Genomic DNA, 279,312 nt, shown 5'->3' on the forward strand with positions numbered 1-279,312 from the left:
TTTTGCACACTTCAATTTAGGACTTCAGTTTTGCAAGAAATTGTTTCCTGTCTTCTCCAAATTCTAAGCACAATGGCCTTGAGACCCCAAAGTTGGAAACGTAAAATTCTCTATTCCCTCTTTTTTTTTTTTTTTTTTTTTTTTGAGACGGATTTTCGCTCTTGTTACCCAGGCTGGAGTGCAATGGCGCATTCTTGGCTCACCGCAACCTCCGCCTCCTGGATTCAAACGATTCTCCTGTCTCAGCCTCCCAAGTAGCTGGGATTACAGGCATGTGCCACCATGCCCGGCTAATTTTTTTGTCTTTAGTAGAGACAGGGTTTCACCATGTTGGCCAGGATGGTCTCCGTCTCTTGACCTCGTGATCCACCCACCTCGGCCTCCCAAAGTGCTGGGATTACAGGCGAGAGCCACCGCGCCCGGCCTTATTCCCTCTTTCTTCAAGGAAAATCCATACCCAGGCTGAAGATAAAGATGTTGGTTTTTTTTTTCCGATAAAGATGTTTCTTAAAGGTAATTTCCAGCACAGCATGCTCTGTGGCAGTGAGACCAACTTTAAACACTAAAATGTATGTATGTGGCCTTTCTGTTGGAATTTCTCTTCTCCTGGAGGCCCCTGGGACATAGAACTGAGGGTGGATAGTGGCAGGATAATTAATCTCCTAAAAGGTGTTGGTCACCAAGTCTTAGACCACAGACCTCAGACAGCTGAGGGAAAGGAAGTCATTAGTACTTATGACTTAATCTATCAATTCAGTGCTGATTACACACCCAGCCCTTCCTCTCATTAGGATTTCAGGCCCCAACTTGTACATGTCTGCAGGAGTTTTATGACCTTATGTCTGTTTTGTTTCAATTTATTTTTTTGAGACGGAGTCTCGTTCTGTCGCCCAGGCTGGAGTACAGTGGCGCAATCTCAGCTCACTGCAACCCGCCTCCTGGGTTCAAGCAATTCTCCTACCTCAGCCTCGTGAGTAGCTGGGATTACAGGCACGTGCCATCATGCCCAGCTAATTTTTGTATTTTTAGTAGAGACCGGGTTTCTCCATGTTGGCCAGACTGGTCTTGAATTCCTGACCTCAGGTTAGCCGCCCTCCTCAGCCTTCTAAAGTGTCGGGAATACAGGCGTGAGCCACCATGCCCGTCCTTGTGTCTATTTTACATCTGTCCATGTGCGCTTCTGTGTGAACTGACCCGCTATGTACAATATATTTCTTACTATAGGAATAAATCTGAAGAACACTGGCTTAGAGGACAGAACTTTGTCCTTGGCTATATTGTCATTTCAGGGTTGAGGTCCAAAATGGACTTACTTCCAAACTGCCCCCTGTCTCTTTATCCCTTACATACAGTTTGTCAACAGGTCCTTGCATTTTCTCTGTTGAAATATCTCTCGGGCTGGGCGTGGTGGCTCGTGTCGGTAATCCCAGCACTTTGGGAGGCCTCAGTGGGAGGATCACTTGAGGTCAGGAGTTCTAGACCAGCCTGACCAACATAGTGAAACCCCATCTCTACTAAAAATACAAAAACTAGCTGGATGTGGTGGCGGGCGCCTGTAATCCCAGCTACTCAGGGGAGGCTGAGGTAGGAGAATCGCTTGAACCCGGAAGGTGGAGGTTGCAGAGTCGAGATTGTAACACTGTACTCTAAGCTGCCTGGGAGATAGAGCGAGAATCCTCTCAAAAAAATAAAAGGGAATAGCTCTCAGAAGTGCCCCTTCCCATGTTCACAGTCTCAACCCATCTCTTGAAGCCTAGATGACCACTGAAGCTAGTCCTTGCTGATCTCCACCTCTAGCCCCTTACCCGCCCCAAATCCACCCTCCCTATCACCGTCATTTGAATCTTCCCCAAATGCAGTGTTCTTTCTTAGTCAGGGATATTTAGCCAGGACAAAAGAAGGATGATAGCAGTTTCCAAAGAGGTGAAGGTCCGTCCCTTGGGTGGAGCAGCAGCAGTTTTGCTCCAGAGGGCAGAATCTGGATGGCGTGTGGTAGTTGCAGAGAGAGAGCTAAGAAACGGAAGAAGGCGTTGACGATTAGAGCAGGGTGGACTGTCTCGGCAAGTAGCAAGTTTTCCTACACACACCAGCAGTATCTCACTGAGAAAACAACACAAAATATAACAACAGATAGAAAATGCCAAGGCATATTCTTTATTTGAAATGTCAGTGACCTATGTGAAGAAAATGACCAGATTTCATGGAGAAAGATGGGAAAACAAGAAAAATGTTCCTGAATGGAGAATTTAAATTGTAAAGATGTCAGTTCTTTATTTTGAGGCTTTGTGTAATTACAGTGAGTTACACTGTAATTCAATCGAGTCTTTTTAGAACTGGATATAATTATTTTGAAATTCCATCTGGAGGAATAAATGGGAAAATGGCAAAGAAAATTTGGAAGGCAGAGCTAATTTGGGAGGATTATTAGCCTTGGCAAATAGCAAAATATTATATAGCTTATACATCAGTTTAGGAGACTAGGCAGAAATAGACCCAGTTATACAGGGCAAGCATTTAAAGAGGATAAAAGAAGCATCGCAACTTAATGAGGAAAAAGGCATTGGAACAATTGGTTAAAAATTTGGGAGAAAGAAACTAAACAGCATACCTAAATTCTAGATAAAGTGATTAAACGTTACAAATTAGAAAAACTGAAAATACAATTGAATATCAAATCTGAGAGAAGATACTCTCAGGATGTTAGTATTGAAGGCCATGAAGAAAAATATTTTGAGTTCATAAAAATGCAAAATTTCTGAGTTAAACTAAAGGCCCAAAAAATGAGAAGTTAGTGACAAATGTGGTGAATAGGCAACATATTTATCCATCAGCTCAAACAAATTGATGCAAATACTAAGATTCTACTAGATCAGTGGTCAGGATAAGAATTAAAAATTAAAAATTCATATTGTGTCCAGGTGCAGTGGCTCACGCCTGTAATCCCAGCACTTTGGGAGGCCGAGGCAGGTGGATCACGACGTCAAGAGATCGAGACCATCCTGGTCAACATGGTGAAACCCCGTCTCTACTAAAAATACAAAAATTAGCTGGGCATGATGGCACGTGCCTGTAATCCCAGCTACTCAGGAGGCTGAGGCAGGAGAATTGCCTGAACCCAGGAGGCGGAGGTTGCGGTGAGCCGAGATCACGCAATTGCACTCCAGCCTGGGTAACAAGAGCGAAACTCTATCTCAAAAAAAAAAAAAAAAAAATTCGTATTCCGTCCAGGCGCAGTGGCTCACGCCTTTAATCCCAGCACTTTGGGAGGCTGAGGTGGGCAGATCACCTGAGGTCAGATGTTCGAGACCAGCCTGGCCAACATAATAAACCCCATCTCTACTAAAAAACACCAAGAAAATTAGCTGAGCATGATGACACATGCCTGTAGTCCCAGCTACTTGGAAGGCTGAGGTAGGAGAATCGCTTGAACCTGGGAGGCAGAGGTTGCAGCAAGCCAAGATCATACCACTGCACTGTAGCCTGGGCAGCCAAGGGAGACTCTGTCTCAAAAATGAATAAATAAATAATAAATTCGTATTCTTTTTTAAGCACATAAGCTCCTGCTCTCTGCAGGCCACCCTGTCTTTGACCAAGGATTCAGGCAGGAACACAGCAGTGAACAATAGAAGTTTGCTTTTGCCCTCAGAGCATTTGTGTTAGGGAGGATACCATAGGGTACGAATCTGAGAAAATGTGACTGCAATTGGTTTAAACAACAAAGGACCAGTCTTACGGATGGAGGCGACAGAAAAGTCCAGACACTTCAGGCTCAAGTGAGCCTGCATAGAGAAGCGTGAGGTCTCACCAAAGATCCAGTTTCTTTTCTTCTCGTTGCAGAAGAGGTTTGTTGCGGTGCTTATTATAATCGTATAAAAGGGGAAACAGCACGAGTCCAACCATAGAGAAATGGGTAAGTAAATGAGGATGCAGTCACCGTGGGATATTATGCATTCGCTGCAAATGGCTGTTATGAAGACTGTCGCATCAGGGAGCAGTGCTTAGAATGTTAAGTGAAAAAAGTAGGACACAAAATTGTGTGGACGTTTATTACAGCTTTGCAAAACAAAATGTTTCTGGAAAGGCCAGAAATAAATACACCTAAATGCTAATCCTATTAGCGGGGCGGGTTTTGCCTCTTTTTTTGTTATTACCTTTATTCTTTTATCATCTAAAATTTCTAGAGTGTTTTATTCTCTCTCCAGCTAGGCAGAGTTCTCACTGCCTTCTGCACATACTGGGATCATTCTGTCTTTATACAATCGCTGGTGTTATTTCTTCCACCAGCGATGCCTTCCTCTTTTGACCTATTAATCCATTAAATATTTAGTGATAATTGAATCCAGGGTATCGTGTAGCTCATGGAAGATAACGTACTTGAAAACACTTTGTAAAGTGCTTTACAGATGTTATTGTTAGGTGGAAAAGAGGAGTAGGAGGGACAGAAAGAACCTATTATTTGCGTGATAATCGAGCCAGGTACTATAGGGGATGTGAGGATGGAAAATATGGAACAGGGTGTAGCCCTTCAGAAAGTGAGCACTCTCATCAGATGGATCGGAGAAAAACAGCAGCATGGGAAATAGGTGAAGTAGTCATGGCACATGTGAAATGCTAACGTGAGAGAGGGCTGAGAGGCTGTGGAGCTAGAACTGGGCTCTGAAAGGTCTGGGCAGGCAGACCGGCCGGAACTAAGCTTGAGTTGGAAGTGAATGTGGCATATGCGGGGGATGGTGAGCCCGACTGAAGACGCCTTTGGAAAAGTGGCAAGAGGAAGGCGAGGAGAGGCAAGTGGAGTGGGCCTTCTGGGGAGAGTCTGGACCCTAAATTTTTTTTTTTTTTTTTTTTTTTTGAGACCGAGTCTCACACTGTGGCTGGGGCTAGAGTGCAGTGGGGTGATCTCAGCTCACTGCAACCTTCATCTCCCAGGTTCAAACGATTCTTCTTGCCTTAGCCTCCCAAGTAGCTGGGATTACAGGCGTCCACCACTGCCCCTGGCTAATTTTTTGTGTGTATTTTTAATAGAGACAGGGTTTCATTATGTTGGCCAGGCTGGTCTCAAACTTCTGACCTCATGATCTGCCCACCTTGGCCTCCCAAAATGCTGGGATTACATAGGTGAGCTACTGTGCCCGGCCTCTAATCTTTATTATTATTTTTATTTATTTATTTATTTTTAGTAGAGACAGGGTTTCACCATGTTAGCCAGGATGGTCTTCATCTCCTGACCTCGTGATCTGCCCATTCCGGCCTCCCAAAGTGCTGGGATTACAGGCGTGAGCCACCGCACCTGGTCTATTTTATTTGATTTTTTTAGATGGAGTCTTGCTCTGTCTCCCAGGCCGGAGTGCACTGGTGTGATCACAGCTCACTGCAATCTCTGCCTCCCAGGTTCAAGTAATTATCCTGTCTCAGCCTCCCAAGTAGCTGGAATTGCAGCGCACCACCATGCCTGGCTAATTTTTGTATTTTTAGTAGAGATGGGGTTTCACCATGTTGGCCAGGCTGATCTTGAACTCCTGACCTTGTGATTTGCCTCCCTCAGCCTTCCAAAGTGCTGGAATTACAGGTGGCATTAGCCACGGCACCTGGCCTGGACTCTAATCTTCGAAGTGAAAGGTCTCCGTTAGAGGTTTTGTTTTGTTTTTTGTTTAAACTACTAGGTAGTTTTTAACAAGGCAGGGATTTTTCTCGCCTGTCTTGTTCAACACTGAATCCCTAGTAGCTAGAAGAGTGGTGCCTGGCACACAGTAGATGCACAATAACTATTAGTTGAGGGCCGGGTGTGGTGGCTCACACCTGTATTCCAAGCACTTTGGAGGCCAAGGCGGGCTGATCACCTGAGGTCGGGAGGTCAAGACCAGCCTGACCAACATGGTGAAACCCCGTCTTAAAAAAAAAACAAAAAACTGTTAGTTGAAGAGAAGTTGGAATGAATGAATTCATGGAGTGACATGATAAAATAAGAAAGCTAATCCCCAAGAGGCAGAGAGCATGAATTAAAATGGTAAAGGCTGGCAGCAAGGAAACAAGTAATAGACGTTAGGGCACCTCCAGGCATGAAGTGATGAGGGGCTGAACTGGGATAATGGCCACTGGACTGGAAAGAAAGGGAGTGGTGGTGAGAGTCACTGGGAAACAACTGGTAGCCCTTGGTCACTGACCAACTGGACATAGGAGACAAAGGAGAGAAAATAATCAAAGATAACATCAAAGAAAATTCCTCATTCTTCAAGACTTAGCCTGTGTTAGGCTTTCACGAAGCCTTCCCAGGTTTCTGAAGCCTGTGCTGTGTTCCCTTTCTGCTCAGTGCAGATCATCTGTGTCCCCCTGTTGCAGGATGTCGTAATGTACTGTCTTGCATTACAACTCAGACTTTGCATGTGTTTGTTTCTCCTGAGAGATTGCAAGCTTTTAAAGGTCAGGGATACCTCTAATTCCACAGTGCCCAGCCCTAAGAGTGCCGCAAAGTAGATGCTTAATAAGTACTCGCTGATTTAGAACAAGTTTGTCCAATCACACTGTCCTGGGTCATGTCTGGGGCCCAGGACAGCTTTGAATGTGGCCCAACACAAATTCGTAAACTTTCTGAAAACATTGAGATTCTTTTGCAGTTTTTTTTTTTAAGCTCATCATCTATCATTAGTGTTAGTGTATTTTATGTGTGGCCCAAGACAATTCTTCTTCCAGTGTGGCCCAGGGAAGCCAAAAGGTTGAACACTCCTGATTTAGAAGAAACCTGTATTTTTTTCCATCATAAAGAGGCACTTTGTTTTGGTTTTTTGTTTTTCATTTTTAATTGTTTTCATTTTCTTTTTTTTTAAGATGGGGTTTCTCCATGTTGGTCAGGCTGGTCTTGAACTCCCGACCTCTGGTGATCCTCCCACCTCGGCCTCCCAAAGTGCTGGGATTACAGGAGTGAGCTACCGTGCCCAGCTTCATTTTCTTTCTTAGTTGGTCCTAGAGAATGAGGAAGAGACATATTCTGGTACCAATATCCCCCTTATGGAAGAGTCAAATGCCAGCTATTATCATTGCCATCAGTAATAAATGATCTCATTCATTCATTCATTCACTTGTTCGTATATTCAGTCATTCAACAATAGGGGAATAGTGTAGCATAGAGTTTAAGGAGTTAGCAAGGGCTTTGGATCTTGCTCATAATCTTAGATGTGTTACTTATTGGCCTGCTGGTTTGGAAAAGTTATTTAAGCTCTCTAAGTCTTAATTTTCTCATCTATAAAACCAAAATAATAACGCCTATCTAATAAGAACATTTATCAAGTGCTTACAGGCACTGTCATTTAATCCCCATCTTACAGTTGAGGGGATTGAGACACAGTATGTCGCTTGTCCAAGGAGGCACAGGTAAAAAGTGTTGAACCAGTTCTAGGTCACAGGTGATCCGATCCTGGAGCCCTTGTGCTAAGTGCCGTGCTTGACAGTCTCATGGGTGTGGCAGGGGCCAGCACAAAGCCATATGAGGGGATCCTGTGTGGCACATTCGGCACATAGCACGCGCTAAATATGTTAATAATTGTCAATAAATCTTTTTTGGCCGGGTGCGGCGGCTCACACCTGTAATCCCAGCACTTTGGGAGGCTGAGGTGGGCATATTACCTGAGGTCAGGAATTCAAGACCAGTCTGGCCAACATGGTGAAACCCCATCTCTACTAAAAATACAAAAATTAGCTGGGTGTGGTGGCGTGCACCTGTAATCCCAGCTACTTAAGAGGCTGAGGCAGGAGAATAACTTGAACCTGCCTCAGGGAGGTGAGGTTGCAGTGAGCCGAGAGCACGCCACTGTACTAAAATATTTTTTAGCATTCAGTGTCAGAGAAGATACAGGGCATGGTTTTGAGGAAAAGATACACAGACTCTGCCCTCAAGCTGCCTCCAGTTCAGTAGTGCCACCAGACACTTGCGTAAACCAAAAATAAAATCCTGGCCGGGCGCGGTGGCTCACGCCTATAATCCCAGCACTTTGGGAGGCCCAGGCGGGTGGATCGCAAGGTCAAGAGATCGAGACCATCCTGGTCAATAAGGTGAAACCCCGTCTCTACTAAAAATACAAAAATTAGCTGGGCATGGTGGTGCGCGCCTGTAGTCCCAGCTTCTTGGGCGGCTGAGGCAGGAGAATTGCTTGAACTCAGAAGGTGGAGGTTGCGGTGAGCCGAGATCGTGCCATTGCACTCCAGGCTGGGTAACAACAGCGAAACTCCGTCTCAAAAAAAAAAAAAAAAAAAAAAAAAGCATCTCTCCCAACTCCCTCATTTGACAGATGAGGAAACTGAGGCCCAATGGTGGGAGTGGAAGAGTGAATTAGTTTAGGTTGAAATTTGGACAAAAATCTAGATCTACAAAAAACGGCAGAGAGATGGTCCCTCTCCGAGGCCTGTGTGCACTTAGAAAGTAGTTTCCCTTGGAAGCAGAAGCAGGGTGGGGAAGGGCTGGGTCAGGGGAGTGGCTGATGGGGGAGCTCAGCCTTCAGCTGGATCCTCTGGGCTCCCCTGGGCTCACTTAGCTCACTAGAGTACACAGTTCTTTTGCATCTTGTGTATTTCTAAGTTTCCAGTGGTGATTTCCTCTCCCTTCCCTGTCTTTTAATAAGGGTGTGGGGAAGTGAGGAGGTTCTATTCTTACCTACTTCTCTAAGGACTGTTGCAAGTCCTTAGCTGAAGAACCCAATCTCTCTGATCATAGGTGGGCTCTTTCTAAACAAAACAAAACGAGAAACCAGAAGTAGGGGATGGACTAAGGTCCCTTTTAGCTCTAAAATTCCATGGGTCTTCAGAGGGGAAGACAATGCTTTCAGAGCATGTTTAGCTGGTCAACGTGAAAACGAGGATTTTTTTTTTTTTTTCATTTGCAAAGTGGAGGTACTCCTGCACGCAGGATGCAGCCACTAGAGGGCAGCATATCTTCAAGCACCTGGGCAGGTGGCCGCCGCGGGGCCCCGCAGACAAGCAAGCTGTCTCCTCAGACCTGCCTGGGTCTCTGTAGTTTTCATGTTGTAAATCCCAAACTCAGTTCTTTAGCAAAGGGCAGCCAGCCACGTTAGGGTAAGATGAGGGAGCAATTTTGCAAATTAGTTCTAGCACTAGAAGGATTGAAAAAAGGCCTAAAAAGATATTGGATTCTAGGAAATCAAATATTTTATGAAAAATTGAAAATGCGTCGCTGTCCTGGTTTAGTCTGCCTTACAGCTCACGTCATCCGGCAGAGTTTTGAGAAGAACTGGAGCATTTTAGGCCAGCCCGGTGGCTCACGCCTGTAATCCCAGCACTTTGGGAGGCCGAGGCAGGCGGATCACTTGAGGTCAGGAGTTCGAGACCAGCCTGGGCAACATGGCAAAACCCCGTCTCTACTGTAAGTAGAAAAAAATTAGCCGGGCATGGTGGTGCTGTAGTCCCAGCTACTTACGGGCCTGAGGTGGGAGAATCAGTGGCGGGGCTGACGTGGGAGGATCGGTTGAGCCCAGGAGGTGGAGGCTGCAGTGAGCTGACATCATGCCACAGCACTACAGCCTGAGTGACAAAGTGAGACCCTGTCTCAAAACAAACAAACAAAGAACTGGGAGCATTTTAAGGCTGATAAAATTTTTGTTAGACTGAAAGGTGATTGAAAAAAACCTTATTTATAAAGCCCGTGTGTTAGACCAGATTTTTTTTTTTTTTTTTTTTTTTTGAGACGGAGTTTCGCTCTTGTTACCCAGGCTGGAGTGCAATGGCGTGATCTTGGCTCACCGCAACCTCCACCTCCTGGGTTCAGGCAATTCTCCTGCCTCAGCCTCCTGAATAGCCGGGATTACAGGCACGCGCCACCATGCCCAGCTAATTTTTTGTATTTTTAGTAGAGATGGGGTTTCACCATGTTGACCAGGATGGTCTTGATCTGCTGACCTCGTGATCCACCCGCCTCGGCCTCCCAAAGTGCTGGGATTACAGGCGTGAGCCACCGCGCCCGGCCTAGACCAGATTTTTGTAGAGTTCCTTGAGAAGTTTCAGTTCATTTTGCTCATGTTTATTTATTTATTTATTTTCAAGACAGAGTCTCTCTCTGTCGCCCAGGCTGGAGTGCAGCGGTGCAATCTCAGCTCGCTACAACCTCCGCCTCCCAGGTTCAAGTGATTCTTCTGCCTCAGCCTCCTGAGTAGCTGGGACTACAGGTGTGCGCCACCACACCCAGCTAATTTTTGTATTTTTGTAGAGACAAGATTTCACCATGTTGGTCAGGCTGGTCTTGAACTCCTGACCTCAGGTGATCTGCCCACCTCGGTCTCCCAAAGTGTAGGGATTACAGGCATGAGCCACTGCACCCAGCCTGCTCATGTTTAATAAGCCCTTAGGAAGAATTGGTTCTGGACGCTTCCAGAAAGTCCACCAAAGCACACACTAATTTTTTTTTTCTGGAGAGGATGAAATAACCAGAATTATTACATATACACTGAATAAAAGAGCATCATCCTGGGCACCTTAAGGGAATTAAAAGAATGACTGGCTGGGCTTGGTGGCTCACACCTGTAATCCCAGCACTTTTGGAGGCTGAGGCAGGCAGATCACTTGAGGTCAGGAGTTCAAGGGCAGCCTGGCCAAAATGACAAAACCTTAAGTAGCCAGGTGTGGTGGTACATGCCTGTAATTCCAGGTACTCAGGAGGCCGAGGCAGGAGAATCACTTGAACCTGGGAGGCAGACAGAGCCACTGTACTCCAGCCTGAGCGACAGAGGAGACCCTGTCTCAAAAAAAAAAAAAAAGGAAGGACAGGAAGTTCAGTGAGAGTGGCAAGGAGGGCTGGGTGCTGGCATGGCTAATCCTACCATGATGAGGTTTGGTGGCCCCTTCACCTCTCTGAGCCCTGGTTCCCTCCTCTGTCAAATGGCAGTTTCTTCAGAGCTCTAATCAGTAAGAATCGCATTTCTTTTTTTTTTTTTTTTTTGAGGGAAAAAGAGAAAAAGAAGGGGAAAAAAGAAAAAGAGGGAAAAAGGAATATTACTTCATTTCTAAAATGGGTTTCAATAATGGCCGATCAATATTTTGAGTGTTTAAAGTGGTTAATGCATATTTTATGTGTTTAAAATGGAGACCTCTATTGTGTTTATTTGTTCTGGCTCTGAGTTCAAGTCCTGGATATCGTTATCAATTTGTTGTCTCGTTGAATCTAAATCTCATTATGTGTCTTATGTATCTGGGTGTTAAGATCTCTTATTGTTACATTAATCCTTTTACCCTTGCATCCTTGTAGCTTTGAAATCTATTTTATTAAGTGTGAGAATTGCAACTCCTGCTTTTTATTTATTTATTTTTGCTCTCCATTTGGTTGGTGAGTTTTTTTCCATCCCCTTGTTTTGAGTCTTTGTATATCTTTAGATATATTGTTAGATTTTGTGGATAATGTATATTTTGTGTGTTTAAAATGGAGAGCTCTATTGAGTTTATTTGTTCTGGATCTTAGTTCCAGTCCCGGATATCGTTATCAATTTTCTGTCTTGTTGAATCTAAATCTCATTATGGGTCTTATGTATCTGGGTGTTAAGATCTCTTATTATTACATTAATCCTTTTACCCTTATATCCTTGTAGCTTTGAAATCTATTTTGTCAAATGTGAAAATTGCAACTCCTGCTTCTTATTTATTTTTGCTCTCCATTTGGTTGGTATGTTTTGTTTTTTTTTTTCCAACCCTTTATTTTGAGTCTATGTATATCTTTGGATATACCGTTAGATTTTGTCTGTATCTTTTGATTGGGAGATTTGGTCAATTTAAATTTAGGGTTGCTGCCATTTGATATTAACTGGCTATTTTGTCCTTTCGTTGATGAAAATTCTTCTTTATGTTAATGCTCTTTACTTTTTGGTGTATTTTTAGAAAGTGTCATATTGGTTGTTCCTTTCTGTGTATAATGCTTCTTTTAGAAGTTCTTGTAAAGCAGGCCTGGTGGTAATAAAATCTCTGAGTACTTGCTTGTTCCTAAAATATTTTATTTTTCCTTCAAATGTAAAACTTAAATTGGCAGGATATGAAATTCTGGGCTGAAAGTTCTGTTGATTAAGTATATTGAATATTGGCCCCCACTCTCTTCTAGCTTGTAGGGTTTCCGCTGATAGATCTGCTGTAAGCCTAACAGGCTTACCTTTATGGGTAACTTGATCTTTCTCTCTGACTGCCCTTAATATTTTCTCCTTCGTTTCGATCTTGGTGAATCTAACGATTATGTGCCTTGGGGTTGGTCTTCTTGAGGAATATCTTTGTGGTGTTCTCTGTATTGCCTGGGGTTGAATAGTGTCCTCCTTTGCTAAATTAGTAAAATTTTCCTGGATAATGTCCTGGAGAGTATTTTCCAGCTTGACTTCATTCTCTCCATCACATTCAGGTACACCAATCAAGTGTATATTAGGTCTTTTCACATAGTCCCATATTGCTTGGAGACGTTGCTCATTCCTTTTTATCCTTTTTTCTCTATTCTTGTCTTGTCGTTTTGTTTCATTAAGTTGGTCTTCGACCTCTGATATCCTTTCTTCTGCTTGATCCATGTTTAAGCTTGTACATATTTCACTAAGTTCTCATGTTGTATTTTTCAACTCCATAAGTTCATTTGTATTCCTCTCTATATTGTCTATTCTTTTCAACATTTCATCGAACCTTTTTTCCAAGTTCTTAGTTTCTTTACATTGGGTTAGAACAAGTTCCTTTAACTCCCAGAAGTTTCTTATCATCCACCTTTTAAAGCCTACTTCAGATAATGGAACACAGTCCTTTTCCATCAGGGCTTGCTCCGTTACTGATGAGTCCTTTTCCATCAGGGCTTGTTCGGTTGCTGATGAGTCCTTTTCCATCAGGGCTTGTTCCGTTGCTGATGGGTTCTGATTTTGAGTATACTCAGCCTTCTTAGGCTGTTTTTTTCCCTTCATTGTAGGTGAACCGCCTTTCTAATTAGGTTTCTGAGTCGACATCCGACTTACTGATTCCCAGTGCTGGGATCCGAGCAACCCACTGTGGCAGCCTAAATAGCAGCGGTAAGACTGATGGTGCTCTTCTGCCCGGGAATCTCTGGTCTGGCTTCCCTCTTGAGTCCGCAACAAGCGGCTCTGACTTCCCGGAGCTCCAAACTCCGGTCAGTAGGGGAAGCGGTCCCATTGGCTCTGCATGAAGAGCTGCTGAGCCCAGACGCCGGCAAAACCACTAGGCGGCCACAAGAGTCGCGCTGGCGACCCGTGGGGCTCCTCCACTGGGAATCGGCTAATCGGTGAGTGACGAAAATTCGTCTAAAGATGTGGCATCGTCTCGTTCTCTGAGCTTTCACTGGGAGCTACAATCCTGAGCTGTTAGTGGTCGGCCATCTTGAATCCAAGAATCGCATTTCAAATCAACACAGCTTCCCAAAAGATTCCAGATGAACTGTCCAATGGTCTTTCCAAAGATAAAAGGCCTGGATCCCTTGAGAAGGCAGTTCTCACTAGTAGATTAGAATCTCGCAGAAGACCTAGAACACTCATGGAGCAAAGACTTAAGGATATCATCTTTAGAGAAATAACGTTGCTTACTCAGCAGCAATAGGGCTAGACCTTGTTTTTGCCTTCTCTCTCCCTGGGCCGCGGACGTGCGATGGTTGGGATTAAGCTGGCCGCGGCTTTACTCGTTGTACCTCATTTCTGGCCCTCTGCTACCTTGCCAGTTGTTTTGAGACGCACCATGTCCTCCTTCACCTCTCTGCCTTTGGATGTGTGGTTCCTTCTGCCTGAAATTCTTTTCCCTGCCTTATCCTTCTGAGAAGCTCCTAGTCATCCTTCAAAACCCCCCTCAAATGACATCTGTTTGGTGAAGTCTTCTCTGACTCCCCAGAGAATCCCAAGGCAGAGTTACTGATTCCTCACCAGGGCTTCCACAGCAGCTGGCACAAAACTCATCACAGTGTACAGTACGCGTTTGTTTTCATGTCTGCCCTGCCCCCAGGCCTGAGAATCCCTAAGGGAAGAGGTTGATTATTCATCCTCGGTCTGCAGCCCTGGCTCAGTGCCTGGCAGGTAGTAGGGACTCAGTCAGTGCTGGCAGACCTGAAGCAAGTTCTCCTTTCTGTAACCAGCGGAGTGTTTTTCCAGATGGCTGAGCAGGATCAATGAAGGAAAGACAGTCACTCCCTGAGGCAGCCCTGGGGCACTTGCCTGGCATCGGGAGCTCAATGCAGAGTACGGAATGCTAACATTTAATGTTTGTGCACTGGAGGGCAAATGTCATTCAAAACTGGATGGAGGCTGTTTAGAATCTATTTTAATCCCAGAAGATGACATGTAAAGAGAAATTTTCTAATAGTGTGATGAAGCTCTGGGACGTGAGTTAAACAGGTGGTGGGTGTCACACATCGAAGGTCTTCTGTTTTGAGGCAGAGTTTCACTCTTGTTGCCCAGGCTGGAGTGCAACGGTGGGATCTTGGCTCACTGCAACCTCAGTCTCTTAGGTTAAGTGATTCTCCTGCCTCAGCCTCTTGAGTAGGTGGGATTACAGGCATGTGCCACCACACCTGGGCAATTTTGTATTTTTAGTAGAGACAGGGTTTCTCCATGTTGGTCAGGCTGGTCTTGAACTCCCGACCTCAGGTGATCTGCCTGCCTCAGCCTCCCAAAGTGCTGAGATCACAGGCGTGAGCCACCGCGTCTGGCCGAAAGTCTTTATAATCTCTGTTTTTTTTTGTTTTTTCCAGAAAAGACTGTCTGAAGTGAGTAGCTGAAATGTGAACAGATTAGCTCTGATTTTAAGGTCATATAATGGGATCGGTTAGGCCTCTTGCTCACTCTGGGGCTTTGGTAGCTTCAGGTGGAATGACCTGGCCCTCCATGAATGGGTGTTGAGGTTGGACACACGGCGGTCACTTCTCTGCACAGTTCCTCACAGCTTTGCCTCATCTGCAAACATCAGAGGGATCAGTACCCATAAGTACGTATGTGTTGTCAGTACACAGACTTTTCCAGAGCTGCAGTATCGGCCGGTGCTCTTTGCCTGCGCTTCTGTCTGGCTTTGACTCTTCCTCTCTGTCCCCTGGTCCCAAAGGCTCTTGGCGTGGATATGGGGAGAGCCAGCTGTATTGAAAGAGGACACATGACAAAAGAAGAAAGGTGAGGGTCACCTTCAGGGGGAAAGGTAAGTGGGTGTTGTGGTTGATTCCATTCTGTGCCGGCACTCCCTTGCAGGGCGTTTTTTGGAGGTGGAATTTTTTGACTTGTCCTTCCGTCAAAACAACCATGGGTCTGAGGAAAGAGGAGAGGATGGCACATGACTGGGACAGAAGTGATTGCTGAGGCTGGGAAATTGGCTGTCACTCACATATTTAAAAAGGCCAAAAGTTCAACATTAGGGTTAGTAGTGAAAATTTTTTGCAAGTTTAGCACCATTTCTTTGCTCTATATCTTAAATAGCCTCACCATTGTATTAAACATTTTTTATCATGGAAAAACATACATAACATAAAATTTACGGTTTTAGCCTTTTTTTTTTTTTTTTTTGAGACAGCGTTTCACTCTTGTTGCCCAGGCTGGAGTGCAGTGGCTCAATCTCAGCTCACCACAACCTCCACCTCCCAGGTTCAAGTGATTCTCCTGCCTCAGTCTCCTGAGTAGCTGAGACTACAGGCATGTGCCACCATGCCCGGCTAATTTTTGTATTTTTAGCAGAGATGGGGTTTCTCCATGTTGGTCAGGCTGGTCTCAAACTCCTGAACTCTGGTGATCTGCCCGCCTCGGCCTCCCAAAGTGCTGGGATTACAGGCATGAGCCACCACGCCTGGCCTATTTTAGTCACTTTTAAGCATACAGTTCTGTGGCATTAAGTATGTTCACATTGTTGTGTGACCATCACCACCATCCATTTCCAGAACGTTCTCATCTCCCCAACTGAAACTCTGAACCCCTTAAATAATAACTCTCCGTTGCCCACTCCTCCTTCCCCCGGCAACAGCCATTCTACTTTCTGTCTGTACAAATTTGGCTACTCTATGAACTTTGTATAAAAGGAATCATACAGTATTTCGATATTTGTTCTTCCATGACTTATTTCATTTAGTGTAATGTCCTCAAGGTTCATCCATGTTGTAGCCTGTGTCTCCCTGATTTTGTTTGTTTGGGTTTTTTTTTTCTTTCTGTCACCCTGGCTGAAGTGCAGTGGTGTGATCTCGGGTCACTGCAACCACCGTCTCCCAGGTTCAAGTGATCCTCCCACCTCAGCCTCCAAAATAATTGGGATTACAGGCACCTGACATTATGCCCAGTCAATTCTTATTTTTTTTGAGACGGAGTTTCACTGTTACCCAGGCTGGAGTGCAATGGTGCGATCTCGGCTCACCGCAACCTCCGCCTCCTGGGTTCAAGCAATTCTCCTGCTTCAGCCTCCCGAGTAGCTGGGACTACAGGCGCGCACCACCATGCCAAGCTAATTTTTGTATTTTTAATAGAGATGGGGTTTCACCTTGTTGACCAGGATGGTCTCGATCCCTTGACCTTGTGATCCACCCGCCTCGGCCTCCCAGAGTGCTGGGATTACAGGCATGAGCCACTGTGCCCGGCCTGTCTCACTGTTTTTTAATTAAACAATTTTGATAAGTGTGTCCTGCAAAATTATTTCATGAACTGTCTCCATCTGTAGTTTTATAGTCGGAGGGGCCAAACTGAAGGGAAGGGGAGGGGCCAAACTGAAGAGAAGGGGAGGGGCCAAACTGAAGGCAAGTGCATTGAACACAGTTGGCTGCTGTCCAAATCCATCCTCCCCTGTCCGCCTCGCTGCCACCCTTCTTGACCCCTGGTTTTGTTCTGGTACTTACTGGCAAGCTCCTCACATTGGAACAGGGCTGCTCTTAGACCCAGGAAGTAAGTCTTTATTCATTTAAGCCAATCATGGTATTTTGGTTTCTTTGCCAATGGCTGGTTTCAAGGATTATCATGTGATATACTCTTGTCTCATGAGACATGAGAGAAAGCTGATGCAAGGCTGCTGGAAAGGGTTTCCTGCTTTTCCAACAGACGAGGTGAAATTTCCTATTTTCTGCTTCTCAGTATTGTGGACACGTGCGTCGGTGATGCGTGGAGTTTAGCAGCCATCTTGTCACCATGAGAGGAGTTGGCCAAATGGCCCAGATGATACATCAAAGATGTCAGAGGGGAGAAATGAAAAGGAATCTGGATCTTCTTTTTTTTTTTTTTTGAGACGGAGTTTCACCGTTGTTACCCAGACTGGAGTGCAATGGCACGATCTTGGCTCACTGCAACCTCCGCCTTCTGGGTTCAAGCAATTCTCCTGCCTCAGCCTCCCGCGTAGCTGGGACTACAGGCGCGCACCACCATGCCCAGCTAATTTTTGTATGTTTAGTAGAGACGGGGTTTCACCTTGTTGATCAGGATGGTCTCGATCTCTTGACCTCGTGATCCAGCCGCCTCGGCCTCCCAAAGTGCTGGGATTATAGGCGTGAGCCACCGCGCCCAGCCGGAATGTGGATCTTCTATGCAAATGAGTCACTAAATTACCAAACTCTGGGGGTGAGGGTGGTGGCTCACACCTGTAACCCTAGCACTTTGGGAGGCCAAAACAGGTGGATTGCTTGTGTCCAGGTGTTCAAGACCAGCCTTGGCAACATAGCGAAACCCTGATCTCTACAAAAGATACAAAATTAGTGGGGCATGGTGGTATGTGCCTGTGATTCCAGCTACTGGGGAGGCTGAGGTGGGAGGATGCAAGCCAAGATCGCCCCACTCCGCTCCAGCCTGGGTGACAGAGAGAAACCTTGTCTCTGTCTCGGCGAGACTAAATAAATAAATAAATAACCAACTCTGGAACTCTCTACCTTTAATCTTGACACTTACGTGGGATCATACATTTCTTTGTCATTTAAACTTTTGAATATTCTGTACTTGTAGCCAAAAGCATTCTAATGACTTATTAAAGATGAAAGCTAAACAGGAGTCAAAGTCGAGGATCAGGACTCCCACAGTTTCCCATTGGATGATGCTAACACTGCAGAAACATCATTGGTCTATTTGTCATGACATCTCCTGATCTCATAATCTTGTATTATTTCTGTAGTGTTGGCCCTGGGAGGTACTTTCTAGGAAAAGGGACCCTTGGAAAATTGAGTTTGATTTTGAGAAAAAAAAAAAAAAAAATGGAGAAGCACTGGAAAAGATAGAGAGACACAGTTAATAGAGTGACAATTGCCTGGGTCGTTGCTGCTGGAAGGATGGTGACAAATGATAATGATATTTGGGAGCGGCTCTTTGAAACATGACAGTCAGATGCAGTGAGAGGGCCTGACAGAAAAAAAGAAAAAAGCCTGTGTGGTGTAAGAGCCAGGGAGCTTTTCTTTCCAGTGGGAAACCCAGCCAACCTCAGAGGGGTAATGTTATGGCAAAGTGGAAGGCAGGGACATGATATGAAGATGACCAGGGAAAGGGAACACGACAACCATAGAATGTGATAGAGAGCTAATGGAATGACAACTAAGGCTAAGCTGACATCAGTTCTCCCTCCAGTTAAACCTGTGCTGGTTGTACTAGCTGCTCTTTTTTTTTTTGGTGATGGAGTTTTGCTCTTGTTGTCCAGGCTGGAGTGAAGTGGCATGATCTCGGCTCACTGCAACCTCCGCCTCCCAGGTTCAAGCGATTCTCCTGCCTCAGCCTTCTGAGTAGCTGGGATTACAGGCGTGCGCCACCATGCCCAGCTAATTTTGTATTTTCAGTAGAGATGGTGTTTCTCCATGTTGGTCAGGCTGGTCTCGAACTCTCGAGCTCAGGTGATCTGCCTGCCTCGGCCTCCCAAAGTGCTGGGATTACAGGTATGAGCCACCACGCCTGGCTGTGTGGTTTGTCATGTAGCTACAGTCAACTGGACTATTCAATGTCCTCCTCAGCTATGTGAGCCAATATGTATTCTTCTTTGCTTAAGTTAGTTTGAACAGAGTTTTTGTCACTTGCAAAATTACCTGGAAGGAATCTTGACTAATAAATTCTCTAGTCTCTAGGTATTATTCACTCTTTGTCAGTCAGTTACTCAGTTTGCCAAAAAAGGAATTTTTCATGTGGTGTTCACGGAAAAAGTGTAGAAACATAGTGAAGAGGAAAGAAGAGAGATTTAGGGCAAGAGCCTAAAACAAGGACCCCCTTTTGTTCTCTTTAACCCATGAACCCATTGAACCCATGGATAATGGATGCCTCATTGCCTTCTTTTTTTTTTTTTTTTTTTTGAGACGGAGTTTCGCTCTTGTTACCCAGGCTGGAGTGCAATGGCGCGATCTCGGCTCACCGCAACCTCCGCCTCCTGGGTTCAGGCAATTCTCCTGCCTCAGCCCCCTGAGTAGCTGGGATTACAGGCACGCGCCACCATGCCCAGCTAATTTTTTATATTTTTTAGTAGAGACGGGGTTTCACCATGTTGACCAGGATGGTCTCGACCTCTCATGATCCACCTGCCTCGGCCTCCCAAAGTGCTGGGATTACAGGCTTGAGCCACCGTGCCCGGCCGCCTTCTTTTTCTTTTTTAGAGGCAAGGTCTCCCTCTGTAGCTCAGGCTGAAACACAGTGGCACAATCATAGCTCCCTGCAACCTCCACCTCCTGTGCTCAAGTGATCCTCCCACCTCAGCTTTTGAGCTGGGACTATAGGCATGTACTACCACACCCAGCTAACTTTTAAAATGTTGTGGCAAGGTGGGATCTTGCTATGTTGTCCAGACTGGTCTTGAACTCAAGTGATCCTCCCCATGTTGGCCCCACAAAGTGCTGGGATTACAGGTGTGAGCCACTGTGTCCAGCTCAGTGCCTCTTTTAAACTATTTAATTTTTCTTTTTAGGGTTGAGCTCTGGCCGCTGATCTGCCGAGTGACCTTTGACAAATTACTATTCCTTGCTGGGTATGTTTCTTTTTGTGAAGGCTGGAGGTGGAGGGAGCTATTTCTTTATCAGAAAAAATAAGCGAATGGGGCTAGATGTGATATTATTAGAATTACAGATAAAAGCGGCTGGGTGCAGCAGCTCCTGCCTATAATCTCAGCACTTTGGGAGGCGGAGATGTACAAATCATTTGAGGTCCAGAGTTTGAGATCAGCCTGGCCAACACAGTGAAACCCCATCTCTACTAAAAATACAAAAATTAGTCTGGCAGGGTGGTGTGCACCTGTAATCCCAGCAACTTGGGAGGCTGAAGCAGGAGATTGGCTTGAACCTGGGGAGGTGGAGGTTGCAGTGAGCCGAGATTGCACCACCACTGCACTCCAGCGTGGGTGACAAGAGTCTTGGGTGACAGAGTGAGACTGTCTCACACACACACACACGGTGATGTGCTAAGCATTTGGCTAGGCATTTTCCACATATCGTTGATTTGATCCCCACCATGGCCCTATTAGCCACTTTTTCATCTTTTCTGGACTGATGTTCTAGAAACACTTGTTCAGCTCCTTCTCTGTGCTTCTCATTCTCATACATGCACAAGCCATGTATGACCAGTTCCTTGTTTTCAAGAAGCTCATGTTCAGATTGGAAAAGTAAAGTTAAACTAGTGAAACTAGACACGACATTGTTCTGGTCTAAACTGCACTTCAGCCTGGGCGACAGAGTGAGACTCTGTTTCTTTCTTTCTTTTTTTGAGATGGAGTCTCATTCTGTCGCCCAGGCTGGAGTGCAATGGTGAGATCTTGGCTTACTGCAACCTCTGCCTCCTGGGTTCAAGTGATTTTCCTGCCTCAGCCTCCCAAGTACCTAGGATTACAGGAGTGTGCCACCACGCCCGGCTAATTTTTGTATTTTTAGTAGAGATAGGGTTTCACCATCTTGGCCATGCTGGTCTTGAACTCCTGACCTCAGGTGATCTGCCTGTATCGGCCTCCCAAAGTGCTGGGATTACAGGCGTGAGCCCCATGCCCAGTGACTCTGTTTCTGAAAAATAAATAAATAAATAAATAAACAGAGTGGTATTGACTTAAATGCAATAAGAGTTACATTAAATTAGCCATTGGTGTGTCACAGAGTACCACAGACTGAGCAGCTTAAAGCAACAAGTATAAACTATCTCACAGTTTCTACTGGTGTTAGGAGTCTGGGCTGGGCTTAACTGGGTCCCGGGCTGGCGGCATCACAAGACTGCAATCAAGATGCCAGCTGGGCTGCGTTTCTTCATGGAGCCCAGGATCCTCTTCCAAGTTCATGTGGTTGCTGGCAGAATTTTGTGAGGGTGTAGGACTGAGGACCCCATTTTCTTGCTGTCACCCAGGAGCTACACTCTGCACCTAGAGAAGACCCTGCAGTTCCTGGCCATGTGGTCCTCTCCACAGGCAGTTCACAAAGTGGCCACTTGCTTCCTCAAGGCTGGCACGAGTCTCCTGCTCTAGTCTGCTAAGAAGTGTTATATAATGTCATATAATCATGGGAATGGCACATCCTCACCTTTGGCATATTCTATTGCCTAGAAGCAAGTCACAGGTTCTACCCACACTCGAGAGGAGGGGATTACACAAGAGCATGAGTCACTGAGGGGGTCACCTGCAGGGGTATTTGCTGCAGGAATTTAGAAGAGAGATGTCAGAGTGATCTGGAGTCCCCGGGGAGGCTTCATAGAAGGACTTCAGCCAGGTCTTAAAGGATGAGAAGAATTTATTCAGAAAAGGGAAATAGAAGAGGCAGAACATCTAGGACCAAAGAACTCCATGAGCACAAGTATGGAGGAGGGATTCTCACCTAAGTAATTCCTACACAAAAAGGTAACAGAAACCTGACGACTCTGAAGATCACAAGGGGTAGGAGGAACTTTTTCTTATTTACCAGAAAGGAAGCTGGGTAGGGGAAGGAGAATGTCCTGGCTTGATGTCAGAAAATTTCGGTTCAACGTTCAGGTCCGGTATTAACTAGCAGTGTGCCTGGGACCTGCTGGTTATCTGAGCTTCTTGTGACTACTTAGATTGACTTTGTTATTGTGGGAATGAATCAAGCTCTTGGATGTGAAGTGCTGTGTAATGGCCCAGGTCCTGTTTGTGAAAGCAGCACAATGGAATCCCACTCTCTCCGAGTCACCTGGGCCCCTGGCTCCTCTTTCACTGGCTCCTCTCCCTCTTCGAGTCTCCTAAATGGAGTGGTGGTGGGAGGAGATTTTCCCAGTCCTGGCCTTGGCACTCCTCTCATCTCACTGCATAATGTGCTTTGAGGTTCTCACCCACTACCACCCAGGGCTGATGGCTCCCAAATCTAAGTTCTGGCCCAGACTCCTTTCCCCAGGGCTCCGCTCTTGTGTTTAGCCAGTTGCTGGACAATTTCTCTTGGTTCTCCCACAAGCCCCTCAAATCCAACAGGCCCCAGATTAAACTAATCTTCTTGTTTAAATCAAACAAATTTAAACAAATTCAATTAATCTTCCCTGAAGACCTCTTCCTCTTTTTTTTTATGCCTTGTCTTGGGGAATCACACCACCATATCAGGAATCACACCCCATGTCAGGAATCACACCACCACGTCAGGAATCACACCACCACGTCAGGAATCACACCACCACGTCAGGACTCACACCCCATGTCAGGAATCACACCACCACGTCAGGAATCACACCACCACGTCAGGACTCACACCCCATGTCAGGAATCACACCACCACGTCAGGAATCACACCACCACGTCAGGACTCACACCCCATGTCAGGAATCACACCCCCACGTCAGGAATCACACCACCATGTCAGGACTCACACCCCATGTCAGGAATCACACCACCACGTCAGGAATCACACCATGACTTCGGGAATCACACCCCATGTCAGGAATCACACCACCACGTCAGGAATCACACCACCATGTCAGGACTCACACCCCATGTCAGGAATCACACCACCACGTCAGGAATCACACCACCACATCAGGAATCACACCCCATGTCAGGAATCACACCACCACGTCAGGAATCACACCACCACGTCAGGAATCACACCACCACGTCAGGAATCACACCATCACTTCAGGAATCACACCATGACTTCGGGAATCACATCCCATGTCAGGAATCACACCACAACTTCAGGAATCACACCACCACGTCAGGAATCACACCACCACATCAGGAATGACACCACCATGTCAGGAATCTCACCCCATGTCAGGAATCACACCACCAAGTGAGGAATCACATTACCACGTGAGGAATCACACCACCATGTCAGGAATCACACCACCACGTGAGGAATCACACCACCACATCAGGAATGGCACCACCACTTCAGGAATCTCACCCCATGTCAGGAATCACACCACCACGTCAGGAATCACACCACCACGTGAGGAATCACACCACCACATCAGAAATCACACAATCACAGGAATCACACCACCACGTGAGGAATCACACCCCATGTCAGGAATCACACCACCACGTGAGGAATCACACCACCACATCAGGAGTCACACCACCACAATGTCAGGAATCACACCACCACGTGAGGAATCATATTACCACGTGAGGAATCACACCACCATGTCAGGAATCACACCACCATGTGAGGAATCACACCACCACATCAGGAATTGCACCACCACTTCAGGAATCTCACCCCATGTCAGGAATCACACCACCACGTCAGGAATCACACCACCACGTGAGGAATCACACCACCACATCAGAAATCACACAATCACAGGAATCACACCACCACGTGAGGAATCACACCCCATGTCAGGAATCACACCACCACGTCAGGAATCACCACCACCACAATATTAGGAATCACACCACCACGTCAGGAATCACACCACCACGTCAGGAATCACACCATCACGTCAGGAACCACACCACCACATCAGGAACCACACCACCACATCAGGAACCACCAAGCCACCGTGCCCGGATTCTTTCTAAATGTTTTTGAATTTATTTTTTGAATAGGCAACACACTCATCTGACCACGTCAGGAATCACACCACTGTGTCAGGAATCACACCACCATGTCATTCCTTCCTCCCTATAGTTGCACCGGAGATCCTAGTGCAATCTCCCCTGCAAACCTCTTCCTCTTCCTTCTTGTGCCATGTCTTGGGGAATCACACCACCACCTCAGGAATCTTATGTCACTCCTTCCTCCCCTACCTTTGCACACGAGATCCTAGTGGTCACCAAGTCCTTTTTCTCCTGTGCACCCCCCTCCTTGTATTCCCACCACTCCTGCCCTAGTGGCATCTCATTAACTCACACCGGAATCACTGCAAATGCTTCCTAACTGATCTTTCTATCTGAATTTATTCTCCACATGTCCTGCAGCATGAACTTTTTGAAGCACAGATTTGTGAATGTCCATGCTCTGCTTAAAAGCATTCAGAGGCCCTTCAATATTAAGGAATAAAATTCAAACTCCTGGGCATGATATTCGATATTTTCAGCCCTCCTGGATCTGACTCTTGCCCACCTCCCCTGTCCACATCCTGTCTCCTCTGCACCAGTCCTGCCGAACTGCAGGGTCTCACACTGTACTGTGTTCTTTCAAATCTCTCTGTTTGAATATGCTGTTTCCTTTGTCAGAAATGCCCTTCCACCACTATCCTCCGCTGCAATTGCTAACTCTTCTCATCTGGAATAACTCAGCTCAGCTCTCCCATTTCGTATGCCATCCTCCCCCAACTCCTCCCTCTGGATGCGTGGAAGTCCCTCCTGTGTGCACTCCCAGCAGCGTGTGCAGGACTCCCATCATGCTGTATTGCAATGGCTTTTTCTTTTGTTTTCTCTCCTGCTAGATTGCGAATTCCCACCAGCAGTAATGGTGTCTCATTTTCTTTTCTTATTTTGATGCTCTGATCACCTTTTCTTCCAGTCTGATCCTTTCTAAATATATATTTTAAGACGGGTTTCACCATAATGGCCAGGCTGGTCTTGAACTCCTGACCTCAGGTGATCCACCCACCTCAGCCTCCCAAAGTGCTGGGATTACAGGCTTGAGCCACCGTGCCCGGATTCTTTCTAAATATTTTTGAATTTATTTTTTGAATAGGCAACACACTCATCTGACTGAAAATTCAGAAGCTACATAAAGGTATAAAGTGAAAAGTCTCTCTCCTACCCCTGTCTCTGCCTCTGACACCTTAGCCATCCAGTCTCCCTCCCCAGCAGCAATCAGTGTTATTAATTTCTTGTGAATTCTTCTAGAGATATAAAAATATATACGGTTCCCCTTTTATTTTTATTCTATTTTCTGAGACAGAGTCTCACTCTGTCACCCAGGCTGGAGTGCAGTGGCACGATCTCGGCTCACTGCAACCTTTGCCTCCCAGGTTCAAGCGATTCTCCTGCCTCAGCCTCCTGAGTAGCTGGGATTACAGGTGCATGCCACCACATCTGGCTAATTTTTGTATTTTTAGTAGAGATGGGGTTTCAACATGTCGGCCAGGCTGGTCTCGAATGCGTGACCTCAGGTGATCCACCCGCCTCAGCCTCCTAAAGTGCTGGGATTACAGGCATGAGCCACTGCACCTGCCCCATGGTTCCCCCTTTATATAGAAATGGTATCATGTTGTATAGATTGTGCTGCTCCTTGTTTTCACTGAATCATATATAGTATTGAGGATATGATCATTCCATATAAGTGGATAAAGTGCTTCCTGATTCTGTGTTTACATTGATTTAGTTTTCCACTGTGGATGTATTATGATTTAACGAATAAACATTAGGTTGTTTTGAGTACTTTGTCAATACAAATAATGTTGCAGTGACTTAACTTCATAAAAACACCCCTTGACACATGTGCAAGTGTAACAGTAGAATGGACTCCTGGAAGTGGAACTGCTTCCAGATCGAGGAATATGTGTATTTTTAAGTTTGACCGTATCCTACTGCCCTTCAGGAAGTTTGTAGCTATTATTGTATTTATCTCTGCATCCCTAGCCACCATTACAGAGTATAGAACACAGTAGGCATTCAGTATCTGTTTATCTAATAAACTGACGAAAAAATAACTTTGAGGGGAGGCTTCCTTCTTTTTCCTTTCTCTGATGTCTTGCTTTAGTAGATAAGCTCCTTCCCATCCAGTGCTCAGTTCAAACCAAATGATTCATGTTCAACCCAAATGCCACTATTATTTTGGAGCAAAACTTTTTTTTTTTTTTGAGATGGAGTTTTGCTCTTGTTACCCAGGTTGGAGTGCAATGGTGTGATCTCGGCTCACTGCAACCTCCACCTCCTGGGTTCAGGCCATTCTCCTACTTCAGCCTCCCAAGTAGCTGGGGGCTACAGGCTGCACCACCATGCCCAGCTAAGTTTTTGTATTTTTAGTAGAGACGGGGTTTCACCATGTTGACCAAGATGGTCTCGATCTCTTGACCTCGTGATCCACCCGTCTCAGCCTCCCAAAGTGCTGGGATTATAGGCGTGAGCCACCGCGCCCGGCTGGAGCAAAACTCTTATTTCAACTTTACTGTGTAACCAATCAAGATCCTTCTTCATTAGCTTGGTTGTAAAATGAAGTCACATTAATTTTTATGTTCTAATTATAATGAGTTTGAGTCCTTATCCCATATTTTGTGAGATCTCTTCTTCTTCTTCTTCTTGAGACAGGATCTCACTCTGATGCTTAGGCTGGAGTGCAGTGGTATGATCTCAGCTCTCTGCAGCCCTGACCTCCTGGGCTTCAGTGATCCTCCCACCTAAGCCTCCCGGGTAGCTGGGACTATAGGCATGTGCCAGCATGCCCAGCTAGTTTTTTGTTTTTTTTTTTTGAGACAGCGTCTCACTCTGTCATGCAGGCTGGAATGCAACAGTGCAATCTTGGCTCATTCTAACCTCTGCCTTCCAGGTTTAAGCCATTCCCCTGCCTCAGCCTCCCAAGTAGCTGAGATTACAGGCACCTGCCACCATGCCCAGCTAATTTTGTTGTATTTTTAGTAGAGACGGTGTTTCACCATGTTGGCCAGGCTGGTCTCAAACACCTGACCTCAGATGATCCACGTACCTTGGCCTCCCAAAGTGCTGGGATTACAGGTGTGAACCATTGCACCCAGCCACCAGCTAATGTTTTATTTTTTGTTGAGATGGGGTCTCCCTATGTTGCCCAGGTTTAGTCTTAAACTCCTGGGCTCAAGGAATCCTCCCACCTTGGTCTCCCAAAGTGCTGGGATTACAAGCATGAGCCACTACAGCCAGCCTTTAAACATCTGGGCGGGCTCTTCTGTAATAACACTTAGCTTAAAACACACATTGTACAGATGTACAAAATGTTTTCTTTATATTTTTATTCCATAAACTTTTCTCTATTTAAGGCAATTTAAAATTTTATGTTTTAAAGGTTTTTTTTTTTGTTAAAAACTAAAACCTAAACACACACATAACCTATGCCTACACTGGATCTAGATTATCAATTTCACTGCCTTTCACCTCCACATCTTGTCCCACTGGAAGGTCTTCATGGGTAATAACATGCACACAGCTATCATCTCATGATAACAATACTTGGGGCCAGGCGCGGTGGCTCACTCCTGTAATCCCAGCACTTTGGGAAGCTGAGGCGGCTGATCACCTGAGGTCAGGAGTTTGAGACCAGCCTGGCCAATATGGTGAAACCCTGTTTCTACTAAAAATACAAAAAAAAAAAAAAAAAAAAAAATTAGCCAGGTGTGGTGATACACACTTATAATCCCAGCTACTTGGGTGGCTGAGGCAGGAGAATCGCTTGAACCCTGGAGGTGGAGGTTGCAGTGAGCCGAGATCATGCCATTGAACTCCAGCCTGGGTGAAATAAGAGCGAAACTCCATCTCAAAAACAAACAAACAGACACCCTCCCATTCTTGGAATACCTGAAGAAAACCCACAATACTTGGAATACCTAGAATACCTTCTGAAGGATTTGCCTGAGGCTGCTTTACAGTTAACTTAAAAAACATTAAGTCGAAGGAGTACACTCTAAAATAGTGACAAAAAGTATAGTGAATTCACAAACTAGTAACGTAGTTCTTACCATTATCAAGTATTATGTACTGTACATAATGGTATGTGCTATACTTTCACATGACCGGCAGTGCAGTAGGTTTCTTAACACCAGCATCACCCCACACCTGTGAGTGATGAGTTGCGTTATGACCTTATGGTGGCTACCGTGTCACTAGGTGATAGACATTCTCCAGCTCCATTATCATCATATGGGGCCTCCCTCTGTTTGCAGTCCATTGTAGACCAAAATGTTCTTATGTGGCACATGACTGTAGTTGCAATACAGGACAAGAAAGTTGCACAATAACTGGCCTTAGTTCCTGATACTTAGTAGCTGGATGACTTTGAGCACTCTAAGGTTGTTTCCTAATAAGGTAAAATAGGGAAGCTAATCGTGATCCGGTTGTCTCACAGGTTGTGGGGCCCTGGTCAACATATCAGTTACTGTGCAAATAAATGAGTTGTTATAATTTAAGATTGTGTTGAATCATAAACGTTATTTTAACATTATTGTTTTTTAGAGGTTATGAAACGAAAGTCGCAGGGGGGAACCTTAGTCTGCATCAGGATCTGAATCATTTTACCACGCTGGGAGCTGGGTTAGACGTTCCCCACCCAACAGATGAAACTCTTAACCCAGCATAAAAGATAAACTACAACTCCCGGCAGGCGTTGCTTCCCAACTGCGTCATATAACCTCGGCTCGGCCGGGGCCCGGACCGCTCCCTGCCCCCACTGCCCATAAACTACATCTCCCAGGAGGCCCCAGGGTGCCTGATTGTCCGCTTTACCCCCGCCCCCTGCCTCCTCTTCACCCCGCGCCAGCAGCTCGGAGGCCGAGTCGGTCCCGTGGCCGGCGGATCGAGCGCGCGCGTCGGGGGGTCGTGCGGCTGCCGGGCAGGGCGAGCACGCGCCGGGAGGCCTTGGAGGCGTAGGGGGCGGGGGTACGGCTCGCCTGCTCGCAAGATGGCGGACGAGGACGGGGAAGGGATTCACCCCTCAGCCCCTCACAGGAACGGAGGTGGCGGCGGCGGCGGCGGGGGTTCTGGGCTCCACTGCGCCGGGAACGGCGGCGGGGGAGGCGGCGGCCCGCGGGTCGTGCGCATCGTCAAGTCCGAGTCCGGCTACGGCTTCAACGTGCGGGGCCAAGTGAGCGAGGGCGGGCAACTGCGGAGCATCAACGGGGAGCTCTACGCGCCGCTGCAGCATGTGAGCGCCGTGCTGCCCGGGGGGGCGGCCGATCGGGCCGGGGTGCGCAAGGGGGACCGCATCCTGGAGGTGTGAGTATCGGGGCTGCCCGGCGCCCCACCCTCCCCGCGCCCCTTCTCCTGCCCCTGCCTCTCCTCTACCCTTGTCACCCCCAGGCCGCACCTCCCCCGAGCTCCTAGCTGGCCTCGCGACCCCCGCCCCTCGGGCCTCCGCAGCCGGGCCCCTCCTTGTGGGCAGCCCTGCCCCCACGAGCCCCGGGGCTTCCGCGACGCCAGTCTCCCACCCCATCGTCTCCAGCGCATGCCCTTGCGCCCCCAGTGCCCTTCCCCTTGCCCCGATTACTCTGGGCTCTTCTCCGCCCCTTTGCTCTCCCGTTTGGTGTGCTGCATTCTGCTCCTCACTCCCCCTCGCCTTGCTCAGAAGGAACCTCATCTGTTTCTTACTGACGGCGTTCCGTTTTCTGACCCAGCCAGTACCTTGTCCTCCCCAGGTTCTCATATTCAGCATCGCAGCTTCTCGTTCTCCACCACTTCCCAGCCCCCGCCCCACCCCCATGAACTGCCCCGTCTGCCCTCCAGACCAAGAAGGCAGGACCTCTGTTCTGCTCCTACTTTTCCTCCGGAAACACCTTTCCTCCCCGCTCCACTGCTTTTTCTTTCCTTAGTTATCCTCTCCTCGTGGTGAAGCCTCCCCTAAATTTTTCCATCCCACCGTGTGCCCCTATCCTCCTCTCCTTTTTGTATTCCTACTCCGAGAGTTTACCTTGTTGTCTGACCCTTGCATGCCTTTGGGGGGGGTCGTGGAATTTGACACTGTAGTTTCTCTTCTCGGTTGGCACTGTATCACACCCTAATTTGGAATCTAGTGTCTCCATCAGCACAGCCCTCTGATAGCATCCCTGCCCTGGCCCCACGCCTTCACTCCTGCTCTATCCTCACGCCTCCTTCTAGTCAGGTTTCTGGTAGAGCCCTCCTAACTCCTCCTCTTCCCAAACTACAAGCCCTTTTGAGTCTTTGGCCGCTCTGCTTTTTTAGGGCTTGCCTCTCTCAGCTGCCTCTTCTACTCTGTGATCCCACGCTTGACTTTGTCCTAGTCTCTCTCTCCCCTAGGCTACTTCTCCTTTCTGCTGTTTTTTTAAGGCGCCTTCTGCTGCTGCAGCCCACCCTCTCTCCCCTGCTGCAGCCCCTCCCGCTTCATACTCCTTCCCCACCACATCCTTCCACGCTCTTTGCAGGATGCTGCCTTGTCTGTCTTGCAGTCTCTGCACACCTCCTCCACTACCCTAATCTAGGTGTTACATTTGCGTTTGTGTGCTTTGCATTGAAATTCAGATAGCGATTGCAGGTGGTGTGTGCCCGCATCGTCTCCGTTCTCTTCAGTGGTCTTCCGTACTGTTTCTTCTTACTGAATCTACATTTGGCATTCATTTTTTACACGTTTACTCTCTTCCTCCATGTTTTGATTTGCCCACGTGAAATCTTTCTGTTTCTACAAATTTTATTTTAATTGTAATTTCCACAACCTTCAGTGGCCTCTTGTAAAACAGTAGGTTTGCAAATGGGATAGTCTCTTGAAAATCTGCCTTATGAAGAAGTCCATTTCTTCTTACTCATCCTGTGCTCCCTGCCGTTATTCTTGACATTCTTACTGTATGGTATCCACTCATTCTGTTTCCTCATCTCTTCCACCTCAAAAAATAGTTGGTTTTAACCTGTGAAAGCTGATTAAAAAAAAAAAAAAGAAGTAGTTGCTTACTGAGGCAACTATTTGCCTAAGTGTTTGAAGATGGTATACCTTTCTTCTGTCCTTTCTGTAAATAGATGCTTCCTTTATTTCATTAATATCCCATATACTGTTTCCTAGTATTCTCTGACAATATATTCTTTTTTTTTTTTTTTTTATTTGAGACAGAGTTTTGCTCATGTCGCCCAGGCTGGAATGCAATTGCGTGATCTCGGCTCACTACAACCTCCACCTCCTGGGTTTAAGCTATTCTCCCGCTTCAGCCTCCTGAGTAGCTGGCATTACAGGCATGTGCCACCATGCCCAGCTAATTTTGTATTTTTAGTAGAGACTGGGTTTCACCATGTTGGCCAGGCTGGTCTCAAACTCCTGACCTCAGTTGATCTGCCTGCCTGGGCCTCCCAAAGTGCTGGGATTACAGCAATGATTTTCAGATTTCTTGGGCACCTAATTCTTTTCTTTCTAGATAACAAAATTTGCGGCTGATGTTTCTTCCAATAGGTGGTCTTGGAATTGACATTTTCCTTTCCCTCTGGAAGTTAACTTTGGACTCAGCTTCTTGTTTTTAAATTTAAAACTAAAGCATTTACAATTATAAATTTATAATAAAGTTCTAAATTATTTACTCTTCACAGGATCTATAGGAACTAAACCAAAACGAATAATTCTGTAGGAGACTATAGTTAACGTGATCTGTCTTTGCAGCTATACCCACACATCCCAACATACATAGTTAGTGGCTTCTTTCCTTTATTGTGGCTTCTGCAGAACAGCCCAGGTGTAAACTGCAAAGGAGACCTCAGATGATCCCCCAGGGAAGGTAGAAGGACTTGCCCTAGGCTTAGGTTCCACAGTAGGAAGCTGGGCAATCTGCCTTCTAGAGAAAAAACATTACTTTTGGTACATCCTTGGTGGTAAGTAGAGAAGTTCACCTCTTTTAGTGGGCAGGGGAAAAGATTACTCTGCCCAGAAGACATCTTTGGAAGGTTGTGATAGTCAGAAATCTTCCTGGCATTGGTTTCTCACCCTTCCAACTATATTTTGATTTCCAAATTCTCTGAACCTTCTTTGGTACTATAGGGGAATGATAATTACAACCCAAAGCTAAGCTAGTGGTAAATTCTGTGAGGCGTCAACTATTCAGTGTCTTTCTATTTTCTTTCTTTCTTTCATAGTCTGTACCTGCGCTTCAGGGTTTCAAGTGAGAGGGGAAATGAGCAACCAAATAGATGTGGTTCTCCAGGGATAATCTGTACTTGCTCCTTGTCTCGATCTTGGTTAGGTTGATGCTAATTTTCCTGAAGCATTTTTTAGGCAATACTCCTTAGAGCTTTTGTCTGTCATCCAAGTTCTTAAAGTTAATGTGTGTTGACTCAGGAAAGCTTTGCATGTTGATTAAGAGCCGGGTAGGGTCAGAATTAGGGATAGGTGGATTATCATTGTGTGGATGTAGTTTGTATCAAGACGTAGGTGAATGTTTGGACCTTGATAATTACTATTTAAGAGTTTTCCCTATTTTAGATTCTTCTATTATGTTTACAAATTGTTTTTACAACAATTTTCGTATTTTTCAGTTGTTTGGACAACTGATAGAGATGTGAAAGAACAGAGTAACTTTGAGACTTAAGGGCATACAAACTTGGACACAAGTAAGAGCATCTGCTTCTTTGTGTTTCTTTTAAAGTCGGCTTCCTAAGACTGTTCTGATCGTTAGTCCTGAAACTATAAATTGGAGCGCATGTGGTTCAGTTTGCCCTTTCTCCTTTCAAAACTTCTAGATTCTAACTGGTTTGGGAGTCATGTTGCAGGGCTTGGTACTGCAGTATGAACAAACCCTCTGGGCCCTAAATTTTACTGCAGATGGAAAGTTTTTTTGACTAGTTTCCACCTTGTAATTTTTCCCAGTGTAACATGTACTGAGTGTCTTCCCTTTGATGTGTATGTACCTGGAGGCTAATGAGTAAAGAATGTGTTCAACAAACAGAACCAAAATAAATATGTCTTTGCACTAATTATATGGTATGTGAAGTAGCATTTGACTTCAGGTTAATTTTCTTTAGGTTAAAGTAGTTCCAAGGACTCCTGATTGATTTCTTGAGAGATGCTGCTGAAAGGTTTTAGTGTGTGGTGGATATGGACATGAAACTGTCTGTGTTTTTGAGGGATTAGTTTGAGCACGGACCACTAAGATTGGCCTGCAAGCGTTCAAAATCATGATATATTATGCTAGTCAGTGTATATGTTTTCCTCTTTGATAACTACTAGATAATAGACCCATCAGCTTTCCCTTATTAAAGTCATAAAACTGTATATATCAATTTGTTTTTTGAGAGTCAGTCTTTTTTACTTCATTTTGTGTGAGAATTTGAAAATGAATAAAGAGGCTGGTGCCATAAGTATTTTTATGAGTTAAGTGTGAGTCATGTATCATAGAGGAGGTACCATCTCAGGAGCTGCTTTTGCAATTGTAACTGAATTCTATTTCGCTGATATTTTCTAGGTAGATTTTGATAATGTTTGAAACAATGAAATCATGGTTATTGTTCAAAGGAAATTTTTATGGCAGTGGTTCTCAGGCTTTAAGGTGCTTAAGAAACACTTGGGTATGCTTATCAAAAGTACAGATTCTTAGGCTCACCTTCTAAGGGTTATGGTTCAGTAGATCTTTCATGGGGCCTAGAAATCCTTTGCCCCATGTGGGTAATGTAACCCACATGCCCAGTTACATGCCCAGGGTGATGTGGTAGGTTGTAGGCTTTGGATTCCCAGTTTGTTTTATTTTCATTATTGTATTGAGAGTAATGAGCTAAGACTATACCAACAAATAGGGAATTGTGAGGCTCTCAAATTCCAGCCTAAATTCTTGCTAAGGTTTTGAAAAATAAAGATGGATGTTAAGAGGTAGAGCAAGGGGCCGGGCGCGATGGCTCAAGCCTGTAATCCCAGCACTTTGGGAGGCCAAGGCGCGTGGATCACAAGGTCAAAAGATCGAGACCATCCTGGTCAACATGGTGAAACCCCGTCTCTACTAAAAATACAAAAAATTAGCTGGGCATGGTGGCGCGTGCCTGTAATCCCAGCTACTCAGGAGGCTGAGGCAGGAGAATTGCCTGACCCAGGAGGCGGAGGTTGCGGTGAGCCAAGATCGTGCCATTGCACTCGAGCCTGCGTAACAAGAGCGAAACTCCGTCTCAAAAAAAAAAAAAAAAGAGGTAGAGCAAGTTAATATTAATAGTGATAATCATTATACCACTTTGCAGTGGGTATAGTATGTTATAGTTTGTCGTGTTTTTACATCCGATCTTCACACAGCCCTGTGAAATAGGAAGATAATAAGTTCATCAAAGGCAGGGACTACATCAAATACTATGTGTTTGTTGTATCGCTAGCCAAATGTCTGGTGGCACATGGAAAGTATCCTTCAATAAATACTTGGCGAGTGAATATATGAGTATTATATCTATTTTTTTTTGTTTGTTTTTTTGAGATGGAGTCTCATTCTCACCCAGGCTGGATTGCAGTGGCATGATCTCAGCTCACTGCAACCTCTGCCTCCCAGGTTCAAGCTCTCTTGCCTCAGCCTCCCTAGTAGCTGGGATTATAGGCATGTGCCACCTTGCCCGGCTAATTTTTGTATCTTTTAGTAGAAATGGGGTTTCACCGTATTGGACAGGCTGGTCTCAAACTCCTGACCTCGTGATCCGCCTGCCATGGCCTCCAAGATTGCTGGGATTACAAACATGAGCCACCGTGTCTGGCTTTTTTTTTTTTGGGGGGGGACGGCATCTTGATCTGTAGTCCAGGTTGGAGTGTAGTAATGTGATCTCCACTTGCTGCAATCTTTGCCTCCCGGCTTCAAGCAATTCTGCCTCAGCCTCCTGAGTAGCTGGGATTACAGGCATGTGCTACCATGCCCGGCTAATTTTTGTCTTATTCGTAGAGATGGGCTTTCACCATGTTGGTCATGCTGACTTCATGATTCGCCCGCCTCCGCCTCCCAAAGTGCTGGGATTACAGGTGTGAGCCACCACGCCTGGCCTATTATCCCTATTTTATAAGAGAACAAATGGAAACTGAGTGTTGTATCAATGGATGGCAACCAGAATTAAATCCAGATCTTTGGATTCTAGATCTTGAATATTTTCTCTTTTTACGGCTTTTTTTTTTTTTTCTTTTAAAGAGACAGAAGTCTCACTATGTTGCCCAGGCTGTACTTGAATTCTGGGCTCAAGTGATCCTCCCACCTCTGCCTTCTGAGTAGCCAGGACTACAAGTATGCACTAATACATCTGGCCTAATTTTTTTTGTACTTTGTTTTGTAGAGATGGGGTTGCCATGTTGCCCAGTCTGGTCTTGGACTGCTGGCTTCAAGTGATCTGCCCACTTTGGCCTTCTAAACTGCTGGCAATACATGCGTGAGCCACTGCACCTGGCCATTAACCTAAAATTCTGTTACATTCCTGTAAACTTCCATAGCAGTTTTTTTTTTCTTTTTTTTGAGACGGAGTTTCACTCTTGTTACCCAGGCTGGAGTGCAACGGTGCGATCTCGGCTCACCGCAACCTCCGCCTCCTGGGTTCAGGCAATTCTCCTGCCTCAGCCTTCTGAGTAGCTGGGATTACAGGCACGCGCCACCATGCCCAGCTAATTTTTTTTGTATTTTTAGTAGAGACGGGGTTTCACCATGTTGACCAGGATGGTCTTGATCTCTTGACCTCGTGATCCACCCGCCTTGGCCTGCCAAAGTGCTGGGATTACAGGATTGAGCAACTGCGCCCGGCCTTCCGTAGCAGTTGAACTTTGGTTTTACTATTGTGAAATGTAACTGTTTTGTACCTTTATTTGCTCACTATTACCTATTGTAAAAATTGGATAAGACACTAAAGCAGGTGTTCTTTGCCTTTATGGTTGCTATCTTTACTCTGCTGGGTATCAGTGAAGACAGCAGAACAATCCTTTTTAAATGCCTTTTAATTTCACAGGTAGTTGAGGTTGCAAACCAATAAAACTAAATTTGAAAATAACATTACTTTCCCCTCAGAAATCACTTCCACAGGTTGCTACCCCAGGAAAATACATTTTATTAGTAGCATAATGGTTTGTCTGGGTCTTTTAAGTTACTGTGAAGAACAGTTTTCTTTCCAGCCACCACTAACTAGTTTATTTCAGATGAGGTCTGTTACCATGCTCTGAAGGATAATTATTTTTTAAGATAAGCCCCATTGGGAATAATTCTCATGACCTCCTAGATAAGCAAAGAGACTTAATTGACAAGGCAACACTTAATTTATGATCACTGCAAAGTGCTTTTTTGAGCATGATCTGTGGCGAGTTCATTCATTAGATGACGGCATTGCTGACAAAGGATATCGTGGTGGTTTAGGTTAGAGCCAGTTAGGTTCATTCTTTTCCACTCAAAGCTATATCGATGTTTTCTGTGCTTCTTGGGCAATCCAGTAAGAGCTCTGGATGGGTTGGTACAGTTCAGCCCACATTTGGATAAAAAATTTAGAAGGTTTAAAAATACTTTTTTAAAAATTGCAACTCATAGTAAGAGATACATTTTATATTACAACCCAATATATATGCAAAAAAAGAATCACAAAAATTGTATTTACTGGCTAGGCACAGTGGCTCACACCTGTAGTCCCAGCACTTTGAGAAGCCGATGTGGGCGATCACTTGAGCTCAGGAGTTTGAAACCAGCCTGGGTAACATGGTGAAACCTCATCTCTGCAAAAAAAAAAAAAAAAAACCAGAAAAATTAGCCACATAAAGAGGCGCATGCCTATAGTCCCAGCTACTCAGGAGGCTGAGGTGGGAGGATTGCTTGAGCCTGGGAGGCTGCAGTGAGCCACGATCACGTCACTGAACTCAAGCCTGAGACAGAGTGAGACCCTGTCTCAAAAATAAAACAAAACACCAGAGTGCATGATACCAGTAGATACAGTTTTTTTGGGGGTTTCCTTTTTTCCTCCCACCTTAGTGTCCCAGAAAGCTGAGGCCATGGGTGCATGCCACCATGCCCAGCTAATTTTTTCTATTTTTTTTTTGAAGAGACAGGGTTTCACCCTGTTGCCCAGGCTGGTCTCAGATTCCTGGGCTGAAGTGATTTGCTTGCCTCGGCCTCCCAAAACGCTGGGGTTACAGGTGTGAGCCACCATACCAGGCCCACTGTGGTATTTTTTAGTCTGTTCCTATTTTGAGTGTCTTTGTTCAGTTTTTTTAATGCTAGTGGTGGCCTGGTACATTAATTTCACAACTCATCAGGTTGTGAGCCACTGTCTGAGAAACAGTAATTTAGGGCATCACTTTTCCTGTTACTGGCCCGCTAAACATTATTTCGTACTCAGTCTGGTTCCACAAGGAAGCACACACTGTGTATAAGGTAATACTTGGCTTGCATGAGTCACAGGGTCTCTGCATCCCTGCCCTTGAGAAGCTTGCACTGCAGTAGGGAAGGTACGGGTAAACAGTTTTCTGTGTGTAAAGCTAAATGAAGTAATGGGGAGAGATGAAAAGCACAGAGTACAGAGGAAGGAGTGAATATGCCTAAGATGACTGGTGAGGAGACAGCCCATAGAAGGCTTGTAAACATGATTGAAGAACAAGTATAACTTCAGAGAAGGGACAAGGATTTTGTAGGTTGAGGAACACTGTGACCAAAGGGGAAAATGTGAAAAGTTCTTAGGCTAGCGAGGGGCTTAAAGTTGCTGTTTGTCTGTAGGCGTTTGTGGTGATGGAAACTGGAAAGGAAGATTGCAGTAAGATTTTAAAAAGATGGTTTGGAATATAATGCCAAAAAGTTTGGTTTCTTTCTCTTGATGAGCTCAGAATACAGCTGTGTGTGCATGAATACCCAGGACTTCCTGTGAATTAAGTTTTATATAATTATTTACCAGAAGAGGTGGAATACCTTTTCCAAGGCAAAAGAGGAAAATCACGATTAGAATTAGAAGAATTTCAGAGCATCTAGTCTCTTGGACTGTCTTGTACTATATAAAGAAGGGAACGAAGAACAAATAGGCTCTGACACCCAGAACTGGGAACAGCTGGTGAGGAGCTGGTTGCTTTTAACTTGTGTATGTATTTTATTTCATAATCGAATCTAGCTTCTCAGTTATCCTTTCTCTTATGTTTTATATGACTATATTTACTGTTAGGTTTGCAGTTGGCAACTATCATCCCTGTGTGCTACAGGCCTGTTCTGTGTTAGCTGTACTTTCCTCTGAGTGTGTTCCTCTGATTTGAAGATGCTTCTTTTAATTTAAATCTTTCCTTTTGGCATACTGCACGTTGGGGGCTGAGGAGACTGAAGAGAGAGTGGGGAACGCAATGTGGTCCTAACGTTTACACTTAATACCTACCTTCAAAATGAGAATTCATGTGAAGCTCCTTCAAATAAGTTTAAGACTTGGTAGTGACCACGGAGTGAATTTTTGCTTTTGCTCATCATACTAGGAGTATTCCAGGGTTAAATTTTGTGGTAGGTTTTAGTCAAATGCTTGGTAGTATGTGTGTAGTCTCTTGTTTATTATTTATCGCTCCCTGACTAAATAAGGTTCTCATAATAGTTGAGGAAATGCGCCTCTCTGCAAGGTAGTGAGTTGCTGAATAAGGAGTTGCATTTGAGTCCTCTTACGGGTACTTCCTCCAGTGAACTTCCATTTATATGAAAACATCTTTGAAGAAGTGCTTTGTTTTTGGTTAAGCTATCCGAAACTTTTTAGATTCTTGTGTCAAACCTCAGAGTAAGACCAGAATGATAGGCCTATGTATTCTACTGGCTCGATACACAATGAATTAGCTTACTTCTCTGGAAAAATACAGGCAGTCTGCAGGGTCAGCTGCTCTGGTGCATGCTCTCCCAGCTGCTTTCAAGAGGCTGAGTACTCTTACGGAACTTTCAGTAAGATTATTAAGTAGGAGGTCATCTCTCTCCCCCTACCCATACCACAATACTTTTATATCTGTGTGTCTATTTAGTCTTATTTATGTTTATTTAGTATGTTTTAAAAATTGGCAGATTGATTAAATGAATGCTTGGAGATCTTGGAAAACATGATGGCCTCTGAAAATTTTGGAAACTTTTTCTCCTTTTGCTGATCAGTTTAATCATCTAGAGTGTTTGCTCCTGCCTGTCTTTACTTGGAAACAGCAATAAGTTTTGTTCCACCTGATGTTGTGTATTAAGGAAATGTGACACTGAAGCTTCCTTTGTGAGTTATGTGCTAGTGGATTATTTTAGATCTCCCTGTCCTACCCAGTTATCTTTTATATTCCTGATTCGGAAAGGGTCTGACTGTACCTTTCTTCTTCCTCAATGTGTTGGAATACACTATAGACTTATAGAAACTGGAGTCTGTGTTTCTTATTTCCAAAAGAAATTTCTGAAATTTAATTTGTATTAAAAGATGGTATTGATCGTCAAAGGGTCATCTCTCTGCAAAGGTATATCTCTACTAATTTGTAAAGACTGTCTTTCATAAATGAAGGTATTTCAGCCGTTTTTTCAGTTGTAGTGATAGATTAACTATCTATTCACATTCATGTACATACCACTTGGGATGAATTGAATATATAGGAAATGGGTGGTTGAGATTCAGGGTGCAGGCTGTGGCCTCAGAACAAATTTACCAGGTCACGTGAGGAATCATGCTTTTAATTACATCATGTAGGAATTCAGAAATAGTAGTTAAATAGAACTTTGAAGAATCAAGATTTTTTTTTCATTTGATGATTTACCTGACTTGCAAACCAAGTTGTTGATAAAGCAAGTAGATTTTATTTTATTTATTTGTTTTTTATTTCATTCTGATCCGAACGCAGATTTTATTCTTTTTAACTTTCGCTGTGGTCAGTATACCAAGTTAAAATCATTTAGGGATAGCCTTTAAATTGGCCATGTTGGCAATGATTCAAGATGTAGCAGCTCTCAAACCCTGAGTTGGTGCTGGGAAATGATTTAGGACTAGTTGTGTTTTGCTGGCGAATGACTGAGTGGGGGTCCTCAGAAACTTTTAGGAGGAAAATGAATTACTTTAGGAAAATCATCATGGCTATTAGCAACTTTCTTTGCCATTAAAAAAATTTTTTTTAATTTAATTTATTTTTCTTGGCCAGGCTAGAGTGTAGTGGTATGATCACAGCTGGCTGAAGTCACGACCTCCTGGGTTCAAGTGATTCTCCCACTTCAGCCTCTCAAGTAGCTGGGACTACACGTATGCGCTACTGCACCTGGCTAATTTATATATATACACATATATATATTTTTTCATTTATTTACCTATTTTTTCTGAAACAGTGTCTCTCTCTGTTATCCAGGCTGGAGTGCCGTGGCATGATCTTGGCTCACTGCAATCTCTGCCTCCCAGGTTCAAGCTATTCTCCTGCCTCAGCCTCCCAAGTAGCTGGGATTATAGACATGCCACCATACTAGCTAATTTTGTTTTTTGTATTTTTTTAATAGAGACTTAGTTTCACCATGTTGGCCATGGTCCTGAACTCCTGACCTCAACGATCTGCCTGCCTCAGCCTCCCAAAATGCTGGGATTACAGGCCTGAGCCACCACGCCCAACCTAAGTTGTGTATTTTTTTGCAGAGACAAGGTCTCACTTTGTTGCCCAGACTGGTCTTGAACTTGTGGATTCAAATGATCCTCCTGCCTTGGCCTCCCAACATGCTGGGATTATAGACATGAGCCACCAGGCCTGACTCTCCCGTTTATTATTTTTTTTTCCTCACTCTGTCGCCAGGCTGGAGTGCAGTGGTGTGATCTCGGCCTGCTACAGCCTTTGACTCCCTGGTTCAAGCTATTCTCCTGCCTCAGCCTCCCACGTAGCTGGGATTACAGGCATGCGCAACCATGTCCAGCTAATTTTTTAATTTTTATTTCTAGTAGAGACAGGATTTCACTGTGTTGACCAGGATGGTCTCTATCTCCTGACCTCGTGATCTGCCTGCCTCAGCCTCCCAAAGTGCTGGGATTACAGGTGTGAGCCACTGCACCCGGCCACCTTTCCCATTTCTAACATTCATTGTCCTGCAGTACAAAGACGTAACCCACTGTTATGTCCACCCTATGTTAGGATAGAACTATAGGGTTGCTCTATGCTCATCAAGGTTTTTAAAGATAAAAATGAAAAAAAAATTTATCCAGACAAAATAAATCAGTGTTGTATATTTTTGGACTATCAGAACTTGCTTTAAGACCTCAGTGGTAATTTTTTAGCCTCTCACATGTGATAAAGACATCGTGCTTACATTTAAAAATATATATATATATTTATTTATTTTAGAGACAAGGTGTCACTCTGTCATCCGTGTTGGAGTGCAGTGGTGCAATCATAGCTCACTGTAGTTATTGATATCTTGGGCTCGAGTGATCCTCCTGCCTCACTCCCCTGAGTAGCTGGGACCGTGGGAGTGTGCCACCATGCATAGATAATTAAAAAAAAAATTTTCTGTAGAGACACGGTCTTGCTCTGTTCCCCAGGCTGATCTCAAACTCCTGGTCTCAAGCCATCCTCCCACTTTGGCCTCCCAAAGTGTTGTGATTACAGCAGTGAGCCACCTCACCAGGCCTAAAATTCTAAGCCTGGAATTTTGTATTCTAAGAGGGAAATGGACGAGTTTGTTTTTATTGTTGGTGACAAGTGGTTACATTGGCTTAACAGGTAATTATCAGATAATAAATGAGCTTTTTTCTGAATAGCTTGATTATATTTTTAGATTTATTTTTTAAATGTCTTAAAGCCTTAAGCCTTATTATACTTTATTCTCTGAATAACAAATATGATTCATTTATTCAGAATAAATCTACCTGATTATATTTGTATACTGATTGCCTTGGAGTTAGAAGGTTTGAGGAATCTGTAACTCTTCCTTCCCGAGTAATAAAACCCTTGTTACTTCTGGCTAGAGGTATCAAGATTGAAGAACAGATGAGTCTTTCTTGTATTCGTTTCTGCCTCAGGCAGCATTCTTTGTAAATACAACACCCAGTCAAAGGTAAAAAGTCCCAGTGATGGTAGGCAGGTTATTTGACAAGTTATTCTTTTTTCCCCCTTTTTGGGAAGACCAGATGCCTGTTAACATACCTCTCAGTTTCTCCGCTTTGCCAGGGAGAACTTTATTGTTATGAAGACTCCCTTTTGCCCAGTGTTAAATTTCTGGATGTAGGTGCTTTAAAAATACTGGTATGGGCCAGGCATGGTGGCTCACACCTGTAATCCCAGTACTTTGGGAGGCCGAAGCGGGCAGATCACTTGAGGTAAGAGTTTGAAACTAGCCTGGCCAACATAGCGAAACCCTGTCTTCACTAAAAATACAAAAAGTATTCGGGCGTGGTGGCATGCATCTGTAATTCTACCTACTCGGGAAGCTGAGGCAGGAGAATCACTTGAACCCAGGAGGTGGAGATTGCAGTGAGCTGGGACTGTGCCACTGCACTCTAGCCTGGGTGACAGAGCGAGACTCCATCTCAAAAATTAAAAAAAAATTTTTTAATTAAAAATATTGGTATAAAGATTGAATCTGGCTGGGCACAGTGGCTCATGCCTGTAATCCAAGCACTTTGGGAAGCTGTGGTGGGCATATCACTTGAGGTCATGAGTTCAAGACCAGCCTGGCCAATATGGTGAAACCCCGTCTCTACTAAAAATACAAAAATTAGCCAAAGAATCACTTGAACCCAGGCGCCAGTGGTTGCAGTAAGCCAATTCTGAGCTAGTGTATTCCAGCCTGGAAAACAGAGGGAGACTCAGTGTCAAAAAAAAAAAAAAATTTAGCTGGGTGTGGTGGTATACACCTGTAATCCCAGCTACTAGGGAGGCTGAGGCAGGAGAATCGCTTGAACCTGGGAGGCAGAGGTTGCAGTGAGTTGAGATCAGGCCACTGCACTCCAGCTTGGGCAACAGAGTGAGACTCTGTCTCAAAAAGAAAAACAAGATTGAATCTTTTTTATACCTAAAAAAAGACACCCAAGGATTTGGGAAGTAAGTCTCTCTCCATAGAATCCTGGAAATTTGTTCAATTTGGTCTGTATGTGGTTAAAACATTTTTTTGTTTTCCCCCTCATTTACCAAGGATGAGACCTAATTAGAATTAGATGAGGGTGTGTTGGTTTGTTTTTATTTTTGGTCTTATTTTGAGCCAAGACACTTTTACATTGTCTTTTACTAACAGAATAATCTGTCAAAATTATGGCACTAAAAGAAAGTTTTATGACAATGGTTTTAAAAAGAAGTGAATACTGTTGTAGCATGAGATTCAAAAACTAAAAGATAATAAAATCAGGAAGAGAAAACTGAAATTGATTGTAATTTTGAGACCCTATAACTTGGAGGTGGTTGTTTTCTGCTCACTTGTGTTTAGGCAGTTGCTAAGGCTGGACAATGGTTACACTGAATCATGACTGAAGGGAGGCATGACAGTTTTTGTTTTGTTTTCTAATACTGCGGAGTGCTCCAGGCTCATCTTATATATTTCCTGCTGTAGTCCTAGAATCAACCATTTTTTAAAGGGCCCTGGTTCCTTTGTTGGAATTACCAACGAAGATCTGGGCATTAGGGTATGGTTTTTTTGGGCCATTTTGGCTGACAGAGCAAAGAAATGTATGTGGGTGTATTAACCCTTGTATATACATATCTATAAATGCTTCTCTGTGTAACCCTCTGTCTTATATTAAATTAAACATGAGTTCTGATTCTCCATCTCTACTGCATCACCGCGTGGATCATTCTAGCCTCCTCCCCTTGCTGATCTCTGAATTTCCATTCCCACAGTGAGGAAATGGGCTTTTCCCATCTGCCATCCAATTCCAGTACGTTTGTAGAGCAGTATCATAATTGTTAACCAGTACCCTCGTGGAGAACAACTTTATTGACTCTAGTACAGTACTTATTGGTAGTCCCTTTTGAGTTGAGTCTTCCAGACTCCTTTTGTTTTCAGTCACTTAGATCCGTACCTTTTCCTCCACTCATTTTAGTGAGGTTTTTAAAAATACCTTTGAGGTACAGTTAGGTTCTCTTGCCACAGTCTGGGATTCTTCCAACCTCCTGTGTTTAAAAATATTTGCATATATTAAGGTTTACTCTTTTTTTTTTTTTAAAATACAGATGGGGTTTTGCCATGTTGCCCAGGCTGGTCTCAAACTCTTGGGCTCAAGCAGTCCACCTACTTTGACTTCCCAAAGTGCTGGGATTATAGGTGTGAGCCACTGTGCCTGGCCAAGGTTCATTCTTTGTTCTATGAAGTGCTAAAGGTTTTCACAAAAGCATTATGTCATATATGTACATTATAGTCTCATACGGAATAATTTCGCTACCCTAAAAATTCCCCGTGCTTCACTTACTCATCCTTTTCTTCCCCACAGGACCCTGGTAACCACTGATCTTTGCTTTTTCTGGAATGTCATATAATTGTAATCATACTTACATAGTAGCCTTTCAGACTGGTTTCTTTCCCTTAGCAACATGGACTTAAGGTTCCTGCATGTCTTTTCATGACTGTTTTTTGTTTGTTTGTTTTTTTGTAGAGATGCAGTTTTGCTCTGTTGCCCAGGTTAGAGTGCAGTAGCATGATCTTGGCTCACTGCAACCTCTGCCTCCTCGGTTCAAGCAATTTTCCTGCCTCAGCCTCCCGAGTAGCTGGGATTACAGGCTCCTGCCCCCCATGCCCAGCAAATTTCTTTTGTATTTTAGTAGAGACGAGATTTCACCATGTTGCCCAGAGTGGTCTCGAATTCCTGAGCTCAGGCAATCCGCCTGTCTCAGCCTCCCAAAGTGCTAGGATTATAGGCCTGAGCCACTGCCCTAAGCCTTCAGATGGAGTCTCACTCTGTCGCCCAGGCTGGAGTGCAGTGGTGCAATCTTGGCTCACTGCAACCAACAGCTCCTGGGTTCAAGCAGTTCTCCTGCTTCAGTCTCTTCAGTAGCTGGGATTACAGGCACCTGCCACCATGCCTGGCTAAGTTTTGTGTTTTTAGTAGTGATGGGGTTTCACCATGTTGGCCAGGCTGGTCTCAAACTCCTGACCTCAGGTGATATGCCCATCTTGACTTCCCAAAGCACTGAGATTATAGGTGTGAGCCACTGCCCCGGCCTTTTATGGCTTAATGGCTCATTTCTTCTTTTAGATGCATAATACTTAGGTGTATGGCTGTTCCACAGATTGCTTATCTATTCATCTATTGAAGGACATCTCGGTTACTTACAGTTTTTGGGAACTTATGAATAAAGCAGCTATAGCCATTTGTGTGCAGGTTTTTGTGTAGATGTAAGTTTTCAACTCAGTTGGGTAAATATCTGGGACTGTGATTGCTGGATCTTATGTTAAGATTGTGTAAAAAGCTGCCAAACTGTCTTCCAAAGTGACTGTATCATTTTGTATTTCCACCAGCAGTGAATGAGGAGTGCTGTTGCTCCATATCCTCACTAGCATTTGGCATTCGGTATTATCAGTTTTGTGGATTTTAGCCATTCTAATAGGTGTGTAGTGGTATCTTGTTTTGATTTGCAATTCCCTGATGATGAATGATACTGAGCATCTTATATGCTTATTTGCCATCTGTATCTTCTTCGGTGAGGTATCTGTCCAGATATTTTGCCCATTTTTAAATTGGGTTGTTTGTTTTCTTATTGTTGAGTTTTCCTAGCCCCTTGTGTGTTTTGGATGCAACTCTTTTATCAGATATATGTTTTGCAAATATTTTCTTCTAGTCTTTTTTTTTCATTCTCTTAACAGTGCCTTTTGCATAGCAGAAGTTTTTAATTTTAATAAAGTTCAACTTAGCAATTTTTTTTTTTTTGAGACGGAGTTTCACTCTTGTTACCCAGGCTGGAGTGCAATGGCGCGATCTTGACTCACCGCAACCTCTGCCTTCTGGGTTCAGTCAATTCTCCTGCCTCAGCCTCCTGAGTAACTGGGATTACAGGCACGCGCCACCATGCCCAGCTAATTTTTTGTATTTTTAGTAGAGATGGGGTTTCACCATGTTGACCAGGATGGTCTCGATCTCTTGACCTTGTGATCCACCCGCCTTGGCCTCCCAAAGTGCTGGGATTACAGGCTTGAGCCACCGCACCCAGCCAGCAATTTTTTTCTTTCATAGATCATGCTTTTTGGTGTTGTACCTGAGATCTCATTGCCGGCCCCCTAGATTTTCTCCTATGTTATCTTTTAGAGGTTTTATAGGTTTGAATTTCGTAATCCACTTTTGACACAGCATTGGCTCACACATATTTCTAGATTATTTTGTTTTTCATGTTTACAATTTTAAATGATTGCTTTCTAGTTTATTCAATTATTGTACTGTAATTTTCTTGGCTTTTTGTCCCCCTGTTGACTTTTTATAAAAACAAATGGAAACAACCTAAATAATAACGGATGTTTGTGCTTAGCTCTTTTTGTATTTAGGCGGTTGCTTCAGCAGCACTTATGCTAAAATTAAAAAGATACAGAGAAGATTCGCATGGCCCCTGTGCAAGGATCACATGCAGATTCATGAAATGTTCCATATATATGTGTATACATCTATGTACGTATATATATTTTCCCTTTGGAAAGCAGTTTCACTGGCAGTATGCATCTAAAGATATAAAAATGCTTATAATCTTTTAACTAATAATTGTATTACTGAGAATTTATCCTAAGGCAATGACCAAAACATGAACTTTGTAAGGGCAAGAATTTTACAATGGCATGCAGAGCACTCTCAAGTATCTCTTATAAGAAAAAATTAAATCATCCTAAACACAAGAAAGTTTTTTGAGACAAAATCTCACACTGTTGCCCAGGCTGGAGTGCAGTGGCACAATCTCAGCTCACTGTAGCCTCTGCCTCCCAGGTTCAAGGGATTCTCCTGCTTCAGCCTCGCAAGTAGTTGGGACTGCATGTGTACGACACCACGCCTGGCTATTTTTGTGTATTTTTAGTAGAGATGGGGTTTCACCATGTTGGCCAGGCTGGTATCAAACTAACTCCTGACCTCAGGTGATCTGCCTGCCTCCCAAAGTGCTGGGATTACAGGTGTGAGCCACCGTGCCTGGCCAGTGTTTCGTATTTTTTAATACAAAAAATGTAAAATAAAAAATTATTTAAAAAACAGCAGGCCTGGCATGGTGGTGGTGGCATGGGCCTGTAATCCCAGTTACTCAGGAGACTGAGGCAGGAGAATCACTTGATCCCGGGAGTGAGCGGAGATCATGTCACTGCACCCTAGGCCGGGTGACCAAGCGAGATTCTGTCTCAAAAAACTTTTTTGTGTTTAGGATGATTTAATTTATTCTTATAAGAGATACTTGAGAGTGCTTTGCATGCCATTGTAAAATTCTTGCCCTTTCGAAGCTCATATTTTGGTCATTGCCTTCGGATAAATTCTCAGTAATACAATTATTAGTTAAAAGATTATGAGCATTTTTAAATCTTTAGATGCATACTGCCAGTGAAATTGCTTTCTAAAGGGATTTTACCTATTTAGAAAACCATTGTCTCATATTCCAGATGATAGAAGTTGATACTAAAAGTAATTAAGATGGTAATTTTTTATTGTAAAAGTTGTTGACCGGATTTTACTATTTATTAGAAAATACAAGCATTTTGGAAAATTTGGGCCATTTACTTTCTCTTGTTGTGCTTTTATCATTTATCAATGAATTAGATGCTCTCAGATGTGAGGTACAGCATGTTACTATTTCTAAAACAGCATTCCACATGTCTGATATTTGGTGGTCCGGAATGGGAACTTTGTTTAGATCTGTTCAAGCTTCACGTATTTTGGCGGCATTCATTGCTTACACATGTCTAAGGGTAAAGTATGGTATGATTGCTTAGATAATTAGTAAGAATATTCTTCAGCTTGTTTACCTAAGTAAGATAGCAAGGAGGCAGAGTTAAATGAAAAGGAGACAAACTGAACGAGTCATATGATTTAAATGCGAAAATTAGAAAGGACAGACTTTACATTTTGGTAGAGCAGTTTCTCATCTTTACAGTGTAGTTTCTAGTACAGCTGTAATGAGCACCTAAGCAGTGAACCAGTGAAAAGTCAAAGGAATGTCTCTCTTCTCATATGCCAGGAGTCTGTTTTCCTTCAACTTCAGAGACCTCCGGATTTTCAAGATGTGTTGTGGAGAAGGTAGGGAGTTCATTTAAAAAGCTCTGTATAGTTGAGAAGATGATATAATAGTGTGTTAAAGTTTTAAACATAGTTCCAGTCACCCTAACTCAACTATTTTTGTGTTTTACATAATGTACCTTATGGGCAAAAATATAAACAATTTGTAATCTTCATTTTTGCATTTAACATAAGAACTTTCCCATGTTTGCATATCGTTTTCATAAATATTTTAAGAGGTTTATAGTTCATATGTTTGATTTACTTCAGTGTCTTTAAAGGTTTTGCTAATGTTGGATATTATTTGGCTGAACAAATTATTTTTCAAATACTAGGTCAGAAGAAAATGCTTTGCAATCTTGAGTGCTAGTTTTTTTTCTTCATTGAGACAGGGTCTCTCTCTGTCACCCAGGCTAGAGTGCAATGGTGCAATCTTGGCCCTCTGCCACCTCTGCCTCCAGGGTTCAAGCGATCCTCTGAGGTAGCTGGGACAACAGGCATGCACCACCAGGCTCAGCTAATTTTTAAAATATTTTTTGTAGAGACAGAGTCCCACTATATTGCCGAGGCTGTCTTGAACTCCTGGCGTCAAGTAATCCTCCCACTGCAGCCTCCCAAAGTGTTAGGATTATAGGTGTGAGCCACTGTGCCTGGCCCTTAAAAATCTAACAGGTGAAATCTATGCCTCCTTAGAAACTGAATCTGAATTTTATTTGTGATGCACTATAATGGTATTTTTGCAGTGTTTGGCGAATTTAACTCTTGTTCCTTACATTATGGCTTTGATAAACTTGAGAGATGCTTCTGCTATCTGACTTAATGTTGTAATTTGTTGCTGAGGTTTCTTTTTTTAATTTGAGATGGAGTTTTGCTCTTGTTGCCCAGGCTGGAGTACCGTGGTGCCATCTCAGCTCCCTGCGATCTCTGCCTTCTGGTTTCAAGTGATTCTCCTGCCTCAGCCTCCGGAGTAGCTGGGATTACAGGCATCCACCACCACGCCTGGCTAACTTTTGCATTTTTAGTAGAGATAGGATTTCACCATGTTGTCCAGGGTGGTCTGACCTCATGATCCACCCGTCTTGGCCTCCAGAGTGCTGGAGTTACAGGCATGAGCCACCGTACCTGGCTATGTTGCTGAGGTTTTAACTATACTAGGCTTGAAATACATGTTCTATTATTTATTGGAGATTAGGACAAAGGAGCCAAAGCAGAAGTAGGGCGAACTAGCTGCGGCTTAATGTTCTTTTCATTACTTTCGTGAAATAACCTGTAAGACTTGGAAATATGCAAAGTTTAGCTTATTTTCCACAAAGATAGGGGAGTTGAAGGCAAAAGCCTGTATTTTATTTAAGCAGTTTTATGCTGCAGATATGTACAGATTTCATATACTAGATCTTTAATAACAAAATTATTCATAATAGCAAAAAAATTCAAAGCAATCTAAAAGTAGAATAGGGGTTATGCTGTTCACTCAGATGGTAGACTCCTATTTCACACTTACAGATGTGGATATTATATAATAATTTTTATTTTTAAATCAGCTTTACTGAGGCTTAATTTACATACAGTCAAATGCACACATATGAAGTGTAGAGTCTGAGTTTTGGTAAAGTATATATCTGTTTAACCACCACCCCAGTCAGTATATAGACAGCTCCATCACTTTTTTTTTTTCCTGAGACAGTCTCACTTTGTCAACCAGGCTGGAGTGCAGTGGTGAGATCTTGGCTCCCTGCAGCCTTGACTTCCGGGTACAAGCAATCCTCCTGCCTCAGCCTCCAAGTAGCCAGGACTACAAGCCTGCACCAGGACGCCCAGGTAATTTTTTGTATTTTTTGTAGAGACGGGGTTTTACCATGTTGCTCAGGCTGGTCTCGAACTCCTGAGCTCAAGCGATCCCCCTGCTCCCCGCCTCTGCCTCCCAAAGTGTTGGGATTACAGGCGTGAGACATAACAAAGTTTCTTTATGCCCTTATCCCTTCCCCTCCAGACAACCACGGATTTGATTTCCACCACTGAAGAATGGTTTTGCCTATTCAAGAACTTCAAATAAATGGAATCAAATCAGTCCGATTCTTTACTGTATCACTTCCCCAGCCCCCAGTGTATTTTTGAGATTTACCTATGCTGTTGTGGATATGAGTAGTTTTTCCTTTTTATTGCTTCTTCCTTTTATTGGTGTGACACTTTTACTTTCTGATAGACATTGGGTTTTTTCAGTTTCTTACTATTTTGAATAAAGCTACAGTGAACTACAGTCGTGTGTGTGTGGGTGTGTTTTTACCTCTCTTGGATTGTACCTAGGAGTGGAATTGCTGGGTCTTGTGGTAAATGTGTATTTAACATTATGAGGAACTACTAGATTGTTTCTGTTTTATGCACTTATCGGCTATATATAAGAATTGAACTTGTTGCACATATTTGACAAAACTTGGTATTGCCACTCTCTATTAGCCAGCTACAAAATTGAAATGTATGTCTTAGCACTTGCAGTTATAGGAGTTTATTACCTATTTTTAATGGGCTGCTTCTGAGAGACTAATTACCTTTTTATTAGTTTCTTGCATGGCACAGAGGGTCAAAATAGTATTTTACTTACTACCTAGAATGGCTTTTTGCTGTAGTACATGTAGTGCTTGGCTTTGTCATATTTCCATCCATACCTAGTTTTCATTGTATACAGCTTCCTTCACAAGTGGTATACAAATCCTGACTAGAGCTTTTTCTCCTGCTTCTGGGAATGTTTATATTAGCTTTTCAGTTTCCCTAGCTGGCCAGCTTTCCTTGAATAGAAGTCTTATTTGAAGCCACTTCCATTAGCTAGCTTAAGGCCTCTGTCTTTTGGGACTAAATGTTGGTCTTATGTAAAAGTAAGGATTTTATTTAAATTATGAAGTGTATCTTTATAGTGCCAAAGACATAAAATAAGTTAGATATCATCTGCCTAAGAAAACAAAATTTTGATCTTATTTGTGGATTGTTGGAATTTTTGACCCCCTTTATTTTTTCCTTCATTTTATTATGAAAAGTTTCAAACGTACAGAAAAATTGAAAGAATCATGCAGTGAATACCTGTATATCTATCACCTAGATTCTATAATTAACATTTTGCTGTATTTGCTTAATCACATACGTGTTAGTTATTTTTGATGATGTGTTTAGGCTACTGCCTTTCTTTATAAAAGTGGTGTAAATTGGTAGATCCTATTAGGCAGTCAGTATCACTTTTGTGTGATAAGAGAATTAAGTCCTTCACTGATTCTGTGGTCTTGTGAAGGTGGCTATTTGTGAACCCCATTATCATTGGTTGAGAGCTTAGTCATTTATTTTCAAATGAATTCCAAGTAAATTACGTTACAAAGGTAGAAGAAAGGCAAAGGAAACTGGTGGTAGAAAAGATTTATACCATCAGGGAGGTGTGAAAATGCTACCAACCTGTTTGCCCAATTGATAGAAATACTATAACACAAGTAGCTACCGTGTACTGAGTGGTTACCATGTTCTAGAGCTTCATCTCATTCTGATTTTAACAACAACTCCATTAGCAAACGGTATTATTAGCCACATTTTATGGATTAGGAAACTGAGATTGAGTGAGATTGAGTAATTTACTTAAGGGCTCATTCATTAAACAGCCCAACTGGTACTCAAACCCAAGTCCGTTTCACTCCCAAACGCATGCTTTGAGCCTGAAGTCTGTACTGCTGAAAGTTTCTCTTGTTGGAGAATTTATATTTTGCATTAATTTATGTCTTCAAAATTGTACAAAGTATTGGGCCACACCGAATTTGAGTCTGGTATAGCAGCCTTCTTGTAGAAAGAGTTTATCATATAAACATTTTTATGCCTGTGAAGACCTCTTAATTCTTGAGGATGGAGGGCCCTTTTTCAAATCAGACATCCTGGGATTTTTACTGACCTTATTTCATTCTCTGAAGAATGAAGGAATTTTCCACTTTGTAGTAAGTCTTGGAATATATAGCATTCCTTCTATAGCTGAACTAGATAAAATATTAGTAAGTCTGTTTAGAATATGACAGTGGAAGTTTTTTGCTCTCTTTTTTTAGAAGATGTTTTTGGAATTATAGTCAGTTTGAAACTTGGTCTTACTAATAAAGAAGAGAAACATAGGTGAGCTCCCTTGCTCCCTGGTTGCTCTTGGTATAAGTCTCACTTAAGTTTCTCTGATGATTTTCAGGGTTTATTTTTGTGAGTGACCCAAGGAACAGTGTATTTGGATTTGAAAACTGAATGAGTGGAGGTGCAGTAGTTCTGAATCTTTTTGGAGTTTATATACTCCTTTTTGAAGCTGATGAAAGCTAGGGAAACTCCCCAGAAAAAATGCGTAATATGCACACAAATACAATTTTACATACAAATTCTGTCCATCCAGTGGCTCCCAAGTCTACCAACAGAGTGCCCTAGATAAAAAAAAAAATTATTTAAAGGGAAAAAAATTAGGGAACTGAAAAGTAAGATTTGAGCATCAGTTTTTATTTTTCACAAATGTGCATTTCACAAAATTGATTGTATTAACAGAAATTTTGTTTTAGTATTTAAGATTTTATTTTATTTTAAGACAGGATCTCACTCTGTCACCCAGGCTGGAGTGCAGTGGCAGTCATAGCTCACTGCAGCCTTGAACTCCCATGCTCAGGTGATCTTCCCATCTCAGCCTCATGAGCAGCAGGGACTACAGTCACGTGCCACCAGGCCTGACTAATATTTTGGTATATTTTCTATAGAGATGGGGTTTCACCATGTTGCCCAGGCTGGTCTCTAACTCCTGAACGAAAGCAATTACACCTGGGATTACAGGTATGAGCCACACTGTGCCCAGCCTGTATTCAAGATATTAGTATTTTGTCGAGTCTTTAAGGTGTCAGCTTTTGCCAATGTGTTAAAAAAGGATATTCATGAGTTAGCCAAGGTTCCTAGGGGTAGATGAAATTATTTGATGATTTCTAAACTTGGTTTTTCATTTGTTTCTTCTACCATCAAATCATTTTCTCAAAGCTAGTGAGGCCAAATAATTAGATAAAATCTTTTGCCAATTCCTAACTTAAGATTTCCATTTCTTCTTTAACCAATATCTATATACATAGTACCTCTTTACTTCCTTTTTCTTTTTTTGAGACGGAGTTTCGCTCTTGTTACCCAGGCTGGAGTGCAATGGCGCAATCTCGGCTCACCGCAACCTCCGCCTCCTGGGTTCAGGCAATTCTCCTGCCTCAGCCCCCTGAGTAGCTGGGATTACAGGCACGCGCCACCATGCCCAGCTAATTTTTTTCTATTTTTAGTAGAGACGGGGTTTCACCATGTTGACCAGGATGGTCTCGATCTCTTGACCTCGTGATCCACCCGCCTCAGCCTCCCAAAGTGCTGGGATTACAGGCTTGAGGCACCGCGCCCAGCCTGCTTCTTAAACCTTCTGATATAAATGTTTAGGAATTGTCCTACATGTTTTATTACATTAATCTCCACAGCAACTCTGTTAGGAACTTAGTATTGTCTGCATTTACAGATGTGGAAAGCAAGGCTAAGAAAGGTTAAAACTCAGTCAAGACCAATTCTGATACTAATAGGCAGGATCAGGATTTGAACTCATGTTACTAGCTCCAAAGCCTATTTTCTTTCCCTTTTACCGTCCTGCTGTATGATCAGAGTTGATCATGTTTTTTGATCATAAGTGTGACTGATCTATTCAGGCCAAGTTTCCATCAGCGAGAAGGGTCTATATTTTCTTCTATAGCTAGCTTATTTATATTTTCTTCTGTAGCTAGCTTATTGTAAAATTACTTTGTATATAAGTTAGACTTTCAGGTTGTGAAATGTCAGGAGTGCTGAATTTACTGGCTAGATTGTTAAACTCTAAATTAAATCCCAGGAGGCTAGCTGGGGGGATCTCCTGCCTGTTCTGTTTATATATATGGATGTTTCAGATACCAGACTCTGACAGAGACAATTTCAGTGTGACTGAAAAGTTTATGGAAGGCTTGTTACTAAATTTAGCATCATTTTCAGGAAGGAAAACCCCTAATGGTTTAGAACAGGACTGAAAAAGAATTTAACTCTAAAGGGTAGATAAGCTTTAAATGTTAGATTGATTAGAGGTCAGGTGTGTATTTCCTACCTCTCTTGGGGTAGCCGTAGGAGGGAACCTCCAGGCCAGCTGCCCAGTGGTTTTTGCTGAAATAGCAGCCTGGATTGGCATTCTGGGAAGGTAGTTTGGTTTGCTGAGTGAGTTTCGTGAGACTCAGCAGCTTTCTTGACAAAATACTTCTTCTAAACTTTGTACTTTGTTTGCCTTGTTTCAGCCTTTTGTACACAGTAAAACAGGAAGGAAAATTAGTAGCCTGGCTGACTATGACCTTAGGTGCATATTTTTTAGTTTGGACTGATTACACAGGGCTTTAAATGAGGTAGCATAGAGCAGGAAAAAAATTGATAGAATCCCGAGAGGTTAATTGAAGTGGAAACCAGTGTGTGAAGAGTAATACCATGTAGTTCCCAAGGTAATGAAACTTGGCATAAAGGAAAATTAAGTTGACTGATTTGAGATACGGAGAGAAATTGGATGTAAATGTAAAGGAATTATTTTCAGTCTTAACTTTTGTTGAGTCTCTATTTACAAATTAAGGGAATGTCTTTTGTGAGGGTTCTTTTAACAGAATTCCTATGGGGTTTAAAAAGGACAAAGTACAATTCAAGTGGCAGGGCTGTCAAAAGCCACTTTGAATGAATTGTATCCATGCTTAGTTAGGGTGAGGAAGTTGGACTGTTTGACTTAAAAAGCTTTGTTTCCTCCTCAGCTTCACCCTCTTTCCATGTGCTTCCTGAAGCTATGTGTGGGATATTAGTATAAAGGAAGGGGAAGTCTTCTCACCTCTTTCCATTTTTCTCCCTGCCATAAGTTCACAAAGTTTTTCACGTTAGAAACTGTAAAAACATAAACAGCTTTTCCAGAACCAAATTAATCCTATGATTTCATGGTTCATACGGTGTGACACTGGAGTGGGGGCAGGAGGGTGGAGATGCAAGGTGTTTGGACCCTTCTGGTTTATGGGATTGTCTTTTTCCCTTTTTCCCCTTAGGAACCACGTGAATGTTGAGGGGGCGACACACAAGCAGGTGGTGGACCTGATCCGAGCAGGCGAGAAGGAATTGATCTTGACAGTGTTATCTGTACCTCCTCATGAGGCAGATAACCTAGATCCCAGTGACGACTCGTTGGGACAATCATTTTATGATTACACAGAAAAGCAAGCAGTGCCCATATCGGTCCCCAGATACAAACATGTGGAGCAGAATGGTGAGAAGTTTGTGGTGAGTGTCAGCCCAACTCCATCCTCAAACATCTAGCTTTTGTTTCCCCTAGTCTTATCATTACGCAGATATCACAGTGGTAGATAAAAGACTGCAACGTAGGTCAGTTTGTCTACCAGGAGGATGAGTTCACACGTAAACAAAAGACACTGACCCTGACTTATTGCAGGGCGTGAACTACAGTAATGGAGAAGAGTCCTATTCAGCTTAAGTATAATTCCATTTTATTTTCAGATAGTTTCAAGTTTGCATTCTGGTTTGTTGTCAGCGTGCGAGTTTTTGTTTGTTAAGTTTTATTTTTGTTCGTTCTTTTGTTGGTTGCCGTCTCTTTGCTGATAGTCTCTTACTTACTGTTGATTCTATGGAGCTATAGGGCAAGATTAATTTAAAAAGATGGTGTACTCAGAGATATTTGAGTAATAGAGAGGTTTGCCCATTTCAGAACTTGGATATCTCTGCGCTTCTTTCCACATCGTGTTCTTTTCATTTTCTTTGGAGGTATCTGTGTGAATGATTAACTGTGGTTTTTCCCATGAGTTTCCTGAATGCAATTCCCATGAACTGTTGCACACATTTCCAGTCTGTTGCTGTTGTAGTTATGCAGGAAAGCCCATCTTGAATTTTTAGCGATGTGTGCTAGACTCTTTCCTGAAAGCCTTTGTTCTTCAAAGCCTAATTGCTGTGGATAGCTCAGTCTACTTAATTTTTCTCTTGGTTGCAGTATGCTTTATTGCCTTTAATTATTTGTGGAGTGTTGCTGTAATGAGAAATGTTCATTATTCTTAGTAGAAAATGCAGCGGGTTCTGTTAGATGCTGGCAAACAGGCTACAGGTGTTTAAAGCTGAACAGTTGACTAAAGGGCAGTCTCTAAAACTGAGATTTAGCCTCTGCGTAGGAACGAGCTGCGGTACTCATTTACATTTACGGTAAATTCTTTTTAGTGAAGAGATAAGAAAAGCAAGGAAGCTAGAAAAGTTGCAGAGGATCAAATAATGCTTGGTTGCATCTGTAATTTAGCTGTAGATGATAGCATATAGGTTTCATTTCAGCACAGACTTCTGTAACACAGAATTTAGAGTTGATGTTTCTAAAGTGCTAACTTTGAGTCATAAGCATGTAAGAAGTTGAAATCAAGGTCACGTCCTAAAAGTAGAGCAGATCGGATGTTGAGACCTTTTGGGAATTACCTAAAACCTTGGGAACTTGAGAAAAGGAGTGATACTACTAACTGTACCTTTATTTATTTTTATTTATTTATTTTTTTGAGATGAAGTCTTGCTCTGTCCCCCAGGCTGGAGTGCAGTGGTGTGATCTTGGCTCACTGCAACCTCCGCCTCCTGAATTCAAACAATTCTCCTGTCTCAGCCTCCCAAGTAGCTGGGATTACAGGCATGTGCCACCACACATGGCTAAATTGTGTATTTTTAGTAGAGATGGGATTTCACCATGGTGGCCAGGCTAGTCTCGAACTCCTGACCTCAGGTAATCCGCCTACCTCAGTCTTCCAAATTGCTGGGATTACAGGCGTGAGCCACCACAGTCAGCTCACTAATTGTACTCTTAAAATCAACTTTATTGAACGTAGTTTACCTGTTTTAACATTCACCTATGTTAAGTGTCCACTTTTACAAGTTTTGACAAGTATACATAGTCTTGTAACCACCACCACCAACACAATGAAGATTTAAAACATTTTCATAGCCCCAAAAGTTCCCTCATGCCCTTTGCAGGCAGTCCTCACCCCTTTACCACTGCCGTTGTCAACCACGAATCAGCTTACTGTCACCGTGTTTTACCTTTTCCAGAATGTCAAATAAATGGAATCTTATCGTATGTACTCTCTTGTATCTGGCTTTGTTCAATTACTATCGTCCTTAAGATGGGTTATACATTGTGATTTATAGCAAATATTTGATTTGTCCCCTTTTTTTTGTTGAGACGGAGTCTCACTCTGTTGTTCAGGCTTGAGTGCAGTGGCATGATCTCGGCTTACTACAACCTCCGCCTCCTGGGTTCAAGCGATGCTCCTGGCTCAGTCTCCTGAGTAGCTGGGACTGCAGGTGTGCACTGCCACGCCCAGCTAATTTTTTTTTTTTTTTTTAGTAGAGCTGGGGTTTCACCATGTTTGCAAGGATGGTCTCAATCTCCTGACCTCGTGATCCTCCTGCTTTGGCCTTCCAAAGTGCTGGGATTACAGGTGTGAGCCACCGCTCCCAGCCCTGTTAGTAGCCCTCTTTTTAGTAGCTGAGTGGTAGTCCATTGTATAGATTTACTACAGTTTGTTCCTCCCTTCTTTGTTGATGCACATGTGGGTTGCTTCCAGTTTTGGACTAGTATGACTAAAGCTGGTGTGAAATAATATTAATATACTGGTCTTTGTGTAGATATACGTTTTAATTGCTCTTGAGCACATACCAAGAAATGGAATTGCAGGGTCTTATAGTAAGTGTAAGTTTAACTGGGCGGGTGAGGTGGCTCACACCTGTGATCCCAGCACTTTGGGAGGCCAAGGTGGGCGGATCACAAGGTCAAGAGATCAAGACCATCCTGGACAACATGGTGAAACCCCGTCTCTACTAAAAATACAAAAAAATTAGCTGGGCGTGGTGGCGCGTGCCTGTAATCCCAGCTACTCAGGAGGCTGAGTCAGGAGAATTGCTTGAACCCCAGGAGGCGGAGGTTGTGGTGAGCCAAGGTTGCGCCTCCACTGCACTCCGTCCTGGCTCCTGGTGACGGAGTGAGACTCTGTCTTAAAAAAAAAAAAAAAAAAAAAAAAACAAAGTGTAAGTTTAACCTTAAAGAACTGCCAAACTGTTTTCCAAGGTGGCTATACCAGTTTTACATTCTCATATGCAGTGGAGAGTCCCAGTGGCTCCATAACCTCTTGATATTTTCAGTCTTTTAAATTCTAGCCATTCTCATGGACATAATGATATCTTACCGTGGTTTTAATTTGCATTTACCGAATGACTCATGATGATGAGGTGATTTTTGTGTGTTTAACGGTGTCTTCATTGATGAAGTAGTAGCTGTGTAATTCTTTTGCCCATTTAAAAAATTTTGTTGTAGGGATTCTTTATATATTCGGGCGCTATAAGTCCTTACCATACGTGTGTGTGTGTGTGTGTATGAATGAATGATATATTTTCCAGTAGCTTGAAAAAGGACTTCGATAAATGGGGCACAGTGGCTCACGCCTGTAATCCCAGCATTTTGGGAGGCCGAGGTGGGCAGATCACCTGAGGTCAGGAGTTTGAGACTAGCCTGGCCAACATGGTGAAACCCCATCTCTACTAAAAATACAAAAATTAGTCAGACGTGGTGGCAGGAGCCTGTAATCCCAGCTACTTGGGGGGCTGAGGCAGGAGAATCACTTGAACTCCGGGAGGTGGAGGTTGCAGTGAGCTGAGATGATACCATGGACTCCAGCCTGGGCAACAAGAGTGAAACTCTGTCTCAAAAACAAACAAAAAAAGGACTTAGATAGATGTTTTGTAAATATTTCTTTCAGTTTGTGACTTGCCTTTTCATTTTTTAAAGAAGTATCTTTCAAAGAACAGAAATTTTAAATTTTGAGAACGTCTAGTTTATCAGTTTTTAAATTTATGGATAATGCTTTTTTGTTTCTAAGAAATCTACCTCACCCATGGCCAGGCGCGGTGGCTCACGCCTGTAATTCCAGCACTTTGGGAGGCCGAGGCGGGTAGATCACGAGGTCAAGAGATCGAGACCGTCCTGGTCAACATGCTGAAACCCCGTCTCTACTAAAAATACAAAAAATTAGCTGGGCATGGTGGCGCGTGCCTGTAATCCCAGCTACTCAGGAGGCTGAGGCAGGAGAATTGCCTGAACCCAGGAGGCGGAGGTTGCGGTGAGCCGAGATCGTGCCATTGCACTCCAGCCTGGGTAACAAGAGCGAAACTCCGTCTCAAAAAAAAAAAAGAAAGAAATCTACCTAACCCCAAGACACCCATCTTTTATGTTTTCTTACAGAAGTTTTATAGTTTCAGCTGTCTTTTTTTTTGTAAGAACTTGATTGTTTATTTTTGAGATGGAATCTCGCCCTTTCGCCCAGGCTGGAATGCAGTGGCGCTGTCTTGGCTCACTGTAAGGTTCAAGTGATTCTCCTGCCTCAGCCTCCCGAGTAGCTGGGACTACAGGCGCACGCCACTGTGCCCAGCTAATTTTTGTATTTTTAGTAGAGATGGGGTTTCACCACATTGGCCAGGCTGGTCTCAAACTCCTGACCTCATGATCCACCTGCCTCAGCCTCCCAAAGTGCTGGGATTGCAAGGGGTGAGCCACCACACCTGGCCAATTTATAGTATGTTCACAGAATGGAACCTGGGAGGCAGAGGTTTCAGTGAGCTGAGATCACACCACTGCACTCCAGCCTGGGCGACAGAGTGAGACTCGTCTCAAAAAAAAGAATAAATAAATGAAAAAAAGTACAATTAGAAATTTCATTCCTTTTCTCAAGTTCCTGAGGTTTTAGGTAATTCCCAAAAGTTTTCAACGTACAGTCTGTTCTGCTTTTAGGATGTGACCTTGATTTCAACTTCTTACATGCCTTATGACTCAAAGTTAGCACTTTGGAAGCATAAAACAAATTTATGACATTTTCATTACCTCAAAAAGAAAGTCATTCCCTGTAGTCATCATTCCCTAAACCTCCCATCCCCTCCAATTCTAGGCAAGCACTAATCTATCCTCTGTCTTATAGATTTGCATATTCTGGAAATTTCATAGAAATGAAATCATGGTTCTTTTTGTGACGGGCTTCTTGGCATAATGTTTTCGAGGCTTGTCTAAGTGTGGTATGCGTCAGTACTTCACTTTCACATTCTGTTATATGGATATACCACTTTTATTTATCTATTCTTCAATTGATGGACATTTGAGTTCTTTTCACTTTCGACTATTATGAGTCACGCTATTATGGGCATTTGCGTTACACGTTTTTGTCTAGATGTATGTTTTCATTTCTCCTGGACACATACATAGGAATGCAACTGCTGGATTATATGGTAACTCTTTAGGTGAACCTTTTGAGGAACTGCCAAACTGTTTTCCAAAGTGGCTGTACCATAGTTTTTCCTCCTGTGTTTAGGTCTGTGATCCACTTTGAGGGATTTTTTTTTTTGTATATTGTGATATATAAAGGTCAAGCCTTTTTTTTTCCCCCCCAATGTCAGTCAGGCTGGAGTGCAGTGGTGAGATCTTGGCTCACTGTAGCCTCTGCCTCCTGGGTTCAAGTGATTCCCTTGCCTCAGCCACCCTGAGTAGCTGGGATTACAGGCATGCACCACCACACCCAGCTAATTTTTGTATTTTTAATAGAGATGAGGTTTTGCCATCTCGGCCAGGCTGGTCTCAAACTCCTGACCTCAAGTGATCCACCCGCCTCGGCCTCCCAAAGTGCTGGGATTACAGATGTGAGCCACTGTGCCTGACCAGGTCAAGGTTTTGTTTTTTTTTGTTTTTTGAGACAGAGTTTCGCTCTTATTACCCAGGCTGGAGTGCAATGGCACGATCTCGGCTCACCGCAACCTCCGCCTCCTGGGTTCAGGCAATTCTCCTGCCTCAGCCTCCTGAGTAGCTGGGATTACAGGCATGTACCACCATGCCCAGCTAATTTTTTCTATTTTTAGTAGAGACGGGGTTTCACCATGTTGACCAGGATCGTCGATCTCTTGACCTTGTGATCCACCCACCTCGGCCTCCCTAAGTGCTGGGATTACAGGCTTGAGCCACTGCGCCCAGCCTGGTTTTGTTTTTATATGGATATCCGGTGTCAGCAACCCCGTGTTGAAAAGAAAATTATTTCCCCATTGAAACATCTTGACATCATTGTGGATAATCAATTGACTATGTGTGGTTCTGTTTCTGAACTCTTCAGTCCGTTTCATTGATCTGTTCATTATGTTCATCATTTCTCAACGTTTGTGTCATTTTGAGTTTGGCTTCTGTTACATGTCTTTTCCCTTGAGAATGAGTTATAGCCTCCTGGTTCTTTGTCTATTGAGTCATTTTGGATTGTATCTTGGGATATTATGAATGTTACATTGTGTGGACTCTGGGTTCTGTAATATTCCTCTGAGAAGTATTGATGTTTTTGTTTTAGCTGGTAGTAAGCCGTAAGCTGTGTCTCCTTCTGTGGGTTACACTTCAAATCTGTTTAATTCTTTCAGTCTTTGCTGTGCTACTTTGAGTCTGTATACATTCAAGAAGGGATTAGTCTGAGGTACATGTGGTGTTCATTCATAGAATTAAGGAATCACCTTCTCTGGATTTCTCTAGTCTCGGATTCTCCATTCACTCTGGTAGCAACCATGCTTACCTAGAGTCTTTTCCCTATATATTTGAGCCAGAAAGATGTCAGGTTCTGAGTTTTAGTTACTTAAATTGTGCTATTTTATAACTAATGCCCACAAGCAGAGCAAAGCCCTCTAAATGCAGGAATGTCCCTGGTCCTGTACAGATCATTGCTCTGTGTTTTGAATTTCCCCCACAGTCAGCCTGCTTTTAGTGTGTAATTCAGATGACTCATAATTGTTTTTGTATTTTGTCCAGAATTTGTAGTGTTTTAGTGGAAGGTTTGGTCTACAGGAAGTGTATGTACTACTTGAAATGGAGTTCTATCAGGTTTTTCTTTATGTATAATGAATATTATGTCTTGATGAACTGATCCCTTTAAGATCATTTATCTCTTTATATATCATACATCTCTATCTATATCTCTCTTTATCCCTGGTAATATTCTCTGTTCTGAAGTCTTTCTCTCATATTAACATATAGCCACTAATAGCCATATCACCTTTCTTTTGGTTATTGTTTTTGTTGCTGTCTTTTCCATTTAGCCTATTTATATATCTATGATTAAACTGGGTTTCTTTTCTTTTCTTTTTTTTTTTTTTTGAGACGGAGTTTCGCTCTTGTTACCCAGGCTGGAGTGCAATGGCGCAATCTCGGCTCACCGCAACCTCCACCTCCTGGGTTCAGGCAATTCTCCTGCCTCAGCTTCCTGAGAAGCTGGGACTACAGGCACGCACCACCGTGCCCAGCTAATTTTTTGTATTTTTAGTAGAGACGGGGTTTCACCATGTTGACCAGGATGGTCTTGATCTCTCAACCTCGTGATCCACCTGATTCGGCCTCCCAAAGTGCTGGGATTACAGGCTTGAGCCACCGCTCTTTTTTTCTTCTGAGACGGAGTTTCACTCTTGTTACCCAGGCTGGAGTACAGTGGCACAATCTCGGCCCATTGCAACCTCCGTCTCTGGGTTCAAGTGATTCTCCTGCCTTAGCCTCCCAGGTAGCTGGGATTAGAGGCATGCGCCACCATGCCTGGCTAATTTTGTATTTTTAGCAGAGACTGGGTTTCTCCATGTTGGTCAGACTGCTCTCGAACTCCTGACTTTAGGTAATCCACCCCTCTCGGCTTCCCAAAGTGCTGGGATTACAGGCGTGAGCCACCACGGCTGGCCTAAACTGGGTTTCTTACAGAAAGCTTATAGCTGGATCTTGCCTTTTTATCCAGTCTGGCAAAGGTTTTTATTTTGAATGCATAGACTACTTACCTTTAGTAGAGTTATTGCTATAGTTAGGCTGAATCTACCATCTTGTTTTCTGGTATCTATGTTGCATCATTATTTATTTATTTTTCCCTCATTTCCTGCCTTTTTTTGGATTGATAGAGTATTTTTAAATGATTCTATTTTCTCTCTACTATTGTTTTATTAGGTATAATTTGTTTTTTTCTTGGTTTATAGTATATGTCTGTAATTTACAAACATTTCCTTTCAAATTATATATTTGAATTTAGTTATATATATAATATATAGTACATGTATATTATAGTATAGCATATGTAAATATGTCTAATTTTATAATATAAAATATTCTATATTGAATATATATAATTTTATAACTATATAAATATACTATATATTTATATTTACATTGGCCATTTTGTCCCGCATCAGATGTTAATTCCTACAAATTTGTGAAATTTCTGGCTTTCCCTCTGTTATTGATTTCTAACTTTACCCCATTGTAGTTATAGATGGTACTTTTCATGATACCTTTTTTTCTGTGTCATGGTTTCTCTCTGTTGCTCAGGTTGACGCGCGCGCGCACACACACTCACACACTGTATAATTTAAGACTCTTAGAAGAGTACAGAATAACATAGATTGTAGGTAATTTATAAAGAAAAGAGATTTATTTGGCTCACTGTTCTAGAGCCTGGGAAGTCTAATCAAGGGGCCACATCTGGTGAAGGCCTTTTTGTTGTGTTATAACATGGAGAAGGAATTCCATGGTGAGGAAGTGCATGTGAGACAGCAAAGGGGGGTCAAACTCCTCAGATAAATAACCCACTGCCTCAAGAATGACAGTAATCATGAGAGTTTTGCCATTATAGTCTAGTTACCTCTTACAGATCCCACTTTTTAATTCACTGCTTAATCCCACGTCTTAATGCATGACAGCTGCTTAATGTCCTTCTCTTTTGCCTTGGTCACTTCTGAGCCTGTTTCTACTGACTTAATTTTTGTCCTGGTTATAGGGCAAATTTTCATGCTTCTTTATTTGTCTAGTAATTTTTGATTGGATGTTGGATATTGTGAAAGCAGTGTTATTGGGTGCTAGATTTTGTTAACATTTCTTTAAAGAGTAGAGTGTTGCATTTCTTTTTTTTTCTGGCATATGGTTAAGTTACTTACAAATTACTTTGATACTTTTCAGCTTTGCTTTTAAGCTCTTTTTGAGTAGTTTAGAGTACCTTTTACTTTAGAACTAATTTAGCTTAACTCCTAAAGCATGGTCTTTTTGAGTTCCTTCTGAATTCCATGCAGATTTAGGGAGGTCTCTTTATTCTGGCTCAAGGGAAGTTGAATGATTCCATAACCCGTGTGAACTCTGGGAATTGTTTATTTACCGCTCCCCACTGATAATAGTTCTTTCCTTAGATTGTTATTCAGTCAAAATTCAAGGGGACTTAATACAGATTTCTGCAGCTATTTCTTGGCCTTAGCTCCCTCTTGCATGCTCAGCCCTGCAAATTCTAGCTGTTTTGGGCTCCTTGAACTTCAGTCTTTGTTTATTCAACTCAGTGAAGTTGCCAAACTCTATTCAGCTGCTGTTTGGGTGTTACCTCCAGGCAGAAAGCTGAGATGATAGGAGCACTCATCTTGTTTGCTTCCCTTTTCTCAGGGATCACAGTTCTTAGCTGCCTGTTCAGGTCTAAAAATAGTTGTTTCCTATGTTGTGTCTAGTTTTCTAGTCGTATTTAATGGGAGGTTAATTACAGACCACCTGGAAGTCCACAGATTGTTCTGTAAAAGGATATTTTTATTTAGGGATAATTTGATTAAAAGTTGATTTTAAATATTCTTGGCTTTAAAAGAAATGCCAATGGAACTCTACTTCTTATTATATAGAGGAATAAATTCCAGATGGATTAAGGGCTTAAATGACAAAACAAAAAATTAAAAGCTCTTAATAGAAAATATTGGTGAATAGCTTATAGATCTTGGGAATAGAGAAAAGTTTCTTGAGATGCAAAAAGTGTTGGTTATAAAAAGATTGATAAATTGGACTCTTTCCAGAATTCACAAAAACCTTAAATAAAGTGGTTATAAAAAGATTGATAAATTGGATTCTTTGTAGAATTCAAAAAAAACCTTAAAGTGACAAAGTGGAAGAAGATATTCACAGTACACCCAATGGAACAGATTATGTCAAGAATATATAAAGAACTCCATAAATCAATAAGAAAAGCACAGAAACTTAGTATGAAGGTAGGCAAAACGCATGAGTAGGTACTTTACAAGAAATGGTACTCATATGGTCAATAAGTATATGAAGAGAGATTCAACATCATTAGTAATTAGGGAAACGTAATTAGGACCATAGTAAGAAATCTTTTCACACCAATTCCATTAGCACAATTAAGAGGATCTTTTTATGTATCGCTGAAAGAGAACAAATCGTTGCAGCCACTTTAGCTTACATTTTGCATTATCCCATGAGGTTGAATATGCATGTAACTCTGCAGTTCACTTAGGGTTATACTCAGAAGATATACTCAGAGGAATATCTTTTGCATCTACAACAGGAGGCATGGATACAAATGTTAATAGCAGCATTATTCACAGTAGCTAAAATCCAGAAACAACCCAAGTGCCCATGAGTGGGAGAACAGATTTCAAACAAACAAATGAGCAACTACGATATATTCACACATCAAAATGCTGTATGCAGCAGAGTAAACCCCAAAGATAATGTTGTGATGAGACCGTAGTATAATATTAAGTGAAAAAAGTAAGTGCTTTAAAGTCTCATTCATTTTGATACTCTATTTTTATAAAACCAAAATATCCTTTAAAATTAAAATAAAAGGCTGGGCGCATTGGCTCACGCCTGTAATCCCAGCACTTTGGGATGCCAAGGTGGGCGGATCACCTAAGGTCAGGAGTTTGAGACCAGCCTGGCCAACATGGTGAAACCCTGTTGCTACTAAAAATACAAAAATTAGCTGGGTGTGGTGTTGCCTACCTGTAGTCCCAGGTACTTGGGAGACTGAGGCTGGAGAATCACTTGAACCCAGGAGGCAGAGGTTGCATTGAGCCATGATTGCGCCACTGCACTCCAGCCTGGGCAACAAGAGTGAGACTCTGTCTCAAAAATACAATTAAATTAAATTAAAATAAAAAATAAAAATGTAAGGATTATATATAAATGCAAAAAACATGAAAAGTAAGGGAATCATGAACATGGTTGGATATGATAACTTTTTGGTGTCAGGGAAGCAAGGATATAGGGATGTGGGATGGGGCAGAGACTATATGGTTTGAATTAAATTATTATCAAGGTCTTAGCTTAGCTTTTATTTTGCTTTTCACGCTATCTGTTTACTAACAAAAATTCCACTCTTGCTTAAATAATTTTTTTTTTTTTTTTGAGACAGGGTCTCCTTCTGTTGTCCAGGCTGGAGTGTAGTGGCACGATTGTGGCTCACTGCAGCCTCTGCCTTCTGGCTCAAGCAGTCCTCCAACCTCAGCCTCCTGGACTACAGGTGCATGCCACCATGCCCAGCTAAATTTTTGTATTTTTTTTTTTGTAGTGACAGGGTTTTGCCATTTTGCCCAGGCTGATCTTGAATTCCTGGACTCAAGTGATCTGCCTGCTTCAGCCTCCCAAAGTATGCTGGAATGTCAGATGTGAGCCACCGTGCCCAGCCTGCTTAAATCAGTTTTAGGCCTTTTCTTTGGAATCGACTTTAGAGCCAGTTCAGGCCACGCACAAGTATCAATTATATTGCTTTATAATCAACCCTAGGTTTTCAGCTCCCTTCAAATTTGCTTGCTTGTTCATTCATGATATTTACCACCTTGGCTTCAAATGACTTTTAACTTTCTGAAAATGAAATCCACTCTGAAAATTGATCATTGCTTTTGAAGATATTTAAAAGTATGCTAGAGGTAATTTTAATAGCAAAAATAAGATTATGCTCCTCCTGCTGCGTGTGCTTATTTGAGGTGGGCAGATCACCTGAGGTCAAGAGTTCCAGACCAGCCTGGCCAACATGTGAAAAATCTTCTCTACTGAAAATACAAAAATTAGCCAAGTGTGGTGGTGCACGCCTGTCATCCCAGCTATTTGGGAGGCTGAGGCAGGAGAATCACTTGAACCTGGAAGGCAGAGGTTGCAGTGAGCCAAGATTGGGTCACTGTTTTCCAGCCTGGGCAACAGAGTGAGACTCCATCTCAAAACAAAAAACAAAAACAAGATCATGCTCCTTTTGAAAAGGGGGTAGTTCTTTTTTATACATATAACCATATACATGTTTGTCAAAAGTAAGTCTTAGTTTAAAGTGGCTTTCTTAAGTGCATAGCAGAATGTACTAATCAATATCAGTCTAAGCCTGACTAGATGATTCTGTGATTTAATTTGTAGTAAGTATGCATTTCTTTTGTTCTTCTCCTCCACCAGGTATACAATGTTTACATGGCAGGGAGGCAGCTGTGTTCCAAGAGGTACCGGGAGTTTGCTATCCTACACCAGAACCTGAAGAGAGAGTTTGCCAACTTTACATTTCCCCGACTCCCAGGGAAGTGGCCATTTTCATTATCGGAACAACAATTAGATGCCCGACGTCGGGGATTGGAAGAATATCTGGAAAAAGGTAAGCCAAACTATCAAACCCTACTGTACTGAGTAGACGTAGTTTCTAGGTATGTAACTTCTAAACTGCATGGCCAAATTCGCTGAAACTGAATAGTGAACGTAAGTCAGGTTTCTGACGGTAAGTACTGAATGATCTGGAGCTTTGAAGGAAGACTGAAATGTCCAGTACAGTGATCAGTAGCCTGTTTCATTGGTTTGTTGAATGCTTAACTTACCAGAAAAATGGATGTTTAGTTTTTGATGCATTTGGTGATCCCTAATGGACCTTTGTTTTTAGGGTTATATTATCTGCCAACAAACACATAGTAGACTCAGCAATATGCTTGATTTGAGAACTAAGTGGGCAATATTAAGGCACTTTTAATATTTAAGACATTTTTATTAAAATGATTCTTGGCTCACTGGTGTATCCTACATGAAAACTTTATTCATTTTACAGGCATTCACAGATAGGTTTGCTGAGTTGTAGGTAATCTAGAGTACCCTTGTTCTGAGCAGGTTAAAGGTAGATACTAATACTTCTGTATTGAATTTTTTTTTTTCTTTTTGGAGACAGAATCTTGCTCTGTTGCCTGGGCTGGAGTGCAGTGGCATGATCTCAGCCTACTGTAACCTCTGCTTCCCAGGTTCAAGCCTCCTGCCTCAGCTTCCTCAGTAGCTGGGACTACAGGCGAGCACCACCATGTCTAGCTAATGTTTTGTATTTTTATCACACACGAGGTTTTTCCATGTTGGCCAGACTGGTCTTGAATGACCTTGATGACCTCAGCTGATCTGCCCGCCTTGGCCTCCCAAAGTGCTGGGATTACAGGCATGAGTCCCTGCGCCTGGCCCTATATTAAAATTTACCTGTTATCTCAGTGCCTCCAAATGATGCATCAGGAGTCTGTGGATATGGATGCTGAAAAATTTGTTTGTCTAGAAAGGGAGGAAGATGACACACTCCTCAATAAGATAGTTCATCTGTGGCTCAGGGAAGAGCCACATTATAAAGTTACATAATTTGGTAGCTTTTTCAATAGGTTTTTCTTTAAAATACTAGTTTAGTAGAATAATGGTTTTACGTGATGTTGAGTGATTCTGTTTTCTGTAAGTAACTGACCTAGTTGAATCTTTTAAAAATTTTTGTAGGGAGCCTCATTCATGTAGGGAGCCTTATTCTATGGGGAAAACCATTTTCCCCATAGAAGATAGTGGTACTTCCTTGTCTGTTTTTAGTTTTTTCTAACATGGATTGGCCTCTCTGAACAAAGCCCTTGGGAAATGAGAAAGGGTACAATTTTAAAAAATAAAATGAAGTAAAATCATCAGTTTAATTTACTATTCTCATGAGAATGTCAGGAAATTAACTTGCTTAAATTTAGAGGATTAGCTACCTACCCTACCAAGCTGCTTGCTTTCCTTCCCCCACTGTTTTTTTTAGTTGTTTTGAAGCTAAAGTCAGTGGGGTGAAATGATGTGAATTCTTAATTACCTACCCCAGTTTTCCCAAAATGGCTTTAAATTTTTTTGGTTCTCTGACTGGCCTGTTTTTAGGCCAAATAAATATTTTTCCTTTAGTATTTCAATTTTATGTTTGGTTTATTACTGATTAACCTTTCCCTACCACTGCCTCTTTACTCCATGTTCTGTTGTTCTAGCTTGTTCATAGGTCACACAAGACTGTGAACTTATATTTACTGAACTTTGTTGTTTTCTTTGAGACAGAGTCTTGCCCTGTTGCCCAGGCTGGAGTGCAGTGACGTGATCTCGGCTCACCGCAACTTCCGCCTCCTGGGTTCAAGCAATTCTCCTGCCTCAGACTCCTGAGTAGCTGGGACTACAGGCCCATGCCACCATGTTCAGCTAATTTTTTGTATTTTTAGTAGAGACAGGGTTTCACCATGTTAGCCAGGATGGTCTTGATCTCCTGACCTTGTGATCCACCCACCTCAGCCTCCCAAAGTACTGGGATTACAAGCATAAGCCACCATGCCCAGCCTATCTACTGAACTTTTATTTCTCTTTTCTGGTTATGTTTAATATTTTTAGCAAGCTACATCTTTGTATTTTCTCTTATTTCTTGTTCTGATCATATTTAGATGAATGCCATGCCTTAAAACCTTACATGCAGGCATGGTGTGTTGCCTCATTATTGCCTGCTACTGATGATTTAAACTTAAACTTTGATATGTCTTTGACTTTATATCCTCGATTTTAAGGCCTTATGCCAGATTTTATCTTTGTTTTCTCCAGTGTGTTCAATACGAGTAATTGGTGAGAGTGACATCATGCAGGAATTCCTGTCGGAATCAGATGAGGTAGGTGAATACCCCCTTTAGTGACTGTTTCCCACTTGGCTTCTTGTGGGGGAAGTCAATTAAAGGTGTTGATTATGGGTTAAATTTCCATACGCTCTCCAAAAGACTATATTTTTTCTACTCCCTTTTTATATGTATCCTACTTACCTGTCCTTTAAGACCCAGGTTCACTTTCTCTTTGAAATGTCAGGTCCACTTCCTCTTCGAAGCCATCCTTGATGACTGTCATCAATTTTTCATTCCACCAAAATTTTTTGCAATTGATTCCATTCAATGATCACCTGTTGCTATCTCATCCTCTGATTTTTATACATATAATCAGATTGTCGCTTTATGTTTTAGCTTACAAGAGTGTGTGCTACCTGTAGGTAAGAGCTAAATCTTGATCATCTTAGTATTCCCAGTGCCTTACCACAGTATCGAGCATGTTGTAGGTTCTTAGTAAATTTTAACTGAATAGAAGAATGAATATTTATTTTTTTATTTTTTTTATTTTTTTTATTTTTTTTAATTTTTTATTGGATTATAGGTTTTGGGGTACATGAGCAGAGCATGCTAGAATGAATATTTAATGCTAATACAGTAGTGTGTTATCCACGACTTAGTTTATATGTATATGCCTTATTTTCCCAACTAGATTATAAATTTCTTATAGGCAAGGACTTACAGTAAATCAGTGGTTATAATCATTTTAGGCATGAATAGTTCCCTTTTTAAAGTGGTAAATGAAAATGGACTTGTTCCGAAAAAACTTTCTAGTAAAAATTACAAGGTCAGAAATTACAAGAGGAATGTGTTAATCATCAAAAGCAGTAAGAGGATTTCTTTTGAATTGAGAATAAGAATTGTTCACTTTTTGCTAGAAGAAAATTGAGCATCAGGCTAACTTTGAAAGGAAAAATGGGTGAGACTCAGGTATCCATTTTTTTCTTTCAACAATATCCTGATTATTTCAGGGTTCAGAAAGGAACTTAGGATATCTCTGGATCCAGTCCACATGCCTAGCCATTAATACCAGAGAATATACATCGAAACTACTGCTTTCAGTTATTTTCTCTTCTCGCTTGTGAATTCTGAATGGGGAGAGGGAAGTGAATCAAAAATCTCATCTGTGTTTGACCTAGACTGTTTCACGCAAGTTTTCTGTTTTGAAATGTGAACACGTTGGCTTCAACATATTTCTTTTCTCCCTGCTTCTCTTAAAGGTTAACTTCTGCTGTAGCCCTGCAGTCAGCTTTATGACTTGTAAATGTATTGACTTTTTTCCCTTTTTCATTGGAACTCACTTCCTCTCTATCACGTTTTAGGTTATTGTCTAGCTAGCTTGTTACAGGGAGAGTGAAGATATACTGAGTCATAAATTCCTTCTCTGTGTCTTTTTCCCCCAGAACTACAATGGTGTCTCTGACGTAGAGCTGAGAGTAGCATTACCAGATGGAACAACGGTTACAGTCAGGGTTAAAAAGAACAGTACTACAGACCAAGTATATCAGGTAAATTAAATGAACAAGTAGACTTCACATTGGATGGTATGAAGCGAACGAAGATAGATCAAATGAGTCAATACATGTAAAGTGCTTAGAGTGTCTGGCACATAATCAGTTTATTAAATGTTAGCTACTATTGTTATTATTAATGTGAAAGTACTTTACCCTCCTTAAAAGAAAGGTTGGTATATATCCCAGGTTGTAGTGATTAACCCCTCCTTTTTTTTGAGACTGAGTCTCACTCTTGCCCAGGCTAAAGTGCAGTGGTGTGATCTTGGCTCACTGCAACCTCTGCCTCCCGGGTTCAAGCAATTCTCCTGCCTCAGCCTCCTGAGTAGCTGGGACTACAGGCACATGCCGCCATGCCCTGATAATTTTATATTTTTAATAGAGACGGGGTTTCACCATGTTTGCCAGGATGGTCTTGATCCCTTAACCTTGTGATTCACCCATCTCGGTCTCTCAAAGTACTGGGATTACAGGCGTGAGCCACCGTGCCCGGCCAACCCCCCCATTTCCAATTGTAAAAGAGCTTTATAACACACATGAAAACAGAATAGTATAATGAATCTCGATATAGTAATCATTCATATTTAATAATTGTCAAGATTTTGCCACATTTGCATTATGTATCCTGTTTTTCTTTTCCTTTAAGTATTTAAAAGTAAATCCCTTATTATCGGATCTGCGTGTACTTCAGCGTGCATCTAAAAATATGGACCTTCTTCTTACAAAACCACAGTGCCATTACCCAACCTTAAAAATTAGCACTATTGCCTTGGTATTATTACCTACAAACTACTCCATAGTCACATTTTTCCAGTTGTCTAAAAATGATTTTTTACAATTGGTTTGTTAAAATCTGAATCTAAACAAAGTCCTTAGATCAGATTTGATATTTGTGTTTGTTTTAATGTAGAACATTCCCCGTTTCCCCAGCTTTTTGTTTTCATGCCATTGTTTTGTTACAGAAATGGGTCAGTGTCCTGTGGAATGCCCCACATTCTGAATGTATCTGTTTGTTTTCTGGTGGTGTCATTTAATATGTCCTTCTGTGTCTCTATATTTTCTATAAATGGAAGTTTGCTCTAGACGCTCCATTAGATTCAGGGTCTACTTTTTTGATAATACTTCATAGTTGGTGCTATATACTTTATACTGCTTCTCAACAGCAAGTATACAATACTGGGTTATCCCATTTTAGTGGTTAACCTACTAAGGTTAACCAGTAGGTTTAGGTGGTGAAATCTGATCTCTGTTGTAAAGTTCACCACTGATCTTTTTCAAATGAATGTATGCATTGATGATTATTGCCTTAACCAGTGATTTCATTAAAGATTACAACGTGGTGATTTTCTAATACTCTCATTTCTTCACACTGATTAGCTAGAATTCTTCTTAAAATAACTTTTCCTTGTCAACTAACGCTATTTAATTATCTTGAAATACAGTTTGTGGGAAAGACAGGATACATATTTATTTTATTTATTTATGTATTTATGTATGTATGTATTTATTTATTTTGAGATGGAGTCTTGCTCTATTGCCCAGGCTAGAGTGCAGTGGCACACTCTCGGCTCAGTGCAATCTCTGCTTCCTGGGTTCAAGCAATTCTCCTGCTTCAGCTTCCTGAGTAGCTGGGATTACAAGGGTCTGCTACCATGCCCAGCCAATTTTTATATTTTTCGTAGAGACAGGGTTTCACCATGCTGGCCAGGCTGGTCTCGAACTCCCGACCGTAGGCGATCAGCTTGCCTCAGCCTCCCAAAGTGCTGGGATTACAGGTGTCAGCCAGCTCGCCTGGCCAGGATATGCATTTAATCCTTTCTTTTCATTGCCGATTTTCAGAGTAAATACATCATTATATATAAATATAATTATATATAATTAATAATATATAAGATATAATATGTATTACATATTAAATAATATATAATAAATTATGTATAATTATATTAATGCATGATCATACAAGTAATATTTAATATATAGAATGCATTATGAAATAACATTATTATATATCATAATTTAGTATCATGGGTTTTTAGATTCAATGTGATATAATCAATAGCATATAGTATCTTTTTGATGCTCAGACTGTTCTGTCTTTGGCCAGTGAAAGCTCCTTCATGTCTGCTCCTGTATGCTTTTGATGCAACCTAATATTTTATGATAGCATCCTTGCTTTTTGGTACAATAAGATGTCCTGGCCTCATCTTTGTATATTCCCTACCCTAGATATCTAGAATAGGCCATTTCCCCAAGGAGTCCCATTCTTTTAGTGAGAAACGGTATTTAGAGATCATGATCTGGGTGCTGGGTATGCCTGTGTGTCTTTTCATTGGCCTTTAATCCTGACTTGATCAGAATCTTCAGGGAGACAAGCAGGTTTCTGGGTACTAATGCTTATATTTCTCCTTTGTAGCAAATGTTAAAAAATCTATCCTCCATATGTTTATTCATCCACTGTATATTATGGTAAAGGATATATGCAGGATCTCAGGCATTTCTGAAATTACACAATGGTGGAGAATTTTAAGGAAAGTACTAGTTTTCCAGCTTGCTGATGTTTTGTTTTGTTTTGATTGCTTTTTTCCAGTGTTCCTCTAGGTTTTTTATACTTTCATCTCAATCCTGTTACTGAGACTTGTATCTATAAACTATTTTCTAAACCTTGAAAGCATTTTAGTTTCTATCCAGTACAGTGTAGAATGATAAATTGGAAATGTCCAGTTCCTCTATCACATCATGGATGAACCTAGGCCTCATATGTGAGCAGATATGAGAAGGGATATAGTCATATTTGGTTGACTGAGATACTAATATTCAACAGTTTTATCTTTGTTTTATCAGCAAAACAATGGCATGACAAATACATACCTTACTTATATTGAGATTGATCTGGCAAAGACATTTTGTTACTGCTGGTTTGTCTTTTATTGTTGTTTGTATGTAATTGTCATTTATTCTCACACAGAATCTTCCAATTTCTTTTTTATTTGTCCTGTTAGGACCTGAGTTCCTAGAGAGAATGAGTGATTCTTGTTTAATATGCCTCTGTTGTCCCAGCATTTTGCTATTTTATGTTGATATTATGCTGGTAATTCTTAGGAAATGGAGGTGCCTAATGATCCCAACATGAGACATGGATCATCTAAAAAGTAAACAAAAATAATTTGTGAAGCCAGAATATAATTGACAATATTTTAAGCTCTAGAATCAAATATGTATTTTTTTGTGTTAATGTATTAAATGTAGGCTGAATGTTTGAAACTGAATATTTAAGAATTTGTTTTCTTTTTAAGATCTCTGCTATTAAGTACATTTCTTGTGAGTGATACTAAAAAAGAATGAAGTCATATTCAGAGAGGGAAGCTGATGTTTAAGGAGAGACTATTAGCAGCTTGCATTGGAAGGGAGAAACTCATATTTAGAGATCATAGCTGTTTGGGCCAGATACAGGTGGTTTTTTCCCTTTTCTTTCATATGTATGTATGCATGAATGCGTGTACACACACAAAGAAGCCTAGCTATGCACCATGAATATAGTTTTTATCAGACCAAGATGGCAGAACCTCTCCCTTTTCCTTCCTCCTTAAGCAGACACCTGCCTTTTCCTATAGCATTGTCTGACTTAATGTATCTTGTTGAACCTTAGGCTATTGCAGCAAAGGTTGGCATGGACAGTACGACAGTGAATTACTTTGCCTTATTTGAAGTGATCAATCATTCCTTTGGTAAGTGCCAGTGGCTGATAATTAAGTTTTGTTTTCTAATACTGTCAGAAAGAAACTATTTACCTAGAGAAGAACTTGAGGACAAGGGGAGATCCTGCTCATTAGAACCATCTGTAACAATCAGACCCATTAAACTCAGGTCATAAGGATGTCTGATCACTGTTGATTCTTTTTTCTCTTTGGTAAGTATAGGTTACAACCAGCACTGAATCGGCAGATACTTTCATGAGGTTCTTTTAAATCTGAGGTTGAAAATTCATATATTCCAATAAAACAGGCTTAAAAAGATGGGATATTCTACTTAGCCACATGTTGTTTCAGTGTACTTTAGGATTTTTGTAAAGATTCTTAAGAGTAGCATTCTGTTTTTCAGAAGTTAGAAAGATACACATTGCTTTAAAGCCTTGTTTTAATGCATACATTTAAGTTTCTGTATAAATAAATTTCCTCTTCCAAGGAAGTTGTATTGCATGGTGACAGGAAGTTTCTCTTATCTCTTATTTTATAAAAGCTCGGGATCACCATCCTATTGGTTGCACTGAGACTACAAAGAGGAGAGAGTGAGAGCCTTCTCTGAATAGCATAGATTTCCAACAGTTTACGGGTCTCTTCCATGTCGTATATATTTATACAGGCCTAAGGCCATAATTGATATAGATAATACTGGTTGATCAGACCTTCCTTATCCCAGAAAGGAGGTGAGTTTGGTGGATTTAGGTTGCCTCGCCATCTCAGATCCAGGTAGAGTAACTTTGATTCCCTGAACGCAGCCATCTCCCTAATATTTTTTTTTCTTCCCAACTCACAGCAGTGTAACTAGGCAGATGTAAATTACATTACAGAGGATTACTAAGGTACCAGGACATTTGGATTCTAACCTTATTTTTTTTTCTAAGTTTTAGTTTCATTTTCTATAAAATGGAAAATATTAGATGTATCTTTTGTAGTGTTATAAAGCCAGGTAAACATTGAGAGAGGAAGTAATCTCAGCAGTTTGAGAGGCTGAGGCAGGAGGATTGCATGAGCCTAGGAGTTTGAGACCAGCTTGGGCAACATAGTGAGACTGCCATCTCTACAAAAAATTAAAAAATTAGCCAAGTGTGGTGACACATGCAGGTGGTCCAAGCTAGGAGGCTGCGGTAGGAGGACCATTTGAGCCTAGTAAGTTAAGGCTGCAATAAGCTGTGATTGTGCCACTATACTCTAGCCCAGGCAACAGAGTGAGACCCTGCCTCAAAAATAAATAAAGAAAAGGAAAGAAAACTCAGCCTTTCCAAAGAAAGGCAATTTAGAAATTAAAAGTGGTAGTTTTTTTTTATCCTGCTTGGAACATTACTCAGAAGACACTTTTCACTTTGAAGAATGCTATAGGATTTTTGGAGGTAGGCTGGAAAGAACCTTTTGGCCTTAACAGTAAAAGCAGTTCATTGAGAATTGCCTCATGAGAGACACTGAATGCACATAGCTGGGTAAGAGGAGAGGCTTGCCTTAAGGATATTTAGTGGACATTAGCTGTAACGTACTAGTTAATGGATCAGCTGTTTTAACTAAATTTGGAGTTTGTGCTGTTGCAGTTATGTTAACTGATTTGTGTTTCAGTCTATTCTGTGTTGCTATAAAGGAATACCTGAGGCTGGGTAATTAATAAAGAAAAAAGGTCTACTTGGCTCATGATTCTGTTGGTTTTCAGCTGATGTCTACCAAGCATCTTTAAGATTGGGTTCAAGATTGGGCATCGGGTAAGGTCCTCAGGCTGCTTTCTTTCCTGGTGTGTGCAGAGATCACATTAGGCCCCACCTCAGACACTGGGGATCCAATGTCAACATGAGCTTTGTCAGGGGACAAATATCCAGACCACAGCAACCTGTCGTTCAAGTGATAGGTTTCAATCAGCTTGAGACTTGACTGGTCATGGTCATAGCTAGAAGGGATATTTGGCTGGACAGATGTGGCTGTTTTGTGCTCCCAAGGCAGAACTCCTTGATGAATTTGAGCTGATGTTCTGGTTAATGATAACATACCACTCCTGATTTGCCTTACATAGTTTATATGAGGGAAATGTCTTACATATTTTTACTCCAGTTTTCTGTGTTTTATCTTTCCTTTAGTGCGTAAGTTGGCACCTAATGAGTTTCCTCACAAACTCTACATTCAGAATTATACATCAGCTGTGCCAGGTACCTGCTTGACCATTCGAAAGTGGCTTTTTACAACAGAAGAAGAAATCCTCTTAAATGACAATGACCTTGCTGTTACCTATTTCTTTCATCAGGTAGGTGAACTGATCTTCTTGAAAGGCACAACTGCTTTTTATGTTTGAATATAGTTGGTACTTTGCCAATTCTCTGTGAATTCCTAGGTAAGCTGCCTTGCTCCTGGGTCTTGAGTTACATTTGTAAAATGTTCTATCCCATTTCACAAAAGATAAATAAATAAGTTTTAGAAGCAAAGCTATCCTGGAGTTTTAAAAATATGTATTCTAATATTTTTAAACAATAGAAAATGAGCATGTGGCTGTGGACCTGTTCAAAATTTTTCTACCGATATCAAACATACACAGAGTTTAAAGCATCTAAATAGTTCTGCACAGTTTATTATGAAAAACGGTTGCCCCTGCTTATTTCCATCTCCCCCCATAGGCAACCACCTTCACCTCTTTTAGCTTTGTTTTTGTTTGTTTTCTTTTTGGTATTTACTTCTATGTCTCCGTTATAACTTGGTTATATTGCTTCTACTTTAATTTTTCAGATTCCAGCAGCATCTATTAATTTCCCACTATTGAAGATGAGACACAAGCTGTCTTTCCTCTCCCGTTCTTAACCTATGCCCATACCTTTTTCATCTCTCCCATCCCCTTAATATAGTCAAATTATAATATTTGTTAGATCAGTATTCAGTGTTTACAATATCATGACTCTGTAAATAGTGAAATTTACAACATTTTTATTTTCCCCCAGCTAATTATTCCCCTCATTTTTCATTTGCTTGATTTTCTGTGTACTTGTAATTAATTTAGCTCCGTACTCTTCACCAGTTGTCTAAATCTCCTCTAAAGACATTCAGTTCAGAACCATCATGAATAGTTCATGAATTTTTGCTTTTTGTAGAAATCTTTTTTTTGGGTGAAGGGGGACGGAGTTTCGCTCTTGTTACCCAGGCTGGAGTGCAATGGCGCGATCTCGGCTCACCACAACCTCCGCCTCCTGGGTTCAGGCAATTCTCCTGCCTCAGCCTCCTGAGTAGCTGGGATTACAGGCACGCGCCACCATGCCCAGCTAATTTTTTGTATTTTTAGTAGAGACAGGGTTTCATCATGTTGACCAGGATGGTCTCGATCTCTTGATCTCGTGATCCACCCACCTCGGCCTCCCAAAGTGCTGGGATTACAGGCTTGAGCCATGGTAGAAATGTTTTGTGGAACCTCTTCCTCTGTCCCTGTGTGAAGTGGCGGCTCTCCACTCTGGTGCACAGCTGGCCTGGTACTGCCCTTCCCCACTACCACCTCCTGTTTCCAGTGTTAGAGTACATCGTTTGTTTTGCTTTACCCCCTTATTTTTGTAGAATACATTTTCAGAGCTGTTCCTCTTTTTATATATGTAATTTTTTAATTTTTGTGGGTACATAGTAGGCATATATATTTTTGGAGTACATGGGATGTTTTGATACAGGCATGTGGTATGTAATCACATCACAGAAAATGGGGTATCCATCCCCTCAAACATTTATCTTTTTTTTTTTTGAGATGTCGCCCTGGCTGGAGTGCAGTGGTGTGATCTCAGCTCACTGCAACCTCTGCCTCCTGGGTTCAAGTGATTCTCCTGCCTCAGCCTCCCGAGTAGCTGGGACTACAGGTGCGTGCCACCACGCCTGGTTAATTTTTTGTATTTTTAGTAGAGATGGGGTTTCACCATGTTAGCCAGAATGGCCTTCATCTCCTGCCCTCATGATCCACCCGCCTTGGCCCCCACAAAGTTCTGGGATTACAGGTGTGAGCCACTGTGCCTGGTCAAACATTTATCTTTTATATAACAAACAATCCAGTTATACTCTTTTAGTTATTTTAAAATGTACAATTAAATTATTATTGACTATAGACACCCTATGGTGCTATCGAAGTACTAGGCCTTATCATTAATTCTACATATTTTTTGTGCCCATTATCCATCCCCATCTCTCTCCAAATTCCGCACTACCCTTCCCTTCCCAGCCTCTGGTAACCATCCTACTCTTTATCTCCATGATTCAATTGTTTTGATTTTTATAGTCCACAAATAATTGAGAACATGTGATGTTTGTCTTTCTATGCCTGGCTTATTTAACTTAACATAGTGACCTCCACTTCCATCTATGCTGTTGCGAATGACTGATTCTCATTCTTTCTTGTTATGGCTGAATAGTACTCCATTGTGTAGAAGTACCACATTTTCTTTATCCATTCATCCGTTGATGGATAATCCATCGGATCCATTCATCCGTTGATGATTGCTTCTAAATCTTGACTGTTGTGAACAGTGCTGCAACAAACATGGGAATGTGGTTATCTCTTCAGTATACTGATTTTCTTTCTTTTGGGTATATACCCAGCAGTGGGTTGTGAGATTGTGTGATGTTTCTAATTTTAGTATTTTGAGGAGCCTCCAAACTGCCCTCCGTAGTTGTTGTACTAATTGCATTCCCACCAGTAGTAAACAAGGGATCCCTTTTCTCCATATCCTTGCCAGCATCTGGTATTGCCTCTCCCTTGGATATAAGCCATTTTAACTAGGGTGAAATGATATCTCATTGTAGTTTTGGTGTGCATTTCTTTATTTTCCTGTTGTTTGAGCTCCTTATATATCCTGATTATTAATCCCTTGTCAAATGAGTAGTTCGCAAATATTTTCTCCCATTCTGCAGGTTGCTTTTTCACTTTGTTGATTGTTTCCTTTGCTGTGCAGAAGCTGTTTAGCTTGATGTGATCCTATTTGCCCATTTTTGCTTTCGTTGCCTGTGCTTGTGGGGTACTACTTAAGAAATCTTTGCCCAGACCGATGTCCTGGAGAGTTTCCCTGAGTTTTTTCTTTTAGTAGTTTCATAGCTAGAGGATTTAGATTTAATTTTTGAATCTATTTTGATGTGATTTTTGTATATGGCAAGAGTTAGGTATCTAGCTTCATTCTTTTGCACGTGGATATCCAGTTTTCCCAGCACCATTTATTGAAGAGACTGTCTTTTCCTAGTATATGTTCTTGGCACCTGTATCGAAAATGAGTTAACTGTAGGTATGTGGATTTGTTTCTCAGTTCTTTACTGCGCTCCATTGGTCAGTGTGTCCGTTTTTATGCCAGTACCATGCTGTTTTTGTTACTAGAGTTCTGTAGTATTGAAGTCAGGTAATATAATTCCTCCAGTTTTGTTCTTTTTCTTCAGAGACAGGGTCTCACTTTGTCACCCAGACCGGAGTGCAGTGGCATGATCACAGCTCACTGCAGCCTCAAGCTATCCTCCGGCTTCAGCCTCTCCAGTAGCTGGGGCTGTAGGTGCACACCAACATGCCCAACTGATTTTTTAAGTTTTTGTAGAGGTGGGAGATCTTGCCATGTTGCCCGGGCTGGTCTTGAGCTCCTGGTCTCAAGTAATCTTGATCTCCTAAAATGCTGGGTTACAGATGTGTGCCACCACACCCCACCCAGTTTTCTTCTTTTTCGTAGGATATCTTTGGCTATTCTGGGTTTTTTGTGATTCTGTCTAAATTTTAGGATAGTTGTTTTCTATTTCTGTGAAGAATGTCATTGGTATTTTGATAGGAATTGCATTAAATCTGTGGTCACTTTGTATAGTATGGACATTTTAACAATATTGATTCTTCCAATCCGTGAACATGGAATACTTTTTCCATTTGTTGGTGTCCTCTCTTCAATTTCTTTCGTCGTGTTTTAATTTCTTTTTCAGATTGTTCACTGTTGGCATATAGAAATCCTACTGATTTTTATTGTTGAGTTTGTATCCTGCAACTTTACTGAATCTATTTATCAGTTCTAATAGTTTTTTGGTGGAGTCTTTAGGTTTTTCCAAGTATGAGATCATAGCATCTACAGACAAGGATAATTTGACTCCTTCCTTTCCAGTTTGGATGCCCTTTATATCTTTGTCTTGTCTGATTGCTCTAGCTGGGACTTCTAGTACTATGTTGAATAACAGTGGTGAAAGTGGGCATCCTTGTTGTGTTCCAGATCTTAGAGGAAAGACTTTCAATTTCTCCCCATTCAGGATGATACTAGCTGTGAGTCTGTTGTATATAGCTTTTATTATGTTGAGGCTCCTTCTATACCCAGTTTTTTGAGGGGTTTTTATTATGAAGGCATGTTGAATTTTATCAAATGCTTTTTCACCATCAATTGAAATTATATGGTTTTTGTCTTTCATTCTGTTGATTGACATTGTCAGTTGTCACACTGATTAATTTGTGCTTTTGAACCATCCTTACATTCCCAAAGATATATCCTACTTACTCATGATGATTTTTTAAATATATTGTTGAATTCAGTTTGCTTATATTTTGTTGAGGATTTTTGCATTAATATTCATCAGTGATATTGGTCTGTAGTTTTCTTTTTTGATGTATCTTTGTGTGGTTTTGGTTTTGTCTTTTTTGATATGTCTGGTTTGGTATCTTTTTTTTTTTTTTTTTTTGAGATGGAGTCTGGCTCTGTCACCCAAGCTAGAGTGCAGTGGCATGATCTCGACTCACTGCAACTTCCACCTCCCAGCCTCAAGCGATTCTCCTGCTTCAGCCTCCTAAGTGGCTGGGATTATAGGCGCCTGCCACCACACCAGCTAATTTTTGTATTTTTAGTAGAGACAGGGTTTCACTGTGTTGGCCAGGCTGGTCTTGAACTCCTGACCTTGTGATCCCCCACCTCGGCCTCCCAAAGTGCTGGGATTACAAGCGTGAGCCACCGTGCCCAGCCTTGATGTCTTTTTTGATGTGTCTTTGTCTGGTCTGTCCTTGAGAGTGATCCATGTGCTGGATCACTCTCAAAAGAATGTGTGTTCTGCAGTCATTGGATGAAGTGTTCTGTAAATACCTATTCGATTCATTCGGTCTGTAATGCAGATTAAGCTCAGTGTATCTTTGTTGATTTTCTGTCTGGAAGCTCTGTCCAATGCTGCAAGTTGGGTGTCAAGGTCTCCAGCTATTATTGTATTGGAGTCTGTCTCTCTCTTTAACTGTAATAATAGTTGCTTTAGATATTAAATATATATCTAGGTGCTCCAGCATTGGGGGCACATATGTTTAAAGTTGTTATATCCTCTTACTGAATTGACCCCTTTATCATTATATAGTGACCTTCTTTGTCTTGTCCTATATTTTTGTCTTGAAATCTATTTTGTCTAAGTATAGCGCCATGTTCTTCCATCGTCTTAGAGTATATTTTTCCATCCCTTTATTTTGCATCTGTGCGTGTCTTGATAGGTGAAGTATGTTTCTTACGGACAGCAGATCAGTGGTTCTTGTTTTATTTATTCAGCCGCTCTGTTGACTGAAGAGTTTGGTCCACGTACATCCTGTGTTACTCTTGATAGTAAGGCCTTCTGCCATTTCATTACTTGTTTTATGGTTGTTGTGATCTTCTCTTCTTTCTTCCTTGTAGTGAAGGTGATTTTCTCTGGTAATATGATTCAGTTTCTTGCTTTTTATTTTTTGTGCATTTGTTGTATATCGGTTTGAGGTTACTATGAGGCTTGCAAATACTATCTTATAATCTGTTATTTTAACCTGATAACAACTTAACACTGTTTGCATAAACAAGCAAGCAAAAAGAAAACGAATGAAGGCTCCGTGCCTTAAATATATCCCCCTGCTTTTTAACTTTTGTTGATGGTGTTTATACCTTCTTGTACGATGTTTTGAAAAGTTGTTGTAGTTATTACTTTTGATTGATTCATCATTTAGTCTTTCTACTTAAGACATATAGTTTATATACCATAGTTACAGCGTTAGGGCATTTTGTGTTTTTCTGTGTACTTACTATTACCAGTGAGTTTTATACTTTCAGCTTATTTCTTACTGCTCATTAACATCCTTTTCTTTTGATTGAAGTATTCTTTTTAGCATTTCTTGTAGGCCAGGTCTGGTGTTGCTAACATCCCTTAGCTATTGTTTGTCTTGTAAAGTTTATTTCTCTTTCGTGTTTGAAGGATAATTTCCCTGCATATGCTATTCTAGAGTATAGGATGTTTTCCTTCATCAATAGACTAAACTCTTTCCTTTAAATATATCATGCTGTTCTCTCCTGGCCTGTAACGTTTCCACTGAAAAGCCTGCTGCCAGATGTATTGCAGCTCCATTGTATATTGTTTCTATTCTCCTGCTGCTTTTCCGATCTTGTCTTTATCCTTGACCTTTGGGAGTTTGATGATTAAATGCCTTGAGGTAATCTTCTCTGGGTTAAGTCCACTTGGTGCACTATAACCTTTCTGTACTTGGATATTGGTATCTTTCTCTAGATTTGGGAAGTTTTCTGTTACTATCCCCTTGAGTAAACTTCACCTCTTTCTCTGCCTCCTCTTTAAGGCCGATAACTCTTAGATTTGCCCTTTGAGGCTATTTTCTAATCCTGTAGGCCTCCTTCCTTGTGTCTTACTGTTATCTTTTGTCTCCTCCATGTACTTTCAAGTAGCCTATCCTCAAGCTCATTAACTCTTTCTCCTGCTTGATCAATTCTGCTATTAAAAGACTCTGAGAGGAACGATCCAAGATGGCCGATCGCTAACATCCCGGGATTGCAGCTCTCAGGGAAGGCGCGGAGAACTAGAGGACGTCACACTTTCAGACAAAGTCTGGTCGCTCACGGAGCAGAAGATCCCCCAGTGGTGGAAACACACGGGTCGCCAGCGCGACTCTCGTGGTTGGCGCAGCGGTTCCGCCGGCACCTCGGCGCGGCAGCTCTCGGAGCAGAGTAAACAGGACCGGTTCCCCTTCTGACCGAGGTTTGGAGCCCCGGGAAGGCAGAGTCACCTACTACGGAAACAAGAAGGAAGCCCGACAGGAGAATCCTGGGCAGAAAAGCACCATCAGTTTTAACGCCGCTGCTCTGGCCCTGGAACTAACAACCTGGACGTCCACTCAAGAGACCTAATCTGAAAGTTGGTAATTTCAAAGACGACAGGAGGATAAATTTACAATGACGGGAAGAAACCAGCGTAAAAAAGCTGAGAATACTCAAAGTCAGAACGCCTCTCCCTCTAAAGATGATCACAGTTCCACATCAACAATGGAACAAGGCTTGATGGAGAACGAGCTCATCCTGATGACAGAATCACTCTTCAAGGAATGGATAATAACAAACTTAGGTGAGTTAAAAGAACATGTTGTAGCCCAACGTAAAGAAACTAGGAACTTTGAAAAAAGGTTTGATGAAATCCTATTGAGAATAGACAACTTAGAGAGGAGTATGAGTGAATTAATGGAACTGAAGAATACAATACAGGAACTCCGAGAAGTATGCACAGGTTTAAACACTCGAATTGTTCAAGCAGAAGAAGGGATATCAGAGGTCAAAGTCCAACTTAATGAAATAAAACGTGAAGAAAAGATTAGAGAAAAAAGGATAAAAAGGAATGAGCAAAGTCTCCAAGAAATGTGGGACTATGTGAAAAGACCAAATTTACGTTTGGTAGATGTACCTGAATGCGACGGAGAGAATGAATCCAAGCTGGAAAATACCCTTCAGGATATTATTCAGGAAAATTTTCCTAAACTAGCAAAGCAGGTCAACATTCAACCCCAGGTAATACAGAGAACACCACAAAGATATTCCTCAAGAAGAGCAACCCCAAGGCACATAATCGTTAGATTCACCAGGGTTGAAATGAAGGAGAGGATACTAAGGGCAGCCAGAGAGAAAGGTCAGATAACCCACAAAGGCAAGCCTATCAGACTTACCGCAGATCTCTCGGCAGAAACTCTACAGGCCAGAAGAGAGTGGGGGCCAATATTCAACATCCTCAAAGAACAGAACCTTCAGCCCAGAATTTCATATCCAGCCAAACTAAGCTTCACAACTGAAGGAAAAATAAAATCTTTTATGAACAAGCAAGAACTCAGAGATTTTATTACCACCAGGCCTGCTTTACAAGAGCTTCTGAAAGAAGCATTACACACAGAAAGAAACAACCAGTATTAGCCTTTCTAAAAATACACCAAAAAGTAAAGAGCACCAACATAAAGAAGAATTTACACCAACAAATGGATAAAACAGCCAGTCAACATCAAATGGCAGTAACCCTAAATTTAAATTGACTAAATTCCCAATCAAAAGACACAGCCAAAACCCAACAGCATGTTACATCCAGACCTATTTCACATGCAAGGATACACAAAGACTCAAAACAAAGGGATGGAGAAAGATTTACCAACCAAATGGAGAGCAAAAATAAATAATAAATAAATAAAAAGCAGGAGTTGCAATTCTTGTATCGGATAAAATCGATTTTAAAGCAACAAAGATATGGTGGTAAAAGGATCAATGCAACAACAAGAGCTAACGATCCTAACACCCAGATAGGAGACTTAGATTCAATGAGACAGAAAATTAATAAGGATATCAAGGACTTGAACTCAGATCGGAACAAGTAAACTTAATAAATATTTATAGAGCTCTCCACTTCAAATACACAAAGTATACATTCTTGTCAATACCACATCATACCTACTCATAGGTTTAAATGAAACATTGATTGGCCATTATTAATACCCAATTTTTTTCGAAATAAAGCAATATTTCCATTTACTCTCCCTCTTTCTCTTCCTCTTTCTTCCTCTCCTTTACTTATTATTTTTTTTTCTTTCCTTCTCTCAAAAAAAAAAGAAATCAACTTGTAAACCTCCAGATCTAGGTCGGCAATGTCTCTTTCATTGCTTGATTTCCTTTCTTCCCTTCCCTCCCTCCCTCCCTCCCTCCCCGCTTCCTTCCTTCCTTCCTTCCTTGATCCCTTCCTTCCTCCCTACCGTCCTTCTTCCCTTCCTTCCTGCCTTCTTCCCCCGCCAAAAAAAAAAAAAAAAGACTGATGGGTGGGCATGGTGGCTAATGCCTGTAATCTTCAGCACTTTGGGAGGCCAGGGTGGGCAGATCACGAGGTCAGGAGATCAAGACCATCCTGGCTAACACAGTGAAACCCCATCTCTACTAGAAATACAAAAAATTAGCCGGGCATGGTGGCATGTGCCTGTGGTCCCAGCTACATGGGAGGCTGAGGCAGGAGAATGGTTTGAACCCGGGAGGCAGAGGTTGCTGCAGTGAGCCGAGATCATGTCATTGGACTCCAGCCTGGGCAACAGAGCAAGACTCCGTCTCAAAGAAAATAAAAAAGACTCTGATGATGTTCTTCAGTATGCCAGTTGCATTTTCCAGCTCCAGAATTTCTGCTTGATTCTTGTTAATTATTTCAGCCTCTTTTTTTTTAATGAGACAGAGTCTGGCTCTGTCACCCAGGCTGGAGTGCAGTGGTGCAATCTTGGTCCACTGCATCTCTGTTGAATTTATCTGATAGAATTCTGAATACCTTCTCTGTGTTACCTAGAATTTCTTTGAGTTTCCTCAAAACAGCTATTTTGAATTTTCTGTCTGAAAGGTCACATATCTCTTTTTCAGCAGGATTGGTCCCTGGTGCCTTATTTTGTTCCTGGATTGTGTTGATACTTGTAGATGTTTGTCGTGTCTGGGCATTGAAGAGTTAAATATTTATTGTAGCCTTTGCAGTTTCGCCTCGTTCATACCTGTCCTTCTTGGGAAGGCTTTCCAGATGTTTGAAAGGACTTGGGTCTTGTGATCTAGGCTATATCTGCTTTAGGAAGGACCCCAAGCCCAATAGTGCTGTGGTTCTTGTAGACTCTTAGAGAGGTACTGCCTTGCTGTCTTGGACAAGATCCAGAATTCTCTGGATTACCGGATAGAGACTCTTGTTCTCTTCTTTTACTTTTTCTCAAACAAATGTAGTCTTTTCTATGCTGAGCCGTCTAGAGCTGGGGGTGGGCTACACTAAGCACCCCTGTAAGCCACCACCACTAGGACTATGCTGGGTCAGACCTGAAGCCAGCACAGCACTGGGTCTTGCCTAAGGCCTGCTGTAGCTACTCCCTGGCCACTGCCTATGTTTGCTACAGTCCATCAGCAGGTGGCAAAGCCAGCAAAGCCTATGTCCTAAACTGCAGGTTGGTGAGTTCCCCCAGACCCTGGGAGGATCCAGAGTGCCATCTGGGAGCTAGGGACTAGAGTCAAAAACCTTAGAAGTCTAAGGTTGTGCTGTTATACTGCAGCTGAGCTGGCATTCACACCACAAGATACAGTCCTTCCCACTCTTCTCTCTTCTTTTCAAAGGCGGAGGAGCCTTACCCCATGGCCATACCCACCTCAGGCCCATGGGGAGTACTGCCACACTCCCGCCATTGTTCCCTTAAGACCCAAGGGCTCTTCAGTAAGCTTGTGGTGAATGCTGCCTGGCCTGGAACTCACCCTTCAGGAGATTGGGCTCCCCTCTGGTCCAGGGCAAGTCCAGAAATGCCATCTAAGAACCAAGTCCTCTTAGAGCTTCGTGAGAAAAGGGTACATGCGAGGACAACATTTAAAAAATCCTGAATGCCTGGAAATGCCATTATTCTAACCTCACACTTGGTCAATGTCAGGTTTATGTATAGGACTCTAGGTTGAAAATGATTTAACTTCAGAAATTTTAAAGAATTATGTTCCACCGATAGCTGTGATGGCTCTTGCCTGTAGTCCCAGCACTTTGGGAGGCCAAGGTGGGAGGATCACTTGAGGCCAGGAGTTCAAGACCAGCCTGAGCAACATGGCGAGGCCTTGTCTCTACAAAAACTGTAAAATTTAGCCAGGTGTGGTAGTAGTATGTACCTGAAGTCCTAATGACTCGGGAGGCTGAGGTGGGAGGATCACCTGAACTCAGGAGTCTGAGGCTGAAGTGAATCATGATCACACCACTGCACTTTAGCCAGGGAGACAGAGTGAGACCTTATCTTAAGGCGGGAAAAAGCTGTCTTATTTCTGTACCATTTTATGTGACCCTTCTTTTCTTTCCAGAAACTAAGATCTTTTTGTCTCCATAGATCTCAAATTTTGCAATCACGTGCCTTGCTGTGGATCTGTTTTCATTTATAATGTTGGGCTCTCTCTGGGAAATTTGCGGTTCTGATCTGGCAAATTTTCTTGAATTATTAAATTGACAATTTGTTCTCCCATTTTCCGTCCTCTCCTTTTGGCATTCCTGTTATTCTGATACAGAATGTTTTGGTCTGCCTCTGTCATCGTCTTATCTTCTCTTGTGTTTTCATTTCTTTGTCTTCTTCTTCTTCCTAAAAAACTTACTCAGATTTTTCTTGTAGCCCTCTTAAGTTTTTTTTAATATATGCCAGTATGTGTTTAATTTCTAAAGATTTTTCATTTGTTCTCTGAGTATTCTTTTTTATATATAGTATTTTATTTTGTGGTTCATGTTATTTTTTTTCTTAGCTTTCTGAGGATATTAAAAATAATATACTTTTCCCTGTCTCTACTAAAAATACAAAAATTAGCTGGGCATGGTGGTGCGTGCCTATAGTCCCAGCTACTGGGGAGGCTGAGGCAGGAGAATTGCTTGAACCCAGGAGGCGGATGTTGTGGTGAGCTGAGATCATGCCATTGCACTCCAGTCTAGGCAACAACAGCGAAACTCCATCTTAAATAATAATTATAATAATAATAATATACTTTTTTAGGCCAGGTGTGGTGGCTCACACCTGTAATCCCAGCACTTTGGGAGGCCAAGGCACGCAGATCACCTGAGGTCAGAAGTTTGAGACTAGCCTGGCCAACAGGGTGAAATCCCCTCTCTACTAAAAACATAAAAATTATCCAGGCATGGTGACAGACACCTATAATCTTAGCTACTCAGGAGGCTGAGGCAGGAAAATTGTTTGAACCTGAGAGGTGGAGGCTGCTGTGAGCCAAGATCGCACCACGGCACTTCAGCCTGGGTGATAGAGTGAGACTCTGTCTCACAAAAAAAAAAAGTAATATACTTTTTAATTTTGAAGTTATCTTTTTCCTCCCTCCATTGTTTGCTTATTTGTTTTGTCTTGTTTTACATGTTAGAAGTGTTCCTCTAACATAGTTGTCTGCTCAAATTTAAGACTGGGAGACTGTACAGCTGATGGGGAGCTCAGCATGTGAGTACATCTTGTTGACTATGGCACAATCATGGCTCACCACAGCTTCGACTTCCTGGGCTCAGGTGATCCTCCTACCTCAGCCTCCCAAGTAGTTGGGGTACTGCAGGTGTGCACACCACGCCCAGCTAATTTTTGTACTTTTTGTAGAGATGGGACAGATGTTGCCCAGGTTGGTCTTGAACTTCTGGGCACAAACAGCCCTCTCCTTAGCCTCTCAAAGTGCTGGGATTACAGGCATGAACCATCATGCCTATCCAAAGCTCTAGTCTTCTGCTGGCATTGGGGAGGGCAGTCATCTGATTCCAGGGAATAAAGGAGAGGATCTGAGAGTTCGATGGTTTCTTAAATACGCTTTTGTTCAGTCCTCCTTATTTTAGCCTCTCCTGGATGGCCACCTGGTGCTATGAATTCTTCAATCTTTTTGGAATTTTGTGATATAAATTTGAGTGGTTTTCATTTTCCCTACTACTAGGTAGGAAATCCAATTATCTTTTCAGGTTTTTTAAGTTGCTGTGCATATATCCGTGTTCCAGATTACAAAATTTTGTTCTGATTGTTTCTCCTTGATCTCGTGGACTTACTCCTTTGCTGAAATTTTAGTGGGGTTTTAGGAAGAAGTAACAGTTGATGCTTGTATTTAATCCACCATCCCTAATTGGAAGCCCTCTTTTAGGAACTTTTCCTACAAGCATTTACATGTATATTTGACTTTGGGTCTCTATATGGATTTATAATTTTTGCATACTTATAATTCTAATATAAATACAACCTTTTTCTTTTTTCTTTTACCTTTTTACATAGTTCTTTATGTATCATTTATGACTGAGTTAATGTAGTATGTGTTGTTTAGTCATTCCGTCTTATTAGTTCCAGGGTTGTGTTGTTTTGTTGAGAGGGGGTCTCCCTATGTAGCTGGGGCTGGCCTGGGGCTCCAGGGCTCAGCAGTCCTCCTCTCTCTGCCTCTTGAGTAGAGTGCCTGGGACTACATATGTGCCTGTCTAGTGCCAGGGTGTTTTTTCAGTATGTGATTATAAATGAAGCTATTATTAACTCTTGTAATATCACTTTTTTGGTGTTTTTCTCTTTTCTGTTCTTTTTTTTTGGTAGGATCTCATTCTGTCACCCAGGCTGGAGTGCAATGGCATGATCATAGTTCACTGCATCCTCTACCTCCTGGGCTCAGGGGACCCTGCTGCCTCAGCCTCCCAAGTAGCTAGAACTACAGGTGCTTATCACCACGCCCAGCTAATTTTTACTTTTTAAAAAAAATTGAGACCGGATCTTGCTGTGTTGCCCAGGCTGTTCTTGAACTCTTGGGCTCAAGCAATCCTCCCAAAGTGTTGGGATTACAGGTATGAGCCATTGTGCCTGGCCATATTTTTCTTTTGAATACAAGCTATTTATCAATTGTGTTTTTGTACCTTGCTGTACAAAAATTGCTGTATTTTGTTAAAGCTTTATGTCTTTGTCATTTTAATATTTACTCTGTTCCTTTTTTTTTTTTATGTTAGTGCTATTAAATTTTTTTTTTTTTGAGACAGAGTCTGGCTCTGTTCCCAGGCTGGAGTGCAGTGGCATGATCTCGGCTCACTGTAGCCTCCACCTCCTGGGCTCAAGTAATCCTCCCACCTCAGCCTCCTGAGTAGCTGGGACTACAGGCAAGCACCACCATGCCCAGCTATTTTTTGTATAAACAGGGTTTTGCCATGTCGCACAGGCTCATCTTGCACTCCTGGGCTCAAGCAATCTGCCCACCTCTGCCTCCCAAAGTGCTAAGATTATAGGTGTGAGCCACCACGCCCAGCCAGGATTTTTGTTTTAGAGAAGTTTTAACATTTTATATAACAATGTTTATCTATCTTTTGCTTTGTGATTTCTATTAACATTTTCTTGCCTCGGTGTAAGAGGACAATAGCACACTTAGTGTGCTTTTATCACAATATTTTATTTTTAATATTTAATGCTTTAACTTACCCAAGGTTTATTGTGGTGTGTAGTATGAGTAGTTGGTGTAAGTTAACTTTTCTTGGTATTGCTATCAACACAGCACATCAGGGTATATTAATCATACATTATGCACATTATGCTTAACTTGTCTTTGGTTAAATTTCTCTGTGTGTGTGTGTGTGTGTGTCCTATGTTTAGCATCTCTCTGCTGCTAATCTGTGTTTCTGTTTTTGACTCAGTATTCCCTTTTGATTAATGTTTCTTTATAATACATTTTGATATCTGGTAAAGCTAAGCCTTCCTTTTTAAAAAGGCTTGATATTCTTTCCCATTTTGTTTTCAAATAATTTTAACCCATTTAATAACACTTTATAAAGTATCCTATTACTATTCCAATTGGAATTTTGTTAAATTTATAGTTTACTGAAGAAAAATCACCATTTTAATTAAATGTTGTATTATAATAATGGATGCATAAAGTATCTATTCAATTTGACTTTTGTTTCCTCAAAAAAAGTTACATAGTTTTATGTTTTACCGTGCCCCTTTAAAATAATTCCCGAGTATTTTATGTTTTTATTGCTGTTATGAATGGAATATTTTTTCTTTGTATATTTGGAGTAGAAAATCATTAGCTAGGAGTCAGAGTATCTGGTTCAAATAGAAGCTCTACATTGGGTAAATTCTTTGCATAGCATTGCTGAGATCTGTTTTCTCATCTGTTAAAGAGGAACAGTGCTGTGTCTCATAGGTGGGTTTGTTTATTTTATTTAAAAAATTGAGGGCCAGGCGTGGTGCCTCACGCCTATAATCCCAGCACTTTGGGAGGCCGAGGCAGGTGGATCACAAGATCAAGAGATTGAGTCCATCCTGGTCAACAAGGTGAAACCCCGTCTCTACTAAAAATACAAAAATTAGCTGGGCAAGGTGGTGCACACCTGTAGTCCCAGCTACTCGGGAGGCTGAAGCAGGAGAATTGCTTGAACCCAGGAGGTGGAGGTTGCAGTGAGCCGAGATTGTGCCATTGCACTCCAGTCTGGGTAACAAGAGTGAAACTCTGTCTCAAAAAAAAAAAAAAAAAATTAAGACAGTGTCTTGCTGTGTTCGCCCAGGCTGGTCTTGAATTCCTGGCTTTGAGCAGTCTTCCTGCCTTGACCTCCCAAAGCACTGAGATTACAGGCATGAACCACCACACCTGGCTGGTTTTTTTTTTAATGCTTATCAAAATTTAAATGAGGGCAGAGCATGTGAAATTCCTTTTTGAATTACAAAACTAGAAGACAAAAGTATTTAAGTATATCGTATATAGAAAAGTTACTGTTTTTGAAGCAGTATCTTATATCTAGCAGTTTTTCTGAGCTTTTCTATTGGCTCAAATGGTTTTTATACAGTTTTATTGAGGTATAGTTTACATACAATAAACTGTACATATTTAAAGTATACAGTGTGATACATTTTTTTACCTTCTCGGCCATTTTTAAGCATATTGTTCAATAGTGTTAAGTATATTCACAGTGTTGTATAACAGATCTCCACAACTTTTTTTTGTTTTTGAGGTGGAGTCTTGCTCTGTCGCCCAGGCTGGAATGCAGTGGTGCGATCTTGGCTCACTGCAACCTCCACCTCCCAGTTCCAAGTAATTCTTCTACCTCAGCCTCCTTGGGATTACAGGCATGCACCACCAAGCCCAGCTAATTTTTTTGTATTTTTAGTAGAGAGAGGGTTTCACCATATTGGCCAGGCTGGTCTAGAACTCCTGACCTTGTGATCCGCCCTCCTCAGCCTCCCAAAGTGCCACAATTACAGATGTGAACCACTGCGCCTGGCCCAGAACTCTTTTTATTTTAAAGGAAGGGACAGAATCTCACTGCCACCCAGGCTGGAGTGCAATGCTGCGATCATAGCTCACTGTAATCTTGAACTCCTGGCCTCAAACGATCCTCCTACCTCAGCCTCCCAAAGTGTTGGGATTACAGCATAAGCCATTGCTCTTGGCTCAGAAATCTTTTCAACTTGCAAAAGATTAAAACCGAAACTCTGTACCTGTCAAATAACTCCCTGTTTTCCCCTCCCCCTTGGCAACTACCATTCTGCTTTTCATTTCCATGAATTTATTTAATGGAAGTGTAATCATACAGTATTTGCCTTTTTGTAACTGGCTATTTCACTTAATATAATGTCCTCAAGTTTCATACATGCGTGTTGTGGTAGTATATGACAGGGTTTCCTTCCTTTTTAAGGCTGAATAATATTTTGTTGTATGTATACACCATATTTAAACATTGATTCATGGACAGTTGGGTTTCTTTCATTTCTTGGTTATTGTGAATAATGCTGCTGTGAACATGGGGCATGCAGATAATCTTGTTGAGATACTTTTTTCAGTATACCCAGAAGTGGGATTACTGAATCATATGGCAATTCTATTTTCAACTTTTTGAGCAACTGCTATACTGTTTTCCAGTGACTGTACCATCTCAAATGATTTATTTACTTGTTTTCTTGTTTTTTGAGACAGTCTTGCTCTGTCTCCCAGCCTGAAGTTCAGTGGCATGATCTTGGCTCACTGCAACCTGTGCCTCCTGGGTTCCAGCGACTCGCATGCCTCAGCCTCCTGAGTAGCTGAGACTACAATCATGTGCCACCAAGCCCAGATATTTGTATTCTTAATAGAGATGGGGTTTCACCATGTTGCCCAGGCTGGTCTCAAACTCCTGGCCTCAAAAGATCCACCCAGCTTGGCCTCCCAAAGTGCTGGGATTATAGGCATGAGCCACCATGCCTGGCCACAGATACCATGCCTGGCTGCTGTTTTTTGATGGACTAAGTAAACAGGTGTATCTTTTGAAAAATAATATTAAATTTCTTTTTACTTAATTTCAGTTATTTTTGTATTATATTTCAATGGTGGGAATATTCAATGAATTTCATAGTTCTAAGATGTTATCAATTATAAGATGCATCCCATTATTTTATGTATTGATAAGAAAGAGAAAAAAGCTGTCAGTGAAACTGATACATCATTGAATGTAAGATGCATCCCGATTTCAGAGATTTTAAAATATGAAATAATGTATACATTTAAATTGATGAGATATCATATGTTAGATGCTAATAATAAGAGCCTTTTCCTTAAAAAATTAATAAGATAAAAATTAATCATTTATATGTAAGTTCTGGTTAAACCTGGCAAATTGTACACACATTTAAACTGCTGTTTCCTGAAAGCTTGCAAAAGTAGCAGTAGTGGAATTTAAAAGGTGTAAACTTGCAAGGACAAAGAGAAACAAGGGAGGATACTGCAGCAGATGAAAATTGTTGACAGTTTTTAGAAAATGAATGTCTAATAAAAAGAATTTTGATATTTGGTTATTGTGGAGGAAATATTGGTGATAGGTACATTGGAAGTTACAAACAAAATCACGAGGCATTTAACCTCAGAGAAAGTAAAAAATTATGCAAGAAGAAAGTCATAGCATAGTGCATAGTTAGCTGTGAACGGTGTTTATATACTTACAATAAATAATGCAGTTATGGAGTATTTAATTTTTTATTGAGAAGTTCGCGGGGAGGAAGAGGGAGTGTTTGGGTGCTGCAAGAGTTAAAACCAAATATTTTCAACAAAGTAAGTCCATAGTGTCTAAAATTGGTAGGTCAGGAATGATCAGTGTAAGCACGCCGTTTAGAATTACGGAAGGAATATCACAAGAAATTGCTTAAAGTGCCTAAAAGTAGTTGCTTTTGTGGAATGAAGCTCTGGGAGCAGGAGGCTGCTGTTTTTATTAGGAGCTTTTTAGTACTAATTGTTTTGTTTTTTAAAACTATATACATCTTTTACTTTAATCTAAAAAATTTAAGTGAAAAGGGAATCTAGGGCGGTGATGTTTATGTTTTCTACTCAGAGTCAGTCAAGCAATGTAATTTTTTTTTTTTTTTTAAAGAGACAGAGTCTCGCTCTGTCTCTCAGGCTGGAGTGTAGAGGTGTGGTCTTGGCTCATGGAGATATAACCTCCATCTCCCAGGTTCAAGTGATTCTCTTGCCTCAGACTCCCGAGTTGCTGGGATTAGCTGCTCACTCTACCACATCTGACTAATTTTTGTATTTTAGTAGAAAGGGGGTTTCAGTATTTTAGGCAGGCTGGTTGCAAACTCCTGACCTCAAGTGATCCTCCTGCCTCCACCTCTCAAAATGCTGGGATTACAGGTATAAGCCACCACACCTGGGCAAGCAGTTTCCTGATTAGAAATGAAAGACCATTTTACTGCCCATGTGAAAAAAAGAACTCACTTGGAGTTGCTGCAGTAGAGAATCACCGACTCACCTCTGCCTTGGGGGAGTGTTCATCAAATATTAGTACTGTTGGGAGTCAGACATAGTTGTAGGCATTGGCGGTAAAAAACAAAACAGAAAGGCAGTTTTCTTATATTCTTATTCTCATCTAAACAATACAGAAATACGGCAAAATAATTGTAAAGCCTTTTCCCTGAACTAAATAACACTGTAAGTTACTTTGGAAACTGGATAGACTGGTATTGTTTATTTCCCCTCCTACTTCTCTTGCCAGCTAGTCAATAATTGGTTTAAATTTGGCTGGAGCAGCACAGTCTTTTGGTGATGAAGAGCCGTGTGCAGGTTCTTCAGGACATTGACATTGCATGGTGGGTCTCATTGAACATCCCTTCCCTTCTGTGGCTATAACCCTCGGTGCCTAACTGAGCCCTCACTTGTATGGCCCAGATTGGAGAGAGACTGGCATAATCTTTCTATTAGTCATTTCCTGGCAGGACATTAATATCCTTGTATGATTCTTAGAAGAACTTCATAGCTAAATGTTACTAATAACAGCTACTTATATATACTTTACGAAACTCTTAACACCTGTCATCTTTTTGTGGTCCATCTATGAGATATTCTAGTTTTACACAGTGAAAGGGTTTACATGACTTATGCAAGTGCGCATTGGTAGCTGACAGAGGTAAATGATGAATTAGCCTCTTGACTTAATCTTGAACTCATTTGCCCATCCAACTATTTTTCTTTCAAAGACTCTGGGAAATGATTTCTACCTTAAGTACCGTAACATCCCTGATCTTCCTTATTTCATTCTCTCCAGTTTAATTCATGTGGCCCTCATACAAGAAATCAAACATAAACTTCTTCTTTAATACAGAAGAAACCTTTCTCTTTTTTGAGCTGGAGTCTCGCTCTGTCACCCAGGCTGGAGTGCAGTGGCATGATCTTGGCTCACTGCAACCTCTGCCTTCTGGGTTCTAGCAGTGCTCCTGCCTCAGCCTCCTAAGTAGCTGGGATTACAGGTGCCCACCACCATGACCTGCTAAGTTTTATATTTTTAGTAGAGACAGGGTTTTACCATGTTGGCCAACCTGGTCTCAAACTCCTGACCTCAGGAGATCCACCTACCTCAGCTTCCCAAAGTACTGGGATTGCAGGTGTGAGCCACCATACCTGGCCAGAAGAAACTGTTTTTTATTGCTTATTTTAGCTTCCTGTTATTTGTTTCCTTAAGTCTAAATTCCTGTGCCTGCTTTTTAGAACCTTTTATAATCTGTTGTTAGTCTGCCTATCCAACATTATCTTTCATTGTCTCCTATTCCTTTATTTAAATCAGGCAAATCTGTTTTCTCCAAGTATTTAAGCACAGACTCATTCCTGTTTGCTAACGTTAGCTTTTAATTTCTCTTCTTCAGTCAATGCTTTGGGGATCCACCCAAGGCTTCCCTGATAACTAATTACCAATAAGTGCATCCATTCTGACTGCACGTATCACTGCCTGTACCATACTTGTTTGCTGTTTAATTGTTACCATTATATAGTATCTTTCAGTGCTCTCTAATTGTTACACAGGTATAAAATAACTGATATTTAAGTCTCTTGACATGAGAGACCAGATCTCTCACATATATTTAGAACAGTGCTTGAGCATGTGTTAGACCTTCTTTAAATGCTAGTTATTCCAGTAAGTATACCTGTTACTGGATATATTAGTCTGTTCTCACACTGCTGTAAAGTCACTACCTGAGACTGGGTAATTAATAAAGAGAGGAAGTTTAATTGACTCACAGTTTCACATGACTGGGAATGCCACAGGAAACTTACAATCATGGCACAAGGTGAAGGAGAAGCAAGCACCTTCTTCACAAGGCAGCGAGACAGGGGGAACTGCTACTTTTAAAACCATCAGATCTAGGCCAGGCACGGTGGCTTATGCCTGTAATCCCAGCACTTTGGGAGGTTGAGGCAGGCGATCGCTTGAGGTCAAGAGTTTGAGACTAGGCTGGCCAACCATGGTGAAGCCCCGTCACTACTAAAAATAAAAAAATTAGCTGGGTGTGGTGGCTCACATCTGTAGTCCCAGCTACTCTGAGGCTGAGGCAGGAGAATCACTTGAACCCAGGAGGCAGAGGTTTCAGTGAGCCGAGATTGTGCCACTGTACTACAGCCTGGACGACAGAGCCAGACTCCATCTCAAAACAATCAAACAGAAAAGCCCCATCAGATCTAGCGAGAACTCCCTCACTATCCCGAGACCAGCATGGGGAAACCAGACCATGATCCAGTCACCTCCCACTGGGTCCCTCCCTTGACACATGGGAATTGCAACTCAATATGATCTGGGGACTCAGAGCCAGACCATATCCCTGGACATGTGACAGAGTTCACTGGTAATGATGGTGGTTCAAGTGGACAAGAGATTGCTGAAAACGTGTCTGTGTCGATTTTCATTGAGAATGTACATAATAATGATTTTTACACTCCTTTCTTCTCTACTTCTGTTTTGGTGATAGGCGGTCGATGATGTGAAGAAAGGTTACATCAAAGCAGAAGAAAAGTCCTACCAATTACAGAAGCTATACGAACAAAGAAAAATGGTCATGGTAAGTTTATGTCTCCATAATCCTTTTATAAAATACCCCTTCCTGCCTTTTAAACCTGTCGTTCCAGTCATTTTTGAAAGGATTACATCCTGGTTAGTGGCTTACCTAATTTTTAAAAAGGAGGGGAATAGGGACCTTGATGCAAAGTCCATCGTGTTTCTCCATTTAACACACAAAGATCTTAAATTATATTGCTATATCATTTTATTATTTTTTTGGTGCAGGGGATAGAGTCTCACTCTGTTGCTGAGGCTGAAGTGCAGTGGCGTGATCTAGGCTCACTGCAACCTGTATCTCCTGGGTTCAAGTGATTCTCCTGCCTCAGCCTCCCGAGTAGCTGGGACTACAGGCATGCGCCACCATGCCTAGCTAATTTTTGTATTTTTCAGTAGAAACAGGGTTTCACCATTTGGCCAGGTTGGTCTCGAACTGCTGACCTCAGGTGATCCACCCGCCTTGGCCTCCCAAAGTGCTGGGATTACAGGCGTGAGCCACTGAGCCCAGCCCATAATTTTATTATTAATAATAACTTTTTTTAAATTAAAAAGTTGTATAAAACATTACATTAGGATATAGGTATGATTTATAAGAACGATATTTAAATTTTTTTTTCCAAGACAGAGTCTTGCTCTGTCATCCAGGCTAGAGTGCAGCGGCGTGATCCTGGCTCACTGCAATCTCTGCCTCCTGGGTTCAACCAATTCTCCTGCCTCAGCCTCCCTCCCGAGTAGCTGGGATTACAGGTGCCTGCCACCACACCCAGCTAATTTTTGTATTTTAATAGAGATGGGGTTTTACCATGTTGGCCAGGCTGGTCTCAAACTCCTGACCTCATTATCTGCCTGCCTCGGCCTCCCAAAGTGCTGGGATCACAGGTGTGAGCCACTGCACCCAGCCTAGATTTTTAACATTAGACATCATTTTAGTCATGATTTAGCAATAGCAAAATCATTTGTTTTTACAGCTTCCATTTCTGCAGTTGCTTAAACATTTACGCTCTGTAGTGCTCTTGGTTAGTATATCATCCTAGAACTCTGCTGTTTGATTCAATAGCTATTAGCCTCATGTGGCTATTTAAATCTAAATTTAAATTTATTTAAATTAAATAAAATTTAAAATTCAGTTCCTTAGATGCTCTAGCCATGTTTTAATGCTAAGCAGCCATATGTGCACAGTGAGTAGCTACCATATTGGACTGTACAGGTATAGAACATTTTTATCATCACTGAAAATTTTGTTGAACAGTACTGCCTAGAGTGTTCCTTAAATGGTTTTAAATTAGTTTTCAATTTGTATCTGCCATAGATACAGGGATAGAAATTGTCAAAAATAAAATTAGTAAAGAACACATAAAAATTTCTTATTATAGCATTTTAAAATTTCTCTCTTGGAAGATTCACATGTAGTTGAAGTTTTTTCAATTACAGATGCTCCTCAACTTACAATGGGGTTATACCCCAATAAACACATCTTAAGTTAAAAATATTAAATAAAAAATGCATTTCATACACCCAACCTAACAACCTATAGCTTCACCTAGCCTACCTTAAATGTGCTCAGAACACATATTACCCTACTGTCAGGTAAAATCATCTAACACAAAGCCTGTTTTAGAATAAAGTTAAACTTTGTTTCTTTTTTTGAGACTGCATCTCACCCTGTTACCCAGGCTGGAGTGCAGTGGCATGATCTCAGCTCACTGCAGCCTCCACCTCCCAGGTTCAAGCAGTTCTGTCTCAGCCTCCCGAGTATCTGGGACTAAAGACACCTGCTACCACGCCCGTCTAATTTTTGTATTTTTAGTAGAGATGGGGTTTCACCGTGTTGGCCAGGCTGGTCTCGAACCTCAGACCTCAAGTGATCCACCCACCTTGGCCTCCCAAAGTGCTGGGATTACAGGCGTGAGCCACCACGCATGGCCTAAAGTTATTAAAATTTTGAACAAAAACTTGAGGTACTTGTAAAGACAGCAGAAAACTTAAAAAAAGTTTTGAAGTACAATATCTGCACACACATTGCTTTCACACTATCATAAAGTCAAAAAAGCATTAACTATTGTAAGTTAGTGTCCATCTTTATCATCTTCATACTTTAGTAATGATTCTGATAGGTCACTTGAATTCTTTTCTACCTTCTGTGTACTTTTCAGAAGAGAATGTTGATTCTCACTGCCGGGCATAGTGGCTCATGCCTGTAATCACAGCACTTTGGGAGGCCGAGGCTGGTGGGTCACCAGAGGTCAGGAGTTTGAGAACAGCTTGGCCACATGATGAAACCCTGTCTCCTACTAAAAATACAAGAATTAGCTGGGCATGGTGGCATGTGCCTGTAATCCCAGCTACTCAGGAGACTGAGGCAGGAGAATTGCTTGAACCCAGGAGGCGGAGGTTGCAGTGAGCTGAGATCTCACCACTGCACTCCAGCCTGGGTGATACAGTGAGACTCTGTCTCAAAAAAAAAAAAAACAACAAGAAAAAAGAATGCAAACCAGTCAGCCATTGAACTTAGCCTGTAACCTTGTATCTAGCTAAAGGGGTTATTTTAATTGCTTATATGATGAAAAGTAATAAATCTCTTTACCTTAGAAAATTACCGAAGATCCGGGAGCCATCTTACCAATGTTCTGTGTATCAGCAGGCTGAAATAAAAAATGCAAAAGGGCCATCAACTTCTGCAGTAATCCTTTGCCTTTGCCAAAGCCAACGAAGTTTTCTTATTCCTGAAAAGTTAATAGAATAAAAGTAATTTCATAAGGTCTTCTGCTAATGCCAGTGTGGAATACATACTGTTATTATCATAGTATCACAGTATGTGATAATACATACTGTTATGATGTACTGATAATACATCACTGTTATAATACAACAGTGATAATACATACTGTTATTATGTACTGATATACATCACGGTTATAATACAACGGTAATAATACATACTATTATGATGTACTGATAACACGTCACTGTTATAATACAACGGTGATAATACATACTATTATGATGTACTGATAACACGTCACTGTTATAATACAACAGTGATAATACATACTATTATGATGTACTGATAACACGTCACTGTTATAATACAACGGTGATAATACATACTATTATGATGTACTGATAATACATACTGTTATAATACAACAGTGATAATACATACTGTTATAATACAACAGTGATAATACATACTATTATGATGTACTGATAACACGTCACTGTTATAATACAATGGTGATAATACATACTATTATGATGTACTGATAATACATACTGTTATAATACAACAGTGATAATACATACTGTTATAATACAACAGTGATAATACATACTATTATGATGTACTGATAATACATACTGTTATAATACAACAGTGATAATACATACTGTTATAATACAACAGTGATAATACATACTATTATGATGTACTGATAACACGTCACTGTTATAATACAACGGTGATAATACATACTATTATGATGTACTGATAATACATACTGTTATAATACAACAGTGATAATACATACTGTTATAATACAACAGTGATAATACATACTATTATGATGTACTGATAACACGTCACTGTTATAATACAACGGTGATAATACATACTATTATGATGTACTGATAATACATACTGTTATAATACAACAGTGATAATACATACTGTTATAATACAACAGTGATAATACATACTATTATGATGTACTGATAATACATACTGTTATAATACAACAGTGATAATACATACTGTTATAATACAACAGTGATAATACATACTATTATGATGTACTGATAACACGTCACTGTTATAATACAACGGTGATAATACATACTGTTATTATGTACTGATATACATCACGGTTATAATACAACGGTAATAATACATACTATTATGATGTACTGATAGCACGTCACTGTTATAATACAACGGTGATAATACATACTATTATGATGTACTGATAGCACGTCACTGTTATAATACAACGGTGATAATACATACTATTATGATGTACTGATAATACATACTGTTATAATACAACAGTGATAATACATACTGTTATAATACAACAGTGATAATACATACTATTATGATGTACTGATAACACGTCACTGTTATAATACAACGGTGATAATACATACTATTATGATGTACTGATAATACATACTGTTATAATACAACAGTGATAATACATACTGTTATAATACAACAGTGATAATACATACTATTATGATGTACTGATAACACGTCACTGTTATAATACAATGGTGATAATACATACTATTATGATGTACTGATAATACATACTGTTATAATACAACAGTGATAATACATACTGTTATAATACAACAGTGATAATACATACTATTATGATGTACTGATAATACATACTGTTATAATACAACAGTGATAATACATACTGTTATAATACAACAGTGATAATACATACTATTATGATGTACTGATAATACATACTGTTATAATACAACAGTGATAATACATACTGTTATAATACAACAGTGATAATACATACTATTATGATGTACTGATAACACGTCACTGTTATAATACAATGGTGATAATACATACTATTATGATGTACTGATAATACATACTGTTATAATACAACAGTGATAATACATACTGTTATAATACAACAGTGATAATACATACTATTATGATGTACTGATAATACATACTGTTATAATACAACAGTGATAATACATACTGTTATAATACAACAGTGATAATACATACTATTATGATGTACTGATAGCACGTCACTGTTATAATACAACGGTGATAATACATACTATTATGATGTACTGATAACACGTCACTGTTATAATACAACGGTGATAATACATACTATTATGATGTACTGATAATACATACTGTTATAATACAACAGTGATAATACATACTGTTATAATACAACAGTGATAATACATACTATTATGATGTACTGATAATACATACTGTTATAATACAACAGTGATAATACATACTGTTATAATACAACAGTGATAATACATACTATTATGATGTACTGATAACACGTCACTGTTATAATACAACGGTGATAATACATACTATTATGATGTACTGATAATACATACTGTTATAATACAACAGTGATAATACATACTGTTATAATACAACAGTGATAATACATACTATTATGATGTACTGATAACACGTCACTGTTATAATACAACGGTGATAATACATACTATTATGATGTACTGATAACACGTCACTGTTATAATACAACAGTGATAATACATACTGTTATAATACAACAGTGATAATACATACTGTTATTATGTACTGATATACATCACGGTTATAATACAACGGTGATAATACATACTATTATGATGTACTGATAGCACGTCACTGTTATAATACAACGGTGATAATACATACTATTATGATGTACTGATAACACGTCACTGTTATAATACAACAGTGATAATACATACTATTATTATGTACTGATATACATCACGGTTATAATACAACAGTGATAATACATACTATTATGATGTACTGATAACACGTCACTGTTATAATACAACGGTGATCATACTATTATGATGTACTGATAATACATACTGTTATAATACAACAGTGATAATACATACTGTTATAATACAACAGTGATAATACATACTGTTATTATGTACTGATATACATCACGGTTATAATACAACGGTGATAATACATACTATTATGATGTACTGATAGCACGTCACTGTTATAATACAACGGTGATAATACATACTATTATGATGTACTGATAACACGTCACTGTTATAATACAACAGTGATAATACATACTATTATTATGTACTGATATACATCACGGTTATAATACAACAGTGATAATACATACTATTATGATGTACTGATAACACGTCACTGTTATAATACAACGGTGATCATACTATTATGATGTACTGATAATACATACTGTTATAATACAACAGTGATAATACATACTGTTATTATGTACTGATATACATCACGGTTATAATACAACGGTGATAATACATACTATTATGATGTACTGATAGCACGTCACTGTTATAATACAACAGTGATAATACATACTGTTATTATGTACTGATATACATCACGGTTATAATACAACAGTGATAATACATACTATTATGATGTACTGATAACACGTCACTGTTATAATACAACGGTGATAATACATACTATTATGATGTACTGATAATACATACTGTTATAATACAACAGTGATAATACATACTGTTATAATACAACAGTGATAATACATACTGTTATTATGTACTGATATACATCACGGTTATAATACAACGGTGATAATACATACTGTTATAATACAACAGTGATAATACATACTGTTATAATACAACAGTGATAATACATACTGTTATTATGTACTGATAACACGTCACTGTTATAATACAACAGTGATAATACATACTGTTATTATGTACTGATATACATCACGGTTATAATACAACGGTGATAATACATACTATTATGATGTACTGATAACACGTCACTGTTATAATACAACGGTGATAATACATACTATTATGATGTACTGATAACACGTCACTGTTATAATACAACAGTGATAATACATACTATTATGATGTACTGATAACACGTCACTGTTATAATACAACAGTGATAATACATACTGTTATAATACAACAGTGATAATACATACTGTTATTATGTACTGATATACATCACGGTTATAATACAACAGTGATAATACATACTGTTATAATACAACAGTGATAATACATACTGTTATTATGTACTGATATACATCACGGTTATAATACAACGGTGATAATACATACTATTATGATGTACTGATAACACGTCACTGTTATAATACAACAGTGATAATACATACTATTATTATGTACTGATATACATCACGGTTATAATACAACAGTGATAATACATACTATTATGATGTACTGATAACACGTCACTGTTATAATACAACGGTGATAATACATACTATTATGATGTACTGATAATACATACTGTTATAATACAACAGTGATAATACATACTGTTATTATGTACTGATATACATCACGGTTATAATACAACGGTGATAATACATACTGTTATAATACAACAGTGATAATACATACTGTTATGATGTACTGATAACACGTCACTGTTATAATACAACAGTGATAATACATACTGTTATTATGTACTGATATACATCACGGTTATAATACAACAGTGATAATACATACTGTTATAATACAACAGTGATAATACATACTGTTATTATGTACTGATATACATCACGGTTATAATACAACAGTGATAATACATACTGTTATAATACAACAGTGATAATACATACTGTTATAATACAACGGTGATAATACATACTATTATGATGTACTGATAACACGTCACTGTTATAATACAACAGTGATAATACATACTGTTATTATGTACTGATATACATCACGGTTATAATACAACGGTGATAATACATACTATTATGATGTACTGATAACACGTCACTGTTATAATACAACAGTGATAATACATACTGTTATTATGTACTGATATACATCACGGTTATAATACAACGGTGATAATACATACTATTATGATGTACTGATAACACGTCACTGTTATTATACAACAGTGATAATACATACTGTTATTATGTACTGATATACATCACGGTTATAATACAACAGTGATAATACATACTGTTATGATGTACTGATAACACGTCACTGTTATAATACAACAGTGATAATACATACTGTTATGATGTACTGATATACATCACGGTTATAATACAACGGTGATAATACATACTATTATGATGTACTGATAACACGTCACTGTTATAATACAACAGTGATAATACATACTGTTATGATGTACTGATATACATCACGGTTATAATACAACAGTGATAATACATACTGTTATGATGTACTGATAACACGTCACTGTTATAATACAACAGTGATAATACATACTGTTATGATGTACTGATATACATCACGGTTATAATACAACGGTGATAATACATACTATTATGATGTACTGATAACACGTCACTGTTATAATACAACAGTGATAATACATACTATTATGATGTACTGATAACACGTCACTGTTATAATACAACGGTGATAATACATACTATTATGATGTACTGATAATACATACTGTTATAATACAACAGTGATAATACATACTGTTATTATGTACTGATATACATCACGGTTATAATACAACGGTGATAATACATACTGTTATAATACAACAGTGATAATACATACTGTTATGATGTACTGATAACACGTCACTGTTATAATACAACAGTGATAATACATACTGTTATTATGTACTGATATACATCACGGTTATAATACAACAGTGATAATACATACTGTTATAATACAACAGTGATAATACATACTGTTATTATGTACTGATATACATCACGGTTATAATACAACAGTGATAATACATACTGTTATAATACAACAGTGATAATACATACTGTTATAATACAACGGTGATAATACATACTATTATGATGTACTGATAACACGTCACTGTTATAATACAACAGTGATAATACATACTGTTATTATGTACTGATATACATCACGGTTATAATACAACGGTGATAATACATACTATTATGATGTACTGATAACACGTCACTGTTATAATACAACAGTGATAATACATACTGTTATTATGTACTGATATACATCACGGTTATAATACAACAGTGATAATACATACTATTATGATGTACTGATAACACGTCACTGTTATTATACAACAGTGATAATACATACTGTTATTATGTACTGATATACATCACGGTTATAATACAACAGTGATAATACATACTGTTATGATGTACTGATAACACGTCACTGTTATAATACAACAGTGATAATACATACTGTTATGATGTACTGATATACATCACGGTTATAATACAACGGTGATAATACATACTATTATGATGTACTGATAACACGTCACTGTTATAATACAACAGTGATAATACATACTGTTATGATGTACTGATATACATCACGGTTATAATACAACAGTGATAATACATACTGTTATGATGTACTGATAACACGTCACTGTTATAATACAACAGTGATAATACATACTGTTATGATGTACTGATATACATCACGGTTATAATACAACGGTGATAATACATACTATTATGATGTACTGATAACACGTCACTGTTATAATACAACAGTGATAATACATACTATTATGATGTACTGATAACACGTCACTGTTATAATACAACGGTGATAATACATACTATTATGATGTACTGATAATACATACTGTTATAATACAACAGTGATAATACATACTGTTATTATGTACTGATATACATCACGGTTATAATACAACGGTGATAATACATACTGTTATAATACAACAGTGATAATACATACTGTTATGATGTACTGATAACACGTCACTGTTATAATACAACAGTGATAATACATACTGTTATTATGTACTGATATACATCACGGTTATAATACAACAGTGATAATACATACTGTTATAATACAACAGTGATAATACATACTGTTATTATGTACTGATATACATCACGGTTATAATACAACAGTGATAATACATACTGTTATAATACAACAGTGATAATACATACTGTTATAATACAACGGTGATAATACATACTATTATGATGTACTGATAACACGTCACTGTTATAATACAACAGTGATAATACATACTGTTATTATGTACTGATATACATCACGGTTATAATACAACGGTGATAATACATACTATTATGATGTACTGATAACACGTCACTGTTATAATACAACAGTGATAATACATACTGTTATTATGTACTGATATACATCACGGTTATAATACAACAGTGATAATACATACTATTATGATGTACTGATAACACGTCACTGTTATTATACAACAGTGATAATACATACTGTTATTATGTACTGATATACATCACGGTTATAATACAACAGTGATAATACATACTGTTATGATGTACTGATAACACGTCACTGTTATAATACAACAGTGATAATACATACTGTTATGATGTACTGATATACATCACGGTTATAATACAACGGTGATAATACATACTATTATGATGTACTGATAACACGTCACTGTTATAATACAACAGTGATAATACATACTGTTATGATGTACTGATATACATCACGGTTATAATACAACAGTGATAATACATACTGTTATGATGTACTGATAACACGTCACTGTTATAATACAACAGTGATAATACATACTGTTATGATGTACTGATATACATCACGGTTATAATACAACGGTGATAATACATACTATTATGATGTACTGATAACACGTCACTGTTATAATACAACAGTGATAATACATACTGTTATTATGTACTGATATACATCACGGTTATAATACAACAGTGATAATACATACTGTTATGATGTACTGATATACATCACGGTTATAATACAACAGTGATAATACATACTGTTATGATGTACTGATATACATCACGGTTATAATACAACAGTGATAACACATACTGTTATGATGTACTGATAACACGTCACTGTTATAATACAACAGTGATAATACATACTGTTATTATGTACTGATAATACATACTGTTATAATACAACAGTGATAATACATACTGTTATAATACAACAGTGATAATACATACTATTATGATGTACTGATAACACGTCACTGTTATAATACAACGGTGATAATACATACTGTTATGATGTACTGATAATACATCACTGTTATAATACAACAGTGATAATACATACTGTTATAATACAACAGTGATAATACATACTGTTATAATACAACAGTGATAATACATACTATTATGATGTACTGATAACACGTCACTGTTATAATACAACGGTGATAATACATACTATTATGATGTACTGATAATACATACTGTTATAATACAACAGTGATAATACATACTGTTATAATACAACAGTGATAATACATACTGTTATTATGTACTGATATACATCACGGTTATAATACAACGGTGATAATACATACTATTATGATGTACTGATAACACGTCACTGTTATAATACAACAGTGATAATACATACTATTATGATGTACTGATAACACGTCACTGTTATAATACAACGGTGATAATACATACTGTTATGATGTACTGATAACACATCACTGTTATAATACAACGGTGATAATACATACTGTTATGATGTACTGATAACACATCACTGTTATAATACAACGGTGATAATACATACTGTTATAATACAACAGTGATAATACATACTGTTATTATGTACTGATATACATCACGGTTATAATACAACGGTGATAATACATACTATTATGATGTACTGATAGCACGTCACTGTTATAATACAACAGTGATAATACATACTATTATGATGTACTGATAACACGTCACTGTTATAATACAACAGTGATAATACATACTATTATGATGTACTGATAATACATACTGTTATAATACAACAGTGATAATACATACTGTTATTATGTACTGATATACATCACGGTTATAATACAACAGTGATAATACATACTATTATGATGTACTGATAACACGTCACTGTTATAATACAACGGTGATAATACATACTATTATGATGTACTGATAACACGTCACTGTTATAATACAACAGTGATAATACATACTATTATTATGTACTGATATACATCACGGTTATAATACAACGGTGATAATACGTACTATTATGATGTACTGATAACACGTCACTGTTATAATACAACGGTGATAATACATACTATTATGATGTACTGATAATACATACTGTTATAATACAACAGTGATAATACATACTGTTATTATGTACTGATATACATCACGGTTATAATACAACAGTGATAATACATACTATTATGATGTACTGATAACACGTCACTGTTATAATACAACGGTGATAATACGTACTATTATGATGTACTGATAACACGTCACTGTTATAATACAACGGTGATAATACATACTATTATGATGTACTGATAATACATACTGTTATAATACAACAGTGATAATACATACTGTTATAATACAACAGTGATAATACATACTATTATGATGTACTGATAACACGTCACTGTTATAATACAACGGTGATAATACATACTATTATGATGTACTGATAACACATCACTGTTATAATACAACGGTGATAATACATACTGTTATAATACAACAGTGATAATACATACTGTTATTATGTACTGATATACATCACGGTTATAATACAACAGTGATAATACATACTATTATGATGTACTGATAGCACGTCACTGTTATAATACAACAGTGATAATACATACTATTATGATGTACTGATAACACGTCACTGTTATAATACAACGGTGATAATACATACTATTATGATGTACTGATAACACGTCACTGTTATAATACAACGGTGATAATACATACTGTTATGATGGACTGATAATACATACTGTTATAATACAACAGTGATAATACATACTATTATGATGTACTGATAACACGTCACTGTTATAATACAACAGTGATAACACATACTGTTATGATGTACTGATAACACGTCACTGTTATAATACAACAGTGATAATACATACTATTATGATGTACTGATAACACGTCACTGTTATAATACAACGGTGATAATACATACTGTTATGATGGACTGATAATACATACTGTTATAATACAACAGTGATAATACATACTGTTATGATGTACTGATAACACATCACTGTTATAATACAACGGTGATAATACATACTGTTATAATACAACAGTGATAATACATACTGTTATTATGTACTGATATACATCACGGTTATAATACAACGGTGATAATACATACTATTATGATGTACTGATAACACGTCACTGTTATTATACAACAGTGATAATACATACTGTTATTATGTACTGATATACATCACGGTTATAATACAACAGTGATAATACATACTGTTATAATACAACAGTGATAATACATACTGTTATTATGTACTGATATACATCACGGTTATAATACAACAGTGATAATACATACTGTTATAATACAACAGTGATAATACATACTGTCTCTTTGCAGTTACAGTACTCCAGACACAGTCTTTTCATCTGTGTATTCAACAAAACATATTTCTTGAGTACCAAGTATGTGCCAGGCACAGTGCAAGGTGTGAAAATAATAAATAGGTTTGTGTTGTGCTGTGGCAAAATTTAGAAAATCTGAATTTAAGGCCGGGCGTGGTGACTCACGCCTGTGGTCCCAGCACTTTGGGAGGCCAAGATGGGTGGATCACGAGGTCAAAAGATCAAGACCATCCTGGTCAACATGGTGAAACCCCGTCTCTACTAAAAATACAAAAAATTAGCTGGGCCTGGTGGCGCGTGCCTGTAATCTCAGCTACTCGGGAGGCTGAGGCAGGAGAATTGCCTGAACCCAGGAGGCAGAGGTTGCAGTGAGCCAAGATCGCGCCATTGCACTCCAGCCTGGGTAACAAGCGAAACTCAGTCTCAGAAAAAAAAAAAAGAAAGAAAATCTGAATTTGATAAACACAGTAATCTATTATGAAGTCATTTTTAGACTTGTAAAACTCGAGTAGCTGATACACAGATGTTTCCCCATGGTCTTTTGCCATTGTGTATAAAATATGCTTAAACATTTGTGGAATTGTCTTAAAAACTTAGTGCCAACATATAACTAGGAACTAGTCACATGATATGATAGTCAGATTTTGGAGAAAATCTCATCAGAGTTTGAATTTTATAAGTATAATATGTATTCAAGTATCAGTATTCAAAGTATTAGCCTAGCCAGTATTAGGTCATGGTCAATACATTGAAACTTCTCCAGTGAACCCTTCTGAGCCCATAGGCCCTGATGCCATTAACCATAGCAACTCAGTGTGGTGAACAGGCCTACAGATGGGCTCGGCCACTACAATTAGTAGTTGTCACATCACTGTAAGCCCTTCAGCAATACAATGAACTTCTCAGTTTTAGTTTCTTTTCTGTAAAGTGGGGATATTCAGATTATCAGCTATTAAGTAGAATCTTGAAAAAATACCCCAGGATTCTATTTTTTTTTTCTGGAGATGGTGTCTCACCCTGTCACCCAGGCTGGAGTGCAGTGGCTCAATCTCCGCTCACTGCAACCTCTGCCTCCGGGTTCAAGCAATTCTCCTGCCTCAGGCTCCTGAGTAGCTGGGATTACAGGTGCATGCCACCACGTCTGGCTAATTTTTGTATCTTTAGTTGAGACGGGGTTTCACCATGTTGGCCAGGCTGGTCTTGAACTCCCGACCTTCTGATCACCTGTCTCAGCCTTCTAAAGTGCTGGGATTACAGGTGTGAGCCACCGCGCCTGGCCACTCCAGGATTCTTGGACGATAAATAAGATTTGTGTAAGTTTCCCTGTCCTCCAAATCTCCAAATACAGAAGAGAGCTCCCATCTGTGTGTAGTTTATAATACCCAGTGTGATCAAAAACATTTTTGTTTTATATTTACAAAGTTAGACTGAATCTCAAATTTGGATGGCTGAGAATATAATACAAGAAACAATGTTTTCTCTTCTCTTCTCTTCCTTCCTCCTTCCCTTTCTCTCTCTCTCCTCACACAGACAATAGACATGTGTAAATTATGCTTTTCTTCTGTTGAAGTGGCCTGATTTTTCCATTGTTGAGTAGATAGTTTGTGTTTCTGTACATGATTTGTAATGAGTTTACACAAGGCAGTATGTATGTCAGTTTTTCTCAAAGTATGGTCCCAGTCTGCTTACATGGCAAACACTTTTGAAGCTGCTTAAAACGCAGATTTCTCGACTCTACCCTACATTTACCAAGCCAGAATCTCTGGAGATAAATACTACCCAAACTGAGCGCTCTGAAAACCTTGTCTCCCAATGAGACTTTACCTTTATCGGCTCACTAAGGGCACAGGTGCCCTTAGTTTTCACTTGGGTTATTTTTAGAACTTATGCCATTAAGAAGTCCCCTGAAGGTCTTTTGCTTTCAAGGACTACATTCTTGAACACGGAGGGATAAATCAGCCTTCTGATTCAGAGGGGACACAGAGGGCATGTATTATGTGCCTGACTGGTCTAGGCACTGTATGGGAAGTCTTGTTTTCCCCTTATAACAACCCTGCAGGTATTATTCCTACTTTACAGAGAAGTGGAGTCTGAGAGATTAAGATTCTTACCCAAGATCACATAGCTTGTCAGAAGTGGAACTAGAATTTGAAAATGGGATTTGAACCCATTTTTTTTTTTTAGGCTCCAGTGCATATATTTTCCCTGCATCAGGGAAGAGAGTATGCCAGCAATGTCTTTTATTTCCAGATGGCAGAAGAGAAGACCCCAGGTAGAGTAACTTACTCAAGGTCACAGAGAGTTTAAGATCCTCAGAGCTCCACGCTTCTTCTGGTCTCTTTTACCAATCCCTGCCTTTGCATGCTTCTCTCTTTTTAAAAGATCTGTTACAGTAAAACTCCCCATTGATTGTGGCAGAAATAGTTGTCAGAACAGCAGTGGTGCCTCCCAATGAAGAGAACTCTCAACAGATGTGCTGTATGTAATCCTATTTTGTTAAAGGACATGAATAGAATGAGTTTTGCAGAGGTCTTAAGCATCTTGAAGCAGAATTGCTGCTTACTGAGCATGTAAAGTTTCTGATGACTATGTCAGGAAGGTGGCTTGGATTGAGTGCCAGAGGCCTGATTGCCAGGGTGCTCTTTTTAACATTTTATTGTGTGTGTGTGTGTATATATACACACACACACACAATAAAATGTGATTATATATATATATATAGAGAGAGAGAGAGAGAGTGTGTGTGTGTGTGTGTGTGTGTGTGTGTGTGTGTGCTTTATTTATTTATTTATTTTGAGATGGACTCTTGCTCTGTTGCCCAGGCAGTCTGGAGTGCAGTGGCACAATCTCAGCTCACTGCAACCTCCACCTCCCAGGTTCAAGCAGTCCTCCTGCCTCAGCCTCCCATGTAGCTGGGATTACAGGCACATGCCACTATGCCTGACTACTTTTTGTATTTTTAGTAGAGGTGGGGTTTCACCATGTTGGCCAGGCTTGTATCCAACTCCTGACCTCACATGATCCGCCTGCCTCGGCCTTCCAAAGTGCTGGGATTACAGGCATGAGCCACTGCACCTGGCTCTGTAAATTTTTAAATAAATAAGAAGTTGGAAGAAAAAGAGTTAGCCCCCATGTCCCCATTACCCAGCTTCAATAGCCTTCAGCTTTCTGCCATTCATGTTGCTTCTATCTCACTCACATGCTTTTTTCCCCTCAAGAGATTTGTTTGTTTTACTGTCACTTACTTGAAGCTCACCCCAGGAATTTTTTAAAGTAATTTCCAGATACTTTAAAAAGTTTCCTTAGCTGCCACTTATTAAATGCCTAATTATGGCCAAGTACTATGTTAAATACCTTTTTTATTTTTATCTTTTTTTTTTTTTTTTTTTTGAGATGGAGTTTTGTTCTTGTTACCCAGGCTGGAGTGCAATGGCACGATCTCGGCTCACCGCAACCTCCGCCTCCTGGGTTCAAGCAATTCTCCTGCCTCAGCCTCCCTAGTAGCTGGGACTACAGATGTGCACCACCATGCCCAGCTAATTTTTGTATTTTTGGTAGAGATGGTGTTTCACCTTGTTGACCAAGATGGTCTCCATCTCTTGACCTCGTGATCCACCCGCCTCAGCCTCCTGAAGTGCTGGGATTATAGGCGCAAGCCACTGCGCCCGGCCTATTTTTATCTTTTATTTTGAGACTGGGTCTTGCTCTCTCGCCCAGACTGGAGTGCAGTGGTGCCGTCACAGCCTTGACCTCCTGGGCTCAAGCAGTCCTCCTACCTCACTCTCCCAAGTAGCTGGGACTACAGGTGCCCAGCACATTTTTTTGTTTGTTTTTATAGAGATGGGGTTTCACTATATTGCCTAGGCTGGTCTCTAACTCCTGAGCTCAAGTGATCCTCCCACCTCAGCTTCCCAAAGCATTGGGATTACAGGAGTGAGCCACGGTGCTCTGCCAAATACTCTGTATTTAATGCTCGCACGTAACGCTGTGGTATAGATGCTATTATTCTTTCCCATTTATACAAGAGGAAACTAACTTGCCCAAGGTTGCACAGTTAGGAAGTAATGGGGCCAGGATTCAAGCCCAGGACACTTTGGGCTTCTTAATCACTCCTCTGTGTCCCAAGCTTTGCTGTTCATTATAACCGCTGGGCTTGAATATAGGAGTCAGGGATTTCCTTTGTTTATAGTGCTAATGGCAGGATTAAGCAGTATCCATGTTTATCACTGGTCTAGGAAGGACAATAAAAAAGAGAAGGTGGAATAGGGCGGTAGAAGGAGGGAGGGAAGAAAATGATGTGATTGAAATACTGTTGCACTTGTGGGCCAGACATGGTGGCTCACACTTATAATCCCAACACTTTGGGAGGCCAAGGCAGCCAGATCACTTGAGGCCAGGAGTTTGAGACCAGCATGGCCAACATGGCAAAACCCTGTCTCTGCTAAAAATGCAAAACATTGGTCAGGTGTGGTGGCGCACATCCGTGGTCCCAGTTTCTCAGGAGGCTGAGGCATGAGAATTGCTTGAACCTGGGAGGTGGAGGCTGCAGTGAAACATGGTTGCATCACTGCACTCCAGTGAGACTCTGTTTCAAATAAATAAGTAAATAAATAAAGACGTAGAGCCTTGCTCTGTTGCCCAGGCTGGAATGCAGTGGCATTACCGTGTCTCACTACAGCCTTGAACTCCTGGGCTCAACCCATCCTTCTGCCTAAGCCCCTCAGATACCTAGGACTACAGGCACACACCACCATGCCTAGATAATTTTGAAATTTTTTGTAGAGAGAAAGTGTCACTGTGTTGCCTAGGCTGGTCTCAAATTCATGTGCTCAAGCAATCCTCCTGCCACAGCCTCCCAAAGTGCTGGGATTACAGGCAGGAGCCATTGCACCTGGCCTCTCCGGATTGGTTTTGCCGTGTTGTAACTGTGAGAGTCATATGTGCCACTTCATTTTGGTCCAGATGCATTTTTTTTTTTTTTTTTGAGACGGAGTTTCACTCTTATACCCAGGCTGGAGTGCAATGGTGCAATCTCGGCTCACCGCAACCTCCGCCTCCTGAGTTCAGGCAATTCTCCTGCCTCAGCCTCCTGAGTAGCTGGGATTACAGGCACGCGCCACCATGCTTAGCTAATTTTTTGTATTTTTAGTGGAGACGGGGTTTCACCATGTTGACCAGGATGGTCTCGATCTCTCGTGATCCACCCACCTCGGCCTCCCAAAGTACTGGGATTACAGGCTTGAGCCACCGCGCCCGGCCAGTCCAGATGCTTTTTAAGGAAGCACATATACTGGAGACCCAGGGTACAGTGGGATTGATTTGGGGACTAGTTGGTGGTAGTAAAAGGAACAGAGGCTTGGAAATTAAACCTGGGTTCTAGTCCTGGTTGTGCCGCTTATTATTACTTGTGACTACAGGCTAGTCTCGTCTTACTCTTAAGTTCTCATAAAATGACTCATTGTTAAAGTCTCTTTCAGTTTTAACATTTTATGAATATGAGATTTGGGGTAGCTTCATCCTTACCACAGATCATTGTGACTTTTGATTGGAAAAGGAATGAGAAATATTTACTCGCTTTCTTAATTGTAAGGATAGATTAGATTCCCATACCCTGATTACAGTGAAAGTAGAGGATCAGGCTAAGTAGAATTGTGAGATCCCTTCTAGCCCGGTTATCCTGGTTATAGTCTATCTTCTGGTTTTCATCCGTGTATCTTTTTTTTTTTTTTTTTTTTTGAGGCTGAGTCTTGCTCTGTCGCCTAGGCTGGAGTGCAGTGACAATCTTGGCTCACTGCAGTCTCTGCCTCCCAGGGTCAAGCAATTCTCTTGCCTTAGCCTCCCGAGTAGCTGGAATTACAGGTCTGTGCCACCACACTTGGCTAATTTTTGTATTTTTAGTAGAGACGGGGTTTCACCATGTCAGTCAGGCTGCTCTCGAACTCCTGACCTCGTGATCCACCCACCTTGGTCTCCCAAAGTGCTGGGATTACAGGCATGAACCACTGCGCCCGGCATCTGTATATCTTTTTTAAGTAGAGAAAGGAGTGTTAGAAGTATGAAGGCGTTGTTTCCTTACTTATGGCAAAAATTTTTAAAAAGTATGAAGGCAGAATTTGGAAGTGGGATAAAGAATTACTAGCTGGCTCACGCCTGTAACCCTTGCACTTTGGGTGACTGAGGCAGGAGGATTAGTTGAGCGCAGGAGTTCAAGACCAGTGTGGGCAACATAGAGAGACCCTGTCTCTACAGAAAATCAAAAAATTAGCCAGGTATGGTGGTGGGTGCCTGTGGTCTCAGCTACTTGGGAGGCTGAAGCAGGAGGATCACTAGAGACTGAGGGGGGAGGATTGCTTGAGCCCTGGAAGTTGAGGTTGCAGTGAGCCAAGATCATGCCACTGTACCCCAGCCTAAGTGACAGAGCAAGACCTGGTCTCAAAAAAGAAAAAGAAAAGAACTGTCTCAGAGTCCTGTCCCAACTTAGGGATGGGTGCAAGACCAGAGGCCAGGTCTTCAGGTTGTTGGGTGAGAATCCTCTGTTCTTTTCCCTGCACCACATCTCATTAGCTCTTTGTATTTAGTAACATAGTAACCCTGTTTCTCCTTCCCTTTTTCCTAGTACCTTAACATGCTAAGGACTTGTGAGGGCTACAATGAAATCATCTTTCCCCACTGTGCCTGTGACTCCAGGAGGAAGGGGCACGTTATCACAGCCATCAGCATCACGCACTTTAAACTGCATGCCTGCACTGAAGAAGGACAGCTGGAGGTGGGTGTTCAGCATAGGGCTCAGGCTGCCAGGACCCGAGATACTTGGATGCTCACTTGGTTGTGATGTTTTCATTCCTTTTTTAGGGGGAAATGAAATCAAAACTGTATTTTGCCGGGGGCAAATAAACAAACTCGGAATCCACACCGATCCTCAACTTCATTGGCTGCCTCCACTGACTATACTCTTCTGTCATAGTCCTCCCTCTGAATCGATGCAGACATCTCCATTCATTTCTCTTCCGTCACCTGGTCCCAAACCCCCTGCCTCAGTTCCCTGGCACTCTGAAACACAGACCGTACCTTACTTCCTTGTCTTGGTTGTCCAGAACCAGGTGATCGCATTTGAATGGGATGAGATGCAGCGATGGGACACAGATGAAGAAGGGATGGCCTTCTGTTTCGAATATGCACGAGGAGAGAAGAAGCCCCGATGGGTTAAAATCTTCACGCCATATGTGAGTACGATTTAGGGAAAGTAGCTGGGGCTTAGTTTTTTTTTTGTTTGTTTGTTTTTTGTTTTTCAGCTAAATGCATAAATGGAGAGGGAGATGGAGATAGTGGTTGTCTTGAGATCTGAACCTGTTTGAACCCTGGAGCCCCAGATTCATCCTGTCTTTCCTTTAGGCCTGGCTGAGATTAGCAATTTCCTATCCCAGTTGGCTTGTAGTTACCACTAGAAGGAGCTAGAGAATAGTGGATGAACCAGGCCTGGGTCTTGTGGTTTTCTCTAGACTGAGTTTGGAAGATGGGGTGACGGGGCGGGAGTTCAAAGGCACAGTCCTGAGGTGCCTGTTCTTGAGAAGTCAGTGAGTGTCACCACCTTTTTTTTTTTTCAGTTCAATTACATGCATGAGTGCTTCGAGAGGGTGTTCTGCGAGCTCAAGTGGAGGAAAGAGGTAATTCTCAACAACCGTTGAATTGACTTTTTCATCTTTTTGTAAATTTAAAATTTACAGGCCTGTGGCCAAATACCTGGGACCCTCACCTCCATCTCTGTCTTTCTAGGAATATTAGTTAGAGACTGATTATCTCATATGAGCCAGGACATTCTTCCAGCAAGGTTGGCCTCTGGATGGTGAACGGGCTGTGCAAAAAAGCCCTGCTTCTTCCCTTGTCTAGAGGGTGGACATTGGCTACAGGCTCTTCCATCTCTCATGACTTCATGGACCCTCCTCTGCCAGTTTTTTAAATCAGACCACCCTCCATGTTGTTCCTGACCCGCAGGGGCAGCTGTCCTCAGTTGTAGCCGTCTGACTGGATGAGTCCTGGCAGTCTTTCTAGGTGAATCAAGAATGTGTATGTGAGGAAAGGTGTTTGCTATTGCTTTACCGCTGTCTGTATGTGCCAGTGCTGGAGAAGAAATTGGAAGATTTTCAGCTACTTATTCTCAAAGAAAATCTTTGAAAGGATAAAGAGGTCAAGTCAAGAACGTGAACATTTATGTTCTTAGCAGTAGAAAGAACATTGGGCTCTGGGAATTTTATCTGGGTTTTCTCCTGGTTTTTTTTTTTTTTCCCTTCTGTGTAATTTTGGGTAAATCAGCCTCCCTAGTTCTCAGTTTTCTCTTCTGTAAAACAGGAAGACTGAACCAGGTAATTAATATCCAAGGTCCCTGCCCGCTCTAAAAGGCTGTGATTCTAGATGAGAAGTTGTATCTGGACAGGGGGGACCAATCAGATTGAGCCAGCCAGGTATACCTTTTTAGCTTCCGTTTGAGGAGTTGGCTCCAGATAAGAGGAGATGTGGCTTCCCAATAACTCTTTTTTTTTTTTCCCTTTCAGAACATTTTCCAGATGGCGAGGCCACAGCAGAGAGATATGGCCACCTAGCCTTTCTTTATCCCCTTCCCTTCGCCCCCATCCTCTTTCTCCTTTCATGTCCCGCATCAGACAGAGTAACCATTAACACAAAAGAAGAGAAAAAGTTAAAAAGTCATTATATTCAAAAGCCCTAAACTAAATCTTATTAATAACCCCCTCTGAATTGCACATCTCTGGAATTGAGGTGGTAGAGAACAGCAGATCAGTTAGCATCAGAAGTCAGCTGAGTTAAGACAGGAAAAGAAATAAGCCCAACCAACTTGCCAAAGGTATCTTTGTTCTTTCATCTGGGCCTCATACCAACAGCCTCTCCTTGTACTATATTTTTAAAACTGGAACTATGAACTTCATCCATTTGCACTGTTCAGACATATATATGTATGTATGTAAAAATTATATATACACAAATTAGCTGCACGTATATACATATATATATTTCTTTTTCATATTGATGGCAGTACCTTTTTTAGCTTGTGTTTTTACACACCTTTCACTAGAATCCATGACCTCTCTCGTGCTCTCTTTATTTTGAAACAAACTTTAAAAAGGAAAAAAAAAAAAAACCATTTTACAGGGAAAATACCTCTCCTCATGAAGGACTCGAAAAGTTTACAACCTGCTTGGATTTTTGCCCCTTTTTTGTATTGAGTATGGATTCTGGCTCATGGGTTACCATAGAGTGTGAGGAGCAAGGAGTATAGTTTCTTTATCTTCCAAGAGGGTGCTGGGGAGGAGAAAGAGGTGTGTTTCTCAAGGTTAACAGGCTGTACTTCTGCAGGGAGAGCCTGAAGTCTTGGTGTGGTCTCTTGATTCTGTGACAGTTTTTCTGATCCATCTGCTTCTCTCACTCCTGGCTTTCTAGCCACATTCTGTGCTTCCTTCCTGCTTTCCTAGGGCCCCAGTATGCTTTCCCTCAACCGGCCCTGAGTGGAGTAGTGGGTGGGCTCAGGAGGTTGGGAACCTGAAGCTGGTAGTAATTTCCTGTTTTGCTTGCCTTTGTTTTTTTTTTTTTGGAGACAGGATCTTACTCTGTCGCCCAGACTGGAGTGTGGTAGCATGATCATAGCTGATTGTTACCTTGAATTCCTGGGCTCAGATGATCCTTCCGCCTCACCCTCATGAGTAGCTGGGACTGCAGGTATGCACCACCACACCTGGCTAATTCTTTAAAAAAAATTTTTTTGTAGAGACAGGGTCTCATTATGTTTCCCAGGCTGGTCTCGAACTCCTGGTCTCATGTGATCTTCCTGTCTCAGCCTCTCAGAGTGCTGGGATTACAGGCATGAGCCACTGTGTCCTTCCCTGCCTTTTTTGCAGTATGGATAGTGCTCGGGACCAGAGTTAAGCTGATACCTTAGGCAAGCAGGTTGGACTTACATAGGGGAAAGCAAGCAAGCGGTGCCCCATGTTCACTTTTACCTTCTCCATCCCTGACCAGTAACCACCCACAACTATGACATTCTCTGTGACTTTCTTAAACAGCAGTGATGGGGAGGGATCCAATAATACCTTCAAGGTCTTGGGGAAACTTGCAGCGGGTCAGTGGTCTGTGCCAACCAAACTATAGCCCCATCCAAGCCAGCTGAGGACCCAGGAAGGAGTAGTAGGAATACGGTTGATGTAGATTGGTTTTCGTTAAATGGAAACTGAAGGAAAACCTTTCTGCTTTCTGTCCCTCAAAGAGTTCCTCATCTGATCCTGCAGCTAGACCCTTTGAGACCTAAGAGCTGCATCCAAGGATTAGAAGCCAGAGCTAACTGGTGTAGGACAATATCCCCAGCCCCTAAGCTCTGTAGATAATATTTAAGAAGCACCAAGTCGGGCTCAGATGCAACTAAAACACATCTTGGAGCCTTTTCTTTTTCCCTGCTCCCCCTTCCAAACAAAGCCTTCATAGGATGGCCTCTTTCGCTCTAACTGGGAGACAGTCATGAATGGTTGTAGTCAACTCCACTGAGCAGCGTTGGGTAGTTGGAAAGTCTCTCTTTTTTTTTTTTTTCAAGATGGAGTCTTGCTCTGTCACCCAAGCTGGAGTGCAGTGGCGTGATCTCAGCTCACTGCAACATCTGCCTCCCGGGTTCAAGCAATTCTCCGGCCTCAGCCTCCCAAGTCGCGGTGATTACAGGCGGCTGCTACCAAACATAAGAATGCTGAATGTGTAAAGTTGCAGCGGGATCCCTAATTTGAAGACTTTGACACAGAACTAACTTCTTTTGGCTTAAGTGAATTTAAAATGAGCCAAAGGACCCTGAAAAGAAGACATGTTGATTTCCTACTCCGAGATGCTAAAGAGACTTTTGGCACCAGCCTTGTTCAAACTGTAAAAATAGCAATTTGCCCCTAGTCCACTCAGAGTGGGACAGTAAGGAACAGATCTGGGATTCCATACGACAGCTCAGATGCTGAGCTTCGGATATGAGACATGGGGATTTGGAGGCCCCTCAGAGTGGGGAGATGGTGCTGTGTTCCCTTTCTGGGATAGCATTCACTTGGTGCTTTGGAGATTAGGTGAGGGCCCTGTAGTTAGTTGGCCTGTTGGCAGAATTTATTTAGGACCAGCCCCTTCTTGAAAGTGTCCACTAACAAAGCACCCAGCTTGCAGCAAGGAGGTGGGGAAGGAGGGCAACCCTAAAGGACAGCGCCTTCTCCTCTTCCGCCCGTACCCGGCCTTGGGTGATGGAGGCGGGGTCCCTGTGGCTGTGCAGGTCCTATAGGACAAAGCCCTTCTTTGCATGAAGCAGTGTCAGTTGTGACTGTTCTCTCTCCCCTTCCTCTGCACTTCCCTTCTGTAATCTCTACTGTTCTTAGTCCCAGCTTCTGCCCAGGGAGGCTTCTACCCAGACTTCTTTTGTAATTTGTTCCTGGGAAGAGGGGGCTTCCCGTGCCCCCAGCTTCATCCCAGCAGAACCAGCAGGATCCTCCTGGTCTCTCGTTGGCCTCCCTCCACACTTGGTTTCTATCCTCTGGGGTAGAAGCTCAGAGCTTTTTATGGCCCCAGAGCAAACGTAGACCCTGAGAAACCTGTCCCTGCAGAAAGATTCCCTTGGGCCATGCTTTGGGCCCAATACTCTTTATATGTTTATTCTATTCTCTGTTTTCCCGCCCTCTCCTTACCCTAGGCCTAAGCACAGGTACAGATATGTGCGTGCTCAGGGCAGCTCCTAGGCCTGGACCAAGCTCTCAGGGAGGAATTAGATAAATATTCCATCATCCTCATGCCTGGCCCATTTAGTTTCACCCTTTAATTACCCAGGCCAGTAGCTTTGGATTATCCCTTCTTGTAGCTCCAAACCCAATGCTTGGAGGAGCGAAATAGGGCACTGACAGGAGATGACACTTCGCTCTCCTATCTCAGAATCTGCCAACTCCTGGCTGGGCTCCTAGGAGGCAGTTTTCTTGAAGGGGACTTCATCCTAGTCGACCTAAATTTTCCAGACCAGGAGGGGCTGCTGTGCCCTCCCTTCTCTCCATCATACGTTTGGCTAGATCAGTTCAGCAGCAGAAGCTCTTTGATGTGTTAACCCCAACACACAGCTGTTTCTTCACCAGCTTCCTCGTGTCACAGTAGCTTCCTTTGGAGGATGATGTGATAGAACACTCAGAAAGAGGGAAGAAGAGAGGCAGTGGCTGTGCTTCTCTAGCTCCCCATCTTCCAGGTCCACCTCTTGACTTCCTCTTCCCCTGAACCTGAGCACATCATGCCAGGCCTCATTGCTGCCAGGACAGCATCAGCTCACTCCTCAGAAATAATCTAGGGTACGTGGGAAGGTCAGGGCTATGGGAAGGAGTAGATTCAAAGAGGGGAGTGATACGGGGTGGGGGCACTTGGCCACCTGCTAAACTTGGACATTAATTTTATATCATGACCCCCTTTTAAGCCAGTGAGCTGGGCTTCAGTCTTTCCCAGGCCACGCACATTTAATTTATTTGAGAGAAACTCTAATTGTATTTTCACTGCAGTATCTTGTATTTTTTATTTGTGATTTAAGAAATGTGAAGAGAAAATACACAGACACAATAATGGCTAACAGTGTTTCTTTCATTCCTTGTTCTAGAGCTAACCACTCTAAAATTGTTTGGTAATGTCACTTAGTGTAATTAATTGTAACATATTCTTTTAAATAAATTGATTTATTGATCAAACACTTCTTTGGTTTCCTAGACTACAAATCCTTTGGGTTGTGTGGGCAGAAGTGAACAGGGACTTTTGAGATTTGAGTTAGAGTGGCCAGTCTGAAAAGAAGAAACATCTAACTGGTTTTCCCAGGTAACTAGTAGGACAGTTTTTTGAAGGCAGGGAATGGAGAAGGGTGGGGAAAGAATCCACGGGAAGCCCTTGGTTTGCAGTTCTCTTCCCAGTGGCTCCTTTGAAAATTCCTTCTTCTCCTTCAGATCTCAGAGGTGATTGAGCTTGCCCATCTTATCTGCAAGCTTGCACAAAAATCCTTTGAAGATTGACAGGATTCCTTTCCCAGCCTATGGAAATAGAGCCTGGCAGAGCCCTTGGGACAGATCTCAGCAATGGTCCCTCCTCCCCACCCCCAGCAACATGTGTATGCTTTTTCAGGTAACTCGGGAAAGTTTTTCTCCTTGGGGTCTGGACTGAAAGGAACACATTATGACTATTGAATGTCCAGCACAAAACTAGATACTCTGGGTGGCCGTACTCTCCCCTGCGCCCACACTCCTGAGAACGGTGGTCCTACTGCCTTTTGCTTTTACAAAGGCATGTCAGGTGCTGGGGCCTAATTACCTGCTCTCAGGAGTACCTGTTCCTCTCTGCACCTTTATTTATGAACCAACTGTGGTCTGAAAAGCTCAGTATTTGTGGTGCGTGAGACATTTTAATTTTTTTTATAAAGCTTCATTTATTATTATTTTTACAACTTCTGACCACATGCTTTTGTTCCCTAATTGATGATCATAAGAGGAAGGACCATTTTGGCATTTTGTTTGGCAGTTTGGGGAGAGACGTTATTCAGGGGCTCATTCATTCACCCATCCGTTAGCTTTGGATATTTAAAATCTAAGAAACATTACTGTGCTAATAGAGGGGGGAAATGTTACCTTTCATAAGCAAGGAATCCATAAAGAAGAAAAAAGTGGAATTCCAGAATCAGAGTTAAGTGGTTAAAGTCAAACGTTTATTAGGTATCTGCTCTTGGGGTTGGGGTGGGGAGGTTGTGTGAGATAGTGCAACAGACACAAAAGCAAACACTTCTGCCAGCTTACAGGCTCACGGAAGAATAAGACACTTGCACATGGCCACGATACCCAGCAGTGAAAGGTTAAAGTGCCATGAGGACTAGAAAAGGAAGGAGAAAGACCTGTGGATGAGGGCTGCTAAGATTTTCACGAAGAACATAGTGTTTAAGGTGAGCTGTTTTAGCCTGAGGAGGATTTCAACAAGAAGGCATTCAACAAATGTGTTGAGCCATTATGTGCCAGACACTGTAGTAATTGGGAATGAAAAGACATGGGAGAAAAGGGACCAGACTTGCCCAAAGAACAACCAAGAGTCCCATTTGGGTATGTGCAGGAATGAAGTGGAAAGTAAGGCTTTGAAGAGGCCTGCCCGAGGTGTTCCATTGAAAAAAAAAAGCAGAGAAGTTTTTTGTTAGCTGCAGTTTAGAAAGATTGCTGCTTCATCTTTGCCGGGCGCGGTGGCTCACGCCTATAATCCCAGCACTTTGGGAGGCCGAGGTGGGTGGATCATGAGGTCAAGAGATCGAGACCATCCTGGTCAACAAGGTGAAACCCCGTCTCTACTAAAAATACAAAAATTAGCTGGGCATGGTGGTGTGTGCCTGTAGTCCCAGCTACTCAGGAGGCTGAGGCAGAAGAATTGCTTGAACCCAGGAGGCGCAGGTTGCGGTGAGCTGAGATCGTGCCATTGCACTCCAGCCTGGGTAACGAGCGAAACTCCATCTCAAAAAAAAAAAGATTGCTGCTTCAGAACATAGACAGAAGGACCAATGAGGAAACTGATGTCATTACTCAGTTAATAAATGTAGGCAGTGATCATCGAAAAGAGGGAAATGGTAGGAGAAAGTTTGGGGAAGTAAAATCTTTAATGATCTAATACCATTGAATTTATGTGAAGGCAGTAAAAACTCTTCAGGATTTTTGTCTATGTGACTAGAAAATAGAATATGAGAGTGGGGACTTCATGGGAGAAAATGTTTTAGCTTTGGACCTGTGATGATTTAGATGCGGATGGGAAATCCAGTATACATGTCCAACAGTCATTTCTTATTTTCTAAGCAGTGTCTAATGTTTAGAGGACTCTGTAGGGTGACAAGGACACAGTGCTGGACAAAGCGGAGCAGGTAGTAAATGTTGGTGAATTAACTTGTAAAAGACAACTCTTTGGCTTCTTGGGAGAACAGATTGTAGGAAAGCAGGAGAGGAAACCAGAGACAGATGACAGCAATGTGATACGGACAGTGCGGATGGCTGTGGCGGTACAGAGGCAGGCGTAAGTAAATGAGGGAATGCCTTAGAGGGAGACTCAGCAGGGCTCTGCAGCTGGATTGGGAAGGAGATGTGAGAGGAAGGGTGTAATCCAAGCTTTGGCTTGAGTGGGTACATGGTGGTGCTACTTACTAGGGATGAAGACCGAGGGAGAAAAAGTAATACCAAAACTGAGTTCAGGACAAAAATGAGGCTAGAAACGTTATCACTGGGACTTGGTTTTCATCAAGCAGATGAGAGGATGCAATATACTAAAGGGAAACCAGTTTAGGAGGAGCAAGAAGAAGCTGACTGCTCCGTGAAATAGACTGAAAGAGGGGCCAGAGACCAAGGGGCTTATTAGAACCAGGAGCTTGCATCAGGGCTATTCAGGTTACCAGATTTGGAGAAGAGAATGAGGCGTGGCCATGAGTGGGAACTGCTTCAGTCACAAATACCTGAAGCCAAGGCTGTGAAAGGCTTTGAAATTTTAGCAGGAGAATTTAAAGACAAAGGAAATACTGAAAGTCAGAGAGGCTGGCTCTCAGGTCAACAGGGTCCAGTCCGAAGAAATAGAGACACCTGGCATTACGTTTATGCTTCCAAAGCTTTAAAAATACAGAAAGTGGATGGGACATGTGGAAGGAATTATTTAGGGCTATTTCCCCCCAGCTGTCGTCTCATCACCTTAATCTCCCTAACTGAGGATATTTTTCTAAATTTCTGCTTTCATTTCTACAACTGAAAGACTCCCTTCTATCCCTGCTATTAGCTCCTCTCTTCTGGCTCAAGAAGTTATTTTCCTTCTCTTCCCTTTATGCTGCCATTAACATTTGAACATAACTTGATTATTTTAGAAGAAACAGATAATAAAGGTAGCCATTGGTGTTGCAGGAGGGGCTGCCACACCGAGGCACCACCTGAGGTCTGCGAAGATGGCAGGAAGGAGGCAGCTTCTCAATCCTGTTGCCACCCCCACCCGCCAGGAGAGAACCCCCGGTCAGTGAATCCCTCTGGGAGATGGCCTTTAGTCTCAAACCCACCTTCCAGCTTTCTATCCTGACTTAGAAAGTGTCCTGAGGTTGAAGCAGCTCACGGGGAAATGTAGGAATCTGTGGGGCTACATTTCTGTGGGACTCCCAGGCCCCTGCTACACAGGCTTTTTCTCATCTCTGAGCATCTGAGCACACCACACACACACAGCTCTGTGTCATCGAGACTTCAGATGCTGTCTACTTGGCTAAGAATACTGGCTGGATTCTTCTCCTTTGTAAGGTCCCATTTCTGATCTTTACCAACCCAAAAGACACTCCCCTCCCCTCCACCGAAACGATGTCCACATATATATCTGATAGTATTTCACATTTTGTTTCTCTTTTTAACTGTTCTTAGTTGGAGGTCAATTAAGAGAAGTAGAAGTACAGAGCAGGGATCTGGGGGCGAGTTGGGATGAATGTTGTGCCTTCACAGAATTCCAGCCTGAGGCCAGATCAGAGCTGGAAGTTAAGCAAGTTTATAAGAAGGGACGTACTAAGGGTGGGGTAGCAGCCCAGAAGCACATGTGCTATGAAGTCAAAGACGACACCTGTGTGATCCTAGGTCTGCCCTAAAGCAGCTCACAGAGAAGAATCTGGGAAGCGGAGGGACCTTAGGGCTTGTGCAGTCCACCCTCTGCCTGAGGACTCACTGCTAAGCCTGCTTGCTACTTCTTGGGATCTTTGCCTCAGGTCAAGGAACAGGTAAGAAGAGAACATCATGGGCTTTGGAGTCTGACAAACTGGGCTCAACTCCTACAAGCCGTACCTTATTGGCTTCGTGACTCCAGGGAAGTTAGTTAACCTTCCAAGCCTCCTTTCCCATCTATAAAACTATTTCCTACCTAGGCTGGACGTGGTGGATCACGCCTGTGATCCCAGCACTTTGGGAGGCCGAGGTGAGGTTTGCTTGAGCCCAGGGGTTCAAGTCCAGCCTGGGCAACACGGCGAGTCCCTGTCTCCTTTTTTAAGATTAGCTGGGCACAGTGGCACACACCTACAGTCCTAAGTGCTTGGGAATTAGAAGGATCACCTGAGCCAGGAGTTTGAGGCAAAGCGAGCTATGAATCACTGTCACACTCCAGCCCAAGTGACAGAGTGAGACCCTGTCTCAAAATAAATAAATGAAACTATATCCTCCCTCACGGGATTGTTGGGTGGTAAAATGAGGAAATGCACGATAAGGGCCTGGAACAGAATCACATGTGGAGCAGTGGTTAGTAAATGGTGGTGTTACGACTGGCTCCCAGTGTCCATGCTGGCCTCTGCAGAAATGGAGGTCCAGACTGCAAGTCCTCAGCCTTCAGAGGGACAGGGCTAGACACAGAGGAGAGCCCTGGACAGGGGAGATCTCCTTGTGCCCAACTCTGCAGGGCATTCCAGAGTTAAGCCCCTAAGAAGGGCTGAAGGATAGGATCGTGAAGCCATGAGCAAGGCCCAGCCTTCCCCAATGGAATTTTCTCTCAAACCTCATTCTCTACCTCCCTCCCCCTTCCCAGTGTGGGTAGGGAACAGTCCCCTACCCTCAACCTTCCAAGACTCTTATTTGATGCTTTTAAACTTTTTTATTTAGACAGAAAAGACCAACTCTTTAAAAGTAAAACGCAATAAATAAATAAGTTAGCATAGAGAACTGTCTGAAACTGACTCCCCGGTCTCCCCTTACCACTCCCCCCCCACACCCCATTTTCTTTTCCCTAAAACCTCTTTCTAAAGAAAATGATCAGGTAATAAACCCCTTTATCCCTCCCCACACCCTTCCTCTGAATACCCAATTACCCCCCAAAGCAGAGGGAGAAATTAAGAGAGAGAGAAAAAAATCCAAGGGCAACATTGTCTAAACTCCCAGAAAGAGAGATGGCAGCGTCCGGGCCAGGCCAGGCGGGCTGGATAACGCACGGGTGGTAGTGGTTATTTACACAGAGGGAACCAGCAGAGACTGTAAACATTTTTAGGGGTTCAGAGAAAGGTCTTTTCCTCGTGAAAGGAGGAGGGTCTCTGTGGCTGACTGGCAGAGAGGCAGCCCTCAGGGCTCCCCCACACCCTCCTTAGAGGGGGCCCTTGGGGGAGGCAGTGAGTTTTAGGGCTAGGAGCCCAGGAGTCAGGGATATCCTACCTCTAAGCTGAGGGTGGAGGGGAGTGAGAGCCAGCTTCCAAGAAACCCCTAATGTGGGGAAGAGGCTGCGGTGAAGGTGGGCTGGGAGTGTGTGGCAGGCCCCTGCAGCTCTCCCGAGGCCTGCACGGGTAGAACAGGCCCACTGGTGGGGGAGGCAAGTACAAATGCCAGGCACAGAAGGCCTGTCACAGGAGCCCAGCAGAAGGCAGATACCCCGGAACCTTCAAGCCTGTTCCTCGCTCCCTCACAAAGGCCAAAAGGGCACCTAGGAGGAAGCCGGCCCTTGGAGCCAGGGAAGCATAGCCATGGCCCTTCAGAGAGGCAAGGGGTGGGAGGGGCTGGTGTCTTGTGCCCCCCAGGGCCACGAAGCAGCGTTTGCCCCAGAGCCCAGTCAAGGCCCAGGGCAGGTGTGCAGAGAGGGCCGGGGGCCAGTCGTGGGAAGAGGGTGTGAGGCGCCCCTTCCTCTGGATCTCCCGACCTGTGAAGGAAGAAACACGGGTGAAGCATGGGTAAGAGACCACTGATGCAGGTCACAGGTTCTGGGGGAGGGGAGGACTCTGGGGTGGGTACAGCATCGAGGATGGGGCTGCCTGAGGAAGGTAGGTCATCGGAAAGGCCTCAGTCCAAACCATCTGCCCGCACCCCAAAGCCATAAGAACAGGGATAGAGGAACAGGAGAGAAGGGGTGAACCGTAGAGGAAACCAAAGGATATTAGGAAGGAAATAAACAGCCCACGAGAAAAGTAAAGACTGGAGGGGGAGAGGCAGAGATGACAACAGATAGGCAGGCAGAGAAATGGAGAGAGAGACAGGCAAGGGGGTGCATTTGAGAGACAGACACCTGGAAAAAGAAAGGGAACATCCGCAGAGAAGGCCAGGGTGGAGCCTAGGTCAGGGCTCAGGGATGGAGTCTCACGGGGTGAGAGCACCCCCAGCCCCCAGGTAGTGCTCTCATTCCTCTTTGGAAAGGAACACAGAAAGCAAGAGAGAAATGCACAGAACACAGACCACGGTCACCAACCACTGTAGACCAAGCACGTCCCGCGAGCGGCCCCCTGCCCTGACCTTGGGCTTGGGGTGCTTCCCTCCGCGGCCCCTCCCCAAACAACGAACAATCGGCTCCAAAGACAACACGCTCGTTCCATGCAACTTACAGGGGCCCGGAGCAGGGGTCCGGGGATGGGGGCTTCGGCCGACAATGGACACGGGCCCTGGGCTGGGGGGGCCCCCAGGGTGGGGGGGAGTTAAGCAGCCAGGATTGGGGGGAAAGGGGAGAAACAGAAAATGTGGGTATTTTTCTTGGGTTGTGTGTTTTCAAGGGTTTGGTCCGAAGGAGATTAAACTGTGGAAGTAACCAAGGCTTCCAGCTTTGTGGCTATGAGGTTGAGGTGGAGGCCAGCAATGGGGCGGAGGGACCTGGTAGATAAACTTCACAGGCAGCGCGACATTTCAGCCTCTTCCACCTAAACCAGAGCGACTCCCACGAGGCCTGGAAATGGGCTCCCCCAGTCTGTCCTGTGCATCTACTGCCCCATGGGTCTGCCACTACATGGGGAAATCACCTGCAGTGCAGGGCAACAAGGGCCAGATGTCCTCACTTTTCAGGACAACAGAGATTCTAGGGCCCTCTGGCACTCTTCACCAGCCCCCTTAATCCTCCAGTCCTGTTCCCCTAATTCCACTCCAACCCAGAGGAAAGCCAGAGACACACACAGACATGGACACTGACCAGACGAACGAGACCGGATATTGTGGAAGGTCCAGGGAGTGGACACAGATACAAAGACTTGGCTCTTTCTGGGGACACAGAGGGTGTGTGTGTGTGTGTGTGTGTGAGTGTGTGTGTGTGTGTGTGTGTGTGTGACAGAGAGAGAGAGAGAGTCACTCAATTACTGGAAAACAGCTGAAGGAGCTGCCCCAGTCCCCTGTTTCAAGTGTCCAGAGTCAAGGGTGGGGCGGGTGTCCTGAGGATGGAGAGTCCGATCAAGGGCCCTGGCTGCATGTGGAGCTGGGGCGGGAGGCCACAACAGAGGCGCGGGACCCACCTGGGGGCCCTCAGTAGGGCCGGTTGGCATCCTTAGGCCGCTTTAGCTGGACTTTGAGGCGCTTCATGCCGATCTGGAAGCCATTCATGGCCTGGATGGCAGCCTGGGCACTGGCTGGATTGTCGAAACTCACAAAGCCTGAGGTGAGAGGGGCATAAGGCCTGGCCCAGCCCCACCTTGCTCTCCTGTGCTTAGGAGACCTCCAGCACTACCCTATGTCTCCCAAGTGTCCCAAATGCCTAGAAAGCTGCCTACCACAGAGCAGCATTTTGTAGAAATTCGATTGACGGGTTGAATGGATGAATCCAATCCAGCCACTCAAACTACGACGTGCCTCCCAGCATTCTGTGTTGGTGTCCCCTTCCTTGGCCTGGATAGCTCTGAGCCTGCCCTTTGAAAACAGCCACTTCCAGACCCTAAATGGCTTCTGAAGCAGAGAACATTCCCTTTTCCCCTGAGGCAGCCTTTCAAAGATGAGAAGGCAGCTAAAACCTGCTCCCTAAGCCCACCTTTGAAAACCAAACACCCCCAGACCATGAGCCTTTCAGACCTTTTAGGGCATGAATTTGGCCAGTTTTTAAGAGAAAAGATGAAGGAAGAAGAGATGGGCCTGGGCAACAGCTGGTGTGAGATGTTGGGTGTGTCAAAATGGTTCTTTTGTACTCTTGGATAATCAGGATTTCAAAGACTGGGTCCACAGTGACTGTAAATGCCTTCACATGTGTTAGACCTTCCCCTGATATGTGCCATATCATGTTCTTACCAAAACATTTGCTCTGATTGGTGGCCCGGTCAACAAAGACTTTGGCTGAGATGACGTGGCCAAAGGGGACAAACATCTGGAGGATCTCTGAGTCAGTGAACTCCTGGGGCAGGTGATAGATGAAGATGTTGCAGCCATCAGGGCCTGGGTGGAGGCAGAGACGGAAGAGCTCAGTGCCTGGGAGGCACGTACTCCCGGAGCACAGGTCCCGGGAAAGCAGATCCTGGGAGGGCCCTCCAGTCCCAGTCCCCCACAGTGTGGGCCAAGGCTCCAGCCACCCCGTCCCCACTTGCTCTCATCCCAACCCGGGCCAAGAGCTGGGCTCAGTGCAGGGCAGTAGGAAGTCCCCAAGCCCATAACAAGGGCTTTCCCATCTCCCAAGGCCCCAGCCAGCACCTTCTCTTTGCTGCTGCTGTTGCTGCTGCTGCTGCTGCTGCTGCTGCTGAGGGGGTGGTGGGGGCTGCTGGGTGACCAGGGCTGGGGGCTGCGGGAACGCAGGCGCAACCAGACTGTAGGCTGCCGGGTAGGCTGCTGAGGTGGGGAGAACAGAGAGGGCTGATGGGGCTTCCCTGACTCCTGGGCCCTCCCAGCCAACCCTGTCTCCCTTCCCCCGACCCAGGCCAGTGGCAGCTGCAGGGCTGAGAAGTTGTCGGGGAAGGAGCTGCCTCAGACCCCTGGATGTGCTGCCCTTAGAGATCCCTCCTCACAGTTGAGCTAGTCAGTAAAGCCTGAAGAGGGTGACTGGCAGGGAGCCAAGAAGCCCACACCCAGTTACTGGGTCGCTTTCCCTCCTGCTTCCCCTCCCACCTGAGCAGGGGCCCGGGCTGGGGCACCTCACCTGTGTAGTGCTGCATCCCCGCGTAGGCCTGCTGCAGGGGGTCCACGGGGGCCGCGGGGCTCTGGGCTGGGGAGAGCAGCACAGACCATGAGCATGGGCCCGGCACTCAGTGGGAGCCCCCAGGGCTTTCTGGGCCGAGACCAGGCAGGTGAGGAGCAGAGCTTCTCTGGGCATGGAGTATGAAGTGAGAAGGTGGAAATGCACAAAGCAGTGGGAAGAGGGGCAAGAGCCCAGCGTTAGGAAGACTTGAGTCTGACTGTCTTGCAACCCTGGACAGGTTGCTTCGCTGCTCTACACCTCAGCTTCCTGGTGGAGCCCAACAGGAAGAATCATCCCCGCCCTGGATGGCAGGGCAGGAGGAAGCACCTGTAACCCCCAAAACTGGGAGGGAAGGTGTGTCCTGTCTCCCCAGTGGGAGTGGTGGCTTGGTTGGTTGCTGGGACAGGGTGGGCAGGCAGAGAGTCCCACCTGGGTAGGGATGAACCCCGTTGGGATACAGAGCATCAGGGGCAGGCTGCCCAGTGGGCTGGGTGGGCACTGGGCTGTAGCCGTTGACACCCAGGGCAGCCGGAATGGCAGAGACAGGCGTGGCAGCGATGGCAGGAGGGGTGCTGGTTCCTGGGGAGGAGAAAGCGATAGAGACAGAGCAGAGGAGCAGACACACACACAGGCAGAGGACCAGTCAGCAAGTCTGCAGGCAGAAGGGAGGAAGCAGGCCATCTGACCCCTGAGTCCCTCCCAGACCCCGAGGCTTCCCTGTGCCCCTCCCCACCCCTACCATGCTTAGCTCCCTTGCCCGGCCTTGCCGACGCCATACCTGAGGATGGGGTGATGGGGGTGGCGATGAGGCCATTGGCATTGATGGCAGCCATGTGCTGCATCTGCACAGCAGCCATGGTGGCCATGGGGCTGAGGTAGGCACTGTGAGCCGCTACCAGGGCCGCCTGCTGCTGCATCAGCTGGTGGGAGGGAGAGGACAGTGGGGCAGGCCCCTGGGCCCCCCAGCTCCCTCCCAAACCTGGGCCTTGGCATAGGAAGGGTGGGGGCAAGATACAGGGGGTCAGGAGGGCCAGCCTGGCATCGGGGGCATGCTCACGGCCTGGGTGTAGGCGCTGTAGGCTCCAAACTGGAGGGCGATGGGGCTGAACATGCCCAGCTGGGTGGCCACCTGCTGCATGCGGCGGAGACCTCGCTCCTTCTCGGTGTCAGCAAACTTCACCACCAGGCTGGACGAGGCACCCTGGGCACGGGCCCACATGCAGGTGAGAGGTGCAGGCAGGGTCTGCTCCCCAGAGCCCTCAGGACCTGGCCTCCATCCCACCCCCTGGCATGGCTTGGCCTCTCTGAGAGGGCAGCCACCATGTTGCATATGACAGATGGAGAGATTTTAATTCCACCCTCCCTGTGGTAGGATATGCAAGAGGCTAGAAGAAAAATGAGGTCTGTGAAGGCACGTGCTTGCAAAGCGAAAGGCCTGCTGGGACGGAAAGGGCACCACTGGCTTCTCTGTGAGGACTCTCAACCGGAAATCATCCCCACCGTGGGTAGCTACAGCAAATGTTTAATCTCAGGCTCGTCTTCCCTTGTAGCTGCCCTGCGTGCCTGACCACGACTCCTGCCCCCACACCCCAGTCCTCATGGTTTGCCTCAAACCTTATTTCTAGTCTGAGCTGAATAAAAACCAAATTGGAGCATTTGCTCCATTGGTAGAATCCCAGAATCTCAAAGCCAGAAAGGGCATAGGGTCATTGGACACAGTTTTCTACCCAATGCTGTGTCCCCTCCACCAAGTCCCCATGAAATGCTTGCCCAGCCTTTGCTGAAGAGCTGTGAGTTATGGGAAATGCATAGCCTTCTGAGCCATCCAGTTCAAATTTAGAGGTGGGCTCTGCTTGGGAATCCCCGTCAGAGTGGTCACTGACCTAACGCTGCTGTGCAGGGGCAGGGAAGAAGGGATGCACGTGGGGCCTCTAAGTGAGTGTCCTGGTGCCCCGGCAAATGAGGGTGGGGGTATGGGAAGGCTGGAAAAGAGATGGGGTGAAGGGAGGGCTGGGGAATGGAGGGGGCAGGAGAGGGAATGTGAGGGAATTTGGCTCAAGGTGGAGGTGGGGAATAGGGGAAGAGGGGGAGGTGGGAAAATGTCATTTGAAATGTGAGGGTGTTCCTTCCTAGGCAGCTTAGTTCTTCTGCCAGAACATCCTTTCCAATAAATTCTAATAGCCCATCCTGAGTGGACTCCTCCTCTGGGCCAGGGCCTGGCAGGTGGGCGGGGTGGGAAGTAGAGGCCAGGGGGTAGGGGAGCAGGGCTCACTGGCAGGGTCCGGCTGCTGTGAAGGGTGTTGATGGCCGCCTGGGCCTCTGCGTGGGTCTGGAACTTCACGAAGGCGCAGCCTGGAGAGGTTGAGATGGAGGAGGGGAGGGGTAAGCGCCCATCCCCATGGGTCCCCTTGGTGGAACCCCATGCTCAGGGAACCATGGGAGTGGAACAGGAAGGGGAAAGACCCGGTGGGGAAGGGGCAGTGAGCGGGCTACCTTTGCTGATGGTGGAACAGGAAGCAGAAGGGCCAGGTGGGGAAGGGGCAGTGGGCAGGCTACCTTTGCTGATGATGGAATGGGAAATGGAAGGGCCAGGTGGGGAAGGGGCAGTGCGTGGGCTACCTTTGCTGATGGTGGAACAGGAAGCAGAAGGGCCAGGTGGGGAAGGGGCAGTGGGCGGGCTACCTTTGCTGATGGTGGAACAGGAAGCAGAAGGGCCAGGTGGGGAAGGGGCAGTGAGCGGGCTACCTTTGCTGATGGTGGAACAGGAAGCAGAAGGGCCAGGTGGGGAAGGGGCAGTGAGCGGGCTACCTTTGCTGATGGTGGAACAGGAAGCAGAAGGGCCAGGTGGGGAAGGGGCAGTGAGCGGGCTACCTTTGCTGATGGTGGAACGGGAAATGGAAGGGCCAGGTGGGGAAGGGGCAGTGAGCGGGCTACCTTTGCTGATGGTGGAACGGGAAATGGAAGGGCCAGGTGGGGAAGGGGCAGTGTGTGGGCTACCTTTGCTGATGGTGGAACAGGAAGCAGAAGGGCCAGGTGGGGAAGGGGCAGTGAGCGGGCTACCTTTGCTGATGGTGGAACGGGAAATGGAAGGGCCAGGTGGGGAAGGGGCAGTGAGCGGGCTACCTTTGCTGATGGTGGAACGGGAAATGGAAGGGCCAGGTGGGGAAGGGGCAGTGGGCGGGCTACCTTTGCTGGTGCCGTCTGGCCCCCGGAGCACAGTGCACTCGTCTATGGTCCCGAAGGGTTCGAACATCTTGCGGACGTCCTCATCTGTCTGCTGCTTCCCTAGCATCCCCACAAAGAGCTTCCGGTCTTCTGGGGGGTAGGGCACAGGAGGAGGGCATGTTCAGGACCTCCTGGCTGCCTTCCCAGCCTTTCTCCTTCCGCCCTTCCCTGGAGCTCCTAACACTACTTTCACCACCCTAGGGGCCAGTGGCTCTAGGGTGTGAAGGGGCTGATGGTTGGGGAATGGGGTACAGTTGTAGAGGGTGCTCATCCCAGCTCTGAAGAACTTGCATTCCAGCCTGGGCCTCAGCTTTGACATCTCTACCCCCAGATCTCACCCCCTCTGACCACATTGACTCTTCAGAGTCATCAGGCTTTCTCCCTCAAGGAAGGCTACCCCTTGATGACTCCAGGCCTTGGGCCCGGGGGTGGGAGGAGAGGGATAGAGTCCAAAGGCATAGAACGCACCTCCTCGGTTCTCGCTGTCTGCTGGTTTGACCTGGATCGGCCTGTTCATCTGAAGGAGAGAAGAGAAGGCAGCTGCTGGGGAGCTCCTCTGAACACCCAAGAGCCCACCCAGGCCAGGCCCTGCAGAGAGACTAGCGGGGCAAGCCCCAGGCCCTCTAAGTTTCTGATGGGAAGGAAGGGACAGGGCCTAATATTGTTTAGGATTAGGGCCTGAGGGGATCAGAGGCGCAGAGAGAGAGAGAGAATGTGGAGGGAGATGCTCATGGGCGCAGCTCCAGGCTCAGGTTGGGCTTCCGGTGACTAAGCCAGGGATGGGTGCTGCTCTCCTGAGTGGGAGAAGGGGGCCTGTGCATAGGACCCAGGGCCTGAGAGAGAGCCCGACCAAGGGGTGATTTAATAAGAATTGCCTCAATCCTACAAAGTGGGTGCAACAGAGGCCACTCTGTGAAGAAGCCCCAAGGAGGACTCTAAACTGAGGGAAACCCCACGGAGGCCCAGACTTCCTTCCGACCCCTAGAGGTGTGTCTGCCTCTCTTTCTGCCCCCCTATACCCCTTGACCCCAGGGGGAAGGCACTCGGGCAGCACAAAGGGAGCAGATGCCCAGTCTCCGTGGCAACGGGAGAATGCGCACCATGGCAACCGCCCACTCAGCCTGATTTATCCATCCCCGTCGCCCTGGCGACCATGGTGACGTCATCACTTCTGCTGCTCCACACACCCAGAGAAGGAGTGGGGTGGGGGGTAGGAACAGGGTATGCTGGGGGTGGAGGATTTGGTGGGGGCTGGGAGGTGGGGGAGGGGCCCAGAAAAGCTTCCTGATTCTGGAGGGAGGCTTGCAGAGCAGGCCCTGCAGGGGCCATCCCATCCCTTCTCCTGCCTCCCTCCTCCAGAGCAAATCCTTGGTGTCTGGAGGGCTCTAAAGGAGGAGTTGCTGTCCCGTGCTCTCTCACAATTTACCCTGTGCACGGAAGTCCTCCAGAGCTCTAACCTCTCCCCGACCCCTGCAGTATCTCCCTTTGTTCAGTCTTCTGTGGAAATGGAGAAATTCCTAGTTCCATTCTCCATGCTCTTGTCTGGTGAGAGGACTTGGAAATTACTCCTGCAGGTTGATTTTCTTAACCAGGGTGGGGAGTATTATAGGAACTGGAGAAAGAGGAGAAGGACTTAGTATTTAATGTCTGCAAATATTTTGCTCTTGAGGGCTTTGACAGCTGGAACCACACCTGGTTGCCCCCACTCATCTGATCGTGGGACAGTAGTTCCAGTGACCAAAAAAATTTAACCATTTACATCCTGAGGGTGATGTAAATGGTACCCTCAGGAAAGGCACTGGACTGGGATTCAAGAGACCTGGGTTTGAGGACTACCCTGCCCTGCCACTTGCTAGCTAGGCGACCCTGAACAAGCTGCTTGTCCCCTCTGGGCCTCTGCTTCTCCATCTGTAAAACAAGGGGGTGGGCCAGACGATGTCTAGTCAGGTTCCCGTCAGCTCCAGGGCTCCAGCATGTGGAGATCTTCTGTGTGGCATCACTTAGTGCCAAGAAATGCAGAAGTCACCATTGCCCCCTGCCCCTTCTCACCCTGGATCCTCGCCCAGGTGTGGCATCACACCAGTCAGTCTGGCTGATTCCACCAGTTAGATATTCCCCGCCTCAGACCAAATCTAAGCCCCGCCTCAACTGACACTCCTTTCCCAGGGCCCCACCACCCCAAATCTCTGGATCTGAGAGCAGCTGGTGGGGAGGGAGGGTAACAGTCACGCAAATCCTCCAGCCAATCTGCCCCCAGCTTTATCGCCCGTCAATCTGGGATTATTCCATTTGAGGCTCAATCTCCTTAGGAGTGTGTGTGCATGTGCGCGTGCACAGGCAAAGCTTGGGGGCCAGACGCTGGGGGTGCACGGGCTTTCACCTCCTTCTCTCCTGTGCTCTAGCCAAAGCACTCAGGAAATTCCCTTACAGGCACCTCCGCAGCCAGGCACTCATCCCTACCCACACCCCACAAGAAGCAGAATCAGAACCAGGGTGGCGGATTCTTACACTTGGTGCTAGCCCCTTCCCAGCAGGCCTGGGGATTTGCTGTTCTAGTTGGAGATGGGAACCTGGGACCCAGAGAGAAAGGATGCAGTTTCCTCCCAGCATAGGCACTCAGCACAAAAAGAGCATCTCGAAAAATACCCTCTCTCACAAAGAGACACACAGTGTACAGACCACGCAAGGACTACGCTGACAGCAGGCTCCCCCGACACCCTCACAGACAGGACCCTTGGCACCCCAGTGTCCCATTCCCAGCCTCCTTCTTTCGTAGCCTGGCACTTCCTGTGGGGAGCTCAGGCTTTGTTAGCTCAGCTTGGGCACACCTGCCCCCTCCCCTGAGTCCGGCTGTGCCCTGTTTACCTGGCAACCAGGCGCAGCGCCTCGCCTCCCTAGCTACTACCCACCAGGTGACGAGCCCTCCCTCGAGCCTCCCAAAGAAGAAGAGGCTATTTATTCCCCAAACCGGTATCGCTGAGCTACTCCACTGTGGTCACTTTTAAGGCCCTCATCTTTCTCGCCAATAGTAAAAACCCCACTTCCAAGAAGAGATCACAGTTCTCACAAAATCTAATTCTTTTGAGGGTATAGGCTGGGGTCCTGCCACTTCTGGCTCCACGCTTGTTCTGGGCGTCCCAGACCACTCACAGGCCCTCTCCGTGGGCCAGAATCCAACTTTCTGACTGCAAGCAGACAGGGAAGGCCTGTGTCCCCCAAGTAGGATTTTGGTTCAGGGTGAAAGGGGAAGAGCTGGACAGAGGGCAACCCCCACTCCACCGCCTCCAAGAGGCCACACCCTGCTCACGGGACAAGTTGAGGGACCTTCGGCAGAGCTACTCCTGGGAGCTTTTAGGGGAGAGAAGAGGAAATGGGGCTCAACCGCTATGGGCCCAGCCCCCATGCTTTTTCTCTCTGCAGCCCAAAATATCACCCTAGCATTGTGGTGCCTTCTAGATTTTGGGGTGACAGAGATGGGGAGCAAGGAGGGAGGCTAAATGTCTCCCATTAAAAAAAACCTTGCAGTAGGAAGGCATGGAGATTAAACACAGGAAGAACACAATTATTCAGTAGCTGGCACACTGCACACATATGTGTGCACACACACATGTGTGCACACACGCACACTCGTGCACACACATGCATGCACGCACACGTGCAAACACGCTGAGGGGGGAATGCAGGTGGCAGGAGACAACTTGGGGGAAACAAAGGGTCACAGACATCCCCACAACTGCCCTGGGTCTGCTCCTTCAAACCCCTTGGATGGGGGTCCCTCTTGGAGGATGGAACCCTCCTATTTTCTACTGGAAGCTCTGTTAGGTCCCTCTGGATTCTGTCCCCTGGGGCAAAGGCCAAAGTGGAGAATTCAGCATCACCTGGGAACTCTGGAGAAGGGCTAGACAATCATTAACTGGGATGCCCTTCTTCCTCACCCCGACCCTGGGTTGGACTTCCTCAAGAAGAGCAGGCTGAGGCTCTCCACACCCAGGATGGAGCTCTGCCTGAGCTACCAGGGCACAGACCCAGGGTAGACACCTGCAGCTGGCACACGTGGCCCTTGGGGTTCATGTCCATCCCCAGGCTGTCTCTCATCAATCATCCTTGTCCCCACTCCCGTCCTCTCTACCTTTTCCTCTGACCCCCTCTCATTTCTGCAGGGGCTCCAAGATAGGGAGACAACAGAGAAAGACAAACAGCGATGGAGGTAAAAACTGTTGATTTGTGAGGGGCCTCCACAGAGAAAAGCAGGGAAGGCAATTTGGGACTGGATGGGGACCAGTCTTCCCAGGGATGCACACACCCCACACATCTGGCCTGTCAGGAGCTCATGTGCCTGTGCGCTTGGATCCTGTAGCCTGCTCACACACGTGCACGGGCCCTTAACTCTGGCTGTGGCGGGCAATGGCTATTCTTGCCAGCAGCTGGGATAAGACCGTTGGGGGTGGAGGTGTTGGTGGATTTGCTGCTGTTGGCTTTGCTTTCCTAGCAGTACTCAAAGGTTGAGGCCACAGAAGGGCTGGGGGGTGGACCTATGCAGCCTTTGATGTTGAGGTTGGTTGCAGCGGTTCTAATTTTCCCAGGTCCCCACCTACGCTTTCCCCATCTGTTTTGTCTATTTCCCTCTTAGAAAAAGATGGGTAAGCAGCAGCATTCTCCACTTCCCATGTGGGAGAAGGAGTAGAGGCTAGGACAGATGTGTCTCTCGTACCCAGACCCTGCTGAGCAAATGTTTGCTGAAGGTGGGGACGGAGTTAGGTCTCAGGAAGGCACTTGCTAGGATTCACAGTCTGGGGGAAAGCATAGCAGACAGATAGCAAAGGGAGTGGGGGCATCCTTTCCCCCCAGCTTCCGTGACTGGGGGAGGGGGACAGTCCAAGTTTCTTTCTTCCTGCCCTCAGTTGCCAGCCCAGGCTTGGGACAGTCAGCAAGCCTGGCTGGGAAGAAGGCACAAAGAGATAGGATCTTGCAGGAGACAGGCCACCTCCGAGGCCACCCCTGCCTCCCTGGGCACACTTGGTGGCATCAGGCCTGACAATGTCTGTTCTTGCCCTTGCCTGCTACTTCCAGGCCTACCTCCAGCCCAGACCTGCCCAGACCTGCCCAGGCCCTGCTCTACCCTGATGCTCTGTGGCTCTGTTCCTGGGGCTCTTCCTGGGAGACAGAAGGGAGCCTGTCCGAGCTCAAAAACCAGGACCGAGATGCCAATCTAGCCAGCACCAGCTGCTTGTTCTCAAGTTGCAGGCACTCCTCCCTCATCTCATAGCCACCCAGGCTGCCTTTCCAGAGTGACAAAAAAGTGCCTGGGTGCCTCCTGCTCACCCTGATCCACACTTGGTGTCCAGAGACTTTTCCCCACACCTTCCAACCAGCAAGTCCTCCCTCTAGTGTAGCCTCATGGACAGGGTGGGAACTGGGGAAGGGGCTGCATCTGCTCCTGGCAAAAGTCACGTTTACTCCATTAATCGCTGCTTTCCTTCTCTCTGGGTAACAAGAAATACATGCGCCTACAGCAAGAAGGGTGGGTGCTAGAGAGAGAGGAGGACTTCCTGGTGACGAGAGGAGGCGGAAAATGCACTCAGTGTCTTGGGAGGGTGGTGAGCCTCCTGCCACTTCCACGGCCCTTCCCAGCCCCCGGCCCTGCAAAGGGTGGGACTCACCCCTGGAAGTGTCTTCTGTTCGTGCAGGGCGCTCTGGGCCTTCAGGGCTGAATCCCGGGCACAGTATGTCAGGAAGGCACATCCTGAGGAGGGGCAGGGGCAGAGAAACATGGCGGGTGGTGAGTCCTCCATCTCCCCTCTCTGAAAGGCTCCCTTCCAAAGACTGAGGGCTGGGAAGCTTTCCCTTCTTGTTATCTTCTGCCTGCTGGGGTGGGGAGGTGTCTCCAAGGGGTAGACACTCTGCCCCAGAAGTGAGGCAGACACCGGAGGCCTAAATACGGGTGGTGATGGAAGAGGGAGGACACTTGGGCTGTCAGGAGATGGGCTTTGTGTGGGGAGAGGAGAAGGGGCATGTGACTGCCAGACAAGTACCAGTAATGTGGCTTTCTCTCCTGCTGAGCTGCTCTCCTTTCCCCTCTCTCCCTCACCTCCACCTCCCTCCATCTTGGTCACCATCATCCCTCTCTTCTCCCATTTTCCCTATTTCCTCAATTCTTTCCCACTCCCCCATAGGCAGGTGGAGGGTGGAGAGTAAAATAGAGAAGGGACGGGGAGAGCATTTAGCCAGACAGAAGTGCTGCTTCCCTGTGCCAGGTGGAGGGGGAGCTAGTGTGGCCCTTGGGATCCCTGGTTCATGGAGCTCTCCAAGTGCTGACACCGATTGCCCCCTCCCCTGCTTCTTAACCACGGGGCCCTCGGATAGGCCTGAGGAGCACCCTCCCTTCTTCCTCACTCTCTTAACTTCCTAAGCCTCCCACACTTTCCAGATCGTTACCAATCTCCAGCTTTCATGCTGCGCTTCCTAGTCCTTCTCCTTAGTGCTGGAGCTGCCCTGCCCAGTCCAGCTCTATGCTTACCACGTTGAGCACCTGACCCTGTGTCTTGACCCCCATCCCAATATTATCTGGGGCTGCTCAGATCCTCAGTCTTGCTACACACACACACACACACACACACACACACACACACACACACCTGCCCAGCTCCTTATCTCCCAAACCAGCTCTCTTGTCCCTCTGTTCTTTCTTGAGTTCATCCCACATGACATCAACACCCCCACACCGTGTCTGGGATCCACATCTTTGCAGCCCTCCTGACAACTCTTCACCCAAAAGAAGCCCTCCTTAGTCCTTCACCCGGATTTCCTGATCACTCTAGCTGAGTTCTTTTTCAGCTCCTCCATCCACTTTCCCCAGCCTTAAACTCTTCTTCTTCCACGTCAGCCCCTCCCAGCCACTCCACCCCTCCAGCCTGGTTTTCCCCACCCCCAGCCTCCCGGCCTGCCTGACCCTCACCCTTGTGCAGCCCGGTGTACTTGTCCTTGATGACAGTCAGCTCGAAGATCCGACCAAACTGTTCGAAGATGGGCTTCAGGTCCTTCTCCTCCAGATGCCTCGGGATCTGCCCCACAAACAGCTTGATGGCATCCGGCTCCTTCATTGAGGCGGCCCAGGAGGAGGGGCCGAGGGGAGCAGGGAGAGGCCCAAAGGCCAAGGGGAGCTGCCCAGCAAGGAGACAAGTGGTGGGGGCCGGGGGCCCAGCCAGGGCTGGCTTTCCCTTTGGCCCCCAACCACGCTGCTGAGCAGAGGGGCGGCTCTTCACACAAAGGAGGCCCAGGGAGTGGAGGGCTAGGGGTCAGGGGTCTAGGCAGATGCTGTCATGCCACCAGGGGGCATAGCCCAAACAAGCGATCTCCCTCCCAGAGATCTGGCAAATGTCCCAGGATGGGGGTGAGTGTGGCCAAGACCTGGAGGGTGAGGTGGTAGCCTGGGCTCTGGGGCTTAGAGAGCTGGGAACTGGGAGTTGAGATGGGAGCTGGAGGTGGGGAAAGGGCCTGAGGAGGGTGATGGGGAGGAGACTGAGGGGTTAAGGGGCCTGTGGTTGCCAGCAGCGTCAGTGACCGGGGCCCACTCCTGACGTGGGGCAGGTGAATCTCTCGTTGGCTTCCCTGGGGAGGACACCTCCCCTGTGGCGGATCCTTCTGCTGGGTCCGAAGATCCCTGATGCCAGATGCTTGATCTCTGATGGCGGCAGGGCTCCAGGGGTCCCTTTTGCCCTGCCGCCCCCCTTCAGGTCCTCCCCTCAGCCCCCCTCCCACCCCCACCCCGGTCCCCGGGCCTGGGCTGCTGCCGGCTGCTCCCGCCGCTGGGGCTGCCTCCTTTCCCGGTCACCTGGGTCCCGGAGCTCTGCTCTCCGGCCGCGCTCTCCTCAACAAAAACCTCCCCCCTCCACACCCCCCTCCCCACTCCCACCTCCTTTCCCCTGACATCAGTGATGTCAGTCTCAGGGGTCGAATACAAATTCTCTACCCTAGAGAGGGACGCACAATCCAGGCAAGAGCCACGCCCTCTTTCTATCGCCATCCTTCCTGACTCCCTACCCGCCCTCAGAAGAGCAGCTGGTCCTGTTGATAATAACCCTTCCCCCCTCTTACTCCCCAGTCAGGAGTTGGGCAAAGCACTAAGATGGAGAATTTATAGAGGAACCCTAAAGTGGGGTCCATTGTTCCGGGGGCTGGAGCTGTCCCCGGTGCTGGAAGACTCAGGAGATGGGGGTTGGGGGAAAGAGGGGAGCCCGGCATCTGGGGAGCCCTGAGAGTAGAGAGTCTAGGAAAGAAGTCAGGGAAAAGAAAATGGGATAGGACGGTTGGGCAGGCTGAAGGGGAAGGAGGTGTATATGGAGAGGAAAGCAGGTCGCAGAGTCTGGGGGAAAAAGAAAAAAATGCAGCGAGGAAAAATGGAAAGTAAGGTGGGGAAGGGGAGAGCAGGATGAGACGAATGCAGAAAGAGAACTGTGTATTTTCCAGAAAAGAAATTTTTAAAAAAGCGATCGCTTTCTGGCATTTGCCGACGCCCCCTTCTCTCCCTCTGGGAGGTTTGTGTGTATAAGTGCGTGGGCAGGAAGGCGGTGGAGGCGGCGCGGCAGGCGCTCTCACTTGTAAGCTCCTTGAAGACCAGGACACCGTTTAATTCAGCATCTTACTGTTCACAGTGTCTAGCACCCTGTCTTGCTCATGCGTAGCAGGCGCTTAACAAACACTTCATGCAAAAAACCTCTTGACACAGTGGATTCCTGAGTCCTTCGTGGGAAGAACCACAGCTGTCAAGCTCCCCCTTAGGATGCAGAAACCCAATTACTCTTTCCTTTGATTCTTTCTTCAGTGGGGTTCCTTGAGTGGGACTCAAATTGAGTCAGGTAGCACAGAGGAGCAGGGGAGGCACATTCGGGGACCATTGCTCCCTTGAACATGGATACTTCTATGGATGATTGGCGGGCTCCAGGATCTGGAGGGAGCTTGACCCCTCCATGCACTGGGCCCACTCAGAGCATGCCCTCAGTGCAGGGATTATCTGCAGACATCAAACCTTGTCAGTCGTGCCAGCCCTTACTTTCGTCAGTGCTCAGCAATGAAAGGGGGGGGCGGGGGGTCTCCTGGGGCTCTAGGCTTTTGTAGAGCACCCTGCCTTCCTGTCATTCCCTTCTTCACCCAGGGTGGGGCTGCCGTTTCCACAAAGGCACTCGTGTCTCTGAACTGTGTCCCAGCCAAATCCCAGGGGCCTCCATTCCTGAGCTATCACGGCAGGCAGGCTTCTCTTCTGGAAGGAAAATAATAGTAACAGCCAGTGCTTACATGGCTCTTACAGTGTCCCAGGCTTCGTGCCAAGTGCTTTACATTTACTAACTCCTAAACCCTCACCACCCCCCATGATGTAGATTTTGTCATTATCTCCAAATAGAGAAGAGGTGACCAAGACACAGAGCTGAAATAACTTGCCAAAGCCATGCAGCTAGAAAGAGGTCTCGCTGAGATTGGAGTCCTGGCTCCTGAGTCCACGCATTTAACTCCCACGTCAAACATTCCTCTTAGGAATGGGAACAGCGGTGAAGTCTGGCCTTTTTTCCTCTTCTGTCTCCGTTTAAGCCCTGGGTGAGAGAGAGCCCTTCTTTTTTGTGCTTGATTCAGTTATCACCTCTCATCCTTCCTTGGCCTGGTTTTTTGCTGTGGCCTGGAGCCACACTCTCGCAGGTGCTTGCATTTGAGGGAATGTGTATGGGTGTAGACTTGATTACACTTCATCGCATGGATGCTCAGGTTCCCCCCCAACCCCGCGCAGGGTCCCCTAAAATGGGGTAGCAATGGGGGTAGGTGCTAGAGGACTCAGTGGTTGGTCCTCAGAAGAAACGAGTGGTGGCAGAGCCAGGGAATCACGAAGGGCAAACACATCCTGAAAGTAACTTTCCACTCACCTACCCCACCCCCACTGCTCCTTTCCTTGCTTCTAATCTGATCTTGGTATTTATGGAGATGCTAAACAGATCATGCCCTCTGAGGATGGAGAAGGGGAAGACCCTATGGCCCTGTTGATCTCATTACTCTATGTCTTCTCAGCAGATCTGCCGCCCTGCTGATCATTCAGGCTTGGGGCTAATCATATTAATTGAAATATTAAACATTCACAAAAATGAATTAAAATGAACTCCCCTCACTCCTCCTCCCAGTCAGTAATTGGGGAGACAGCTGCAGGCAGCAAAATGCCTCTAGTCTTTTGCTTAGTTCGTGGTCTCTAGATTGAAGGTGTCAGTCCGAGAGAAGAGGCAGAGTTTAGGGGAGAAGAGTGGGACCTCTCATCAGACTCTCCTTGCTGAGTGACTGTGAACACATCTCCGGTGTTCTTTCACGTCGTGGGATGGGAGTCCTGTGAGGTAAAGACAGGTGAACCCTGAGACTCAGATGCCTATTCTGGGGAGTTTCTGTATAGGAGGGAGAGAGGCTTCCAAGTTACTTTCTCTGCCCACCAGCTGCATGCTCACCCTCTTTTTTATTCCTCTGCAGTCAAAGCTAGGTTGCCCTACATACAAAGATTATTGAATTTATAAAGGTAGAGCTCTGATCCTGGTTTTAGATTCTTAGGAAATGAGAAATGCCGGATGATTGGGATATTTTTCAGAAAGGGCAACATGTGGCGGTATGTGTGGGCATCAAATACTGGCTTCACTGACTGAATATAGAGTGAAGACATCTGCAGCAGAATTTACGAGAGTGCACAAAGAATTGATTCTATGACCTTTCTGCCCTCAAGGGGCTTCCACCTTAAGTAGAAAATAGAACAGGCCAACACAGTACATAATAGTGAGTACGGAGATGCTGGTAAAAAAATAAAAAGTGGCCGGGCGTGGTGGCTCATACCTGTAATCCCAGAACTTCAGCAGGCTGAGGTGGGTGGATCACCTGAGGTCAGGAGTTCAAGACCAGCCTGGCTAACATGGCGAAACCCTGTCTCTACTTTAAAAAATACAAAAATTAGCTGGGCATGGTGGAGCATGCCTATAATCCCAGCTACTAGGGGGTGCTGAGGCAGGAGGATAGCTTGAACCTGGGAGGCAGAAGTTGTAGTGAGCTGAGATTGTGCTACTGCACTCCAGGCTGGGCAACAGAGTGAGACTTCATCTCAAAAATAAATAAATAAATAAATAAAGTAGCCTCTCTCATATATGGGTATTTGGGCCATAGGATATGATCAGTGAAAAAAGGCTTGATTGATTTTCGAAGCACAAGAAGATCACAGATTTACAGAGGAAGGATAGTAATCATTTTATACTTGGAGGTGGGGAGGTAGAGAACACTGTGCCTAGCTGTGTGTGTCTGTGTGTGTAGGTTTGCTGGTCCAGGCTCTGGCATTGTCTAATATAATACAAGCTACAAATATGGTTTAAAAATTTCTAGTAGCTATATTTAAAAAGCAAAAAGAAAGAAGTGAAATTACTTTTTTTTTTTTCTGAGACGGAGTTTCATTCTTGTTACCCAGTCTGGCAGTGGTGCAATCTTGGCTCGCTGCAACCTCCGCCTCCTGGGTTCAGGCAATTCTCCTGCCTCAGCCTCCTGAGTAGCTGGGATTACAGGCACGCGCCACCATGCCCAGCTAATTTTTTGTATTTTTAGTAGAGACGGGGTTTCACCATGTTGACCAGGATGGTCTCGATCTCTTGACCTCGTGATCCACCCACCTCGGCCTCCCAAAGTGCTGGGATTACAGGCTTAAGCCACTGCACCCGGCGAAATTGCTTTTAATAATAAATGTTTTTTAACCTGATGTATCCAAAATACTATTTCAACATGTAAATCAGTTACATATGATGAGTTTTTTTATACTAAGCTTTCAAAATCCAGTGTGTATTTTACATTTGCTGCACATTTAACACTTACAGCCACATTTCAAGTGTTCCAGAGCCACAGGTGGCTCGAGGTGACTGTACTGGCTAGCACAGCTCTGGAGGGCCACCACCACCAGCTTCTCTGGAGGGAGTGTGGGGAGAAGAGACAGATCTTGGCCAACAGGAACCATTATCTCTGGTTAACCTCTTGCTCCTGCTGGGAAAAAAAAAAAAAAAAATCAGTTCTGACAGATGGCAGCTTATCTCTCTCTCACTCTATTAACTCTCTCTCCTAAAAAAAGACACACAACCGAAATGATGGCTAACCGAGATGGGGTTCCTGGGAAGAGGCTTGTAGCCCACTACCTAATTTACTTCTTGTGGATTTCCCTGGCTTGGGAGCTGCCAACACTTTCACTTCTTTTCCTCAGTCTTTGCTTTCCAGGACAGAGGCAGACCAACGATAGCCCCACCACGGCCGGGGCGGAATGCTGAGCTTGTTTCTCGTGCTATTTTCTTGCTCCTTGAGGAAGTTGTTCACAAATCTGAAAAAACAGCCTCCCTCTTTTCTCCTGCACCTCGGAAGGCCTCTGCTGAGCACGATCTCTGCGGGGGTAGAAGCTCGGCATGTGTGTATTGACAGACAGACTCATGCCCTTTCCCGTGGCTATTTTCAGCTCTCTGACTTTATGTTTCACTTTCTCTTCTTAATTAGATACTAGAAGAACAAATCTTGAAGATCAAATTCCCTTTCTCCTCCTGTATTCAGTTGGGAGTGGAAGAAAATAATTTAGAATTTGCAAGGAGCCCAGGGTGAAGAGAAAGTTAATCTACACAAGAAAGTCAGTCCAAGAGGGGAAATTCTGGCAGAATGTCCCCCAGGTCCTTTCCAGCATCTTTAGCGGGAGAGAACGTTCCTTCCTTTGCAGAACTCAGCTCACTCTCTGTTCTGGGGTGCTTCCACGTTGTTTGAAGAATCCACGGCTCCAATGTCGAATGTGTGCAGGACAGAGGGACGGGTTGGCTTCTGGGCCAGTGGAAAGGGAAGAAGCCTGGGTTCTCTTTCCCCAGTACTAGGCTTCCTCTAGCTTCTGTCCAGGTGAGAGTGTCTGGAACTAGATTCTGGGAGACCTTTTTTCCTGTTTTACTATAGAGCTAAGAAAAAAATCTAAGGTTGGGTAGGGTCAAGAAGGGCTCATTCCACATACAATTAAGTCATATAAATCAGTCCTCCAATCCGGGAAAGGCGATCCTTTAGAGACCCTCCCTTTCCCCCATCTCCCTGAGCCCCTCACCCGCGCTTCGCTGAAGGGGCCGGGCTTGGGGAAGGGCGGGGCCTGGGGCGGGGCCTCGCCAGCCCGCGGCCCGTCGCCTTGACGACCGCAACAAGATGGCGACGCCTCCGGACGCGCAGCCGCTGCCCGACCCCTCGGTGCTTAGCCCCGCTAAGCTGGAGCAGTTGAGAAAATTCAAGGTGGGTCCACCAAAGTGCAGCTCCCCCAGGACGGGGGCCCCAGACTGAGAAGAGGGCCGCCGAGAGAAGGGGAGCGGGAGCCTGTTACAAAGTGGGGAGGACACACGGGAGACCCCGGGCGGACCTCTGGGCTTCTGGGCCCAACGCAGAGCCCAACGGGCATCTAGAGTGCAGGAAGAACTACCTCAGGGACTTGGCCTTTGAAATGGGCCGAAATTACCGCCAGACACATCCGACCATAGTTAAGACCCCTCAGCCTGAACATCTGGCGGCAGAATGTTTTATCTGTAAGAAGATGGGTGGCTTAAACTTTTCAAGCATCCTGGGGAAAGACCTGGGTTAAATGCGCACGCTGTTTCCTGCAGCCCTGTCCCCTCTCCAGGGCTGAACCCTGAATCTGTCCTCTCATGGAGGTGACCCTTTGCTCTTGCCCTCCCAGATCCAGATTCGGATTGCTAATGAGAAGTATCTAAGGACCCACAAAGAAGTAGAGTGGCTCATAAGTGGTTTCTTCAGGTAGGTGGTTTTCCAGGCTCTGGGATTTGTAGCACCCAGGGTGCCACTCTATTTCTTAGTTATCTCTAGAGGTTTCCTTCAGTTATCCCTAAATTCTTTAAAATATACATACCTTATGACACCTGGAAGAGGGAATTTGGCACTGAGAAACCCAACAGGCAGCCACTGGGTGTAGAACACTGTTCTCAACCATAGGAGCTTAACAAAATCACTCGTTGAATTTAAAAATCAGTTGTCTGGTCGGCCCTTCCCTACCTGAAAACATTAGTTTAGGAAAATTCCAAGGGTTGGAAGCCACTCTTTTCTTGGGGAAGAGAAGACAGTTTGCCAGTGTGTCCTGGAATATGTGCTTTCCTTCCTCCATCCCTCCTTTCAACCTGGCATTTGCTTTAATGGAAACATAACGGAATGGGATGAAAGGCAGAGAATTAAAAGAAAATCACAGAGTATCGGTGGATGAAAACAATAGCGCTATCTCAAAGGCTGTTTGGCTATGGACAAATAGACAAGATTTAAATAACTAATGGCGCCCATCTTCGGGCACCGTTCTGCTTCCCTGCATCAGCACTTACCAGGCTCTATTGTAATTGCGCTTCCATCTTCCGTTACTGGTCCAAAGCTCCGAGCTGGCGGAATCATGTTTGTGTTCCCGGTGCCCACGCGTGTGTGGCATCTTGGAACACTTTTGCTGATTCTCCCAGCACCTCCACAAAAGATAGCTTATTGTCATTTTCATTTTACAAGTGAGTAAATTTAAGCTCAGGAAGGTGAAGTACTTTCCCAAAGTTGCTGAACCAGGATTCACACCCCGGGTTTTTCCATCGTATTGTGCTGTAAGCACTCCGTCCCCATTTTCCCCCGGACTGTGGGCTTAGCCAGATGCAGGGCCCGCCTGTATCTTCTCAAAAGTTGGCCTGGCAGTCACGTTGGCTCATGACTGTAATCCCAGCACTTCTGGAGGCCGAAGAGGGTGGTTCATTTGAGGCCAGGAATTTGAGACCTGCCTGGCCAACATGGGGAAACCCCGTCTCTACTAAAAATGCAAAAATTAGCCGGGCATGGTGGCCGGGAGGCTGAGGCAGGAGAATCACTTGAACCTAGGAGTCGGAGGTTGCAATGAGCCAAGATTGTATCATGCACTCCAGCCTGGGTGACAGAGCAAGATTCTGTCTCATAAAATAAAAATTTTAAAAACTCACTATTCGTATTATAGACATTTCTCCAAGTGGCAGCAGATTCTCAGAGGGCAGATAGAGGAAGGAGACAGAAAACTGAAACCTTTCCGGTTCTGAAGGTTGGCCAGGGATGTGGCTTGGGCAAAAGATAGTTTAGGAATCGTCTGTCAATATCAGACCTGAGGATCAGGCCAGCACCTTTTGCATCTTTTCTTCTAAAGGGAAATAAGATGATATCGTTTCTATCCTGGGGACCTTGCACTCCAGGTTAAAAGCAGTTCCAGCGGAGAGATTGGGGATAGAAGGTGAAAGCTGGAACTCAATCAACATTTGAATTGCTCACAAACAACAGGATTAGAACACCTAGGGGAGGTGAATGAAGGAGTGTTTCAGTCCCTGTCAGGGATGGCCTTGCCTCTCTCTTTGTCCAGGAACAGCCCGGGTGTCCGGGATTGGCTGCTGTGGGGACACCCAGATACTCCCTTTCCTTTCTTACCATGCTCCTGTCAAGGCCAGCTACACCACCAGGCTTTTCTTTTTGCTCTCCCTAAGGCTTCTCTACTTGAAATCCTCCTGATCCCTTTTCCTGGGTGGAGCTTAAGCGTCTAGTGCTTGAAGTTTTAGGGTTTACTTTTGTTTGTCTGGTGTCGTTGTCTTCTTTGATTGGTACCAGGATGAACCAGAGTCAGCCTCTGTCCATGCTGGCCACTTCACACGGTCCTTCCGGTGAGAAAAGAGGAAGGAAGAGGCGAGAGCAGGGTCCTGAGCACGGTGCCTGACCTTGTCTGTTCTGCAGTTCTCCGCTCTTGATTCATCCCAAGCCAAGAGAAGCTCTGAAGCGTTCTTTGTGGGAAGCAAACTCCTCACTTGGGTTTTTTGGATCCTAATGACTTATGGCCATTCAGCCACACTTCTCCAGCCTATACTGGCAAATGCAGTGTACCAAACTCTTTTTTTTTTTTTGAGATAGAGTCTTGCTCTGTCATCAGGCTCCAGGCTGGAGTGCAGTGGTGCAATCTTGGCTCACTGTAACCTCTGCCTCCCGGGTTCAAGCAATTCTCCTGCCTCAGCCTCCTGAGTAGCTGGGACTACAGGTGCACGCCACAAAACCCAGCTAATGTTTGTATTTTTTTAGTAGAGACGGGATTTCACCATGCTGGCCAGGATGAAGTCTTGATCTCTTGACCTCGTGATCCGCCCGCCTTGGCCTCCGAAAGTGCTGAGATTACAGGCGTGAGCCATGGCGCCCGGCCCGTACCAAACTCTTAACTCCTTAAGTTTTGGATCTGAAAAATGGAAAGAGTAGGAATCTGATTTATTTTAAGGCACCTGGAAAGCTCAGGTTTTGTGCAGCAGATATAATAACCAGGTAAGAAATTGTGTATGGTCTTTATTAGACATCTGTTTTTGTAAATACCTAAGCAGATGAATTTTCCCCAAATACAACAGTGATCATGTCCTTGCTTGGCTGGAAAAATCTTCAGTAGTTCCATAACACTGCCTTTTTGGGTTCGTTTTTAAACATTCTATTGAAATATACTGAAACATGACATATCCTAAGCTGGACAAACTTTCACAGGCTGAAAATACACATGGTTCTATTGTTTTCAGATGACAAAACAGAACCTTACCAGCACCTCACACCCTTTGTACCCCTCCCAGTCACTCCCCTTAAAACAGTAGCCAGTATCCTGACCTCTGCCAGCACGGATTTATTGTGTGCTTGTGTATTTTATGTGAATGGAATTCTACAACATGTGCTCTTTTGTGCCTCGTTCCTTTCGCTCACTAGCATCTTGTCGATCCTCCATTCTCGCTGCTGTGTAATATTCCATCATGTCTTATACCACATTTTGTCTATTTCCATTGTCTTTTGAATTGAGTATAAATGTCTCTCCCCGGCATTCAAGGCCCTCCATAACAGAACCTCTTCTGTTTCCCACTGCTCCCTGCCTGCATCCCTTACTCCAGCCAGACCACATTTCTGATCATTCCGCTGACCCCATGGAGCTCAGGCACAGATACCTCTTAAGTGCTCTTTGGGCTTGAGATGGAAAGGTGTCTACAACCCACTTCCTACCTTCAAGGAGCTCACAGTCTACAGCATACAAACGGTTTCTCTTTCTGGGCCTTTGCTCTTGCTCTTTCCCTGGATCTGGAATGTTCTTGTCCCTTAACCCTCATCCCACCTACTGAAATCCCATGTGTACCTCAAGGGTCCTCTCAAATGCCAACTGCTCTGTGAAGACTGTTGGGGTTTCCCTCTCCGTAACCTCTCTCCCCACTCTGACCTCCCAGAGCACTATTTCATACCCCTCCTTAGCACTTGCCAGAGGTTCCTTGGCCTCTTGGACATTTGGAAACTAACCTGTTCCTTTTTACTTGCCTGTAAGTTCTTTGAAGTAGGGCTATATTTTATTTTGAAAAAAGCAATCCCTCATATCTAGTGCAATTACGTACGCATAATGTGTGCTCAACAATTATCAAAATGAATTGAAGGAGAAGGCGGGCAAAATTCTTGAAGCTTAGGAGGGCGGGGTTCCTGGGGAGTGGGGAGGCCTTGGCCAAGAGAACGTATTGCAGAGAGCACTGACCTTGGAGTCTCACAACCTGGGGCCTTTTTGTTTTATTTACTACGTTTATGAACTTGGGCAAATCATTAATCTTTTGAAGGCTTGATTTCTTTGGATGTAAAATGGGGCACAGTAATTGCTGTTTCACAGGGTTGTTGTAAAGTGAGGCAATATTTGTGAACCATAAAACTGTGCGATATAAGATTTTTTTTTTTTTTAAAGATGGGGTTTCACCATGATGGCCAGGCTGGTCTTGAACTCCTGACCTCAGGTGATCCACCCACCTCAGCCTCCCAAAGTGCTAGGATTACAGGCATGAGCCACCGCGCCCGGTGATATAAGACATTTTCAATTCTCCAGTGCCATTGGCCCTGCAGGTGTCTCCTCGATGGACTGAGGGGCCAACAGCCGTCTGAGGTCCATCTTTTAGCTCCGTTTATTGTATCTCCCTCTGCCCTTCATCCATGGCTAAGCTTACTCAGGACATCGTGAGGCTGCGTATCTCCCACCACTCGTGGGCCCCTTGAGGACCGGACAGCATGTTCTTCATCTTTGCTTCTTGCCTGGCTAGAGATCTGGTTCAGTGAAAATGGTTGTTGAGGCCAGGCCCTGGCCCAATCCTGTAAACACAGCACTTTGGGAGGCTGAGGCAGGAGGATTGCTTGAGCCTGGGAGTTAGAAACCACCTGGGTCAGGCCGGGCGCGGTGGCTCACGCCTATAATCCCAGCACTTTGGGAGGCCGAGGCAGGTGGATCACGAGGTCAAGAGATCGAGACCATCCAGGTCAACATGGCGAAACCCCGTCTCTACTAAAAATACAAAAAATTAGCTGGGCATGGTGGTGCGCGCCTGCAGTCCCAACTACTCAGGAGGCTGAGGCAGGAGAATTGCCTGAACCCAGGAGGCGGAGTTGCGGTGAGCCGAGATCGCGTCACTGCACTCCAGTCTGGGTAACAGCAAAAACTCTGTCTCAGAAAAATAAAAAAAAAAAAAAGAAGCCACCTGGGCCACATAGTAAGCCCCTGTTGCTACAAAAAAATCAGCCAGCGCAGTGGCACATGCCTGTAGTCCCAGCTACTCAAGAGGCTGGAGATGGGAGAATCTCTTGAGCCAGGGAGGTTGATCCCACCACTGTACCCCAGGGTGGGTGACAGCATGAGACCCTGTCTCAAATAAATAAATAAATACTGAAAAGGTTGTTGAAGGAATGGCAAGCCCCACTTGGCTGCAGCACAACTGTTCTGTGATGTAAGCAATATCCTAGGGTATTGCCATTCAGGATGCTTTGCTCCTTGCCTTAGATATGGAGTTGAAGGAAAATCACCAATTAAAGGGTCTTTTGTCAGAAACCTGTGGGTTTATTGACTCCCAAGATGGTTGTGTCTCGGGTTCGTCTATGTGAAAGCACAGGACCTGAAGCAGTAGTCACAGCCTGCCTTAAAGTCTGCCTTACCTCCCATCCTATCCCTTCATGTTTTCCAGAGAAATCTTTTTGAAAAGACCAGACAACATCCTACAGTTTGCTGCAGGTGAGTAAGGCAGCCTCAGTTTTGGGTATCAGGCAAAGCCAGCGCAGGGAGCATGACTGAGTTTACCCTCGAATAAGCCCAGGATTCTCCCTGCAGAGTCTGAGGTACTCCTTCACCTGATGTCCCCCAGGGGAGCTTTTTTTCCGCTTTTTCTTTCCTCCATCATCATTTCCTCAAAATGAGGACAGGTAAGAAATGAGGCAGAACTTCCTCATAGTGAGGATTGTTAAGAATTTTGAGATTCCCAAAGGAACGTATTAGCAGCTTTTCCCTTGGGAATCTTAAAGCTGGGTTCTCAACCCTAGCTGTGCATTAGAATCACCTGGGGAGCTTTTAGAAATACTGATGCTCAGGCCCAACCCCCAGAGAGTTTTATTTAATTAGTCTGGGGTGGGGCCTAGCATCCGTAGCTTTAAAGACTCCCCCGGTGATTCTAATGGACTGGCTGCCGAGATGCCTTAAGGTCAATGGTATTTAGAGGGAAAGGGATGGGTTGGATAATTTCTTCAGTCCTGTTAGTCCTGAGAATTGGTTACATCCCAGACCTCAAACCATTGCTAACAGAACCTCAATACGACTTTGCTAGCACAGCAGATGCTGCCTCTGATTCACAGTATGCTGGGTGTATAAAAACCCTCATCTGGCGTCATCCTGCGAGAGCCTGGCTCTCCTCTGAGAGGGTATTCTCAGAGAAGGCGTGATAGCTCAGAGACAGGAGCTGGCAAGCTGAGCTGAGACAAGAATAATACTTGGCATTTATTTGGGCCCCAAGATGGGCCTGGAGCAGAAAACCCAGAGAGTCCCTGAGCCCTCTGATGGCTCTCTGTGCGTCAGCAGGCGGAGGAGAGAACGGTGCAGCACGGGACAAGTGGGGGTCGGGGGGTGGGGGCAGGCACAGCCTGGAGGGGCGGCAGCCAGCCTCTGCGAACCCTTCCTGGGAACGTGGGAGCTGGCAGACTCAGAACTGCTCGGGTGGGGGCAGTGACCGCTCATTTTACCATATTACACCGTAAAGCAGGGCCACCTTAGCAATCCTGCTAGTACCAAGCCAGGCTAACTTTTTGGTGGAGTGCGCTATCTTCTTCTCAGGGTAAGTCTTTTGCCTTTGGATATAGATGATGTCTTTTTGATTTTCATCCCAGACTACTTCACGGATCCAAGACTTCCCAACAAGATTCACATGCAGCTAATTAAAGACAAGAGTGTGGCTTAATTAGCAAAACCATGATGCTCAGCTGTTGGGAGAGACCAGACAGAATCCAGCCTCGGGGTGGGTGTTAACCTCACTTACAGAGGCTTCTTTACTCTTGTGAAAATAAGCTCTGGTTTATTGGTCCAGGGTGTGAAATAAATCAAGTGGAGAATTTAAAGAGAAGTTTAATGCAAATGTTGAGTTTTCTTGATACTGTTTTGGGGAATTAGGGACTGTGAAGACAGGCCCAGGGTTGATCTAGCTTGTCAGTAGCAGGAAGCTTCTTAATGTAGTGGAATGGATTAAGAGAGCGGAAGTGGGAGTACAGTAGTTCAGGGGTAAAGATGGCCACAGGGAAATGGGGAGGGGGCCGTTAGCATCAAGATGACGTTCCTGCCGGTGGCCGTGTGACCTTGGTGTGAGAGGGGAGAGGGTTCTATTGCTTCGACAAGGGGTGGGAGCAGTTTCTCTCCTTGCGCCTTGGGCTGGGCACTTTCCCACTCCCGCCTCACCTTTGAGCCAGGCTGTGCCGTTACGGCCACCACACGTTTTTCGGGCAGAATGATTGCAAAATGATTTTGAAAGCTGAGATTACAAAAGAAAATGAGGTGGGAAAAGGCCACACTCCTAATTTAGTGGAACCATTTCTGTTTTGCAGGGTCACCTGGAGGCATGAGAGCCCTACTGCTGTCATTGTGGGTTTCCAAGCTGCCTTGGGTTCTGTCTGCTGTCGCAAAAGCTTTTAAAGATATTCATTAAACACAGACCTTTCTGCTCTCTCTGCTTTATTTCACTCAGGAGAAGGAAGCCATCCTTCATGGGAGGGCTGCTCTGCCCCACTTTGACGCGTGAGGCAGCAGGCCTGTTTCCGCTTTCAGGGTGGCCAGGGGCCTCTTGCTGGGTCAGGGGGCTGTCGCGCCCACCCCCTGAGAAGAACACAGAAAGAAGCGAGTCCACGCTTCAGCTGTGGTTTTGTTTTCTTGTTTATCTTACTTCCTGGGTTACCGTACAGAGTGTAAGGTGATGATTAACTTTGATTTCCATTGTAAGAGGAATTGGGCTGGAAGGACTTCAAGAGAATGTGAGATTAGCCACAGAAAACCCATTCAGGGTCATGAGTGTTGTGAAATATGTGCCCAGCAGGGGATTTGGGAGTTGTGGGCTTTGTTCTCAAGTATTTTTGGGAACTTGCTGCCCATCCCTTTGATTTCAGGTAAGAGATATGGGAGTGGGCGGATGGCCTCAGGAAGTCCTTTTCAGGCCTAGGAGGCGTGGGGTCTTTCGTGGTTCTGTCCTAGCCCTCTGGTTTGCATGATCTGCCGGCTCCACTGTGGAAAGAGTCTCTCACCTGTGCCTTAGTTGTCAACATCACCATAGCAACAGAAGCCCAGACCAAAGCAGGGGTTGTATTATTTGTATTTCCCTCGTCTCTGCCTTGTTCCCAGCTGCCATCCCCTGCAGTAGTAGAAAGGGCAACAAAACAGGGTGTTTAAAGAACTATTAAAGCTACACATAATAAGCTATGGAACAGGAACCTGAGGAGTCATTTTAAATGCCTTCAGAATCACACTTTGGGAGCTGTGGCACTGACAATAAGATGATCTTTCTTTAGAAAATCCAGCCGGGTGTGGTGGCTCACGCCTATAATCCCAGCACTTTGGGAGGCCGAGGTGGGTGGATCACAAGGTCAAGAGATCAAGACCATCCTGGTCAACAAGGTGAAACCCCGTCTCTTCTAAAAATACAAAAATTAGCTGGGCATGGTGGTGCACACCTGTAGTCCCAGCTACTCAGGAGGCTGAGGCAGGAGAATTGCATGAACCCAGGAGGTGGAGGTTGTGGTGAGCCGAGATCGTGCCACTGCACTCCAGCCTGGGTAACAAGAGCGAAACTCCGTCTCAAAAAAAAAAAAGAAAATCCAAAAGAACCCCTCAGCAAGAAACACACATCTACTAAGCACCTCTGATGTGAAGTGCTGTGTTATTATTAGACACCGCGAGAACTTTTCCGGGGGAAAGAAACCTGAAACAATGTGAGGAGACAGCAAAGCGTTTTCCAAGATGCTGTAGCCCATGATTTAATACTGGGAGAGTATGATGGTTCATTCTTGGGGGCTCTCCTGGTAGAAATAAGAAATACATTTCTTTTAAAATATTTATACTTAAGGTACATTTCAATGCCTTCCTAGGAATGAATTTAACACATGTTCATAGGTATCTGCTTTGTGTGAGATGCTGTGCTATGTCTTGGGGCAAGACATAGTCTGAGGAGATGGGCTTCTTTTTTCCCATAACTTTACCTGTCTGGATATCTCACCTATTAGATTGAAAGCTCCAGGAGGGCAGGGACCAAACCTGCAAGTCTTAACTTGTTTACTACTGAATTCCTGACTCCTAGCAGTCCTTGGCAAATAGCAGGCACTCAGCAAGCATTTGCAGTGAGAATGCGTGTCTGCGTAACTGAATGAGCAGTCACATTACATACCTCTGATCGAGATATGTACATAATATAGGGGGAGATAGAAGACAAAGTACCAGGTTTGCCTGGGAGAGTGAGGGCGGTCCCGTGAGAACTGGCATGTGATGGATTAGAAAGGGTTTGCCAGGCAGACCTGGGAAGAGGGTAGTCGGAGCACCTTGGTGCTTCCACTCTGCTGAGCAGGATGGTGGTGGCAGGTCCTCTTTGTCACCTGCTTAACCTCATCCTTTTCTTCTTTGCCAACAGAATTCCAGTTTGCTGCAGGCAGCAGTGGGTTCAGCCCCAGGTAGTGGATGGAATTTGATCTGGGCCAACTATACCAATGGCTTTCCCTGATTTCCCAGGCTTCCTTGCAGCTCGGGGCAGCCATTTGTTCATGAGCTAGAGGTAAAAGTGTGCTGGAGGTTCTACAAAAGCCTTTGCTTTTCATAACAAAAAAACAGTTGGGGGCAACAGACTGGGTTGGGGTAGGCTTCCTCTTTCTGATTTGGACCTGAATGTGATGTCGAACTGTGCAGCCATTGTTTTTGTTTTTTGGTATTTTTTTGAGACAGAGTGTCACTCTGTCATCCAGGCTGAAGTACAGTGGCGTGATCTTGGCTCACTGCAACCTCGGCCTTCCAGGTTCAAGTGATTCTCCTGCCTCAGCCTCCCAAGCTGGTGAGATTACAGGTGCGTGCCACCATGCCTGACTGACTTTTGTATTTTCAGTAGAGATGGAGTTTCACCATGTAGGTTAGGCTGATCTCAAACTCTTGGCCTCGTGTAATCCTGGGATTACAGGCGTTAGCCACTGTGCCTGGCCCAGAAGCAAATGTATACTGACTTAAACAAATATGAGGTCATTTTTCTTACCTAATAAGTTCAGCAATAGGCCAGAGTCAGAGGTTCAATTATGTTGACAAGTACCCAGACCAGGATTTTCCCATCCTCACTCTGCCTGTTCCATCATCCGTGCAAGGGGGCTCCTGCACTCTCAGCTGTCCTCTACATTTCTTTTATTTTTTATTTTTATTTTTTGAGACGGAGTTTCGCTGTTGTTACACAGACTGGAGTGCAATGGCACGATCTCGGCTCACTGCAACCTCCGCCTTCTGGGTTCAAGCAATTCTCCTGCCTCAGCCTCCCGAGTAGCGGGGACTACAGGCGTGCACCACTATGCCCAGCTAATTTTTGTATTTTTAGAAGAGACGGGGTTTCACCTTGTTGACGAGGATGGTCTCAATCTCTTTACCTTGTGATCCACCCACCTCGGCCTCCCAAAGTGCTGGGATTATAGGCATGAGCCACTGCGCCCGGCCTGCCCTCTACATTTCAAGCAGGGAGAAGGGCAGAGAGCTGCACCAGCTGACGGTGTCCCTTTGTATCAGCAAAGAAAACTTTCTCTGAGGGTCTCTCACCTCTGCTTCACTGGCCAGACCAGGGTCATGCAGCCTATCCCAAGATCAACAGAGACCCAAGCAACGGGAGGGAAACTGCTGGGTCAGCCCCAAATCAGCATCTGCCCCACCTGCACTCCCTTAACCATCCTCCATGTAACAGTTAGGATAATTCTTTTTTTTAAATTTAATTTTATTTATTTATTTTAAAGACAGTCTTGTTGTGTCACTCAGGCTGGAGTGCAGTGTAGCTCACTGTAACTTCAAACTTTTGGCTCAAACAGTCCTCTTACCTCAGCCTCCCAAGTACTAGGACTACAGGTGTATGCCACCACAGTCAGCTAATTAAAAAAACATTTTTTGTAGGCCAGGTGCTGTGGCTTGCACCCATAATCCCCACACTTTGGGAGGCCAAGGCAGTGGATCACTTGAGGTCAGGAGTTCAAGACCAGCCTGTCCAACATGGTAAAACCTTGTCTCTACTAAAAATACAAAAAAAATTTAGCTGGGTGTGGTGGCACACGCTTGTAATCCCAGCTACTCAAGAGACTGAGCAGGAGAATCTCTCGATCTTGGGAGGCAGAGGTTTCAGTGAGCCAGGATCGTGCTCCACTCCAGCCTGGGTGACAGAGCGAGACTCTGTCTCAAAAAAATTTTTTTTTGTGTGGAGATGGGTTGTTCAGGTTGCTGTGTTGCCCGGGCTGGTCTCAAACTCCTGTGCTCAAATGATCCTCTTGCCTCAGTCTCTCAAAGTGTTGGGATTACAGCATCAGCGTCCATGCCTGGCCAAAAAGATCTTTCAAGGAACTGAAATCAGAGTATGCGCTCTCCTGCCTAAAACCCATGAGAGGTTTCCCATGAGGTTAAAATCCAGATGGCACTCCAGGGTCTACTCAGCGTTGCCAGACCCCATCCACCTCTGGGACTGTCTGCTCTTTCCCTCTCACTTCACTGTGTTCCAGCCACACTGATCTTTTTCCTGTTCCTCAAACGTGTCAAGGTACTTCCCATTTTAGGGACTTCTAACGCCGTCTGAGTTCTCTGCCTGCCCCAGGTGTTCACAGGGCTCGTGATTCAAGTTGGAATGCCTCGTGCTGAAAGGAAGAGAAAACTCCACCGTGAGTGGCTTAGACAAACAGGGCTTGCTTCTCTCCCATAGCGCGTCGAGGGGTGGCGGCTGCTGGCCTTGGTTCAGGGCCCGCCTGTCTCTAGTTTCCTTTCCTTCTCTCTTGGTCACAGGAGGACCAGGAAGCGACCGTGCCAGTGACCCTGTCTTTCTTTTCAGGGAAGTGAGAGCGTCTCCTCAGCTGCAGCCGACTCACTGGCCAGAGCCGTGGGCGTGCCCCCTCCTGAAGGGAGGCTGGGAAATGGAGTATTTCGGCAGCCTACAGCGCCCTAGATAGCTTCTTGTCACTGCCACCGAGAGTCCTTTCCTAGTGAGTCACCTAAAGTAGCCTTGCCCAGATATTTTTCAATATTTAACTAAAAAACATTTCCCCCTTGACGTGATGACTCATGCCTGTTTTCCCAGCACTTTGGGAGGCCGACGTGGGCGGATCATGAGGTCAGGAGATCCAGACCATCCTGGCCAAGATGGTGAAACCCTGTCTCTACTAAAAATATAAAACTTAGACGAGTGTGGCAGCACATGCCTGTAATCCCAGCTACTTGGGAGGCTGAGGCAGGAGAATCGCTTGAACCTGGGAGGCGGAGGTTGCAGTGAGCTGAGATCGTGCCACTGCACTCCAGCCTGGCAACAGAGCAAGACTTGTCTCAAAATTATACATAAATAAAATATTTATATATTTATATATTTTCCCCTAGTCATTCTTCTCACATCACTTTGTTTTTTTCTTCATATCCCCTATCACTGTCGGATACTGTCTTATTTTATTGTTACTGTCTGTGGCCCCAAGAATGTGTCCTCCAGTGAGGCCTTGTCAGCCCTGTTCATCACTCTGTGACCAGCACCCACGATCGTGCAGCTGCTCAGTTCGCATTTGCTGACTGATAAACTGATGGGCAGGCGGGAGACTGAACAGGACGAGGCCTTGACCTATGCAGTGGCATGAAAACAGGAGGTGAATTCTCAACATATTTCGGAAGGGGAGTTGGCAGGGCTTGTCATTTGAATGGGGTAGAGTTATTATAGAGGTTGTAGATTCTAGAATGACTTCCAGGTGTCTTGCACGAGAAAGGAGAGGAATGCTGGAATCATTCACTAATGCAGAGGGGAAGCAGGTAGGGGCGGGGGAAATGGGGAGATGAATTTAGGCCAGAAGGTTTCCACTGAGTTTGCAATTGGGTCATGGTGATGTGAACATGAATAGCTTTAGTGGACTTGGTGGCAGTTGTGAGATGAAGATGTGGAAGTGGACACGCTACCCTTAAAGACAGTTTTCTAGGAACCTGGCCGGGAGAGGAAATGGAGAAAGGGCAGCCGTTGCCAGAAGGGGAAGCAGGGTCAAGGGTGGGCTCCTGTAACGGGAGATGCTTGAGTATCCAGTAATTGGATGCTTTCATCTCTTGTGATACATTTTTTTAAATTTTTGAGACAGAGTTTCACTGTTGTTACCCAGACTGGAGTGCAATGGCACGATCTCGGCTCACCGCAACCTCCGCCTCCTGGGTTCAGGCAATTCTTCTGCCTCAGCCTCCCGAGTAGCTGGGACTACAGGCACGCACCACCATGCCCAGCTAATTTTTTTTGTATTTTTAGTAGAGACGGGGTTTCACCTTGTTGACCAGGATGGTCTCGATCTCTTGACCTTGTGATCCACCCGCCTCGGCCTCCAAAAGTGCTGGGATTGTAGGGTGAGCCACTGTGCCCGGCCCTGTGATATATTTTTAAGCTAAAGTTAGGAGTGTCTTGGAATTGCTGCTCAGATTGGATCTGATATCTAGAGAGCAGACACGAGTTAATAAAGGGGCTACAGGCAGGCATGCTTTGCCACCTAGGGACCTTCAGCAACCCCACTGTGTCAGGTTCCTCATCTTCAGAACTGATGCAGTAGCTCTCCGTAGGCTTGCAGTAAGGATTGCTCCAGTGTGGTTGCCTTGCTTTGCCCACAGGGTGGGAAGGAAGGACAGTGTCTGGAAAGCAGGCCACGCTCAGTGTAACTGGACTGGCCTCTGCTGCCCTCTCCTGTGCACGGCTGCAGAGTTGACACACTGTTCGGAGAATGCCTGCTCAAGGTCTGAGTGGAGTGTCAGCAGGAGGGAGAGAAAAGGAAACAAGGCTGGGCTGGGAGTGGGAAAATAGTAACAAACACACAGATTCCTGTAATAGAAAGTTCTTCAGAAGTTACAAAGACCAGGGCTTTAGCCTTGGGCAGTGCTGCTTCAATGAGCACCTTAGATGTTTACTTTTATTTTTTTTTTTGAGACAGAAGTCCTCGGGCTGGACTGCGGTGGCGATGTCTTGGCCCACTGCAAGCTCTGGCTCCTGGGTTCAGGTGATTCTCATGCCTTAGCCTCCTGAGTAGCTGAAATTACAGGCCATGCCCAGCTAATTTTTGTATTTTTAGTAGAGACGGGGTTTCACCATGTTGGCCAGGCTGGTCTCGAACTCCTGACCTCAAGTGATCACCTGCCTTGGCCTTCCAAAGTGCTGGGATTACAGGCGTGAGCCACCATGCCCATTCAATGTTTGCTTCTTTAGTGTCTGAAGAGAAACCTTGCAAATTGATTATTCATTCACTCACTCACTCATAACAAATATTAGGGCATATTATGTACTCAAGATGCAAAGTTTTGGGAATAAAACACACTCCTCAAGGAACTCATGATCTAGTGAGTGAAGACAGATGCATAGATACATAGATAATTACAGTACAGTTTCAAAAGTAAAATGTATGAATTGTATTCTTGATTACATGTATTCAATAGTTAATATGTTTTGGATCTGTGTCCCTGCTCAAATATCATGTCAAACTGTAATTCCCGGTGTTGGAGGTGGGGCCTGTGGGAGGTGACTGGATCACGGGGTGGTTTCCCATGAATGGTTTAGCACCATCCCCTTGGTGCTGTTTTCGTGATAGTGAGTTCTTGTGAGATCTGATTCTTTAAAAGTGTGTAGCACCTCCCCACTCTGCCTTGGTCCTGCTCCTGCTATGTAAGATATTCACTCCATCTTTGCCTTCTGCCATGATTAGAAGCTTCCTGAGGCCTCCCCAGAAGCAGATGCTGCCATGCTTCCTGTACAGCCTATGGAACCATGAGCCAATTTTTCTTTATAAATTACCTGCTCTCAGGTATATCTTTATAGCAATGTGAGAACAGACTAATATACAAAATTGATGCTGAGGAGTAGGGCCTTGCTGTACCTGAAGATGTGGAAGCAGCTTTGGAATTGGGTAACTGGCAGAGGTTGGAAGAATGTGGTGTGGACTCAGAAGAAGACAGGAAGATGAAAGTTTGGAACTTCCTAGAGACTCATTAAATTGTTGGGTCAAAAATGCTGATAGTGATATGGACAATGAAGTCCAGGCTGCTGAAGTCTCAGATGGAGATGAGGAACTGACTGGGAACTGAAGCAAAGGTCACAGCCCTTTGTTTTATGTTAGCAAATAACCTGGTGGCACTGTACGTCTGCCCTAGGGATCTGTGGAACTTCTAACTGGAGAGTGATGATTTAGACTATCTGGTGGAGGACATTTCTAAGCAGCAAAGCATTCAAGATGTGAACTGGCTGTTTCTAACAACCTATCTCATATGCATGAGCAAAGAAATGATGTAAAACTGGAACTTACATTTAAAGGGGAAGCAGAGCATAAAAGTTTTTTGAAAAATTTGCAGCCCAGCCATGTGGTAGAAAAAACAAAAAGCCAATTTTCAGGGGAAAAATTCCAAGCAGGCCATATAAAATTGCATAAGTAAAAAGGAACCAAGTGCTAATATCCAAGACAATGGAGAAAATGGTTTCACGTGCCAGGCCCAGGGCCTTGCTATGCTGTGCAGCCTCAGGACACTGCTTCTCATATCCTGGCCATTCCAGTTCCAGCCATGGCTCGAAGGGGCCAAGGTACTGCTTGGGCCACTGCTTCAGAGCGTGCAAACCCTAGGCCTTGGTGGTTTTCACATAATGTTAAGCCTGTGGGTGCACAGAGTACAAAAATGGAGGCTCTCAAGCCTGTGCCAGATGTCAGAGGGTGTATGGAAAAGTCCGGATGTCCAGGCAGAAGCTGTAAGAGGCGGTGGTGAGCCGAGATCACACTCTGGCACTCCAGCCTGGGCAACGAGTGAAACTCATCAAAAAAAAAGGTACTATAGTGGATGCTGTTGTGCCACCCAGATGCCCACCCCCATCAGGACTGAAGCACTCATCCTTGCCCTCCCCCAGCACTTCTCAGAATTGTGGGTGACTGACAGTTCCCAGCTAGGCTTCCTTCAGGAGTTGCGCTCAACTTAAAATTCATTCAAGATTATGCCCCCTCCTAAGACAGCCTGCATCTACTGGTCAATGTGGAAGTAGGAAGGTCTGATTTCCTCGTCTCAGTGGGAGACAATTCTGCAGGGCCACAACAGCACCTGAGTCCCTGCTGTCCCGGTGTAAGGCCTTCACTTTCTCCCAATGTTGTTGATCCTGAGAGCATGACTCAATGAACTTCTTTTACTCAAATCTCCATCTGAGAGTACGCTTCCCGAGGAATCCCTGAGGAATCCCGCCTGACAGTCAGTGCCAAGGGTGCTGAGGAAGCAGATTCTAAAATGAGATTCTAAACTGGAAATACCTGCTGGTCCACTGGCACTGAGGACCACTGGCAGCAGGCAGAGCATGGAGATTCCCCTGCAGGGGATCAGTGCAACTGTCAAAGCTTTCACTAGTGTTGAACTGGGATGGGATCCTGGGGGAAGGGGGGGAAATATATCAGGTCTGATAAATATATCAGGTTTTATAAAGACAATGGAATTGGATGGTTAGCTGGAGGCAATGCATTGAACAAAAATGAAAGGTTGAGGGTGATTGATCACCAAATAAAGGCTAAGAATGAAAGCCCAAGGCCCTTCTTAGCAACTTAAAAGGTATTTTTTGCTGGGTGTGGTGGCTTAAGCCTGTAATCCCAGCACTTTGGGAGGCTGAGGCGGTTGGATCACGAGGTCAAAAGATCAAGACCATCCTGGTCAACATGGTGAAACCCCATCTCTACTAAAAATACAAAAAAAATTAACTGGGCATGGTGGTGCGTGCCTGTAATCCCAGCTACTCAGGAGGCTGAGGCGGGAGAATTGCTTGAACCCAGGAGGCGGAGGTTGTGGTGAGCTGAGATCGTGCCATTGCACTCCAGCCTAGGTAATGAGCGAAACTCTGTCTCAAAAAATAATAATAAAAAATAAAAGGCATTTTTTATCTCGCATTTAGAGGCCCCCCCAAAACTGAGAATAACGTCCAATATTTACTTATAAGAGTAGCAGGGCTCTGGAGAAGTTTGGATTCTTTTTTTTTTTTTTTTGAGATGGAATTTTGCTCTTGTTACCCAGGGTGGAGTGCAATGGCGCGATCTTGGCTCACTGCAACCTCCACCTCCTGGGTTCAAGCGATTCTCCTACCTCAGCCTCCCAAGTAGCTGGGACTACAGGGGTGCGCCACCATGCCTAGCTAATTTTTGTATTTTTAGTAGAGACGGAGTTTCACCTTGTTGACCAGGATGGTCTCGATCTCTTAACCTTGTGATCCACCCGCCTCGGCCTCCCAAAGTGCTGGGATTATAGGCATGAGCCACCGAGCCCGGCCGAAGTTTGAATTCCTAACTCTGGCAAGAAGGAGTGAGACCCTGAGACATGTGGGGTGGGGGGCAGCTGGGTAAATGCTTTAAAAATTTTGAATCTTTGAATTCTCTATCTTTTGGGCCTGCAAAAGTGCCCACTTGGTCCTGGTAAAGGCCATCACTACTTCCTTGCTTAAGGATGATGGAGAAATCTCTGGCTTGCAAGACCACGCAGGTTTCCTTCAAAACCTGCCCCACCTCCTCTCCTGATCTGCAAACCAATAACTAGGATTAAGTCCTTTAGACCTCAGCCAGGATTACCCGAAGAGAAAAAATACACTCTGCCCTGGAGGTTCAAGAGGAGCTCACCAGCAGTACAGGTTGGAGATGTATGGGACTGGATTCTGAGGTGTTGGAGCAAGGAGGGTGGGACATAGAGTTTGATCAGGGAGAATATATGGATATGGAAGCCTATTCTTAAGATAGAGGATTCAACACTCCGGCAAAGACCCTGAGAGGTGTTGCTAACGTTCTGATAGTGTAACTGAGTACCCCAAGTTCCAAGAGCTACTTTATTTTTTTCTCTTTTTCTCTTCTCCCCACTTCCTATTCAGTTTTTTTTTTTGAGACGGAGTTTCGCTCTTGTTACCCAGGCTGGAGTGCAATGGCGCGATCTCGGCTCACCGCAACCTCCGCCTCCTGGGTTCAGGCAATTCTCCTGCCTCAGCCTCCTGAGTAGCTGGGATTACAGGCACGCGCCACCGTGCCCAGCTAATTTTTGTATTTTTAGTAGAGACGGGGTTTCAGTTTGTTGACCAGGATGGTCTCGATCTCTTGACCTCGTGATCCACCCGCCTCGGCCTCCCAAAGTGCTGGGATTACAGGCGTGAGCCACCGCGCCCGGCCCCGACTCGGCTCTTTAGAAATGCATTTATAGCCCGTTACCTCCTCTTTCACAGACACTCACAACAGGGCAAGTTCATGTAACTATGTGTTTGGAAGTCCCAGAGCTGAACGGTCACCCAAGCGGGAGGTTGCCTCAGGAGACAGCCTACAAGTCCATCTACAAGCCAACGTATGCCGGCTGTGAGACTCTCACCTGGAGAGGTTTTGGCTGCTTTGGCAACCTAGTCCTGTCCATGAAGGCACCAGTAGTCACCAGCTCCACCACCCTGTAGACAACACACCAAAGTGAGTATGCGGGCGCCCCATCTGCCGCTTCTTCCCCTGCATGCCATTCATGTCAGCATGAATGGCCCCCTTTTAAAAGCACTTGCTTTCTGCTCCAAAAGCGAAGTGGTACTCTAAAAGCAGAGGCTATACCTTCTTCTCTTAAGTTGGCTTTGGAATAAAAAGTTGCTTTCTTTGTACGAGATCTCGCTCTTGTTAATTGGACTCCGCAAGCAGTGAGCAACTGAACCTGTGTTTTGGTTACAACGGGATAGCTCTGGGAAGCTTGGAAAAAGCCGTGGCCCACGTTAAGTAAAGTAGGCATGTCAGGACTGCTGTGGCATACAGTGGAAGAAGTATTAAATGGCTCAAAAGAGTGGGCGTGCTAGGCCAGGCGCAGTGGCTCATGCCTGTAATCCCAGCACTTTGGGAGGCTGAGGTAGGAGGAGTTCAAGCCCAGCCTGGGGCAACATAACAAGGCTCCATCACTATTTAAAAACAAGAGTGGGTATGCTCGAATTAATAGGTTATGTAAAGTCAGAAAACCCACCAAATGCTTATGTTCCATCAGACATTCCTAAGGACGCTCACTTTCTTTAAAAGGCTCAAAAGAGTGGGCATGCTAGGCTGGACATGGAACTATTGAGTTTGAGGGGTTTTTAATATACTGATGATACTGGTCCTCTGTTAGATATGTGATTTGGAAATATTTGCTCCCACTACCCTGTCTTTTCACCTCCTTCACATGGGCTTTCCAAGAGCAAAAGTTTTTAATTTTGATGAGGTCCAAAATCTTAATTTTTCCTTTCATGGATTGTGCGTGTGGTATCATGCCTAAGAACTCTTTGTCTAATCCTAGAATTTGAAGGTGTTCTATTTTAAAAATAAGTTTTACAGTTTTACATTTAAGTCTTTAGCCATTTTGAGCTCATTTTTGTAGAAGGTACCAGACTTAGATTGAGTTTCATTTTTTGCCCATGGCTGTCCAGTTGCTCCAGTGTCATTTGTTGAAAGGCTAGCTCTTCTCCACCAGATTTGATTTTGCACCTTCGTACAACCTCAGCACTGTTGAATATGAAAACATTCGGACTTTACCATTGAATGTAATGTTCGCTGTAAGCTTTTCACAGGTGCTCTTTGTTAAGTTGAGGAAGTTTCTCTGTATTTCTGTTTTTCTGAGAGTTGTTTTTTCTTTAAATCACGAATGGGTGTTATTTTGTAAAATGAGTCTTCTGTATTACTTGATTTGATCTTCTAATTTTCTTCTTTAGAGTTTTAATATGATGGACACTGATTGATTTTTGAATACTGAACCAGCTTTGCATCTTTGGAATAAGAGAGGTATGGTGAGGGCCGGGCACGGTGGCTCACGCCTCTAATCCCAGCACTTTGGGAGGCTGAGGCAGGTGGATCATGAAGTCAAGAGATCGAGACCATTCTGGTCAACGTGGTGAAACCCCGTCTCTACTAAAAATACAAAAAAATAGCTGGGCATGGTGGCGCGTGCCTGTAATCCCAGCTACTCAGGAGGCTGAGGCAGGAGAATTACCTGAACCCAGGAAGTGGAGGTTGCAGTGAGCTGAGATCGCGCCATTGCACTCCAGCCTGGGTAACAAGAGTGAAACTCCGTCTCAAAAAAAAAAAAAAAGAAAAGAAAAGAAAACAGGTATGGTGTGTAATGCTTTTTATACATTACTGAGATCTGTTTCCTGATACTTTGTTAATGCTTTTTGCATCTATATTCATGAGAGATGTTGGTTTGTATTTAGCTTATTTTATACTATTTTGTCTTTTTCCCCCTCAGGGTAATATTGGCTTCATAAAATGAAGTGGAAGGTGTCCTTTCCTCTTCTATTTCTATTATGTAGAATTGGTGTTCATTCTTCTTTAGACGTTTGGTAGAATTTTCTTAGTGAAACTATCTGACTCTGGAGATTTCTTTTCCTAGGGAGTGGGAGAGGTTTTAAATTAGAAATTTAATTTCCTTAATAGTTATGGAGCTATTTACATTATATATTTTATATTGGGTTCGTTGTGGTGTTTGTATTTTTCAGTTTGGTTCATCTTATCTGAGTTGTCAATTTATGTGTATAGAGCTATGGTATTGCCTTATCCTTTTGATGTCTATAGTGATAGGCCATTTCATTCCTCATACTGGAAATTTGTATCTTTTAGTTTTTCAACTGTTTGGCTAGTGGCCTGTCAATTTTAATATTGTTTTCCAAAGAAACAGTTGTTTTATTGATTTTGTTCATTGATTTTTAAAAAACAAATCTCATTCATTTCTGTTCTTCATTATTCCTGAGGTTGCAGTGAGCCACGACCATGCCACTGCACTCCAGCCTGGAGTTATTCCTGAGGTTGCAGTGAGCCACGACCATGCCACTGCACTCCAGCCTGGAGTTATTCCTGAGGTTGCAGTGAGCCACGACCATGCCACTGCACTCCAGCCTGGAGTTATTCCTGAGGTTGCAGTGAGCCACGACCATGCCACTGCACTCCAGCCTGGAGTTATTCCTGAGGTTGCAGTGAGCCACGACCATGCCACTGCACTCCAGCCTGGAGTTATTCCTGAGGTTGCAGTGAGCCACGACCATGCCACTGCACTCCAGCCTGGAGTTATTCCTGAGGTTGCAGTGAGCCACGACCATGCCACTGCACTCCAGCCTGGAGTTATTCCTGAGGTTGCAGTGAGCCACGATCATGCCACTGCACTCCAGCCTTTATTCCTGAGGTTGCAGTGAGCCACGACCATGCCACTGCACTCCAGCCTGGAGTTATTCCTGAGGTTGCAGTGAGCCACGACCATGCCACTGCACTCCAGCCTGGAGTTATTCCTGAGGTTGCAGTGAGCCATGACCATGCCACTGCACTCCAGCCTGGAGTTATTCCTGACGTTGCAGTGAGCCACGATCATGCCACTGCACTCCAGCCTTTATTCCTGAGGTTGCAGTGAGCCACGACCATGCCACTGCACTCCAGCCTGGAGTTATTCCTGAGGTTGCAGTGAGCCACGACCATGCCACTGCACTCCAGCCTGGCGTTATTCCTGGCTCGTGCTTGCTTCGGTTTAGTTTGCTCTCCTTTTTCTAAGTTCTTGAGTTGAGAATTTAGATTACTGATGCTGGACTTTCAGTTTTCCTAATGTACACATTTAATGCTATACTTTTCCCTCAGCCCTGCTTTAGCTGTGTGACATAAATTTTGGTATGTTGTGTCTTCGTTTTTATTCAGTTCAATGTATTTCAAAAGTCTTTTTTTTTTCTTAAATCATCCAGTGGAATTCCTGGGTTTATGCACTCCTCTTGCCTCAGCCACCTGAGAAGCTGAGACTTCAGGCTTGTGCCTTTGCATTCAGGGCGTTCAAGGTATTTTTTTTAAAAATTTCCTTGAAACTGCATCTTTGAACCATGGGTTTTTCCAAAGCATGTTGTTTGGCTTCTAAGTATTTGAAAAATGCCCTCCTTTCTTTTTTCTTTTTTTTTGAGTCAGAGTTTCGCTTACTCTTGTTACTCAGGCTGGAGTGCAGTGGCACAATCTTGGCTCACTGCAACTTCTGCCTCCTGGGTTCAAGCGATTCTCCTGCCTCAGCCTCCTGAGTAGCTGCGGTTACAGGCGCCCACCACCATGCCCGGCTAATTTTTGTGTTTTCAGTAGAGACGGGGTTCACCATGTTGGTCACACTGGTCTCAATCTCCTGAACTTATGATCTGCCCACCTATTACAGGCATGAGCCACCCCACCAAGCGGACCCTTTTTATCATTATATGATGATCTTTTTTGTCTCTGATGATTCCCTTTGCTCTGAAGTCTACTTTACCTGATATTAGTATAACCACTTTTGCTCTCCTTTGATTAATGTTTGTTTGTCTTTTATTGAGAGTCTCACTCCATCACCCAGGCTGGAGTGTAGAGGCATGATCTTGGCTCACTGCAACCTCTGCCTCCCTGGTTCAAGCAATTCTTGGGCTTCATCCTCCTGAATAGCTGGGATTACAGGCGCCCACCACCATGTCTGGATAATTTTTGTATTTTTAGTACAGATGAGGTTTCACCATGTTGACCAGGATCCTAACCTCAAGTGATCTGCCTGCCTCGGCCTCCTAAAGTGCTGGGATTACAGGTGTGAGCCACCACTTATCTATTTATTTATTTAGACAAAGTCTTGCTCTGTCACCTAGGCTGGAGTGCAGTGGCACAGTCTCGGGTCACTGCAACCTCTACCTCCGAGGTTCAAGTGATTCTCCTGCCATAGCCTCCTGAGCAGCTTGGATTACAGGTGCCTGCCAACAAGTCTGGCTAATTTGGTTTATGTCTGTATGATGCAACTCTCTCCATCCTTTTACTGTTAGCCTGCCTATATCATTATACTTAAAGTAAGTTTTCTGTAGACAGTACGTGGTTTGGGTCATGTTTTTAAATTCATTCTACTAATCTTTTTTTTTTTTTTTTTGAGACGGAGTTTCGCTCTTGTTACCCAGGCTGGAGTGCAATGGTGCGGTCTCGGCTCACCGCAACCTCCGCCTCCTGGGTTCAGGCAATTCTCCTGCCTCAGCCTCCTGAGTAGCTGGGATTACAGGCACACACCACTATGCCCAGCTAATTTTTTGTATTTTTAGTAGAGACGGGGTTTCACCATGTTGACCAGGATGGTCTTGATCTCTTGACCTCGTGATCCACCCGTCTCGGCCTCCCAAAGTACTGAGATTACAGGCTTGAGTCACTGTGCCCGGCCCATCTACTAATCTTTATGTAGTTATTGGTATGTTAGGGCTCAAGTCTGCCATTTTTTGTTGTTCGTTTTTTCTGATTTTTGTTTGTTTTCTTTTCCCTACCTCCTGAAGATTACTTGAACATTTTCTTAGAATTCTATTTTGATTTATCTATGGCATTTAAAAAAATATATAGAGCTCTTCACAAATTGGCATGGCATCCTTGCACAAGGGCCATGCTAATCTCTGTATCATTCCAATTTTAATATATGCGCTGCTGAAGTGAGCACTTTCTAGAGTGTTTTTGAGTATATTTGTATAGTTTTCTTATCGATTGCTCTAGATATGCACATATAACTTACTATAGCCTGCTGTTGTCATTATTTTACCAGTCTGAGTGAAGTATGGAAACCTGACATCCCTTTGTCCCTGTTCCCTCTCTCATTTATAGTTTTTGGTTTTTTTTTTTTGAGACAGAGTTTCCCTCTTGTTACCGAGGCTGGAGTGCAATGGTGCTATCTCGGCTCACCGCAACCTCCGCCTCCTGGGTTCAGGCAATTCTCCTGCCTCAGCCTCCTGAGTAGCTGGGATTACAGGCACGCGCCACCATGCCCAGCTAATTTTTTGTATTTTTAGTAGAGACGGGGTTTCACCATGTTGATCAGGATGGTCTTGATCTCTTGACCTCGTGATCCACCCGCCTCGGCCTCCCAAAGTGCTGGGATTACAGGCCTGAGCCACCGCGCCCGGCCTAATTTATAATTTTTAAAAATATTCCCTCTACATACCTTTGGAATAAAATCACATGATGTCATATTTGCTTCAACCGTCAAACATAGTTTAGAAAATTCAATAGAAGAAAAGTCTGTTGCTTTTACCCATATTTTTTCTGTGTTTTTTCTTCCTAATGTTCCAAGATTTCTTTTTTCATTGCTTCCTTTCCATTTAGAGAATGTCATTTAGGCACTTTTAGAGTAGGTCTACCGTTGACAAACTCTTTTCATTTTCCTAAGAAAACTTTTGGTAATGTCTTACTTTCCTCTTCATTCCTGGAGGATATTTCTTTCTGTGCATAGAATTCTATTTCTTTCTGGGTATAGAATTTTGAGTTGACTGTTATTTTCCTTCAGCCCTTGAAAAATATTGCAGCAGTTCCTTCTGGCCTCCATGATTTCTGATGAGAAATCCATTGTCATTGAATTGTTTGTTCCCTTATGGTGACATTTTCAAGAGTTTTTTTTCTTTGTCTGATTTTAGAAGTTTAATTTTAATGTGTCTTAGCACAGATTATTTGGGTTTATCTTGGTTAAGGTTTCCCCATCATTTTTTTTTCTTTTTTCTGAGACAGAGTCTCACTCTGTTGCCCAGGCTGGAGTGCAGTGGTGTGATTACCGCTCACTGCAGCCTTGACCTCCTGGGCTTGAGTGACCCTCTCACAGCTGGGACCACAGGTGTGTGCCACCATGCTTGGTTAATTGTGTGTGTGTGTGTGTTTAGAGATGGGGCTTTACCATGTTTCCTGGGCTGGTCTTGAACTTCTGGGCTCAAGTAATCTGCCTTCCTTGGCCTCCCAAAGTGCTGGGATTACCGGTGTGAACCACCGGCCTTCCTCATCTTTTTGAATCACTATGTTTTATGTTTTTTTTGTTTTTGAGACGGAGTTTCGCTCTTGTTACCCAGGCTGGAGTGCAATGGTGCGATCTCGGCTCACCGCAACCTCCACCTCCTGGGTTCAGGCAATTCTCCTGCCTCAGCCTCCTGAGTAGCTGGGATTACAGGCACACGCCACCATGCCCAGCTAATTTTTTGTATCTTTAGTAGAGACGGGGGTTTCACCATGTTGACCAGGATGGTCTCGATCTCTTGACCTCGTGATCCACCCGCCTCGGCCTCCCAAAGTGCTGGGATTACAGGCGTGAGCCACTGCGCCCGGCCTGAATCACTATGTTTATGTCTCTTGACAAACTCGGGAAGTTCTCAGTCATTATTTCTTGCTGTACTTTTTCAGCCCTGCCTTCTTTTGTTTCTTCTTCTGGGACTCCAGTGACAAGAATGTTAGATCTCTTGTTATAGTCTCTCAGGTCCCTGGGGCACTGTTCATTTTCTCACTTTAGTTTCTCTGTCGTTCAGATGGAGTAGTTTCTATTGTTTTACCTTACTGTCTGCTGATTCTTCCCTTTGTTCTCTATTCTTCCATTGAGCCTATACACTGAGCTTTCCTATTTGGTTATTGTATTTTATCGTTTTAATATTTCTATTTGGTTCTTCCTTATGTCTTCTATTTCTTTGCTGAAGTTTTTTATTTTTTCACTTTTTTCAGGTGTGTTCCTAATTGCTTCTTGAAGCATTTCTATCATAGCTGCTTTAAAATATTGGTCAGAGGTTCTAATATAGCGGCCATCTCAGTGTTGACATCTATTGTCTTTTTTCATTCAGTATGAGATCTGGACATTTTTGAATTATGTTATAAGACTTTGGATCTTAATTTAAAACTTTCGTTTCACTAACTTTCTCTGACACTACTTTGGCATGAGGGGGATGTCATTTCATTGCTGCCAGGTGAAGGCAGAACTTCAGATTTCCCACGGCACCTCTGTTGACACTCCAGTGGGACAGAACTCCTCTTTATTGCTGGATAGGGGTGTGTGTTCCAGCCCTACGTGGTCTCCACTGGTACTGTGGTGGAGGTGACACTACCTCTGGGTGATGGTGAAAATCCTGACTCTCTACTAGGCCTCCTCTGATACCACCCGAGCAGGAAAGCAGAGGGGTACCTCATTTCTGCCAGATGGATGTCCGGGATCCCCACGGACACCACAGTCTTTATTGCCACCATGCACACAGAGAGGAGGGCTGGGACAAGTCCCAGTTCCCTGCTTGGCCCTGTTTGACAGCACTCTGGAAGGGGTATTGGGGTGGCCTGTTACAAACTTGGGAGTGGAAGTCTAGGTTCCCCACTTAGTTTTGGCATGGGTGGGGTAGGGCCACTGTAATAGAGTTCTCCAGAGAAACAGAACCAATGGAATAGATGTATAAAGTGGCTCATGTCATTATGGAGCTGAGAAATCCCATGATCTGCCATCTGCAGACAAGAGCCCCAGGAAAGTCTGTGGCCTAAGGCCAGTCTGAAGGCCCGAGAACCAAGGGAGCCAGTGGTGTAAATTGCAGTCCAAGAGCGAGAGAAGACTGACGTGTCAGCTCAGGTAGGGTAGGCAGGAAGCAAAACAGGGACATTTGTTCCTTCTTTGCCTTTCTGTTCCATTCAGACCCGCAATAGATTGGATGATGCCCGCCCACGCTGGGGAGAGTAATCTGCTTTACTGAGTCTGTGGATTCAAAAGCTAGTCTCATCCAGAAGCACCTCACAGACCACCCGGAACAAAGTTTAATCTAGGCACCTGTAGAATGGGTGAAAGTTCCTGTCGTGCAGCCTTTGGCTGGCAGAAACAGGCTTTGCTGGAGCTCTTCTTTTTTGGTGCCTGTTGGCATTTCCTGGTTGCTGGTTTCTCCAGCTCAAAGTGTGGAATAAATGAAGGAAAAAGAAAACTCAGAGAACTCACCACTTTGTTGTTTTGTGGGTCGCGAGATTTCTATTTTCTATTCCAGTCCGTGTTCTTTTCTCCACCTTTTGAAGTCTTCTTCTGTTTAATAAATAATTTCCAGGGTTATGCTTGTTCTGGGAGGGTGGAAGTACATCTACCCCACCTCCCAGAGGCAGAAGTTCCATCCAGTGTATTTTTCATTTCAGATATTATACTTTTCATCTCAAGAAGTTCCATTTTCGTCTTTTAAAAATACCTTCCATTTCTTTCCTCATTATATTTTTACTTTACATTATTTAAAAAACAGGTTAAATATGTTCATTTTAAATTTAATTCATATGAAACTGTTAACCTTTACAAAAAGACAACTAGGAAAATGGCTAAATATTTATTTCCATCATCCCTAGTTTCACATATTCATAAGTTCAGAACTAAAATCCTATGTCTCCTCTGACGTCCTAGTGAAATTAATAGTACAAACTCCTTTTTTTGAATCTTTTCTCCTGACTTGGCCTCCTGGGTTCAAGCGATTGTCCTGCCTCAGCCTCCCTAGTAGCTGGGAGAACAGGTGCACACCACCATGCCCGGCTAATTTTTGTATTTTTAGTAGAGACGGGGTTTCACCACGTTGGTCAGGCTGGTCTCATACTCCTGACCTCAAGTGATCTGCCCGACTCGGCCTCCCAAAGTGCTGGGATTACAGGCGTGAGCCACCGCGCCCGGCCGATCAGTGACGTTTTTAGAGGTCCAGTGGCACCAGATTGGAGATGATACCCTGTAAGGAGGAGGCATCATCCTCCATGATGCAGTACATACCTGAGATCAACAGCCATCAAATGGTGTATCCTTAAGGAAAATACATGGCTCAGGGGAACAAGGGGTGGCTGTAGAGCAGCCTGCCATTGTCATCACTCCCAGTGACCCAACAGGGGAATCTGTGCCTTCTATCTCAACTCTGGGCTCTAAGGGTTTAGAAGTCCTGGTCCCCAGAATGAGAATATTTGCACCAGTGGACACACTGAGTCTCACTAAACTTTTTAAGCTATGGCAGGCACTAGATTACTTCAAATCACTACCAAGAGACAAGAAGGCAACGAAAGGGGTCATTATCAGGGGACAGAGCTACTATTACACAGTGGGAACGGGGAAGAACATATTTGGCACCCAGATCATCCATTTCAGTATGTTTTTCCTTACCCAATTTTTTCTTTTTGACTGCTCCTTACAGAGCAGGGCCACCCACAGGCTGTGCCTGGAGCTTCTCCTTACCCAATTTTATTATTTTTTTTCCTTTCATATATATATATATATATATATATGATTATTATTTTTTTTAACAAGATGGGGTTTCACCATGATGGCTAGGCTGGTCTTGAATTGCTGATCTCAGGTAATCCACCCACCTTGGCCTCCCAAAGTGCTAGGATTACAGGTGTGAGCCACCACATCCGGCCTCTCCTTACTCAAGTTTGATGATAAATGAAGAAGTGCAGTCATGGCCTGAGAAGGGCATGATGGCCAGGTACGTCATCTGGTAACCCACATGAACCGGAAGTGTAAGTCTGAGGGGGTTGGGGAAAGATCAACAATGCGTAGTAGAGGGGGGAGGTGAATGCCAGTTGCAAACTCAAGCCACAGCAGCAGAGGCTGTGGTCTGTCCCAAACCTTCCTCTTTTGAGCTTCCCCATAAAGAGATCCATCAGAATCCTGAAGAAACCGTTCCAGAACTAATGAAACAAGTCAATCTGAGCAGTGCGGGGTGGGGTGGGGGGGGACTGTAATGTTGACTGTGGTATGCGGCCCATATTTTCCCCTTCAGGATTGAAGCTGCGGAGAATGCTGACAGCACAGGTGTCACCCGTGCCCCATCCGGGGACTGCCTTTGGCTGAAGTCAGCCACTCACCCAAAATCATACTCCTTTCCTGGTCAGGTGGGGAGATATAGGCCCAGCCCACTTGCCCTACTGGGGCATCCTGCTGCCATCCTACTTTGGGCTCCTGATTGGCTGAGGCGTTAAGACTCCATCAGCTCAATTTCTTCCTCTACCCAGTTTTACTGCCTTTACTCCCCAGCAGGTGTTGATGCAGATAATTCCTTGCAATAAACTTCCTGCACGTGCATCTCCAACTCAGTGTTTTTGCCAAGAACTCAACCTATGGGAGGTATTTAAATGCTTTTTCAGGTAGCTGTGTGAAATGTGTGCTTGTTGCTCAACTTCAGAGAGCTTCATGTTGAGAGATGCTGTGTAATGAGCCTATCATTTTGAGGACAGTAGGAATGAGGATCATTGAAATGGCAAATTTCAGTGGGCTTGGGGCTCATGCCAAGGCTTCAGGTCCTCCCCAGACCTCAAGGGCGTGTTCAGGACAGCAGAACTCTGTGCTTCAGTTTGGGGGTTAATTCTGGGTGTCCCCAACTCACTAGGGAATAAGTGGGGTGCAAAAATGTATGCATCTGCCCCAATTTAGATTAGCACTTCCTAAATGCTGGGGTCTCGCAAGTTAATGGAGGCTCAAACCTTTCAAGAAGTTATTCTCTTAAATCCAAGACTGTGTGCGCCTACCAAAAGCAGCTGACCATCGTTCACAAGAGGATCCTGCCGGGAGACACTGGCAATGAAGTTCCTATAGGACTTACGTATAAGATCAGTCTGGGGCCAGGCACGGTGGCTCTCACCTGTAGTCCTAGCACTTTGGGAGGCCAAGGTGGGTGGATCACCTAAGTTAGGAGTTTGATACCAGCGAACTCCTGGTGGAGGCTGGGAGACAGAGGCTGCAGTGAGACAGAGATCATGCCACTGCACTCCAGCCTGGGCAACAAGAGTGAAATTCCATCTCAAAAAAAAAAAAAAAGATCAGTTTGGGCTTCAAGATGCCCAAATAGGCCATTGAGGGTACCTATATTCACACTGATTGCCCCTTCATGGGTGATGTGTCCGAGGGTGGATCCTGTCTGGCATGGTGACCAAGATAAAGATGCGAAAGATCAATGTCATCCACCAAGACTATTTCCATTCTGTCTGGAAGTATAGTTTATTCGAGAAGTACCCCAAGAACATGTTCATGCACCCTTTCTTCAGGGATGTCCAGATCAGCACATCATCATGGTTCGGTAAGCACCAGCGTGAGCAAGATGGTACACTTGAACATGCTCAAGGTCCCCAGAGCCACCAAGAAGCAATTCCTGTTCTGAGCCTGGATGCCTGCCTCCTCCCTAACATGAAATAATGTTGCTGTGTCCTCGGACAGGGCCAAAATAATGTTATTTTCCCCTTCCAAAAAAAGGGGGGGGAGGGGAAGAAATGCTAAATTTCAGATAGTGCCCGTGCCAGACTTGAGTTACAGAGCTCCATCAAGGATGAAGTTGGCTACAGTTGTCAGTGCCACTACTGATGACAGACGTCTCATTAGCAGAGATGGGACGCTGATTCAGAGTGGTAGGTGAGCTCAAACAGGATAGAAACCAATGTCTGGTATGGAGAGCAGGAGTCAGTGGTCCCACCGTTACCCCCCGAAACTGCATGACCTCACACTGCATTTGAGTGACCCTGGCATCATCCACCTGTAAATGGGTTCTTTTTTCTACTAATGAAACTCTGAACTTACAAAAAATTGTCTACTTCCCTTATCTCCCATCAAGACATCCATTCCAGAGTTACCTTATGACTAGCTCCACATCTTAATCTTGGTCTAGGAAATTAAGGTATCTTATTTTTCAGAATTTTAGGAGCTGGTTCAAGGAACAAAGTTCCTTTTTTTTTTTTTTTTTGAGATGGAGTTTCGCTGTTGTTTACCCAGACTGGATGCAATGGCGCGATCTCGGCTCACGGCAACCTCCGCCTTCTGGGTTCAAGCGATTCTCTTGCCTCAGCCTCCTGAGTAGCTGGGACTACAGGCGCACACCACCATGCCCAGCTAATTTTTGTATTTTTAGTAGAGACGGGGTTTCACCTTTTTGACCAGGATGGACTTGATCTCTTGATCTTGTGATCCACCTGCCTCGGCCTCCCAAAGTGCTGGGATTATAGGCGTGAGCCACCGAGCCTGGCCAAATTCCCTTTTTAAGCGTCTTTCATCCCAGCTTTCCAACAATTACCCTTAGGCCTTATTCAGATCTTGGAGAAGTAGCATCCATTGTGCTTATTCATACTGATGACTACATTAATATATCTAAGAAGAGTAAGTGTTAAGACCAAACACATCAACTTGTTCAGCACAATTTGTTCAACCACAGTAACTGTGGGATGCAGCCTAAGATATTCTCTTCTCTACTTTTTGGCAGCAAACTTCTGTGGCCCAAGGAAACATCTCACTCGGATGTCCTGTTCCGTCCAACACCAGTAAACAACACCTAAAAAGGACATAATCTCTTTATTTCTGCTTGGGATAGAAATGTTCAGTTTGGATCATGAGAATGAGGCAAGTACTGGAGACAATGGCTGGCTCTTCTGTTTGTCCCAATAAACTCCACTGGAGGAAGAAGCTAAACGGGATCTGGACGGTTTTGGTCTATTGTACGCAGCTTCTCCAGTCTACAGCCTGGGACTTCTGGAACCAGACTGCCCCAGTGATGACAGTTAGGGATGGCAAAATGAAGAATTCAACATATGTACGCAGTGTGGTCTGCTGTCTTCAGGTGTTCTCTAAAATTCTGTATTTGGTCAGAGCTGGAGTGAGATCAGGGTGCTTGCCCATTTCTGTGCCACCGCTCCTGATTCTGCTTTGCCGCCTTGGAGGAAAAGTAGGTTTAGATCTTCTGGGGGCCAGTGGGGGTCATGCCCTTGGCAGCTTGCTGGGCTAACCAGTACTTGTATCTTTTGGTCTTGGGCCTCTCAAAGTTCACCACAGACATAGGCACTCTCACAGTATCAAGCCCATTTACCTGTATACAAAACAATTGGGATTCTTAGAGATCAATCAGGTAGGGAAAATTTAACACCACCTAATCCCAGCTTTTCACCCTGACTCTTCTCCCAGTCAGAAAAAGGAGAGCTAGGTGCGGTGGCTAACACCTGTAGTCCCAGTTACTTGGGAGGCACAGATGGGAGAATCACTTGAACCCAGGAGTTTGAATCCAGCCTGGGCAATAAAGCAAAACCCTGTCATGGGAAAGAAAAAGGAAAAAAGGAAAAAGGGGGGGGGGGCAAAAGAAATAAAAGAAAGCATACAAAACACTCACCGTCACCTCACACCAGTACTCGCCCCACCGTGTGATAGGCTCTTCTGGTAACTTTAATGTATGTGGGGCGACCACAACACCCAGCTGCAAACAACAACAATTCTCAGTTCAAAAGGACTCTGTTTTCATGGCTGCCACTCTAGGTAAACTCGGCAAGAGGGTTACAGAATTTCCTGTACAGACAAATAAAACTGGGGTGTCTACTCTGGCTGATTCCATGGGAGAGGAGGGTATAGACGTTCATAGATGGTAGTAGAGAAATGCAGTTCTGATCTCTTAGGGAGGTGGATTTACAAAGAGAAACAGGCCTTGAAGCCAAAACCACTTCATCCACAAAAGTAACAATTCTCCAGTGAGTCACAAATCCCCAGCATTTCCCTAGGTAGTCAGGAAATAATTGGAAACCACCACCTTCTCCTACCAGTCTTCAAAGTCTATGTGAAACCCTTAGTCCTTAACCATTGCCCTCCCATACTCCTGCAAATTAACCAAGAATACTTTCCCTAACCACACCACCATTTCCTAACAAAGGTATCAATCCTGGGCCTCCTTCCCAGAGGTAGCTTCTACCTCGGGGGTAGAGTGGTTTCTGGGGACACTCACATTCTTGAAGAAGTGGCGGGCAACAATTTCAGGGTTCAGTTCCCATTTGACATTGTTCTTCATCCCTACCTCCAGGTGACAGCTTTTAAGAAATTTCACTGTCTGAAAGGAATTATGAGTTAGAGTCAAAGGAGAGGAAATACGTCAGCAAGAGTCACAAGGTATGGGAGCGGAGCACAGTGGCTCATGCCTGCAATCCCAGCACTTTGGGAGGCCAAGGCGAGTGGATCAATTCAACCCAGGAATTTGAGACCAGTCTGGCCAAATGGCAAAACCCCTTCTCTACCAAAAGTACAAAAATTATGTGGGCATGGTGGTGGGCGCCTGTACTGATTATCTTTTCATGTGTCTGTGTTCTCTCCAACTTGTATGTTAATATCTTTGAAGGCAGAGCCCTTATCTCAGACTATGCCGTGGGTTCCCTGATGCCCAGATTGGGATTTCCCGCGGTACTCCAGGGCACTTCACCCAACGCATCAGGGATCTCCCAAGAGGTTTCCATACCCGGTTTTACGGGGCAGCCACAACACTTCCCCTTTCTCCCACTCTTGTGTCTGCAATCGGGAGACCTCAAGGGAATCAGGAAGACTCCCAGGGTGAGGTTGATAAATCTTGAAAGTGACCAATAAATACTTTTTACGTTTCTACTCACCGCCTCACCTGCCTTGGTCTGGATCTTCTCTAATTTTCCTTCTTGTCTCAGCTAGAAAAGAAAGTTAAAGATGAAAAGCAGTAAAAGAAAAATGAGCCCATGTTAAATAGTATCAAACTATTCCTATGCTGGGCATTGGCTGGGCTTCTGGATTCCTGTTCTTCTAATTCCTATTTCATTTTCAAGTTAAATATCAAAGGGAAGGAAGCTGTGAGAGAAAAGAAGTTTTATTTCTCCAAGTCTCCCTGTCCTTCCTTTGAGCTCACCGATTTCTCCTCTTCAAACAGCTGCTTGTTTTCAGGAGATGCGTATACAGCCAGTCCCTGAGGAAGGAGTCGATTCCGGCCAAAATATTTCTTCACTGAGACCAGGTCACCCCGGACTCCAAGATCTGTCAGTGAGAACAGAGACAGGGGATCAGAACTATCTGGGAGTCCCTAAAGAAAAGATGATAAAAGAGAGAAGCACCTCTTGCTTTCTCACAGTGCTTATTTTTCCTAAAAGAAATGCTAATTCATATTCACTAGAAACAAGATTTAAGACACTACTAATCAGTTTATTTAGGACTTGATGTATAAATTTAAGATCCCCTGTATAGAGGGAGGAGTTGTCCCATGAGAGGATTTCAGTAACTGTGGCACAAATTGTCAGGCCCTTCTCCTCACACACTTAATGAGGTTGCTGCCTTTATGTTTTTTTTTTGAGACGGAGTTTCGCTCTGGAGTGCAATGGCGCGATCTCGGCTCACCGCAACCTCCGCCTCCTGGGTTCAGGCAATTCTCCTGCCTCAGCCTCCTGAGTATCTGGGATTACAGGCATGCACCACCATGCCCAGCTAATTTTTTGTATTTTTAGTAGAGACGGGGTTTCACCATTTTGACCAGGATGGTCTCGATCTCTTGACCTCGTGATCCACCCGCCTCGGCCTCCCAAAGTGCTGGGATCACAGGCTTGAGCCACCGCGCCCGGCCGCCTTTATGTTTTAATTTTCGATGCTGGAGGCCAATGTCACAATCACAGTTTTTTATGGCTTCCTCTTCTCACATATAAAGCTGATTATTTCCACAAAGAAAAAGCAAGGCAAATAGTTTAGGGGAATGGGCAGGAAAAAGCTGATGCCAAACCCGACCAGCTTGAGAGGAAGCGCCTCGGCCCGGGCCTTACTCTCCACGGACTGCGTGAGGATGAGCTCCAGGTTTTCTTTGGGACGATGCTTAGTGTCCTCCACCAGCTTATAGACTCGGTGTCGCCGGTGCAGGCGCGGCTTCCGGCCCTCCCCGGCCAGCGGTACCTTCCACCAGCGCTCCACGATGACCGTGTCCTGGTGGCCAGGAAAGCGACGGTGTACTAGCCGCCACAAGGAACACCCTCTCCCTCCACCACTGCCACCAGCCCCTCAAGGAAAGCCCGCCACCCCCACGTCGGGACCTCCAGGTGGCAATGCACCCCCCCAAACCATACTCGATCATATCTACCTCCTACCGCAGATAGCCCTTACCCGATTTTGAGAGAGGCTGAAGTCGCGCTCCAGGCCAGGGGTGTCCCCTTCATGTCGCGGCCGCAGTAGCTCCCGGAGGCCTCCCCGCAGCAGCCGCTCTGCGCCCGCCCGCAGCAGAGCTCCGCCCGGGGCCGTGACAATGGGTGCCGCCATGTTCGCAGGCACAGAAAGAAACGTGAGGGAGGACCCCGGCGTCAGGAGGTAGGAAAGGCCCCGCCAGGGCTGTCTGCGGCGCGCCGGCGCGGCTTTGGTCTGTCCCGAGACGGGGGATGGGGAGCGGGCGGGGCCTGATGAATGAGTGTTAGGTGGACTGACGCCAGAAAAGACGCTTTTCCTCTTTATAGTGTGGGCTTCGCTTTAGCTCTAGCTGCTGTCTGAGACATTTCTGACGTTCTGTGACGACAGGATAATGATGGGAGAATGACGCTCTCACTTTTTGCTTCAAATCTACCTAAAAGTGTCAAGGATGGGATTCCTTGGAAAACTGTGCCAGCTCCAGGAAGAGCCCTAACCCTTAATCATTACACAGCAATATTTAAGCTAAAAAAGGAGAATTCGAAATCACAAGCTATGTAAGCCATAAAAAAACGCAACTATGGTAGGGACCCGACAGTACCCTCCGGGAAGGGTCTCAGTAATGGACAGAAGACCATAAAAACTGGATGAAAGGCGGCCCATTTGGCAGACAATATGGAAAGACTCGTCTTAAACATTCTGACCAGGCCTCCTTCCTCCTAAATACTCTTTACTTGGCCTCCAGGACACCGGTCTTCTTCAATGTCCTTTGCCGATTTCTCCTTTTCTCCCGGCTTCTTAGAATGCGCCCCCCACCGCCCCCCGCCCCGGGACCGTTTTTGGACGGACCCTTACCCTTCTCAGTATATATTCGCTGTTGATCTCATCCAGTCTCGTGGTTACAATACCATTTATATGCCAATGACTCCCAAATTTCTAGTTCTATCCTAGACATCTCCCAAACTCAAGTATTCAAATGCTTGTCATTTTCCTCTTATGTGTCTAAAGGACACCTCAGTTAACACGTCCCAAACTTAACTCATTTATTTATGCCCCCTCCCCAAAAACTGCCGTTATCTGCAGCCTTTGTCGTCTCAGCTGATAGAAACTCCATTGTTTCCATTCTTGGACTGACCTTAACTCTTTTCTCTCATACTCCATCAGGAAATCCTGTGGTTCTATTTACCTTTAAACTACAGATAGTCCCTGATTGGATTTACAGTTTTTGAGTTTGTGATGGTGTGAAAGTCATGTACATTTAGTAGGACATCAATAAGTGACACGAAATACTCAATATTTTTTTTTTTTGAGATGGAGTTTGGCTCGTTACCCAGGCTGGAGTGCAATGGCGCGATCTCGGCTCACCTCAACCTCCGCCTCCTGGATTCAGGCAATTCTCCTGCCTCAGCCTCCTGAGTAGCTGGAATTACAGGCACGCGCCACCATGCCCAGCTAATTTTTTTTTTTTTTTTTTTTTCTTTTTTTAGTAGAGACGGGGTTTCACCATGTTGACCAGGATGGTCTCAATCTCCTGACCTCGTGATCCACCCGCCTCAGCCTCCCAAAGTGCTGGGATTACAGGTGTGAGCCACCGCGCCCAGCCTCAATACTTTATTATAAAATAGGCTTTGTGTTAGATGATTTTACCCCCTGTCAGCTAAGTTGTCTGAGCATGTTTAAGGTTGACTAGGCTAAGCTATGGTGTTTGCATAAGGTCTTTCAGGCCGACTGACTGTGCCACAGACAGCATGGTAACCTCTGTGACCTGCACATACACTCCAGATGAGTTCCTGGAACTAGAAAGTCTGAAGTAACTGGAAAACCACAAAAGGAGAAGAAATGATCAACCCCTGTGGTGCCTAATTAACTTTGAGACATTCTTCTATTGTTCCTTATTCCCGCCTCAACTGAGAAGGCAACTGGACTTTATAACCGACCTTGGTCAACCTCATGACTCCAGACCCTACGACCCCCTCCCAGCTTGTGACAACTGCCCTGAACTGTAACTTTATAACTTTCCACTGCTTACCTCAAACCTATAAAACCAACTCATCCCACCGCCCTGTGCTCTCTTTTCAGATTCAGCCCACCTGCACCTTGGTGAATAAACAGCAATGTTGCTCACAGAAAGCCTGTTCAGAGGTGGTGTCTTCATTCAGAGCGCACATTTAACAGTTTGGTAGGTGTATTATATGCATTTTCAACTTATGATACTTTCAACATATGATGGGTTTATCAGGCCATAACCTACTGTAAGTCAAGGAGCAAGTGTATGTCCAGAATCCAACCACTTGTCACCATCACCAATGCTCTACCCTGGAATAAGACACCACTTTCTCCTGGATTACTGCAATTGTCCCCTAAAAGATCTCCCTTAACTCTATGGCTTATTTATAGCAGCCAGAATGACCTTTTTAAAGCCTCAGTCAGATCATGTCATTCTGCCACCCAAAACCTTATAATGACTTCCTTTACTCAGGGTAAAAGAAAAAGGCCATCAAAAAGATCTATAAGGCCATATGCAATCTGACCCCATTAGCTCCTTCTCTATAGTTTACACTGCTTCACTCACAGTGGCCCTCCTTGTTTCTTGAAAACACCAGGCACATTTCGTGCTCCGGACTTCTCCATTAGCTGCTTTCGCATTGGATGCTGTTATCCTCAGACGCTTGCTTGGTTAACAACTTCATACCCTCCAAGTGTTTAATTAAATGCCACTTTTTTTTCAGTGGGGGATCATCCTATTTGTTACTGTAACCCTACCCATCCCCTTCACACTGCTGATCTTCCTTTATCTTGCTCTGTTCCGCCCACCCCACAGCAGTTACCTTCTAACACACTAAATAATTTACTGTTTATTTTCTGTTTGTCCTCTTTTAGAAGACTTGTCCCATAGGGCAGGGATTTGTTTTGTTCATTGATGTATCTCAAGCACCTAGAATAGTGTCTGGCTCACAGACCCTCAATAAATATTTGCTGAATCGATAAATATGCAAATGTCTCAAACTGGCAGCCCCAGAACCAAATTTTCCTTAGTTTTTATCAACAATTTTTCTAGTAGTTGACATTTTTAAAAGTTGCATTTACTACAAAATTGTCTTTCCAGATTCTGTTGAACAATCCAATACAGCACCATACATTCTGCATTCCTGCATAGAACTGGATGGAACTGTGTTGTCTGGACTTCTTTGAGACAAGGTGTGAGCTTTCCCATTTTGCTACAGCCTCACATTGCAACTCCACTAATTTCCATAGACTGTTTAGGTTCCTGAAGGCATTTAGTTTGGAATTCTTATCCTACAAGGGTTCAACAATCTGTAGCAACCCTGGGTTATTAAGGACAGGAATGGTAATAAAAATACTCAAATGGTAGGAGCTGGGAACCAACTAATCAGGTCACCACTGGATCAGAGCCTTGGACGACTCCTGCAGCGTCAGATACCAATTCTTTAGTTGCTGGATTTTAGGGGAAGGGGAGTGTCCCCAGAGGAGCAGGCTGGGTAGGCACAAGTGCTCAGGCAGGGCTGTTTGCCAACCAGTATAGAAGTCTTCAAGTCCTATTTTTTATTCATACAGCCATAATGTGCATGCTAGTTGAATAAAAGATTAAGATAGGGTACAAGAGCAGCAGTGGAGTCCTGAGGTGACATAAGGGCTGACCCTCTGTCCATGTCATAGTGCCAGCGGGGTCACAATGACACCAGGCTGCCTAAATCTCTGTCACCCACCTCTGAACCTCACTTTGCCACAGGGAGGCATTGAACTGAAAAACTGCCTCGTAACAGGTGTCGCCCCTCCGTCTACTCCCTTTCTTATATCAAGAGGGGAAAAACACGAAACTGCCTCTACCCAATCTGGTCACCATACGCCTATTACCTTTACTGTTACAAGTACCGGATCACCCTCCGGGAGAAGATGCTGCCTTGTTGTTATAAAAGGTACTTGTTTTCATCTCTATTTGTAGTTGATTATATAAAATGTAAGGAAAAAGTAAAAGAATTTGAAAGAATTTCCCAAATGGCAAGAAATAACAGCGGAATAGCGGGTGGAAAGCTGGCATGAAACCTTTATAGTTTTTCCATCCAGTTGGCCCAGAACATAGAAACAGGCTGGACAACAGAAAATACAGAAGGTCGTACTAGAGCCTGGTCCTGTGTATCTAGAAGTTATGTCTTCCCACCTCCATTCCAACATAAACTCATTTGGGTCTCTTTCCCAACCAGCATCACTTATAAGGAAGAGGAGGACCTGACACTCAAGCCCCGTTCCTGCCTCCAGTGCTCCTGAGTCCCCAGTAGGCCTCCAGGTGGGCAGAAGCACCGAGCAGAGTAACCACAACCAGCTTAAAGAACTGTATTCGGTAAGTGGACTGTGAACTGGTGCTGTGACAGGGCAGCCTTTTGCTTGCTGTAATACCTTGCAGAGGGACATCAGCAAGTTGAAAGATGAATTATAGACAGAGGTAGATGGGACCTTGGAATGCATGTGTAAAAGCTGTTTGTTATACGGACAAGGATTCTGGCCCACAGGCTGTAAATCAAGGTCATACAGGTGGTAGTGAAAATCAGGACAGGAAAAGAGGGAGTGGGGACAAAGGTAGAACAAACTCTATGGGACTTCTGGGACATAAAGCTGTTCAGACGCTAAGCAGGACCTGGAATCCAGAACCTGCCCGCATATCATATTGCAATAACAAGTCTGGTTGTAACGACGTCATTTTAAATAGAAGACTTTAGAGAAAACCCATATAATGAAAAAAGTGGAAATTATCAGTGAGAAAGGAAGCACATTATAAAGCTTTGTTTTAATCCTAAGCTCTCTGATGTAAACATTTCTAAGTTCCTAAATGGTTACAGTACTCCTGAAGTCAGCAGGCAGTAATACTGCCTTAACTGGACTGTTTGAGATAGAGAACTCTATAATAGGCACAGGCTATTCGTTCCTAGGACTAAGGGATATTATTGCATCTTTAAGATCTTGGCTCCCTCCATCAATGCCCACCTTGCTTCAACAGACACACCCAAATCTTCCTGAAGTCTAATTTAAAGTAGATGAGCATTTTTACTCCTTTTCCAGGTTGGAAACTTGACGGTGCTAGCTACAGACCCCCTGCTCCACCAGGACCCAGTACAGTTAGACTTTCACTTCCGCCTCACTTCCCAGACCTCTGCTCATTGGCACGGCCTTCTCTGTGACCATCGACTCTTCCTGGATATCCCGTATCGGGCCTTGAATCAAGGCAACCGAGAAAGGTGACTGACCCTGGATGGGAGAATGGGGAGGGAAGGATAGGGGATTTCACCCATCTTATCGTGTCACAGTACATAGGGCTGATTCTGGAACTGGATATAAGCAATCTATTCACTTGGCATGCAGATAAGCCTGTGAACTGAGCCAGGATCTGGGGTTCAAGGGATAAGAGTCCATGGGAAGTTGAACTCAGATCCAGAAATAGTTGAATAACGGGAAGTGCTTTCTAGCTGCTCATCTCGGTAGTCCTTTCTCCCCATATCCTATCTGTGGCTTACATCAGGGGTGTGCAATCTCTTGGCTTCAGAGAAAAATCTACCAAAACTAGTTTAGCAACTTTCATTCCCAGCTTGGGTGGGTGGAGGGTAGAAAATGACCAATAAGATTTTTTTTCTGCTCCAAGCAGGTGTCTTTCTGGATTCTGAGTTGGCCAAACATTTCCTTAACTGTTTTTCTGTGGCTCTTAGTTTGACCGCAACGCTGGAGTTTGTGGAAGAGAAGACAAACGTGGACTCAGTGTTTGTGAACTTCCAGAATGATCGCAATGACAGAGGTGGGGAATCTGCTGTTATTCCTTGCTCTTCAAGCTGAGGCAGCTGGATCGCTCCTATTCCTTTATAGGAGACCCTCTTCCCCCACTCATCTTTAAATATGCACCCTTGGGCGTTTCAGGGATTCTTCCCACCCACCACAAAGGAAGTTAAAGTGCCTAGCATTCTTTTCCATTAAGTTACAATTGAACTCTCAAGAAGCCCCTGCAGGGGGTGTTAGAGGCCAGACTAAAGGAGCACTGTTGAAATTAAAAAGAATCCATTCAAGGGATGTGGTCGGCAAGACAAAATGGATCTCAAATACATTGAGCACCTGCAACATGAAAGGGTCAGACATAAGGCAAAGGGAACGGAACGTATTGAAGCAGATGCCAGGAGCATGTTACAGAAACTATAGCCTCTCGCCTCAAGGAGTTCAAAGTCTGTTGGACACAAGACAAGGGATGAATAACCATTCATAAGTAATAGATACTATTTCAGAGCTTATTATGCCATCATTGTATTAGTATATCGACTTCACTAATCTCTAGTGTTAAGCACTTCATGAACATCTCATTTAATCTTAAATTCTGTGAGGAAGGACGGTTCTATATTTGTAAATGGAAAATTTTATAAATGGAAAACTGAAGTTCTGAGGGGCTACATGTGTTAAAACCAGGGTTAGAGCTTAAGTCTGTTAGACTACAGCATATCCTATGAGCTTGCACTACACTGCTTCCCAGGGCCACTCCCTAGTGGAAGAAATCAAATCTGGGGACATGTATGTACTGAGTTTTAAAGCACGTTCTAATCGTTTGTTCTATTCTTCCACAGGTGCCCTGCTGCGGGCCTTCAGCTACATGGGCTTTGAGGTGGTCAGACCAGGTCACCCTGCCCTCCCTCCCTGGGACAATGTCATCTTTATGGTGTATCCCCTTGAAAGGGATGTTGGCCACCTGCCCAGTGAGCCTCCCTGAACATGCTTATTCCAACACTTTGAGGGGCAGGAAGCCTTGACTCATGGGAATCAGGGGCCTGGGATGTGATTCCGGACACCTTCCATCCTAGGAATAAAGGGCAGTGCAATCATCAAGTGTTCACTGTTTCTTGGGGGGATAATAGGGTTGGCTGGAGTGGGACATACACCTTACAAAGCTGAATTCACTGAAAAGATCACAGAAGACTTGAACTAGAGAGGGAAAGTACCCAAGGATTTTCGGTTCCCTTCGGCTTGCTCCATGCCCCAAACCATTTCCCCATTTATTCTAACCATTTACTGAGCACTAATCAGTGAACTCCCTGGTTCAGAAAGACTAAGCTTTGTTGGGCTGTTTTTATCCATATATTTCATTCAGTAGAGGTGCTGTAGATGTGGAGAAAACCACATAGAATGCACATTAGATCCCTTGGCTTTGGCCCAAGGTGGGGATCTCAAAAGACAATAATAGGTAACATAGGGCATTCCAGGCAGCAGGAAAAGTACTGGGCTGTACTGACAGAATGGGATGTAAACAGGCAAGACTTAAAGGCATATTAAAGACATTCATACATAGTAAAGTGCAGGTAGGAATGAGACATTCCTCATTTTCCAGGTTAGGAAGTCTTACGAATGATTATATCAGGGACCTCTATCCTTAAGAGTAAAGGCTCCCTAAGGAACTAAGGAAACTGGGGACTAAATAGCCCCATGACCCTGTATGGTAGCACCAAGTCCAGGGCTGAGCATGCTTCAACATCTGAAACATCAATGACTGGAAGCCCCTTAAAGACTCCTCTAAGACTACATCAGCTACTCACCAGGGCTGTTCCTTCACTAGAGCCTTTCTGCTAATTGGTACTGAGATTTTTCTATTTTCCTTTTTTGGAGACAGCGTCTTGCTTTGTCACACAGGCTGGAGTACAGTGGCACAGTCTCAGCTCACTCACTGCAACCTCTGCTTCCCCGGGCTCAAGCGATCCTTCCACCTCAGCCTCTCGAGTAGCTGGGACCACAGGCACACATCACCACCCCTGGCTCATTTTTCTGTATTTTTAGTAGAAATGGGAGTTTCACCATGGTGCCAGACAGGTCTGCCTCAGCCTCCCAAAGTGTTAGGATTACAGGCGTGAGCTACCAGTGCCTGGCTAATACTGAGATTTTTCTGAGAAAATAAATCTTGAGAATTGTGGTTTTGAGAAAATTTCCATGTAGTATACAGGTAGAGCTCACTAATCCCCAAATTAAAAAAAAAAAAACAACAAAAAAAACCCTTATGTACTAATATTAAGTTTTCTAGTTTATCTTGCTTTATCCTTTTTTTTTTTGAGACGGAGTTTTGCTCGTTACCCAGGCTGGAGTGCAGTGGCGTGATCTCGGCTCACTGCAACCTCAGCCTCCTGGGTTCAGGCAATTCTCCTGCCTCAGCCTCCTGAGTAGCTGGGATTACGGGCACACACCACCATGCCCAGCTAATTTTTTGTATTTTTAGTAGAGACGGGGTTTCACCATGTTGACCAGGTCGATCTCTTGACCTCGTGATCCACCCGCCTCGGCCTCCCAAAGTGCTGGAATTACAGGCGTGAGCCACCGCGCCCGGCTATCTTGCTTTATCCTTAAAAAAAGTTCATTTCACTTGCCATTTTTCTATCATCCACATTACTATTCATTTATATTTATTTTCAAGTACCTCAAAGTACTTCAGGGCTCTCCCTGAAGCCTCGCAGTACTGTTAGACATGGAGAGATGCTGTAAGGAAACACGTTAAAATTCTGTAAAGTTTTCAGTGGAGAGCTCTTCCTTAAAGATTCCTCCAAGACTACATGAGCTACTCACCAGAGCTGCTCCTAGAATACTGGTTTCTAGAATCTTAATCTGGGCCTTTTCTTTTGAATAGTATAGGTGGGGTCTTATTCACATAGCCTAAACCTAAATTGGTTCTGGTTCTTAGTGAATAATTTTTTGCTCTGTTGACCAGGCTGGAGGTGCAGTGGTGTGATCTGGGCTCACTGCAACCTCTGCTTCCCAAGTTCAAGTGTTCTCGTGCCTCAGCCTCCCAAGTAGCTGGGATTATAGGTGCCTGCCACCGTGCCTGGCTAATTTTTGTATTTTTAATAGAGATGGGGTTTTACCATGTTGGGCTCAAGTGATCCGCCTGCCTCGGCCTCCCAAAGTGCTGGGATTACAGGTCTGAGCTACCATTCCTGGCCAGTAAATAATTATTTCTGAAGTGACTTTAGGGAAAGAATATAAATGTCTACATGGGAGGGAGGGACACTTGTTTCATAGATGGGCCCCTTTCTGCGAGGCAGTTGGCAGTTTTCAGCAGATTTAGGCTCACAGCTTGCTTCCACCTTGTGAATCAATCAGAATTTGGTTTTAGAAAATTTTCTTGAGAACTTTATTCAGCAAAAAAAAAAAAAAAAAAAAAAAAAAAAAAAAATTTCTCTAAATGATTTAAACAGAACTGTATACTCTTCCTTTCTCTCCATGGGTGTATATGTATGTATACATATAGATATTACACTAGCAATTTAGAAAATTTCCTGAGCCTCTGTCTCCTTTCTACTTGTATCTTAACTGAAGGTTACAGAGAAATAGCTGGAGCAGTTTCAAAAACCTGTCTCCAATAACATATTAGCAATTGAGGCTGGGAGGCAGTATTCTCTTCCCACTTCCTGAGGCTTTTAAATATAATTATGCTATTTTTTGCCTTTGCCTAATTCAACTACAGTCTTCCAGTTCACCACTCAAAAACTTTCCTTAACCAGAGTCACCTGATAAGGTGAGTCAGCAGTCTGCAGAATCATCGCTTCCAATGACCAAAGCCTGACTGTTTCCCAGCCTTGAAAAGGACCCAGCCTAGCAGTGATGCGCATCATGACTGGTAGAGGGGACTGAGCCTGATGCTGAACAGCCTGGAAGTAACACAGCAGTATTCAAACCCTGAAGGGTTGGAGAGAAATCAGGGAGGTGGATTGGGGGAGACACATTTGTCTCCCTCTGCACCACACCTTTTTTTGGTAGTCCAATGGGAGAACATGAATTTGGTCCACAGCAAGCCAGACTGTATGTGTAATAAAGGAAGGACTGCATGGATCCTTTATCATACACTCCTCTCGTCCAGGCACCAATTCTATTGCCAAATCCTGCCAAAGACAGAAATACACAAAAAGCTTGAGAGTGCTCAATCTGAGAGCCAGTTAAGCTGCAGGAAAGCAGCTGTAGAGAAGAATATTAAGACAGGGCAGAGAAGAGGGAATCAAAGCAAGTGCCCCAGTGTCACCCTCATTACTTTCCTGTTGCTACAGATAGATAATAGCTGCACTCACACAGCACAGCAGATGGTTGAGCAAGCTGAAGCCCAAACTTCAGAGTAAGTAGTCATCTTCAAGGTTATCATCACCAGACATGGAAGCAGCTTCTATTGAAGAGAAATAAGGAGAAAGTTAGACACTGCCCTATTCTAGCAGGCACTGCCAGCGAGGCTCAAAAGAAAAATGGACCTTTTGGTGCTCAATGACCTGACTAGGAACCAAGCCTTCAATTAACCTCCCTCGTTTGGAAAGACTGAATGAGAAAAGTTAACTTCCAAAGATGCTCTAGGGAGGAAATGCTGCTTGTACCTGATAAGCTGAGGCAGGAAAGGGTATGTGTTATCTCTCCAGAGCTCTTTTTGGTCTCAGTGAGCAAGGTGCTGAGAGAGGCATCTGTTTCTGTGGCCTGAGTGGATGAAAAGAGGAAAAAAGGAGGAACATGTTGGCTTTTAGGACGAAAGAAGCCACCCTTTCATTCCTGTCATAGGACCTGGTTAAGGCAGTTGCATTTGGCTACCGAGATGGACAAAATGCTTCTTGGGTCAAGTACTGAGCTCTTGAGGAGCTCAGAGTCCTCAAGAAAGCTAATACAGTGTCAGGACTAGAAGCCCTTAGTGTCTACGTGCTAGATTTGCCTGGACGAAGCACCCTGTAAACTACAATGGCTCACCATGTCCTTCATGTCTGGGGCAGCTCTGTTTTCTTCCACGTCTTCAGGAAGCTCAATTGCATATCCTTTGCGTACTAATTCTAGCCCAATATCAACTTTCTGAGAAGAAAAACGAAAAGGGAATGATGCTCTCTCAGTAAGCAAGGGCAAATTTGAGAAAACAAGGCAGAAGGACTGACTGACACTTTAAAGATATTCCTTTGGTGAGATGGTAAGAAGAATCTTACAAAGTAAGAGTAATATCAGATAAGGGTTTCTGGGAAAGAAGTAGTAAATCAGGCTCTAAATACACTGAAGATACAATAGGCAATGTGTAAATGCCAGTCTTACCTTCCCATTGCTAGTATCATATAAGTAGATCTTTGGCCAGGTTGAGATCCCAGTTTGGACATAGCTAGAGATCTTGGCTACTAGAGGCTTCCAGTCAGCACAATGAGTGAGTCTATCAAACTCATCCAAAGCTTCCTCTTCCCATTGGTCACCTGGCAAAAGATTGTAGGGTTTATTGCTGATAGGGATGGGGATTATACCCTGGAAGGAAGTCGGAACTACCGTTTTCTACTCAGGAAGGCACCTGTGTTTTCTTTGGTGGGGTTGGGTCTGCCAGGCAAGTTTCTGGCTGCTGCTAGTGCTGGTGGGGAAAAGGCACCCAAGTCCCCAGAATTCAAAAAGCCTGCGAACGTTAGAATTCCTTCCAATGAACTGCACAAAAATTATTCTATTTGGAGGTAAGCTCAACAGGTGGCATGATCAATTTACCTGAGGGGGCGATCCGTGCCAGACTACATTCTATTGCTTGAAATGGAAGGCTTAGGAAGTCACTCCTGAAGTAAAAGAAACTAAAATTAGAATCCTGGGGCCAGAATCTTCTTATACTGCTGCTTTCAGACAGAACCAACGAACACGAGACGATATCTGCTCTCTATAAACAGGTTCCCTTCCAAATCCCCCTGACAAATGCCAACAGCTCACCACCCTATGGCCAGAACTGAGTCAATAGCTGGTATGCAGCTCACTTCACCGTGGCCTCAGCACTGACCTGAGAGCCCTGAGGTCCTTCAGTGGGCAATCTCCATTATCTCCAAAATCAACAAAGTAGAGGTCCAAGTTTCCATTCTCCAAGGTGCCAAGGACCCGGGCTCGATACCAGGAACCATTTGTAGGTAAAGGTGCTGCTACAATGTCTCCTACATACACAGTCAAGTCTTCAGGCTATACATGGGGATGAGGAGTCAGGAGGGCATAGAGTTACAAAGTGGTAGGCTCATAAATAGAATCGCAGAAGAAAAAAAGAAAAAGTAGTTGCTCCACAGGGAAAGGATGAGATTATAATGAAAAAGATAGGCCTTCTTTTCATTAAACCCCAGCCCTGTCCCCATGGCAACTCACCACACTATTCTCATAGTGCTGGGTCATCTCATTGACAAGCTTGTCCAACTGCAGGCTGCGGGAGCCAACGATCTGGATCCAGAAGTGGTTAGGGTGTTCAGAAGCAGAGACGTAGACTTCTAGGTACTCATCAGCATGGAAACTGAAGTCGGGACTGGGGACTGAACACAGAGATAAGGATGGTGGCCATATCAGACCACCACTCGGGTTGGAATAAAGAGACTACATCAGGGGAGTGAGAGGTACAAATACAGCCATTTTTGTATTTTTTTACAAACAGCTGTTACCATTTAAAAATGGCTGGAGGACAACTGGATGAATCACACAAGAATATCCTAAAGAAAGGTACTTCTGGGCACGGTGGCTCATGCCGGTAATCCCAGCACTCTGGGAGGCCGAGGCGGGCGGATCATGAGGTCAGGAGTTTGGGTTGAGCCTGGCCAACACAGTGAAACCCTGTCTCTACTAAAAATACAAAAATTAGCTGGGCCTGGTGGCAGGCGCCTGTAATCCCAGCTACTCAGGAGGCTGAGGCGGGAGAATTGCCTGAACCCAGGAGGCGGAGGTTGCAGTGAGCCGAGATCACGCCACTGGCACTACAGCCTGGGCGACAGAGCTAGACTCTATCCAGGAAAGAAAAAAAAAAAAAAGAAAGATACCAAGCTATTCTTTGTACCTTTCCATGTAACTGAGTAATAACAGTTTACATTCTTTGTCATGTGCAATGTATTCAAATCACCAATTATAAAGAAATAACAGTTTACATTCTTTGTCATGTTCTATGTATTCAAGTCACCAATTATAAAGAAGGTAAATCCTCCATATGCTAGCTGCAGGAAAAAAGGTACATGGACAGAGACGGATATGGGCCTGTTCCAGATCCCATTCTACCACTGACTCCTTGTGTGACCCTGGACAAGTCTGTGAGCTTCTTGGGGACCCAGGTCCTCTCTGCCCAGGCCAACATCTATGTATAGAAGAGAAAGCTCACAGCCTTTTCTTTTTGAATAGTGATGATTTTTAAAAACAGTAATGAAACAGGCAATAAAAAATCTGGCTGGGAATTTTACTTGTTGAAAAAGTAAGTCTAGGCTGGGTGTGGTGGCTCATGCCTGTAATCCCAGTACTTTTGGAGGCCAAGAGGGGTGGATCATTTGAGGCCAGGTGTTTGAGACCAGCCTGTCCAACATGGTGAAACCCTAACTCTACTAAAAAAATACAAAAATCAGTCGGGTGTGGTGGTGTGCACCTGTAGTCTCATGTACTAGGGAGGCTGAGGAATGAGAATCGCTTAAACCTGGGAGGCAGAGATTGCAGTGAGAAGAGATTGTGCCACTGCACTCCAGTGTGGGTGACAGAGCAAGATTCTGTCTCAAAAAAAGAGTAAGTATGTCTAGAGAAACAGTATCATGTAAATCCAATTATTTGATGTATTACTCATTTGTTTCCTGTGTTAGCATATTTTGTTCATTTTCATCATCAACTGTTTTATATTTAGGAAAATATTATGTGTAGTATTAAACCAAGTAAAATATTACCAGAAAGGAGTATCTGCGATGATAGCCCTAAGCGTATTCATGAAAACAGAAAAGATTTTTCATTGCTTCCTATTTTGGGCAATCTAAGCCAGTATTTCTTTAAAAAAAAAAAAATTTTTTTTTTTTTTTGAGACAGGGTCTCACTGTCACCCAGGCTGGAGTGCCGTGGCACGATCCCAGCTTGCTGTAGCCTCAATTTCCTGGGCTCATGTGATTCTCCCACTTTAGCCTCTCAAGTAGTTGGGACCACAGGTCGCACTACCACGCCCTAAGCCAGTATTTTTCTTTTTAAAAGAAAACCTGTGTTTATTTAAGTTGGTACAAAAACAAAACATTTGAAGTACTTTGAGGAAATTATCCCAGACTCACTTGTTCTGCTACAGAAACTAACCTAAAAGGTTGGAAATTAAAGGATATAACCTAAGAGGTTATAACAGAGCAGGCTGGTAAAACATGGCAAAAGGAGCTCTCTCTTTCCCACCCAGTCTATTTATACCTCCAAGCTCCTGTGCGTTTTTACCACATAGGTCTGCTAGTTTACGGAAAATGCCCTACAGTGAAGGCAGGAATTATAGGCCTACTCAGGGGGTACCCAGACACAGAAAGTTTTAGGGTAAATAATAAACCACAAATACCCTCTTGGTTAATTCAGCTTTGTTAATAAAATTCATCTTTGTTAATATCTATTTTCTGCTGGTGACAACTTGTCTCGGTATAGTCTGTCTCAAGAAAGAAGTGGTTCAGGTTGGGTTTCGGAAAAGGAAGAAGACTTCCATCAACTTTGGTCCAGAGTGGAAGAAGCACCAAGTTTTCTCCTACAGTTAGGAGCAGAATCTTAAACCTGCATAAATCATTTTCAGTGATCAACATCTGTATCCTCAAACTGTCCAGCAAGTGTTGATGTAGACTCTACTACTATCCTACCTTCATAGTGTCTTACTAAATCTGCTATCCTGACCCCAGCCATATTATACTGGCTGCTCACAGACTGAGAAGGCATTCCTTGTAATCTCCCCAATGTCTAAGCCAGTATTTCTATCTTCTATGATTAATGGGCTCCCTCTTTGTTACATACTTTCAAACATGGACATCTCTGAGATGGCCTGGGCTCCAGACTTCTGAAAGCTGTCATCACTATGTTTCTCCCAGGAACCTTCCTTTGGCACTACCACAGCCATGTCGCCTCCTCCTTTGGGTGAAGGAGTCACCAGAGGTGCAGCCGGCTCCATGCTAGAACTGCTGTTTTTCCGTAAAGCTGGCTCTCCAGCTCCACCTGGCTCTGTCACTTCTTCTCTTTTCACACTGATTGGCTGTTTGCGTGGGACTCTAGTTTCTGCAGAATGAGCAATTCTCTTCCGAAGTTCTTCATCTTCGGAAACTTTCTCCAGTATCAAATGCTGTAGAAAATAAGAGAAAGGATGATATTCTGACCCAGGATAGAGTAAAAGGATCTTCTCATGCTTAAGTATAGTTCAAGTCCATCAGCTACTTGCCTTGGCTGCTGCCACTTCCTTCTGTGTTCCTGAGATTTTTATAAGTCTTGATAGTAGTAATGTCCCTTCTGATTCTTTGTCACAGGTAATTTTGGCTCCAGAGGCCTTACAGATAGAACGAATCGTCTCGCCGCCTCTCCCTACATTGAACAATACATAAAAACCTGCCCTTCCCTCCTGGCCAACCTTAGCTACTGGAGAAATCACTGTTTTGTATATACTAGGAGAATATAATGAGTTCTCATTTCTAAAGTGAACAAAATACAAGATGTTGTATGGGAAGCAGGAGCTACTGAAATCATTACTGTGAAAAGGAGAATACCATATTCTTTGCTTTATCCATTTTATTTAAACTCTATACTCTGGCTAGTTTAACTTCATGTCATTTTCATTTTGACCACTCAGCATGGCCATACCAAGTCACAAGAAGATATGCTACATGGTGTGTCAGAACACTGGATCAAGGGCAGGACATTTCTCTGCCTCTAACAGCAGCACTAAGGGACGCTCTAGGGGAAAGCATAAAAGGTACTCTCTAGAGCACTGTCTTCAAAGACCTGAGATAACATGAGCATCCCAAGCTTCCATTTAAAAATAAATTAACAGGTAAATTTAATAAATCTACTAGAACCCTTAAGGAATCAATTTATAAGGTTCAAATCATACAACTTCTTGAGGAAACAGAGTTTTATCACTAGTCCTGCCAAACAGTAAACTTCTCGTCTTAATGTCCCTGTCTTCTTTTCCCTTACATGGTAAAGGTGAACTAGGCCAGAAGAAACCCTTGGGAAGGTGTGGAAGAGAGGCAAAGGTAAAGAATAAAGGAAGCAGGAGAGGAAGCCATCCAGTGGTACCTATGATTCTGCCCACAGATCTCTGGGGAACTGAGAGCTGCTCAGACACTGGGGTATTCTCTGTCAGGATCTGATGGATTGCTGCTTTGGCCTTGCACACCTGAACAGGAAAACCACTGATAAGCAGCACTCGCTCATCGCCTACATCCTCTGTGTCCACATCAATCCGAGCACCTGTCTGTTTCCGCAGCTGCAGAGAAAAGGACATTTGGCAGCACATTCTGGAAGAGCTCCCATTTGAGCCCAGCTACAGAAAACCTACACCAAACTCTGGAGGTAGTGTTAGCCAAAGGAATTGGCTAAACCAGTCCTCAGTTACTTTATGTAAGGAGATTAGTAACAAACGTAACCCCAAACGGCAGTGACTTCGAACCCATTTATCTTTGTGTATAGAATCCTTTCTGCCTGCTAATTTACTTGGACTGGAGAATCAAATATTTTGTTTTCTTGACATTTCAGCTGCACAATGGAAGATGGTAAGAACCACCAGGTAGCCATTCAACATTTACTGTCGATTAATGAGGGTTCATTAATCCCATAGAAAAGGGTAATTCAAGCTATACCATGGTGAAAATCACCCAGTCAAAAACCCTTATTTCAAGCTAAGTCATCCTCTCTCTAGGGAATGTACTCTTCTCTAGAAGGGAAGTAGCTAACAAGTTTAGTTAGCTAAAAAGTTCCTCTATTTGTTCTTTTAAAAATATACATAGTGGCTGGGTGCAGTGGCTCATGCCTGTAATACCAGCACTCTGGGAAGCTGAGCTGGGCAGATCACCTGAGGTCAGGAGTTTGAGACCAGCCTGGCCAACATGATGAAACACCATCTCTACTCAAAATACAAAAAATTTGCTGGGCATGGTGGCAAGTGCCTGTAATCCCAGCTACTTGGGAGGCTGAGGCGGGGGAATCGCTTGAACCCAGGAGACGGAGGTTGCAGTGAGCTGAGATTGCGCCATTGCACTCCAGCCTGGGCAACAAGAGTGAAATGCCATTTAAAAAAAAAAATTAACACACACACACACAGCATGAGAGAGTGAGTTTTGTGACTCTCTCTCTCATGGAAGAGAGCATGGGAGTGTTTTGTGATATGGGGTCAGAAGAAGGAAACAAGAAATCAATGAACAGAATCAATCCTTGGAGAAGTGGAGTCCTGCTCACACACCTACCTGTTTAATATTGGCTCCTTGCCGGCCAATTATGAGTTTCACAGCGTCCTGGGGAACCCGCATCTCTATCTCAATGTCATCTTCCCCAACAAACGTCAGCCGCTCTTCTGCACAGATCATCATTCATCAGAACAGACTTAGATAACACCCAAAGCTATTATAACTGCTAGTCCTCCCCATAATCTGGCTGTCGAAGAGACACCGATCCAAGAGATAAACTGAGGATTCTCAACCACAATAACAAGGAAAAGTGGCATCTGAGTAGGAATTAGGTCAGAGATGGGCATTTTCTCTGGGACAGTTTCAGACGCCAAAATGGAAAAAGCAGACTCTGCAATAAAGGGGTGGTGGGGTTTGGGCAAACTGCTTCTCCCAGGACATGACTACTGGAGAAGAATGAAGGGCAAAAGTTGCCTGAGGTGTCCATTAGGCTCAGAACTTCTCCTGACTGGTATGTACATAAGTCGTTTCTCTAGGTCCTATCCTCTGGATCCAGCCTTTGAGGAAACTGCCTTCTCCTAACAACTAATTAGAGAAAAGGAATATATATGAAAAAAGAGTACAGAAGTTAAAAAAGAACCCTTTGCTGTGCGATTGTTATTGAAGAAAACAGATCAATGGAGTTATAAAATGAATTCATTTCACAGCCTAGCTTACTTTGCTGTGTAAGAACATAGCAAAGACTACGCCAGACACAGTGGTTCATGCCTGTAATCTCAGTACTTTAGGAGGCAGGCAGATCACTTGAGGTCAGCCATCCTGGTGGTGAAACCCCATCTCTACTAAAAATATAAAAATTAACCAGGTGTGGTGGCACATTCCTGTAATCCCAGCTACTTGGGAGGCTGAGGCAGAATGGCTTGAACATGGGAGGCGGAGGTTGCAGTGAGCCGAGATCACTCCACTGCACTCCAGTGTGGGCGACAGAGTCAGACTCCGTCTCAAAGGAAAAAAGACGACTAAATAATTTTGGTCAAAGATCCTCTCAGAAAGCCAATTGCAATACCTCGGGCAGGCATGGAGGCACATGACTGTAATCCCAGCACTTTGGGAGGCTAAGGCAGGCAGGTTGCTTGAGCTCAGGAGTTCAAGACCAGCCTGGGCAACATAGCAAAACCCCATCTCTAGAAAAAATACAAATATTAGCCAGGCATGGTGGCACATTCCTGTGGTTCCAGTTACTTGGAGGCTGAGGTGAGAGAACTGCTTGAGCCCAGGATGTTGACGCTGCAGTGAGCCATGATCGCGCCACTGTATTCCAGGCTAGGTGACAGAGTGAGACCCTGTCTCAAAAAAAACCCCCACAAAAAAACCCAAAACAAAACCCACACAATATCTGGCAAGGAAAGAGTTTTTTCAATTTAACAAGGTAGGAGCATGTCTGAACATTTTCACATGCAGAGTCAAAGGGCTCACTTACCTCTGCTTTCCCTATACCTGCGGTATAGGATATAGGCAATTGTTGCACTGGCTGGAATCCCAAGGCCCAGGGCTATTTTCTGAATGGTGGACAGGCTTGTCCAAGAAGTCCGTTCAGTGGACATTTTCTGCAGTACTCTGACTTACAATCTGAAACAAGCAAAGCAGGGAAAAGAAGCTTTCATTCCAATACTTGTATGAATAGCATAGAGGCATGGGAGCACATTATTATTGAAAAGAATACTGCCTATCTTCCAATTTCAAGAGCTTCAGCAATTTCAAAATTTATTTCATATAAAAAAAGGGCTCAGGGTATTTTTTTAAAGTGAGCTAAGGTATACATACACATAGGATTAAATAGAAGCATACTTTGCTTTCCCCAAGAACTTCCACCCAAGTTCTCCTTGGGTGGGGAAAGCAAAAAAGAGACAAAAAAATTAAATGAATCAAGTATTTGAAATACATACATTTAGATTTCATATTAAATTATTTAAAATTACTTATATAAGTCTTTTTTTTTGAGATGGAGTCTCACTCTGTCATCAGGCTGGATGGAGTGCAGTGGTGTGATCTCAGCTCACTGCCACTTCCACCTCCAGGGTTCAAGTGATTCTCCTGCCTCAGCCTCCCGAGTAGCTGGGATTACAGGCGCACACCACCAAGCCTGGCTAATTTTTATATTTTTAGTAGAGACAGGGTTTCACCATGTTGGCCAGGATGGTGTCCGTCTTCTGACCTCAGGCAATCTGCCCACCTGTTTCCCAAAGTGCAGAGATTACAGGCGTGAGTCACCAAGCCACCCTACTTATCTTTTTTTTAAATCTTTTTCTTTTTCTAGAGTGCTCAGCAGGAAACCAGCCTACTTATCTAAGTCCTTAAGTCCTTTTATGCCTCTAGGCCTTTCCAGAAGCTGTTGCCCCTGCAAGGAATGCCATTCCAGGCTTAGCAAAGGCCTTACTAATGATCTTTGTTGGAAGTACCATCTTCATTTACTGTCTCTACTTTCTGTTTCCATTTACTCCTTAACCAACAGTGAAATGGGGTTCTACCCTGCTCCATCACCAAAGCTATAAATTCCTAGATAATCAACCCAGAGGCCATGCATGGAACCTTATCTCACCTAATCTCTCTGCAGTAGCAGAAAGGTGGCCACTACGTCCACAAAACTTTCTCCTTGGTTTCTGTGCCCTCTTTCTCTTGGTTTCCTCTCACATTTCCCTGCAGGGTCCTTACAAGTTTGGGCTTCTCTTCCTGTGCCATCAACTGTTAATGTCACTCTGCTTTCTTTAGACAATTTCATCCACATATGTGGGTTCAATTTCTACCTATTTATTAATGACACCAACAACGCTGCATCTGGCCTGATTCAGAAGCTTTAATCTTATTTAGACTACTGCAATGGCTTTCTTACAGGCTTTCTTGCTATGAGTTTCTCTCTGACACTATATCTTCATTTTGCTGCCAAGCATATTTTAACACGCTCCTCATTCTATTTCCTTATTCCACATAGTTTCTCAGCCTCCCTCTCCATCAAACCTCTCATGTCACCTCCTCCAGCCTCTCTCAACTGAGGTTCTTGCTTTCTATTTCATTGAGAAAGTACAGCATTCAGAGAAAATATCCACAAGCTTCTACACATTTGCCACCTACCTCCACCTATGCCTAAATGCTTGTTCTCTCCTGTGACCACAGATGAACCGTCTCTGCTCCTAGCACTGAAGTATTTCATAAAAGCACTGCTCCACAAGCTCTCCTTGCTTCTCCTGCATTATTAACATTTTCTTTCCTCTCTACTGGATATTCCCATCAGCAGACACACATTCTCCGTTCTTAAAGAAAACTCTTCCTGGATTTCACTTCAACTACTTCCCTTTTGTTCCTTTTAAAGGAAAACTCCAGTGTCAATGTATCTGTCCTCAAGTTATCTTCTTAAGTCCTTTCTAACTGCTCTCATCAGGGTCACCAATGATTTTATATTGCTCAATCCAAAGACTGATACCAGATGTCCCCATAGTTTTGGCACAGCTGGTGAGTCCCTCTTCTCTGAAGCACTTGCTCCATAGCACACCCTCCCAATCTTCCTCTTTCCTTCTGGCTGCTCCAGCAGTCTCCCAGTTGCTGGTTTCTTCTCACGTTTCCAACCTCTAAACACTGGAGTGCCTCAGGGATCTGTCCTTTGCCCTCTTCTCTGTTCTACCTCATTTCTTTGGTCTCATTCACAGCCTGGCTTTAACTCCTATCTATATTCTGATAAATTCCAAATTAATAGATCCATCTGGGACCTTTCTCAACTGCCTACATGGATCTCCATTTCATGTCTAATAAACATCTCAAACTTAGTGCTGAACTCCTGGTTCACGCCCTTCCCATAATCTTTGGCATCTCAGCAAATGGCAATTCCATTTGTTGTTGTTGCTGTTTGACACAGGGTCTCTCTCTGTCGCCGGGCTGGAGTGCAGTGGCACAGGACTTACCGCAGCTGCAACCTCTGGGCTCAAGCAATCCTCCCACCTCCCAGCCTCCCCAGTAGCTGAGACTATAGGTGCATGCCACCATGCCTGGCTAATTTCTGTATTTTTTGTAGAGACAGGGTTTTGCCATGTTGTCCAGGCTGTTCTCAAACTCCTATGCTCAAGTGATCCACCAACCTTAGCCTTCCAAAGTGCTGGGGTTACAAGTGTGAGCCGCTGCGCCCCACCTCGACTGCATTCTTTTACTTCCTTAGTCATCTTCTCACTCAAACTGCACACTTAGCCTGTCAACAAGTCTTATTTGCTCTACCTTCAAATTATCCAGAATCTGATCACTTTTTCTCTATGCAGTTCTATGACCCTGCGCTAAAACACCTAGATTATCGCATTGCTTTATTATGTTCCTGCGTTTGCCACTGTCCATTTAGTTTATTGTCAACACAAGAGGTGGAGTAAGCATTATGTGCTAGATGCTGCTGTGGCACTAAAGACACAGAAATGAAAAGAAAAACGTGTTGAGTAGATACCACCATGCCAGGCACGTTACATAATTTTATTTAATAGTCACATAACCCTAGAAGGCAGGAAATAACACCACAGAAGAGTACACATGCTTTTAGAGGTTATCTCATCTCTAACCCAGAGTCTGGGTTTATTACTTGCTTGTGAGAAACCTTGTAAAGTGATTTTAGAAATCCTTCCCCACCCTCCCTGTTACCTCCACTCTCAGAGTAACAGTACATGTATCTTTATTATTTACTTTGATCAACATGTTCAGTTCAAAATTAATACTGGTAGAAAGCACCGTCAGTGGTTAAAAAAACCACACTAAAGACTAAAAACCTAAGATAGGTGATAAAAAACTGCAAACTAAATATCTGTATTTCCAGATATTACAATCAGGTAGAACAAAACAAGCTGGTTTTAAACGAGATTTGCTTAAAACTGAGTAAATGTAACTTAATGCCATAATTTGCCTTCAGGTACAAAAATTCAACCCAAATAATTACAGTAAACAAAAATGTCTTTCACCTTGGGGGGAAAAACTGGCCACATCCTAGTAAGGCTAAAAACATACTCTTCAACACAAAACCTACTCTGGAATAAAGCTTAGGCTTTCAGGAAAAGCACAGTCAATCAGGAAGAATGAAGAGAGGAAGGAGAACACCTAACGCTGAAATCTCACTGAGGAGCAGACAGTCTGGTAAGGGAGACTGGAGGTGGGTTTCTTACTACAGCCGCCCTCTCCTATCCTCAAGGGATTGTTATAAGAACCCCAGTCGATGCCTTGGAGTACTGACCCCTATCTACAGGTTTTTCCAATCTGAAAACCAAGATGGCTACTAAGTGACTAAGGTGGGTAGCACATATAGCACAGGTATGCTGGACAAAGGCAGGATTCTCATTGGGGCCAGGATGGAGATTTCACTATGGTAGCCAGAACAGAACACAGTTTAAAACTTAAGAATTGTTTATTTATGGAACTTTCCATTTATTTCTTTTTGGACCAGGATTGACTATGGGTAAGTGAAAACAAAATCATGGAGAAGGCGACACTACCACCAGGTCATAGGGATGACCATAATCTGCATCTGGCCTCACAGTTTGACTGATCAATAGAACTGAATAAAGTTCTTCAGAGAATTACCGCAAGTTTGCCAAATCTATTTTTTCTCTTTCCTGGTTTTAGATAAATTTAATCCACCTTCTTGGCCAGACTCATGGCCTGAGCAAAAAATAAAACCTCCTTTTATTACCCGGGGTAGGGAATGGGTACCTCTTTTCAAGTGTGTTGTCTATTTTGGGTCATTAGTTACTCAGTAAATTCAGTATATCATTTTTTGGAGACTATCAATCTGAGGGAATACTGTTCTCTCCCAACCTATTAGAATGTAGAACAGAAAGGATTGAGTTTAATGTAGGCTGTTTGTTTTCATGTATGAGGTTCTTTGCCCAACTCATTGGATAAACATTAGCTTCTCTTTTTTTAAATAGGCTGCAAAGGAAATCTTTCACAACTCTGAAAGTTTGGATGGTATTATGTACGCATGTTTGTATATACCAAAGAAAAGCAAACAAGTTGTTTCATAAAGGAGATTTTTGGCTTATAATTCTTGAATACATACTTCTCAAACTGCTACTTGCCTACATTAAGGGATGATTTATTCTTGGTATCTAGAAAGGATTTGACTTTTGTCCCCTGGTGACTTTAGATATTTTCTTATATGATCAGTAAAGTGCAAAGCTTGTCTCCATTATTAATGTGTCTTGGTTAAATCGTTCTACCTCTTTCTTACATGCTGAGCATGTTGGGAACAGGAGGAGGAATAAGAATTTCTACTTGAAAACATACTATAGAGGAAAGATAAACACCAAAACAGGCGAGGCACGGTGGCTCCTGCCTATTAATCCCAGCACTTTGAGAGGCTGAGGAGGGAGGACTGCTTGAGACCAAGTGTTCGAGACTACCCTGGGCAACAGAGTACAACTGTTTCTACAAAAAAAAAAATAATAAAAAAAAATTTAGCTGGGCGTGGTCATGCACGCCTGTAGTCCCAGCTACTCAGGAGGGTGAGGTGGGAGGATGGCTTGAGCCCAGGAGGTGGCCGCTGCAGTAAACTGATCGCACCTGCGCACTCCACCCTCCTCGACTGAGTGAGACTTTGCTCAAGGGGTAAAAAACCAAAAAGTATAGGGGAAGCTGTATGTAGGTTATATACAAATACTATGCCATCTTATACAAGGGACACAAGCATCTGTGGATGTGGGTTCTTCGGGGTTCCTGGAATCAATCCCCTGCAGATGATGAAGGGAGGGATGACTGTATAAATTCTTGGTCAATGTGACTGTTGAAAGAAGCTAGAACTTTAAGGTTTATTTCTTAGATGGGGCATAGTTGAAAACCATCTCATTAAAATACTACTCATTTTCCTTCTGCAAACCAGTACTACATGAATAAACTGCAGTAAATGGCCATTTGTTCAAACCAATAAATATTGAGTTCTGACGTGTGCTTGGCCCTGGGGACACAACAGTCAAGGCAGACTTGGCAGCTGCCTTCATGGAGTTTCCTGTCTGGCAAGGAAGATCTTGGCAGGCAGGGGTCTTTAGGTCTTAAAGGCTTTGGGGAAACTGAAATCTAGCCCTGTGAACAAGAATAAACTTGATCCGTATTTTCATGCTGTCTGCTTTAAAAAAACACCTTTCTAGCCATAATTAATGCTACAGAGCATAGAAATCACAAGATTTTATAACTAGAAGGGACTACAGAACTTATTTGATTCCATTAATAATGTTGCAATTTGGGAAACTGTGGCTCAGGGATAGAAACGGATTTATCTAATTAGTCACAGCTCATTAGTCATTTCTATACAACACAGTGTACAAGGTAAATAAGTCTGTTTTGCTGGCCAGTCATGATCACATCTCTTTACAGAGGCCCAAAGGACTAGTAGCATTTTTGTTTTCCAGTTTTTCTTTTTCCTTTTTCTTTTGTTTTTTCGAGACAGAGTTTCCCTCTTGTTGCCCAGGCTGGAGCGCAGTGGTGCAATCTTGGCTCACTGCAACCTCTGCCTCCAGGGTTCAAGTGATTCTCCTGCTTCAGCCTCCCGAAGAGCTGGGATTACAGACACCTGCCACCATGCCCAACTAATGTTTTCTATTTTTAGTAGAGACAGGGTTTCACCATGTTGGCCGGGCTGGTCTTGAACTCCTGACCTCAGGTGATCCTCTTGCGGCCTCCCAAAGTGCTGGGATTACAGGCGTGAGCCACTGAGCCCGGCCTTGTTTTCCAGTTCTGACACTATCAGGATCAAGTGCAGAGGGGCCTCTGCAGCCAAGGCCCCCTCAATCTCAAACCCCTACACTGGGGGGTTGAGTTTCATTGCTATGGGCTTTCCAGTATCCCCAATATCCCTTCATAACACATGCCATGCTTATCATTTTTGATTAACATCTGTGGCTGTGGTGAAGAGAATGGATTGAAGGCAGCAATGGTGGCTGCAGGAGACCAATCAGGGACTAGTCCAGGTGTCAGTGATGGAGACGGACAGAAGTTGATGAACTGGAGAGCTTGTTGTTTATTTAAAGACAGAGCCTTGGTCTGTCACCCAGGTCAGAATGCAGTGAATGATCACAGCTCACTGCAGCCTTGAACTCCCCCAATCGTCCCACACAGCTGAGCTAGGCACAGCTTTTTTTGGCCAACCTCTATTTGGAGCCAAAGCTAAATTTCACTAACTCCTCTTCAGATATTACAAATGAATTTGTGCTATCAGCTGATGTCTCAAAAAATGAGAATCTACTTGATCAGTCAATATACTTTTGTTCACAATTTTATCCTTTTAGTTACAAGCTTCTCTTAAAGAGAAATGGAAAATAATATAATGGAAATGGGGTATCTGCGTAGTACTGACTACTAGCTTGCGTTTTATTACTTAAAATTGAATGGAAAGGAAGAAGAAACTAGAACTTAAGACCATAGTTCTTAGGGGAAGCTAAGAAGAGAAGGACATGCAGATCACTGCTGAGTGAGAAATGTGGTTAGATAATGGTTTTCTGTAAAAGCGAACTTTGAAATTTCCCGACATTTATATTGAACAATTGCCAACAACTATTTGACATGCATCACTAAGGCTTACTTTATCATTTTAAATGACAAAAAGGATGAGATCAGGAGTCAAATCACATCGTCAGCTCCATGAAAGCACAGATAACTCATCTAATAACCAGAACCTACAAAAGACCTACAACACGGTGACATGCCTGAATCGAATCAGCTCAATTTTCTCATCCCTGGTACGTTTATTTTAAATTCAGGAGAGGAAAAAAAAAAGGGGGGGGGGGGCTTCAGGCCGGGCGCGGTGGCTCAAGCCTGTAATCCCAGCACTTTGGGAGGCCGAGGCAGGTGGATCACGAGGTCAAGAGATCGAGACCATCTGGTCAACATGGTGAAACCCCGTCTCTACTAAAAATACAAAAAAATTAGCTGGGCACGGTGGCGCACGCCTGTAATCCCAGCTACTCAGGAGGCCGAGGCAGGAGAATTGCCTGAACCCAGGAGGCGGAGGTTGCGGTGAGCCGAGATCGCGCCATTGCACTCCAGCCTGGGTAACAAGAGCGAAACTCCGTCTCAAAAAAAAAAAGAAAAAAAAAGGCGTCAACCCCTTTCTCTCAAAACAAGGAAAGGGTCTAAAAGTCTTTGAAATGGGGGTCTGCAGACAACCCCTACGATGATACCTACATTAAGGAATAAGGAGGGATACTGGGGGGAAAAAACCCCAAAGTATTATTCTGACGACTGTAAATAGCCATCCTATTAGCGATAAAGAAAAAGCTGGGGAAAGTTAAAGGCAAAGTGATAAATGGATGGCAGCTCTCAATCTCAAAAAGGCCCAGTGGAAGAGTTGTTTTTTTTTTTTTTTTTTTTTTTTGAGACGGAGTTTCGCTCTTGTTACCCAGGCTGGAGTGCAATGGCGCGATCTCGGCTCACCGCAACCTCCGCCTCCTGGGTTCAGGCAATTCTCCTGCCTCAGCCTCCTGAGTAGCTGGGATTACAGGCACGCGCCACCATGCCCAGCTAATTTTTTGTATTTTCAGTAGAGACGGGGTTTCACCATGTTGAGCAGGATGGTCTCGATCTCTCGACCTCGTGATCCACCCGCCTCGGCCTCCCAAAGTGCTGGGATTACAGGCGTGAGCCACCGCGCCCGGCCCAAAAAGGCCCAGTGGAAGAGTCTTAACTCGGGGCAAACGCAAACGCTCCCGCACCGGGTCCGTTGTGGCCTAAGCGTGGGACCCGAGCAAGTTCCTCAGCAAGTTAGGAGCTCCCAGTGGGTAAAGCCGCCCCCGAGCGGCGTCTTGCAGCCAGGGCTCTGACTCCCGCCCCTGCGCCCACACCCTCCCCTCTCCCCCCGGGCACGCCAGACCCCTCCCTTCCCTCGACCCCGCATTTCCGTCTCCCAGTGGCCCGGACTGCCCTAGACCCAGTCTTTCCCACTCCCCAAACCTTCGCTCTCCATCCCCGCCTTTACCGCTCCTCCAGTCAGCCGTCAAGCGCGCCGCCTCGCACCTCGCACCTCACCCCAGCTGCCGCTGCTGCCGCTGCTGCCGCCGCTGCAGCCGCCGCCGCCTCCCACTCACACAGCTACTGGGGGCCCAGCCGGCAGCGCTTCAGCCGCTTCTTCCCCGCCCCCGCAGCCCGCCAGCACCAATCAACATCCTGCTCGCAGTCCGACCAATCGCCTTCTCTCGCCACAACCAATCCTTCCACGGGCTGTCCCTGAGCGACGAGACTGCTGCCAGACACTGCCCAATTACCCGGATGGAATCCAAAGCCGGCCCGCCCTGTCAGCCAATAAGATCCAGGAAAAGCAAATGTTGTTAATTGAGACCGCACCTGCTGAGAATTAAACAGTCAATTACAAGGTTCCCGGCGTCCTCGCGGACCACCTCTAGGCCAATTACCAAGGAGTTTTCTACCTTCTAACTCATCGGGGAAGATCGGCGCTCCAGCGGCCGGGATCAAGGCATGGGAGCGTTGAATCATGCGTGTCACCGTTCTCACAAAATTGGTGTCTTTGTACAAAGACAGTGCCACAACACAACTCAGTGACCATCGGGAGAGCAGCCTTATCATGGGCGATGCTCCGTCAGTTGTTTCTCTTGAGATCTTTTGCATGGATCGGTCCTGCCCCGCATGTGGCGACCGGGACTCAAGAGACACGGAAAACGTTTTCTGTTTTGGAAAACATGAAATAGGCTTTGTAGATGGAGAGGAGGTCAAGGGACAGGCAGTGCGCCGCAGAGAGCGAGGACCCACTTTTCTATTCGTCTGTGGAGGAGGCACGGACACACCGTGTTGTCCGAAATAGCGGCAGGAGAGACCCGAGGTCCGACTGCCGTGGTAAGGGCTGCGGGCCGTGGGGGCGCCAGGGGCCCGTCCTTCCCTGGGGATTCGGGAAAACGCCCCAAGCCGGGGGGCATTTCTGTGGAAGCGAGGAAGGGAGCCCGTCTCTACAGGCGGCAGTTTGCTCTGGAAGATTGAATTCCAGACGCTGTCCTGGTCCCTGGACCGTTAAGATCGGTTGGGTCCTGCTACCGCCTCCGCGCGGCGGGGAGCCTCGCGAGCCCAGCTCTGCGCCCTATTCTGTCCACCCTGTCCCCTCCCCGCGCTAGGGGCTCACCCTGGGGACAGGCGTCGGGCGCTCCTGGTCTTTGGGGAATCTTCTGCACTAGCTTCCATCACAATACCTGGCACGAGATGAGCAATAAACGTTTGCTGAAAGAACGCAAGGTTGTGTCTTTTGTCGATCAGGGAGATGCCTTTGGGCCTCAGTTTTTGTTTTCTGTTAATATAAAAATGTGTATGCGTTTTAAATAAGTAATAGATTTACATTCTACAGGATTCAGAAGAAACAAGGTTATTAGAGTGAATTCAAGTCTTTCCTCTTTCCTTCAAGGCAACCAGGGTTACCAGTTTTTTGTGAAAAATTTCGCAAGATAATCAATAGTTAACGTGTATATATGTAATATATAAAGTATATATTTCAACCCAGTTAATGACATACCTACTATTTTGCAACTTTCTTTGATACAGTCTGGAAATCTTTCCATAGCAGCATGTAAGTATCTGCCTCATAGTGAGTTTCATAGTATGCCCGAGGGATGTATATGAAGATATAGTTAACATTTTATTGATATGCAAGCATACTTCATTTCCCTCTTGCATATCTGTAGGATAAATTCTTAGGGATGCAAGTGTCAAGTTTACAAAGTGTGTGCATTGTTTTTTCATTTGGATAGATGAAATTTTGCAAATTCCCTTCCTCCCACAAAGATTTTTATAATTTTCATGCCACCAGCAATTTTTGAAAATGATTTTGGTTAGTATTACCAAATTGCCTTCCCCAGAAGTTTTACCAACTTTGTCTCCCATCAGCAATGTATGAAAAGAACCTGTTTGATAGCACACTAGTGCTGCTAAATTTATTGATTTTTGACAGTCTGATAGTGGAAATGGTATCTCATTGCAAGATAAAATTTCATGGCTCTTACAGAGCATCTTTTAATATATTTAAATGGCAATTGCATTTTTTGGGTAAATTCTCTTTATATATGTTGTTCATATTTTTATTGGTTATAGTCTCATTTCTTTCTTTTTTTTTTTCTTTTCTTTTCTTTTTTTTGAGACAGTCTTGCTCTGTTACCCAGGCTGGAGTGTAGTGGTACAATCCTGGCTCACTTCAACCTCTGCCTCCCCGGTTCAAGTGATTCTCCTGCTTCAGCGCCCCCAGTAGCTGAGATTATGGGTGCCCGACATCATGCCTGGCTATTTTTGTATTTTTAGTAGAGATGGGGTTTTACTGTGTTAGCCAGGATGGTCTTGATCTCCTGACCTCGTGATCTGCCCACCTTGGCCTCTCAAAGTGCTGGGATTACAGACATGAGCCACGGTGTCCAGCCTATAGGGTCATTTTTTAATATTTGGTGTTTGTATATAAGTTAAAAGTATTTTCGCGGCCAGGTGCGGTGGCTCATGCCTGTAATCCCAGCACTTTGGGAGGCTGAGGCAGGCTGATCACCTGAGGTCAGGAGTTTGAGACCAGCCTGGCCAACTTGGTGAAACCTCATCTCTACTAAAAATACAAAATTAGCCCGCTGTCGTGGCAAGCGCCTGTAATCCCAGCTACTTGGGAGTCTGAGGCAGGAGAATTGGTTGAACCTGGGAGGCGGAGGCCGCAGCGAACCAAGATTGTGCCACTGCACTGCAGCCTGGGTGACAGAGCAAGACCATCTCAAAAACAAACAAACAAAAAAAAATTCCGTTTTCCCAGTTTGTTCTATGTATATTGTTTACGGTGATTTTTTTTTTTTTTTTTTTTTGAGACAGTCTCTCTTACCAGGCTGGAGTGCAGTGGCACCATCTGGGCTCATGGCAACCTCCACCTTTGGGGTTCAAGCGATTCTCATGACTCAGCCTCCCAAGTAGCTGGGATTACAGGCACAGGCCACCATGCTTGCTAATTTTTGTATTTTTAATAGAGACTGGGTTTCACCTTGTTGGCCAGGCTGGTTTCAAACTTGTGGCCTCAGGTAACTGCCCACCTCAGCCTCCCAAAGTGCTGGGATTTCAGGCCTGAGCCACTGCCCTTGACCTATTTATGGTTATTCTGTGAAAATTCTAAAAATTTTTATGTAATTGAATTTATCAGTATTTTCTTTGATAATTTCTGGGTTTCTTTCTTTTTTTGAGAGAGTCTCATTCTGTCACCTAGGCAGGAGTGCAGTGGCGTGATCTCAGCTCACTGTAACCTCTGCCTCCCAGGTTCAAGAGATTCTTGTGCCTCAGCCTGAGTAGCTGGGATTACAGGCGTGTACCACCACACCTGGGTAATTTTGTATTTTTGGTAAACTCAGAGTTTTGCCATGTTGGTCAGACTGGTCTCAAACTCTTGACCTGAAGGGATCCGCCCACCTTGGCCTCCCAAAGTGCTGGGATTATAGGCATGAGCCACTGCACCTGGCCAACTTCTGTGTTTCATACAATTTTTTTTTTTTTTGAGACAGAGTTGCACTCTTGTTACCCAGGCTGGAGTGCAATGGCGCAATCTTGGCTCACCGCAACCTCCGCCTCCTGGGTTCAGGCAATTCTCCTGCCTCAGCCTCCTGAGTAGCTGGAATTACAGGCACGCACCACCATGCCCAGTTAATTTTTCTTATTTTTAGTAGAGACGGGGTTTCACCATGTTGACCGGTATGGTCTCGATCTCTTGATCTCGTGATCCACCCGCCTCGGCCTCCCAAAGTGCTGGGATTACAGGCGTGAGCCACCGCTCCCGGCTTCTTTATTTCTTTTTTAGGACAGAGTCTTACTCTGTTGCCAGGCTGGAGGCAATGGCATGATCTCTACTCACTGCAACCTCTACCTTCCAGGTTGAAGCGATCCTCTTGCCTCAGCCTCCCAAGTAGCTGACACTACAGACATGCACCACCATGCCTGGCTAATTTTTGTATTTTTAGTAGAGATGGGGTTTCATGTTGCCCAGGCTGATCTCCAGCTCCTGGGCTCAAGGCATCCACCTGCCTTAGCCTCCCACAGTGCTGGGATTGCAGGAGTGAGCCAATGCACTCAGCATTGCACTCAGACCTTTTAGTAAAGGTCTCACCATGTTGCCCAGGCTGATCTCAAACACCTGCTGATCTCAAACTCAGCATTGGCTGAGTAGCATCCTTTTCCTGGAATTATTATTATTATTTTTTTGACGGAGTCTCACTCTACCATCCAGGCTGGAGTGCAGTGGCATGATCTCAGTTCACTGCAATGTCTGCCTCCCGGGTTCAAGCAATTCTCCTGCCTCCGCCTCCTGAGTATCTGGGATTATCGGCACACACCACCACACCCATCTAATTTTTGTATTTTTCGTAAAGGTCTCACCATGTTGCCCAGGCTGATCTCAAACGCCTGACCTCAGGTGATCCACCTGCCTCAGCCTCCCAAAGTGCTGCGATTACAGGTGTGAGCCACTATAATTTTATTTTAAAATAAGATTGATTTTATCTTATCCAAAAATAAGATTGACTTCTAACTTGTTGGGGAGCAGAAGGAATAACTTCAAGTTAGCTCACCCCTCACCCTCAAGTCACTGTACATTTGGGATTTATCATCTCATTTCTCCTCTCAGATCCCAAATCAGGATGGAGACATTGAATCGTGAGATGCTGGGATTGGATGAATTAGAATGTCTTCCTTCTTATCTCCAGTCCTAAGAGTCTATTCTCTTTCCCTGAAGGGTGTTCTGAACAGGCTGTGGAAGGCATTAGGTGGAGTGAGTTAAGATAAGGTCTGGATTGCCCAGAGGGTTCAGTGGGCAAGTGTTCCCTTTAGCAAACTGAAGCAGGAAAGTGACCTTAGCTAGGGGTCGGGCAGTGAGGGACTGCTAAGGTCCAATGCAAGGAGCCCTCCCAGAGCCCTGGCTGCCCACAGAATTCCCTCCCTGTTCGACATACGAATGATCCATTCAAATGCTGTTCAGCTGTCTGAGCCTTTGGAGAATAGCACTCATCTCTCTTGTTGCCCATCGTAGGAGTCACCCACTCTCCCCACTTAATCAAGCCTCTTCACCAGAAACCAGCAACTGGGAGCCTGAGCCTTAGAGTCCTAACTTATGCTAGTGCTACTCTTCAGCCTTCAGACCAGATTAAATTGTGGCAGGTGCTCTAGGAGAGAATTCTCCTCAGCCTCTCTGATAACCACCACCTAGCTGTCTTCCTAGGTGGGAATTTCCTTCATTCCCCTTGTAAAGCAGTTTGGAGGAACAGGACCCAGGAGTCCCTGGTTTCAGATGCTCTCTGAGTCACCTGAGTCACCATCGTACTGACTTTTTACAGCAAGAGTTCCACCCAAAGTCTCTTGCCTCTCCCTCAGTTGGGTGCTGGTGGGAGAAGGGGAGAGGTGAGGAGAGGATGCTGGAGGCAGTTTTGTGTGTGTCCTTGCTGGGCCCATGCTAATACCTGCTCTTACCTGTGCTGACATCCACTTTGAACTGTAATCCTTCTCAGCCTTATCTCTTTGCCTCTAATGGACCCTGGAAAGCAAATGTGGCCTAAGGCCTCAGTTTCCCCTGCAACCTGTGGCTTCTCATAGCAGAATTTCTTAACCTATATTCAATGGAGTCTGTGATGGCTTCAGAATGACTGGATAATTTACCAATATTTTTGTTCATAGCTTGCATCAGGAATTCTCAGAGGGTCTGTGACTCAAAAAAGTTGAAGATCATTGCTCAGAAGGGCTCTCATCTCTTGAATCAGGGATCCAGCACAGCACAGGAAACAGAAGTCAGAAATAGAGAAAGAGAGACCATCGGGGATGAAAATGTGGAGCGTGGAGATGGTGCCGTAGTATCTTTGGGTCTAAAGTTATCTCACAGCTTAAGTGAAACCGTGTCTGAGATTGAAGTGAGAGGAGTGGAAGGAGGGCAGGAGGGAATGCCCTTGAAAAGAATCTGTCAAGCAGGGATGGGCAGAAGGTAGGCAGAGTGAAATTCTTCTCCAATCTGAAATAGCTCACAGATTGTTCTGCCAATGTGTGCAACCTCTCTCTAACCTAGGAGGTTGTTGAGGTTAGAACCCAGAAAGGAACTAGGAAATCTGAAGCCTCCGTTTCAGAGACTCCTTTGCTGGAAGCCAGGCATTTCGCTGCAGGCCATCTGCTCCCTGGAATTTCTGCTCCTTTCTACCAGTCCCCGAGGCAGAGGCTGTAAGGACATTGGGAGAGGGGACTGAGAAGAAAGAGTAAAAACAAAAAAAAACCCCAACCTTGTGTATCAGGTGCATTAGAGTTAGTAAAGAAGTTGAGGACCAATAACAGCCCAGTCCCTGCTGAAAGTTCAGAGTGGATACATTGGAAGATTTCCCCTTTCTTACAGGGGAAGATTCTCCCCGTTTCCTGCAACTGAGAGGCCTGGGAGACAGAGCCATGAGGGCGTGGCAGTGAGGATGGCAGTGTGCTAGAAAGTGGGAGTTTTCAGTCAGCCCTGAGCTCAAATAGCTAATTGCTGTTTACTAACTCTGCACACCTGAGTGCTTACTCTATTTGACCTTCAGTTTCATCAGCTAAGATACCTCCCTACTTTATAGGGCTGATGTAAGCATTAAATAAGAAAACATGGCCGGGCGCGGTGGCTCACGCCTATAATCCCAGCACTTTGGGAGGCCAAGGCAGGTGGATCATGAGGTCAAGAGATCGAGACCATCCTGGTCAACATGGTGAAACCCCGTCTCTACTAAAAATACAAAAATTAGCTGGGCATGGTGGTGCGCGCCTGTAATCCCAGCTACTCGGGAGGCTGAGGCAGGAGAATTGCCTGAACCCAGGAGGCGGAGGTTGCGGTGAGCCGAGATCGCGCCATTGCACTCCAGCCTGGGTAACAAGAGCGAAACTCCGTCTCAAAATAAATAAATAAATAAATAAGAAAACATATAAAGTCACTGACATAGAATAGGCCCTCAATCAGTTATTTTCTTTGCTTTGGACTTCTGTCCCACCCTGGACAGAGCCTCCATTGGATTGTCCCCACGGTGTGGTGCCATGCATCCCTGCACATGGTCCACAAAAATTCTGTCCTCACAGCCCCGTACTCAGAGCCTCCGTTGCATTTGCACACTCATCTGCACACGCACAGCAGCCTGTACCATCACAGCTGAGCTGAGGGCAGCCTTTCTGATAGGTGAGATGAGGAACCGGCTTGCTAATGCCTGGACAAGCTGTGGAAGTGCTTGTCTTAGTAAGCTTGTTACACTAATGGGCTTCATCCTTCAAACAGATTCTGGAGCAGCTGCGATAGGAGACAAAGGGGCTGCGATGGGAGTAGCTCCACAGGCATTTCCCTGAGATTAAATGTGTTTCTTGAGGGATCCTCTCCACCCATCACTGCCAAGGAGACCTTAGTCTGAAGCTTTGCTGTCCAGTATGGTACCATTGGCCACGTGTGGCTATTGAATGCCTGTAAAGGTAGGTAGTACAGCTGAGGAATGGAATTTTAAATTTATATAATTTTAATTAAAAATTTAAAACAGATTTTGATTCCCTTATTGGAAAACGTTTTATGTTTGAAAAAAACTTGGATGTGTGAATCCACTTTCTCTGCAGTGACCTGTATGAAATCCAAATACAGATTTTCTGGTGAAAATTTAGTAAGTGCATTGTGATGTTGAGATGGACTGTAAGTGTAAAATATACATTGGATTTTAAAGACCGAATATGAAAAAGTGTTAAGTATTTTATGATTGATTTTATATTGATAATATATTGAAATGATAATAGTTTGGGTACATTGGGTTAAATAAGTATTGACATTAAATGTATCTGTTTCATTTTGATTTTTTTATGTAGTAGCTACTAGAAAACTTGACATTACATAGGTGACTTGGATTCTATGTCTGTTGGATAGCTCTGCTCTGGAGACTTTGAGACTCCAGAGACTTCTGGCAGCAGCACGTCCCAGCACCAGAGAGTCATCTGTTCCTCACTGCACCAGGGGCTTCCCGGAGAAGATTTCTCTCAACAGCATTGCTGCTTCCGCATTGCAGAGAGGGCAGCGAGAGTGGGAACCTTCAGCGTCTGATTCCCAAGTCCCAACCTAATAAGCTGCTGGTGAAAGGTTATGGTGCGGAGAGGGAGGGCTGTGCCCCGAAAAACCTCTCTGGTACATTATAAACTGGAGAAGGGGAAGTTGCTGGGATGCTAACTGGGTTGTGTGTGCATGGTGGGTGGGGAGGTTGCAGGCTCAGGGAAACTCATTTCTCAAGCAGGTCAGTTTCTCCAGCCTCACTCTCCTGTCTGCCCGGTTCTCACATTCACCTCTGGTCCTACCCTCCTATTCCTATCTCTGCCCCACTAGAGTGGCCTGCCTATGAAGTCCAGCTTCACTTACTCAGTGGCACTGAGTGTCTCACCTATCGGGCAGATTGGGCTGGGAATCTAATGAGTGGAGTCTCCTCAGAGCAAGGACAGCAGCAGCAGGAATCAACCAGAAAGCTCACAGTGCTTGCATCTGGTTTGGTGTAGGGGTGGGTAGGAGGAACCTAAGGACGCTGGGCAGATGCTGCTGCGGAGAAAGGTTCCCTGGGGCCACGTGATTCTTCCCTTCTCAGTCCCTCCTCCCACTCCTCTCCTCTCCCTGTCACTCCTCCCTTCCAGTGATGCTGAGGCTGTTGCTCTGTCCCTTGAGCTTCCAGCATCTCTACTTCTTTTTGGGCTCTGCTTTGCCCTCTATTTGAAGCACAGCCTGTGGTACTCAGCACTTTCACCTCCCGCTCCACCTCCCCATCTGGGGGTCTCTGTAAGTCACTGACCTCTACCCAGAGAGAGCTTCCCGCTGCAGGAAGCACAGAACCGGAGGAAACTGCAGAAGGATGGTGGAAATTAACTAGGCAGGCAGTTACTGCTGCTCCCCCTTCCCACCGCTTCTCACTACAGCCTGCTGTGCCCTCCTCCCTGTTCCTCCAAGCCTAGTCTCTGCAGTGTCCTGGGTCTCTCCTCTGACAACTGCAGGATTCTTGCATTTGTCAGTCATTAACTTGGAGTTCTGACTTTTCCCCAAGGGCACCACGGATCTGTGACACAAAAATGATGGGGGGGCTCCCATGGAGAAATGGCAAAGAGGGGCAGCAGCTGGGTGTCCCAGGTGGAATTTCTATGTGGGGATCCCCGGGAAGGTGGAGGATCGCTCCTTTTCCACTTCCAGAGATGGGGAGTGAAAGGTAAAGGATTGAGGCCGAAACTGGGGCTGGGAGTGCTGATCCCTCCAGGCATGGTGGTGAGGAGAGTGGAGGTGGGAGGGCACTCCTTACCCTGTTTGTCAGGCAGGTTAGCTGGAGGCAAGGCCACTGGGACACAGGATCAATGGGAAGCAGGAAGAGAAGGAGGGGGGAGATAGAACAGACATGAGGGTAGGAAATAGACTGAAGTAAAGAAAACGCCAGAGATGACATTAGTTTTGGCGGCTACTGTCGTGGCCCTTTGGCAGCAGGTTTAATGATCTGGGAGACAGAAGGAGGTGGTGGAGGCTCATGCAGACAGTGCAGTGTGTGGCCTGTCCTCCCCATCCCACATTCTGTCCCCGTCCTCCTCTCTGTAGCCTCAGGCTCCTTGCCTCTTTTTCCTGCACCTAGGGGCAGAAAAGAAAGGGACTCTGTCTGGTTGACAAACGGAGACTCCAAGGAGCAAGTGGCACTTCCCAGCCCCACCTCTGAAATAATCTGAGAGCTGTAGCCAGCGGTGTTGGTTATTAAAGGATATACGTGTGTGTGAAGAAAGCCAAGTGGTTGGACGAGCGGACTAGAGCTTTGGTTCTGTTTCCTGTTTTGTGCGTGGAGGGGGACGAAGGGAGGGCTGGAATAACGACGGGGTCTGCATCTGCAGCTCCCTGGGACCCTCAGTGAAGAAACGGCAATGCTATCCTCAGACCGGAAAGGCTCGGGAAGCAGACTCTCTAGCAGGAGGCATTGCTAGTTACTGGCAGAACGCAGGCGGGAGGGGCGGGAGGGGCGGGAGGGGCGGGAGGGTGGTGCTGCTCTGGAACCAAGTAGCCTTGGTTCTGTCATCCCCTTTGGTATCTGAAGCGGACTTGGTGGGTTCCCCACTGGGGAAGGAAGGGTCAGAAGAGCTTGGCAGTGACCCGGTTACCCCCGGAGTTTTTATCCCCAGAGGGCCGAGGTGCCACAAAGTCAAAGGTCACGTGATGTTTGACCCGGCCCTTGCCCTTGCTCCAAAGGGCAATCAGGCCAAAGCAGAGGGTCACTGAGGTGAGGAAGGGGAGGAAGCCAACTGCTAGCACCATGGCTACACCTCTGCTATCCAGAAAAAAAGGCCCTGGGATTCCCGGCACGGTGATGTTGGGGTCAGAGAGCGAGCCGTTTGCTGGTTCCACCTGGATGACTTCCAGCCAGGTCCTCAGGGAGTCATTCCCAGCGACATTGCTGACCACGCAGACATAGGGCCCCCTGTCCCGTAGCTGCACTGAGCGGATCTCCAGTGTCCCATCCTCTAGGACCCTTACTCTCCCAGCCCTGCCCAGCCAAGCCCCGTGAGGCCTCATCCAGGAGACAGTGGGGGCTGGGTCTCCATCTCCAGAGCAGGAGAAAACCGCATGCCCACCCTCCTCTGCAATGACCCATCGAGGCCCGGACTTTCGGATCAGGGCCGGTTTGCAGGTGAAGTGCCCTGGAGGCAGGATGTCCGAAAAATCCCTCAGGCTCTTCCCTTGGACATGCTGGGGACCAGCACAGGCAGGGGGGGATGTGCCAAAGTCCAGGCGGCGGCGGAGCCGGAGCAGCCAGAGGAGGCGGCAGTCACAGGTCAGGGGGTTGCCAGACAGCCTCAGGGTCACCAGTTTGTCTGGAGAAGGGAAGGCTGTTTCCTCTAGTGTCTGAAGGGCATTATCTGCCACATCCAGGAGGTGGAAGGCCGTCAAGCCGTGGAAGGCATGGGCGGCAATGGAGGTGAGGCATGCCCCTGACAGGCGTAGCTCCTGGAGTCGCACGAGGGGACTGAGCCTTCGGGCAGGGATGGCTGAGATGGGATTCTGAGATAGATCCAGGACCCTGAGGAAGCTCAGGTGGTGCAGTGCTTGGAAGGGCACCGAGCTCAGATTGCAGCGGGTGATGGCCAGGCTGCTGAGATTGAGCCCAACCAAGCTCCCAGGGTCCAGAGCCTCCAGAGACGGCCAGTGGTGGATCTCCAGCTCCTTGAGCTGCCCCAGTCCCCTCAGCGCCCCAGCTGGCAGCCTCCCAATGTCCAGTTCTCGAAGCCTTAGAGCAACTAGTGCCGGGAGACGGGCGAGGGCTAGGCCAGGCACTGTGCTGAGGTTGCAGCGCTCCAGGGTGAGGGTGCTCAGCTTGGACAGCCCTGCAAAGGCCCCCGGAGCCACAAATACCAAGTGGTTGTCCCCAACCTCCAGCTGCTGGAGGCTTCCTAGCTCCCCAAAAGCTCCATCTAGGAAGAGGACAATTTGGTTGAGGCGGAGGTCCAGCAGGGTCAAGGCAGAGAGGCCTGAGAAGACCCCAGGCCCCATGATTCTGAGCCGATTGCCCTGCAGCCTCAAGGTGAGTAGGCTCTGTAGGCCATGGAAGGCCCCAGGCTCAAGGGTGGAAAGCTGGTTGTAGCTGAGGTCCAATTCCTGGAGCAGGCTCAGGCGGGAGAGCATTCCCCGCTGGAGTCCCCACAGGCGGTTCCCACTCAGGTCCAGGAGCTCAGTGTCCGGTGGGAGTCCTCCAGGTACAGCCTCCAGTTGCCTGTGGCCACAGAGCACAGCCTGGGGCTGGGAGGTGCAGTCGCACACAGCAGGGCAGCTGCCATGGCTCCCTCCAGGCAGGAGGAGGAGGAAAAGGAGCAGGGGCCATGGGGGCCAGGCTGGCTTTGGAGCTGTGGCCGTATCCATTCCCTCTTCAGTCCTGGAACAGATGATGACATGGCTCTTTTTGGAAAGTGGCTTCAGATGATGGTGATCCTGGACGTCCTGGCCCTTCTTAGAGGGGGGAGAAATTGGTCTATCTGTCTCAGCATTGCCAACAAGTAGGGCACAGAACCAGGAAGGATTCTTGTGTGCCACCTCCCAGGGGCTTCCTGGAGTTTCTCTTTGGGGAATCTCTACCTTCCTCCCTCTTCCAGCCCTGGATAACCAAGTGCTTACTGGCTCATGGAACCCTAGCCAAGCCTGATTTCTGTGGGGAAGGACTTATGGGAATGGGGCAGGGAACAGCAGGGAGGTAACTGAGTCTTTCTGTAATAGGGTTTCCTGATGTCTGTGAGATCCAGGAGTATCTCGGGTTTCCTCTCCCTGATACCTGCTCTCCTCAAGCTCTGCTCTGTCCCTCTCTGCCCACCCTTATTCTCCCATATTACGTACCCATAGCTTTTGCTCAGGGAGATGGCGTTCTTGGCCCAGAGTTCCCTGTCCTGACTGGAGAGGTCCTCACCTTGACTAGCTCACCCAAGGCTGGGAAACATGCAGGCCTCAGCTCCACCCTCATGCTGAGCCCTCCTCCAGCCTGGCCCAAGGCCTGAGCCCTGGACTAGCAAAATCCAATCTCCCCAAAATGCCTGTGTGGACAACGGCCAAGCTGTACATTAGCTGTGGCATAGGATGCAGGGGGCACTTGACTGGGAAGCTGGGAATTCCCTGCAAGAGCCCAATAGCAACTGCTTCTCCACTACAGATGAAGTTGGGGTGTGTGAGGGACCCACAGGATGCCCAGGTTTTGAGTTCTGTGGCTTGGTCTTCAGTCTTGGGCTTCCCTCATACCCCTCCTTAATGGTGTTTTGATTCTGGTCCAGTGTGTGGATCTGAGGGAGAGCCCTTGCCCCTTTTGGCCTGAGCTGCCTGAGAAATTCCCACGAGACAGACTGTGGACCTGGGAGCATAGTTAAGTGTGGAGAGAGAGCATCTGACTGGGCACTGTAGGGTGGGGAGGAAGGGAGCCCTTGGCTGGCACAGCAGATATCTGGGCACAGGCCATGTGCAGAGCCTGTCAACTTACAGCTGGTTTCCGAGTACCCGGGTCTGGGAAATCTCAGGAAGATGGTGACTACAATGGCTGAGGTGACAGAGGAGAAGGGGCCCTCTACGTGGTGAGGGCCTCGGACTCACCCTGTTCAATGTCAACAGGGACCCCAAGGAAAGGGAGGAGTACTGGATTGGCAAGGGATGGCTTGCCATCCCTTGTCTCCCTGGGAGACAGTGTGTCTGAGTTTCTCCTGAGCGGCAATCCTGGTCACCTTTGGGCTTATGGGCTTCAGGCTCTCTGCACTCTACAGGGTCAGCTTTCTACTACATGCCCTATTTTTTCCCTTATGGAACTTAGGAGAGGCAGTTGAAGAGACAGTCATTTCTTCCCCTTTCCTTCCCACTCTCCACCCTCTGGAAGGATCATAGCTGCTCTCCCACAGCCAGTTCAGAGGATTGTCCTAGTAGGAAAACTAAAGGAAGAGGCCAGAAGAGCAGAGGGATACAGAACACGGGTCTGAGGCTTTGGGATGAGAAAGTAACATGGGGCTAAGACCGCAGGGCAGACTCCTCTCTCCCATCCTGACCTGACAGGTCTGTGTGGCGAGCCCAGAGCTCTCCCAGGAGAGGTGGCCCAGCCTCCCTTGTCCTCCCTGGGCTTGTTCCGGGAAGTCCACCTGACAGCTAGCTCTCCATCACTGCTGCTGCAGCTCCTGCTCATCCTCTGCTCTGCCATCAGCAAAAGTGCAGTGAAGCATGTAACCCAGCTTTCTTCCTTCCTGCTCCGGTGAGTTCCCCTGAGTCCCAAAGCCTGCTGGGCCAGGGGCTGAGGGAGCTGGAGCAACCTATTTTATTTCTACGGTGGCTAATTTAATCACAAACTTCCTTTGCCAACCTCCATGGCCGCAGGACCGGCTTCCGGCCACTTTGCAGAAAGAGAGATGTCAGAATCACTTTATTCTCTCCTTCAGTGGGATGGGGTCTGGGGCATCACCCCTCAAGGATAGAGACCTTTCTTCTTGTCTTTATGTGGCAGTCCAGAGACACCTTGGACCTGGGTATCCTGTATCCTCTTTAAAGCACACCTGACTGATGGATGGGAACTGTGGGGAGAGGGGTTCCTGGGGGAAAGATTTCTGGAAGATCCACACTGGTTATGTAGAAAAGCCTTCCAGAGAAAGGGGGAGTACTGGGGAGATGGAAGGGAGGCCTCCTTGGAGTCCTTCCACCCAGGGGCACTTGGGACATTTTAGTTTCCCCTTCAAAGTCCCATGGGGTCAGGATTAATTGTTGGCAGTGTGGGGGCCCAAACCCTCTTGCCTTGAGGGGCACACTAGTCGGGCCTGTCTCCAAGAATGTTATGGAAAAGGGCAGCTGCATCTTTGGGACAGAGGGTGGGGGCACTTACCGGAGAAGCCGGAGGGTGGCATCAACTTGGGCACTGCATCTGTCCAGCGCTGGGGGCCCTGTCCCATTCAAGCTGCACCTCAGGCCCCTGCACCTTCCCCGCGTGCCTCACCCCCTCCCCTGCTGCCTGCCAGCCGCCTGCTGCCTCCCGCCACTGCTGCTGTTGCTGCTGCGGCCGCGGCTGCCAAGACTGAGGTGGAGAAAAGAGCCAGAAAGCATTTCTCCTTTTTTTTTTTTTCCTCTCTCTCTTTTTAAACCAGGCGAGAATGAGTCTGCAGCAACCCTGTTGGTGCAAAATAAATAAATAAAGCAACCAGGGAGGGCTGCAGCAAGCACCACTACAGGCTGGCAAGTGGCAGGGGAGGGATCTAAGAGGGAGGCTCTGGTGCCAGGGAGGGGTCAGGCAATGGCAGGAGCGGCAGCCTCTAGAGGATCTCTCTGACATCCTGATCCCCCCTGGGGAGCTCAGGCCAGCCACCTTCCAGAGGATTGTCTTTTGGTCTCCCAGATGTGGAGCAATTCTGTGCAATCTATAAATCCAAATGTTCCCTGTGGGTATCATCTGTGGAAAGTTCTCAGTCGACAGCATCTCCTGTGGAGCTCAGTTTGAGGCTCCTACAGTGGGGGTGCCTCACCGGGGAACTGCTCCACCTGGGGAGAAACTGCAGAGATGCAGTGAGGGTAGGTTGGGTCTGTGTAACGCTGTGGGATTGCTGAGCTGGAGACCTGGGTCTTGCTGGAGGAATGAGACTGGAGAGCAGGTATGCAGGTGATGTAATTTCTGGATTCCCCCCTACCCCGCTGACACACACACCTCTCGCCTTTAAAGTCATTTTATAAAGAATGGCACAAGTTGGGGTTTATGTTTACTCAGATGAACCCATCCCCTGAGAGGAAATAATCCCACCCCCCACCCCCCAACCCCATGACCACCCATCATTGCTGTTTATCCCCCAGGGGAGGGTTCACAGCTGTTTATGAAGCCAAGAGAGGTTCTGGGCAAGATCACAGCTGGGGAAACAGGCCCGGGCCCTGCTCCCTGGTGTCCTCCATGCTGGAGTCTGCAGTGCCCAATGTTGGGGTGCTGCGATTGCATCTGCTTCCTTCTCCCCAACAAGAGCAGGGCCGGTGGGTAGCCCAGGAAAGTCCTCTGGGGTCTGTCCTTGCCTTCCGACTGACCAGTGCCAGCCACCTCTGCTTCTGTTGGGGCTTCTAATGGTAGAAGACAGCTGGAGCTGGGGTGGTGTTTGGATCACCCCAGGCCCAAGATCAGTGGACCGGAGCACCATGGAAATGTCTGGGGGAGTCCCTCAGAATTGGGACTTTCCCTGAGGCCACTAGGCTCCTCCGAGCTGTGGCCTGAAGGATGAGAGGTTGTGTCAGGTTCACGTGTCTCTGAAACTGCATGATTGCAGCTGAGTCTGTATGTGTTTCACCTGTGTATGGGTGTATGTCTCTGATCAGATTTGTGCCAGCCCCTATAGTCTATTGTTAAAGTGCACATAAGAGGTTTGAGTTTCAACTCTATATCCAGGATGCTGTTGGCCTTCATTGTACCTAAATCCCGCAAAACAATGATCCCCAGCCTCTCATCCTCATCCCATCCAGTTTTTGGTTAGTCCCCAGGAAAAGGGTAGGGTGCCCAAACACGTCCTTGCTGTGCTGGGAGGAAGGCAGAGGCAGAAGACATAAAGCTCCGGATTCATTTTATACAGGTCCTCCTGGGCTCTCACTGCCAGGCTCTGAGCTTGCTCCATCTCCCCCAGCCGAAGCCCAGAGGGAAATGCAATGAGGTATTTCAAAGGCCTATTCTTAGCTTCTGAGCTTCTGAATGAATTGTGTTCTTATCAATCCAGGGAGCCTTGGATGCCCCTGCTTTCTTGAGGATGCCTTGGTCCCCCAGAAGTCCTTATATCCCAGCCACCCCACGCCTTCCAGAAGCTGGGTGTGAAGGAATACAGGAAACAAGACAGTCAAAGCTGAGGCAGGAGATGGTGTCGTGCCAGCCCCAGCCTGTGGACAGAAAGCCAGCTGCAGTATCTGCTTACTCTCAAAGAGATGCTGGGGACCACCCTCCAGGGTTCATGGGAATGGAAAATTTGGCCGAGGGTGGAACAGGGTCCAGGGAGGTGGGCCAGCAGGCCATAGGGAGAGGCAAGGAGTCCCTCCTTCAGGTCACTTGGACAGCCCCACAGGTGACTCGGTTTCAGTGCTGAAGAGCTCCTTGTAGAGTGGGGGGAAAGCGGCTTGGACCACGATGGGGTGGAGGTGCTGGAAGATCTGCAGCCTTTCCACATGCTGGCTACACAGGCTCCGGAGCTTCCCCTTGGGCGGCAGCTGGAGGTGGGTTAATGGGGAAGGGACAGTCAATACTTCTGCTCTCCTCAGAGAAAAGAAGTCCTTGGTCCTTCCTGGGCTGGGACAAACCCTCCTTGTCTTCCCCTTGTGGACTTGGCACTTTCGCATCAGCCAAATCCCACTGGTAGAAGTATGTGTGTGTATAGGACACTGGAGGGAAGCGAGAGTGGGTGGGCAAAGTGAAGTGAAGCCCTCAAATTATGTCCCCAAAACTTCCAGAATGAACCTCGTTAAAGACTCTAACAAGCACTTCAGGCTTTTGTAAGAGTGATCGTCTGTGACTCTGGTTGTATGCTGCCACATGCCTCTGCCTTGTGCATGCTGTTCCCCTCCTCCCGTTCCTAATTCTTACCCTTCAGTGTCACCTCTCCTATTTCCCTAACTACCCTCATCTGAATTGAAGACCCTTCTTTTGGGCTTTCCTCTGTGTAGCACGTACCACACTGCAGGAAAACGGTCCAATGTGTCTGCCTTCCCACCCTAGATTTCAGCTCTACCTGGGGTCTCTCTTTCTCTGTCTCCTCTGTGCCTATCATAATGCTTAGCACATGGCAAAGGCTCAGTAAATCTTTCTTTGAACTAAACAGACTTTCTAAGCAGGCACCTAACACTGCAATTAGCAAACTGCTGCTGCCAGCACTCAGCCAAAGGGGAGATGGAAAAGGTGCAGAAACCTGTGAGCAGCTGGAGGCAGGGAGCCCTCACCGGAGCAAGGCTGAAACAACAGTTTATCTCTCAAAGTCTCCTCTATAACCAAGGGGCTGAAAAATGTCTCTTGCCAGACATCACCTCCCTCCCCCTAGCTTAGTTTTCTTGGAAAGAGACAGGGAAAAGCAGGCAGCAGGGAACGATCCCTTCATATCTCCTGTATCCATCCTCTTCCTCTCCACTGCTTTATTCGGAGCCTTTTTCGGGGGCTATGGTAACAGCTTCCTTCCTTCATTCATTCAACAACTATTTGCTGAGAACCCACCTGAATCTGGTGATACATCAGATATGTCAGTTAATAAAGCATAACCTCCACCTTGATTAAATTTACATTCTGGTGAGGGACCCAGAAAATAAATATGTCATGTGTCAGATAGTAAGTTCTTAAAAGAAAACTAAAGCTTTTTGTCAGGGGTTACTAGTTAGGAAAAACCTCTCCTGAATGAGGAGATGGAGCAAACCATTTGGAAAACTGAGGGAAGAACCTTCCAGGCGACTGCAGTAGCAGGAACGAAAGCTCTGCGACTGGGCTCGGTGCGTTCAAGGAATAGCAAGGAAGCAAGTGCGGCTGGAACGGGAGGCTGAAGGGGCAGTGGAAGATCGGGTGAGAAAAGAAGGCAGGGACCGTGTTATGAGCCACTTGGCCATGACACAGACTCTAGATTTGATTCTCAACGTGACAGGCAGCTACGGCAGGGCTGAGAACAGGGGTGAGGGCCAGGCGTGATGGTTCACACCTGTAATCCCAGCACTTTGGGAGTCTGAGGCAGGAGGATCACCTGAGGTCAGAAATTCGAGACCAGCCTGGCCAATATGGTGAAACCCTGTCTCTACGAAAAATACAAAAATTAGCCGGGCATGGTGGTGGGTGCCTGTAATCCCAGCTACTCAGGAGGCTGAGGCAGGAGAATTGCTTGAACCTGGGAAGCGGAGGTTGCAGTGAGCTGAGGTCGCACCACTGAACTCTAGCCTGGGTGACAGAGCAAGACTGCCTAAGAAAAAGAAAGGAAAGAACAGGAGTGGGGCATGATGAGATTGCATTTTTAAAAGGGCTACCAGGGGTGCTGAGAAGGTGCTCAGAAGGTGGTCTGCCCAGGGTGGAACAGGGCCCCAGGTAGGAGGCCCCTTTTAAAGTCCGAGCGAGAGCTGAGAGCTGGCAGGCCCGGGGTGGTGGTAATCGTAGGGGAAGTAATTTATTTTGAAAGTACATCCAACCAGATTTGCTTTCCAATCGCTCTCCCAGATTCCTGTCTCTCCTCCTTCAAATCCGTCCTGTAGCAGATTAAAGTTCAAGTTCTTCAGAGCACGGACTGTGTAAGTCATTGCTGTATCCTTAACACCCAGCCCTGTGCCTGGCACATAGCAAGGGCCTGCTTGAATAATTACATAAATGGGTCCTTTACACTGGTTCCAAAGTAAATTGCCTAAATAACGTCTCTGATTGTGTCATTTTTCTAGCCTTCAGAACTCCCTGTGGCCTAGAAACAAAGCTTTAACTCTTGTATGGCATTAAACGTCCTCTCTGATTTGCCCCTGACCTAATTTTCAGGCTGATCTTCTGGTGCTCTTCTGCCCCATTGGTCTAGCCCAGCTCCTAATTTTACACTTTAGTTAGGATGCACCACGAACTATTATCTGCATTTGCACTATTTGCCTCCTTATTTTTGCTCCCGTTTTTCCCTAAGCCTGGAATGCCTGCCCCACCCCCACGAATGCCTGTTAAAATCTTCTATCATTCATGGCCTAGTATAAATGTCTCTGTCCCTAGAAAGTATTTATGACCCACTCCTTTTACCCCCAAATTATTTTTAATCCCTGTTTTATGCTCTAATAACGTCTTTCCAGTGCCTCTTCTTATAGTTACACATAGGGGACACAGGGATAGAAAGAGCAGAAGGAGCACTGGGATTCAGTCTTGCATTTAAGTCACTGAAGTCTCCTTCCAGCTACAGGGAGGTTTTTGATTTTGTTTTGTTGCCCAGGCTGGAGTGCAATGACACAATCTCAGCTCACTGCAACCTCTGCCTCCCGGGTTCAAGAAATTCTCCTGCCTCCACCTGCCAAGTAGCTGGGACTACAGGCACCCGCCACCACACCTGGCTAATTTTTTATATTTTTAGTAGAGACGGGGTTTCACAATGTTGGTCAGGCTGCTGTCAAACTCCCGACCTCAGGTGATCTGCCTGCCTCGGCCTCCCAAAGTGTTGGGATTACAGGCGTGAGCCACTGCGCCCAGCTGCTACAGGGAGAGTTTGATACATGTCCTATTGACTGGGTTGCCATGAGGATGAGAAAACATGTCAGCAAAAGCACTCTGTTAATTGCATTATTATCATATCACATACCACATTCCACTCTGTGTGAGGGTTACTGATACACAGATCTCTTCATACCAGGTTAAAATCTCTTGGTGGGGGCAGTGACCAAATCTCTGTATCTTTCCACAGTGCCTTGTAAAAGCAGGTGCTGGGTAAGTGCTGGCTATATTAAACTCAATTGTTCCCTGGAGGTCCCTCCGAATTCCAGGCTCACTAACTTTCCAGTCTTTATGCACATGGAAGCAGCTGTTCATTCCCTTACTTCTCACTGCTGATGCGAGCTCTCTAATACCACGTGGCACTCACACGCTCCCTCCTCTGTACCCGCAGACCCGGCCCCCGCAAACTCCGATGTCACAGAGCTGGCGATGGGCCTGGCCTCCTCTAGGCCAGGCAGTGCTCCTACCTTTGCCAGGATGCTTTGGCGATGAGTCTTGCAGAGATGATGATGAAAGGCCAGCTCCAGGTTGTACTGCAGCTGTTCTACTTTCCTTTTCTCTTGGAGCCCTGGCCGGTCTGGGGGAGGGGGTGGGACCGTAATGAGAACAAGAAAGAACGTGGACATTAACTCCCAACAAAAGGATGTATGTTTTTGGACATCTGTGCTGGATAGAGGTCTCCTCAGCTGAGCGTGTGCATGTGAGTGCCTTGGTTTGATAATGGTAAGCTCTGGGACCTTGGGCTTGGCTAGCTGTCTACAAGGAAAACTGGGAAGAGCTCAAAGATGAGAACTTCCGATCTCCTGACTCCAAGCTACCTTCTCCCTGGTAACCTGATATTCCACTTAGCTCATTCAACGCGAGGCACTAGGATTCTGCCACAGGGGGAGCAAGAGTTGGAAAAGAGCTCCCCCATATACCAAAAAGGCTCCCGAAAGGAGGTGGCCTTCCTGAAGGTGCCCAGGCCCGCACTGGGGGCTTTGCAGCAATCCGTAGCTGACTTTTGCCCTGATTCTGTAAAATACCCAGAAGTTGTCTTTAAAGTCTTAATCTCTAGTTGGAGGGGCCTGTTTAGGTGTCTACTCACTGGCAGAGCCAAAAGACTGACAGTCTCGATCTGCAAACTCAGGTTAGCAGCTTGACCCACTTCCCCAGGTTCTCTGAATACTTAGCATTCAGCTGGCTCAGCCCAGCTACTCCACGCCAGGGGAGTGGAGAGGATATCCAGAATCTTCCCATTATAGGCATACAGCCTTAAAATTCGTTCACACAGAGCAGAGATTCTTAATCTTGGTGGCCGGGGGGTGGCTATTAAAATTCAGTGGTCCTAGTCTTCTGCTGACCTGACTTACTATTTTTTTGATTTTATGTTGCTGAGAAAGCCATTCGCCTTCAGTAGAAACTATTCTTTGAATACCCATGCAACCATTCTGCTCTTCACTTTTAGAATCATATTCAACACATTGCATGAGCTTTTCAACACTTTATTATAAAACGGGCTTGGTGTTATATGATTTTGCCCGACTGTGGGCTAATGTAAGTGTTCTGAGCACGTTCAAGGTAGGCCGGCTAAGCTATCACGTTCAGTAGGTTGGGCGTATTAAATGCATTTTCAACTTCGCATATTTCCAACTTATGATAGGTTTATTGGTACATAACCCCATCATAAGTCCTGGAGCACGTGTGCACTGGCATCTCTGGAAGTGGGACCCAGGCAGCAATAGTTTTTAAAGCTCCCCAGGCGATTCCAATGTGTGCTACAATGAAATCGCTGCCACAGACTAACAATCAGACACGTTTTTATCAGGGAAGGGGCTCATTTCCTCTCAGCCTCATTTCTCCCCACTTCCCACAACCCCACCTTATGCTGCTCGTGTCCCTCTCTGAGGCTCTTCTGAATCTTTATTTTAACTCATTTTATTTCATAGCGCTATTGAGTAGGGCGCATTCTCCTATTTAAAGCAATTTCCCAGACTTAACCACATCTGAAGGTCTAGACTCTTCTTCAGTATCTGCTATGCATCTGCCACCTGAACGTCCTTTACCCAAGCCCAGCGACACTCACTGGCATTGATGAGAACAAGGGCTGTGTAGAGGGCAATCTCGTCCTCGGAAAAGCGCAAGGCACTTAGGGAGTGGGAGAAGTCAAAGATGGAGCTGATGAGCTCGCTGCAGCCTGATGGAGTGCAAATGAGAAGCGTGAGAGAGCAGCTGGAGCGATGGTGCCCGAGGACACCGCCCCCGTGGTGTTTAGAGCAGGGGGGGCAGTTTGCCCTGAAAAGAGGGTGCCCTAAGTCACAAGGCTTTCCCTGGGGTTGGCGTCAGAATCTTCTCTCTCTTTTCCCCCTGCCCCTCACCCAAGGCTCGGAACAGCTCCACGCCACCGTATTTGCCTTCGAAGAAGACCGTGCGGTTGTCGGCATTGTAGGCCCGGCACATCCTAACCAGCACCACTTCCATTGCTCCTGGCGGGTGGGGAGAGAAGGTGCAGAGATAGTGTCAAGCAAAGCCAGGGGCTGACTCCGTCCCCCTGGTTACCTTAAGCCACCTCCCTCCATTGGCTCTGCCCCGTGGCGTGCTCTGTCCCCCTGCCCCCAGGTCTGCCCACCCTTCCCTGAGCACCTGCTTTGAGGAGCACAATCTGGTCATTCTGGCAGAGCTCCATAAAGCCCGAGAGCCTCTTGGCGAACTCCACCACGTACTGAATGGCCTCGGTGAGGTGGTGAGCGCAGCGTTCCCACATCTCCCACATGGACTGCAGGGAGGGAGGAGGGTCCCGCTGTGGCGCTCTGTGTGGCCCCATGATCCTCCTGAGCCCTGGAGCCCCACCTAATAAACTGCAAGGGATTAAGTTCTGAACTCCCATGTTCTGAACTAGCATTTTGAAAAGCCTGGTCTTAGCACAAATGCACTTGGGGCGATTCCCGCCAGTGGGTCCCACTCACTGAGCACCCACTGGCTGCTGACACCAAGTTAGCTGTTGTGAGGGAATAAAAAAAGCATGAGACACAGCTTTGCCCTCCAACAAGGTACATCTTGTTGAGGTGAGAAGGACATACTGCTGCCCCTTCCCCCACAAAGGTTATGCCCAAGGTCTCAGTAACGTAGAGAAGCATATGTGAAGTGCTGAATGAATGTGTTTAGAGCGGGCGGTATCATGAGAGTGTGAGCGAAGAGGCAGCATACACTTTGGAGCCCGATGGATCTGAATTTGACTTTGGTTCCATCACTTTGTGACCTTGAGGAAATCTATTAACCCCACTGGGCTCAGTTTCTGTCTACTAAAAATAGGAATAAATGCTACTCTCATCGGTTGGTTGTGGTAGGGCTGAGGATAATTTACGGCAAGCATTTAGCACGATGCCTGGCAGAGTAATCGGGGTTCTGCTTAGCGTTATTGTTGATGGAAGAGGAAGGAGGAGAGTGCACCAAGGTCTGCATGGCAGAGGAGGGAGGATAAAGGCCAGGTACAATTTTAATAGGCAAGGACTAAGAAAAAGCTTTCATCATCTGCTGGGGTGTAGACAGACACACACACGTTCACGACCATGCTCTCATCATCTGCTGGGGTGTAGACAGACACACACGTTCACGACCATGCTCTCATCATCTGCTGGGGTGTAGACAGACACACATGTTCACGACCATGCTCTCATCATCTGCTGGGGTGTAGACAGACACACACGTTCACGACTAAGCTCTCATTATCTGCTGGGGTGTAGACAGACACACACGTTCATGACCATGCTCTCATCATCTGCTGGGGTGTAGACAGACACACACGTTCACGACCATGCTCTCATCATCTGCTGGGGTGTAGACAGACACACACGTTCACGACCATGCTCTCATCATCTGCTGGGGTGTAGACAGACACACACATTCACGACTAAGCTCTCATTATCTGCTGGGGTGTAGACAGACACACACGTTCATGACCATGCTCTCATCATCTGCTGGGGTGTAGACAGACACACACGTTCACGACCATGCTCTCATCATCTGCTGGGGTGTAGACAGACACACACGTTCACGGCTAAGCTCTCATCATCTGCTGGGGTGTAGACAGACACACACACGTTCACGACCATGCTCTCATCATCTGCTGGGGTGTAGACAGACGAGCACACGTTCACGACCATGCTCTCATCATCTGCTGGGGTGTAGACAGACACACACATTCATGACTAAGCTCTCATCATCTGCTGGGGTGTAGACAGACACACACGTTCACGACCAAGCTCTCATCATCTGCTGGGGTGTAGACAGACACACACGTTCACGACCATGCTCTCATCATCTGCTGGGGTGTAGACAGACACACATGTTCACGACCATGCTCTCATCATCTGCTGGGGTGTAGACAGACACACATGTTCATGACTAAGCTCTCATCATCTGCTGGGGTGTAGACAGACACACACGTTCACGACCATGCTCTCATCATCTGCTGGGGTGTAGACACACACACGTTCACGACCATGCTCTCATCATCTGCTGGGGTGTAGACAGACACACACACGTTCATGACTATGCTCTCATCATCTGCTGGGGTGTAGACAGACACACACGTTCACGACCATGCTCTCATCATCTGCTGGGGTGTAGACAGACACACATGTTCACGACCATGCTCTCATCATCTGCTGGGGTGTAGACAGACACACATGTTCATGACTAAGCTCTCATCATCTGCTGGGGTGTAGACAGACACACACGTTCACGACCATGCTCTCATCATCTGCTGGGGTGTAGACACACACACGTTCACGACCATGCTCTCATCATCTGCTGGGGTGTAGACAGACACACACACGTTCATGACTATGCTCTCATCATCTGCTGGGGTGTAGACAGACACACACACGTTCACGACCATGCTCTCATCATCTGCTGGGGTGTAGACAGACACACACACGTTCACAGCCGTACGCAGAAGCTGTGCATGTGCTTGTTGGCCAGGCTGTGTCTGTGATGTGCCGCCCTACCCCAGTACCAGGCGTGTGCAGGTAGCCATCTCTGAGCTCTCCCCGTGGGGGTGGGATGTGTTCCCTTCCTGCAGGTCTCCTGGCCTCACCTTCCTCTGGTAGCCAGTCACCTCCTCCCGGGAGAAGATACTGGAGCGCTGCCGCAGCAGGTCCTCCAGACGCAGCTGGCACGTCTCCCGGTAGGACTTGCAGACGCTCTGCACCAGGTGCTCTGGGGCCGGAGAAGGAAGGCACGGCTTGATCTCGGCCAGCTCCTACCCCTACCCACAAAAGGGCACTTCTTGGCCTGGCAGATCCTGCTCCACCTCCTCCCTCCGCCCCTCGTCCAGGACCCCTCATTCGCTCGTGCTCATGTTTGTTTGATATAGGGTGCTGGTGAAAGCCCCGCTCTCATCTCTACCACCCTCTCTGCCTCCCAGCTGCTCACCTATCTCTGTCAGGGAGGCATAGGGTGCCTCCGGTGTGCTGCGGAAACTGGGGCTGCCGTAGCTGTCTGGCCCCTGTCCCAGTTCCCCATGCCCAGGATGCCTGTGTTCCTCAAAATGAAGTCCACACAGGTCAGGGGTCAGCTGGCTGCTTGTGCTGTAGAAGCTCTCTCTGCCCTCAGCCTTGCCCCGCTCAGGGCTGTATTCAAGATGATATGAGGCCCCATTGAGCCCTGCCTTGGCCAAGTCGTTGGAACATGAGGGCCCAGAGCCTGAGGCTCTCAGGAGGCCAGGGGGACAGGCAGAGGCCTCAGGCAGGTCAGGCGAGGAGCCCAGGGGCAGCTGCCCGTCTGGGAGCCCCAAGGTGTAGGTGAGGGTGTCTGCTCCTTGGGCCCCTGCTGGAGGGGCCTTGACAGCTGGCTGCTGTTGCTGCTGCTGCAGCTGTTTCTGCACCTCCGCATGCAGGCTGTCCCTCTGCTTCTTGGACATGCGGCCGAACTTGACAGCTGAAAGAGGTCCAGGGACCAGGGGTTTATGAGGCAGGAGAACATGGCACAGGGCAGGGTCAGCAGCCATTTGGTATGAAAGGATTAGCTTGCTGCTCTCTGAATGGCTGACTCCAAGCACCGCCTCTCCAGCCTTTAGGGAACTTACGCTCCAGACCCCGTCCCCCTTTACTCTTGTTTGCTTCTGGGGTCTGTCCAGCCTGCCGTTTCAATCTTCTAAGCGAAATCTTCTAAGTTCTAAACCAGCTTTGAATCATGGCAGAATTCAAGCAATGAGTCTAGGCTGGGGATTCTGGCCTCCCGATATTGGGGCTGGGGGTGGTCGAGCAGAGGGCCTCAGGCTGTATTGGGGTCACCTCACCTTTCTGGGAGGGTCGGAGGAAGAGGAGAGCGGAGAACGCAGGTCTCCCTGTGGTCAGGCCTGCAGGCTCCCTGGTGACCTAGATACTCACCACAGCCCAACCTGGGCTCCGCGGCTTGTTTCTGAACATCCTCTTCTGCTCTCTCTTTCCTGCCTTTTCCCTCCCCCCACCGCCCCTCCCAGGTGTGGGGGCACAGCCCCTCGCCCCGCCTGCCCCTTTGCACCCCTGCATGCTTCCTTTTGCTTTGTTATTTTGGGCACTGAAAAGTGCTGACGGGCTCCTTCTGGCTCCTCATCACCTCAAGGAGCTCCGCCCTGGGCTCCTTCTGTGGTGGGGGGGGTGGGGGGGCTGGTGAGGGGGTGGAGGGTGAGGAGGTGGATAAGGCACCAGGAACATGAGCCCTCCCCCACTCTGACCACCCTCTGGTTGTTCTCAGGCCAATTCTGTTTCCATTCCTGGCCACAGTCCCGTGTCCAAGAATGGGAACGGGGGACTAGGAAGGGAGCTAGAACTACAAGGGGATAGCAGGGGAAGGTGCCAGGGCTGCATGGGAGCTGGGCCAGAGGGGAGCGGAGTGAGGGGATAGCAGGGGAAGGTGCCAGGGCTGCATGGGAGCTGGGCCGGAGGGGAGCGGAGTGAGGGGATAGCAGGGGAAGGTGCCAGGGCTGCATGGGAGCTGGGCCAGAGGGGAGCGGAGTGAGGGGATAGCAGGGGAAGGTGCCAGGGCTGCATGGGAGCTGGGCCGGAGGGGAGCGGAGTGAGGGGATAGCAGGGGAAGGTGCCAGGGCTGCATGGGAGCTGGGCCAGAGGGGAGCGGAGTGAGGGGATAGCAGGGGAAGGTGCCAGGGCTGCATGGGAGCTGGGCCAGAGGGGAGCGGAGTGAGGGGATAGCAGGGGAAGGTGCCAGGGCTGCATGGGAGCTGGGCCGGAGGGGAGCGGAGTGAGGAGAATCCATCCCAAGTCAGAAGAGATGAAGAGGTATGGGACCTTGGAAAGAGGAGGTCTGTTCTAGCAAAGCTGAAAGCTGGGGACTCCAAAGGACTTTGATGGGGGTGACCCACCCATCCCTGCAGGGGAGGAGACAAGGGGCGGTAAGGAGGAGGAATGGAGAGCAGGCCAGAGGACGGGCCGTCTTGCAGGTTAAGCCTTGTCTAGCTCAGCAGGCTGGACTGCCCCTCTGGAGACACCAGGAAAACCCCAGGGGGCTGTCCACTTGGCCTTACCATCTCGGGACATGCCCAGTGCCAGGCATTTCTGCAGGCGGCAGTGCTGGCATCGGTTTCGGCTGGCGCGGTCGATGGGGCAGTTCTGCTGGCGGGTGCAGGAGTAGGCTGCGTTACAGCGCTGGCTCCGGCGGAAGAAGCCCTGGGGACAGCAGGTAGAGAGCAAGACTGCTTATCCTGGCCAGGCCCAGCCCACTCCCAAAGGCCTCCAGCCCACAAGCTCTTTTCTACATTCCGTGACCTGTCAGTTTTCTCGCTCCTCCATCTATCTGTGTAATTGCAGTTTGTCCTGTTGTCACTTCTCCAGCTTAAGACAGGGCCCTCCCCATGTTGAGGGCCCTCCAAGGCTGCGCTACTCAGGGATTTCCCTGGCTGCCCAGGAGATCATCCCTGGAGTCAGAACAAAGGCCATTAAGCCCCTTGTTTATCCCTAAGGAGACACTGTGTGTGTGCGTGTGTGTAGCACACACACACATACACATGCCTGCCACTCACCTTGCAGCCCTCACAGGTGATAACCCCGTAGTGGATCCCAGATGACTTGTCCCCACAGATTTTGCAAGGGATCACTTCAATTTGTGCTGGAAGAGAGAAGGAGAAGTAGGTCGACCCAGGAGCCTTTCCTGCATTCAACCACTGCGTACCTGGGCTGCAGCTACAGGTACCTGGTGCTTCCCCAACTTCTCCAACCAGCTCCAGCTTGCTATTTCCCTCTTGCAAAATGGAAGGGGAAGTGAAATGCCAAATGCTTCTCAGCAAAGGGTGTAAGGAAGCTGTGTTTGTTTCACAGAGGAGGGGAGTGTCAAGGGGCAGCCAGGAGTTGTGTCAGTGCTATGGAGGCAGAGAAAGCAGCTGCAGAGAGGCCACCTGCTCAGCCCTTGAAGTTGAAAAGCTCCAGTTGCCTCCCTCCCACCTTGGGACACAGGACTCCTCACTGCCTCACAACACCTGCTTCCCGCCCAAGGGGCTTCCTCTGTGCCTCCCTCCCCCACTGGGGCTCAGCTCCCATGGACAGAGGGTAGGGTATGGCAGGAAGACAACGTACAATGGGGGGACTAGGCAGAGATGCCAGCCCTTCCTAGCCAGGCAGTGAAGGTTCAGGGAGGGGCGATACAGAGATGGGTGTGGGGCAGGGAGGAGCCCAGGAGACCAGGGCTTAACACCCCAGCTCTGCTGGAGGCCTGAGATCCCAGGGAAAGAATTAACCAGAACTCTAAGGCTCTTAGGCCCGAGAGCAGAGAGAGGGTGGCTTTGTGTACATCCGTGTGTCTGAGTGTGCATGCTGTTCGTACAAGGACACCTGTGTCCATTTGTGTGAATATCAATCATCAATGTGAAAACTGGCTGAGACCGGAGACCATCTCATTTAACCTCCTCATTTACTGACGAAAGACTAGGCCAGATGAGGCAAGGCGGTTGGCCCAGGGTCACAAGCTAGTTTGCCTGAGAGCTGGGTCTATTTCCCAGTTCCCCTGAGCTTTCCATTACGCTGTTCTGTGTCCCTGTCTTTTGGGGTACACATATCAGTGGGCATGTTTGAAGGTGTGCTTGTGCGTGTGCATATGCATGAAAAGTATGTGTCATTTGTGAGCCTCTGAGGAAAGATATCTGGTTGCTCCTGCGTACACACGTGCATATTTGTATGTTAGCGTTTGCTCATGGGGTGCTAGGACCCCAGGTTTTCTCTCCCTCTGAACTCACTTAACCTGTACCTGCTCCCCAACCTCTGTGGTCTGCTGCTGCCCCTAGGTTCATCTCCACTTTGCCCCCTCCCTGTTAATGCCCACAGCTCTCTGCTGAGCTTGGAGGGACCATGGGAGGCCTCCTCCCAGCTCATCCTTGAAAGGTAGCTGGGCAAAGCTTGGGATCCCTGGTAACTTTAGGTGTTTTTAGCACTTCCCAGAGCATGTATGTCTCTTTTCCACCATCACTGACCTGCTGCTTCCCCTCTGAGTGGGGAGCTCTGGGGGCAGAGCAGGCCAGAAAAGTGAAGAGAAGGGCCAAAGCCCCTTTTCATCTATGACATGTCTCCCACTGAAGGGGCAAAAGGAAGGGCAGCCTCTCTGGAGAGCGAATGCTCATTGCTGTGAACTCCCCTCCAGTCCCTGGCCTGTCCGCTGGTCACATGTAGGGCCTGTTGATGTGAAGTGGGTAGGGAGACCATGGCTTGCCCACCATTCCTCAAAATATTATTTCCATCATTCTTAAACCATCATCCTTCAAGCCAGTCTTAGGGTGAGTCAGAGGCAATAGCTGCCTCCTCATGGTGACGGAGCACATGGGTATCTGAAATCCCTTCGTTGGCACTCGATTCCTCCCCCCACCCCCAGACACACCTGCCTCCCTGGCAGCAAGCTTCCAGTGCTCACACAGTAAACTGTGGTCCCCCCAGGACCAGGTAAGTGAGTTTTCCAGATTCTTTCCAGTGAATTAACAGCAGATTTCAAAGCATGGAGGGGAAGAAAGAATAAGAGGGCACTGGGTGCCTGGAACAGGGACAGAAAATGTGGGGGCACTCACACTTCTAGTCACTTAGATTCTCCCTCTAGACCTGCATTTTCTTGTCAGTAAGATCAGGATAAAGGTATTATTGCCTGTCCATGGGGTGGTTGTAGGCAGCAGCGAGTAATGACATGATATCACCCATGGAAAGCACTGTGTATTCAAGTCACTCCCGAGGAGAGGTCAGGCCAAGAAGACCAGTGGGCATGGCAAGGCTGGGAGGAGCACTCGGGCCCTGTGGACTCTGTTCTTCCCCGACACCTCCCTCTCCAATGCTGCGGCATCTCTCTTCAGTGGCCTAAGACCAGAGACGGGAGAAACCAACGTAGGCCACCCAAAAAAGTAAGCGGGAGGGAGATTAGGCCAAGCCACAGTGGGAACTCGGGCTCTGGCCCAGCAGTCAACCACAGGCCTCCCTGCCTCTTCCCTTCTCCAAGAGCCACATCCGCGTGCGTGCGTGTGTGCTGACCACATGGGTGACCCCAGACACATCTCCCTGCCCACGCCTGACCCACTGTTGCTCCTGGCCCTAGGAACCTCACAACAGTGTCACCAAGACCCTGACCTTCTCACAGGAAGATGCGGCCAGTCAAGGACCCCCCTTTGCAAATACCCATGTTTAGAGGACACCAAAGTCTTGGACTCCAGCCACTTGCTCAGCCCATCCTCCATCCTCCCAGGGGGTACACAGTGAGACAGGCACACAGGGCCAGAGGCTCCGAGCTAGAATGTCAGACCCCCCAGCCTCACTGAGCTGGAGACACCAAGAGGTTTGGGACAGGGAAAAACAGAGACGTGGACCTAGGGATGGAGACACGGCTGGGGAAACACGGAAACACGAAGAATCCACAGTTGGATCCTGGCCTCTGCCCAACCCATTCCCCCTCAGCACTTCAGGCTCTCTAGTCATGCTCCCCGCCCTTCCCCTGCCACCTGTACCCCCTTCAGTTCCATCTACCCAAACCTCAGAAAGAAAACACCAGTGCTGGCCGGGCGCGGTGGCTCAAGCCTGTAATCCCAGCACTTTGGGAGGCCGAGGCAGGTGGATCACGAGGTCAAGAGATCGAGACCATCCTGGTCAACATGGTGAAACCCCCGTCTCTACTAAAAATACAGAAAATTAGCTGGGCATGGTGGCGCGTGCCTGTAATCCCAGCTACTTGGGAGGCTGAGGCAGGAGAATTGCCTGAACCCAGGAGGCGGAGGATGCGGTGAGCCGAGATCGCACCATTGCACTCCAGCCTGGGTAACAAGAGTGAAACTCCGTCTCGAAAAACAAAAAAAAATAAAAGAAAACACCAGTGCTGTGTATATGAGTGTGTGTGCGTTACTTGTGGAGAAGGGGTGGGGGAGAACGGGAAGGGGACTGGTAGACTTGGTTGGGGGGTGGCAATAGGAGGTGAAAACAACTCTAATGATAACTCACCTTCAAAAGCTACCCCTGGAGACACGTCCCTGAAGCAGCAGGTGGTGGGAACCCAGATTGGGGAGAAGGAGCTGAGTAATCACAGGATTACTCAAACTGTTGCCCAGGAGCCAGGCCTGCCAGGAACTTACCATCTAAGGGCCTGCCAGTGCCAGGAACTAGAGCCAAGCAAAGGTCAGGAAGCTCAAACCAGCCCCTGCACTGTGGCTCCCGTGCGGCCCTAACTCTACCCTCGCCTGCCGTCCTGGACAGATCTTTGAATCTCACCTGCAGCCCCCTCACTGTAGCTCTCTCCCGAGACTCACCACAAGAAAACTCTCCAATTCCACATGCTTCCAAAAGGAGAGACAGACGCCCACATGCACATGCCAGCGCCTTAAATCATCGAATGACTGAATGACAATGGCCTTTTGCTTCTCAAACGAGATCACCCGGGGATCGGAGGGGGGACTCACATCCCGCACTTGGTCAGCTCTTCGTGCCTAAGCTTGCTGGTCTTCAGCCTATACTTTGAGAAGCAAGAACTTAGTCCCTGTTCCTGCCCTTTGGCCAGGCTGCTCCTTCCAGGGAGTGGGGGTAGGGTTGGCGATCTTTTCCCAAGCTCATTCTTGTATGTTTTCTGCCATCCAGTGTGACCTCTAAAACTGCATTCTGAGACAATACTAGAAAAAGAAACTGAGTCTCCTCTGGACTGCTTCAGAGACTGAAGCACCCCCAGGAACATCCTAGGAGCTCCTTCTAGGAGGGGAAATACGGTAGGAGCAAAGTCCTCCATCCTCCTCTAATCGTGCCTCTCACAGCTGTGAGATTCAGTGATAGTGCTCTTTCAGTACTTCCAGAGCCTGGCCCTGTGCCAGCTTAGGAAGCCAACCCTGAGCCCTGTCCAGGTGCCCTATGCCACAGAGAGGAAGTGGTAGGAGCAGGGGAGGGGTTGCCACCCAGGGGGATCTCTCCCCTCAAACCCCAGAACCACCCCCCACCGTCATGGCAGAGAATGGGTTCAGACCAAGGAACCCCGGGGTCGTCATCTCTTCGCAGTGCCTTGTCAGTCTAGAGCGGGGCATTTTCCTTGCCTCTCTTTCTTGCTCCCTTTTCTCCGCTGGATATTGACTAGGGAGGAAGGATAATGATAGACACAAGCCTTGGCTGAATTCTTACTCTGTGCCAGGCTTGACATGCATTTTCCTTTAATGATCACAACAGTCCTGTGAAGTAGGCCCTGCTATTATGAGCCTCGTTTTACAGACGAGAAAACATCCCAGAGAGAAGCAGCAGCTTGACTAACGTCACAGAGTCAGAAGTGGCAGGTCTGGCGTTTGAACCCAGATCTCTGTAACTCCGGAGTCAGTGACTTCAACCCTTAAGCTGTATACTCTATGAGGATGAGGTGGCCAAATGCACACGGGAGAACTGGTTAGCGGACATCATTATTGGCTGCAGGGGGAAGAGTGTGAGGAGGGTGCTGGTCTAGGAACGGAATTCACAGACGTAACCCACAGAGCTGAAGCCAGGACTCCTGTGTATATAAAGATCCCAAGAGATATTTTTTCCTCTGTCCCAATGCTTCCTCTGTGGTCCCAGCCTCCTCCTGCCCTTACCCCTTTCTCTAAAGGCCAAGTGGGACGGCATATATCCCAACAGGGTTCCTGGGGACTCCTCGGGAACACCACAGCCCCTTTAGGGTATAGACGGGGTGCGCATACATCTTCTATGCCTTTGTTTGCAGAATGAATGAATGAGTGAGAAAGAGGAATGCATCTCCTTCCCCATCTCTACTAAAAATACAAAAAATTAGCTGGGCATGGTAGCATAACAATTAGCTTGGGCCCCTCCTCTCACCACAGCCAGAACTCTCGTCTCAATCCCCACTGAGACCACAGCTCCAGTTAGGGGTCCCTCGCACACCCCAACCTGTCACCAGCCTCCCCCCTTTCTCAGCCATCAGTTCCCCCAGCTTCTGCAAAGCTGGAAACCAAGGTGGTGGGTGCCACCACACGGGAGCTGGAGGGGGAGGGCTGGGTGAGGGCCGGGGAGACGCGGTTCTACCTGGCGAACGCTACCCCCAGCCCGGACCAGGGCCCTCCCCGAAGCTCCTGGTGAGAATTTAGTGCTGAAACACCCAAATCCTGGGCTGAGAAAATAGTGAAGCTAAAACTCAGGTGGGCGAGGGAGAGTCTGGGGTTTTGAAAAGCCATGAATGACAGCCAGCCAGCCACCCGAAACCCCCTCCTGGTGCCTCCGCCACCCCCGCAGTCTGGGACTGGAGAAAGGCAGTGAAAACAACCAGCGAATGGGGGAGGGGATGAATCACCAGGAGGAAGCTCTGAGGAGTGGGAGCCCAGACGTCACCGCCGGTGCCTTCCCTACCTCCAGGGCCGTCTGTCCCCCTTCCCAGAGTACCTTTGCTGCTCCGGGAGGGTAGTGGACCCAGAAAGACCTCGGCTCTGGCCCTGAGGCCCTGCCTTGTTACTGTCCCTCCCCCAAAATAGACATCTCCATCCTTTCCCAGCCTCAGAGCCTCAGGCAAGGGGCTGCACTGCAGCAGCAGGCGTGGAGGTGAGACCTCAGAAAGGACTAGCCATATGGGAACAGGGGCCTGGGGGAGCCCCTAGCCCTTAGAAAGTCGGGTTCCCTGTTAGAATCAGCAGCACAGAGGCTGGGGAGCAGGAGGCGCCCCTGGTAGGGACCACATATTTTCACTGTGCTGGGACCTGCTGAGTGCTTTCAAAGTCTAGTGCCTTGGGCTCGAGATGTTTGGCATTTCTATTAGGAATGGGAAGAAGGGGAAAGAGAAGGGCGCTGGACTGCTGCAAGGAAGGAGGAAATCCTTCACAGAGTCCTCAGATGGCCCTGGGCTCTCAGGGTGAGATCTGTGCACCCTGGGGACTTGGAGTCCTTCCTGGCCCGCTTTTCCTCATGATCACCACCAGACCTAAGAAAGATCAGGACACAGCCAGTGACCTTTCACCCCTTGGCCTCCCACCTCCCCATCCAGGCCTAATGCCAGGGCCTTAGTGCCTATTGGGCTACCCTCCCTCTGGCTGGCTGGGAGTCTCTTTGGTGCACAGACGCATTCCCTCCACTTGACAGCAGCAGGTCGGATGGCAGGGAGCTGGTGCCATCCTTGTCAGAGGGCACCTTACCACTTTCCTGGACCCCGTGTCTCCCTGTCTTCCCTCTACTCTTCCTGTCTTCCTTCTACTCTTCCTTTCTCTCTGCCTCTCCCTGTGTCTGTGTGCCTTGTGACCTTCTGCACTCCAGCTCTGTTTCTGGGCTTCACACCTTCATGTTTGTTTAAGAGACAGAGTCTTGCCAGGCGCGGTGGCTCACGCCTGTAATCCCAGCACTTTGGGAGGCCGAGGCGGGTGGATCACAAGGTCAAGAGATCGAGACCATCCTGGTCAACATGGTGAAACCCCGTCTCTACTAAAAATACAAAAAATTAGCTGGGCATGGTAGCACATGCCTGTAATCCCAGCTACTGAGGAGGCTGAGGAGGCTGAGGCGGGAGAATTGCCTGAACCCAGGAGGTGGAGGTTGCAGTGAGCCAAGATCGCGCCATTGCACTCCAGCCTGGGTAACAAGAGCGAAACTCTGTCTCAAAAAAAAAAGAGAGAGACTCTTAGGCTGTCACCCAAGCTAAGGTGCAGTGACGCTGATCATAGCTCACTGCAGCCTTGAACTCCTGGGCTCATGATCCTCCTGCCTCAGTCTACTGAGTAGCTGGGACTACAGGTACACACCACCATGTCCAGCTAATCAAAAAACTTTTTTTTGTAGGGACAGGAGCTCACTTTGTTGCCCAGGCTGGTCTCAAACTCCTGGTCTCAAGCCTCAACCTCCGGAAGCGGGATTACAGGCGTGAGAGCCACCGCGCCCGGCCACACCTCTGTGCGTTTGGCTCTGTTCCTGTTTTCTCCATTCACACTTCCATCTGGGCATCACTCTCTCCTCAGGTCTTCCAGAAACCTGCCCTTTGAGTCGGGTCTCTGCTTCCCTCCTTATTTCTTGATGTGTTTCTGCTCCTGTGTGTTGGGCCCTTGGTCTCTGGGTGTGTCACAGTCCTAAGTCCCACGTGTTTTGACTCTCATCCTCAGTGGTTGGTGGGACTGGTGATGGCTGGCACTCACTGGGGTCGGATAACCTGGGGCTATGAGATACCTGTGAATGTCCAAGTGAGAAGGAACAGTGGTACTGACCCTTGTCAGAGGCCTCCTCTCCTACCTCCCAGCCTGGGTGGGGCTCTGTGTGTGTGCTAGGGGTGGATCTGATGGAGAGCTGGCCAAGGTCTCCCTCAGCCCCTGCTGGGAACTTCTGCTCTGCTCCCACTAGAAGCATACCCAGTGATTGCCTTTCAGGGTTGATTTGCACATTTGGGGCCATTTCTGGAAAGACCAATCTGCCAGCATTTGCTGCTAATAGAAAGAAGCTACAAGGGAAACTGAAGCTCCGAGGGGAGCTTTCCTCTGTGTGGAAGCTGTTGGCTGTTCTCCCCAGCCCTCCTCACCGCAGCTCATACGCCTGCACTGTGGCCTCAGTCCCCATCTCCCCATCACAGAAGTGGAAGTCTCATTTTTTCCTTGGCTTCCCTTCCTTCTATCGTCTGGGAGAACCACCCTTGAGGATGCCTGCCTCAGGGCACTGGCTTCTCTCTTGGCCCTGGGCCTTTGGAACTGGGAGACTCTCCATAGTTGGTATTTTTTTTTTGAGACGGAGTTTCGCTCTTGTTATCCAGGCTGGAGTGCAATGGCACGATCTCGGCTCACCGCAACCTCCGCCTCCTGGGTTCAGGCAATTCTCCTGCCTCAGCCTCCTGAGCAGCTGGGATTACAGGCATGCGCCACCATGCCCAGCTAATTTTTTGTATTTTTAGTAGAGACGGGGTTTCACCATGTTGACCAGGATGGTCTCGATCTCTTGACCTCGTGATCCACCCGCCTGGGCCTCCCAAAGTGCTGGGATTACAGGCGTGAGCCACCGCGCCCGGCCCGGTTTTGTTGTTTTATCTTAAAATTCAGCTCCCTTGTTTTGTGGATGGTGGACCGGAACGCACGCAGTGACTTGGCTTGTCTAAGTCTCTATGGCTAGCCAGTGACAGGTGGCACAAGTGCCTGGTCTGACACTCTCAGTGCAGGGGTCTTTCCAGGACTCAGTATGGCCCCCCTTCTGTGTCTTGTGGGAAGAGCTCAGGTTGAAGCTGGGGCTGCCTCAGGCCTCAGCCATAGGGGCATGGGGCTTCCCTTTTCCTCCTTCACCCTGTGCTCCGAGAGCTCCTCTGGCTTCCTTGGCTTCCCTTCACAACAATTACAGGGGACTTCCTGAGGTTGCCCACTCTTGGTCTGCTGGAAGGCACAGGAACCCCAGACATCTGCCCATCAGGTGTTGGCCCAGGGCTCCAAGACAGGAAGAAGGTGAGGCTGAGGTCTTCCCAATCCCATCTCCACTGCCTTGCTTCCCCCATCAAATGGGCCACTGACCCTGAAGAACCACACACACACAGACACACACGCACACACACATGCACACGCACACACAGGTGCACGCACACACGCACACGCAGGCACGCACCCCGGTGCACCCTGATGGGATCCCACCTAGTCCTCATGCCCCTAGGTTGGGCAGAAAGCCTGGTGCCTCTGAGGCCTGGATGCGGGGCTTCTGAGCCCTGCTGCCTGCCGACCTCAGTTGACTCTGGCGGTCCTGTTGCTTCAAGGCACAGCAGCCGCTCTGGCCTCCTTCTACTCACAAGCAGGCTGGAGGCACAGAGGGAAACACTGTAACAGGGGCCAGGAGAGTGCATTCAGGGCCCCTAGTAATTACCAGCCTCCATCAGATACCAGCTGTGTAACCTTGGGTGAAGTACTCAGCCTCCTGGGTGCTCAGTCTTTTTGTAGAAAGAGGGGCCCGGGTACCTCAGATACTCTCGGAGGTTCTTTTCGGAACTCAGGAGTTCTCAACAGTCCTCTTAGCGTCGCTGCTGTCAGGGAACCGCCTGGCCAGCAGGACTCCCCAGCTGCTCCACCCATCTCCCAACAGATCTTGACCTTGACTGGGACACACCCTGCCAGGGAAGAGCACTCAGCTTTGCTCACACTGTTCCCAAGACATCCTCCTTTCCGGAGGGGTCCAGACTCTCCCGCCCCCAGGTAGCCCCATTCACTTACTTCTCATGACTGAGCCTTGGCTCTGCTGGCCTTGGGTCCCTGTCCTTCTCAGCAGGGGGTGGTCCAGGAGTGGGGTGCAGCTGGTAGCAGAGGCGGGGTGAGGCCCTCTCAGCAGCGCCTCAGCCTGAAGCTCTGCACCTAGTTCTCCCCCAGTGCTTCTGGGCTGGGGGGTTTAAGCTCCGCACCACACAGGTGGCCAAGTGACAACCCCCCACCCCACCCCCAAAGGGGTGCAGTGAGTAGGATGACAGGCGCCCCACGTGGCCAATCTGGGCCTGGGGCAGGGTGTGAGGGGAGGGGCAGCCAATCGTAGGGGGCGTTGGAAAATTCCAAAACCACATGCGACAGCCACACGCAGTAAAAGCTGTTTCCACCCGCCAGGGTAGTTCTGGCTGGGGAGCCAGAATGGAGCTCACAAGAGTCTGGGGCCAGGTTTCTACTCCTCCTCCCACTGAGGACCTCCCGAGCCTGACCCTCTTTGCCAGGTGACTTCAGGGACAGGGATGTTTTCAGAGGTAAGTCACAGGATGTCTTCCCCGGGGTGGTGGCATATGCCACCTGACACCCTGTGGACTGCCAACAGTCATGCCCAGTGTGGTGCAGCCTGGGGGTCTGTCCCACCACCTCCACGCCCATGCTCTTCCCTGCAGACACCACGTACATCTTGCCCTGGGGAATACACGGAAATGATAGAAGCAGTAATAATCATCAGGCGAATACCCACGGTCCACAGAAGGAAATGAGAAATTTCCTTAGGAGCCAAACTGCTGAAATTGGAGTGTAGATAATGGTCGTCGTCACCATCACTCATAATCATAATAATGCGCTGACTGTTATGTGTCAGAAATGGTTCTCAATGTTTTATGTGGATTATCTAATCCTCACAAAATACTTTATGTGGGCCAGGGGCGGTGGCTCAGGCCTGTAATCCCAGCACTGTGAAAGGCCAAGGCAGGTGGATCACCTGAGGTCAGGAGTTCGAGACCAGCCTGGCCAACACGGTGAAACCCCACCTCTACTAAAAATACAAAAATTAGCCGGGCGTGGTGGCGAGCACCTGTAGTTCCAGCTACTCAGGGGGCTGAGGCAGGAGAATCACTTGAACTCGGGAGCCGGAAGGTCGGTCTCAAAAAGAATAATAATTAAAAAAAAACTTTATGAAGTAGCTACCATTATCCTTGTTTCAAGGAGGAAAATGAGACACAGAGAGCTTAAGTAAGTTGCCCAAGGTCACACAGCTAGTAAGTGGCAGAGTCAGGATTCAAGCCCCTGCAGATTGGCTTCAGATCCCATTTGAAGGATGGGAGGGTTCAGATCTGCTTTTCAGGGTGCCTCAGCCTGGGAGGTCTCCCGGCACGTGAGTCTCTCTGGAGTGTTTTTCGGCCTGGTGGGGGCTCCTTATCAGGGGTCAAACAATTTCAGAGGCGTGCTCTGCTGGCTTTGAGAGTCCCTCTTCAGGGTCCCTCAGTATTCAGGCTCCCTCTTGGTCTGGGGAGTTCTCCCTGGGTTCCCCATCTTGGACCCCCATCTTGGGGTTGCCTCAATTCAGGAGCCAATTTTCAGAGTCTCTCGGCCTGGGGGAGGCCTTAATGTGCCCTGGATTCTTTGGGGCAAACTCCTGAGAGGTATCTGATCTTGCTGGGACTCTAGCCCCTCTCATCCAGGCACAGGCCTTTCATTGCTTCCTGGGGCTTCAGGAGCTAGGCCATGGAGTGGGGGAGACACTGTCAGCCTGGATCCACAGGACGACACTCATGGGGTGTGGACATGAGGACCAGTGGGTTGGGAGGGGGATAAGGAGGTTTGGTCCTGGCTGAGGTTTCTGAGGTCAGGGGTTAAGGGTAGGAATAGGGTTTGACCTCTCCCCATTTCTGCTGCTCTGAAAGTCCCCCTACTCCCCCCACCCACATACGGACCGTGACCCCCCTCCCCCAGCTCACCCGCGTCACTCCCTGACCCGCTTTCCTCCCGGGGCCCTGCTCAGCATTTCCGTGGGGCCCTGTGGCTAGGGGCAGGTGAGGCACTGATCAGGATTATGCTGAGCAAAGCAACCCCCACCTGGGAGGAGGCAGCATCCTGGATGGCCGTCAGCCCCGGGCTGCCCAGCTCAGGGAGGAGGGCAACGCGCTGCCCTCTGAGATGTCTCTGCTTGGAACAGAGAGGCTCTAGACAATTGTGGCAGTGGGAGGGATGGCAGTGAGCTCTTAGAAGGAACTGGCAAGGCAAGCAAGGGACAGCCATGGAGAAATGGTGTGTCCATTCCTACCCTGGAGGGATCCTCGTCGATTCAGTGACCCATGCTTACAGAAGCTGTTGAAGGCATGCATGATGCCGATGGGCATAGCTTTGGGACTGTGTGCATTCTCTGGGTACTAGCCTTTCCCACAAACTAGGAGAGGAGAGCTGATGTGCTGAGCAGTCCCTAGAGAGGATGCTTAGTCACTAGTGTACACTGGGAAGTCCTCTCTGAGCTTCAGTGCCCTTCTTCCCTGTTGAGGTCTGGCTTTCAGGCCCCCAGGACACAGAGTGCCCCTGTACATTCTGTTTCCTACAGAGAGGAAGTTCTCCTGCTCTCTAGTTCTGCACAGGCTGGCTCCGGGCTTATTCACACCTCAGGTTGTGTTAACCACAGAGATGAACACCAAACCTGGCTCAGCACCACAAAGCCTGGCACAAGCCAGGCACAGTTGCTCACGCCTGTAATCCCAGCACTTTGGAAGGCCGAGGCGGGTGGATCACGAAGTCAGGAGTTCAAGACCAGCCTGGCCAACATGGGGAAACCCCATCTCTATTAAACATACAAAAACTAGCCAGGTGTGGTGGCACGCACCTGTAATCCTAGCTACTTGGGAGGCTGAGGCAGGAGAGTTGCTTGAACCCAGGGGGTGGAGGTTGCAGTGAGCCGAGATCACGTCATTGCACTCCAGCCCTGGATGGCACTCCATCTCAAAAAAAAAAAAAAGCCTGGTGAAGGCTCCCTACCTCTCATGGCAAAGGGGCTGAGTTCCTGAGGCCACCCCGCCTCCACATGCTCCCCCACCTCCATCTCCTTCCTTCCCGGCTGGGCAGTTGGCCCCCACCCTCTGTCATCTCCCTGCCTCTGTCCAGCATCTCTCCTCGCCTTTTCCCAGTTTTCTTTTCCTTTGTTCTCTCCTGGTTTATTTATTTTTTATTGCATTTTAGGTTTTATAGTACATGTGAAGAACATGCAGATTGCTGCATAGGTACACATGTGGCAGTGTGATTTGCTGCCTTCCTCTCCCGGTTTCTTTAGAATGTTTCCTCTGATGCTTCACGCTTCTTCCTCATCTCCTCACATTGCCCCAATCTGAGGTCCTTCCTCATCTCCTTGCAGTGCCCCGATCTGAGGTTCTTCCTCATCTCCTCGCAGTGCCCCGATCTGAGGTTCTTCCTCATCTCCTCGCAGTGCCCCGATCTGAGGTTCTTCCTCATCTCCTCGAAGTGCCCTGATCTGAGGTTTCCTCACGCCTCCCTCGCTTTGCTGGCTCCTCCACCTCTGTCCACCCTTAGTCCCTCCCAGAGCCCTTGCTGAATTCTTCTCCATCTAATTATGCCCCAGCCTTTTTTTTTTTTTTTTTTTTTTTGCCCTGAACCCCGTACTCACAGGTGTGGGTCTTCTTTACAGCCAGCAGCTCTGTAAAGACAAGAGAGGGGGTTGGCGTCAAAAGTTGAAGACCATGAGGGGCTGAAGCCCTTCCGCACTCCTAGGATCCCAAAGCCACACTCCTTCCCTCTGAGCCTGCCATCTGGAGGGCAGGCAAGCCACTCCCGCAGTGCCCCTCTCTCCTTCTCCTCTGTCCTTGGCCCACGCTGGCCCTCTTCCAGGTACCTGGAAGTGTCCTGCTCCTCGCTGCCTCTGGGACTCCCCCAGACTGCTCCTTCTGCCTGGAATGCCCCTCCCTCCTGCGCCCCTGAATCTAGACAGCTTCTCTTCCCCCTTCAGGTCTCTGATTGTGTCTCTTCCTTGGAGAAGCCACATACCCGCCCCCTCCCCTGCCCTTGTGCTGACATGCTCAGCTCCTTGCATTTTACTTCCTGGCACTCACCACGTCACCTAACTGTCATCTAACTGCTGTAATTGTGTCATTGTCTGGGAAATGGGTCTTCCCTGCCAAATTGTGAAGCCCCGTGATGGCAGGGACTGCATCGGTCTTGTTCAACTTGTAATTTCCAGAGCCCTCCATAGTATCTGGTCCATTGGAGGTGCACAAAAATATCCTACAGCCAGAGTTAGATCTCGGTGGGACTGAAATCTCTTGGTCGCTTATATATGCCTGGAAACACCAGGGCTTCAGAGATGTGAGGGTTGGGAGTCGGGGGAGAGGATGTTTGTTGGAAGAGGAGGGTGAGCTGCAAACACAGACCCCTGTCTGGCTTCCATCAGGCAGGCTTCCCTGGGCTCCCAGCCTGCAGAGGAAGGCATCCCTTCTCCGCTGCTGCTGTGTGGCCGGGTCTGGGTGGAGGCCAGGCAGTAGGGAGCATGGTTGATGGGGTCACACGGATGCGCTGACCTCCAGGAGGAGCAGCCGCTGAGGGGAGGGCCACACGTTCATGCAGTTAGCATCTATGAAACACCTTGCCAGGGAGCCCCTGGGAAGAGGCTTCCCCTGCCAGACCTTGGTCCATTTTCTCCATCCACATAGCAGCTCATCACAGAGCACAGGGCCTGTCTTCTGTCTCAGAAAGCCCTTCAGCCTTGTCCTATGCCCCTGTGGCTTCCGTAACCTCGGACTCTATTCTGTTATTTTTTCCCTTCTGCTGTTCAGTCCTGACACCCAACTCTCTCTCTCTCTCTCTCTCTCTCTCTCTCTCTCTCTCTCTCTCTCTCTCTCTCACACACACACACACACACAAAATGCACTTCTGCCCAGGAGATGCTCCCCGCTGGCATCTGATGTTCCCCACTGGCATCCACCCTCGGTCACTGGGCGAGTGTCCTGATGGCCTGGCCTCTGCTGGGATGAGGGAGAGAAAAGACTGCCCCGAGGTGGCGAGGCCCCACCCAGCCCCACCCACCTCCCCTTGCTCCTGCCTGGCCCCACCCAGCTTCCTCCCTGACGTGGCACCGGCTCCTGGCCTCCAGCCTTGCACCTCAGAGCAGTCCTGTGGTGGGGGTGCTCCCCTTGCTTGCCCAGGCAGCCAGTTCTTCCTCCACCAGGTGGCCCTGGAGCTTGAGCCTCTGGCTCTCAAACGTTCCTCCTCTGTGCTCACAGCTGACCAAGCTGTGCCCCTGGGATCTTGCTCTGGGGGGTTCCCGACTTGGTTCATGGGTGGGGCCAAAGATGGCCTGACTTTCTGTCCCTCTCTGCCGATGGCCCAGTGCCCCACATTCTCTGCAGAGATGAAATACCCCTGGGCCAGTGGGGAGGAAAGTGCCAGGCTACACGGTTGTGGGCAGCTGACAGGGTGTGGTTTCCCCAGCCACACTCCCCAAGTCTGTCACCCCTTAAAGGACAGGCTTCTCTACGGGTGAATGAACAGAAGGTGGAGCAGCCCACCTCCCAGACCCTGCTGCCTGGGGTCCAGGCTGGATCAAGGAGGCAGTGTCCCCGCTCCTGCTGGGGCAGCCCATACCTGGGAGGGCCTGTCCATGTTCTGACCTGCTGCTGGGTCTAGATCTGGTTCCCCTGACTTAGCTCTTCCCTTCCCGTCTACCCTCCAACCTGTCCCTTCCTTCTCCGCTTTCCCCCTTTCCCATTTCTGTCCTTTTCTGATTTCTCCTCCTCTATCATCTCCCCAGTCCTCCCTCCTGTTTCTCCTCCAGTTTCACCCTCCCGCACTCCCTGCCAACCTGGGGCTCTCTTCTCTGCACTTTTGTCCCAACCTCCACCTCACTTATTGCCCAGTCTCTTCCCCTCTCCCCCCACCTCTGAACCTCTGGCAGTCTCTTCCACCTGCTAGAAGGGCCTTGGGCCTCTTACCCCGTGAGCCTCGGTGCTGTCTCTGTGGGGCTCTGTCCATGGGGCAGCTCCCTTGGTGCCGGCCTGGCTGCCCTGGCTGCCCAGGAGGGCAGGGAGCAGGGCCCAGGGGAGGGAGGAGGGCGGAGGGTAGAGGGCGGGAGCACCTGGCCCTCCAGCAGGCAGGGGAAAGGAGTGGCTGGCAGAGTGTCCTGGCACCAGGAGGGGACGTGAGGAGAGACTAGGGGCCCAGTGCATGGAGCCTTGAGGAGAAAAACAGGACAGGAGAAAGGAAGGGAACTAGCATTTATTGATCACCTACGGTGTGCTGGCCCTTTGCAGGGCCTTTAGAAATCCATGCTCTTACTTTGCGTGAATGCTCATAACACCCCCCACAGGGAAACATCGTTATTCCGGATTGATCACTGAGTAGAGAGATGCTCAGTGAAACAGTGTTTTGCCCAAGGACTCACACAAGATCAATACATTGGTGAGCTATGATTTGGACTGAAGTCTTCATGACTTCAGAATCCTGTGATTTCTACTTAAGACAGGTGACAGGCGTAGGGGAGATGGGGAGGGGAGAAAGGCGGGGAGGACAGGTTTGGGGGACTCTATCTCTTCTCTAGGATGCAGTCAGACTCCTCCCAGTGACGGCTCAGTTCCCTGAGGCCGCTGATTGCTTGGCCCCGCCTCTGCCCCTTGCTACTCTTCCCTGGACTCTCTGACTCCCTGATGCTTCCACGTGCTTCTCATCTGTTGGGGCAAGTGGCAGGCCTGGAGGACAGCCTGGAGGTGGAGGAGCCATGGCGGGGAGGAGGAGAGGAGAGATGCTGCACTGGCCTCCTTGGGAGAAGGAGAGGTTCCCAGACCGAGCGGCCCACACTGAAGGCTCTGAGGGGGTCCAAGGGGACAAGACTTCTGGGGATCCTAGTGCTGCTTTTCTCCTCCACAGCCTGGGCCCAGAGTTTGATTAGCTGGGCCTGGCTCTCCTGGTTACCCAACAGGCAACTGGCCAGGGGCCAGGCTGCAGAGAGGCTCCCTGGCACCTCCTCCTGCTCCCATTCCCAGCTGGTAAACAGCGGAGCAGGAGTCAGCCATGCCACAGCCTCGTGACTCACCCACTCCCCCCCAACCTGGTGCACGTGGCACCTGGCATGGAAAGGGCAGGCAGCTGTCCCTTCCCTCTTCTGTCCTCTCATCTCACCATCCTCCACCCCTGGCCAACCCTGGGGCTTCACCCTCTGCTGCCGTCAGCACCTCTGTTCTTAGGTGGCTCTCAGTGTCTCCCCATGACTGCAGATTGAGGGACAAAGGTAGACTGTGGAGAAGGACTTTTCAGCTGCTGGGGTCATTGACAATGGATGAGGAGTGAAAAAGAGGAGGGGAAGTTTTGGGGACCTTCTGCACTGAGAGTCTGAGGGTATGTGTCTGTGCCTCTGAGGCTCTGATTATCTCCGTGTCGTTTTGGTAAATGTGGGTCCGCGCATCCACATATGCTTCTCTGCACAGAACAGGATGTTGGTCTGTCTGGGGGCTCTGCCCCTTGGGCAGGTTTGAAGTGAGAGGTAAAGTGCTTTGCAGCACCCACCCCCACCCAGCACCCTCCAGCTGACAGGAGGAGCCTGCAACATGCAGGGGGTGGGAGTGCAGGGGAGGGCAGTTACCCTATCTCTCTGTCTCTCCCTGCGGCTCCCACCTGTCTATGACTCTTCTCCAGCTCTCCTCTCTCTATCTTTTCTCCTCTTTAGGCCTCTCTTCCTCTTGACTCGGGGTCTCCTGGGGCCCTTCCTGACTACCTCTTACTGCCCAGCAATGGCAGGCACAGAGTGGAGGTCACACAGAATGCCTGCGGATCGACACCGCCATCCCCAGACACCGCAGGCAAGGCTGCCTCCCCTGGTTGTGCCGCTTTGCGCTGCTGGGTAGGGTGGGGAGGAAGTGTCTGGAGGTTAAGAAGGCAGGATCCTGGCCTCTAGGCCTGCAAGCCTCACATGCTTCCGAGGCATTCTCGACCCCTCCCCTGCCCTAAGCATGGATAGCTTGAGTTTTTTCTCCTCAGGGCAGGAAGGTCCCTTGGTTACCCTTTTGTAAGTCCCCCTCTTGCCTAACCTTTCTCCCTCCTGCTGCAACCGCATCCCCTTTTCTGGAGGAATCAGTCTTTTCAAAGCAGGGCAGTGCTTATTTCCTCTTCACATACATTCTTATGTAAGGAAGAGGCTGATAGGGATCGGAGAATCATTTCACCCCCACGTGCCCAGTCCCTTATCAGAGGCGATCTCCATGCTGGGGGCAAACACTCTGGAAGGGGTGGGAGGTGGCAGTGGTGGTCTGGAACTGGGGAGCAGTCCCCAACTTCTCTTTCCCTCCCTCCCCACCCCCAAACCACAGAAACCACTTAAGGCTCAGCACAAACTTGCCCTTCCAGGGAGGGCCTGGGGGTCAAGGTGGAAAACTTGTGGTGCCTGGGCAGCCTGCGGTGGCACACACTTCCCCAGCCCCATCCTTGGAGGGCCCTCTCCTTGGGATGCCTGATCCAGTGATTAGGAACAACCTTTCTTTGGGTCCTAGGGGGTTCCACGCCTGGGGAGGCCTCAACTCACTGGAGTGACTCAGAGAAAGGCTGTGCCTCAACCGTTAAAAAAGGACAGCCCAGGCTCTAGAAACATCTGTAGCCTCCAGATCTCACAGTCCCCACCCCTCCCCTTTCCTGTCACAAAGGCCACTGTGGGTGGAGGGAACAGTGGGAGTTTGACCCTAGCTCCTGGCCTTGAACATTCTGGGATCCTGCTTGTGCCACTCCTCTACCAATTAACATAGATAGTCACATGGGCTTGGAAATGGCTAGGAGGGTTGACATGCTGGAGTGCTGAAATTCTTGGAGCAGAAGCACTTGTGAGAATGTGGACTGCCATTTACTAGCTGTGGGCCCTGAGGGAAATCTCAGCCCTCAGCTACCACATCAGTAAAAATGGGCCAATAGTACCTGTCCTGACCAGTGGCTTTTTTTTTTTTTTTTTTGAGACAGGGTGTCCCTTTGTCACCCAGGCTGGAGTGCAGTGGTGTGATCTCAGCTTACCGCAGCCTCGACCTCCTAGGTTCAAGTGGTCCTCCTGCCTCAGCCCCAGCTAATTTTTGTATTTTTTTGTAGCGATGGGGCTTCGCCATGTTGCCCAGGATGGTGGTGAACTCCTGAGCTCAGGTGATCCGCCAGCCTTATCCTCCCATATTTATCCATTTATCAAAGTGTTAGAATTACAGGCGTAGGCCGGGCGAGGTGGCTCATGCCTATAATCCCAGCACTTTGGGAGGCCGAGGCGGGTGGATCACGAGGTCAAGAGATCGAGACCATTCTGGTAAACATGGTGAAACCCCGTCTCTACTAAAAATACAAAAATTAGCTGGGCATGGTGGCGCGTGCCTGTAATCCCAGCCACTCAGGAGGCTGAAGCAGGAGAATTGCTTGAACCCAGGAGGCGGAGGTTGTGGTGATCCGAGATGGCGCCATTGCACTGCAGCCTGGGTAACAAGAGCGAAACTCCGTCTCAAAAAAAAAGAATTACAGGCATGAGCCACCACACCTGGCCTCTGACTAGTGTTTATCAAAGTGCTTTGGGGCCACAGAAATCTGCACACTGGAGGGTTCTTAGGACCTTATTTTGCACACACCCCTCTGGCCCCCTGACTCCCAAGATGTTCCCAGCAACGCTGGGCCCCCATCACAGAGCCTCAGGGATGTAAATGCTGAGTGAACTGCTCCTGGGAGTAGTGCCCTGGATTTCCTCACAGCCTCCCCTCATAGCTGGGCGTGGTGGTGCGCGCCTGTAATCCCAGCTACTCGGGAGGTTGAGGCACAGGAACCGCTTGTACCCAAGAGGCGGAGGCTGTACTGAGCCAAGATAGCACCCCTACACTCCAGCCTGAGCGACAGAGCGAGACTCCGTCTCCAAAGATAAGCAGTTGGGTTGCAGTGGGGGTGTTTGGGTGGAGTCACAGTCAGAACCCTTCCCTCCAGCCAGGGCTGATCCCCAGGCAAGCTTACTTAACCTCTTTGATCTATTTCCTTCTTTGTAAAATGGGAATAATAATATCTACTCTAAGGCTGGGCGCGGTGGCTCACGCCTATAATCCCAGCACTTTGGGAGGCCGAGGCGGGTGGATCACAACGAGGTCAAGAGATTCAGACCATCCTGGTCAACATGGTGAAACCCCGTCTCTACTAAAAATACAAAAAAATGGTGGTGTGCACCTGTAGTCCCAGCTACTTGGGAGGCTGAGGCAGGAGAACTACTTGAACCCAGAAGGCAGAGATTGCGGTGAGCCAAGATCGCACCATTGCACTCCAGCCTGGGTAACAAGAGCGAAACCCCATCTCCAAAATAATAATAATAATAATAATAATAATATCTACTCTACTGAAGGGTTGTGACAATGAACTGAGATAACAGGTAAAGTTCAGGACCTGGTCCAAAGTACTGTGGTTAAAAAAAAAAATTCCTTTTTCTGTCCCTATAATCTTCCTTTCTCTTTATCTGACCCCTTTTCTATTCCCTTTCTTGCTTTATTTTTCTCTGTAACATATCACCAAGTAGCATTCTTTACATTTTAATAGTTCATTTTGTCACTTTTCTGATTCCCATGTCTGTTTCAATCACTGCTGTATCCAGTGCCTCCCACGGCACGGTCCCTCCCGAAGTATTTGTTGAAGGAATGCATGAATGAAGGTTCTACGGCCTCTAACGTTCTTTCCAGATACTTTCAAATGGGCATCAAATCCAGTTTCTCACCAAAGGTTCTTATGGGAGGATTTGGGGGCTAAAACAAATACAATACCGGGGTAGACCTAAATCTACAGGTAGACCTCCCAGAATTCAAACGTAGGATTTTAAACTGGCAGGGTACAATACTACCATCTTAGGGAAGGAGGCCCCTTGGGAGGCAGCAGCTGGCAGTGGGGGGTATGATTGCGAAGTGATTAAGAGCCCAGAACTGGAGCCAGATTCTCTGAGTTCTTTCCCTTACTAGCTAGCTCTGTGAGTCCTAGATCTTCCCTTTACCAGCTATGTGAGGCCCAGGGTCATGTTGGATAACCATAGTATTCATACCCTTATAGGAGGTGCCGGAGGAACAAATGGCTTGACTAATTGTTGAAACAGCTCCTGGCGTAGTTATAATCCATGGTGTGCAGCAGTCAGCGTTTAGGATTGTTTGATCAATGCCACCACCTGGTGGACACCTGAAGCAGAGTTCTCTGCCCCAGGGTTGGGTAGGGGAGAAGAAGGAACTGGAGAGCTGTCTGAAAGAAGCCGTGTGTGTGTGTGTGTGTGTGTGTGTGTGTGTGTGTGTGTGTTGTGCTGGGATTTAACATGTCCAGGTGCTGAGATTTTGCCGGATCCAGCACAAGCTTAGCCCTGGTGCAGGCCACAGCTGGCACCTAGAAAAATGAGAAAGGGCTCAAGGGGGAGGGAGAAAGAAGCTGGGTTGGCCTAGTGCCTACCTCCCTTCTTCCCTTCCTCCTCCAACCCTGGTCTGAATCAAGAGGAACCGGGTTCTGGGAAGGTGGAGGGAGAGAGAAGGTCACTGCTGACGTTAGGGACATTCGGGTAGAGGTAAACATGATGTGACCTACATTTATCCACCTCCCTCCACCCCCACCTCCTTCTGGCTGAAAGAGCCTCTTCTGGCATTCCTGAGAACAGTTCCCACACTTTGGTAGTACCCCTCCTCCCTCCTCCCAATCCCTGGGACATTATAGCTCATTCATTTGGTACCTAAGCCCCTCTCTGGTTCTTGGCTCCAGACTTGCCCCTTCCCCCAAGGGAGGCACAGGTGTGCCCCTTCCTCACCAAGGGAGGCACAGGTGTGGAGATGCAAGAGGGAAGCCCTGCAGCTAAAGGGCACTGTGTTCATCTGACATCCCCTGACTCACTCCCAAAACCCAGAAATTTCATCTGTCTTCAGGACAGACGTGGGTTTCAGAGGGGCACAGGAGGGGAGTGTTAACTTCCTCTGTGCAGCCCCAAGGGACCCCCAGTGGAGGGTGGCTTGTGTTGGTTTCTGTCAGAGTGACTCAGTGACTGAAGGGCTGATTGTTCCACAGCCCCTGTTGGACGGGGGCCTTAGGACCTACTTGGCCCAGATCTACTCAAAGAGCATGTCTTGAGGATGGAGCCCAGGGCCCTGCGTATTTAACGAGTTCTTCCAGGATTTCTGATTCTGAGGCTCCTTCAAGCTTGAGAACCACTGCTTAGGGTCTGCTCTACTCAGACTGTCCGAATGAGCATCTTCCCCCCCGTGTATGGCCGGGATAGAGGGAAGAAGGGTAGGCTCTACACCCGAGCGTGTAAGGTGCCAGCAAGGGGAAAGATCTGGCTAGGGACAGCGGACACTTTATTAGCAAAAATAAATACAAGCCGGGCAGGGCGGAAAGAATGTGGACGGCAGACTCAGTGGAGACGTGCTGAGGAAGTCAGGGGCTCAGTCTACAGACTGAAATGGGTGGGCGCCACGGAGGACCCGGGACCTAGTCCCCCACCTAGCGGGGGCAGCAGCGCAATGAGGGGCGTCTCGCATTCCCCCAGCAGCACATCCCTGCGAAGTCCCGCGCCCCTGTCGAGCACCTTGGCCCTCAGACTGCGGGCGGCCAGGTCCGGCGGGCCGAGCCCGTCGAAAAAGAAATCCTCGTTGAAGATAGGGTTGGCGCTGCACTTGACCACGCGGCTCTGCTGCGCCTGCGGTAGGACGCGGGGCCGCAGCCTCAGCACCACGCAGCAGCCGCCGCCTCCGCTCCCAGGGCGGGAGCGCGGCCGGGGCAGGTCCTCGGCGCTCACCAGGCGCAGCCGCAGCCGCCCGGGCCCGGCCTGGTACTCGGTGGACAGCCGCAACTGCCCGCCGCGGGGCCCCAGGCGCAGCACGCTCTCGCGCGTGGGCCGCAGCTGGCAGCACAGGAAGTCCAGGTGGAAGAGCGGCGGCGTGGGCGGCCCAGCGCGGCGCGGCGGGTGCGGGCTGGTGTCCGCCCAGCTCGCGGGTTCTGGGGACAGCGAGTGCGGCCTGGGCACCCGGCGCCCGCCCAGGCCGGGCCGCGGGGAGCCGAAGGGCGACGAGTCCGGCGACGAGGCCGTGTCGCTGTCGGGGGCCCAGCAGAGGCGCAGGTCCGGGGCGGAGACGTGCAGCCGGGGCTGGGGCGCGGGGAGCCCCTCGGCCAGGGCGGGCAGCGGCGCGTGGAACAGGGACTCGCGCCGGCGCGTGTGCGGGCTCTCGGGCAGGAAGGCCCAGCCTTCGCGGCCAGCCAGGTGAGGCAGCGAGCAGGCCACGGGGAGGCAGCGCCCGGCCACGTCCCGCCGCGCCGCGGGTTCTGCGCCGCCGGGATCCCGGAGCCGAGGAGGGATGAAGAACTGCGGGATGCGATCCGGGGTGAGCACGTTGGGGCAGGCGCTGGTGGGCGGGCCCGGGGCGCGACGCTTGGAGAACAGGCCCGGGGGCGCCCAACGGGTCCCAGGTTCCGTGGCCCCCACCTTATAGCCAGCTTTTTCCAAAAGCCACATGCGGTGGGCTGGGTAATGGAATTCCGAATTCCGAAGGGCCGAGAGGATCCCAATTCCGTCTCAAATGGGAGTGCTGGGCGGAGCGGGGCTAAGCGAGGAGCGAAGAGGAGTCACAGGTGGGTGATGCTGGCGTACACCGGACGGCCGGCCCGCGCGCCCCTGTCTCCGGATCCACTGGAGGCGCAGACCCCTATTTGAGGATAAAAAGAAAGGGCGGTAAATCTGGGAGGATGGGGAGGAATGGAGGGAACCAGGCCCAGTCACATTTTCTGATACGGGCCTCGCTCACCAAGTACACAGATTCTCCCATTGGTACTAAAGATGCGCCATTCACTTTAGAGGGCCCAACACACCCACTAGAACCCTAGGGTACTGTTAGGACAAATAGGATAATAACCGAGTTATACCAAAAGGACCCAGATCCCAACCCCCTGGAAGGGACACCGCGCCCTAGGCGGGCTCACATCCTTCTCCCCCGCCCATTTCGAAGACGGGTTTTCCTCCAGGAACCAGTCTGGCGCCCCTCTGGACTCCCTCCCTTTGCCGGGCTGCCCCGGCGCAAGTTTCTCTGGCCTGAGCCATCCTTCAGTCCTAGCCCCACCTGCCTTCTCTCGCTCCTCTCTCCCCTCCTCGAGTCGCTCGAAGCCAGAAGAGGACTCACTTCTGCTCCTGGCAGCCAGGAGACACACCTGGCTGCTTACCTCAGGGCACCCAGGGCTGGTTCAAGGAGAGGCACCTCCCGGGGGCACAGAATCCCACCCCTCGTAACCCCGACCCTCCAGCTCCCGCGCTTCCCAGCCCTACCGCATCCCGTGTCTGCGGGGCGGGGCCGGGCCGTTGGGTCGCCCCTCCCACTCTCCACTCCTTTTCTCCTTAGAAAATCACTGAGCACAAAGGCAGCGTTGATTCTCCGCCAACCCCAGAGCGGTCTCCGGAAGGCTCGGCCACTCACCCCTGGGCGGGGCCACCAAGAGCACCGTGTTCCGACCCTCTGCCCTGGGATCCGAGCCCGCGACCCTCTCGGTCGCGAGCCCGGAGTGCAGGCCTTACCTGTGGGTCGCCTCTGGGTTCTGGCCTCAGGCCCTGACACGTTAAGAGCCAGAGGGGAGCAGCTTCCTCTCCAGCTTGCTCCCCCAGCGCAGTCCTCCTGGGAGGTGCTGGCAGGGGCCTCTGCTGCCTACGTCCTACCTCTTTTCCTGGATAAACACAGCTCAGTCTGCGCGGCCATCAGCCCAGCCTTCTGACTTCCTCCAGCTGAAGCCAGGTTTCTAGCAGCAATCCATTCCTCTGCCCAGGCCTCCTCTGCTGGAGCTGGGCTGCTTAGGGTTTGAGGAGGGCTACAGAGAAGAGGGAGACAGTCATCAGTGGACACTGGCGTGCCGTCTTCTTTGGTGCTTGGTTCCCACCCCAGTCCCATTTAATGCAATGATTAAAACCCTCCTTGTTGGAATTCTGCCTTGGGCCCCAGTGCCTTGTTCTGGAGCCATTCCAATAGCTCCAAGGTAGAGTGACTTGCAGTGATCAGTTCTCTGAATTATTCTGGCTCATGGAAAAGTGGCCAGGCTCAGGATTTCTGGACATAGAAGACTAAAGATAAAGCAGGATCCAACAGGCAGGATCAAGCAGGTCTATGCCCTCCATCTCTGGCAGATCTTAGGAAGCACAGGCCACCACGGAGAAGATGAGACCATTAGTTGCACACCTACTGTCCTTCAGTCCCTGAAAGGCAGCAAGGAGGGCCGGGTATGATGGCTCACGCCTGTAATCCTGGCACTTTGGGAGGCCGAGGACGGCAAATTGCCTGAGGTCAGGGGTTCCAGACCAGCCTGACCAACATGGAGAAACCCCGTCTCTACAGAAAATAAATAAAAATTTTTTAAAAAAGAAAAGAATGCTGGGCGTGGTGGCTCATGCCTGTAATCCCAGCACTTTGGGAGGCCAAGGTGGGTGGATCATGAGGTCAAGAGATCGAGACCATCCTGGTCAACATGGTGAAACCCCGTCTCTACTAAAAATACAAAAAATTAGCTGGGCACGGTGGTGCGTGCCTGTAATCCCAGCTGCTCAGGAGGCTGAGGCAGGTGAATTGCCTGAACCCAGGAGGCGGAGGTTGCAGTGAGCTGAGATCGCACCATTGCACTCCAGCCTGGGTAACAAGAGGGAAACTCCGTCTCAAAAAAAAAAAAAGAAAAAGAAAAAAGAAAAGAAAGGCAGCAAGGATCGTTCCTCTCCTAGGACCACTCTTTCCCTTCATCCTTCAGCTCTGGAGACCCTCATTGACACTCTCCCATCTAAATTAGGGCACCTGCTGTACACTTTCACACCACCCCATACTTTTCCTTTATGGCATTGATTACGGTTTCCCCCCTCTATCTCTTATCAGACTAAGAATAATAAAAACAGTGCTTAGTGCAAAGCAGGATACTCAATCAGGGTGTATTTGATGAGTGGAGTAGTAAGCAAAATTTGTTCATCCAATCAATTTGTTCATCCATTTATTGAAGTGACTAAAATGTACCAGGCACTGTGCTGGATGCTGAGGATACACAGAATAGAGAGCTAAGGGGAGAGATAGACAATAAGCATGCAAGCAACAATAAGACAAATTGTGAAATGCAGGAAACAAACAAGATAAAACAAACCAGGGAACGCAATGATTAGGTTGTCATCTGATACTTGAAGTTCTTAACAAAGTAAGTGTTTCTTTTGTGGAGATCCCTGGCAGCCTCTAGACCTTCCATTCCTATGGATCCTGACTCAGCTCAGCCCTGGTGGTGCTTCTGGGGACGGCCAGCCTTCTTGAAGTACAGCTGTTTTGTTTTGTTTTGTTTTTTTCTGAGACGGAGTTTCGCTCTTGTTACCCAGGCTGGAGTGCAATGGCGCGATCTCGGCTCACCGCAACGTCCGCCTCCTGGGTTCAGGCATTTCTCCTGCCCCAGCCTCCTGAGTAGCTGGGATTACAGGCACGCACCACTATGCCCAGCTAATTTTTTTGTATTTTTAGTAGAGATGGGGTTTCACCATGTTGACCAGGATGGTCTCGATCTCTTGACCTTGTGATCCTCCTCGGCCTCCCAAAGTGCTGGGATTACAGGCTTGAGCCAGCGTGCCCGGTGAAGTGCGCTGTTTTTATGGCTTTGGCATCAGTCAGATGGGCTGGGAATCTGGATTCTGCGACTGACTACCTGTGTGACCTCTAGCATGTAACTTAATCTCTTTGGGACTTACCTTTTCCGTCTGGAAACCAGAAGAATAAAACTCTCAGAGTTGGTATGAGGATTAAACAAGATAACACATGGGCGTCAGTTAGGCTGACATCTGCTAAAAGTGTGAGAAAACAGAAAACCCAACTCAGTCCGATTTAACAATATGGACACTTGGCTTCCATTATAAGAAGTCCAGAAGTAGGGCAGGACCCAGGGAAGTTTGATTCTGTGGCTACATTCATTCATTCAACCACAGTTGTTGAGTAGGTACTATGTTCCAGGCACCATTCTGGGCTTTGGTGATATCGCAGTGATAACTCCTCTGGCCAGATGTAGTTTATACTTTAGTGGGGGAAGAAAGACAATGGTCATAAATCAATTCATAGAAGTATGGTTTATTAGGTGGAAATAAGTGTTGCAGGGAAAATTAAGGTAGGGAAGGATGAGTGAAGGCACCAGGGAGTATACAGTTTTTAAATAGATGGGTCGGGGATAGCCACCTCGTTTCAGTATTGATGTGAAGGAAGGAGGAGGAATAGGGAAAAGCCTTCTAGGCAGAAGGAATCACAAATGCAAGGGTCTTAGGCAGGAACATGCCTGGAGGGATCCAAGAGGCACAGGGGCCCGTGTAGCTGGAACAGAATGAATGAGGGGAGATGAGGTCAGAGAGGTAACAGGGCCAGACTCTGTTGGGGCTCTCAGGCACGGTAGCAATTTTAGCTTCTACTTGTGGTAAGCTAAGGAGTGATATGACTTGGCTTGTGTGTTAGAAGGTTCTCTCTGGTGGCTGTGTTAAGAATAGAGTAAAGCGGGTAAGAGTCAAGGTAGGGAGAGCAGATAGGAGATGACTGAAATAATCTTGGGATGAGATGATTGGGACATGATCAGGGCTGTGGTAGTCAGTTTCTGGATTATTCTGAACATAGAGTAAATAGGATCTCATCTCCTGATGGATCCATCCTCATCCAAAGAAAGAGGAGCAGCAACTGGAAGAATGAAGTTGCTGTTTACTGAGAGGAGGCAAAATCACGTGCTCAGTTTGGGGTCTGTTCAGGCTGAGATGTCTGTTAGAGATCAAGTGGAGATGTCAAGTAGGCTGTGGGGTCTGGAGCTCGGAGGTTAGAGATCAAGCGGAGATGTCAAGTAGGCTGTGGGCTCTGGAGCTCGGAGGTAGGAGATCAAGCAGAGATGTCAAGTAGGCTGTAGGGTCTGGAGCTCGGAGGTAGGAGATCAAGCAGAGATGTCAAGTAGGCTGTGTGCTCTGGAGCTCGGAGGTAGGAGATCAAGCAGAGATGTCAAGTAGGCTGTGGGGTCTGGAGCTCAGAGGTTAGAGATCAAGCGGAGATGTCAAGTAGGCTGTGGGGTCTGGAGCTCGGAGTTAGGAGATCAAGCAGAGATGTCAAGTAGGCTGTGGGGTCTGGAGCTCGGAGGAGAGGTCCAGGCTGGAAGTATAAATGTGGACACCAGGAGAAATGTAGACCGAACTTGAGCCATGAGACTTGATGAAGTATAGGTAAAAAGAGAAAGGATCCAAAGACTGAGTCCTGGGTGCTCCAACATTGAGAGACTGGGGAGAGGAGGATCCAGCTGTGCCAGAGGATGAGTCGAAATTGTTTGGAAAACTCTGCCCCTACCGCAAAATCTCTCTCTCTTTCCCTCCCCCACAAAGAGGCTCCCTTATCTCTCACTTTACATACCGGCCATAGCCCTCCCGCCGCCCAGCTTCCCGCCCAGCAGTTCAAACTGACCAACAGTTGCCCACCACCTCGGCTTTTGGCTTCCCCACCCCCCAGCCCTTCAGCCCCCTATAAAACAACCCTGCCCCTCTGAGCGGCGCGGCCATTTTTCCTTTTCGTCCCGGCTGGTCCGCCCGGAGGCTCTTTCCTCTCAATAAAGCCTGAACTTAAGGAATTTCCTCTAGCCTGCGGTCCGGTTTTTTCCGAATGAGCTCAGTCTTCCCGCAGAGGGTAGGTCGGACAAATGGTGCCGGAAACCCGGGACGGGAGCTGAGGCCGTTGGCCCGGCCACGGCCCCCCTCCCCGACCTACCCAACACTGGCCCTGCCACCTCCACGTTCCGATTAAGGTAAGCCAAGTTTTTCTTGCTTTGCCTTCCCCCGCTTCCCGTCTCCTCTTCCTACGGCATGGTGCAGTTGCTCCCTCTCCGGTGTTCCGCACGGACTCCTTGCCTAGTCTCGGCCGAGCCAAGGTAGTCTTCCATTCCGGCTCCAGGAGCCTTCCGAGGGACAGCCGCCAGACGGGGGACGCCCCTCTGACCGCTTCCCTTTCCGTACTTAATTGTACTCCGGGGAATTTGCAACGAACGGGGACGCCTTTTCGTTGCATCTGCCCATCCGCGCCGGAGAGTCTGTAGCTGCGCCTGCCATGGGAAATTCGGAGTCCAAAATACCTCTGAGCACCCCCCTCGGGTGCTTGCTGCGAAATTTTACCAAATTGGGATATTCCCAAACCCTCAGAAAGAAAAAGCTTATTTTCCTGTCCCACGTGGCTTGGCCCCAATACAAACTCAGTAACCAGTCACATTGGCCCCCGACTGGCACTTTTGATTTCAACACCCTCCGAGATCTCGACGATTTTTGTCGCCGCATGGGCAAGGACAATGAAATTCCTTACGTCCAGGCTTTTTGGGACCTCCGTACCCACCCCAACCTATGTTCTTCCTGCTCCACCTACCAAATCCTCTTATCTCGAACCCCCCGTAAATCTTCCTCCACTACCTCTCCCCCACCCTACTCCTCACTGGAGGATCTGCCTGAACATCTGTCCTCTCCTGCCAATCTCAGCAACCAGTCGCCATCAACGGCACGCCCTTCCCCCACTCCCTCTGCACCTCCTACCTCAGAGGCCATGCCTCACTCTCCCTCTACTCCCTCCGAGCCCCCTCCCTCAGAGGCCGCACTTCCTCTTGCCTCTCCGGTGGCGGCCCACACCCGCTCCCACCAGCCAGCTATCCTGGCCCCACTCCGAGAAGTAGCAGGCGCAGAAGGTTTAATCAGGGTCCATGTTCCTTTCTCACTCCAAGACCTGTCCCAAATTGAGAAACGTTTAGGATCCTTCTCAGCCAACCCGTCCACCTATATTAAAGAATTCCAATACCTCACTCAAACATAAGAAGCCCTAGTCCGGTACACTCGACTGGATCCAGCCTCCCAAAACGGGGCCACTGTATTAGCCTCCCACTTTATCTCCCAATCAGCACCCAACATAAGAAAGAAACTAAAGAAAGCAGAAGAGGGGCCAGAGACTCCCATCCAAGACCTGGTAAAAATGGCCTTTAAAGTATTCAATGCCATGGAAGATGCGGCTGAGGCTGCCCTCCAGACCCAAGCCCTAGTGGCGGCTCTAAGGCCGGCAGGGAACCAGAAGCCCAAGGCCGAAACCCATGCCCCTCCAGGGGCATGTTTCAAATGTGGAAAGGAAGGACACTGGTCCCGAGCCTGTCCACAACCACGGCCACCAACTAAGCCTTGCCCTATCTGTCGGCTCCCAGGACACTGGAAGTCAGACTGCCCCAGCTTCCCCAGGGTGCCGGTTCCTCAAAACAGACACACTGGCGTTACGCAGCCGGCGGTCACCCTCAGTAGGGAGGAGCCTGCTTGCCAGGAGCCGATCTCCGAGGGAGCTCCGTTCCCCAGTCTACTAGGGCTGCTAGATGACTAGCGGGGCCCTGGCTTTCCGACTCCGGTTACCCTCGCCGAGCCTAGGGTCACAAGACATGGGGGCTACCTACTCCGCACTTCCTTCTTATTCTGGCCATCTCACCCCTTCCCAGGTCTTAGTCATGGGAATCGATGGGACCCCGAGTATCCCCTATCAAACCCCACCACTCATGTGCTCATATAACTCCACTCCCTTCACCCACTCCTTTTTAGTAATCCCCACCTGCCCAGTTCCCCTTCTGGGGTGAGACATCCTTTCAAAGCTGAAGGCCGTCATAACCTTCCCCACCGCCAGCCCACACAGCCTTTTTCTCCTAGCCCTCAATACTCTGCCTCAGAACTCCAGACCCTCCAGTCTACCCCCGGGGTACAGTTCAAGGATGACTGGGCCTTCAAGCATAACCTCCTCATCCTCCCTGAAAAGCAAAGGTACCAGATAATCCAAGACATCCATAATTCACTCCACTTTGGGCCTAAAGCCTTATACCAGTTCCTCAACCCACTTTTTCACCCCCACAGCTTCCTCAGTACCATATAGGAAGATCAGTCCTCATGTACTGTCTGCGTGAAAACTAATTCCCAGGGTTCCTGTCATCCCCGGCGCCAGCTTCATCAGCTACGCGGGTTCCTACCTGGCCAAGACTGGCAAATTGATTTCACCCATATGCCAAAGCACAAACAGTACCGGTATCTGCTAACCATTGTTGACACTTTTTCAGGCTGGATTGAAGCTTACCCCACAGCCTCTGAGTCTGCCGGGACAGTAGCCACTCATCTCATTCAAGACATCATCCCACGCTTTGGACTCCCGGCTACCATACAGTCAGACAACGGCCCAGCCTTTATCTCCAAAGTCACTAATGCCGTTTCTACCTCTCTAGGAATTCAGTAGAAGCTACATGCTGCCTACCATCCTCAGTCCTCTGGTAAGGTGGAACGGGCCAATGGCCTAATAAAGGAGCATCTGACTAAGCTCATGCTTGAGCTCCGCCAATCCTGGGTAACCTTAATTCCTATCACCCTCACCAGGGTAAGAGCAGGCCCCCGGGGCCCATCACAGCTTAGCCCATTTGAGCTGCTGTATGGTTGCCCCTTCCTACTTTCAACTCCCCCACCGCCAGAGACTACTCCTCTAGACAGCTACCTCCCCTACTTTACTCTCCTTCGCAGCCTTCTCCGAGAACACGCCAACGCTTCTCTTCCCCAACCCACCCAGCCATCTGAAAATACACAGAAAGTCCTCCCGGTAACCCTAGTCCCTCGACTCACTATATATTCCCCAGCCGAATTCCAGATGCTGCAAACTCCCCATCGCCGCACCCGACGAGCTGCCTTCCTACACATTGCCGTTGGTGTCTCCCTTGCTGGTTCAGCACTTGCAGCAGGATTAGGAGGAGGGGCACTAGTCCACTCTCACCTGGCCATAGCCCGACTGACCTCAGAACTCCAAGCGGCTATTAATGACTCTACTGAGTCTTTAGCATCACTCCAATGACAGATCACCTCAGTTGCCCAAGTTGCCTTGCAGAACCGAAGAGCCCTGGACCTGCCCACTGCTGAACGAGGAGGGACCTGTATCTTCCTACAAGAAGAGTGCTGTTACTACATCAGTGAATCCGGCCTAGTAGAAACCCGAATCGAGAGCCTCCAGAAACTCAAAACTAACCTCTAGAGTCAGAAGTTCTCGGCTGAAGCCACAGCGTGGTGGTCTTCCTCTATGTATACCCTCTTGTCACCATTGCTTGGGCCCCTAATAGCCGTTTGCCTAATCTTACTTATTGCTCCTTGCTTTCTCCAGTTCCTACAGCGGCTCTTTCAAGAACTGACTGGAGTCACCATCCACCAGATGCTGCTCCAACCCTACCCTGAACGAGTGCAAGAAACAGACCTCTCCCCAAACCTCCAGGCTCCTTAGGAAAAGAAACCTCTTCAGAACCCCCCCGTCGACCCTTGTCAGCAGGAAGTAGCCAGAGAGACAACCGACGCCCCTGACCCCCTCTTTTTCTTTTCTTTAAGGAGTCGGGAATGTTTGGAAAACTCTGCCCCTACCGCAAAATCTCTCTCTCTTTCCCTCCCCCACAAAGAGGCTCCCTTATCTCTCACTTTACATACCGGCCATAGCCCTCCCGCCGCCCAGCTTCCCGCCCAGCAGTTCAAACTGACCAACAGTTGCCCACCACCTCGGCTTTTGGCTTCCCCACCCCCCAGCCCTTCAGCCCCCTATAAAACAACCCTGCCCCTCTGAGCGGCGCGGCCATTTTTCCTTTTCGTCCCGGCTGGTCCGCCCGGAGGCTCTTTCCTCTCAATAAAGCCTGAACTTAAGGAATTTCCTCTAGCCTGCGGTCCGGTTTTTTCCGAACGAGCTCAGTCTTCCCGCAGAGGGTAGGTCGGACAGAAATGAGGTAAGATGAGGACTGGGAACTGATCACTGGATTTAGCAGTGAGAAGTTATTTGTGACCTTGGCAAGAGCAGTTTCAGTGGAGAGGTGGGCAAAAGCTTGATCAAAGAGGGCTCAAGAAGGAATGAAAGGAGAAAGAGAGTGAGCAAAGACAACTCTCATGAAGAGTTCGCTGAAAGAGTAGGGGAGAAGTGGGGTAATGGCCAGAGCAGGAGGTAGAATCAAGGGAATTTCTTTTTCTTTGCGACGGAGTCTCACTGTTGCCCAGGCTGGAGTGCAGCGATGTGATCTCGGCTCACTGCAACCTCTGCCTCCCAGGTTCAAGTGATTCTCCTTTCTCAGCCTCCTGAGTAGCTGGAATTACAAGTGTGTGCCACCATGCTCAGCTAATTTTTGTATTTTTAGTAGAAATGGGGTTTCACCTTGTTGATCAGGCTGGTCTCAAACTCCTGACCTCAGGTGATCCACTCACCTTGGCCTCCCAAAGTCCTTGGATTACAGGCGTGAGCCACAGAGCTTCAGCTGGGAACATTTTTAAATGAGAGAAACAATGGCATGTTTGTATGCTGATTGGAAAGATCCAGTAGAAAGGGGGAAATTGATAATGCAGAGAGAAGAAGAAACAGTTGTTGGAATAGTGTGACTGGGTAGACAAGACCATTTCTTATGTTGTGCATAGACATAGGTCTAGAGGCTGTTGTTTCCCTGCTGTGTGGACGGATGCTGGAGCGAAGGTGAAATAAATGTGTAGAGACTGGCAGGTGGAGAGATGTGATGCCGAAGGCTTGTTCTCTTCTGAATGCTTCTGATTTCTCCACGTAAGAGGAAGCAAGATCAGCTGAGAGTGATGATAAGGGAGAAGGTGGTGCTCTCAGGAATTTGAGTAGAGAGGGTAAGGACTTGCACAGCTGCCTAGGAGAGCAGGAGAATGAATGGCTTAGGGAACTCAGGATGACTGCAGGACCGCATTAAGGGCCCTCTTGAGGGCAGTGATCATGACTTTAAACTGGAACTGGACAACACGGTTGTGTGCTTTTTCTCCAGCTGTTCAGCTGTGCAGTGAGCAGCGGGAAGATGGACAGAGATTTGGAATTAACCAGATTGTGCTAAATTTTTGACAGTTCACTTTCCCCCTCCCTCTCCTCTTCCATGTCCTTCTCTGTGTGGATATTAAATGAAGGCTGTGCACCAGTGGGACTGAAATTGACCACACATCATCCGCAAGCTGGCTGCATTTGTCAGGGACTGGCCAGGAAAATGGCACTTGCTAAGTGGTTCAACGGAGGGAGTTTAACACGGAGCTTGTGGTGTCAGAAGAGTTTATAAGGCAAACAGAATGGTAAGGAGGTGTCTAGAAGGATCTGCAACCATGGAGACACAATCACTACTTAAGTTCCCTCCCAAAGCAAAGAGAAAGGGAGAAAAATCCCTTGTGTGTTTGTCAGGCTTCTCTAGAGGGACAGAACGAATAGAATATGTATCTATGTGAAGGGGAGTTTATTAAGGCGTTTTAACTCACAGGATCACAAGGTCCCACCATAGGCTGTCTGCAGGCTGAGGAGCAAGGAAGTCAGTCTGAGTCCCAAAGCTGAAGAACTTGAAGTCCAAGGGCAGCAAACGTCCAGCACGGGAGAAAGATGTAGGCTGGGAGGCTAAGCCAGTCTAGTCTTTTCACATTCTTCTGCCTGCTTTTTATTCTGGCCTTGATGGCAGCTGATTAGACTGTGCCCACCCAGATTAAGGGTGGGGCTGCCCTTCCCAGCCCCCTGGTTCAAATGTTAATCTTTGGCAGCCTGTGTTCCGCCACATCCAGGATCAATACTTTGCATCCTTCAGTCCAATCAAGTTGACACTCACTATTAACCATCACACCTTGCTTTTCCCTCTTCCCACCTTCCGATGTGCCACCAGGGCCTCCAAAGCCAGGTGACAAAAGAGACTGGAAAATATGGTTTGCAGGCACCCAGGCCCGGGCCCTCTGCAATATAAAGCAGAATGTGGGGAGGCTGGGATCTGTGAGCCCTCCGACTGGCAGATGTGTAGCCAAAAGTTGGCTTGATCGGAACAATGAAATATCTAACCTGGAAGGAACCTGGAGGTGGATGTCACCTCATGTACCCTCGTTTTTGCAGAACAGGAACCAGACCCAGGAAGGAATGATGTGCCAAACAGTAGCAGAGTTGAGATTAGAACCCAGATCTTTTATCTCAAAGAGCATCATTCTTTCTTATACACTAAGGGTCTTCATATTTGAGCAGAGCTGCTCCTTTGTGTGGGAACTCAGAGTGCTGTCTTCTCCCTTCTCCCAGCGACTTCTTGAGAATTTCCCAGGTGACCCAAGGGCCCTGCCTTCCTTTCTAGGTGCCACTGCAGAGAGACACTTAGGGGTCTAGGCAGTACAGAGTTCTTTCCTGGGTCCAAGCAAGATGGAGAGGCAGAGAGGGGACAGGCCTTTCCTCCGGGATGCAGGCAGCTGCTACAAGGCTCCCCGGGCTTTGAGTCTTACTTAGTTCTATGTCCTGCGACCTAGTGGTGGCCTAAGTGTGACTTGGCCACCAGTGATCACGGTGGGCTCTGGCATGTGGTACGGTTGGTGATAACTGTGCCTTGAAGCTCCTTCTTCTCAGGACCTGCAATGAATGACCTGTCTCTGCAGTCTTGGTTCCAGAAAGGTCTCAATGGCCCCCTCCTTTAAGAGGTAGTCAGAGCTACTGACATCCCCTGCTTTCTTGAACTGGTTGGCCTTGCACTGGCCTTATTCATTCTTTGGTTTCTCTTGGTACTTGACTCAGGCACCTGGAGAACATACATCCTCTGCTTTTACATTTTCCTGAATGGCCTGCTGGATTCCAGCCCCATCTACCTCTGCAGTAGCTGCATTCCTCATAAATGCACTATAGATGGGTATGGGCTTCCAAATGTGATGGCAGCAATGTCCCTTGTTTCTGCCAGACAATGTAGTACTCAGCCTCTGAGAGAGGAGAGGCATCTGCCAAACCCTAGACACCAGAGAAATGCCCCAGCTGCTGGGACATTTTCCCTTTCCAAGACTCCTACCTGCCCAGCTGGCCTTACCCAAGGCTCACTCCCAGCCTGGCTGTGGGGCTTGCCTGAGAGGCTCTCACCTCTGTGGATTTCTACCCTGTGCCTGCTTCTCTTAGACAGTGACCTCAGCAGAGAAGCGATGGGATGCATTTAATCTATTTTAGTACTGAAACTCAAACACAAGTGTTTAATTTTTCTTCCTTTTCTTTTTTCTGTTTAGGTCAGTCAAGTGAAACAGTGGGAGTGGAGATGGAACAAAAATCTGCAACTGGCTGTGATCGATTAGCTGTGAACACTGTTGCCCTCCGACCAGCCTCTTCCTTTTCCTGACTGCGTAGGAAGGATGGAATGTGTTTCCTTCCTTCTTCTGGGAGTGTTTGAATGGAGATTAGATCATGGATGAAGAGCAACCAGTTTTTTAGTATACAGTAATTTAGACTCTGGGTCTAGAGTGTAGATATCCTGGGCACTGTGAAAGTGCAGGAGAAAAGGTTTTTATGTAGGTATATGGGCAAGGAAATAGTTGATTGTCATAAGCTTTTTGGCTATGGCCTCCAGTACATCTGTAGCTTTTGGAAGGCACTGGCTCGAGGCCCCTCAAATCCATGTCCACCTATCCTTTGCCCATCATTTGGGAGTAATGGCTTAGGAAGCATGTGGTCTAGGTACTGGAGAGGGAGCCTGGCCCTCCTACCTCACCATCGCTGCTGAATTTGTACACAGCTCTCTGACCTGCTTCCATGTCACAAAGGGTTTCATTCCTTCTGATTTCCCGAATACCCAGCTCCTGCCCTGGATCCTGGAACCCTAGTATATGCCTGAAGCTGAATATTTTACTTGCCTGAGTAAGAGTTTTTACACAGACTCTTTCATCTTCCACTGGCCCTCCTCTCAAACTGAGGCAGTGGCTGCTGGCTATGCACCAAACCCATTTTACTTTCTTGTTTCTTTCTTTCTTTCATCATCATCTTCTTTTTTTTTGAGACGGAGTTTCGCTCTTGTTACCCAGGCTGGAGTGCAATGGCGCAATCTCGGCTCACTGCAACTTCCGCCTCATGGGTTCAGGCAATTTCTCCTTGCCTCAGCCTCCTGAGTAGCTGGGACTACAGGCACGCGCCACCATGCCCAGCTAATTTTTGTATTTTTAGTAGAGACGGGGTTTCACCATGTTGACCAGGAGGGTCTCGATCTCTTGACCTCGTGATCCACCCGCCTTGGCCTCCCAAAGTGCTGGGATTATAGGCGTGAGCCACCGCGCCCGGCCTTCTTTTTTTGTGAGTCTCACTCTGTCACCAAGACTAGGGTGCAGTGGTGTGATCTCAGCTCACTGCAGCCTCTGTTTCCCAGGTTCAAATGATTCTCCCACCTCAGCCTCCCGAGTTGCTGGGATTACAGGTGTGTGCCACCACACCCAGCTAATTTTTGTATTTTTTGGTAGAGATGGGGGTTGCACTATGTTGGCCAGGGTAATCTCAAACTCCTGACCTCAAGTGATCCACCTGCCTCAGCCTCCCAAAGTGCTGGGATTACAGGCACGAGCCACAGTACCTGGCCCCCTATTTTACTTTCTTCTTCAACATATAGTTAGAATGAAAACATGTTGAAGGGATGATGGCAGTAGAAAATCCCCATGCCACTATCACAGTAATAATTGCCTTAGGCAAGAATGATCACCAAAAGCTAAAATTAATGAGCAAAAGTATGATGAGAAACAGGATATTTATACAATCTCAAATTATCTCCCAATAAGATACTTATTAAGAAGATAAAAATAGTAATTTTCAGGCCGGGCGCGGTAGCTCATGCCTGTAATCCCAGCACTTTGGGAGGCCAAGGTGGGTGGATCACGAGGTCAGGAGTTCAAGACCATCCTGGCCAACATGGTGAAACCCCATCTCAAAAAAAAAAAAAAAATAGTAATTTTCAGTGGAGAAATATGGCAGACACCACAGTAATCAACTGATCAAAGGGAACACTGGCATGAATGGGACAAATCAGCATCACGTTACTCTTGTCATGAAGCACTGAGAAGGCCACAGCATTGCTTCTGAAACGTTGCTGACAGAAACACATAACTTCAATCTAGTTACGAGGAAAGACAGGAGAAATCCAAACCTTGGAACACTCACAAAACAACCAGCTTGCACTCTGAGAAACATGTCAGTGGCCTGGATTCCAAACAGTGGCTCCTGCCTGTAATGTTAGTACTTTGGGAGGCCAAGACAGGAGGATCACTTGAGGCCAGCAGTTCGAGACCAGCCTGGGCACATAGAGAAACCTCGTCTATACAAAAAAAAAATTAGCTGAGCGTGGTGGCCTGCGTCTGTAGTCCCATTTACTTGGAAGGCTGAAGCAGGAGAATCTCTTGAGCCCAGAAGTTTGAAGCTGCAGTGATCTATGATCACGTCACTGCACTCCACCCTGGGCAACAGAGCAGGACCCTGTCTCTAAAAACAGAAATTAAGAAAAAGAAAACCAGGTCAAGGTCTGGTGGCAGCCATCAGGTAAGCCAAGATGGGTGCATACAAGTATGTCCAGGAGCTATGGAGAAAGAAGCAGTCTGATGTCATGCGCTTTCTTCTGAGGGTCCGCTGCTGGCCGTACCGCCAGCTCTCTGCTCTCCATAGGGCTCCCGCCCCACCCGGCCTGATAAAGCGCGCCGACTGGGCTACAAGGCCAAGCAAGTTTACGTTATATATAGGATTCATGTTCACCATGGCGGCCGAAAATGCCCAGTTCCTAAGCGTGCAACTTACGGCAAGCCTGTCCATCGTGGTGTTAACCAGCTGAAGTTTGCTCGAAGCCTTCAGTCTGTTGCAGAGGAGCGAGCTGGACGCCACTGTGGGGGCTCTAAGAGTCCTGAATTCTTACTGGGTTGGCGAAGATTCCACATACAAATGTTTTGAGGTTATTCTCATTGATCCATTCCATAAAGCTATCAGAAGACATCCTGACGCCCAATGGATCACCAAACCAGTCCACAAGCACAGGGAGATGCGTGGGCTGACATCTACAGGCCGAAAGGGCCGTGGCCTTGGAAAGGGCCATAAGTTCCACCACACTATTGGTGGTTCTCACCGGGCAGCTTGGAGAAGGCACAATACTCTCCAGCTCCGTTACCGCTAATATAAGTAAAGTTTGTAAAATTCATGCCTCATAAACAATTTAGGACAGTCATGTCTGCTTACAGGTGTTCTTTGTCTGTTAAAATTAGTCTGCTGATTGTTTCATGAATGCTTTGTCAAATTGAGAAAGTTAAAGTGCAATAATGTTTGAACACAATACGTGATATTGTGTATGTTGTTTCTAATAAGATAAACACTTTTGTCTTTGCTTTATCTCATTAGGGAGTTCTATGTCAGTGTATAAAATGTACTGTGTGGTGTAATAGGTTTAAAATAAACTCTTTAAAAGAAAAAAAAACCAGGTCAAAGTCATGAAAGACAAAGAAAGAGGAACTGTTTCAAATGAAAGGGGATTAAAAAAACACGACACCTGCAGGGCGCGGTGGCTCACGACAACCTGTAGTCCCAGCACTTTGGGAGGCCGAGGCGGGCAGATCACTAGGTCAGGAGACCAAGACCATCCTGGCTAACACGGTGAAACCCCATCTCTACTAAAAATAAAAAAAATTAGCCAGCCGTGGTGGTAGGCGCTGTAATCCCAGCTACTCTGGAGGTTGAGGCAGGAGAATCGCTTGAACCTTAAAGGCAGAGGTTGCAGTGAGCCAAGATTGCACCACTGCATTCCAGCCCGGGCGACAGAGCGAGATTCTGTCTCAAAGAAAAAGAAAAAGAAAGAAACATGACAACCGAATGTAACATATGATTCTGAATGGGATCCTGAACCACAAAAAGGGTATTAGTGGGTAACTGGCAAAATCTGAATCAAGTTTGTAGATTACAGAAAAAGAAGACAAAAAACATAGTTAGAATGTATTTTCTAACCAGCCTCCTTTGCAGTTTGGTGGGGCCTTGTGACTGAGTTCTGGCCAATGGAACCACCTGGAGGCCTGACCCAGAGCATCTCCCTTGGGGATTCTCTCATCTGGCAACTGGATGGCAACACCGAGGGTGATTTTGGAAGTCACGTATTGGAGATAACAAAGCTTTTGTCACCCAGGTTCCTGAATGACTCCTGGACATCACTGGCTGAACTTTATGTGAGTGAGAAATACACTCTATTTGAAGACGTGGGTTAAGCTATGGAGATTTAAAGACATCTGTTTTAACATTTGGTTTTACCATACTAATAACAAAGTCCTTTATGATATGGTCCTGGAAGCTCTCATTCTTTGGTAAACCTTCCCTAATCTTAACCTCTGCCTGAACATCCCCTCCACCTACTAGCCTCAGTGGAATTCTCAAGGCAGGACACCTCTTCCTTATAGCCCTCTCTGTGGAAGCTGGTCCCATCCTTCTCCTCCCCAGGCTTCCAGGAGCTACAGACTTCTCCTGGGTAGCCATTGCCTCCTCCATTGTTCTTCTTCTTCATAGC

The 279,312-nt window shown here is 46.1% G+C and overlaps 10 protein-coding genes, 2 long non-coding RNA genes, 2 other non-coding genes and 1 pseudogene across 65 annotated transcripts; 7 read left to right on the plus strand and 8 right to left on the minus strand.

The window, feature by feature from the left end:
- Nucleotides 1-3,725: 3,725 nt before the first annotated feature.
- Nucleotides 3,726-124,045, plus strand: SNX27 (sorting nexin 27). Of its 15 annotated transcripts, none has more exons than XM_078355649.1 (12): nt 3,726-3,910; nt 55,071-55,302; nt 67,301-67,493; nt 69,731-69,795; nt 71,184-71,288; nt 74,941-75,019; nt 77,128-77,291; nt 97,980-98,069; nt 117,929-118,078; nt 118,407-118,535; nt 118,917-118,976; nt 119,086-124,045. In XM_078355649.1, exons 3-12 carry the CDS (start codon nt 67,316-67,318, stop codon nt 119,092-119,094), a joined length of 1,029 nt encoding a protein of 342 aa, XP_078211775.1. In that variant the 5' UTR covers nt 3,726-3,910; nt 55,071-55,302; nt 67,301-67,315; the 3' UTR covers nt 119,095-124,045. The 15 variants fall into 15 exon arrangements, with proteins under 15 accessions (XP_078211775.1, XP_078211773.1, XP_078211771.1 ...); XM_078355647.1 differs by having other exon boundaries at nt 119,862-124,045; XM_078355645.1 differs by having other exon boundaries at nt 121,904-124,045.
- On the plus strand, nt 46,282-46,384 carry LOC118149313 (U6 spliceosomal RNA). Its single transcript, XR_004736702.1, has one exon. It is a non-coding gene; the product is annotated as a U6 spliceosomal RNA (small nuclear RNA).
- Nucleotides 124,046-124,048: 3 nt separating the features above from the next.
- On the plus strand, nt 124,049-128,179 carry LOC144580214 (uncharacterized). 2 transcript variants are annotated; one of them, XM_078355672.1, is made up of 6 exons: nt 124,049-124,167; nt 124,293-124,467; nt 125,128-125,275; nt 126,290-126,378; nt 127,248-127,352; nt 127,953-128,179. In XM_078355672.1, exons 3-6 carry the CDS (start codon nt 125,234-125,236, stop codon nt 128,044-128,046), a joined length of 330 nt encoding a protein of 109 aa, XP_078211798.1. In that variant the 5' UTR covers nt 124,049-124,167; nt 124,293-124,467; nt 125,128-125,233; the 3' UTR covers nt 128,047-128,179. The 2 variants fall into 2 exon arrangements, with proteins under 2 accessions (XP_078211798.1, XP_078211799.1); XM_078355673.1 differs by having other exon boundaries at nt 125,135-125,275.
- A 1,664-nt stretch (nt 128,180-129,843) lies between these two features.
- On the minus strand, nt 129,844-144,479 carry CELF3 (CUGBP Elav-like family member 3). Of its 20 annotated transcripts, none has more exons than XM_078355662.1 (15): nt 144,245-144,293; nt 143,369-143,474; nt 142,074-142,156; nt 137,840-138,025; nt 136,882-136,930; nt 136,375-136,500; nt 135,461-135,540; nt 134,246-134,389; nt 133,967-134,108; nt 133,618-133,767; nt 133,150-133,215; nt 132,708-132,842; nt 132,312-132,455; nt 131,549-131,686; nt 129,844-129,981 (listed from the first exon to the last, which is right to left on the minus strand). In XM_078355662.1, the coding sequence occupies exons 5-14, from the start codon at nt 136,928-136,930 to the stop codon at nt 131,559-131,561; spliced, it is 1,164 nt and encodes a 387-aa protein (XP_078211788.1). In that variant the 5' UTR covers nt 137,840-138,025; nt 142,074-142,156; nt 143,369-143,474; nt 144,245-144,293; the 3' UTR covers nt 129,844-129,981; nt 131,549-131,558. The 20 variants fall into 20 exon arrangements, with proteins under 20 accessions (XP_078211788.1, XP_078211785.1, XP_078211787.1 ...); XM_078355659.1 differs by having other exon boundaries at nt 133,967-134,141; XM_078355661.1 differs by having other exon boundaries at nt 136,375-136,503.
- Nucleotides 144,480-149,601: 5,122 nt separating this feature from the next.
- RIIAD1 (regulatory subunit of type II PKA R-subunit domain containing 1) lies at nt 149,602-161,966 on the plus strand. Of its 3 annotated transcripts, none has more exons than XR_008477638.2 (5): nt 149,602-149,700; nt 150,140-150,216; nt 155,448-155,494; nt 156,637-156,764; nt 161,829-161,966. XR_008477638.2 is itself a non-coding variant. In XM_003735117.5 (4 exons), exons 1-4 carry the CDS (start codon nt 149,617-149,619, stop codon nt 156,705-156,707), a joined length of 279 nt encoding a protein of 92 aa, XP_003735165.3. In that variant the 5' UTR covers nt 149,602-149,616; the 3' UTR covers nt 156,708-156,869. The 3 variants fall into 3 exon arrangements, 1 of the variants encoding a protein (XP_003735165.3); XR_008477637.2 differs by lacking the exon at nt 161,829-161,966 and adding an exon at nt 157,345-157,463; XM_003735117.5 differs by lacking the exon at nt 161,829-161,966 and having other exon boundaries at nt 156,637-156,869.
- Nucleotides 158,006-177,579, minus strand: LOC108589023 (uncharacterized). Its single transcript, XR_013529357.1, has 4 exons — nt 177,491-177,579; nt 176,693-176,773; nt 168,350-168,422; nt 158,006-158,141 (listed from the first exon to the last, which is right to left on the minus strand). It is a non-coding gene; the product is annotated as an uncharacterized LOC108589023 (long non-coding RNA).
- Nucleotides 173,319-173,422, minus strand: LOC118149316 (U6 spliceosomal RNA). Its single transcript, XR_004736705.1, has one exon. It is a non-coding gene; the product is annotated as a U6 spliceosomal RNA (small nuclear RNA).
- Nucleotides 177,580-181,030: 3,451 nt separating the features above from the next.
- MRPL9 (mitochondrial ribosomal protein L9) lies at nt 181,031-184,783 on the minus strand. The gene is made up of 7 exons (XM_002759942.7): nt 184,607-184,783; nt 184,273-184,429; nt 183,375-183,499; nt 183,109-183,159; nt 182,457-182,558; nt 181,854-181,937; nt 181,031-181,556 (listed from the first exon to the last, which is right to left on the minus strand). Exons 1-7 carry the CDS (start codon nt 184,757-184,759, stop codon nt 181,422-181,424), a joined length of 807 nt encoding a protein of 268 aa, XP_002759988.2. The 5' UTR covers nt 184,760-184,783; the 3' UTR covers nt 181,031-181,421.
- LOC144580215 (uncharacterized) lies at nt 184,736-187,859 on the plus strand. Its single transcript, XR_013529358.1, has 3 exons — nt 184,736-184,807; nt 186,701-186,800; nt 187,728-187,859. It is a non-coding gene; the product is annotated as an uncharacterized LOC144580215 (long non-coding RNA).
- Nucleotides 187,860-188,329: 470 nt separating this feature from the next.
- On the plus strand, nt 188,330-191,487 carry OAZ3 (ornithine decarboxylase antizyme 3). Its single transcript, NM_001290218.1, is given in 5 exon segments — nt 188,330-188,559; nt 188,845-188,981; nt 189,698-189,873; nt 190,339-190,424; nt 191,236-191,487. Coding segments are annotated over 5 exon segments (708 nt in total). The 5' UTR covers nt 188,330-188,392; the 3' UTR covers nt 191,379-191,487.
- A 2,267-nt stretch (nt 191,488-193,754) lies between these two features.
- TDRKH (tudor and KH domain containing) lies at nt 193,755-211,882 on the minus strand. Of its 3 annotated transcripts, none has more exons than XM_035279481.3 (14): nt 211,772-211,882; nt 203,225-203,373; nt 201,805-201,911; nt 200,639-200,828; nt 199,785-199,924; nt 199,367-199,688; nt 196,754-196,914; nt 196,404-196,576; nt 196,124-196,188; nt 195,695-195,846; nt 195,365-195,463; nt 195,004-195,100; nt 194,710-194,801; nt 193,755-194,526 (listed from the first exon to the last, which is right to left on the minus strand). In XM_035279481.3, the coding sequence occupies exons 2-13, from the start codon at nt 203,346-203,348 to the stop codon at nt 194,749-194,751; spliced, it is 1,683 nt and encodes a 560-aa protein (XP_035135372.1). In that variant the 5' UTR covers nt 203,349-203,373; nt 211,772-211,882; the 3' UTR covers nt 193,755-194,526; nt 194,710-194,748. The 3 variants fall into 3 exon arrangements, with proteins under 3 accessions (XP_035135372.1, XP_054103418.1, XP_078211778.1); XM_054247443.2 differs by having other exon boundaries at nt 211,727-211,882; XM_078355652.1 differs by lacking the exons at nt 199,785-199,924; nt 200,639-200,828 and having other exon boundaries at nt 211,727-211,882.
- Nucleotides 211,883-221,185: 9,303 nt separating this feature from the next.
- Nucleotides 221,186-226,297, minus strand: LINGO4 (leucine rich repeat and Ig domain containing 4). The gene is made up of 2 exons (XM_002759928.6): nt 226,107-226,297; nt 221,186-223,646 (listed from the first exon to the last, which is right to left on the minus strand). The coding sequence occupies exon 2, from the start codon at nt 223,631-223,633 to the stop codon at nt 221,852-221,854; it is 1,782 nt and encodes a 593-aa protein (XP_002759974.1). The 5' UTR covers nt 223,634-223,646; nt 226,107-226,297; the 3' UTR covers nt 221,186-221,851.
- Nucleotides 226,298-227,794: 1,497 nt separating this feature from the next.
- On the minus strand, nt 227,795-255,040 carry RORC (RAR related orphan receptor C). 13 transcript variants are annotated; one of them, XM_078355681.1, is made up of 14 exons: nt 254,967-255,040; nt 252,650-252,679; nt 251,855-251,969; nt 249,025-249,104; nt 248,773-248,921; nt 239,428-239,513; nt 238,933-239,074; nt 236,844-237,347; nt 236,506-236,627; nt 234,051-234,183; nt 233,786-233,893; nt 233,494-233,604; nt 231,896-232,005; nt 227,795-228,442 (listed from the first exon to the last, which is right to left on the minus strand). In XM_078355681.1, exons 7-14 carry the CDS (start codon nt 238,943-238,945, stop codon nt 228,281-228,283), a joined length of 1,263 nt encoding a protein of 420 aa, XP_078211807.1. In that variant the 5' UTR covers nt 238,946-239,074; nt 239,428-239,513; nt 248,773-248,921; nt 249,025-249,104; nt 251,855-251,969; nt 252,650-252,679; nt 254,967-255,040; the 3' UTR covers nt 227,795-228,280. The 13 variants fall into 13 exon arrangements, with proteins under 13 accessions (XP_078211807.1, XP_035134931.2, XP_078211803.1 ...); XM_035279040.3 differs by lacking the exon at nt 251,855-251,969; XM_078355677.1 differs by lacking the exon at nt 248,773-248,921.
- Nucleotides 255,041-260,834: 5,794 nt separating this feature from the next.
- Nucleotides 260,835-263,304, minus strand: C2CD4D (C2 calcium dependent domain containing 4D). The gene is made up of 2 exons (XM_054247369.2): nt 263,088-263,304; nt 260,835-262,676 (listed from the first exon to the last, which is right to left on the minus strand). Exon 2 carries the CDS (start codon nt 262,484-262,486, stop codon nt 261,425-261,427), a length of 1,062 nt encoding a protein of 353 aa, XP_054103344.2. The 5' UTR covers nt 262,487-262,676; nt 263,088-263,304; the 3' UTR covers nt 260,835-261,424.
- Nucleotides 263,305-277,299: 13,995 nt separating this feature from the next.
- On the plus strand, nt 277,300-279,083 carry LOC128930067 (large ribosomal subunit protein eL15 pseudogene; annotated as a pseudogene). Its single transcript, XR_013529360.1, has one exon. The product of XR_013529360.1 is annotated as a large ribosomal subunit protein eL15 pseudogene (transcript).
- Nucleotides 279,084-279,312: the final 229 nt, after the last annotated feature.

This window comes from Callithrix jacchus, chromosome 18, assembly GCF_049354715.1.
Source record: "Callithrix jacchus isolate 240 chromosome 18, calJac240_pri, whole genome shotgun sequence".
Classification (NCBI taxonomy): Eukaryota; Metazoa; Chordata; class Mammalia; order Primates; family Cebidae; genus Callithrix; species Callithrix jacchus.

What these genes read in the sequence shown, in the direction of transcription:
- SNX27 (XM_054247440.2), top strand. Translation starts at nt 28,874, where the DNA reads ATGGCGGACGAGGACGGGGAAGGGATTCACCCCTCAGCCCCTCACAGG. An exon ending in AACAAAGAAAAATGGTCATG is followed by an intron (nt 98,070 to 117,928) that starts GTAAGTTTATGT and finishes CCTTTTTCCTAG; the next exon opens with TACCTTAACATGCTAAGGAC. An exon ending in TTAAAATCTTCACGCCATAT is followed by an intron (nt 118,536 to 118,916) that starts GTGAGTACGATT and finishes TTTTTTTTTCAG; the next exon opens with TTCAATTACATGCATGAGTG.
- LOC144580214 (XM_078355672.1), top strand. Translation starts at nt 125,234, where the DNA reads ATGAGGGCTGCTAAGATTTTCACGAAGAACATAGTGTTTAAG. An exon ending in GTGGCGGTACAGAGGCAGGC is followed by an intron (nt 126,379 to 127,247) that starts GTAAGTAAATGA and finishes TTGGTGTTGCAG; the next exon opens with GAGGGGCTGCCACACCGAGG. An exon ending in CCGCCAGGAGAGAACCCCCG is followed by an intron (nt 127,353 to 127,952) that starts GTCAGTGAATCC and finishes GTGTGATCCTAG; the next exon opens with GTCTGCCCTAAAGCAGCTCA.
- CELF3 (XM_035279469.3), bottom strand. Translation starts at nt 144,436, where the DNA reads ATGGCGATAGAAAGAGGGCGTGGCTCTTGCCTGGATTGTGCGTCCCTC. An exon ending in GTACACCGGGCTGCACAAGG is followed by an intron (nt 142,157 to 143,368) that starts GTGAGGGTCAGG and finishes GCCCCTCCTCAG; the next exon opens with GATGTGCCTTCCTGACATAC. An exon ending in CGGGGTTCATCCCTACCCAG is followed by an intron (nt 133,216 to 133,617) that starts GTGGGACTCTCT and finishes TGCTCTCCCCAG; the next exon opens with CCCAGAGCCCCGCGGCCCCC.
- RIIAD1 (XM_003735117.5), top strand. Translation starts at nt 149,617, where the DNA reads ATGGCGACGCCTCCGGACGCGCAGCCGCTGCCCGACCCCTCGGTGCTT. An exon ending in AGCAGTTGAGAAAATTCAAG is followed by an intron (nt 149,701 to 150,139) that starts GTGGGTCCACCA and finishes TTGCCCTCCCAG; the next exon opens with ATCCAGATTCGGATTGCTAA. An exon ending in CATCCTACAGTTTGCTGCAG is followed by an intron (nt 155,495 to 156,636) that starts GTGAGTAAGGCA and finishes TTTTCATCCCAG; the next exon opens with ACTACTTCACGGATCCAAGA.
- MRPL9 (XM_002759942.7), bottom strand. Translation starts at nt 184,759, where the DNA reads ATGGCGGCACCCATTGTCACGGCCCCGGGCGGAGCTCTGCTGCGGGCG. An exon ending in CCTCACGCAGTCCGTGGAGA is followed by an intron (nt 183,500 to 184,272) that starts GTAAGGCCCGGG and finishes TCTCACTGACAG; the next exon opens with ATCTTGGAGTCCGGGGTGAC. An exon ending in AGTACTGGTGTGAGGTGACG is followed by an intron (nt 181,557 to 181,853) that starts GTGAGTGTTTTG and finishes TTTTGTATACAG; the next exon opens with GTAAATGGGCTTGATACTGT.
- TDRKH (XM_035279481.3), bottom strand. Translation starts at nt 203,348, where the DNA reads ATGTCCACTGAACGGACTTCTTGGACAAGCCTGTCCACCATTCAGAAA. An exon ending in AAGGAGCCAATATTAAACAG is followed by an intron (nt 200,829 to 201,804) that starts GTAGGTGTGTGA and finishes TTTTCTCTGCAG; the next exon opens with CTGCGGAAACAGACAGGTGC. An exon ending in TTCCTGCCTCAGCTTATCAG is followed by an intron (nt 194,802 to 195,003) that starts GTACAAGCAGCA and finishes TCTCTTCAATAG; the next exon opens with AAGCTGCTTCCATGTCTGGT.
- LINGO4 (XM_002759928.6), bottom strand. Translation starts at nt 223,633, where the DNA reads ATGGATACGGCCACAGCTCCAAAGCCAGCCTGGCCCCCATGGCCCCTG.
- RORC (XM_054247981.2), bottom strand. Translation starts at nt 251,969, where the DNA reads ATGGAGTGCCATCCAGGGCTGGAGTGCAATGACGTGATCTCGGCTCAC. An exon ending in CCTTGTTCTCATCAATGCCA is followed by an intron (nt 232,006 to 233,493) that starts GTGAGTGTCGCT and finishes CCCCTCCCCCAG; the next exon opens with ACCGGCCAGGGCTCCAAGAG. An exon ending in GCCAAAGCATCCTGGCAAAG is followed by an intron (nt 228,443 to 231,895) that starts GTAGGAGCACTG and finishes ACCCACCTCCAG; the next exon opens with CTGCCGCCCAAGGGGAAGCT.
- C2CD4D (XM_054247369.2), bottom strand. Translation starts at nt 262,486, where the DNA reads ATGTGGCTTTTGGAAAAAGCTGGCTATAAGGTGGGGGCCACGGAACCT.